This window comes from Lytechinus variegatus, chromosome 2 (genome assembly GCF_018143015.1).
Source record: "Lytechinus variegatus isolate NC3 chromosome 2, Lvar_3.0, whole genome shotgun sequence".
Lineage (NCBI taxonomy): Eukaryota > Metazoa > Echinodermata > Echinoidea > Temnopleuroida > Toxopneustidae > Lytechinus > Lytechinus variegatus.
This window is the reverse complement of record NC_054741.1, coordinates 77,199,015-77,425,166: the sequence shown is the minus strand read 5'-3', so window position 1 is coordinate 77,425,166 and position 226,152 is coordinate 77,199,015. Positions and strand designations below refer to the sequence as shown.

At 35.0% G+C, this 226,152-nt stretch overlaps 9 protein-coding genes and 1 long non-coding RNA gene across 16 annotated transcripts; 4 read left to right on the top strand and 6 right to left on the bottom strand.

The window, feature by feature from the left end:
* Nucleotides 1-12,735: 12,735 nt before the first annotated feature.
* LOC121409124 (serine/threonine-protein kinase NLK-like) lies at nucleotides 12,736-74,352 on the bottom strand. Of its 2 annotated transcripts, XM_041600949.1 has the most exons (12): nucleotides 73,844-74,352; nucleotides 46,883-47,012; nucleotides 36,766-36,821; nucleotides 30,210-30,316; nucleotides 28,558-28,643; nucleotides 21,270-21,479; nucleotides 20,382-20,483; nucleotides 19,913-19,999; nucleotides 19,366-19,564; nucleotides 18,591-18,684; nucleotides 15,785-15,840; nucleotides 12,956-13,050 (listed from the first exon to the last, which is right to left on the bottom strand). In XM_041600949.1, the coding sequence occupies exons 1-12, from the start codon at nucleotides 74,032-74,034 to the stop codon at nucleotides 13,040-13,042; spliced, it is 1,329 nt and encodes a 442-aa protein (XP_041456883.1). In that variant the 5' UTR covers nucleotides 74,035-74,352; the 3' UTR covers nucleotides 12,956-13,039. The 2 variants fall into 2 exon arrangements, with proteins under 2 accessions (XP_041456884.1, XP_041456883.1); XM_041600950.1 differs by lacking the exon at nucleotides 15,785-15,840 and having other exon boundaries at nucleotides 12,736-13,050.
* Nucleotides 74,353-82,461: 8,109 nt separating this feature from the next.
* On the top strand, nucleotides 82,462-88,489 carry LOC121409123. Its single transcript, XM_041600948.1, has 3 exons — nucleotides 82,462-83,533; nucleotides 84,364-84,660; nucleotides 87,134-88,489. Exons 1-3 carry the CDS (start codon nucleotides 82,871-82,873, stop codon nucleotides 87,245-87,247), a joined length of 1,074 nt encoding a protein of 357 aa, XP_041456882.1. The 5' UTR covers nucleotides 82,462-82,870; the 3' UTR covers nucleotides 87,248-88,489.
* Nucleotides 88,490-93,033: 4,544 nt separating this feature from the next.
* LOC121409122 (BAI1-associated protein 3-like) lies at nucleotides 93,034-119,040 on the bottom strand. Of its 2 annotated transcripts, XR_005969124.1 has the most exons (25): nucleotides 118,904-119,040; nucleotides 117,424-117,483; nucleotides 117,006-117,072; nucleotides 113,605-113,934; nucleotides 112,940-113,138; nucleotides 111,116-111,235; nucleotides 110,036-110,231; nucleotides 109,188-109,283; nucleotides 108,532-108,647; nucleotides 107,662-108,148; nucleotides 105,736-105,860; nucleotides 104,914-105,076; nucleotides 104,295-104,398; nucleotides 103,711-103,923; nucleotides 102,856-103,045; nucleotides 102,138-102,212; nucleotides 101,343-101,450; nucleotides 100,432-100,719; nucleotides 99,579-99,752; nucleotides 98,727-98,979; nucleotides 98,294-98,332; nucleotides 97,590-97,713; nucleotides 94,926-95,139; nucleotides 93,481-94,129; nucleotides 93,034-93,376 (listed from the first exon to the last, which is right to left on the bottom strand). XR_005969124.1 is itself a non-coding variant. In XM_041600946.1 (24 exons), the coding sequence occupies exons 1-24, from the start codon at nucleotides 119,012-119,014 to the stop codon at nucleotides 93,989-93,991; spliced, it is 3,993 nt and encodes a 1,330-aa protein (XP_041456880.1). In that variant the 5' UTR covers nucleotides 119,015-119,040; the 3' UTR covers nucleotides 93,034-93,988. The 2 variants fall into 2 exon arrangements, 1 of the variants encoding a protein (XP_041456880.1); XM_041600946.1 differs by having other exon boundaries at nucleotides 93,034-94,129.
* A 2,230-nt stretch (nucleotides 119,041-121,270) lies between these two features.
* On the bottom strand, nucleotides 121,271-141,332 carry LOC121409119. 4 transcript variants are annotated; one of them, XR_005969122.1, is made up of 3 exons: nucleotides 137,054-137,097; nucleotides 122,259-122,342; nucleotides 121,271-121,787 (listed from the first exon to the last, which is right to left on the bottom strand). XR_005969122.1 is itself a non-coding variant. In XM_041600944.1 (3 exons), exons 1-3 carry the CDS (start codon nucleotides 141,273-141,275, stop codon nucleotides 121,728-121,730), a joined length of 489 nt encoding a protein of 162 aa, XP_041456878.1. In that variant the 5' UTR covers nucleotides 141,276-141,332; the 3' UTR covers nucleotides 121,271-121,727. The 4 variants fall into 4 exon arrangements, 1 of the variants encoding a protein (XP_041456878.1); XR_005969123.1 differs by lacking the exon at nucleotides 137,054-137,097 and adding an exon at nucleotides 130,065-130,193; XR_005969121.1 differs by lacking the exon at nucleotides 137,054-137,097 and adding an exon at nucleotides 129,783-130,191.
* Nucleotides 141,333-146,684: 5,352 nt separating this feature from the next.
* On the top strand, nucleotides 146,685-150,760 carry LOC121409121 (thioredoxin domain-containing protein 17-like). The gene is made up of 4 exons (XM_041600945.1): nucleotides 146,685-146,887; nucleotides 147,532-147,613; nucleotides 148,640-148,721; nucleotides 150,375-150,760. The coding sequence occupies exons 1-4, from the start codon at nucleotides 146,743-146,745 to the stop codon at nucleotides 150,441-150,443; spliced, it is 378 nt and encodes a 125-aa protein (XP_041456879.1). The 5' UTR covers nucleotides 146,685-146,742; the 3' UTR covers nucleotides 150,444-150,760.
* Nucleotides 150,761-162,032: 11,272 nt separating this feature from the next.
* Nucleotides 162,033-177,023, top strand: LOC121409118 (coiled-coil domain-containing protein 157-like). Of its 2 annotated transcripts, none has more exons than XM_041600942.1 (13): nucleotides 162,033-162,166; nucleotides 164,032-164,177; nucleotides 164,428-164,537; nucleotides 164,899-165,076; nucleotides 166,265-167,060; nucleotides 167,866-168,056; nucleotides 168,386-168,562; nucleotides 169,416-169,593; nucleotides 169,897-170,036; nucleotides 170,435-170,601; nucleotides 172,250-172,407; nucleotides 173,977-174,114; nucleotides 175,167-177,023. In XM_041600942.1, the coding sequence occupies exons 2-13, from the start codon at nucleotides 164,043-164,045 to the stop codon at nucleotides 175,379-175,381; spliced, it is 2,583 nt and encodes an 860-aa protein (XP_041456876.1). In that variant the 5' UTR covers nucleotides 162,033-162,166; nucleotides 164,032-164,042; the 3' UTR covers nucleotides 175,382-177,023. The 2 variants fall into 2 exon arrangements, with proteins under 2 accessions (XP_041456876.1, XP_041456877.1); XM_041600943.1 differs by having other exon boundaries at nucleotides 162,033-162,177.
* A 3,791-nt stretch (nucleotides 177,024-180,814) lies between these two features.
* On the bottom strand, nucleotides 180,815-183,609 carry LOC121409117. Its single transcript, XR_005969120.1, has 2 exons — nucleotides 183,412-183,609; nucleotides 180,815-182,419 (listed from the first exon to the last, which is right to left on the bottom strand). It is a non-coding gene; the product is annotated as an uncharacterized LOC121409117 (long non-coding RNA).
* Nucleotides 183,610-193,640: 10,031 nt separating this feature from the next.
* Nucleotides 193,641-204,413, bottom strand: LOC121409116. The gene is made up of 10 exons (XM_041600941.1): nucleotides 204,300-204,413; nucleotides 203,242-203,489; nucleotides 202,407-202,542; nucleotides 201,147-201,409; nucleotides 198,346-198,492; nucleotides 197,714-197,937; nucleotides 196,690-196,878; nucleotides 195,849-196,023; nucleotides 195,416-195,561; nucleotides 193,641-194,837 (listed from the first exon to the last, which is right to left on the bottom strand). The coding sequence occupies exons 2-10, from the start codon at nucleotides 203,380-203,382 to the stop codon at nucleotides 194,543-194,545; spliced, it is 1,716 nt and encodes a 571-aa protein (XP_041456875.1). The 5' UTR covers nucleotides 203,383-203,489; nucleotides 204,300-204,413; the 3' UTR covers nucleotides 193,641-194,542.
* Nucleotides 204,414-210,392: 5,979 nt separating this feature from the next.
* On the bottom strand, nucleotides 210,393-216,516 carry LOC121409114 (2-oxoglutarate and iron-dependent oxygenase domain-containing protein 2-like). The gene is made up of 7 exons (XM_041600939.1): nucleotides 216,357-216,516; nucleotides 214,550-214,606; nucleotides 214,198-214,308; nucleotides 213,174-213,273; nucleotides 212,522-212,646; nucleotides 211,916-212,173; nucleotides 210,393-210,835 (listed from the first exon to the last, which is right to left on the bottom strand). Exons 1-7 carry the CDS (start codon nucleotides 216,504-216,506, stop codon nucleotides 210,548-210,550), a joined length of 1,089 nt encoding a protein of 362 aa, XP_041456873.1. The 5' UTR covers nucleotides 216,507-216,516; the 3' UTR covers nucleotides 210,393-210,547.
* Nucleotides 216,517-216,628: 112 nt separating this feature from the next.
* On the top strand, nucleotides 216,629-223,252 carry LOC121409115 (zinc finger SWIM domain-containing protein 7-like). The gene is made up of 7 exons (XM_041600940.1): nucleotides 216,629-216,713; nucleotides 219,045-219,158; nucleotides 219,720-219,741; nucleotides 220,386-220,491; nucleotides 221,493-221,571; nucleotides 222,358-222,383; nucleotides 222,868-223,252. Exons 2-7 carry the CDS (start codon nucleotides 219,077-219,079, stop codon nucleotides 222,991-222,993), a joined length of 441 nt encoding a protein of 146 aa, XP_041456874.1. The 5' UTR covers nucleotides 216,629-216,713; nucleotides 219,045-219,076; the 3' UTR covers nucleotides 222,994-223,252.
* Nucleotides 223,253-226,152: the final 2,900 nt, after the last annotated feature.

Sequence of the window (226,152 nt, the reverse complement as noted above, 5' to 3'; positions counted from 1 at the left end):
ACAAAAAACACACTAAAAATAGAATTGCTTGCATGTACAATTATGAAGTCTAATAAACTAACAACAATATGATATAATTAAGGGATATATGATGGAAGAAGAAATAAGTATGGATAACATGGCATGAAAAAAAAGAGGAAGATCGTACGTATAAATAATAATAGTAGGCCTAAAGTAAAAAACAAAACATGACAAAGGTAAAAGATCTATCATTTGGTCTACCATCGGTTCGTCCACTCACCATGTGGTCTACTTTCATTTAGTCTAATGCCATTCCGGCTAATAACCAGTTGGTCCAATATCCATTTAGTGTATATAACATTTGGTCTAATTAATGTTAATTGACCAAATATGGTCATATAGACGTTGCAGTGGCGTAGCTAGGATTTTTTTCCGGTGTGTGTGTATGTGTTACAAGGGCGGAACCGACTTTCGCCGACGGGGCCCGAAATTATCTTCACCTATTATTTTCCCCTATCAGTCACTTCTTAGTCTTATTCTCATAAAACAACATAAGCATGAAAAAATCACATAAGCCTTATAAAAAGTGCGAGCGCGAAGCGCGATCAATTTTTTTTTTTACTTTAATGTATTTTTTCCTGAAAATTTAATATCCTAGGCAATGTGATCCTGAATAAGATTCGTATGTAACTAGATGGTTACTGCGAACGCCAAGCGCGAGCAGAATTTTTTTTAACTGTTCTAGCATTATCGAAAAAGGACCTGTTAGGACTGCTTACAGTTACCCACGAAAATGATATATATTTCAATTAATGCGAGCGCGAACCGCGAGCAAATGTTTTTGACATTCCTACCTAAAGAATGGTAATTTCAAGCACTTTTTGTATTAATAAATGGGATAGGTATGTATAACTAAATTATTGATGCGATTCGCGCGAGAGGAAGAAAATTGAGATTTTAGACCTTAAAGCGGGACACTCTATTCATATTTTGTAAATCATAAATAGGACATAGTTAATTGGGTATCATTTATAATGCAATCGTGAAGCGTGAGCAGACAAATGATATTCTGATGCAGGGTGACCAGATTTCTCAAAATGAAATACGGGACATTTGACAAACGAATTAAGATCAACAAAGAAGCCAACACAAAGTATTAGACTATTGTGAAAAAATATAAAGAATTGGAAGGGAAGGTGAACGAAAGAATAAAGGAGAAAGAAAAGAGATGATTGAGAAGGAAAGAAAAAAAGGGAAAAATAAAAAATACCCGAAAGTTAGAATAAAAGAAGGGTGAAAGAAATAATAAAAGAGATAAAATATAATTCTTTGAAATTAATATAGAAAGAAAGAAAGAAAGAAAAAAAAAGAAAAGAAAGAAAGGAAGCGAAGATGAATAAATGTCTGAAAGACAAAATAAAGAAGAGAATTAAAGGGGGAAAAGGTAAGAAAAAGAAGGAGGAAAGAAATAATGAAGGAAATGAACATGTTTCCTTCATCCTTGAAAGAAAGAAAAAATTACTGGAGGAAGGAAGGAAGGTATATAGGGAAAGAAAGAATAAGGGAAAAAATAGGAAGGGAAAATAATGAAAGGAAGAAAGCGGAAGGGAAGAATGAAGGGAGGAGAGAACGTAAAAAAGAGAAAATAATGGGAGGAGAGAAAGAACGAAAAGAAACAGGAGACGAAGAGAGAAGGAAGCCACGGCAATTATAAGGAAAGAAAGAATGAAGGAAATAAAAAAGGATATTTGATAAACAAGGAAAGTAAGAGAAAGAAGGAAAGAAAGAAAAATGAACAAAGAGAGAGAAAAGAAAATGTCTTGGAAAGAAAGAGAGGAAATAAAGATAGATGGAACAAAAAGGACAAGCAGAAAAGAAAGAAAAAGGGAAAAGTTCGTTTGCAATGTATTGGGTTAGCAAGAAATCACCGCAGAACTTGGAAAAGTTTACAGTTATCGATTTAATTGTTGATCCTGCTTCGTCAGCTGTTGATTAGTTTAATGAAAATTCGTCACTTTTAAAACTACATTTTGTTCAATATTCTGAAATACGGGACAAATATGCGTCCCGGGAAGGGTTTGTCGGGACGCCGGGACACTGGAGCAAAATACAGGACAATCCCGGGAAATACGGGACGTCTGGTCACCCGTGTTCTGATGTGAAACTTGATAATTTAAGTACACTTTTAATAAAGAGTATGCAGGCTATCGCGCATGTTTCAGATAGAATCTTGGCATTCTGAATACATTTCCTTAATGGAACATTATGCAATACACGTAGACAATAGGAACTTTGCAAATCAAACAATGTGATCACGCAGCGTGAGCTTAAAAAGGTGATATGCATAAAACGGACATTTTACAGAGCACTTAAATTTGTAAATGAAAAAAAATAATGGAAGCTCGATGTTCGAGCTAAAATAGGTTTTGTATTTTGACTTCAAAACTTGCTCCATATCAGCATATTGAGCAAGATATGAATCTCATCGAACACAGGGTGACCGAGACGTCCCGTATTTTGCTCCTTTGTCCCGGCGTCCCGACAAATCCTTCCCGGGACGCCTATTTGTCCCGTATTTCAGAATATTAAACAAAACGTAGTTAATACATTTAACAGTGACGAATTTTCATTAAATAACCAACAGATGACGAAGCAGAGACAACAATTAAATCGATAGCTGTACATAGACTTTTGCAAGTTCTGCGGTCATTTTCTTGCTAATAACCCAATACATTGCAAACGAACTGGCCTCCGTGTGTGGCAGGCTGTTAGCTAGGCATGTAGAATCGGAGCAAATTCTCAATGGTGCAAACAATCTCACATGATAAACAGTTTTTCCACCAAAATAATCACAAAAATAGGCGGGAAATTCTTATAATTATATTATGGATTCTCAGATTCATTATTTGGAGATGTAATCGGAGGAACAAGTTATTGACTTTTCATAGATCTAGTTATTTCAGCTTTCGTTTTGAGTCTTGGTGTGTACGATGCCGCAATGTTTAATCTAATTTTTTTAAGTTTGACAATATGTTTCACTTTGAAATTTTATTCATTTTTAAAACATTTTACTTCATGAAATTTTTAAAATACATTAAAAAAAACCCCAAATAACATTATGGTTTTTATTAGATGATTGGATTTGTTTTGTTTGCTTGAAGTTTGAACTTTTTCTTTCTTTTCTACCCTATCCTTCCTGCTTGCCCTTTTTTGTTCCATCTATCTTTATTTCCTATATTTCTTTCCTGAATATTTTTTTTCTCCCTCTCTGTTCATTTTTTTTTCTCGACTTCTTTCTTTTACTTTCCTTTTTTATTTCCTTCATTCTTTCTTCCATTAAAAATACCTTGGCTTCCTTTTGTCTTCCTCTCCTGTTTCTCTTCGTTCTTTCTCTCCTTCCACTGCTTTCTCTTTGTTCGTTCTCTTCTCTCTTCATTCTTTCATCCCTCCCTCTCTTTCTTTATTTTATTTTTTTTCCTTCTAATATTTATTCTTTTCCCTTTTTCTTTCTTTCTCTTTCTTCCTTCCTCCCTTCCTTTTTCTTCTTTCTTTCAAAGAATGAAGGAAACATTTTCTTTCCTCCTCCTTTTTTCTTACCTTTCTCCCTTTAATTCTTTCCTTTATTTTGTCTTTCACACATTTATTCATCTTTCCTTCCTTTCTTTTTTCTATGTTCATTTCAAAGAATGACGAAAAGTTATCTCTCTTATTCTGTCATTCATTCTTCTTTTATTCTAACTTTCTGTTATTTTTTTCCCTTTTCCTTCATTTCTTTCCTTCTCAATTCATCTCTTTTCTTTCTCTCTTTCATCATGTTCATTCTTTCGTTCACCCATCCTTCCAATTCCTTATATTTTTTCACGAGTCTAACACTGTGTGCGGGCTTCTTTGTTTGTCAATTGTCCCGTATTTCATTTTGTGAAATCTGGTCACCCTGATCGAACAAGCAATTCTGGCGCGAAGCGCAAGCAAAAATTTTAAAAAATAGTAACACGAAAGTGTTTTTTTTGCAAGTCTTCCCCTCACATTATTTCATTCACTCCTCTTTCTTCTCTTGTTTTCCTTTTATTTTTTTTCTTCTGTCTTCTTTTCCCTTTTTCTTTTCTTCTTTCATTCTTTTTTTGCTCTGCCAATTTTTTTTCAGAGGGGCACCGGGGGGGGGAGGCACACCAAATCTCGGGGAGGGGGCACGTGCCCCCCCCCCTGTTTCAAGGGCGCATGCCACTAAATTTATTTATGATATACCTTATATTACGCTCAAAGGCACTGGGAAGGGGGGGGGGACTAAAGCACCCCCAAAATTCTTTGGTGGTGCTGCGTGTATTAAGGCCTGCATGGTCACACCGCCTGAGCGTTGTTGGAGCGGTCGTGGAGCGGTAGGGAGAGAGGGTCGAATTTCGCTCACAAAATTTGGGGAAAAATCGGGGGGAAAAAATTCGAAATCGAAAATGGTGAACGTTAGCGAGCGGTGATGATTTTTTCTCTCCGCCCCACGACCGCTCCAACAACGCTCGGGCGGTGTGACCAGGTCACACCACCGTTTAACCAAAGTTGGCTTCCGTTAAGGCATTTTGTTCCCGAGAAATTTGACCCCCTGAAAAGAGAAAAGGATTTCACTACAAAACGCACCGTACGTTATTTATTGTTCCAGAGAAATTTGACAAGCAAAAAAAAAAAGGAAAAACGAAAAAAAAAAGTTTCACTGCGTCATTTTACTCACATTTCTCTAATTTGCCACGCCTACCAGAACTCCATGCATGGGGATGCTGCCTATGGAGAATAATAAACGCAGCACGGCAGCATCCCTGCTTCCCAGAGCCATGGTACTTAAATTTTCAGAGCGCTTCGCGAGTAAAATTCTGTATGATTGTGATACGGAGACATTCTTGTCACCCCCTCCCCATCGAAAACCTGATACCACTGACTCAGTGTTTTAAATAACTTCATATGTAAAATCCAAGACCACTGTCCGGGAGTCAGTTGCCAACATTGTCAAACCTGATACAAGGAAAAGGCTGAAGTTTTGCAGGATGTTTTCACATCAATTTTTACTCGGGAGAATATGAATGACATGCCAGCTCCCCCTGTGGGTGATTTCATTGCTCCGTTTGATGACATAGAGATATCTTCCAATGATGTATTCAATCTTCAGTGTAAACTGCAACCAAGTAAAGCTCCTGGACCTGACCAAATACATCCACGTGTACTCAAGAATTAGCTGATGTACTTTGCTTACCTATTTCCATTCTGTTTCAGAAGAGTGTAGGAGGAGTTTTGCCTGAAGATTCGAAAAGTGCTAATGTGACCCCGGTATTCAAAAAGGGTAGCAAATCAGAAGGTAGGAACTACAGGCCTGCAAGTCTGACATGTGTTATTTGTAAGTTACTTGAAAGCTTGGTAAGGACACAACTTATTCGTCATCTCCAGGAGAATGAGCTGCTCTCTGTTCATCAGCATGGTTTTATTGCAGGACGTTCTTGTACTACACAGTTTTTAGAAGTCCTGGATGAGTGGACCCGCATTTTGGATGATGGCGGTAGTATAGATGTAGTGTTCATGGATTTTAAGAAAGCCTTTGACACTGTCCCCCATCACCGACTTCTTAGTAAACTACAAGCTCTTGGAGTCAAAGGGAAAATGCATGCATGGATTAGTGACTTCCTGCTTGGTAGACGTCAAAGGGTCGTTGTCAGTGGTCAACACTCCCACTGGTCAGAAGTTTGCAGTGGAATACCCCAGGGCAGTGTTCTCGGCCCCATTTTGTTTTTAATGTATGTTAATGATCTCCCAGATTCAGTGCAGACTTCAGCCAAACTGTTTGCTGACGATACTAAGTTGTATGTTCGTTCTGATGTTCCAGGTGTAGTGTCGTAGCATGTACACACGTGGCGTTCCATAGTTTGAACGGGATTACCTTACTGCACATGTCAGAGTTAGTGATGAATAAAGTATTGCTGTGAACGTTATGAAAAACAGTTATATGCATGTCATCATGAATATTCATGGTGGGCTGATGTCACTTTCCCCACTTTACTTTTTCTTGTTATTACATGAAAATATAATTACTTCATTTTTTCATACATGTGTGAATGGTGTGTCTCCATTGTAATGAAAGAAGTTGCAGCAATGAATATCTAATATACTTAATCAGTTGTTACTCCAATATTTTGGGTTCTTGAATGAAAAACATTGAAAAAAAATTACATAGTCCTAGAACAAGTGGGTATATGACATCAATTAATCAATAAATCAATCATCAACTCACTTATCTAACCCACGTTTCACTGGGCTTGCAGCTACCTATCTATCATGATCTTTCAATGCTTCAACCATCCATTACTTCTCCTGAGTTCCATCATATTAAATAAAGCAAGCTAAAACAAATATCCCATTCTAAAACAACAAACAAATCATTATACATCAAGAATTTTTCTTTTAAAAATTTTTATTGACATTCTCTTTATCCTGCTCCATGACAAATGAGCATCGTGAAGACAAGGACAGAAAACAGTATTTTTCTTCCAATTTGAAAAAAAAGTATTATCTTTTCTCTACACATTTGTTCTGACTACAACTCAAGTCCCTATAACAGATAAGCATCAAATCATTTTACATATAAGTGAAGCACCCTTTTGTAAAGAATAAATACAAACATGATATACACAGTCACAAAAGGACAATAATTATCAATATTGCTTTCTTCATCATTTTCTGGTACTTTAATAGGACTATAATTGCTAAGTAGACAATAAAGAGAAAGCACCAGCAAAGTACATCCCTTTTCACAAGTCTACAATAGAGTACCAAAACGATGACGTCAGTTGCCATGGTGTCGAAGCGGCCTGGTTCTAAACAAATGAACTCAAAATGAAAGCTTGTATTTCTCATACAAGAAAATGGCTGCTATATCAGAATGATCGCTTGCAATCTATTTTTCAGAGGAGCCAAAATGTGTACAGACGATAGTCTGGTGCGATTCTGTTTAGAACCAGCCCGCCATGCATGACACCATGTCAACTGATGTTACACTTCGATACTCTATATACTTAAAAAGACAGTGAAGACTCCTTGAATCAACCCAGAGATATACAGTTACATCAATTATGCAGCAACTAAGCCCCAACATTCGATGGTCATTAGTAATAATGTAATGTTTGCTTTGGTCTTATGAAGTCTTGTGTCATGCCTGTCAGTTGGTATTAAACTTCATTACAAAGTTCAAGGAACATATTTCTTACTTGACACACACAGATACAGGTATTTCGGAAACTAGCAAACTTAATTTTGACGCTTGATAAAAATATCTTATACCTTCTGTCCAGTTATTCCTACTACAAATTATTGTAAGACAATTAAAATTGATCAAAAGGGAAAATCATAATTTGCTTTATCATATTCATAACCAATAAATATTAGGAAAACACAAATAAAATGTGAGTGTACATGTAGTTCGCATCAATGCATAAAAAAAATCGAACTGAAAGAAATTGGTGAAGGATTTAAGGAAATTCAAAAATACCATGATCAAATACATTTATATTGTATGAGTACACTGTCAACTCAAGCTACATTTATTGTCTGTTGAGAGACAGACATCAATTACGTGTAAAGCTTACCGGTTGATGACCTTCTGGTTTTTAACAGAATAGTAACACAGGGCAGTCTGTTGTTCATTCACCTTTTCTCAGAAAAATATATAGGACCTACTTATACATCGTCTGGTCATTTTGTTTTTGCTTTTTCAGTGGCAATTCGTGGAAATTATCTGATATGAAAATATGTGATTTCCATTCTATACAGTTGCCAACACACTGATTTATAAATACAAGATATGGCTGATTGAAACATGATATAAATCTTTCATGCACATGATTTTACCAGGTTTTCTAAAGCACTTCCATCTAATTACTAACGCCACATTCAGCTCGCGAGTTACTTGTAATTTTTTTAAACATATGCTTGATGGTTATTAATAATTTTAATTATAGCTGAAAAGATCACCAAAATAGAGATAATGATCACAAGAGACAAGTGTTCATTCCTGATTGCAGTATCAAGTTTTCTTGTGTAAGGAGATAAACATCCTTTACATATAAGTGGCCATTACAGGCATTCTGAGTGCATTCATTAGTTTAACATTCTTTTGAATTAATACCACTCATTTTTATGAAGCCTGAAACCAAATCAACTTACAAAAATACCCTATTGATCAATAATCTACTGCCACATAACATTTGTAGTCAAAAGGAATTAAAAAAAACATATCTTATAATAAAACAAATTTCACTCACGATTTTTCATTTCTTACTTTCTTGCAACCTTTATTACAAGAAAAGTTGTTCAATCTATTTATTTATTTCTTAAAAATGCATTGTAAACAATAGTATATATATATATGTTACAAAGATTGCAATAGAGACACAGATCTCTTAATGACATATGTCACTCAAAACTTTACAAATATCACAATTCTACAGTACATATGAGAGTAATAAATATCCACATGAAAAAAACTACACAAATCAACTCGAAAAAGAGAAGTTTTGATATACATATTGATTGCAAGAGCACAAATTTGGGAATTAAGTTCACACCAATGAATGACTGAAGAAAAGAATCATTTACTTTCACACAGCAAAGTTCATTCGCAGGAAAATAAATGATTGTGTATCACTGCCTGGGTTACTTGTTCGACAAATCATCATCTCTTATATTTTCATTAAAAAATGAACAACATGTTGCAATTGTGCATAGCTTGAAGAACAATTGAAAACATGGACATTTTTTTATAACTAAATAAAATGTAAAACTTAAACATGTTTGCTTGCATTCATAAAACAGAATCAAGTGAAACATTCACCTTTCACAGATGGTAGATAAATGTGTACAAAAATGTACAAAAAAGACTACAAAACTCTTCCATAGAAAAAAATAGCACAAATCAATATTAAAATTTGATGCAGTAATGATTGAAATCATTCAAGGTTTACTTCCTTCCCTATCTATATAAGTAACATGATCATTACATACTTTCATTCTATTCCTTTACAACACTACATAAAAATCATACAATGAATTATGACACTTGATTTGCTAGTCAAATGAGCGTTGAAAAATAACTAAAAGTAATCACCATAATGCCGTCTTAACTTGCTATTTCCATGCATGATTTGGAATGTTCAAATGTTTTGCCTTATGATCTATTCAATTGTTCAGCCATTCTTTGTTGTAAAACAGTGTTCTATAAATTCAAATATTCCGCCCTTCTTGCACACACATTCCCATAACAGATAAGAGAATTTAAAGGGCAAAGTTATTTACTTCTTTACCTACAAGATGACAATTTTTTTGTTATCTTGCACTACTTAACGAAACCCAGGTACAGAGTATACTTTCTCTGCAGAACTTACATAAGGAACTTTGAAAAAGTCACTATTCTTTATCTTATTATCTAATCCATTGATAATTTGTCTGTGTTCTTCTGTAAAATATTACTGATAAATGTCTGATTTTGTAATATCTCATTCACTTAGGTATCTGAATACAGTGGGGGCACCACAGGGGGGGGGGGTGGCAAGAAAAATGCCCCTCCACAGTCCACACCCAATTTTTTTTAAATTAAGGGGGGAAAAAGAGGAAAATGGGGGGGGGGATGATTGAGAAAGTGTTCAAAAGGGAGAGATACGGACAATGTAACCATATTTCCCCTATAATACAATCGAAAACAAATATTGATGTCACCTTTAGATCATCTTACCACCCCCACTTCAAAATACCCTGGCAACACCCCTGTGAATATCATGTTTACTATCAATTAAAACTGCAATTAAACTAGAATACATCATCCATGAAAATTCAAATTTGATTGCATGATTACATTTCTACAAAGGAATTTGGGCTTTAGGATCATGTATAAAGGTCTAATGAATAAAACTTTTTGTTTTAATAACCCTCAAAATAAAATGCAAAATCATTCCAAAACAAAAAGCAAAATCATTCAACTTTGCATTATGATACCTACATGTATGTCCAATATGTAAGCAAATGTACCTCCAGATTATGGAACTATTATAATCTGATGGTTAAGGGAAATTAAAAAAAATCATAAATGGAATTTTGTCAGAATCCGCAATGTTGCATTCACTAGATTCACGTTTTTTTTTTCTACCTGTTTGTTTGTAAATAACTAACATTAAAGGAAATAAATATTGTTTTTCCCAGAAACCAAATTCAATTAAAGGGACGAGATTGTGAGATGTAACCTAAAAGTTCTTATCTTCTTGCACCTTCCTCCATGCACATGAATCAAAACTTACAACCAAAAAATATACATCTGTATAAAAGTCAAAGAAAACTGAAATATCTTGACGAAGAAAATATTTTACACAGATACAAATATCCATGACGACCAAACAACAATGTGCCCATTGAATACACAATGTACAAGGCTAAACTTCATACAAATATGACACACAAATATAAGTCAGTAAGAGTTTAAAAAAAAAACCAAAACAAATAAATTGAAACATATCACACAATGTCTTTATCACTATTTCTATTTCTATATATAACACTACTTAAATAAGAATTGCGTTATCAAATTAGGTGCGTTCAAACCCAGAAAATGATTTAGACTAAAATGACACAGGCCTGATGCAGCATTGTTATCATTCTTTCTCTGTTTCTACAAAAAATGTACATCCGAAATACCCAACTAGACCCATATAAAAAATGATGAAGTAATATACATATAAATTAAGTTCTATCACAAAACATGGCTAGATCACTTATAAACCAATCACACAATGATCGGCCGGTCAGTTCCGGCTATTTCAACATGCAACCGACACATCCAGCTATCTATGTGTTGCCATAACAACTGCTAAATCCTTCAGAGCAATGTTATTTGTTGGATTGAATCCCAATTTGTAGCAAAAGTTTTTCATTGCAAAGGAAGGAGCACCAACATACATGAAATATGGTTCTTTCTGTCAGAATTTATCTTGCACAATACCACACCATATATCTCCATGACGATGCTTCAAAATAGAGAGGAGTCGCAGTACACCTTCTGCTCCTCTACACATCTTCTTTGGAGATCACATCCACTTTCTAATTATACACATATCTAGCCTAACAAGGATGCAGAGACTTAAACAATATAAATAAGTTAATACACATGACTCTGCAAGACCTTATATCACATGATTGGCAATTACACTTCAGATTATTTGTTACGTCAGCAATAATTTACAAACAAATCATTTCTTCATTCTCGAGGTATATGCAATAGAGTTTCAAAGTCCATCATCCAGCTTTCATCTCAAAACAAAATATGTTTAACAGAGAGGGTAAAGGAGATCAATTAATCCCTTTTGGAATTGAGGAAGAAAACAACAAAAACCAAATCCCGTACTTAGAGATTGTGGTTTAAAAACAAATTGCACAAATAAATCTACATTGTTTGTGGCAATACTTCATATTATTACAAAATACAAGCTTAAAGACGTAATTGTCCTTTTCTTGCATATCTAGATATGATACAAATGCACAGGCCATTGAAGTCAATACACATAAAAATAATTGCATCGTACGTAGAGTACTAATTAGCTTGTCTATAAACAAAAAATGTTAAATACAATACTGACAATATATGAAAGCATTCAATGAAAGGGAGAATGGGACAATTCAATTTAAATAATTTATTCTATTCAATACTCATCAATATTTCAATAAGATACAGTTAAGGTGACAAAATGAGAAATATTTCCTACAAAAAAATATGTGGTGTAACAATGAGAATGCATTTTGACTATCAAAATACTGCGGCGGTTTTTCACTTTTTAAAAATTAGAAGATCAACTTCTTAAAAGTCGATATTTAGAAATATATTCCATTCAAGAAATGGTGTGAACCAAGCAAAACCTTCTCTGATGAAATTATGTAAATTCTTCTCATAATTAAATCAAACATTTTAGGAAAATTCACTTTACTGAAGGATATTTTGAACTTTAGAGAAAATGAAGATGAAAATTAAATTTAATGAGTTGGGTAGTACTGGTCATATTGAAATAAGCAAATGTTTTAAATGAGGCATTGATAGGATGCTCGCTCAAAGTATATTTTGTTTGCAGCAAGCTTGAAAAAGGTCATCTTTAGGGAGTTGCAGCTTCAAAGTTGTCCCTGCTCCCTTTTCATAACTAGCTTTATTACACAAAATTAATGCTGATGTTTTTAAACCTTCAAGTTAAAATTGAGTAAGGGACGTCCATGGACTTTCCTATATGAATTTGGGCTTGGTAGTAAGAACGTAAGCTCCTTTGAGATATTCCAAAAAGATACCTTAACATTACTGATACAAATCAATCATCTAGAGCAATTCAGATACAGCTATGTATTCTCAAGAATTGCAGCATCTCAGAAAGGAAACTGCACGATATCATCCTCTGCAATTCTTTTGTGGCAGCCAGGGGTACAGAATGCAGCAACGCAGGAACATAAATTAAAAACTTAAAATCACCTTAAATGAATACAGCTGGTCTTGCCAATTTGCAGAAACCTGTGGCACACACAGATTTGTTAAAAGGAACGCGGGATTGTCACCGATGCCTCTCAGTTCATTTGACAGATATACACATGTTGCAGCATCTTTTGCTCGATTGAAATAATATAGCACATCTGTTGAATGGAGCATATCACACACCTTAAAAATATAACTCTGCTCCTTCATCACAGGTCAACAGTTAGTAGAGGTCAAAGGTCAAGTCACAAGCAGTTGAGAGGGCGGGGCAAACAGTCAGTATTGCTCAACTCAGTCAAGAACTAGGGTCTAGGAGGAGGAGACAGGGAGACGAGCGCTCATACATAGTCGAGGCACTAGCTATAAATATTTCTTGGCAATTCTTACAAAGCTCTCCCTCCTTCAACACACAGTAAGGCTTGGAATATAGTTTCTGGACAAGACTTGTTATTCGTTGGTTGCCGTGGTTGGCTGGTGGGTGGGGGCGGGGCATGGTCCCCTCCCCGCCTTCTCATCAGTCCCACGGTTGGGGTGATGGTGGCAGCTCTGATGCACTGGCTACGGACGAACTGTAGAGAGCAGATTAAAGAAAAGGGGAAACAAAAAGAAACACATGTTAATCCCAATGTCCTAAATGTAAAAGAGATTTTAAAAAATGGATGAATGCTGTGTAAACATGCATGAATTACATGTATAACACTTTAAAATTGTGTTCTTGTGCACATAACAAAGCCCATGGCATTTACATTTCTATCAAGGTAACATGTCCTTGACTACCATGGTATCAATGGTATCAACAGCCAATCAACATCAAGGATTCACCCGAAGTTACCATAAAATTAAAATTGTGCAATATCCTGTAAATAATCAAAATCAAACAGACCTAACACGCAGGCTTGCTATAACTATTGAGTCTATGTTTAAGAATTTGTTATTTGCTTTGGAATATTAAACTGCTGGAGAATCAGCCTGCATATGTGCAGGCTAGTGTCAAAGGGCAAATGCTTGTGGCATAATTAGTCAATATCCTTAAGGTTTAAGAATGTTGACCATTGAAAAGAATGTTGACCATTAAAAAAAAGCTGGCAGGTCAGGGAACTGAATCCACTGGTAATATTCTCCTACCCATTCTCCCAGATCATTGAACATACTAGCAGGGTCACATCACAGCTTGGTCACAGGTATGTTTATATTTAGTGACTTGCCCCTCCTAGATATCTACAAGATGTATATGCTGTTCATGCCGCAGGTTGTATTCACCAAGGCACTCTTAGGTTTGCAACAGCTTGCAAGTATGAAAGAATGATTCTGATTGGTTCCTGGTCAATGTTACACATAGTATGTGCATGCAACAATGACCTTGATTGGCTATTGCGATTAGCAAACCTTAGAGCTTGTATGACAGCTAGTCAAGGCCAGTGCTCTTCACTCTGTGAATTTGAAAACATTGAAGTCTTCAAATCGTCTCTCAAAACTCACTTATTTCAGAAGATGTGTAATAATTAGCTTAATTGGATGAGCATGCACCTATGAATGTTTTAAACAGAAATATAGTGCATTACAAATACTGTGGATCATCATCATCATCACTTCCAAGATGTCTTGAGGCCAGTCTCGACCACATCCCTGTTGGTATCTGAAGGGTTGTGTCATTTCAACAATAAACCACATACAAACAAAATTTGTATTTCTCTTGATGGGTCTGTCTGCCTGCTGCAGTTAGACATGTATAATATTTCAATTGATCTTAATCTGTGTGAAACACCCCCATTAGAACTCTATGTTATACTTGATGATGCATTCAGTCTGTGTGATAATTATACTTATACTGACTGTCCTCAAGAGGAATCATATTGAACAGAGCCAAAGAGGGCAATATATTTCTGTTGAGAGTCAGGTTTTCAATGTTGTCTAAAAATTTATTATATATTTCTGTTGAGAGTCAGGTTTTCAATGTTGTCTAAAAATTTAAATTAGTTGATATCATTCTCTACACTTTTACCTAATGTATATTATGTGTAATCTACCTTTGAAAAATACTGTGTAACTATCTGCAATATTATTACTGGAGAGAATCAAGAAGAAAAAGAGTGATAAATGGTTTGAAATATGAGGAGAGATATGAGTGATTTTTTTTATCTGCACAGTGAAATGGCTGAAAATGTTGTATTCATGCATGTTCTACCATATCATTTGTATACTGGAAAAAATAAATTCATCAAATTGGCAACATTTTAATATTTCTGTGATCGCTACCAACTAGTATTTGAATTTGATGTGTCATAAATGAATGAACACTGATGAAATATGCTGCTCCACATGGGATAATAGTGATTTTGCAGTTTATATTGTGTTGCCAATTGAAGCATTTTCAGAATTACTCCAAAAAGTAAGATGTCTGCTGCAATGCAAACTACCTCTTGGAACATTCTGTTGACTTTGCAAGTGATAGTCTTATGAACAGTGAATCAATTTCAAGGAAAACCTTTTTTCCCGGGAGTACAAACAAAAACAAAAAAGAGGAAATACAAATGATGTACATGTGATTTTTTTCTCCTTTTAGAAGATGCAGAAGGGTGGCTGCATGTATCCTTACTAGTTGTCAATGAAATTTTCCCTAAAAAAATAAAGTTGGGTTTTAGTAATATTTTGCATCCTTTAAGCTAAACCTATCTTTTTTTTTCTTGAATTGTAGTTATTAATTTTTGATATAGTGATGCTTAAGTGCTTAACCTACAAGCACAAATTCAAGCATAATTATATTTCATCTTCTTCATAATTTTCAATTGATTTAAATACTAAATAAAGTGAAGTAATGAAGACATCAATTTCATCACTGTGACTTTTCATATTATATGCTAGGTCAAGGGTTTACACATCTTGTGAATCTCTTTATTTCCAAATTGATGAAGACTGGGAAGTCATGTACGGTGTAATTTCTACACATAAAAATGAAATGAAATTAGTTTAAGCTCGGTGTTTTCCTCGGCCTATAATTCACAAAATGATTTATATTTGTCAACAAGCTTTCCTGGCAAATGTTAAATTTGAGCAGTATTCAGAGGAAGTATCTGTTCCATGCTACACCAAATCTATGGAAAAAATACAATGCCTGTGTCACCAATCATACAAAAAGCATATTCATAGTGAAATGAGAAAGATTACTAGTGACTTATCATGCATGAAACAGAAATATAGTAAAACTGGAAATTAAACCAAAGAAAGCACCAAGTAAAGAAATTTAACAAAATGATAAACAATGAAGACAAAAAAGATTGTTTGATAATTTGGATAGGAACGAACCTGGAATGAGTAAATTGGCAGCGTCTGTTGGTACATCAAAAACCTTTTTCCCAGTCCTACATGAAATCAGCCGCAGGGATCAGGGGGAGGATAGAAATGGTGTAATGGAGCCAACACCATTTTAAAAGAAGAGTTATTCATTAGTCTTTTGGTTAAAAGGAGGGTGATGATGAAAATGATCGTGAGGAGGAATATATTAATATAATTTATTTTATTCACTTGTGAATGGTAGGGTGATATTATTGGGCAGTTTGATTTCATAGACCAAATAAATCAGTTTATTGTCCAGTGTAGCAGCTGACAATTGATTCTGCTTATCCATGGTACAGAGAGTAAGTAAAATTTAGATGAATATAAACAGAAAATGTACCAAACAAACCCAATGTTAGCCAAAATAGAAGGTATAAAGAGCATTCATCTGATAACACCAGCCCAGATGTTAAGTCATTAAAATTCATTTAGGAATTCTATTTTTCACAGATTTCCAGGTTTCTGTTAGGGTATCTAAAACTGCCAACTTTGTAACATTTGGGGGACAATGCTCCTTCCCATAGCATATTTTAAAGAAATTTTAAAAAAGAGAAAGAACACAAACATAATAAAATACGCTAATAAATCATAGAACTTCACATTTCTAAGAAAAAACAAAACTTCAATAAAATAATGCCAAACTTCTGTCTACAAGATAATCTGTATAAGGATCACAATTTCATGCATCTTGACCAAGAGAGATGAAATAAATAAAAGGAACATTAGAGATGTGAGGAAAGGTATATCAGAAACTTTTGTTTATGTATTTAAAGTTATTTCATGCAGAAGAAAGCAAATTAAAGAGAATCAGAATCCCTAAGCTTGTAGGGATTCCATTTAAAATATGGACTTGCTTCCAAAATTAGAAACAGGCTTTGTGCAGCACTTTAATCTACTCCTTTTAATAGTGGTGAATAAGGATAATATGATAAATTTGCATAGCACATCCACTATATAGATATATACTCAGGTTATGTATGGCACCTCATTGAATTTCTACAAATTATTTCCCATACAAGGGTGTGGTTTGACATTTGGTCTCTCAGCACCTTTGTAAAATCATCACTCTGGATTCTCATTAATAAGAGGGTACAAGAATATTATGCAGGTACCTGGGGCTATTGATTATTAAAGATGATCGTGATAGAGAATAATAATGTTGATAATGTTACAAAATTGTTACTGATGATATTGATGTTGATATAGCAAAATTATGACATTATTTTTGATGGAGTGAGCAGTTGGATAGGCCTACTATGATAGGCTGGATATAGCAAGCATGGTGACCTATAGACAGCAATTCAGTTCTATCAATTTATAATAAACTAGTCCCCTATTGCCAAAATATATAGATTAAATTGCTGATTTCCAAATAATCAAATTTTTTGTGCTGCAATATGCCATTAAACATATCCATCAGTAAATGACTCAGAACAATAAATAGTTGTTCAATTCTATAAGTGTGAATGACGTTAATGGATGTTAGTAATTTTATCAAACCTTTACACATGTATGTTAAAATGTAAGTGGAAGAAACGAGTGTTACTCTCATTAGCTTCCCCAACACCATCACAAACTTGAGGAAAAGATGGATAGTAACATTGAGCAGTTACTTAAACAAGAGAACATCAAGAGCTACGGTGCTTGATTCATTTGTAACTTCCTTCTTGAAACAATGAATGAAGCATTGAATAAAGAGTTCATAAAATAGCAACCAATGTTTCACTTTTTCATTACTACAAGAAAAAGATAAATTTTTGAAATATTGTACAAAAATATTTGAATTATTTCTGTTGGTAAGCTCTTGCAAGCTTTTATAAAATTTTGATTAGTTTTGCTTTTTTTGTACAGTATTTCAATTTTCAACCAACAGCATCAAAATTTTGGTCTTCAGAACATGTAGATTGCATTTCATAAAATCATAATACCATTCGTTACTACACTCTATGTTAGATGCAAATGTTTATAATATATCATCCACAGTAAATCTGTAATATTGAACTGTGATTTAATTTCAAGCACTGTAGCTCATACAGAAGGTTAGCAGGGGAGAGAGAAGCGGACTGGCATGCAGGACTAAGCAATACCACCAAACAGTACCATCAGAACTTCAACCATCACCAATGGTTGGTTTACCATCACAGGTTCCCCTGTAAAGATGCGCCATCAGAAATTCAACCTTTTCGGTTCATTTCAATAGGTCCACTGAAGATATAAGTCTTGAGGCAGAGCAAACAGAAAACTCTGAGCAGACGCAAGATTGGAGGGCCAAACAATCATACAGGAAGAGCTTGTCCCTCTACTCCTCTGTCTGGCTCCTGATGCATATGTTCTTGCTGCACTCTCTTTAAGTACAGCAATAAGAAAGGCACTGCTATCAATGATGAACAACCAAAGGTGGTCAACAGGAAAAGAACCATCACACTGAACTACCAATATAATGATTGTGCACCATCAATGGTACAACATCAATTGTTCAACAACGGTTGGCAGATCACTGCTAAGTTGCACCTATTAATGTGCACCATACATTCATTGATAGTGCACCAACAATAGTTTAAGTTGCTCGCTCTGATGGTACCGTTGGTGTAAGTCTGTATCAATAAAGCATGACATATGGCATGCAAGGGTTGCAACAGAATTAACACCGCTTTGGCTTATCATCTCTCTAGCCTACAGCATAAAGTACTCCCAACAAGGAGTCTTTCAACTCTCAGAGACATGAATCAGACCGTTCTGATCTGCCTTATGGTCCTTCATTTTCTCATGTTCTCACCTTGCAAAACTTTTGAAGGCGGCTGATTGTGGGTTGATGCATAGAGGTACAGTATTACCCTGATGTCTGTCCGTGATGAATTTGTGTAACGCTTCTGTGATGGGAAAGAATATGCAAGGTTGAAATACAAGAAATGCCAGAATTGTAGACCCTCCCCCTCATCCCAGAGTTTCATTTCATTTCGTTTATTTCCATTCCAACATTTACAATTCGTTTCGTACATTTTGATATACAAATTAATGCAGGAAAACATAATAGCAAATTTCTATGTACTATAATTATAATCAAAATATAATCATGTTGAAAATGGAGGAGACTGCTAAAGAAGCAGAGCTTGTAGAGTGCATTGTCCTAATAAAAATATTCTTGTAGATATATAAAAGCAAGACAACTTGAGCATAAAACCAGTTAAATGAAAAATTGGAAAAATGAAAATAGAATTAGAAAGAGAAAAATGTGAAAGAGAATTAACGGTCTCCAGAATCAGTATCATCAATGAAATAAAAAATCTAGCATTAATATCAGGGACACATATACGGGCAAATAATTATACATCTACGCAATTTCAAGTAAAATCTACCTGTGTATATCTACTATTTGATCAGGCAAAATGTCAACTTCTGTAAGTTTGAGATATAAAACTTTGTACAAATTTCTGAGAGCACTAAATGTATACCAGTTCTTACAAGCTAAATTATTCTATAACAAATGTACACAAATATCATTTCATATAAAAAAAAACATAATTCCCAAACTCGTTCCCATCATGTCTCACCTTTGACCTGTGAAACTGTATGGAGATCGTCCTCGTATAAGCAGTCAAACCTCTGTGGTGCAGCGGGTTCAAACTCGCCGGTGTACTGCCGGCCTGCCGACGTATTGTGGCAGCAATTGCACATGCATGTGTGATAACGTAACCTTCCCTCATCCAGGTAAGGGTGGGCAAGGGCGTCAATACATGAAATTCTCTTGTCCTATTAAATAAAAAGAAGAGATAAATTCAATTAAAGGATGTTTTAAACAGACAATTTATATATTTCTAACTTAACCTGTCAAATTAATAATAAAAAGGACAAATTCACATGAAGGCAATATCTGTATAATCGTATAAGATTGGTTGTCCTTCTCATCAAGGGGCAACGAAAGCAGGGGCTAGCTTCAGCCCCCCCCCCCACTTTTTTCCAAAACCATGTACAAAAACGTAAAGATGACCATATGATTGTGATTTTTTGCGTGGTCACCCCCCCCTCCCCTCACTTTGGGCTCAGCCCCCCACTTTGTAAAACGTCCCACGGCACCTGTCATCTCAAAAAGTAACTTACCGGGTTGAAGACAAGCATTCTACTGAGTAAATGGACAGCTTCATGTGTGGCGTGGCTGGAGAGACCATATAAAGCTGAGAGGCAAGGCTATTAAATAAAGAGATTCATGAGAGCAAAATGTCAAGAGATATTCAGGTAGGTTTCAAGGAATCTTACATAAGCAATTAATTCTAAAGATCATGTCGCTGAATGACTATTGTGTCCGAGTTCTGTAAGAACACAAGCACCCTTTGGCAAGATATATTCATCCCCATTTACCGCTCTCCACCCAGAGATTTAAATAGATAAACCTAGTATCATGCAAATACATTGAATGAGAGTTTACTAAGCATGGGGAAACATTGTACAGCTGACATATCGGTAGAGACAGTATCTTTAAATTAACAAACTGATGAATTAGACAGTAGGGCCCACGGGACCTACATGCATGAAACTGAGTAGAAACATTAAACATGTATTATATTCATACCGGTTTATGTGGCATGCGTAGAAGGTGCGCCCGTGCTCCATCACAAGCGTACTTCATATCCTCCATAGATGGGGTTCCTAGAAGATCTGTGATTAAATTGAGCTGTAATGAAAAGGTAAATCAGATAATAAGTGAAGGTTGTTTATATAAATTACAGTCAAAGTCATAATTCAGCTCAATCAGAAAAAGGAAAGTATTTTCCCTTGGAGCCAATGAATGCATCTCTTTTTACTGCTTTCTACAAAGAAATTTGTTCGCATGCAGTCAATAAGTGAAGGTTTAAGTAGGTTGCAATAGTTGTCAGCAAAAGTCACTGATGAATCACTTCATGGAATGCAAATTCAACTTTAAAAATTATCTAACATGGAAAATTCATATGCAAATTCAAAACATGACTTAAAACTTATGACATCAAACAATCGATTGTGTGTAGATTGGATGACAATGCTTGTCTTGGTCAAGGGGACTTTCATTAATTAATGAAATCAATATGCCAATTTGGCTCCACAGATTTCTCCTTGGTGCCAAAAGAGCATAAAGGCATACATCAAAACATAGTTAATACCATCCTGGCACCAAAAACAGAACAATTATTGGTCACCTAGGGAAGATTCTCAACAATAGTAACTTTTATGCAACTGATCCCTGACTTGGTCAGTATTAAAATATCATGCACATAAACATGCACATGTATCATAGTATAGATTGAATTGAATCATGAATATCAACCCATTTCTCATGTGACAAATGGCAACCCACTTTCTTATATTCTCAAAATACAACACTCATTTTAAATTTTGGAAGCAACCCTCTCTCCTTACTATTAAGAGGTCCTTAGGATCAACTACCCTTATGAAAATTCTTCCTTTTGTAAATGTTGTTACTCACTTGCGTGATTGGACTTTGGGCTTGGAAGAGGATCCGTCGGCCGAGAAGCTCTGCAAAGATGCAGCCCACTGACCACATGTCCACGGCGGAGGTGTAGTGCTTGCTCCCTACTAGGATCTCGGGGGCTCGGTAGTACTGGGTCACGACCTCCTGGGTCATGTGTTTGCTGGTGTCAGGCTCCTCCACTCGGGCCAGACCAAAGTCACACACCTGAAGCAGAGAGAAAAAAGAATAAGATAAAGTCTAGGGAGTACAGATCATGTTGTAACTGACTATTATGTTAAGAGTAAGAGTTTGGGAAGTCAAGTGTGCCATTACTTCTTGGGTCTTGTCCCTCTCTTCAAATTGCCATAGACCTTGATGCATCATGAAATATTGCATTCCAGTTTTAGAGATCCGATCTGATGTATTCTTCACTTGAACTGAATTAAAGGGGAAAGATTTTATTTCAGTTGAACTTTGGGAAGGATCAAAACCTATCCTATAAGTTATCTATATCTATAATAATAATATTTACTAATCATTGAGTTACTACCAATATTCTGGTTCAACTAAAGTTGATATCCAATCGTGATTCTTTTCACACAGATCTAAGAACAAAAGCATTTCCTGTCGTTCTAATGCCAGGAACACCGATCAGTCCAGGGTTCAAGGAAAGCTAGCACACAGATGATCTAGATAGGACCGCCTAACAACTTACAGAAGAAGACAAGTAGAATTGCATTAGGCCAATATATAAGCAAGACAGGAAAGGATTAATGATCATGCAAAGGTCTTCAAGATTGATCAGTGCTTCCCTCAACAGTGTGACAATCATCAAATATGTAACACTTCTAGCCAATGTACAGGAAACCAAGGACAACCACAGAACCAGATAGACTAGGCTCAACAACATGTCATGACTCACACTGTGGTATAGGAACATTGGCAAACAAAAACAGTGTTCACATAAAGAAAATTTAATGTCACATGTTAGTAAAATAGCAATATATCTAATATAGTTGCAATCTATAGAGATTGGCGATTTGATGGGATAATTCATTTTGTGAAGAATGAAATACTAGTACAGAGCATTCCACACAGAGTAAAGTCTTCAAAGCACCATCACATAAAGGTATTTGATGCATGATCCCTTTAACGACTACCAAAACGGTGTTACATACATGTATGAGTAAAATTCATATTCCCCTTCAATGCTAAAGTAACTTTATGGGATTAAATCAGTATAACAATCATAGGTATACAAATGCCTATTATTATTATTTTCAATTCTGGAATTGTTTTATATTTTTTAATTTTTCTGCCAAATTAAATTTTTAAAAGCCATGTCGCAAAGTAGCTTGGTGAAGATTTTTTTTTTCTTTTTTTTTCGGGGGGGGGGGGGATTTCTAGATCTCTTCTCAAAAGTATTCAGGGGTATGATTATTAAGGGAACCAAAGCCTGTAAATTGGACAAATGTACATACCCGGTAATTAGAATTATTGTATTACAAGACTAGTGATTAACAATATATCTTCTTTTTCAAGAGTGATAATCTTTCTTCAGCAATTGATCAAAGTAATCATAAATATGCATGCATGTACAGTTGTAATGTAGACAAAGCAAACCCGCTTGTGTTCACGCCTACATGTATATGCACACAAAGGAATTACCCGTTTGAATGAGTGTACAACCCTATCACAAATCATCAATCACAGTGTGCTACCAGTGGCAGAGCCACAACCACAAAGCCATCAGGTCAAAATAGTCCTCGTTACCTATAGGTCAACCTGATATACACATGTTTTTGAAAACGCTCATAAACTTCATTCTGAACACACCCATGGACAATGAGTGTCAAGTGGAATAGTAAAACGACCATCACAACTGTTAACCAGTATTTATTGTATAGATGGCAAAAAAATATGTAAAAGGCATTGTAAATGCTTTATTATCGCTATTGTTTAGACCTATGAGAAAACATCCATATGCAATGGAGAACATGACAAATGCAGAAAGAATCAATATTTAAATGGCTTTTAAGGCAATTAAGTCAAAAGAGCAAAAGGTCTGTTTTCTACATGTATTGGGAACCTCTCCACGTTTCACAAACATGATTTACTTCTGCATCTGAACACATCCAATGTCATAGACAATGGGGAATGTGTGTGCCTATAGAATAAACAAGCCGGCTCAGCTGGTCATGGTTTGTATCATAGGGGTGTGAAGGAAGTCTGGTATAGGTTCATACTGAGTTATAAAAACATGTGTCATCCTATTTCGTCATATCTATGAGTTAACAAAATAGTAATAATTATTAGGTTATTCTGTATAAAAATAAGCACTGCATGCTGAGCAATAGGTCTATATTTTTTATAATTGACAAGGTCAATTCCAATTATTGTAGACCATTTTGAAGTTGTTCCTGCACAATGCAAATAGACAGGCACAGAATGACATAGGGACACATATCAAAGTGGTTAATGTTCAATGACTTGACAATACAATGATTAAACAGATAATAAATTATAACTTACTTTGCTGCTAAACCCCTCCCCCTCCATTCCCCCAAATAATCAGAAATTCAATTTGTTTGATCATTTGTTGTAGTAGGGCCAAATGTAAGTTTTACAACCATACTGCCTAAGCGACACTGAGTTAACTTAGAAAGTAATTCTGTTCTTTCACTACTCTTCCTGGATCCGTAACGGTAACGGATGAATCTTTTTCTAGAATTGACTTTCTGAAATTCAATAATTCTAGTGAGATTCATTTCTGATCCATAACCATCCATTTATCTGAGTAAAAATACACTTGTGAATAACTTATGATCTATTAAGAATATAGTCAACAACTCAACATTGTATCACAGATTGTCAACGGCAACACCAACAATGGAATGTATGGCAAGACTAGGTTTGTGATTTCATTATATTTTGAAGTTCTATACTTATATATATTTATTAATTTCGTCTTGTTCTTTTTTCATAAATTTTCTCAAGCAACAACGGAAATCATAGTTTGAATCTAAATGAAATGTGCCAAATCATCACTTGAAAGTTATTGTTATACAAGTGACAAATCTTATTATTTGTATTTTTGTAATATCATTCAAACCAAGGTGAGCAAACATATATCTTCAATTCCCTATTAAACATACAGGCAATATTGTGCTAATGTGCTAATGTTAAGTGGCAAACTATGCATACCATCAGAAAATTACTCTTAAATTTTAAATTTCTAATCTAATATTCAAGTTTTATTGCGATGTTTAAACCTTGTCTTTTCTTGTCTTGGAATGAGTCAGCATAAATTATGAAGACTTGCTGTACTCTGCCAACTTTGTTGAAAATATGGGAGTCGTTTGCTTGTTTCCTTTTTACTCCCCCCCCCCCAAATCAAATTGACACAAAGGTTAAATTTGTGAAATTACAGCCTGTGCCAGCGATACTGGGCAAAAATTAATCGTGATAGAGCCCCGATTTTCATACAGATTCTCCATGTTTGCTATCCATATATCTGCAATCATGATCATGTTAAACGATATATAGAAACCCTGCTGAGTATCTTGGCAGCAAACATGCTGGTCTGAATGTATCTACATGTGATATACAATGTATTTCACTCCATTGCTGGCATTCCAGAATGATGATGGATCCATGCGGTGATCGAACGTCGGCACGCTTCGTCCTGGGTGCTCCCGGGAGTCCCTTTCTACATTCGCCTGTCTGCCCTCATTCATGTACAAAACACTATCACTACAGGCCTAGATGGAAATGCTGGTTTGTGCCCTCTTTCAGACTAATGAAATTCAATAAAATTGTATCTATAGCCATAGACTACTAGTAGGTCAGTGGTATAGCTAACTAAAGCATCTCTAATGTGGTAATTTATAGTGAAAAGGCCTGCTACATCGTATTTATTTGGACCAGTAACTGTTTTTTTTTAGGGGGGTCAAATTATTAAATACTTTACCATGCAAAATGCTCTCAATGACAAGTTTGAGGGTGATTTTATTTTTCTTAAAATCTGTCTTTGTTCTACCCCAATGAAACTCACATGTGGACATCATTTCTCACATGATGTAAGTATGAAAGGGGAATATATATTATATGAATGATGTGTATCTATCCTCAAAACAAGTCTGAAATAATCTTTCATTAAAGGGATGGTCTAGGCTGGAGATATTTATATCTCAATAAAAATAGTAAAATTCACAGAGAAAAATGCTGAAACTGACAGTTTAATCAAAAGGAGAAAAGTATTCTAACATTTTACCATAAAAAATCATCACACATAGAGGGCAGTACAGCAGCAGCAGCAGACATTTCTTACTATACAGTTTGTCCACAATGTAGGTACATGTATATCAAATTCTACTTGATGATTTTGGCACTTTTATTCTCCAAGCTAATCACAGATGTGCCTTCACAGGACCATAGACCGGCTAATGGGACTAACATGGATCCTGGCTTTAAATGCACAATGCCCCCCCTTGCCCCATCTCTGCACCCCACCCCCTCCCCCTTCATCTCTCTCTTCTACATGCACTTAATACTGTACTAGGGACCTTTTTGGTACCAACAAGGACCCCAAGCCGCAAATTAACTCCTTGGTTAGACAGCCAAGCATGCGATGAGCAGACAGCGACCATTCAAGTAGAGCATTCAATGTAAGCCATATGAAATACCACCTCTTCAAACATGCACACCATAAAGTATAATGATCCATGTAGCGGTGATAATGTACGCCAACATTGTGATGTATCAGAGCCGCTATGTGTATATTTTCAAACAGAATTAACAGATATGTGGAAGGTATAAATAATCCCCTCGCTTAGGCCTCAATTCTACAGACAATACAATTTTTACAAAATTCACAAAATTAATATCCTATAAATTCTTCCACATTTTATATCTAAAAAAGAAAAGAGAAGAGAATATTCGGAATCCTGACAGATGAATGCACATGAGAATATTCATATATTTCCAATAATCTGACACTGTACAGGTAGAGGAGATACACTTTAGTCATAAAGCAGATCTTTGTATAATAATCCCTCTAAAATATTCATCACAAGGTTTTCCAAAAAAATGGCATCAAAGTACTATATATATATTTATTTTGTCAATATAATAGCAAGGTTTTTCTTATGTTACAAAACAGATGCTTTAAAATTTTCCCTCTCTTCTTTGGGTTACAAAAGCAACCTTTTTTTTTGGTTTTCATATCAAATGGATTCAATGTCTTCATTGATTTATTTTTGTTTTAATTATTTGTTCCCGTAATTGACAAAACAGAGTGAAATCAAAGTAGATTCATTTTCCAACTTATGTGATGAGTCGATGATGAGATATAATCTCAGAAGATTTTGGAAGCCCGAAGTGAAAACTCATTACAATTAATTCCCCTCTAGATTCCTAAGATTCTTGCTCTGATTAGCAAAGCTGACTTGGGATGAGTCAATTTCATGAAATGAACATCAATGACAAGTACAAAATGAACATGAAATTCATCCTCTGTGAATCCCTTTCCATAGTCTACATTCAGACTAATATATTTTTTGCATAATGATCTTCAAATGTATAAGAACAAAAAATCTGTGTAGCGAATACATAACATTTTCCCATTCTAAATTGAAAATATGCCATCCATGGACATAGCATGAAGAGTAATAGTTTTCATTCCTCTCAAACATTTATGTATGAAACTGAAACAAAGTTTTTCAAATAGTTTAGAACGAGGCTATAGGTGCACCGGTTATACTGGAAAGCATTCCAAGGGAATGAGACAAAGTAAATGACCAGTAATGCATCATGACAACTTCTGTCTACAAGTTATCAATGGATGGACATGCTTGGGAATAAGTGGGATGACTATTAAAGGAACACTCAAAATGATAGTGGAGAATGTGATATTCCAGTGAAAGGTTCGCATAAGAAATAAATTATTCAGCATGGATCAAACTAGAATGTGATAAGGCTATCAGTGCTACACATTTTTTTTTAATCCAAATTTCATACTATCTTTGGTTGATAAATTTGATAATGGACTATCATAATGAGCTCTAACTAGCCAAAAGTTGAAGCAGGCAACAATCCTTTTTAATTTCTTCTTGCAAAAATTTGAAGGTTTTTTTTTATTTGAGGAAAGTCCATCCCAACATAAAATTTATTTGAATACACAGAGAAAATCTAACAAGCATTACCCTGAAAATTTCATCAAAGTTATGACATTTTCAAGTTTTGTTTGATTTCACAAAACAGTTATATGCACATCCTGGTTTGTTTGCAAATGAGGGAACTCATGATGTCACCCCGCTCACCATTTCCTTTGTATTTTATTATATGAAATATTCTTATTTTCTCCTCATTGTCATATGAAACAAAATTTTATTCCTCCCAGAACAATTGGAAGTACCATTATTTTAGCATTTTATGGTTCAGACAAGTTGGCCCTCATGGTAAAATTTGTATAAAATTAAATATTGTATAAGTCAAACAATAAAAAAAAAAAAAAAGAAATAGTGAGTGAAGGACATCATTGAATCTCTAATTTGTATATCACTGAGTTGTGCATATAACTATTTTGTGAAAAATAAGCGAAACTTTTCGAATGGCATAACTTTTTTATCTTACATGGTCCCATTTTGATGAAATTTGTAAGCATTAGGTTTGTTGGATTTTTCTCTATCTGGGGTGGACTTAACCTTTAAAGAAAGATCCACCTTTCCAAACAGTGACCCCTATCTTTCTAGTTTGAATCTGAATCTCCCATTTCCAAGATAAAGATTTAGATTTTTAATGTCTATATATCTGTTGTGGGATGGTCTATATGGAGGTGCACATCTTAGTTGCATTTTGTTTGTTTGTTTCTTTCAATTTTGTTTTGAATTCATTAAGACTACTTTTTATTTTCCCTGGTAATTTAGTTGATAGACAGAAAACTGAGTGCTTAGAAACACCTGTAATAAGCACCCTACAAATGTTATAATTATTTATTATCATAGATAATATTGTATACTTGTATGTATGTAGATTTCTGCTTCGTTCAACTAATAGGTCACAACTGAATATTGCCATTGAACTCTCACATCACTGTGTTGGTGCAAGAATGCCCTTACCACCAAAAAAAATCATGCATCGCATGCACTCTATTAGTGTGCAGATGTGCATTGCAGAAGAGCATTTTTGCACCAATGTGGTGTTTGAAATGTTTTGCTAAGGGTGTTCTTGCACCAACACAACAAAATGTCCATTGCTTACACCTAGAGGCTGACCCATTCATGAAATGGGTTTACATTCTTACCTTAAGTACACAGTTACTGTTGACGAGAAGATTGCCCGGTTTGATATCCCTATGTAAGATGCCTGCAGAATGCAAGTACTTGAGACCTGCATTATAAGAAAGGATCACCATTAATTTATGTCACAGAAATGTTAATCATCAAACAGTTTTAAAAGAAAATAAAGAGAACACATCTAAAGAATAAATTTATGTTAAAGACCTAGAATACCCTATTAATTATCATTTACCTGTCAACCCTGATAATAATTTGATCACATTTTTGTTTACTAGGATAAGACATAAGAATAAAGGAATACTTTAAAATACATCAGGATACTATAGATAATGAGAACACCCTTTGGCCATAAGAAGCCCCTTGAAAAATATTAGAATTCACGATAGCATCCAAAGATGATACATGAATATGCCTGGGACGGCCTAATTATTCTCTGGGTCTAAAAACATTACATGATTATTCTAAGCACAGCCAGTGACTTAATAGAGATCAGCATGTACACAGGAACTGGTTGATTCATTGCTAATACCTCCAATTTGAAGAGACATTTGGAGATTCAAAATTTGTCACAGATTTGTGGAGTCTGTTTTCTGCCAAATTATATTTGAGTGAGTATGAATTGATTTTCTCATCTTGATGATATTTTGATCTAATAATAGGGAAACTATAGAGGAATATTTACTTTTATCACCAATTAATATGAAGATGGATGCATAAGTATAGTCTATTTAGTCTAAACTGGATTTAAATTTCTTCCAAAGATAAAGTTCCAGTCTTGAAAACTGATAGAAAATATAGCCATAGCAAAAGTTTCTTAGGGTGTGTTCTTCTCTTCATATGGTTACAGCAAAAAGAAAAATGGATATGATATATCGACTATATATTGGTGATTAGCTAACAGCCCGTTTCAAAATTGTTGCTTTTAATGGGCAATGTCTACACCTATGACATGTGTTCATTGCCTAGTCATGATCTTCCATAAAGGATATTGCTATTTTTAACATTCCAGTTATCATATTTGGAACACACTGAATCCAACAGTATATTTTTGGATATGACCTCTGCTGTGAAATGGATAAAAATCAGGAATCGTTACTGGAGTCAACGTAATAGGGGATTATGGCATGGGCGTGCACATGCGGACCTGTTCACACAGATGAATCAAATGCCATACAAATTAATTGAATATACGAAGGGGTCATTCACACAGGTGATTCTGATAATGAATACATGTTCAACAGCAATTTGAAGCCTTGTTCAGATACAGTGTGACAAAACCCAGAGAAAATACTTTAATCGTGTTCAGACATGGGGAGCCAAACCCCCCGTTTATGCTTATTTACACAATTAAGGCTATCTGCTTATCCAACAAAAAGTGTAACAAGTGTAAGTTGTGAAAGAGAACTTACAACACCACAATAATTTCATTTTGATGTCAAAACAAACATGGCACATTCAAACAACTATGGATAAATCAATTGGCCCTAATATTTGTGCATATTTTCAATATCACAATTATTGTTTTAACACCTTGCAACAAAAGATTATCTTACCTTCAGAACATTTTTATAGCTCATATCCTGGCATCTTTATACATGTATGCAAAATTATGTGGACTGTTTTTATCTTAATTCATTTAATAAATCCTAAACATTACCTCTGAGAATTTGGTAGAGGAAGACCTTGACATGATCTGAGCTAAGTGGCTGAGGAGATACGATGATCTTGTGTAGGTCGCTTTGCAGAAGCTCTGTTACAACATATCTGATCATAAATATGGTCAAGAAAAGTATCATATATCAATAGATTTATGCCTTAACTTCAAAATACCCAGGTTTTTTTATATCAATGCCAGCATAATAAAGTAGTCTGATAAACTGAAATAAGTTTTGTCCTGCAAACCCCTTAAAAGGTGATTTTTTTTTTAATAAAGACATTGTAAACTTTGTATCTATGCTTTTTTGTCCAGACAGGTGGAGATACAAGCACCAGTAAAGTTTATAAGAATACTAAACCATGTCATAAATACTGCAAACTGTTAAAAATTACAAAAAGAAAATAGTAAATTTAACATTTAAAACAAATCTTGAACAATACATGTTATTCAAAGTTCCCATGAACATCCTTCTTTTCCATTTATGGTTGACCATAAACACCACAGTTGCTTCCATATAGAGCTATATATAATACAAACTTAACTGAATGATGATTCCTAGATATAGAATTCAAACATAGTGTGTAGATCCTGGTAATTTATATACACAAGAAATCTTTGGGCTACCGAAGCTAAAGGAATATACTGTAAGTAGATTAGTAGAAACAGGGTAAGATAAAAGGATAAGCACTTATTGACATTCCCACATCCTGTTGTGTAAAACACTACATATTTTTCAATAACTTGGCTAGAAATTGCATTTTATATGGGGCCAATGATTTTGATCAGTTGCATGATGTTACCACTAATGTTAAACTTAAAAAATTGATGACAATAGACCCTTATTTTTACAGAGAAATATTACTAAAATGATGATAAAAATATGGAATAAAAACAATTAGGTGTAAAATATAAGAAATTGTTTCATACTGCTTCACAGATTGTAACATCAGTTCAGGAACAAAATTCAAAATTTCCTTTCCCTTTTCCTTTATGAGGGGATGTCCCTATTATTTGGCAGAGAAGTACCATTTCCCTTTCAATCAATAAGGATGAAAAGGTGGGGGAGCCTTAAAATGGTCTTATCTTATGAACAACCAAATAAGCTACTGACAACATAATTTGGATTTTATTTTTGGAAGGGGCACAATTTCATAACAAGCTCTGGGCACATTTGTATGTAGATGCGCCACTTATCTGGAACTGATTTGTCGTCGCTATGATTCTCTTGCCTGAAATATTTTTATACATTTCAATATTTTAACTTGTTTTAAACCTTGTTTCTTAACTCTAAAAAAATTGCTCAGGTATAAAAAGATACCAAAAAAAATCAAAATAAAACCTAACTAATAACAAACCAAATTAATGAAGTATACATAATAAAAATATGATTTGATGATGGAGAAGAAAAAAAAAGTCACAAAATACAGAGATCGTAAAATGATATAACTATCACTTCAATCTAGCTGATGAATGCATTCAACATGACCATGAACCTGCCATCTACTTCCGGATGTAAATCCAAATGGACTGTTCTTAATCCACACAGAGGATATCATTTACACCGATAGCATGCTGAATGGGAGGAAGATAAATATCTTTCAATCTTCCCTTTCTGGGCTCAGTGTGTTGGAAGTTCCATGCATCTTTCATAATGAATATTACAAACAGGAAGTTATGAAAGATGATGATACTTTTATATAATGACTGATATTTCATCATCTTAACCCATTAGAGACTGGCTGTTTATGCTACAATACACATTCTGCATATATATTTAGACTCAGCCTCCTCTGGATTAAGATTGAAGTCCTGTATTTATTCTCTGATCCATAATTAGACAGTACTAGGGAGACACTCTCTACGACACATGAATTCCTTTGAAAATCTATCAAATTCACAATGGAGAGCTGAGAGGCTATTGTCGAAAGTTGGTGGACTGAGACAGGAGATTTGCACCGGACGAACAATTGCAAAACTACAAATATGTCGTTATCCTGAGTCAAGAGATTCCGATGCTGTCCCAGTCCGCCAACTTTTGACAGAAGCCTCTCAGCTCTCCATTGTGATTTGAATTGCATTTTCAAAGTAATTAGTGTGTTGTAGAGAGAGTCTCCACAGTGAATGAAAAAGTCTGGACTGCTTGTTTGGTAAAGCAATATGATACTAAATAAGGTCTAATATGATTGCTAAAAATTTTTGAATTAGTATTTTCCACCAGATTTTTGCTCCATCATTGGGCCTTAAAAATTGTTATGTGGCACTCATAAGCCTCAAATTGGGAAGTGCGGTCGGTTGGGTGATTTTTTTTCTTTTTTACGTATATTCCTTAATTACCTTCATTTATAATTTGCACACATCCTTATTACATTGAAAAAAAAACATATAAAAGAATAATATAAAAAAGAAGGACCTGGCTCAAAGGCTGAAAAGAAATATTTATGAAATTTAACATCAGAGAATATTTCCCAGGTAAGGGATGAAAAAAAAAGACAGAATAGATTAATATTTGTAGTGAGTCATCCAATCAATGACCCCAGATAACAAAACTTTTCTCAATAAATATTTCTGGATTGATTCTGTGGCTATGATTCATGTTATTCTGCTCATGTATTAAAAAGGGAGAAATATATTCTCACTTATTTTGCCTGCAGGGCAACTGATGTTGTATGATGACATATAAGATTGCCCTTCCATCTACCATCACAGTGGCACGGAAACCTGGTCGCCCCACAAAGTCTGAATAAATGCAATGTGCCATATAACTCATACACAGACAAAATAATATTTCAAGTTTATCTCGTTTGTGAGACATTAACTTTGTGAAACACAATAGATGGTAAAGAAAGCACCAAAGTTGAAAATTTAAGGGGTGATATGAACACAAAGTTGGTTGGAAAAAAGATACTCACAAAAAATAAAAATAACCAATTTGGTTTGATTCAAATCTTCTAGTTAATTATGCTTGGTTGAAAGAAATCAACTTATAATTGTTCCAAATTTGAGAGTCACTTATTGTTTTTAAACAGAGAAATCTACATATTGCCTGACAAGAATGAGACAGGCATAGCAGCATCATGGTGTAACAAGGTAAACTCCCTTTGGTATATACAGTGCGTATCAAAAAAAGTTTACACTTTGAAAAAGCCCTGGGAATTAAAAAATATACAACATGTGGGTAATTTTTTCACATATAATCTTGGGTTTGGGTCTCATCTATCCAATGAAAGTAAAAGTTTTGTCAGAATGTTACACTTGAGTGAGCACTGTCCATTTTTGTAAAGCTCGCAGAAATCAGTTTGCGCAGAAATGCTCGTTTTCACGCTGTGTTAAGTGGAAGCAGTGAAATCAAACTTACCCTGCGAAACATTTCTCATACATTTCCCTTGCACTTTTAGTCAGTTGAAATAAGATGGATACATTCAAGCATTTTGTAACGATTTTGCCACCCAAATTGAAATTTCAACACTTAGTAAGCACAACCTTTACCCTTTTGTGCCAGCTGGATCTGAGGACATCACTGAATATGAACAAAAGTTTATATCAGACATCTCCAGCATTATTTCACTAAATTTTTACCATTGAAAGTGGGTTTACATTTCATTTTTCATTTAATACTTGTTTCTCCACACTTTTCCCAAGCTTGGCAGCGATTAACAAAATGAAGATCAAGCTTAAGCCATTCCATGTAAATTACAGCTCGGTGTAAAGCAAATATCATCACGAAGGCCTCGGTATGTGGGGGAGAGGGGTGGGGTGAAATGCTCTCTTTAAAGCGTTTTGGGCAAGGAAATAAGTCAAAAAGGTAAAAGATATCTTCAAATCAATTCTAATAGCTGAATTGTACATGTTCTTCATGATTAAGGTCTACTTTTATTCGCATAACTATTTCAAAGTTCTGCGCAAATCATTTTTCACTAACTTTTCAAAAGTAAGTGGTGCTCACTCAAGCGGAAATATTTTTCGACATTTATATCGTCATTTGATTAAATGGATCTGTACCAAAGTTAAAATGTGGGAAAATCTTCAGGATATTACAAATGTTTAATTTTATAGGATTTTTTCAAAGTGTAAACTTTTTTTTGATACGCACTGTATATCTGAAAACATACAATGTATGATATCTTTTGCATAAATATAGTATCTTTCTGGTAAGTTTGTATTAATAGGCTAATCAATCAGATGTCACAACGTTTCAATCATTATCTATAAATTTTGAAAGATAGAAAATTACTCTGATTATGTCAATAATTCACATGGGGAGACAATTATTTGTTTGTTTTTATTTCCCCCAAATTGCCCAAGCACAAAGTATTTTTCACCAGATCATCTCAACCATAAATTTGTTACAAAAAACTCATGCCACTCAATGAAAGATTGCTATACTTTTGTTGACACCTGAATGCTCATTAGGCATTTACAGTCAGTGTTGTTTAACAGCATGTTTCCATGGTAATGGCTTCATTATAAAACTTTTATGGTTCTGCAGCTTCTACTTTACTGTAGAAAGATTCTGTTAGGTGTTGTCCCCAAGCATAGGTCTTTTGTCTCACAATTTTATACAATATCACTGATTTAAATATGGGATTGAATACAAAGTTACTGGTTTGCTTTTCAAATCTCTCCCTGCCTTCTTAAAAGTCAAGTCCCTGAAAGTTGCATTAAATCCATAGAAAGCATGATTAAAAATACATACCTCTGAAAATCTCATTGAAATCAGATGAACAGAAAGAAATTTACAGCATTTTGAAGTTTCATTTCTTATCACATCATTGGTGGTATGCAAATGATGGAGCTGATGTCACACATTGCATAATTATTTTGTATTTCATTACATAACAAATGAAATATTCAAAAAGAGCCACTTTTCTACTGCATATTTTGCAGAGCTGGATTACAGTTAGACAAGAAAGGCAGTCAAGAAGTCCAGGGCCCGTTGTACAAAGAGTTACGATTTATCCGATCAATCGCAACTATGGAAAGCCAGCAAAGTCAACATATGAAATGCATGTTTGTTCAAAAAAATTCTAGATATGAATCCATATCCATAAATTCATTGATTTCTTGACAATTTAGAGTGTTCCCCTTTGATTACAAAGGACATTTTCCAAATTTCCTGTAGAAAAAATTATGACACTGATGGATTTCCATAGAGTTATGATTGATCGGATCAATCGTAACTCTTTGTACAACGGGGCCCAGATTTCACAGAGCAATTGTTGCAGGAGCAAACATAAGAAAACCAAGCAATAGGAAACCCTTGAAACACTTTGGGCTAGATTCATGAAATGTGCAACCCCCCAAAAGTCAAACAAACCCATGACATTTGAATTAACCCACTTTTTATCACATGCCCATAAATCCTACTCATTTCAATAAACAGTTAGTGGCAAGGTTCGTTCACATAAATTATACTTCATGCAATGACTAATAAAAAGAGCCTCTACTGATTTCAAGAAGAGAATCAGAAATATTATTGTAATTATTCTTTGTTCTCCAATTAACAGATCGCTAGGACGGTTCTGAATGATAGGAAAGAGAGGGAAGGTGATCTGACCAGAGGTAAAAACATGGTCAAAGCTCGACTGCAGATCCCCCAAGACTCCTCTCACGTTACCCAGAAGAGGAAAATTCAATTTCCCTTGCTCACCCTAAAACACGACATCCCAAGATTAAATTGCGTCAACGCTTGCTCCACGAACCCCAGAGATGTGCGCAGGATGGAGCGCTTGAATTATGGGTAATTATTTGCGTATGTAATGATCACCGGAGGCAAGTAAAGCATGACATAAAGAGGTGAAATTAAGTCATTTTGACAGACATATCTTCTCCTTGAGTATGATGGGTGCATAATGTAGAATGGTAATGATTAATGGGTTCCATTAATGACATGTGAAATGTACTTTCTCTGAATACGGTCTCATCAGATTCTTCATTTTTGTCAACATTAGAACTTTTTGAAACTAACACTGTCTAGACAAAAATCATACTTGTTTATAAATAAACATCAACACTTACTGACTAGTAACAAATACATAATGCCCAGGATGGACATGTGTTGATAATCATTTCTTTCTATCTCTGCTAAAAATCCTATATCAATTACTTTCCAAATTTTAAGAATATCAAAGTTTATACTAATATAGTTAAGCTGGTTCATCTGACCTACACAAAGAAATTGAGCCAATACCCACATGATATTTGCTGGAGATGTTTTCTTTTTAATGACCTTTTCAGAATAAATGATGCCTGCAGAGACAAAATCACATCTTCATACTCCATACATCTAAAAGTTTGGTACATGTAAGTATGTACAAAGGCAATTTCATTCTAAGCTTTAATCTTGTTATTCTAATATTCTTATTTTTCCCTAAATGATCCTCATAAAAAGAAAAAAAAATTATGGCTTCATGCAATTCAATAACATAATAAACAGCCAACGGTACAAAACAAGCCCAATTAAAAAAAGAAAAAGAAAAGACAAAAAAATATACACCCATGAATTTAATTTTCATTAAAAAAAATCACTTTGTTCTCTTGTCATTTTTTAAAAGGATACATCTCTTCAAAGAAGTCTACATGTGGGGGCTGAAGGATATCCAGAGCTCGAAGAACCTGAAATGAGATATAGAAATGTGGGGAAACAAAATTACTATATAACGCTTCTAAACCGATCAAGATATATGGCCTATACTCTATAAGTTGTTTTAATTAAAAGAATGAACTCTAACCTGAAAGGTAAAACAATCAAGCACAAAATTATATTGAATTTTAATTCTTCTTTAACGACACAAAAAACTTTGAACAATTTAAAAACAATCAAATAATCAGAACTTGCTTTTAACTGTTTAAATCACCTTTTTGAGGGGAGGGGCTGACCCTTTCTGAAATACAGCTGAGCAAATGTGAATGGATTTTTATCCTTTTCAAATATTTCCATGTTTTGAATAAAAATCACTTCATGATTCATATAAACGTTCGGACATGACACCCAATTTATGGCCTATTATGAGGTCAAGGTAACCATGAATACATAGATTTATGAGTCAAACATTTGGTGTGCCTGTGTGTTACATGCTGCCCTTGACATTACAAATTGTTGTCTGGCATTTGACTTGCTTCACAGAACGAAGAATGTTTAGTATCTTTGCAATTTAAAGGTATTGCTTTACTTTAGCATCAGGGAATAGAGTTAAACAGTGTAAATGTATCTTCCAAGGGAATTGGTATTAATAATAAATTCAAGTTATATAGTATAGGCACTGAGATGAATATCTACATGTATGTATATTAAATGTACAAAAATACAATAAACTTTGAAGAGCTCTGAGCATCATACTGAGTATATGGAAGTACAAGATCAATAAAAAAAATTATGCAACTGGTTGAAAAACAAATATATTTTGGTGAAAAAAGAGGATTATCATTTACTGGAGGACATTGCATGGATCGTTAGTTATAAATGTAAAACAATGAGAAAGACTTCACTCCACAAACTGATATTCCCATGCAACTTGCGCAGATATCAATCATTATAAAGCACTTTACACCAGGCAAATCAACAATTCGATCGAATGGCATTGAAAATGACACCATGCTCGTCGACAGTACGAACAGCATTGATTCTAAGTTTGCACCGACATCGTAGCAGATCATTCAGTTACTCCAACGGGAGGGATGCCGATAACGCTGCAGAACGTGGGTAGAAAATTGAGGGAGCAAAAAGAGGGTTGATTTATTGATGAGATGTCACGGCTGATGCGATTGCAATACTTCACCCAGAGCATATAATACCCACCCCCCCCCCTTCTCTGCTTCATATACAAGCACACAAAGATTAAGCAGACCTGTATCTCCAAATTGCTGTGAAACGGCTTTATTTTCCTGAGATATAGGAGGGAGAAAGAAGAGGAATGAAAAGGGAATACAAGAGGGGTGCTAGAAAAGCAAAGGGAGAGAAATTATTGGAAATGAAAAAGAGGGTAAGGAGGGGGGGGGGGTGGAGTGGACTGTGGAGGGAGATATGGGTACTATGACATTGTTGGGGGCATGAAATGAAGGACTTTATTGAAAAGGCTTTCCATACCATATAATTTTAATATTCATACATGTTTGAAAATATATACAATACAGCAATGACTTTCAGGCATTGTTTGTTGTTGATTCATGTACCTGCCGATCAATTCTTTGTTGTCTTCTTCTTGAAAGCCACCTTGTATTCTCATCTGCTTTAGGATGTTCTAACAATTATCTATTTCAACATACTATCAAATATATGCAAAACAGACTTAATATCTTAATACTTGCTCAACTGCATGTATTCCACATTGAAAACTACTCAAGTTCATCACTCCCGAATGTCAAACATGGATCCCCCAGTGCATGCACACCCTGAATGTACTTTACATGTACACTCCATGGTATATTACATGAATACAATCTCAATCAACAAACACAGATCATGTCATTGCCAATTTACATGGTAGGAGCATCTTAATGAAATTTGGGTAATTGGTATTGACTCTGATACACAGCAGCTGTATTGACACTCATACATGTAGTAGTTACCAATATGATAGAGGAATGAAAGAGGGTATTTGTTTTACTTCATAGGTATATTTTAACCAATAAAGGTTCATAATATAACTTGAAGAAATCAATATTCAAGGCAGTGTTCCTAAGAATAGAGGGAATAAAGGATAAAATCCAATAAAAGTCAAATACATGTAATTGTAACTCTTTTCAGTTTTGTCTTATAATTGGAACTGGGGCTTGTAATTGGAAAAAATAGAAGAAAAAAAGTAGAAATCTCAAAATCTTCATGACCTGCTACTACATTATACACACTCCGATCAAAGTCTTGTGAATCTGAGGGATTTCAAGCTGTATCTACATCAGCTTAAAGGGAAAGACAATTTTGATATTAAAATAGCAGAAAAAAATAACAAAAAATATTGAAGGTTTGAGGAAAGCCTGTTAAAAATAGGAGTGGGCTATACATGGGTCAAAAATACTTTTTTTGTAATTTCAATATGGGAACAGTTTTTTTTTATTCCTTGTAATGTATCTCAACATGAAATGACAATATTTTTTGTCTCGGGTCCGAGAAAAAAGTGTGCCGGGCCAAAATCCAAAATGGCCGCCAAAACCACCCAAAATCACAGTTTTGGCCACAACTTCTTTATTTGGTGGTCATTTTCTTTGGTTTTGGTGTCTATTCATATGTATTTGGGGGCAGGCAATTTGTTTTTCCTATAATTAGTACTTTTAAACCATTATTTGTAGAGTTAAAAGGTAATTATACCTAAATTTTTCAATTTTATAGCCTTTTTTCAGCCAAAAAGTAGATTTTATCATCCTGGGGTTCTTGGATATTAGATGGTACGAGGTCAACAATAGCAAGCAGCTTCATAGAGCTATATCGCTTTTATTCCTCTACTATGGGTTTTACGGATATTTGTGAAATATATCTTAAATAAATAAAAATGTTAATTATCCATAGGGGCTATACAGTATACAATGTACTGTACATACTGCACTGCATACATGCATTGGCCACCATGACAAGGTATGTATAAACTATAGTGTTATACATGTAGAAATGAGCTCTTAGGTTTAGAATTAGATGCCTCAGGAATTGAAGATATGTTTTGTCTCAGAAACTGAGGACATGTTTTGTCAAATATGCTAATTCAGGGGGCGGAGAAAGCTAATTAACCCCACATCATGGCATTTAAACTGTAGATCTATTCTGGGCCCCGTTGCATAAATTTACCATTATGTTAACTTAATGGTAACTTACATGGAATCCTTGGTTCTGATTGGCTGTTGATCAACGTTACCATGATTATATAGTTGCCTGACCCCATAAACATAGGCCAGTTAGACACAACCAGGTAAAAAAAAGCCTCCAAATGAAGAAGATATAGCTACATGTAGATATGTGATGTACGTATATGATATGTGATATTTTATGTGCAATTTACGTTGTTGGTTTCATCATGTACATCAGCTGACAAGCAATCAAATTCACAATTCACAATCTAATTTTAAACCTTAAGAGCTTATTTCTATGACACTATAGTTTATATACAGGCCTTGTCATATGTCATGGTGGTCAATGCATGGAAATATGCAGTGTAGTGTGTACAGTAACAGTACATTGTATACTGTATTGCCCCTATGGATAATTAACATTTTTATTTAATAAGATATATTTCACAAATATCCGTAAAACCCATAGTAGAGGAATAAAAGCAATATAGCTCTATAAAGCTGCTTGCTATTGTTGACCTCGTACCATCTAATATCCAAGAACTCCGGGATGATAAAACCTACATTTGGCTGAAAAAAGGCTATAAAAATTGGAAAATTTAGGTATAATTACCTTTTAACTCTACAAATAATGGTTTAAAAGTGCTAATTATAGGAAAAACAAATTGCCTGCCCCCTAAAACATATGAATAGACACCAAAACCACAGAAAAAGACCACCAAATAAAGAAGTTGTGGCCATAACTGTGATTTTGGGGGGTTTTGGCGGCCATTTTGGATTTTGGCCCGGCACACTTTTTTCTCGGACCCGAGACAAAAAATATTGTCATTTCATGTTGAGATAAGGTAAAAGGAATACAAAAAAACTGTTCCCACAGTAAAACCAAAAATCACCCATTTATAGCCCACTCCTATTAAAAATTAAGAAAGTTATTAGAATTTTAAGTTTTGGATTTGTAATGTCATTAACAAGCAGCTGCCCTATAATATTATATAATTTTTTAAAAAATGCATGAATTTCATTTTAATGGTTCCTGATGACTTATTTTTGTTTTCTATTCATGATCGTGTGTGAAATCATTTCTCTATGATAAAGTAAAACAATTTTCAATTTTCTGGGAAAAAAAAGAAATTTCATTGATTTCTAACATTCGCTATGTAGGAATGCTGCTCACATATGACATCACAAATCAAATAATTAAAATTCTAATAACTTTTTAATTCCCTTATGGATTTCTCTTAAGCCTTCCGCAATATTCTTTATTATTATTTTCCGCTACTTTTTACAATTGACTTTAGTCAGGGTGTACTTCCCCTTTAAATCAAGATGGTTCTACATCTCCTTGCTCAAATAATCCCTTTTCAAGTGCACCAACCCCTAAAAAACAATCTCTGTGTCCAAATGTCCATTCTGCCATACAAAAAGTGCAACATATAAGAGCTTGCCAATGAACTAGGATTATAATCCAGCAGAGAAATCTCAATCCACAGACTGCTGCCTTCGTTTTTCTGGGTCGGTGAATGCTGTCCAGGGTTTCTTTCACATTGGTCAGTCGAGAGGGTCCAGAGCACCCTTGCCTTTCAGATAAGCATTCAAGTAAGGATGAAGATACTAAACAGTGTCCCTTTTCCCTAGGTAGAGAATCAACTCTGCTCAAGCACCTCTGGTATGTAGTTCGGTTCATGTCCAAGCAGATATTTTCATGGGTTTCCTACAAAACACTGCAATGTGAAAATCTTGAAGCATTGCACAAGAGTATTCTTCAGCGTACGAAATACTCTCTGGTTGGAATGTGAACAGGGCGCAAGCTCTGCTGACCTACTTTTTTTCTCTTGAGTCCTAATTCTTTCACTCTCACTACACGGCTGCAATGAGGAGGACATAAGACGATTTGTCTTTTCTTTTTCGATTAAGGTTGGCAAAATCTACTTCATTGGGAAGGCAGGGCCCCTCCGGACAGTTTAAAGAAGCTTGCTGGGGATGGGGAGGGTAATGTCTGTATTATTCAGAGATAAGAATGTGTGAACGGAACTCATTCATAATGACTAAAAGAAAAATTGAATAATTGTCAAATTATACACTCTTAAATTACAGCCTGGGTCTAAGGTAAATATAAATCAACAGGGGTTGGTATTCAGCCTTAAATTAATTTTCAAATCTCAAAAGATTTGAAGGGGAAGGTTAAATGGAGGAGGAAGGCAGACATACAGTAGAACAAACAGACAGGGGGAGGGGTGCTCACTTAACATCCACTCATTTCTCATTCAGCATGATATCCATACACTTTCTAGCTAATCACTATCAACATCAATTGTGTTTACTTTAAAAATAGATCTACAGCCATTACCATTTGGCATTGGCAGTGGGGACAATGTCACCTCTGCAACATAACATGGAGAATTCAATGTCAAACATAATGTCACTTTCAATGTCCTTTTCATGAATTTCCTTGGAAGTGAGTTATCAACTGTCAACTGCAACCATTTGGGAGTTGGTTTGAAAGGTTTAGCAGAGGAAGTTGGCAGTCTGTGCATGATCACTAACATTTGCCATTTTTTTCTTTTAGTCGATGGTGATGTTATTCACCCTTTTGTGAACTGACTTGAACTTGTGCTCATGATGAGGTGAAATACCTCTTGGTTTATAGTTCCAATCTACACGAAACAATAGATTATATTGCACACAGCATTGTTAGTGAAAATGGTAACCTGAGCTATTTCAGCAATCAGTAAAACTTTCACTGTCATAAATTATTTCTCCAGCACAATTTACACCAATCATCAAGTTACTCTAAAGTAGTTTATAATTTAATACTACAACACTAATTTTCAACTAATAATCAAATACAAACAAACTTGTAAATATGAAACATGTACAAGGAAAATATTCACAATATGCATTTTAGATAAGGGAAAATGCCTGTCAACATTCCATATTCCCTGTGGCCAATTTAATAACGGGCTGATAGGTTTAGAACCGTTCTTGGTTGACCTTATAAACACAATTAGAGGAGAATCTGGAAACATCATTGTGCCAAAGTTTGTCTGTGTCATTGTTAATCAATTTGACCCATATACTGTGAGAGCATTAATCCTGAATATATGGATTTATGATACAATCAGTTAATCTGATTCAGATTTTGTATTTCTGAAAGCATTGTTCAGTGAACAATCACTATACAGGAAGTAAATGAACAACATTGAAGTGACATAATTGAGAGTTGTTTGGAGAAAAAAATGATATTGGCCTTGATACTTCGATACTAAATAATTTTGAAGTAGTATACAACACAAACATACATAATAACTTCATAAGGTGTTTTGTTCTGGGATATCAACACAACTGAGAATACCACAACTCACGATGAGTCAGTGGTAGATTTAGATTGAACTTCAAATATAAAACAAAATACAAATAAATGTAGCAGTATCACATAGGCATACAGGCCAATACATGTAAACAGCCCAAGAATGATAAATACTGCATTAGACGAAAGTGTGGAAGTGACATTCACTGAGCTCTTTTATATTACTATGAAAAGTGGGGGAGTATATTCTGAAGAATGCGAAGGAAATCAAGACATTTGATGTGCCTTTTACTGTAACCCCTGAGTAAATGATGCAGAATATGCGTTAATAGTCTATAATGACATGGTGTAGATGGTTGAGTAGATTGATTGGAGTAACCAATCCAGTGTAATAGGTCAAGCCAAGTCTACCAAGATGGCATGGTTTATTAATAACCCCCTTCAATGTGCGTCAGTGAGCCCTGGTTCGTTGTCAAGGGGTGAAGGCAGGCATCGGGGTTGGTTTATAGAGGCCTAACCAGGCTGGAGGGATGTTGCTATGGGAGTGGAAAGGGAGTGTGATGAAGGGGTCAAGTTTGTTTGGGGTCAAGATGGGTAGCAGCATGAACAGAAGACCATCCACCATGCAAGAGAGGGGTAGGGAAAGGAAGGGGAGGAGGACAGGGAAGGAAAATGTGGACAAAGAATTTGACTCAACGATGGTTGGAGAGGAAAACACATATGATGGCGATAATGATGATGATGACGATGATGACATTGACGATGATGGTGATGATAGTGGGGGTGATGGTGATGATGAGTTTCAAAATTCTGTGTAAAGGTTTGAATCCCACACTTTGTGTTTTCAGATAAAAACAAGCATAACTTTAATCAGACTGAGGCCAGACAAGCTAACAAAATGGAGGTCCAGCTTTAATAAAGGTCAAGTCCACCTCACACTCTAAAAACAAGAAATGTTAACTTAACATTTGAAAGGTTGGAGGAGTGACAACATTTTCTAAATGTTGCATTTACCACTTTAAATGGTTCTACCTAACACTTAAAATGTTGGATTCAGCTTTATACAAGGTTGGATGTAACATTTGGAAAAGGTTATCACTCCTCCAACCTTTCAAATGTTGATTTAACATTCGAATTTTTAGAGTGCAGAAAAATTTTGATTTGAATCAATAGAGAAAAATCAGACATCATTTAGATGTAACTGGCTCGTTCATATAACTATTTTGTTGAAAATAAGCGAAACTTTAAAATGTCATAACTTTCTTATTTTACATCCGATTTTGATGAAATTTTCAGTGTTGTGCTTGTTGAATTTTTCTCTTTTTATTCAAATCAAGTTTTTGTTGGGGTGGACTTGTCCTTTAAGTTTTATAAATCAATCTGAATTTCTGATTGATTCATGTTTATGAATGCATTACATTGTGAAACTTTATGGGTAAATACTGATTGTCCTAGTGAGGAGGCTTGCACATAATGACCTTATAGGATTTGTTTTAAAGATTGTATTGTTGTGAAGAACTGAAACATCAAATGAAAAGAAAAGAGTGAGGCTCAAAATTAACAAATGCATTGTGAAAGTGATAAATTGCTAGCTCACCAACAGCAACGCAGAATGCTTTAAGCTAAGCATATGCATAAACTGTATGCTACAATGTATATCGTTCATGGGCCTATCACGCTCCCTCTTTCTGTTTGACACATATTTGTTAAGTTTTACCCTCACAACAAGACAGATGTAAGCAATTGATATTTAGAGATGAGTTATTATCAGGATAGATGGGACTTGATCATTGGTATGAAACTAAAATACTCTTTGAAGATACCATCAAAACAACACACTCTGATCCAACCCCATTTAGATTATATCCTAATTCTTTTTAGGGTGTTTTTATGTATCCCCTGGTCTAACCATGCAAATTATTCCAAAGAAAGGTTTCTTATTGGATAAAGTCCCATCATTTATTAGACAAGTGCCTGTATTAAAATATCATGTACCCGGAGATTATTTCTAAAATGTATTGTTACTAGTGTCTAGAATCCCATCCCTTTTTGCCTTTGCAAGCATGATTTTCATAAATATGCAATACAGGAGTATGTTTATATATATATTAATATTTTTAAAGTGTTTTAACATTCTGGTTTATTCTGTTGACAAATCCTGGGAATGTTTAATGAGGCATCTTGTATAAAGGGATTTTTACTAATTTGTTCTGAGCCAAATCAGATGCAAAGATTTCACTAGCCTGTAACGGTTTTCAATGAATATCACTGAGTGTTTGTTACATGACATGCTCTCAAATGTCTTGTTATGCAACTGATTTGTTTACTAGGGATTAATAATGCTTATTAATGTAGAAGATAATGAATACGGCCATACAGCTGAGACCTTTTTGAGATTGAAGGCAAGTCTGGCTCAGTTGATTACAGAAGTGAAGCAGAAATTGTCTCTGATGTTAATTCTAACGTCATCATGTTGATGCCTCTTCAGACAATGAATAGGGATGATCAGATGAAATTGCATGTAATGACTTGTTCTGGCAGCTTCACATAAACAAAGTATTAGGTGGTTTCTGTGATTTTTCTATAATTGCTAATTACCTGGAGAATGTTTATTTTTTACTTGTCAACATGTTTGCTTGATTGCCGAAATGAATATAAATGTAATAATAATGAGCGCAAACAACATTTCAAGTGATAATCTAAAAGTATTTTATCAAGTGTTCTGTAATCATACTTTCTTTATTTCTTAATTTCTTTCATAATCATTTACTTATTTACCCCATTCATCAATACATTTTCGACTCACAGAGAATTTAGAGTTTTATTCATTGATTTCATGTAGCAATTCTTATCAATTAATTCTTTCATTCAATCAATCAATCATGTTTCTTGGAGGAGGGGGCCAATTTGCTAACACCTCCACTTATTTCATCTTCAAAATTTCCATTTTGCAAATAAATGATAATGATTGGGCAGAGGAAGTGTGTTAGAGGGATGTATGCAACAATGAGCAAGGAAGAGTGAAGGTAAAATGTAGGAGAGAGGAAGAGATATAAAAAAGTGAATACATTAAAGGGGAAGTTAGTTCACCCTGAAGAAGTTTTTTGTAAACATAACAGAAAAACAATTTAAAAAATATTGGTGAAGGTTGAGGAAAATCTGTTAAAGATTAAGAAAGTTGTAAGAATTTGAAGTTTTTGATTTGTTACGTCATAAACGAGCAGGTGCCCTATATGTTATGTAATATAAAATGCATGAATTTCATTTTTTCATTACTTATTTTTGTTTCCTTTTCATGATCGGGTGCAAAATGATTTGTCTAATATACAAAAGGTACAGTAAAAACCATTTTCAATTCTTCGAGAAAATGACATTTTATTGATTTTTTTAACCATTTGCTATGTAGGACTGCTGCTCGCATATGACGTCACAATCAAATAATTAAAATTCTAATAGATTTTTAGTTCTTTGATGGATTTATCTCAATATTTTTTTTACATTTTTCTGCTATATAATAAACTTTTTGTTAGTATGGCCTCCCCTGATCCCCTGATAAAATGATTGAGCTGTTCAATTGAGGTGTACATATACTTACATTGTCATGATTAAAGAAGAAGAGCATCTTGAGCTCCCGGTAGACCCTTTTGCACGAGATGAGGTTCTGGAAGACGTGGGGCATCTTCTTGAGAGCGACCCGCTTGCCATCACGAGGGTCCGTCACCGACCTGATGATGCAACCAAAGAGAAAATGGAAAAGCAAAATTGTTAAAGCATGTATTAATCAGATGCAAGGGGGAGAGAGAGTGAAAGAGAAATAAAAACGGAAGTATGAAACTGGAAAAAGAGACAAAGAGAAATATTATTCAGAGTATAAATGAAGTGAGACAAAATGAGGGGTCAAGTACGGAAAATTGAAAGTGAGAACAGAGAAATGAAAACCAAATATTACAGGAAAAAAGCGGTCGTCGATGAATAAAGAGTGACAAATAAAGGTGTATCTACCAGAAAGACATAGAAACAAAATACATAGAGAAGATGCAAACAACAGGAGAGAGTAAAAGAAAAGTAAAACAGATAAAGAAATCTACCTGTTATCAAATCAATACTTGTATATAGGCCTGAATATGTACTGATGTAGGGGGGGGGGGGGAAGAATACAAAGTGCAAAGATACATTTTCATTTCATACATTCACAGGCCTATTTTTTCACGTAAAAGCAAATCCATGCATATTCATGTCTTGGGGGCTCATGGATTTCAGAATTTACTAGTATACTATGCATAGCATACTAAAAACGAGAACAGGACAGGGGGCTGATTTCAATAAAAAACCCAACTTCTAATTAACATTTAATATTTTTTATCTACAGGCCTCCTTCAATCCACTTATATTAATCTGACCACAAGAGCCATGGTCATCCAATCTCCCTTCATATTCTCAATTGAATGCTATGAGTGCGATGACCCTAACTTGAACTTTCTTCAAAATACTGATATTTCTGCCAGATATCCAGATCATAGGAGTCTATTGCAGATGTGGAATAGACTCTGCAGTGTGCACCACCGTAACCCTTCAATGTCAAGTCAATTCAGAGCTTCAATGGCCTAATGGGGACACTCCACTTTAAAAATTACATACAAACATATCAAATTTAAAGCTAAACATAACCATTTTCATCAAAATCTGTTAAAAGATTATAAAGTAATGGAATTCCAATGCTTTGCATTAGTGCAGTGAAATAGTATTTACATGTATGTTGTCATGAATTATTGGGTGAGGCAGGGATGTCACATCACTTGAAATTTTGATTACTCATTTTTCCATGTGTATAAAATATATCCTATATGTAATAAAAATATGTTATGGCAATGATGATCTGATACAGAAATTTGGGAGCCACTCTGTTTTTTCATCCTTGGAGCAGAAAATAAAAAAAATTTGAATTTTGTATAAAAATATGCAAGTTAGGAGGGATGATAATATCACTAGCTCAATCACAATATATGCTTTAAATAATGCAACTTTTTTATCAAAATAATGCACATAACTTCAATCAACCTCTTGTGTGCTTTGCTTCTTTAATTTTACATTATTAATTCAATTCATATTAATTTCAGGAAAGAAATATCTCAATGATTCAAACAATTTTTTTCAGAAGAGAGATGACTATATGTTACAGTGCGTAAAATTATGCTAGTGGATGAACGTTAATAGTGGACTATAACATACAAGCATTATACATAGGAAATGATATACAGAATTACAGATAGATATAGATCTATGAAGTCATTAATGATATGAATTCTCATTAATCTACCTCATTTCCTTTGGCACAAGCTGTGAAAGTACATGTACAAGTGAAATAAATTTAAGGGAAATGGATTGTATCATTTGTCTCGGCAGGGACACCAGTGTATAGAGTGTATAGGAAATAAGGCCAATAATGCAAAACTACACTTGACATTTTAGATAATAAATGCATGTGACTATTTCATGCATGTACTGTAGGCCCTACATGATTCATAAACCAAGAGTACATACTTGCAAAGAAAAAAAACTGAAAAGAAAATCTACATGAGAAGTATTGCTTACACGTCGGGTAGGGATTCGATACCCATTGTGTCTTAATTGCATGCATATCCCCATTTCAGTAAGAAGTACTCTTTTATTAGTTTAATTCCTTGAAATAGATCATGACAGAGCTATTACATACAAATATAATATATTTTTATTATCTCTTTCTCTGAAAATAAATTTGAATCAACATAAGACTACCAGTCTATTTCCTACATACTTAACAAGGCATAAAGTGCATATGAAAAACAGATTACTAAAACAGAAATTCTCCTCAAAGCAAATTCCAACAAGAACTGACCTGATCAAATTTGGAAAAAAATGTCATTGGCATATTGTAGGTTGTGAGGTTATTTGCCTGAGCCTTTGTATTAGGTTTTAATATGGAAATAACAGTCGGTCACAGGAAGAGCTTTGACATATGTTGTTTTTTGTAAATATACCAGTTTTCCTGTAATTTGTCCTTTCTTACTCAACCATACCAACTCTACATGTATGTGCAATCATAGAATCAGCTGACTCCCACCATTTGCTTCCCCTAATAGGGTGGAACTTGCACCTTTCACTTTATGTTTCATTTAATTTAACTCCTTCCCTGAAGTAACTAATTAGTTTGTTGTATTGGGTTGATTTTGATTAAATCTGGAAGGCAAAATGGCCTTGGAGGTCTGTACATGTATTTTTAGTCTGTATGGAAAGATGCAACATGTACATACAAAGCAGGGAATTATTAGCACATGGTTCTTTTACTCATGGAGATCTAGCCTACGATATAAACCAGCACTTGACGATCAAAGTTCAAATTGTGTAAATGCTGCCGAACACCACAAGAAATGCTAATATGCTATTTAAACTATTAGAGTCTTGTTTTTCCTGTAAACAAATCTAGGCATCCATAAAATAAATACATTGATAGGCCTTAGTTGTGTGTTTGACTATGAACCTACATGTACAATGTACTAGTAGACTGTGTACATTTTGAAGGATAACAGACTGGTGTATCTGTAGCTTGCCTTACTCTAATGGTCTAAATATATAATTATTTACAAATTTATTGAAATTAAAATTTTATCAAAAAAAGAAGCATTTGCTAAATCGAGCTTTGAATATATACTGCACAGTGCAAAAAAATAATAAGGCAGTTTCATATTACTATATGTCCTAATTCTAAGGATTTTTTTATAACTTGTTTTCGTACAATTTACATAGGCCTTTTCTTTTTATGGATGGAATCACAGGAATGATAATAACTATAGTTTTGTCTTGTTTTGGAAGTGCATTTGTAGCCATGAACCATATCTTTATTTAAAGGGCAAGCAAAGAGGTGTAACAAGATTTACACAACACACATGCCACCATACACAAGGTTGATATACGAGCTTGTCATCTAAAGTCTTCAGCTAATTCGTCCTGCTCTTGACCTTATCAATAAACACACCAAGGCATATTGAGACAGACACTTTTGACCATGACTATCACCTTCTCAGGCCAGCTAAGTTGATGACCAGCTGACCATCTGACTGACCAATAAATGCAGGTCATGGAAAGGTACATCATTTGGATGCTTTATCAGACAAAGAGTAAACAATATTATCGTTTTCTGTACACCTAATCTTCTTTATGCTTAATAGGCAAATGGACTAGAAAGGGGAATTTCAAAAAATTATGTTAAAATTGTTATTCCTATTCATTCAATAAATTCATAATTCTCAATAGTCAACATCTCTTCACTCAATCAATCAACCAACCAATCGTTCATTCAATAAAATCTATTTTATGAATTCACTTTTTCCTTTTTTATAATCATAGCAATGTATTAGAATGAGATTTTCAAAATTCTCTGGTATATCTTTTATCATTAAAAATCAAATGGAATGCCTCTGACATTTCTTTGATGCGGTAGCAGTGCTGACTTTTAAAACAATTATTGAATAATTATTCACAAAAGAAAATATTCATATAGTCAATTGACTAAAAATGGCCTTTGACCTTGATCATGTGACTCAAGACTTTAAACTGCAAAACGATCAAAGCATACTTGATTTCCCTTTTATGAACTACTGTAGATCCATAAACTTTCTAAGTTATGAGGCCAATTCACCAAATACCCCCAACACAGCCAAAGTTAATTGACCTGAAATGACCTTTTATCTTTGTCATGTGACCTGAAATGCACACAGGATGTTCAGGGATATGGTTGCTCCAAGTTTCATTAACTAGACCCATTAACTTTTCAAGTTATGATACCTTGAACCTTGAGTTATGATGCCAATCCAACAAATACCCCAACATGGCCAAAGTTCATTTACCCTAAATGACCCTTGACCTGAAACTCATTAATGTACAGCCTCTCTGCATTGTCTTAAAATGAATCTGAGCTAGATATCAGATACACAGTCTTATATTTGCACAGTATGATGCATCAATATGAAAATAATTTGAATTAGTACCAAAGGAGTGAAAACATATTTTTCTTTCATTTTAATATATCCTGTAAAAACAAACTAATTATTTGTTGTTTACATGTATATTGTCAGAGTAATGGGAATGGTATTTTCAAAATCAAAACATACAAACAAGGCATTCATGCTTGCATAGAAAGCTCTGTATGACTTCACAATGATTAGATATGAAAAGCTAAAGTATTGACTAACATAAACAGAAAAGAAAGTACATGTAATACATAGATCAGGTGCACTTTCACTTTTCCTGCTTGCATCCCACCAGGACAACATTGCCAACACATGTATACAACTCAATCTTCCTTCTTCAAGAGAGTTCTGTAACTCTGACCTATCAGTTTCACACAAAGACTCAGCATCTGTAATTCCCAACCCATTAATAACCCTGTAAATTAAGATTGAGAGGGACACACTCGTACCAGCAGACCGGATTCCGGGCGACAAATCACACACACCGGTGCACAGACGCACACTCACACATGCACAGACTGGGTATGGAAAGAGAAAGCGAGAGAGAGAACACTGTAGTCATCATGGTAAAGTAGATATGTACACCATGAAAGAAATACTAACGATCCCTGATCGCACAAAGGACAACCAATCGCATGTCAAAATCAAAACTAATTTCCAATTCAAGCTGGAGGGTGGTCTGACTAATAAAGCAACTTGAATTTACATATATCAAAATATTGCATTCCCTCATCTCCCCCCCCTTCTCCCTCTATATCTTTCTTCCTGTCTCTCTTTCTCTCATTCTCCCTGTTTGGTTTCATAAATGAAGATAATTTCTCCCTGAAGACACACCAGTTCTTTGTTCTGTTGATTTATAAGTTGCACAATTACAACTCGTTGCTTGTTTTGCCCCCATCAACCATATTAATAAATTTTAATTTGGCTAATACTCCAGTTATTGTCCATTTTACAATATTGACTGTCCAATTTAGAAATAAACTTGGCAATGAAATTAATGAGTTATTTTTGGTAAACAAATAGGCCTACATTAACATGTATGTATAATAGGAAGAAAGACTTAACAGGCTACACAATACATACATCAGAGAATCAATTATGTAAATAGAATTTAAGAATTCGATCAAGGAAGTCAAATGCAGTGATTAATTTTCATCAATAAAGTAAAATGTTAAAGCCATTACTGAAGCCATTCCAAATGAAGGCTTAGCAAATAAACGCAGGTTGGTTTTCCATGTTATTGAATATTGTATCATGAATGAAGAGCTTGATTTGTGTTTGTTTAAATTTGAGCTGACTGGGAAACTAAGACTGAAAGATGATTTCTTTTATGGAATAAAAATCCACAATTGTATACATCTTCATCAGCATTAAAGCTGGTATATTATCAGAATCTAATTTCAATTCTTTGATAACGATCTGCAGAAATCAATGTCCTTTGTGTGGTTGGCTTTTCTCATGGGCACTTTGCTTTGTAGCAAGAGGTTGTTGGAAATCTTGTTTGCAGATCACCTGATAATGCAGAGAGTTTCAGTTTTGGCCGAGACTAATTACGATGAAGGCCCCTGGAATGGCAACCCTTTGCGTTGCGCCACTGTTGGCTTGGCGACTCCTCATTCCTTTGTCTCCTACCTCTCTTCCCATCGGGTCATGCTTGGAGAGCCACACGAGGGGAAAGAGAGAAACAGGGATTGAGTATAAAGCTGCTAGTATATAGCACAACGAAGAGAGGAGGAAAGGAGGCAAGAAAATAGAGGAGAGAAAGGGAGGAGTGTGGTGGTGGAGGAGACTAGGAGGGGCAGAAGAATACCCTGGATGGTGAAGATTGTGAATAATTAAAAAATTAAGAGAGGAAAACGGAATATATCGGACATTTTCAAAAGAAAATGAAAGAGAGATTTAATAAAAGACAAACTAAAAGAGATAGGAGATGGAGTGATATTGAGGCAGTGGAGAAGATAAGGTATAGGAGCAAGCTGGGAATGGGAATGAAGAAGATTGTCCGATGCTCAAGGAAAGTGATATGGAAAAAGGGAGGAGAGAAATGGTGCAATATCAGGGGGTTCTAGAGGGGAAAAGGGAAAGAAAAACAACACTCATTGTAAACAATAAGGAAGGAGAACAAATACAGTTTACAAATGAGATTTGATGAAAGACAGGACAGTATGTATTTCTATCTAGCAGAATCTTCAACAAAGCAAGAACAAAATACTTGAGGAAATATGAAATGCAATACAGACAAAAACATGTACGATGTAAGTATATCCAAGTCAGGACAACAAACCAACCTAAAAGCCTCCAACGTCCACAAGGTATGCATTGTGAACATGGCATTCAAAGGGATGATGTTTCTAACATGAGAGAACTAAAAGAAACTACACAAGTACACTGTATACAAATTGATTTCCTCAAAAAAGAGAGTGAGTAATCCAGATTTTTTTTGCATTAATTCATAATTTCAAAATGAAGATAACTTAATGTGAATGAGCAAAGTTGCTCTGTGATGCAAAAAAATAAAAAAAGGATAAACCAAAGAATTACACAGCTTACCAAGCATTTACAAGTAAGGGAGCAAAGGTAAAATGATTTAAACTGCATCCCAATAGGACAGGATAAGGAGGAGAGAGAGGGTGGAGGCACCTGTATGTAGGTTTATAAATTGTACTTTGCAGAGAGAGATAGAGAGAAAGATTACATTGTAATGTTATGTAGAGTATGTGCTGGATCATATACACTTATTCGCAAAAATGCAGCAAATATGTTGTTCCGATGCTGCTCTGCAGATGTAATTATTTTGATGGCCACATACATGTAGGCCTATATGAATGTGGGGGGGGGGGCTAATGAAATGGGGTTTTTGCTTCCTACTTTTAGTTTTAATGCTTATTCTGCCGACAGGACCTGGACAAAACCCATAAATATCGCATGAGGATAATAGAGGCCATACTTCATATATTGCAGGGTTTTCAGCGGTCATGCTGTTGTTGTTACCCTATCGTGCTTGCAACATAATGCTCTGAAGATGACAAGAAATGATGTGTAGATTGAGGCATTCTGGCTGACCCCTATATGCCTTGGTCAAAATACATAGGGGCATTGGAAAGTGCTCATCGGTGTGAAGTGGTAAAATCACTGTAATATGCTGCAGTATTGGCATATGAACAGGGTTTTGGAGAAAGCCAGAGAGCATAGAGAGAGAGAGAGAGAGGAAGAGAGGGAAGACAGAGAAAGGGGATGAATATGAGGTGAGGAGATAAAAGAAGACCCTAAAACACTGTCATAATCAGCCTTTCCTTCCATTCAATTGCCTCTTGATAGCCAGAAGTCTCAATCACGCTCTGACGAGTGGCCGGGGTTAGATCGTGGCTGGCGGCAGACACCAAACAGAGAAATCGTGAGGGGAGATGGAGACGCAAAGATGAGTGAGCAGGACGTGTAGATAGCAGGGAGAGAGAGATGAAGGAGAAGAGACAAGAGGGGGGTGGTGGATGAAGCAGAAATATTGAAGGGGTGTTCCAAGATCCTTTAATACTGATATTCATTGTAAATTCTCATTTCAAATTTCCAACTGATCGGTAAATTTGTACAAAGGCAAATTAATTCATATTTTCTAGTGCAAGGAACCGACTATCAATCTACATGTATTACAAATTCAAATCGATTGCAAGATTTCAATATGACTGATATGGGGGTCTAAAATTTACTTGCAACAGATTCAAAGCTTCTTGTGATTAGGTAGCTTTAAATTACAAGGACATTTTAAACAAATGAAACAATTTCAGAGGTTCTTATTTCTGCTATATTAGAGCATATAAAGCCAGAGGGATGTAAGAGAGTTTTGAGGAGGGTGTGCTGCTAGAACCCGGCCCATATCTTGATTCTGTTGCATAACTATACAATGTTCACCTACAGAGCCAGTACTTAGAATAGATCATCCCAGTTTCCACACAGTGTAGGGCCTACATGTGTACATTTTAGAGCTATAAGGACATCTATGAGCATCATATCATTCAAACAGATAATATGGGCACAGCATACACATAAAATTCTCTGCAATAAGTAAAGATCTGAGAGTGGGGGGGGGGGGGGGGTAGAGAGGGAAATTTAAAAAAATAAAAATCTGAGCTAAAACTTTTTCACCCTCAACATTTTTAATGTTCTTAAATTTGCATATCTTAATTAACAGTCTTCAAAGTTGAACAATGAAAGGCTTTATATAGTTTATTGTGTATATGTGAAAAAAATGACGGGAGGAGAGCATATTTCCAGCAAAGAATTAACCAAGGATTGTTTAAGAAAGAAATGTGTCAAACCACTGAATGCTTGTGATCTTCAGACTCAACATGACCTTGTCCTTTATTCAGACAAAATGATTTACATATCAATATCTTGCTTGACCAGTCTCACTTGACCAGCCAACTCTAGGTCAATGTAATTGGTATTGACCTCAAGCAAGGCAAGGTCATATTCAAATGGTCAAGAAAATGTGACTGGTATTGACGGTGTAGTTACGTTATACAACTGTAATTCAGTGTAATAAATTGCCACTTTCTAAGCATTGTTATTGTTGACACCCCCCCCCCCCTTTCCAACACACACTTACACATGTACACATATACCATGAAGCTATACCTATCATTCTACAAGGACCAAATTCTTAGGAACCTTGACTCTTTATTCTGGTTTGAAACCTCCATTTCTCTATCATCATTTGAGGCAAAAATATTGAATTATTTCACAAAAGTGAAGTCTGCCCCACCCTCTCTTTCCCAAAGTGTTTATCATGAATCTGCCCTCACCCCATCTCCCCAATCCTTTCAATCCTCATCTATGATCCCCTCCCGTATCAAAGCTACAAAATCAGCCCAGTGTTCACTCCAGCGTTCAGTCCGGTTTCCATACCATCTCTTGCTCATCACTGGATCTTGCATCCTAAAATCATTAACAATCCCCATAGGAGGGTGGAAGCAACTGCCAGCTTTGAGGCTTTTCCACTCAAAATTCTATATTATAATATGTCTTCAGAAACATACTTTCTCTCCTAAAACTGTGGGTATGACATGGACAGTTTACATCATGTTTTGTTTCAAGGCATGTTGATTCAATCATGTATAGATATTATACATGAAGATAAAAATGACATTATGTACACAGGTGAATATTGTGCATTATCTATCATGCAAAACTAATAAAATATGTGTTTCAAATGAATTTATCTCTTGCATTCTCTGTTTGCCATTAAAACATGGGTTAATGATTCATAGTTTTGTATTTGTTATGATGACATCACAATGGTAAATAAACACTGCATGGTAAATAAACATTGCAACCTTGCCAGGCTGGAATGTACATTGTAATCTTTGCAAAGGATTCAATTATTATTGAGCCTACACTAGCTAATTCATTTTTGTATTGATATAATATCAGTGCTCAATTAGTCTACACAACTTCTTCCACATATTTCTCATTTATACTACAGACACATGGGTGGTAATTTGATTAGATTTTGCAAGAACTCTTTTCATTTATCCTTTTAAAAATGAGTCTGGATACAGGAAAGGCTACATGTAGGACTACAAGTACATGTACAATGTATTACCCATTCACACAAGCTGTACTAATCAGGACTATAATTGATTTATATTAGAGGCACAAAGAGCACTTTGATGCATTCTTCAATGATAATAATGGAAACATGTAAGATCATGTTTCACATCAATACAAACCAATCTGGATATATGTGAACACACCAACAGGGTTAGAATACAAATGCTGGTTCTTGTTGAATTCAAACCTTTGTCATTTTGAGTGGCATTTGTTATTGATTTGATGAGATGAAAAGCTTTCCAATTTATACCTGACTAATGACACCTTGATTCCAAGGCTAATCAATGGAGGGTAGCATTCCCTAACGCTCTTGTTTTGTGAAATTCAAATGTGCTAGCAACAATAAAGTCAAACATGTTTACAAGAAGGGCCTACTCATTTCAGACCACAAACATGCATCAAGTCAAGATATTGATTTCCTCATAATTGAAGACAAATTCACAAATATGCATTAAATTTATAAATGATGAATTTGTTTTGTCAGATAATTAGATAAGCAGCTGATAGATACAAGGGTTTAATAAAATACAATGTACATGAACAAGAAGTTGGCTGATTTTTACCTAATAAATACATTCAATCAAATACCTTGAATCACTACTTTAACGAAATAAAAATATTTTCTAAGGAGAAATTATAATATTAAATACATTGCTTGAGGAAAGTCTACACAATATTAAGTATCACAAGACTGAATAAGAAACCATACGAGGTTGTGATCACAGACCAAATGAATATATGTTGCTGAATGAAGAAGGAAGGAAAATGATAAAAAGTAGATCAATTCCTTGTCCATATGTTCTAAAGGTCATTGGAGCCAATAACAATTGGGACACATACAGGCAGAAATATACCAATGCTACTCAATTGTTTCACCAAGCCTACCCCCTATGAATACATTTTCACTTCCCCAATTTTGAAATATAAACCAAAACTAAAAGAATTTCTTTAGTAATCTTTACATTAGGTCTCAAAATAATGGATGCTCATTTTGTACATTCCTACCTGCCTTAAACCAGAAAATTTGTGGAGACTTTTAATCCTATTCCAATGAATGTGCATTCCCCCTTGGTTTACCTCAAAATTTATCATAATTTACTCTTTAAAATACCATCCCCCCCCCCCCCCAATAAAAGAATCCCTGCCAAAGTTCTTGTAATCTTTAAATATTTATTTTAGGCCTATACATTTTCTTTTGGGGATATTACAAGTATTGCTTTTTGGCAGGTATCGTATGAATATGTTTATGGGTACAGGCATGATCATGACCATGGACCTAATAGCAAAGGTCCATGTTATGACTAACAAAAGCCTTCTGACTCTCACAATGGCCAATGCTCTCACAAGCGATTTTAATCTTATGCATGATGTAGCTGTCTGCAGTCAGATACTAGTTTCTAGCTTTATTCACACTATGAAGCAATTTCTTTTATTTTCCCTTGGGCTTGGCTTGATGAAAAACTAGTAGTGCCTACACTTTCCAAAACTGCAGTTTCAGTTCTTCTTTCCATTTTCTATGCAATTAAAATCAGAATAGCAAAACAGACTTCAGTCAACGGTATTGCAAACATCTAGGCCTACATGTATGTGATCACAAATAGAATGGCAAGGACTTAGCTGTTTTACTAAAACTATAAATCGATACATTTTTTTGAGGGGGGGGGGGGTCTAAAGTGTGTATGTACATCATGACTGGCAGTATGAGAAAATTTGTAATTTTATTTGCTTCGTGTAAATGGGCCCTTGTAATACACTTTTGACATATAATATTGAAACCCAGCATCATATGAACTCATTTTATCAGGCAACCTAGATTGTTATTCTCTGAACTGTAATTTCATAACAAAGATGTAGGTCATACACTGTAGGCCTACATGTAGCCTGCTATATGTGTAAGTTCATCATCTAGGCAGGGTGAACATGGATTGTGTTCCAAGGCATTAGAAAATACTTATTCACATGCAAGATACGTGAAAATGGATCACATTCATAATTGCAGTGGTCTGACCATGGTTTGACCAAACTGTGTAGTGCATATATAAACTTTTGTCCATAGAAGATGTTGGTTTGTGGTGAACCAGAATATTCTTATAAACACACACAGGTCTGGAGAACCTGTAGAACAATAATATGACTTAAGATATCTGTTTAATGCATGGATATATTTATGGATATGATTTGAACACAACTATTAATCACATCATTCTTACCTATCAGGTGCTCAAGTCACACAAAGCATATTAGGTGAAGAGGGGTCCCATGGGTATACACCTGAGGATATTCTTATTTGAATTTCCCTTCATGGGTAAACCATGTCTTGTACAAGGTGTTGTGGCAACTGACCTCAAATTCTCAATCAAGTAGAATGCTAATATAAGAATGAATTATCTGGCTTCTCAACTACACTCATGCCAAAATTTCTGGGATTTCTGTTTCCCAATTCATGAGATGGTGGACGTGATTAAATATAATCCAATACAGGAATTCATAGGGCATCAATTATCTTGTTACATGTTTAAAGTTTCACTCAATAAGACAACTGTACAATAATAAGGCATAACATTTCAGTTGGTAATGAATTGGTAAAAAATCTTTGAAATCATGTAGATCTTTATCACTCAATACACCTACTGATTGTTATGAAATCACGGATAGAGCCTACCTGATCCTACAGGTGAGAGAATTTATGAATTTAACCCTTTGAACCCTATAGGCCGGAATATCAGCCTGCCAGTGAACGTGCATATACCTGGCCTGAATCCATGTGACTTCAAAAATATGGGTTCTAAATGTTGGGTAATCTTTTAAAAATGATGTAATCTTTCTAGTACGTGTAGGGATATTTAGTTTATAACTTCAGTCAAGATTGGTATTGATTTCGGAAGGATTTAGCATAAAAAATGGCCAAAATATGCCATTTTTCTGCGGTTGCTCATGTGGTATGTGTGGTAATACACAGTGTAATATGCGGTGAGTTACATGCATACTATGGGGAAGAAATTGATACATGTAGATCTGACTTTTATACTGAAAACTGAGATTTTGAGCCCAAAACAGACACTGAAGTTGACATTTCTGTTTGTAGACTAGGTCTACGAGAAGGTAAACAACTTCAGCCAGCCCGGTCCAGACCGTCCAGGTACTAGCGGGGGGGAACATGCCGTTGGGTCTCGAATCATGGGAGTTTCTGAGTGTGGTCGATACGTGCAAATAATTCAGGGTATGGGTCACCGCCGCCCCTAATAATTTAGGGTTCAAAGGCTTTAAGGAACTTTCTGTGACAAAATTTTTAAAATTTAGTTGTGAACTTTTTACTAGTAGTCCATTGGGTCCGCGTATGGTAAGTCACCAATCTAATACAGAAAACAAGAGTACTGGCTATTCATGGATTACCAAGTGTTACTGAGAATACATAATAGATACTACAGAAAAGGGTATCATGTAGGCATACTAAGAAACAAAGGAGGAAACTCATAACACTTGGAATACACCTACAGTGTACTACTACTTAGAATTGATTCTTTGGTAAAAGTATTTTGCATACAATAACCTTTGTGACCTCATCACAAGCGTTCGGAAATTTCATCGTGCTGTAATACAGACAAGCCTGAATGCTTGACCTCTTGACAATGCCTTACAAATCAATGATCTTAATGTGTCCCTTGCATGCCCTCACTCCTGGAAAGTTGATTTTATTTTCTGGGTATCGCATCATCATGCGAGAGGCAATCAATGATTCTGGCTACACCGTGACCGACTGTAATGTACAGAGTAGGAGCTGAACAATCTGGTGTGGCGACAAGGAGATGTCGACAAAAGATGAAGAGGTGTAAACTTCACTTATCTGTCATTGTGAGTGGTTTCAGAAAGGGATGGTAGTGGTACACATGTACGTCCATAACTTTTAATATCTGTTCACATTAATGGATTCAAAATTTTATATTTCAAATATACCACACCATGTTGCCTGAGATAAGAACCATGGTATTACCAATATGCTCTAGGTCAGTATGCCATTTATTGACAGGTATCGTAAATCATTCTTGCCATTTTGTAATTTAAAGAGGGGATAAGAAACCCTGAGACTATACATAAATCATGTGGCTTAGCATATAAAAATGGGGATAATGTTGGAAAGATCAACAAAGGTATCTGTCAAAGTGAGGTTTAAAGATGAAAGTGAAGTAACAATTTGTCAATTCATGCAAATCAATCTCTCAGGGTACTTTCAATATTCAAATCACATGATTTTGATCTTGACATACATGTAAAAAAAAATGCCTTTTCAATTTTATCTCCCCATTCGCTCCCACCCCATGTACACGTATGTTATGAAATACAATTTATGAAGCATGGACGATTTTAAAACACATATATATATTTTACATGTATAAATGAAATAGCGGTTGTATACAACTGAACTATAGTATAGAAAGGAGGATGTATTACCACCTAGTTGTAGAACAGAAATACAATAAATGAAACAGAGAAAAAATGGAGGAAAGGAAGGGATAGTTTGAATTAGGGATGGTTAGGAGAAAGAACAAAAAGATAGGAGATATAGAATAAATGAGGACTAAGAAGGGAGGAAAGAGGGAGAATGAGAGAGAGAGAGAGAGAGAATGAGAGAGAAGGCTTAAAGGCAAACTCTTTCTGTTTGAAGAAGCTAGTGTTTCAGGGATGGTCAATAAGTAAATAGGTGACTTGTGTGAGGAACCGATGCTGTCTCAGAACGCTCACTGAATCCCATTAAGAGGCATCCCTCCATGGAGAAAGAGAGGAACGATGAAAACCAAGCCTGCACAGGAGCAATAACGCGTAACTAACGGCTGAGCACCCCCTCGATCCTGCTGCATATTTACAAGAGATGCAGGGAGCAGCAAGTGGGCTGGGTTACACGGGCGCAGGCTCGAATTCTCCCTTCATTTGCCTAATTTATGATGCACTGTGTATATGAAAATTCATGCTGCCTCAAAGAGGGGGCTAGGTATTTATCTGCTAATGGAGGGCTGTATTTCTGTTGAGGGATGAAGATACATCTGCTCCGGGATTTGATCAAAGCCAGGTTAAGACAATTATGGATTTAGTGGTGACTTTATTATCTGAATTGACAAGTTTGCAAGCCTAGTTCAATGATTACATAGTTCAGTCAAATAAAATTCCATTTTCAATATTACCGTAACTGCTTCAAAATTGCTAAGTGCATAACCAATTCAATTTTATAATATATTTATATCAGCTCATAAATGCTGAACCAGTTAACCTGGTTCCACCTGCAACAATACAAAGCAATCCCTATACCACTGTGCACAGTCATATAATTCGCTTCATTCAATTAGACTTTATGCAATGAATAGTGCCAGGGAGCTTGAGATGTTGGCCATTATGTCTTTCAAGCACCAAAATAAAACTGGGAAAATCCAATCAAGGTAAATTTTAAATTGTATCAGGTGCCTTTAGAAAATTATTGCCTGCTTGATTTTAAAAAATGTGCGCATGCTAATTTGTGTATAAGGATTTATTAATTTTTCACCTGTAACAGACTTCTTTTAATTTCTAAATCACCATCATATTCATATCTTGTGCTACATGTAATTATGCATTTTATTATAATTATACTTGATGTCTCTCTGTTATAATGTAAAGCAAATGACTTTATCTTTTTTCTGTAATGTCATAAGAGATGACAATAAAGTATGACATCCCACAGTCTGCTACAATTGACTCAGCATTTCCTATATCCGACTTTCCCTTTTGAAAATGAGTTTCCTGAAAGTTTGTTCATGTAAATATTCAAACAACCTTGTAATAATACTGGGTTTCACTGAACAGGTTTTTCAACAGGGTTATACTCCCCTACAATTTCCGTTCAAACTTGAATAGTAAAAAAATATAAGGGAAGAGGACAGATGGGAAGTTCAAAACACAACAATGCATCGATATGTATAGGAGCAAAAAGGTCAGAATAAATGTCTGCTGGAATGAGAGGGCATGTACGACCCCCCTCCCCCCTGGAAAAAAAAAATTATATAACAATAATAATAAAATTAATGAAAAATAAAACAAAATCAAAATCAAAACAATATATGATTATAAATGATTAAAACAATTAAAAATATAGAATAATCGATATTCAGAATAATAAAAATAATAAAAATAAAAAAATGAGATAATTTTTAATGGATTATCTATAGGATTGACCTTGATGTGAAAATTATCTACTTACAATTCAATTCGATATATGTATAACTCATTCAAGTGTACATGTACAATGTATTTGACACATTTGTATGTAGTACATCTGAGCAAGTATGCTTTGCTAATCTTATTTTAATAACAAAAATGAGAACATGACTAATAGTAAGAGTATACATTTTGCTGACTTATGCATGGAGTCATTAGTGATGTGAATAGTGCAAGGTTGTACATGTAGATTTTATTAAACAAATCAATGATCTGGCTACATGCATCACAGGGCTCAAACTTAAAAAATACAAAATACTAAAACTTCATGAGACTGCATTTAAAGCTATAACTCAAATAATCAAGAATGTATAAAAAGATTAATGTCAAGAACAAAGTAGAAATTTCAATGAATATCAAAGATTTTTCTTTCTTTTTCCCATTCCTTTAGCAATTCATCAATAATATGAAATACAATTTTAATGCAGTGCGAATGACAGTTCCAAAAACTGATTGAGAAAGAAAAAAAAATGAAAGTCTTATAATTCAAAATATAATATTTGTGAAATTACAAGCAAGTTGGTATCTACATCTTTGTTTACAGGTAAACCTGAATATCTTAATTTAGCTTTATACAGTTTTTTTTTCACAAAAAGAAACTGAATATTTTGTGCTTCATCTAAAACAACTTTAATGCATCCCTTTTTGGTATTCCTGGACAGAACAATCAAATAAACTGTGCCCCCTTTCAAAGAATTATCAAGTCTTTTAAAAAAAAACTTGATGACTATGACTAGGACCTTTAAAGAAGCAATTCAAACTGATCTAATATTGCCACAAATCAATCATGAGGGATAGACTCATTATGATATGTACTATTGATTATTTGTGTAGCAATCATTCAGTACACGACTTACAGAATTGATTTACATTCAAGACCTGCTACAATGTCAATCAAATTTGGGGGATAAACTTTTTTTTCAAATTTACGTTTATTTTAAAGATTAAAAGTTATCCAAACTTTCTGGCAATGAAAACAAACATGATTACATGTAGTTCTTAGTGTTTGTTCATTAATTTCACATGTATTTCACATATTTTAAGGACTTTGATGCGAAAAATGAAAAGAATTAAAATATAAAAACTACTAAGTTTTGAAACAGTCTTCTGCCTATGTTTTTACATGTATGCCATGTATGCACATAAGCAAAAAAGGGTTTCTACATGTAGTTCCTTGTCACTTTACATTTCATTTCACACCATAAATAGAGTTTGTTTCCCATTAAATGCCACTTCACAAATGAGATTCACTTCGATTTTTTCTTGAACTTTCAAGAGTAAATCACATTTGATAGACCATCAGCCATCAGATCATCCATATCAGTCTTAGATCCCATTTACAAATGCTAGTGAATGCGGCGTGAGGCCGGCCTCATGCGGCCTTGAACATACAGTACGTATAAACACACAAGTGGACTGAGGTTGCCTTGAAGCCGCCTCAATTTCGGTCCACCTCTGGAGGTGGTTTAAGGTCGCCTTATAAAAAAAGAGAGACAATTCAGCTTCCGTTCCATTCAGTCAGCTAATTTTTCTAACTAAATAATGTGACTATGTGGTATCACATGTAAATGTGATAATGAATTTGTGAAAAGGCAAAAGAATTCATGAACGTGTGGTTTTTAATGTAGATTCAGGGTTTTGTAGTTACAGTACATGTACTCCAAAGTCCAATTCGAGGGTAGCTCATTTGGAACTTGGCTCGCTAATTACTCTTCTGCATAGTGTTTACCCTATTACACTAAACATACCTTCGAGAGAGTTAATATTGAACAGTTTTTATGCAAGGCAGATAATTAGACACTGCAGAGAAGGCCTCAGTTCTAAGCCCTTTTTTATTACCTGAACTGTAAAGACTTCAGAATATACTGGGGGGGGGACCCAATCAATAACCTCTACCTTTGATTCAAAATCCTTGGTATATGACCTCTATTAGCAATGACCTTGCTCTTGATATGACGGAGCTGATTTGCGTTGAAGATACATTGTAGGCAAGCCCTGGCAACCAAGGTTGAAATGGGATCCATGTGAGGTTTATTAATAGCTCATGAACGTAAATTGTGTTTTGCATGTTTATCTACTTTTCAAGTGTGTATATCTAATAACCTACCAAAAACACTTGACTTGTGCATAAAAATTCATTGCCTACAATACACTAAAGCCACTAACAATGGACAATAAAGCAAATACAAAGCATGTCTTGAATTGTTTACGCTACGCTACACCTTAAGAGATTGGTATATTGGTAAATAATGACCAATTTTTATCTAATTGTGATTCCAAGGTAAAGTACGTTACATTTCAACTTCAAATGAGAAATATATTCAAAATAACTTTGACTGACTTTAAAATATACTTTCAAAAGAAATTGTAGTGCATATATACACATGGGTTAAAGCAATAAAGATGATTGCTCTGGACACAAAATGTGACCAAAGGCCCATCTTGCTATGTACCTGAATGCACAAAGTAAAAAATATAAAAAAAATCCTGGCTGAGCATGCAGGATGCCAACGTGTACAGTATATGAAGTATTTATGCTGTCCGATATGAAATTGGATATTTCAGACATGGATCAGACCAAGATCACTAAGGCGACCAAGGTCCTAACGTATTGCCTATTAAACACCCCCCCCCCATAAAAAGGCCAAAATAATATTGACTTCTCAAGGAAGCCCAGCTAGAGTGCAATGCCCCTGAGCCAAAAAGCGACCTACATTGTACATTACGCCTAATCGTACATGTAGGCCTACATGTACATGTGAAGGATGGCAGAGATACACGTACAATCGGTGAGAGGGAAGGATAACAATATCAAAAGAAATTGGAAGAGGCTGATTGTAGAAATACATTTACACTGTACATAGTGAAAAGGGAGAAATAAGACGGAATGAATAAAAGTCAGTCGAGGTAAATAAAATCTGGAGAGCCCTGGGAAGATAGTGTGGTGGGTGAAGACACAACAGAAGATATCCAGAATGGACAGAGACAGAAAACAAGGAAAATGGAAGTTATATGCAGCAAGCATCTGAAGGTTCAGTAAAGTTCAAATGATTGAATTCTGTGGTCAGCGTATGGAAGTAGACGTTTTTAGGGTAGGCATATTTCTTTTGCAGGGAACCTTCAATACATTAGAAAGGGAGCCAACCGTAAGTACTACATATGCGTACATGTAGTACATGTACAAGATTACAAGAAGCACGATCAACTTGGCAAAACTGACCAGATGGGTGTTTCATAAAGCTGATCGTAAGTTAAGAGCGACTTTAAGAATGACTAGTGATCCTTTCTTTTGGTAAATGGTATACACCACTGATGATGGTTTAGCGTGTAAGAAAGGTTCACTAGTCGTTCTTAAAGTCGCTCTTAACTTACGAACAGCTTTATGAAACACCCACCAGGAATAAAATTGCTCACTTTTTACTTCTCTGGTGCTGCTGACCGGGTGCTTCTAAACATTAAAGCAAAGCTAGTAAGTTTGTTTCTGAACAGTTTACAGAAAATGGTAAGCCTGAACAATCTGGGAATTATACAAAATGGTATTACATTGGGATAGGTGTGTTATTGTACTGCACTACTGCAAGATTTGATAAATGATGACATCACTATTCTATTAAACACTGCTTTTGTCATCACACCTACATGAATATAGAATAAGGGAGATGGTGACTGTTGGCCTACTGGAGTACTGGTTATTCACAGCTGACGATACATTGTCCCTGTCTAATTAGGTTATACCAGCAATCTACTCAACACTTGGAATGATCAACAAATGTTGGATTGATTTGGGGTGTGTTCTCACAATGACCTCATTGTGATCCAATTTAGAATGATTCACACAAGTGATAGTATGCTTATTCATTTACAGGCTAAACAGCAGTCTTACAAAGATTCCCTATTGAAATTAAAATCTATGCATGCCTTTTCTCTATTGTCTCACTACATGCACATGTATTTGATTGGGATTAATAAAACATTTACTTTGATAATTTTTTTCTATTGATATCAATTAAATGTATTCAGACATTGTTTGATGTCCAATGTTAATTGAAAGTCTTTGGGGTGGGGATGGAGGGGACAGCAAGAAAGAGATGGAGAGAGAGAGAGAGAGATGAGAGACACCAAACAATAGAAGGTCAAGTATCATACTCATACATGTAGATAGACCATGGAGCTATGTATAAGCTCTATGGACAGACCATAATGTACATGTACATGTATACATCTAATTACAATAAAACCTATGTGCAGTGTGGAGTACATCAAATTCTGTACTGGTTAATTTACAATTATGGGTTTAAGTTAAGAATAGGTGTCTCTAAATATTTAGAGGAAATTGGTAAGACATCATTTTCTGACTTATTTCAGTAGTATGTCCTACATGTACCATGGACCTATTACGTAATAGGTCCATGGTCCTACAATAAATGAGATAGAGAAAGGCCTACTAGAAGAAAAGGCAGGTAAGCAGTACTACATAAGTAATAGTAACTACATGTACATGTAGTCAACACAAAATGTAAAGAAAGTTCCATAAATACAATGGAGCTAAATTCTGAAATGAAATCAATTAATTTACACATTGGAGGCATGTTTAGCTGCACAGAGAAGATGCATAAAGAAAGATAATTCATCAAAAGATCGAGAGCAAACCTCTCCCTTCAGCCAAGGTAGAAAAGATCAAGAGTATGGAAGCACAAATATTAAATCAGGCTCGGCACAAGTTCCGACAGTTTTTTTTAATATTCATAGAAGATGACGGAGGTAGCGTGTGCACGCTGGCAGGCTGATAATCTTACCATATGCAACCTATCGATGACCTCAGCTTGACCAGGTTTCACAGGGATCTAGTCAGAGTGTGGTGGTAGGCGGTATGTAGATATCTACTACAGTACATGTAGGCTAAATGACTACCTTGCTTTGGGATTGCAGTAGAGTATTAATTAAATGTCGGAAGAGATTGTGAGAGCTTTCACAAAGCAGTAACAATTTTAAAATTTGTAATTGTAAATAATCCTTAAAAAAATCAAATTCAAAATTATTCGAATTTCGAACATGTACCATACAAATTTTACAGATGTCTTTTCTGTTTGAAAATATGATAAGATTGCAGGATCACATGAAAATGGAACTGAGTTAATTTGCTACAACCTCACTTTTACCATTCATAATTTTCATTCCCGTATCCCCCCCCCCCTCTTTCTCTCTTCTCTATTATTCTCTCTCTCTCTCTCTCCTCTCCCATAGACTTGTCAGCATCCTTATCACATCACTCGTTGCTGAGCAACCGCTCGTCAGAGTGTGAAAGTACAATTCAGATCTGGGAGTGGAAGAGAGATGTACATACTGCTGTGATTGTCGGAACGTGAAGAGAACAAATTACCCACAGTCCAAGCAAATAGAGGGCAGGCTACAAGGAATAAGTCACATTTTTACAAATGTGAGAAGTGCCACTAAATCGTCATCTAAAAATTCAAGTTATTCCATTATCGACAAGCTCTTTGCATTCTCACCTCACTTGCAGATTGTATCTCCTCTATGGTATACATTGCTCTGACTAAAGAAGACCTAACAATCATTGTAAGATCATGGTGAATGGTTTTAAAAAAATCATCACAGCTTACTGATTAAACAAAACTGATGCAAAATAAGAGATTAATTGTACATGTATTATCTCCTTTTCAAAATATCTGAAAGGAAACAAAATATATCATGGTTCATCCTTGTATCTCTACATATTATGTCAAAATTTCCCCCCCCCCCCCTCTTCCCCCATATAATTAGAATAATTTTCCCATATCTTTGAAAAATCTAATTAAAGAAAAACAGAAGAATACAAAACACAATAGGCCTTACTTATAAATAATAATGGATTGGTGCGAACTACATGTACATGTAATGTCTATTATCATGGAACATACTGAACAGTGTTTTCTACTGACTTTGTTATGTTTGCCTGCTAATTCAGGTGGAGATTTTCACAACCAAAGAGAAGGATGTAGTTTCATATTCATATCTTGCAATAAGTAATATCCAATTCAAGTGTATGAGAATGCCACTTTTCTATAAGCAAGTATTGACTCTATTGCATGATTGATTGGATATCTCCAGCAAGCTCCTACTGGTTTCAAGGATCTATTCTTGGTAAATAGACAAGGTACAGTACATACATGTACATTAATCATTCTAATAGAAAAAAACATTTTATGCAGAAAACATTGCTTCAATTAAGTGAAATGGTTCTATTGATTCAACCATGTAGTATCATTAAGCCTACATGTAAGTAGGAATCAACAAACTTTTATTATATCAATTCCCCTTTCAGTCTGCAGTATAAAGTTTGACTGGGGGCAAAACTTGTACAGTATGCTGCCACAACAGCGTATAGACCAAAGGTATAGACTCTCATTCCATGGGCATGCATGATGACAATTGCCAAGAATAAAAAGGGGACGCTCAAGGTTAAATTTATTGATATATTCATTTCTGCATTCAAAATGTTTAAAAATATACAGCATGAAAATTATAACATGATCGCAAAATACCCAAATACAAAGTTATTAAAAATGTTAATTCCATATTCTGAAAAAGTATTCCCAATCAGCAAAACAATCAACTCTAATTATTGTAGGAAAGATTACTATTAATACTACATCAAGTTGCATGAAATGGAAGATAGACCTACATATTGCAGTAAGCAACAATATGATGGCATAACTGCCAAGTGACAAGTTTTAGCATACAATACTTGGCTAAAGTATCTCTAAGTGATTGAGTGAGTCAATTGGGATAAAGATAGATCCTGAATCATTCCAGATCTCACAAATTAGCTTAAGCAAACACTCATCCGAATCCTACATCTTTTTTTATTCATCTTGCGACCCCATCTGCAACCCACATCCTTAGGCAAATACAGTGTCTGAGAAAAAATTGTACACAACATGTAAATGTGATAAAAAATTAGACAAAGGTTATATAAAATAACCAAACATGTTTGCCTTTGTCTACCAGGGGCAGATCCAGAGGCCCACGTCTCTGAAAGACCCAAAAATGTTTCACTAGGGAATTCAATTCCATGGTGACTCGTGTAGCCTGTAGCACCTGCGAATTGTAAGATCTACATTTTGGTATGGTTATCAGCATTTTGGTGAGTGGAAATGTCAATTGATTGGGAAATGCCCCTATATACACATGGATTAATACAATTTTGGATCTGCTACTGCCTCACACATTGTAATCTTTGCATTATTTCCGTCGGCTCACTTTATGTTTGAAAAAGTGGAGAATGAATGATTTTAGCACAAAAAATCAAATACAAATTATCAAGACTAATCCTAGTACATGTATCTGTCACAGATTTGCAGACATGGACACAAACATGTATTGTATGAAGGTCCATTAAAATTACAGATTCCTTTTACGTTTTTAGATCTACTATCAAACACAAATGAAATAGATACATGGTATGAAACTAAAAGTGGAAGTAATGGGATGATAGAAAGAAAGGAGAAATAGGCTTACAGTATTGGAAATCATGGGGAAATATTTGTATATTCCCTTTTCTATACTTTATACTACACGTACCTTCAAAAATAACTAAATGCAGTACAGCAGGCAACAGAGATTACATAATGAAAACAGAAGTTATTGAAGTGTTGTGACGAGGAAGGAAACTGGCAAGGAAGGTTGCTGGCATTGCCATTCTGCTCATTACATATATCAGGGATACTTCTCTTCAGACTACAGAGAACTTCTCAAACAAAAATGATTGTAGTCCAGGAGCAAAATGATGATCGATCACAACAGGCATTTTATTTTATATACCTCACTGGGACGATGAGGGCTGGCCCAAATGAAGGGCCATGAGCAGGTCAAACATTAACGAAACAATAGGTGGTATTTGTAGCTGCATTTATAATTTAGCCTGTGGAGTGAAATCACACTTCAGTAATTCAATGCAGGCAATATCAAAGTCACTACCCGGATTAAATTATAGCTGTATAAAATTTACACAATTCTGCAATCTGTACCTCAATGCCAATGAGTGAAATTATGTTTGAAATGTTGCGTGAAACTGGAAAATGGGTTCTGAGCAGAACAACAAAAAAGAGGTGGTATCAAATAACTAGGAGTCTGGGCCTACATGTACACGAATAGTACAACAAATTGTAGATTTGAAAAATGTTCACAGTAATTTTCTTTTCTTATGTATTTATGAACCTTTGATTTTAATACTTACTTTACAATCACCTTTTATATTAATTAACTACTGTGGTAATAACATGTACATTTGTATGAAGCCATTAATGCATGAACATGATTGATTGAATGACGTTCAATTACAATACATCACGTCAGTGGTAGTGGTACAGGCTAAGTATTCCTTTCAATTACATTTAATGCAAAATATGAAAAGTCCAAATTAAAAAAAAATGTACATGTATAAATTGGACAGCTTTCATACAATGGGAGGTATTGCTTGCACATATCAAAGAAAGCTATTTTTTAAAATCCAGATGTAAAAATGAGGTTATTTCTTCATACCTTGTGTTCTGAATTTGCATACATGTATCCCTGTATGGGCAGTTGAATGATAGTAATAAAGCATTACACTTAGGCCTATATGCTACAGGACATCAATGTACAGTACTGGCAAAATCCATCAAAGAATATAATACGGTCCCTGTAAAGTCCCTAGTATGCCTGCATTGTTAACATGTAACCACAACCCTGCATTTGAGAGCAAACTTTAGAAACTTATCTTTACTTTGTGAACATTCTGGTGTTGGAAACAAACAATGAATAAAGCCAGTGTGTGTGTGTGTGTGCACCCAGGACCAGTGCAGATCTGGTCCTGGGTGGGGGAGGGTGGGTGGTAGTGGTGGAGGGGGGGTACTGAATCTATGTGTAGAGGGGAACAAAAGCCAGGTTTATGTGTAGGCCTACTGTATCTATTGATCCAAGGTAAAATGGGACAAACAAAGGGATAAGTCTGTTCTTACTTCTTCTTATCTCAACCTACATGTACGTTGGTGGTCAGGAGTCTACAACAAAGATTCTGATTTTTTTCTTTAACTCTCTCACATCACCCCTTCTCTCTCTTTATTTATGACTTTATGAGCAAGGAGAAAAAAAAACTAAAAAGGGGGCTTAACCAGGGCATATTTGCTGTTAAGTAAAATAATGTAGAAAGTTTTTGCTAGTGATTTCAAATGGTAACCCGGACTAACCCCTCTATTAAAGCCTACATTGTAGAACAAAAATATAACTGAATTCCCTGGCATGTGGGCTTGTGTACTACATCTGTTTAGGTCTTTATATGAATAACAGCGGTGGAAAAGTCCTATATAGTTTACATACGTGTACAAAGCCTATGTTACAAAAAAAATCTTTTACTGTAATTTAATAATTTCTCTTGCTCTCTCTCTCTCTCCACCATACATGATTGACAAATTAATGACATACATGTAGTAGTCAATGGAGTATAATTTCTATCCACTTACATGGAAGGACACTGATATATTGATTGATCTAGCAATCCTCATAATCACACTGTTGCTAAACTATAGTTCACAAAGTATTTATTTTCCAAGCAGAACAAAAAAAAATATTCATCCTAATTGACAGCAATGCAACATACATGTACATTGATAACAAATGAAAGTATGAAAATCTCAACATTATCAATATTGAAATTATTTGATCATTTTTTTCTTCTTCTCAATTTATGAGGACAGGATATGACATACATGTACTGTACAGTAGGCCTTAGGGTCTACAGGGCAGTTGTATGATACATTTCAAGAGAGTTAACCTTATCTTAGATTCGGACAACATTCAGAAAATAACATACTTCATCTTTTTCCTTTTCCTATTTTTCCTCATATTTTTTCCAGTGGCATGGAAACTTTTATATGGGGGTAGCCCCCAAGACCAATCCAATATCCAATCTTTAGTGAGCTAAATTATGAATGATCATATTTCAAGTCAATTGTGAGGGAGATAAAAAAAAATAGGGGGAACAGCTGCTAACACTCCCACCACACCAGTCTTTTCATAACTTCCCTTACTTTGTCTTTTTAAACATGTTTTGTTTAGCACTGTACTACAGGTGCATTGAACAAAGAGATAACATATACTCCCTAATAATACACAAAGAAAGGATTCAAGAGTTTCTCTTCAGTCCCAGAACAAAAGGTTTGAAAACTATGACCTCCCTTCCTCTTTCACTTTTACCCAGATTCCATGCTCTTCTTATAACACGGAAGAGATTGGGATGGTGGAGGGAGAAAGAGACAAAGGGCACACGTTCACTCAGGCATTTAAACCCCACACCACACACACTAGCCATTGGCTCAATTGTGGGTCGAGTAAAGGCCAACGCACGCCGGGTGGACCAGCTGGGAATGCGACAGGTTCAACCTTCAATAGCTAGTCTATATCGCGACGATACAGTTTTTATGCATTGACGATAAGGGGACAAGGAAATTAAAATGTTGAAATATTTAGGGTACAAATCAATTAATTCATAACGACAATAAAAACATAACCAACAAATAAATGGTAATCGTTAATTTGAAAAACAAATTAATAAATCAGACAATCAAAGCAATGCATCGACGACTGCAAATTCCATGCAATCGAGTCAAGCTCGGGAGTCGCGCTGATGATAGTGCAATGCTCAAACAAAGGGGTCGACTTACCAGACAACACCAAACGCCCCATAACCGATTGGACGATCGGGCTCGAATTCTCTTCTAGGCACAGACGAAGCGGCAGGAGAAGGCTGGTAGTAGGACTGAGTTGCACTCAGAATTGCACGGTCGTGGGCGCTGGAGGACCCGTTAGCGAAAGCCATCTGAGAGTGAGAAATCCTAGATCCACAAACAGCCATATCACATCGGGGGGAGACCAGCAGCGAGAAACCCAGGCGGAAGACGCCTTGACTAGCCGGAGCGACGGCAAGCTGGCGAGGGGAGGGGGTCAACGTCGAAAAGCGGACTTTAAATCCGTTATTTCTCAGCAACGACGTATACACATGCCTCAAAATTGCATCAGACCTGATGTAATACAGTGATATTTTAACTCAGTATTAATGTCCACTTCTAGTTAACTGAGGTAGAGGAGATATTTAGGATCCAACGCGGTGAGAGCGGCTTCCACTCCTCGGACTGTTGGAGCACAGCCACCCTACGAAAATGCTGTCACAAAAAAGTAGCAGAACAAAGAGTTCACAAATCTCGCTTCGATAGAGGTCTCGCAAATTCCGAGATTGTGAGCACGTGTCTTGAAGAATGACTAAAAATAACGTGGCAGTACGTTGGATCACGCTGATTCATTAAACAAATTGATTTAAATGACATTGCTTTTGCTTTACATCATCATCACTGGCGGATCCAGGGGGGGGGAGGGGCACAGCCGGCCCGCCCCCCCCCCTTTGAGAGGCACAATCAAAATTTGTGATGCAAAATTGCCGTTTAACAGAACGGTGTGCCCCGGCCCAGGCTTTTTTTTGCTTGTCAAATTTTATCGTGGACGAAATCTGTAGGCCTATATGCAGCGCTTAGAAACACTCTAATAGGTCCTAATAATATGCAACATTTATATAGCGCTATATAAATGTTGCATATTATTATAATACATTTATATAAGTCTGATTTGACATATGGACCCGGCATATGGAATAAAATAATCACAAATGGTTTAGTAAATGCCGTAGAACTGAAATCATAGATTTCAAAAGGAGCTCTCCGGCATAGCTCTTAAAAATTACTAAAAGGCACAGTCACACTATTCGTCAGTGCCCATGATGTGGCAAAAAGAGTCAGAGAGAATTCAATATATAAATATGTATAGTCCTCTTCATCAATTTCTTTCACAAAATATTTAAACGAGTGAAAGCTGTTGTACATTTTTTTGGTATAATTTCACACACACACGCACACCCTCACACACACACGCATATATATATATATATATAGATATATATATACACACATGTATATGGTCCAATGTAGCTGTGCATCGCTGACCTCATGTCTTCTTGTGTTTCATCCGGTTTTCCTGGTCCTTGTGTTGGGATAATGAAGAATGACGTCATAACTACGAAGATAATGAAAGGGTACACTTCAACATCCCCACTAACAACTGAAAGGAAGTGATCATGTATTTCCGGGTTTTTTTACAACTTTACTGGATATTAACATGGAATTAAAAACAAAAGAGAATTTGATTGAAAAGGTATTATTCAAAGAGATCTAGCTTTCGCTAGTAAGGGGGAGTCGAAAAAATGCATGGCACCCACATATTCCCTAATCGGTTGTTAGAAGCTGAATTTGTTTTTGTTTTTGTTTTTTTTCTGGGAGGGTAGTGCTAAGTCTAAATAAATTATAAGAGCATGAGCTCAAATTTCAGACCTGTCATTCATTATATGCAATCATGATAAGCATGCAAGCGCATCTAATGTAACAGTCAATGTAGCGCGAAGCGCCAGCTAAAATAATAAAACATCGTGACCAAAAATGGATTTGTTTATGACTGTTTTTTAATGAATCATGATTGGAGAGGTTGATTATGTCACCAATCAAATAATCCGAGGCGCGGAGCGCAAGCTTAAAATTTGTTATATTCTGACCTGAAAACTAACCATTTTTTGTAGCCATGAACTTGATAGGTATCTGATTAAACTGATGAGAGCGCAAAGCGTAAGCTGTTTATTTTTTTTTTCAATTTAGACCACAGTAAACTAGAAATTCCAAGCACTGTGTGTAAATTATACGTATCTAACTAAGCAAGTACTCGGAATGCAAGCTATGAAAATATTAGATATGGCCTTCTGACCTGAAAAGGGGACATTTCAAATAGGCCTACTGTTTGTGGGAATTCATCCCATAAAGAAGATACGCATCTCGCGGTTTAATAAATACGAGCACCAAGCGCTAGCTGAACATTTTTGGTATTCAGCACTCTTTTTGTATAATGAACATGACCTATCTTAATTGCCTCAATGATAAAAACGAAAGCTCGCGAATTGCGAGCAGAATATGCATATTGACTAGAAACCCCCCCGGGGGGGGGGTCACTCAGTATATAATGCATAGTGGGTATGTGCCGCGGAGGGGACCCCCATTTTTACACCCAAATTTCCGTTCCAAGGCATAGCATTTTTGTGTTATTGAGAAAAACAAAACAAAGAAAGCCGCTCCAAGGCATAGCATTTTGTTCTTAACGAGAAAAAAAGAAGAAAGAAATCCGCTCCAAAGCTTCGCATATTTTTCGTTACGCCGCGGCCGTTCCGGTCGCATTGGTCTGCGCAATTTTGGTGAAAAGCGGCCGCAGAGCGCTTTCCGACCATCGTCTCTGCGCGAGCGCACCCGGCGGAGGCCGCGCTAGCTGCATGATGCACGGATGCCCGTTCCATAGGGATGCATACGCACGTACTCACACGCTGGCGATCCGTTCCAAGGACCCCCGTTTTCACAAAATTGTAGTTCCGAAGCCCGTTCCGAGGACCCTCCTTTTTACAATAAGCCCGCTCCAAGGCCCCCGTTTTTGTCTCTCCTGCGGCACACCCCTACCACTTTTTTGGTCGAGTCCCCCCCCCCGGGAGAAAACAGGATATTTTAAACCCCTTGGTATACTCTCGAGCAGATTATTTTCTCCCGCAAGGTAATACGAGTGCGATCAAAATTGTTGTTATATCTATTTTTGATTCCTTTCCTTTTTTTTCGCCCGCCGAATTGCTAAGGGGCCTACAATATTATTATTCAACGTGTGAATATGCCATACATCGGAGCCGCAACGAGCTTGAAAGCGGGGGGAGGGGGTGCTAGACATGCGTAAAATCACAATTTTTGATATGGTTACTGGCGACAGGGAGTGAGACAGCGGCGAAGGATGGATTGCCCAACTTTGCATCTGACTGGGGGATGATGTATCCGAACCCCCCCCCCCTTGGTTTAAAAGTGCAAAAAATATATTCTTTATATGGTATAAACTTATATTTATTATTATCATCATCCTCATTACTACTGCTATTATAACTACATGTATTTTACGACGAACTCAAGTCAGAGTCTTACTCGCTCTCTCTATATATTTAGTTTAATTAATTCGGAAGCTATGTGTACACATATACTCACATGATTTATGTTTACATGTTCACATACACGCGCGCGTACATGGACCGTGGAGAGCACATCCCCACTCGACCCCCCCCCCCAAAAAAAAAACTAAAACATTTTTTAAAGCCAATTTAGTGTTCCAAAGTCAAGAAAAAACAAACACAAGGAAAGCAAAAACGATAAACTACGATATCATTTTATAAAAATCAGGTCTAAGTCTACCAAAAACAAACAAACAAAATTATCGCTTGCTTCGCTCGCTCGTAGATTTTAAGATAATTTTGCCCATGTAGTATGACTTGTTCTGCGCTCCTCATATACACTAAGGCCCGTATTCTGAAGTCGGGTTTAACTTAAACTCAGGTTTAAAGTTGTGGTTTAAGTACGGATGGCCAATTGTTACATAAATCGCCAACAATAGAGATATCATATTTCAGCTCATTTGGCTCTCAAAATTATTCATAATTGTGTAGGAAGTATAAATAGATGATTGCCTTCACCATCGATGAATCAGGAAAGAATACGGTGAACATAAGAAACACACAGCTTAATAAAAATATTGACACTTTTGGCTTCCCATAATTTTAGTACAGAGTTAGACTATGGTCTAAGTTAAACCTGACTTCAGAAATATAAGTGTATTTTTGCACCCATACATTTTCTGTATGTTCTTGAATCCGTCGTGCGTCGATAAGCAAAAACTCTCTATACAGTGCGTATCAAAAAATCGGGACAGTTTTGAAAAGTCTATAAAAAATTTGTTTCAAATTATTATATCTATATTTTGATGTTAATAGATGCTCTAAGATCTTATCTTTTAAATGCCTTTTAAAAGAATAAATTTTGTTCATGCTTGAGCGAACACGGGACGTTTTTGTCGGGGGTTCAAAAAGAGGCTTGCGCCAAAATGGCAGAAATGGGAAATTTGATGATTAGACCTTTGGCTAATCAGCAGACTTCCTCTTAATCTTTTCATTATCTTTGACATAATTTTCGAATTATGCTGTCAAATTTCATTTACAAATTTATTTATTTACATGGATTATATTGTTTATCATTTGAACTTCTTTTACCTTTGAATGTTCCTTCATAAGTAAGAAAAGAAGAGACTTTTTGTCAACCCAAGTAAGAAGATTTGCATTATTAGTTGGGAAAATTTGTAATTATTCAAATCCTTTTATTATGTGATACAAATAATTATTACGTTAAACAAATTATGCTACGGTACCTATAAAAGACATGAATCCTATTTTCAAGGGGTTATTGAATCCTTCACCAAGTTTAATTATGTGCTTGACAGGACAAACAGGAAAGGATTCATGTCTTTCAATGGCAATGGTGTATTGAGTCAATTTTGAAGCAGCAAGATATGGCAGATTGGTTAAAATGTATTAAAAAGTTGTGAAGCGAGCAGGCAAAAATTTCCACTTTTTTATTAAAATATCCAATCTTGTGATTTTGACATAATCAGAAAATTATTTCATATTTCACTTTCTATGTTTTCTGTTATTTTCCTTTCCACATTTTTCCTTGGTCATATTTTTTTATTGGGGGGGGGGCACCCCGAGCCCCCACCCTCAGTATGCGACTGTTCAAAGGATCCATAACCTTTGTAGCACACATTGAAATGATTTGAAAAACAAAACAATCTCTCCCATACTTTGGTTAAACAAATGTTCTTGCCTAAAGAAGGAATATTCAAAGCTAAAAGATAACATATTAAAAAGGAACAACAGAACTTATTCAAGCAAATAAGTAGATTTTGAAATGAATTTTGACCGCATAATTCGAAAATTATGACTAAGGTTAAGAGGAAGTCTGCTGATTAGCTAGAAGTCCGACCATCATATTTATCATTTTATGCCATTTTGGCGCAAGCCTCCTTTTTTACCCCAGACAAAAACATTCCGTGTTCGCCCAAGCATGAACGAAACTAAATTATTGTAATGGCATTTGAAGGATAAGACTCCAGAGCACGTACTAACACCAAAATATAGAGATCATAATTTGAAACAAAAGTTTTATAGACTTTTCAAATCTGTCCCTTTTGCGCACTCTAGTATCATTAGAGCAAAATCACGTAAAACTGTAGTATACGTTATGACTGTGTGAAAGTAAAAAACATATATTTTCTGATTTTTCAAATTATTATTAGTAATAAACACACTGAGCAAAATATGATGCAGCATTCAATTCAATACGATTGTATCAGCGACAATAAACCTGTCCCCTTTTGATTGCTCTTATATTATAGTAGCGTTTCTGTATCCAATTCCAGCAGTCAGAGGTAGCCATTATATTATTATTAGTACTTCGTCCATTTAAACCTTTCAATGTCTTTTTTCACACATGTGACCATGAGTATGCCATTGTGACGTAGCGGAAGTAGCGTATACTGACACAAGTGCGCGTCTTTTTGTCACGTCATAATGGTCTCAATAGGCGCGTATTCAGCACGCGCATTCAATCGGTTTGTTTACATTTAGGGCCAGGGGTCAACACACTTTTAGAAATCGGCTTTACCGGCCATGAGCTGGCACCACTCAAAATGACGCTGGGAAAATGAAGTAAAAAGATCAACTACAACATCACATTCAACGAAAGCTCTTGTCTCAATGCTTGTAGCTCAGAATTTTAATAGGGAATTTTTGGAATTGTGGATTTTGAAGCATCGGTTTAGTAGGGAAAGTATAGACAAAAACATGTAAGTAGACTATTTACGTTTCATCATACGGGGAAATAAATTAATAAAAGCAAGCACACTATTACAACGTGGTTCGTTTGAGACAAAACAGGAGCGTATTGAATGCCTTGGCCTTGTGCATAACTTGGCCTTAGCCTTGTGGATTTGAAGCCTTAAAGGGATGGTCCAGGCTGAAATTATTTATATCTAAATAAAAAGAGTAAAATTCACAGAACAAAATGCTGAAAATTTCATAAAAATCGGATAACAAATAACGAAGTTATTGAATTTAAAGTTTATCAATATTTTGTGAAAACAGTTATAGGCACATCGTCATGAATATTCATCAGGTGGGCTGATGATATCACATCTCCACTTTCCTTTTTCTCAAGTTATTACATGTAATCATAAATGTTCCATTTTTTCATACATGTGTAAATGATTTGTCTCCATTATGATGAAATAAGTTGCAGCAATAAATAACTAATGAACTTAATCAGTTGTCAGTCTAATTGTTTAAGTTCTTAGTAGAATTTTTTTGAATAAACCTAATTTCATAATCAAATACAAAAGAAAAAGTGCAGATATGACATCATCAGCCCACCAAATGAATATTCATAAAGACATGCCTCGAACTGTTTCACCGGAATAATGCAAATTTTTAAAATTTGTTATCCGATTTTGATCAAATTTTCAGCATTTTGCTATGTGAATTTTACTCTATTTATTGAGATATGAATATCTCCAGCCTGGACCATCCCTTTAAAATCCAACGCATTTTCAAAGCATATACCCAGTGGATGTATGTCTGGACATTTTAACAGCCATTTTGAAAAATTAACAAGCGAAGTTTCATCAACTTCTAGTGCAAAATGTTAGGCAGTATTATGGTGAACAATATTTTTGTCTAATAACACCCCGCCCCTCATTTCTTGCTTTAACTAAGGCACTTGGTGCATAATGTACAGAGTGTTTTGTCTGTTTCTAACGCTATTTTTTTCTTGCAAGGAGTAGAGCAACAAGGAGGAAACGTCTGATAAAGAGTTGGGTGGGGCAAATGATATGCCTGCCCCCTATTTTAAAGTGAAGGGTACATATCCAGTATCCGGGCCCCCGTCCAACACTTGTTGATACCCATGATAGTAACAGTAAAACTAGATGACTTGTATAGTAATAGAAAACGCTACTAGCAATTGGTCAGTTCTGGAGTAAATCCTGGAGGATATCTCACACTTTCCGGGGAGGGGGCTGTAAAATATACCATTGACGGATCCAGGTAGGGGCACATCCGACTCGTGCCTCCCTTTTGAGAGCCTTAAAAAAATATTTGTTAGTGAAAATTTCCTGTACGTATACCCGAGTGAAAACCTTTTTTAGTTGGTCACCGTCAATCGGGAGTGAGGACTTTTTAGGAACAGAAATCGCAGAAATCCCCCTTGAAAAATCCTGGATCCGCCCTTGCATTCACCCCCAATTTTCAATCGAAATACGTACATGTACCTGTTAAAAGATACCTTTTATTGAACCCGGGCCTGTGATGCAGCCGATACAAGTTTGCAATAAAGTCGTACATACACTCATAAAATGTGGGGCACACTGATGTATGTTGATAAAAAAGATTATATATTCTAGGCAATTATCCAATTTCAAGAGCAAATTTATCACCCATGCAATTTTGTCATTACCCAATTTTGGCAGATTTTAAACAATAGTTGTGTGGTCCGCATACTGCCCAAGGTTTGTTAAAAATTGGGCATTTCTTGCTCAACTATTTTAAGAGTGAAATAATTTTCAGTAGTTGGAACAAAATGTTGTTCAAAAACGTCTTTCAAGGGGTATAGAAATATGGGAGAGAATTAATATGCTGAAAGCCTGTGGTGAGCGAGCGCAGTGATTGCCCGTTTCCTCGTGTTCTATTTGTTTTTGTAGAGTGCATCATTTTATGTTCTTTTATGGTGTAGGTTGACACTTTTTGTCTTAGTACTCTTTTCGCCATAAGTGGCCGCTCAACTCTATACACAAATTTTAGGACATTAAATTGATCCCTGAAAATGAGTATATGTTTTACCAAAACCTATTACCATGGAGCTATTTTCCTGCGACCTAGAAATGAACAAAATCTAATTTGTATGATTTTTTCCATTGGACCCCATCGAATTAATTGTTATAGCCTACGATTCACTATCTTTGAATTACCTCCATTAATAGGTCGGATACGATTAATATCCTTAGTAAGATTTATCCAAGCAACAACATATAATTCATCAAAATAAACATTCTCCAACTTGTGTCTTTTACTTAAAGCACACTTCTTTAAGTAAACAAGAGATCCTATGTCCAGGGGAGGGGACTTGCAGAGATATTTGCATCAGCTAGGACGTTATTCCGGGCTGCTACCTTGTCAGTCCTTTCTCTGAAAACCTTTTAGCCCTCTCAACCAACTCGGCTTGTTCTTTAACAAAGTTTTGTTCCCATTCTACATCAGACACATATCTCATTCTCATTATGTAGGTCACGTAACGTAGCAACGCCTAAATTGACTTCAAACGATGGCTTTGTCATCATTGACCAACCAAACGAACAAGAAGAAAATCATCATATAAATGAACATACATCGGAACATGCGAAATCACTCCCGATTTCGACATCCCCGACGAATGACCCCCAACGACCACAGGCCACGGGGGGCCAAAGTCCTACTTCATCATCGTCCCCATCACTCGACGAGTTTTGCCAGTCATTCGAGAATGCAATGACAATTGCCCAACATGCCGAACGTGCGAAGACCGAGGCTCGAACTGCAATCGACAGAGCCGAAACAGCCCGAAACCTTGCCGAACAGGCATGGGACCAGGCGATGTCCGCAGCCGAAGCCGCGCAGAGTATTGCACGATCTGGACTTGCAGTAGCCAAACTTTCTCTCGATGCCTGCAATCCAAGATCCAAGCCCAACCACCAGACCGACTCTCTTAAGACTGCATTCGATCTCTTTGCCAGTCAACGAGAACCTGTCATGGATTTTGAAAGATTTCAGGAAGCTCTTAGCTACGATGATGAAGCAGCACTTGACATTGTTGGCGAGTTTGAAGAAGGGGAGAGGGAGTATCCATGTGACATGTACAACTGTACTACTTGTCGCAATCGTCAAAAAGCACAGAGTTGGAGATTCTTCAAGGTTTCTCCTGATTTCTCATCTCCTCCTAAAGACACACCAACAAGTCGATCGTCAGGACCTTGCCTCGATCACACACCAAAGGCCAACACTGGAATACTTGGATCGACAAAGAAGAGAGGCCACACTGGTCGGAAGCTTACTGGGGTCCCGAAGTGTTTCGAGAAATACTCGTCACCCCTTGGTCAATTCTCGGCAATATCCCCCCGAATTCCGAAGACGGTCACCCAGCGCCCGGTCAAAGAGCAAGGGAAAGTTTGTGGCATCAGCCTACTATCAACCAATCAGATTGGGGAAAAAATTCTTGCAGTCAAACCCTGGACCGATGCCAGCACGCCAGTCAGCATCAGATGAACTTGAGTATCTCACATTCTGGCCTACCAATGACAGTTCCCAGTTGGAAGATCCTTCTTATGTAAGTTTATTGGATTACATTGCTTATTTACTGATTAGTCAAATTCAGTCAGCCTATCAGTCATACATGTATAATCTATTTTCGGATATATTCTCTAACCATTTTATTTATTGCTTTATTGCACTCATAGATCTATCAAATGTTCATTTGTTTGTTCTTTTATTTATCAGGTCATCCATACATGTATGTTTATTCGGAAGTTAATTCATGAATGTTGTCAAGAAGTTGTTTCGACAAATTATAAAGCCAGTATTACAGAGTATCTCTTTATATTCCCAAACTTGTTTTGTTTAATTTTACATGGAGACGCTTTATCATTCTGTTTGAATGACACCAAGTTTTTAATCAGATTTTTTAGTCAGTCAACTGTGAAATAGTGATCAAATAATGATTGCATTTTTGTTTACCTATAAAGCGGTAGGCTTTGTTGAAATTGCATAATCGACAGCAAATTTATGTATTTATATGTCTCAGTCTCACCGTGGATATCGTGGATAAACTTTGTTATTAATGCCAAATTACCAAATATAGTTACTTTTTTGTTGCATCGTTCAACCAGGAAGTTTTTTTTTTCCAAGATATGAACCGAATTTGAAATTGCTATTAATGGCTAAGAGTACCATAATTGTGATAATTTGATCAGGGATTAACTATTTCCATTTGGATGAAACGAAATTTTCATGGTTTTTTTTTTGTTTGATTTATGTTCAACGGTAGAAATATGATGTTTATATTTATGTGCGATACGTGTGTATAATACTAGGTAATTTCATGCCCGTCATTATATTTTTTGTAAATCTGCATTATAATTCTCATTTTGTTTCATTCAGTCTGACGAAGGAGCAAGCAGCGATGATTGCTCTCAGTCTGCACCCGTATTCCTTGGTGTTCGAACCCGTAGAGCCGAGAGCTGTGAAGAAGGTCTACTGAACTCACCCTTGAAACCACGACAGCTCCAGCGCCTAAGTGACATGGAGCCTACAGAGGAAATAGCTAGAACTAGGTTTCATCAAGTCACTGCCGCTAGAAGGAGCCAGAGTTGCTCTAGTGAACCTGGAGCCGACCAGGCTAAACGACCCTGCTCTCCGCTTGTTCTCCCTGAAGTTGACAGTGGCACCAATGTACAGGTCAGTAACAAAGCCAGTAAAGTCTTCTGCTTTATACTCAGTTTCGTCATCATCGATCACCACCACCACTGTCACCATGCACCATCACCCTTGCGGCCAATCATTATCACCATCATCACCAACACCAACATGACCACCACCACCACTATCACCATCACCACCGTCACCATCGTCATCATCACCATCTTCACCATCATCATTATCATCATCATCATCATCATGATCATCATCATCATCAATTTCATCATCATCATCATCATCCGGGGACGGATTCAGCTAACAGATTATTATCTTTTTTCTATTTTTTTTTAGTGGGGGTAGTCCTGACTGTATCATATAACAGAAATAAACAATGCGAGAGCGAAGCGCGAGCTGAATTTTTGATATACTGACCTGAAAACTGGACATTTAAGGACCCTTTACCTGTGAACAGGATATGTATGTATGCTATTTTTTAAACCTGAAAACTGCCATTCTATGCACTTAACTGTTTGTAATCATGAACAGGATAGGTATCTAGCTAAACATGATGCAAACGCAAAGTGCGAGATGAAAATTGTGGATATACTTGATAACTGGGATCTAAGCATGTGTTTAGTTTTAAAGTAGGAAGTATGAGAGCGCGAAGCGCGAGCTGAGAATTTTGTCAATCTAGACCTAAAAACGGGACATTCTAAGCCTTTTTATTTTGTAATCATTATACAGGATGAGTCATTGGTGTCTTATTAAAACATTGATACGAGCGTGAAGTGTGAGCAGATGTTTTTTATATGCCGACCAGAAAACCTTTACAGTTTAAGCACGTTTTAAATAAAAAACGGGATGTATATTAGTCTAAATGTAAAACAAAATGTTGAGAACTCTATCGCAAGCAGAATTGTGCTTATTGACTTGACCAACTGGAAATTTTAAGCCTTACTGTATGTTTTTGAGCAAAATTATTTTCTCACTCATATTGCCAGCGCGAAGCGGGAGGGATATATTTTGTTTTATAATATAAATTTATATAATGGCGTGAAAGTTTGTCTTTGTTCTAATTTTTCTGCCCCCTCTCCCTATTCCATTCACTTTTCTTCCTCCTCTTCTTTTCTTTTCTTTTCTCCTCTCCTTTATTTTTAATTTTCTTTCTTCTCTTTTTTTTTGTTGCGCTGCCAATAAGGGGGGGGGGGGCATTCAGCACCCATAGATTTGATTGTGGTTATAATGGTGATGATGTTCGTTGGCCTGTTATTCAATTTCATTTATTCCAAAAACATTTCTTAATCATTATCGGTGCATCGTCATGCTTGAAGATTTCAGTGATAAACATTTGACTTTTCCGTCATCGCTAAAATACGATTGGTTGAAGTTCCCTCCACATTTTTTTGTTTGTTATTTATCGCTCTAAAATCATTGATGTCAAATAATTCACATAAAATGCGTCAGTATTTTCCCTTGCGTTGAGAGGTTGTACGCACGTACACGAAGGTTTCTCTTCAATGAGCTTCTGGTGACGTCTTCAAAAGCATTTCTCTCCGAGATAACTATCAATGTAGATCTATTTTTAGACTAGAAATGTATCAATACATTAAATAATTGATTCTCGCCGCCTGTTTATGAAAATTTCCTTACTCTATTTTCTGCATTTCCATTATTTGTTGTTACCCTCCATTACCAATCAATCCTATACAGTTTTACGTTTTCATTATTTCAAGTATTTTTGTACGTATACGTAGGCCTTCTTTCCTTCCTCTGTTTGTCCCGCTAAATATTGATTCATTTTTGTAATTTCCGTCATCTGTACCGATTTCATTATGTTTTACACGCATTTTATTACTTCCCATTTTAATTTTTAAACGCATAATACCAGTATTGTGGAGATAGAACCGTGGTGAAAATGACTAGCAAATTATAATATTTTAATGATTAACTGAAAAGAATAAAATGCAGGAATCCTTAGATTGTTTTTGTGAATGATAAAAAGCCCAAATAATTTGATTCTTACACATTTCAGTGAGAAAAATTCAGTTACAATAGTTTTCCAATAATGACATGAAAACTGAGCAAGTTTTTAATAGTTTTGATGGAGAGTTTTAAATGTGATTTCTATCGGTATACAAACGCTATTGTTGAAATTAGTGTAAAAAAATGACAGGTAAAAATTAGTCAAATATTTGGTTAGAATCTGCTAATCTAGAATCCATTTTGGTTGATTTTGGCCATTGTTTGTGGTTGGACACATATTCACCAAATGATTGGTTATTCTGACCAATTTTTAAGTTTGTTGCATTAAAAAGGGGGCGTCTAGCACAAGAGAGAAGTGCAAATTTTTTAAATGGTACAGTTGAATATAGTTGCAAATTAGAGAGATAGTCTCTAACATAAGTTTAGGAATTTAAATGTGCTTGCCCGAGTGGGCGATACTCCAAAATTTTCTTGCCACACGGTTGTCTATTTTTAACGTAATGATTATATTTATTTGTTAATCTCGCAGATTCTGCCGAACAACGTTCAAGTTTTCACGCCACCCCCGGCTAAATCTACCACGCCCCCTACGAGTCGTCATGGACACATGACGTCATCCACCAAAGCTTACCTTTCCGACTAACAACACATGACACGGATAAGGAGAACTCAATATTCTTGGAATGGGAACCGCCTTTAGTTTAGGGATATCATACATCGATATTGAATAATAATACAATTTGATAAATATTATGAAAAAGGTGAAAGAAGAGGGGCAGAGAAATACTTTCTTTTTTCTTCGAAAAAAACACCCAATACATTTGTAAATACTTGTATATATAAGAGTCTAATAGAAGTCTTTATCACTTTTCCAGATTCAAATCAGATTAATTGAAACCTTGTAGAAGCCACTCAGAATACTAAGTTTATTACTGTTAAGATGAAATTAACCTCCAGAAAAGTGTAGATAATAATCATTGACGTATGTCAATGAAGTGAAGATGAAAAACGTTCAAGTGTATGCTTAGTTATGTATAAAGAATTGTAGTTGAAGTTTTACTGATTTTGTAAAGAATTATGTTATTGCGTATTTCATGTTGGGATTGCCTTTTAATTTTTGAGTTGTGTGTAGACGTGATTCTCTCTACATCCGGCCTCTAAAAATGATTGAAAGCTGGAAATCTGAATATTTTGTCTTTCAATTTCAAAAGTAAAGGATGGGGTTTGTTTTCTTAATGTTATTCATATGATCTTGGGGGAAAAAGCTATACCTTGTATATCTATGTAAATATGTATATGTATCAAAACAATAAAACCTCGAGATGTAAAGAAAACAAAATAATCATTTTGAAAGCGATATTGTATGTAAGCTTCATGTATTGTAACATTGATCACAAATGCTTACTAAAAAGATAATTCTTTGAAACGGTGATAACATGACATTTCTCAATCCAGCAGTATAATGTCACATACCGTCTTTGACAAACTCATGATACTCGCTTCAATAATATAACATTATTCTTCAATTTATACTCCTTTATCAGGTTCGTTAAAATTTTAGAAAAAAGGGCGATAACTGTAAACATTCAGTAGTCAACATCCTCTATCTATTCCATAAACGAGATAAGCTTTTTGCCTAGCATTTTGCTTGTCTAAAAAATCTTCACTAACGTTGTTCTATAAACTTTAAGACATTTGTCTCAAGTCCCTTTAAGTAAAAAAAAAAGAAAAGAAAATAAAGGGAGAAAGGGAAATTGTGAGGGGGAAAATAAAATCTAGTAAGGAATTGAAGCAAGAAGGCGTAGATAGATAGAATGGGAAATGATTGAGAAGAGAGAGCAGGCAAATAAAGGGAGGATGAGAGATTATGGAGTCACAGAGAGGGAGAGAGAGAGAGAGAGTGAGAGATAATAGCAAATATGAATATCATCAAAATCGAATGAATAATTTCACAACAAAAAATATTATTTTGTGAAATGATACATTATATGAAATGAGGAAGATGATATTACGTTTCCACTTGTAATTAGAAATTATTTCCCTTGTTATGTATTCCTAAAAGTGAATAGAAAAAGAATTCCTCACAGTAATGAACATTTCCATGGTTTACATTTTTGGAACAGAAAATGAAAAAAAACTTGTAATTTCATTTAATAATCATACTGAACAAAAAGTGGATTTGTAACATAAATGGCCCACCGCAATTGTTCAGAATCAACAAGAACTGAAGCACCCCCCAAAAAATTCTTTGGGGTGATGTTTATTATTCTCCATAGACTAGGCAGCACCCCCGAGGTATTCTGGAAGATGTATAAAAATGGGAAAATGTATAGCCAAAATGACCTCCATTTTCTTAGTGAAATCCGTTTTTTTTTTTTGCTTTTCACATTTCTCCGGACCAATTTGTTGACCTCTATTTTGTCTTGACCCCCTAGCCTTTTTTTTTTTTTCAAATTTACATCAGCCTCTCTAGTCAAATTTTTTTTTAGAACCAAGTGAAATCAACTGGAATGACAAAAAAATGGGAAAATTCAAGGGAATTTCAACTGGATTTCAAGATCGGTCAATTGACCAGGCCCAAGGCCACTCATCACACACTAGTAAAACGAGAGACAAAATTAGCCACAATGGAGTCAGATTTAACTTTAATTCTACATTATTGGATATTCGAGGGGCATTCTAAATATTTTGTGTGTATTTGAAATATTTGGACATTATCTTGTGGACGTACAGTTTTGGAAACTTTCAAGGTACATTCTGAATGCATTCTAAGTATTATTACAACATTCCAGCAGCATTCAAAAACATATATATTGAAGGAATTGCACTGAATAGTGGGGTGGGGGGGGGGTGACCTGCTGAGGTTCTCATAACAGTCATTTCATTCTGCTTAATTATGGTATGGGGGCTTTAGCACCAAACTCATTAGGACACACTCTCAATCACTGCCGGGGGGGGGGGGGTGAAATTCAAAATGTGGCAACTTTATGTTTTACCCAATATTGATGGTATGTCGGTTCTGCCTGTTCATTTCATTTGTAATCCATCTCACTCCATTCAGTGAAATTAACTAAATCTCAAAGGTAATAAATAAAGGTAATAGACATACATGTATATAGATTAGAGCAAACAAGGATAAAAATCAAGATTGAATAAATAAAAGAAAAATAGAAAGAAAATACCCTTTAGTACTCAGAGGTGTTCTCTATGGCCAAATATATAATGCAAAAGTAGAAGTGCATAATTTTGTCCAAAGATTGGCATCCATAGGTTATAGGATTACCAGTAAACACATAGAACTATAAGACCATATTCTCATCAATGAAAGATTATGAGAACATAAAAGAAACACAACAAAACATAAATATGCAATGTTAAAGATGCTTCCTTGCATTTATTGCAATTTTTGGAGATATTCATGATTTATAAGAATGGTGCACTTGTCTCAAAAGACACATACTTCAGTAAAAACACTACAAATATATATTTAAAAAAATATTAATTTTCAAAGAGAATCTATACTCTTGATATATATTGACATGGCCCAAAATACACAGATCATGAAATACATTACTTCCACCTCTCACTTTTACAAAACTGATTAAAATACAAGATTTAGAATAATTTATCACACTAATATTGCATAGAAAACAATTCACATGAGGGATATTCCACTTCAAAGTGATTGTAACTTAACCTTTTCCTAATATTTAAGAACCAAAACAATAATCATAGCGAAATAGATTGAAAATTGGCTAGATAATAACAAAAGTCAATAATACCAAAAGTATGTTTCTTGAAATGAAAAAAAAAATCTAAATTATACTGGACCATGGAATCATGCTCACATGAGCACACAAAAAAAGCAAATTCGACACTTTTCTTCTGTCACAGGAGACATCAAACATGGCAATCAGTATCGCTTTCTTTATTTAAAATTAATTTTGTTTTTACTCAATCATGACACGAAGATGGCATCTTGCAGTTTACAGGATAATCGCGAGCATTATCTATGCCTGTAACACCAAGGATTCAAATGAGATGGAGTAACAGCAAACAAAATTCAGCAGAAAGTATGTCAGGCATGCAGTTTGCTTGACATTTCTTGCAAATGTATCTACAAAAATATTCCCGCATGACTCTGTACTTATAAGATTATATAAAGGGAATTATGCTGATAATTGCTTTTTCAATGCAACTTGTCTGGTTATATGTGTAGAACATAATTCAGAGGCATGTGAAAAGAAATTATGCAATATCCTGAAATATGACTTAAATTTACTTGACTGGGCATGTGCGAGCACTCATCTGACATGTACAATAATGAACACTACCACATTTTGAATTTTAATTTGCTGCCAATGATTGGAAAAGTATCAAAATCTAGTTTCAGTAAAGGTCAAATTCTTATATTGTTCACTAATTAAAGATGACTTGATACAATCTGGCCAAATCTCTCAATGTAATATTGCTTAGGTATTGATGTTTTGACATATGTTCAAATTCCAGTTTGTTTATTGAAATAGAAGATGGAATATCATTACAAAAAATCACTCCTTGGATTTCCCCATGAAACTAGCGGCTTTGAACGACGGACATCAAAAAGGTACTTACTGCCATTCTTTCTTTTGTGCTTCTTTAGAAATGAACAGCTGCTTGCATAAATTTGTCGCCCTTTGTACTCTACTCACAGAAACTTCTTGGTGACATGAAGTTTAGCATTTCATAGAAGAGATGATTTTTAGGATTGATTACAAGTGCAATCAAGCATACCAGGGAATAATTTTTCTAGTATCACATCGCAATTTGCACCTCATTTTTTGAAAGACTGCTAAGCATTAAGTCTTTCGTATAGTAAATTTTTACCTAGAATTGTACAATACTTAGAGCTTTTCTCTTATAACCAAAAATGCTATTCCAATTTGTAAAGCAAAATTATTCCCTGCATACTATGCTATGTGATGTCTGCCCCTGGTGAACTGTAACTGTTTACATTAGATTTTTCAGCTTCACATTTAGGAGGGTTACCGTAAACTGAATGTTTGAATGAAGTAGTAAATGACAGAGAAGAGTGGAGAGAGGAGAAAGGGGTCACCTGAATCATAGTGAAATACATCTCGCTGATTTTAGATACAAGAAGTAAATGAAATATAAATATGTGTGTAAGAATCATAAGAATAATGGTGTCAATTGGGCATCACACACAGTTGACATATATCACCATTAAGAATTCAAAATGAAAATTAATGTATTAAAGGGTTAAACTGAAAGTTGATTTAAGGTATCACTTAAAGCATACCAATGCTATAAAGAAATACTAACAATATAAAAATAGATTTGACTCTTGGAAATAGTAATTGGTTAAAATCACCATGAGTTCATGGCAAGCACAACAATTTCTCACAATCAAACAGAAAAAATTACATTGTGTAAGAATTATCATTATTAACCTAATACCAAACTACTTTATTTTAATATTGATGCTGGCAAGCACCATCTAAATGATCTTCAAATTATTATTGTAACATTGTCATAATGATGTATTAAATCACTACCATTAAACCCTTGTATAAAAGCTTCAATCAGTCTTGAGAAGCTCTGGATCAGCTATTTGTAGTAGTACCACATTCAAATATTCAAAACCCCAGAAATATGCTTTCACTTATTTCCTGTATATGATAATTTGTGTGTAATCTGGTTTGCTTTTACCGGAATCTTAAAAAAGAATAAGTAAATCATTTACTTGTCACTTAATTCAACTAAATAAACTTTTTTTTAGACAAGAATAGGAATATTATCATATGACTGATTGTCGTTAATGAAGAACAGGAGGAAATCACTGAACACCTTTCAATGATGAGAAAAAACTTATTGTGTGAAATGATGCATAGCGGTAAATAAGAGCAAATTGCAAACATCAAGGTTAAAATAAATGTTATATGTGAAGTAGGTAAACCCTACGGTGAAACACTGATAAAAATCTTATCAATAAATAATAGATTAAATGCATTACAAAAAATATTAATAGTACAAATTTTACATTATAAGAGTAAAATGTAACAACCCAGACCTGCTGGTGAGATTGAATATGAAAATATAACTTATAAAAGTTGTTTAGTACTGGCACTTCATTCAACAATTATCTCAGGATGACAATAAAAATTTGTACATAATGTAATCTGAAAACCAATATTGAATATCCATTTCCAGTGAATTATAAATTGTATATTTGATAGGAAAGCTACACCATCACATACATATTATCTTACAATTGTATCCATCAATGTGGCTCACATCATTGCTTTACTTAGGGCTAGAGTGAACAAACTTTTTACTTTATACAAATGTGCAGTGCACATATGTGCTGCTCAAATAGTGATACAATCATTACTGGGGATCCCAAGAATACCAGTATATTTTCCCTGGAGGCTGGCCTAAATTACAATTATATGGCCTTGGCCTTGTCCAAGGATATCTATCTAGTGTAGTTGTTTGCCTTGGCCTCAAGCCCTTGATGTTGGCCTCGGGAGAAGTTCCTTGAAAGAAGCACAATGAGGCTAGGAAATATATTTTGTATCTGGAACAGAAAGTCAATGATAAGTCAAAAGATCTTAATATTTTCTAATGGAAAATCATTTGTAGTATTGTGATCCTTGAGCGGGGTCTTGGCTCTAGTTGGCAAAAAATGGAACACAATATCGTTGATATCTGGATGCTTTGAGAACATCGTAATTGACCAGAAAAACCTGGTAACTTGTAAGATCTAGTAGACCTTCTAGATGACCAGGAAACAGTGCAGATCCTCCAAGATACATGGATGCTTATAGGACACTGGTTGCTAAGATCTAACTGATGACCCTACATAATCTAGTAGACCTTCTAGATGACCAGGAAACAGTGCAGATCCTCCAAGATACATGGATGCTTCTAGGACACTGGTTGTTAAGATCAAAGTGATGACCCTACAGGATCTAAGACTTTCAGATGAGCAGGTAACAAAGCAGGTCCTCCATATGAAATGGATGTTTCTAGGACACTGTGTTTGCTGGAATCAATCTGATAACCCTACAGGATCTAGAAAACTTTCAGATGAGCAGGTAACAGAGCAGGTCCTCCATAGGAAATGGATGTTTCTAGGACACAGGGGTTGCTGGAATCAAGCTGATGACCCTACAGGATCTAAAAGACTTTCAGATGAGCAGGTCCTCCATAGGAAATGGATGTTTCTAGGACACTGGCCACTAAAAACAAACTGATGGCCCTACAGGATCTAGAAGACTTACAGACGAGTAGCTAACAGGAGCAGATCCTCATTGACACATGGATGCTTCTAGGACACTAGTTGCTGGGGTCACACTGATGACCTTACAGGATCTAGAAGACATCACTCTGGGAAGAAGGCATTGTGACTATGCCTTTTCACAATCTTCTTGTCTGTTCTTTGTCTCTGTTGCTTGATGGCCCAGGTTCGCTTGGTGATGAACTGCTTGGCACTCTTGTCCCACTTACTCCTGCTCTTCAGGATCTGTTACAGAAACACAACAAATGTTCTTTCAATCCTTAAACAATCAGTAAGAGGTTTAGCCCTCAACATTTGAAGAAAAACAAGATTATTTCATTCTTGATTATCAAATAAAAACACAGACTGTACACTTAATATGATATCAGATCAAGAGAAGTAGGGCCGCAAAAATTATAAACTGATAAAAGCCTTTCGTAACAAGAATGCTTTGTATCGTTCAAACTGGGTGCAACAAAGCTATTTTCCTTTCCTACTACCCACCCTCAAACCAAAGAGAGCTCCAACTTAAATCTGGAAAAAGGCATCATGCTCAACTTATTTGTGACCCACAGTCCTTTATAAAAAAATGTCATAAAAGTAAGAATGTAATCTAATTAAAAGCCCATCTCATAAATTAAAATATAAAAAAACAGAATGCAAATTTCAAAAGGTCAGCAAATATCCCACGAATGACCTCTCACCTCTACATAACCAGAACCATTGTAGCTTTGTTATATGAAATCCAAAGAGTAACACTTGTTTTATATAATCTTTTAGATACCCCCTCCAACCCTATCAATCACAATTGTACCCATGTACTCTGCCAAGCTTGCAAGCTTGCTGAGAAACAGGGTATAACGAGTATGAAACTGGAGAAATATGAACATTTCTGTCAGAGCTTTAAATCCATTGATGTAGATTAATCTTCAAGCCCCAACTGAGTCACAGGGTTGTAAAATGTAAAAAAAAGGACAACATCTAAATATGACAGCTGCTGGGCATCCCCCTTTGCATAAATGACTTCTGAATGACCTCTCACCTCTACATGACCCCTAAGTCTCCTGGGTCGCTTGAGGGCTAGCATGATAGCAGGGCAGTGGTCCACTGTCTGTTTCTCTGTCACCTGCCTTGCCTGATGAAGTGGAATGAAGGCCTCACCGATGAAGCTATCACAGACCACAGTGTTGTGATCAACGACTGTCACTGATAGAATCACAGTATCCAACTCAAAAGCCTCTTCAGGCAACGCACCACTGATTGTCATAAGGGAGGAAAAAAAGAAGTCATTATGAGTTACTCTCATCAATACAGAGTTATTAACTTTAACAAGAGGGAGTGGAGGACTTGCATCAACTGACCTGTTTAAAGATAAATGCTAGTTTTGGTAACGATATCAAAATGAGTTTGTACAGAATCCAATGAAACGACCACCAAAGTGTCTGTTTGTATTAAATAAAACGCATGTGCCAAAGGATTCTGGAAGAAATTGTGTAATTGCTGAGAAATCAGCAAATAAGCACAGGATTCGGGTAGCGCGTCGGGCCCGACGCTCTAAGCAATAATTATACATTGTCCCACGTGCGCTTATCTGTGTTGGGGATCTTCGGTGTGAACATTTTTCAGCGTAGATTTCAAGATTCACATAATGTAAGTGTCCCAGATCTAGATCCTCGATGATATACTGACAATTAAGCCTTGTTTTACAGACTTTCTCATGAAATCAGTGTTTACTGCAACTACTGGAATTTCTCTTTGATATCTGTTTACAGCTTAGATACATGTTTTAAATGCTTGAAAAAGAAGATCAGGAGACAACAGAAAGAGCAAATGCTTTAAATATGTGGACCTATGAATGGAAGTTACGATGGTTCTACACTTCAATTAAATGAATGAATTAAATTTAACTGAAGTGGTTCCTTACACACTAACAATGAAAGAGATTCAATGTTTGTGTCTTTGATAGATTAGCCATTCCTGAACCAATTTTGCTCAAAATAATTGTCAACTGTGCTTGAAACACATGATCAAATGTCAAGTTTGTTATCGCTGACAAAAATAATTAAATATCCAAACAGCTTACTCTCCTACTACTATAAAGCATTTGATTCAATAGGTAAGGGAAAGAGTTTATGTATTTCTAAAGGTGGATTAGCTAATTGTCTTAATATATCACCTTTATTCACCATGTAATGTGAAACCTCTATAAAAAGGAAAGAAAAGGTGTACACAATTGTCAAATTTACTGTATTTGTCTTTTAAGAATGATCAACACTTAATGAGTACATTCATATTTTCTCAAGAGGAATTATTTCTATTCATAGTTCTAAAGTATCTTCGCAATAACAACACATGGGTTCATCAGTCAACATATCCCTTTCAATGCACTATTATCTCATTAATATCGTCAACTCACAACACATAATCCATCTTGATATTATAACACTTCAATTATTATCTGTCTTAGGAGGTGGAAACACATTTATTATACATGTAGAATGTTTGATCTAAACTATAGAATGTGAAGGATGCCTACAAAATGACTGACTTAAAAAATGCAAGCTGACCCAAGTTACAGAGTAGAGGTAATAGTACAGGGGTGGTATTCTGGAACACTGTCATAACTTTTGTCATAAATTTTGTCATTTCTTTCCGAGATGTGACACCGCTATGATTGTCACAAATCGGTATTCTGAACATTGTCTTTTCCCTGTCATATCTCTCAAAGTTCCCGCCCATCTTTTCGGAGGCAATCCAATCAAAATCATCGTTAGTTCCCAGTGGGAGCCCTTCTAGCCAATAGGAATGCCCCGTGACAGGTAGGGGATATCCCCAATTCTGTTTCTGGCATCGCGCAACTACGCGAATATTGATGCGCTTAATTACAAAGAGAGACAGGGAGCTGTGAAGGATTTTAGAGGAGAAGTAGAAAAATAAGGAAAACAGAGAAAAAAAGGAGAAATTAATATGTAGGGCCTAACTAATTGTAGCATGACAAAATAATTCTAAAAATTGTCGTGGATGATGAGTGAAACTTATGCCACAATCTAATCTAAATGATATCGTTATATGCTTGACATTCAGTCGGCAGGGTATCGGGATATTTGGTACTAAAAGATATGACAAAATTTATGACTGCTACCCCCTGTCATAACTTTTGTCATATCTTTTGCTTGTATAAAAGGATTACGCGCATTAAAGCCGCGTATTTTTGGTGCGCGCCAAAGAGATAAGACAAAATTTATGACAATTTTTGTGACAAAAGTTATGACATCCACCAGAATACTGATTTTGTCATATCTCTGAGATAAGATAAAATATGGAGATAAGACAATGTTCAGAATACCGCCCCAGGTGTCGTGGTCTAGAGGATGTTTCTGGACTGTATGGATCACAATGTTCTGGGTTTACATCCTGCCACAGCTTATATATCATTTGGCGAGGCATTGATTTACATCAGCCATGTTCGACCCAGGTGAAGGAAAAGGATATTCAGCAGGAATTTATTAATATCTCCACATTTCCAAGGATGATTGGGTACTAAAAAATGCCTTATTTAGAAATAAAATTTGCGAGGTCATGAGATTTGGTGTTGTGTATTTTGGAGGCAAACTAAGAACAAATGGGTTTCAGCTACAACCGTCAGTCATAAGCAATTAACTTAAAAGGTGAGAGGATGAGTATATGATCTTTATGATATACTTACAATTGAAAGACTTGATTGTAAACTGGGTTTAGTTCCTTATATTTGACCATTGTCTTGAAGGATAAGACTTTGTTGAAGGTTGTTTCTGGGGCAATCTCCACAATAATCTTGGGGTCACTGAATCCTTTATGTAGAAAGATAATTGTGAAAGCAATTCAAATGATTAATTTCCCAATTCAATTTAATTTCATTTAATTCAATTCAAGTTTTTATTTCCAAATTCATAAAAAAGAACAAAATAAGAACAAAATTATATACAGACATTCACATGAATAATGGCCCCACTCACAATCATTACCATTTTTTATTCTTCATTATTTGTATCATAAGATTTCTTTACTGCTTTAGATTATATTCTTCTCAACACACATCAATGGTTCTAGATTCGCAAATGCATTTTATACAGACATATAATGCCATCAGTCACTATTTCTTTCAAATTACTGTATGGAATGGGCAATCTCATTGCAATTATTATAAAGCATATTACACCAATCTTCATTGACACTTCATTCAGACAATCCTACAATAAATGCATAAAGCAAATAGAACAATTTGATCTGGGCCTTGTATGGCAAAGCTTAGTATTGGATTGCACAATAAATGTGTACCAGTATGCTTGATTGACCATTATACATGCAATAAATGTATAGAGCATAAAGCAAACCTTATGAAGTGGTATAAATTGGGCTGGGGAAACTTACCATTCCTTTTCACTCCTGGTAGATCCACTGCATTACACACTGAATAAAAAAAGAGAGAATTAACCTGAATTTATATTGATTTTATAAATTTTCACATAGCCCCTCCCCTGAAAATTACTATGATGGAAACTTCCAACTGAACACTAATAAACAACTAACAATGTTTCACCCTAGAAACTTTGTGAATGATAAGCAATTTGTAAACTTTATTTTTTCAAGTTCCTTTTCTTTTGATCCCATCTCACCCCACTTACTTTTACACAGCACTGATAAAAAAAAATTATGGATATAATGAAAACTTAAAATGCCATAACATCCTAATTGTATTCATGATTTTGATGACATTTTCAGGTTTGCTCATTTAATTTCCTTTCATTTTCGACTACATATGGGTATCTGATAAGCCGTGAAACCTTTCTAAAGAATGACCCACCTTTGACCGATAGTGACCTCATGTCACCTGGTACCTCATGATAAGCCATCTTGATACTGACATGGCCCAGGTAGGCCATGGGCGTGGCCATATCTAGGGCCAGGTCCCGATAGTACAGGGCCAACAGACTGAATGTAGACCTGGTATTAGGTTCCAACTTCTCCATGATGGCGTGATACTCATCAGTCCGGGTCTTGGAACTTGTCAATTCGATGCCTGGCCTCTGAAAGTAGGCCTCCAAGGAGTCCAGACTCTGTGAATAGGAGCACATGGGTTATTCCTTAGAATTTGGAAGATCAACTACCATTCCTCGAGATTTCTTGGTAAGTAACAGACCTGTTAACATTACCCCCCCCCCCCCTGAAGAAAAAGCAGAAGGGGGAATCTACAGGTAAAGTTGTTCTGAGTTAGGATAACATTGAAATATTTCTTGGTGTTCATTATAATGGCCAGGGAGTGACTGTATTAAATGAAAAAGTTAATATTCCTGCATTACGTAAAGTTCTCAAACCAAATTACATTGTTAGTTATCCTAATCTGACCAATTCAATACAGCCCTGCAATCTCAGACTCCCCTGTGATCAGAAAGGGTTTGATCCTTGTTGAAGTAAGAAATCTCAGGGACTATTCTCCATCTAGTACTCATAGGAAGTAATAAAATGAATGGTTCAAGAGGGTAGTAATTGGAGGGAATTTGTTGTAGAATCTGACTCTGCCAAAAACTGAAAGATTGAAATTGAAAGAGTGAAATTTAACACATTTAATTGAATGCCATGGCATACATTACATTGCACATGGACTAGAAGTTTGTTTCTCTTGAAGTGTACTGGCCTCTATATCCTAAATATTTACCTGTTGTAGCCTCTTGTAATAGCCTGGTGGTCTACCATCTTGGATCCTGGACCTTATGCTGGTCAGGAGAGCATTCCAGAGCTCCTGGACTAAGCGAGGGAAGATCTGTGGGAGGAGCTGCTTATAAAGAGTACCTAGGTTCTCATCTATGTAGTCTAGAAGCTCCTCCATACACTGTCAAGCAGAGAATAGACAAATGTTTCTCAAGCAGTGATACCCACTTACAGTTTGAGTTAAGTTTACATACACCTAGACAATTCTATACAAATTGTTAATTTGCCCAAAACACGAAATACACCATGTCTTCAAATATCTTTGTCCTATCAGAACAAATTTGGTATCAAACAAAGAAGAAACCTTGACCTCTTGCCCAAAAGCAGCAACAAAAAAGGATGATTGGATTGAATAAGATCACTTTATGGAATGGCCTCACTTTAATGTACAGTAACACATTTTAAAGATTTGATTACCACTTGGATAAATAATCTTTCACAACACATGAAAATCCTGACTTCTCGGTAATATCTAATCATTTCTAAAATTAGGTTCTAAACTGGCCTGACCCTAAAAGGCGTTAATGAATTTGTTCTAGTGTCCATTTAAGAGAGAGTTGCATTTTCTTGAAAATCATATGCTAGGCCCAATTGCATTCTGATTGGTTTTTGATCACGTTATGTTTCATTCCTGGAGGTGTGTTTGATTGCAATCCTTTCTGCAAAGGGCCCCAAATGTTTCCTAATAAATTGGAATCACAGTTGAGGTATTTACTCAGAAAAATCATTACAGCCATACCAAGCCATAAAATAAATAGTGAATTCATTCAAATCATATAAAGTACATTTGAGAAGAGTACCTCTTCGCTGGTCTGACCCTTCTGTGGGTTGACAAATTTGTCAAGATGTTTGTTGACCTCCTGACTAAGACGATAAGCAATCTTCTTCTCAAGGAGACTAGACATGTAATGGATGTCATGGCACGCCCTCTGGGTCAAGCGTCTCAGTGTACTGAGGGTTAGTTTACCAGCTTCAGCCGTCTGGTGGTGGGCAGCCAGCTGGTTGCAGTTAGCTTCCCATTCTAGGAGAGTGGGGAGGTTGTCCAGGTAGCCACGGACATGCTCAATGTTGTTGAGTGTGATGCATAGCTGGTGATAGGAGGAGAAAGAGAGGGTCAGTACATGAGGAAAAGGGTGGAAGTGAAAGGAAGAGACAGAGAGAAATGGGAGATGAGGATTCACTGACATTTCTCCTGCCAAATCCTCCCCCCCTGGAATATCTGCACATTAAACCAAAGAAAAACATCCATCCTTAACCAACTGAAGCCTGAAGACTTTTGTTGCAGGACCGGGGGGGGGGGGGGGGGGGGGGGTGGGGGTTTCTTGTAAAACTTTGCAAGAATATAAAACGGTAGGAGCATAAGGTTCAACATTTACATCTGTATTTGAGACAGAGAAACCCCTTTCAGAATATTTCATATTCAAGAAAGAATTTCAAGATGTACCATATCTTGACTGACATACATTCAAAGAATGTTGACGGAACATTTTTAGTGCTATACACGGTACAAATTTTCTCTGCATCACTGTGGTAAACATGGTGGCAAACTATTTAGTTCTCTCTTCCAATTAACTCAAGGGAATATATAAAGATGAAGTATTCACACTAGAGTGAATCCTAATGACTTGACGGGTATGAAATATATGTACACATGTAACTCTGGGACTAATGCAATGTACATTGTAGTCAATGAATCTATCTGTAATATTACCTTATCCTTGATATCAAATTGACCATCTTTACTTGTCTTATAGAACCCATTGGCTTCCAGGATGCAGTGGATCTTACATGCATACAGTTTAGCTCCTTCACATATCAGCTGAAGAAACAGAATGAAAGAGTAAACCATACTATAATATCTTTGGAAAATTTAAAAGACAACAAAGCAAGGAAATAAAAGGTGCCTGTTTTATCAAATGTTTTATAATTACAAATTTGCAATAACAGTTCAAATCATACAATATTATTGACAGAGAGTAAACTTATTATAGAAATTATGCATTTGTTATTATAACGAGTCTTCATGAAAAGGGATCCTGGTCTCATTTGCAGTTTAGCCATTTCACAAGTCAGCTGTACGTTAGGTCCTGATACTCTGTGTGAAAAATCTGACTTGTATATAACATAAAAAAGATTAAGAGAATTTAGCAAAGAACATGAAGAAACAATGGCAGATGTTCCAAAGAAAACATCGCTTTTCTGAAAAGATTATGCAAATGACTCCTTGAACATTTAGTCTTGAAATCTCTTGAATTCTCTTCTCTTTCAACTCTTCTATAATTCCATGCCCCCTTATGTTGGCATCTTCACATTTCTTCTACACATTTATATATCAACATTGATTTCCTTCCTTTTCTACTTCCCTTTAGATTTATCCTTCTCCCAAACAATAGTGTCATTCATCTCAATGAGGCAATAATATAGCAAAAGAAATATTTTAAAGTGATCTTGGTTTAGAATGTATGAGTATAACATGCATCAAAAAATGACCTTTAATTGATCTTACATCAGTTAGCTTTGTAATGGCCATACAGCGGCTGTTAGGACATTCATATCCTATGCTCTGCCATTCTTGAGTAACCTAAAAAGAAAGTGAATAAGGACATTCTCATTGATTTACTACTACAATCAATTAGGACGAGCATAATTTTACTGTTCAAGTTAGTCTCAAATTCTCAAATGGCTTCTTCATATCTTGGGTTTGAAATTTCAAAGGTGAAAACTTTATGATAGGAATGGCTTCTTTTTCAAAACATAAGTATAAAGCTGCATCAACTTAATATGGACATTTAAGAGAGAAACACATTTATAAAGAATAAATTCATTGTTTCTAAATAGATACATCACGCATTATTGACATTATGTCTTCTCATTTAATTTCAACCAGTGCATGGGCTTTTTACACACAAACAGTTTTTGATATCTATATAGATACTGTAATTCATATTTATAACAATAAAAAGCTTTAAAAAGAAACATGTTTATTACCCAAGAGCTAAGAAAGCATTAATGCATGGAAGTGAACAACCAGAGGACATCTTGCTTTTATTCCCTCACTGAGGTACTTTGTAGTAATAAATAATAATGCCTTATCAAATGGTACTAATGAAAAGGTCACAATATTACAAGGTTATGTCACTACATAGAAGCCTTATGTAGAAAATATGAACCCACACTAAATTATACATTTAGAATCCAAAGTAATACAAAACATGGTAACTCACCTTTGCGAAGCAAGCCTGGACATCAACCGCCGAGTTGGAATACTTGACGACTTCATGGACCAACTTGACATCCTTGTCAAGTTCTAAAGCCTTGTGGACACGACTGAATGTCTCATGTTGAAAGGTAACCAACCAGTAGGTGAGAGGCACCTGGAACCAGATGCTATATTGTTCTAACTGCAGCCTCTCACTGTTAAGACAATCGGATATGATGTATAATTTATCTTATTTTCCTTTACAGCACTTAACATTTTCTTTATCAGAAGTCACAAAATTTTGGGTAAATATGATATGATACATTTTTTTAAAATGTAATGTGAAACAAATTCATTACACAAAAGAACTGCAGATAAAACAGAAATGGAGGTGTTCAGTAAAATGTAATGGTAATCGTATTTATCATGAAGAATGTATCAAAATAATTAATACAGGAATGCTCCACGCAACGTTATAGGCAACTGAAATTATTAAATATAAACTATGCAAATTGTAATGGTCAATAGAAAATTTGTAATAGGAGCCTACACTCTGTGAATGATAACAAGTTTTCTGATACAAGAATTTAGGTTTCAACTTCAGACTTTAGGCATGGAAATTTAATAATGGACCATTATGGTAATAATATGTAACATGCAAAAAGCAAAACGAAACTTTCATAATTACAGGAGGCAAAGAGGATGGAAGATTCAGAAAGAAGTTGATTTATTCATTTTATTCTATTTATTCATGCATGCTGCAGTCCTAAAGAATTGAGGACCAGGGATCTACAGAATAATTTTTTTCTTCTATCTGTATAATACCATCCTCTCTTAGCTCCGTCATCACCCTGATATATCAACATTATTTCAAACTCACTTTCCAGCGACATTCTTCTTGAGGACAGAAACCAGATTCTTGACTGCCATATAGAGCGCTAGACCAGCCTTGCTAGCTTCAGCAATGTTCTGAGGAAACCGTCGGTAGCGGGCATGGTATTGGTTCAGACGCAAGAGGATAATATCCTGAAGATATTTCGTTACCTGCCGATCAATCTCTATGGTGACTGTTGAAAAGAAATCTACATGGAATCTGAAAAATAAAATAAATTATATTATTATTACAATGAAAACAAGCAAATTACAATTTATGTTCACTTTTTTCAAAAGAACCCTATATATTTTACTATCTTTACAAAACAATAGCACTGTCACAATTTTATTACTGTAGCCTATACATCATTATTTTTGAATGCAGATATTTTTTGGCACTTCTTAACCTATTCTTCATATTCAAAATTCATTTTCAGGTTTTTAGTAATATTTCTTGTGAAAATGTACATACAGAGCCATTTTAGCATTGTCTGAGTCCTGAAATCAGTATATTAACACTTCCACAATAATTTCAGCTATCCTGTAACATTAAATACAAAATCACTCAAGAAGAATGTTGTAAGAGCTCACCTCGAAAAGAAGTTTTTATAATCCTTCTGGTTCTTACAGTAGATGGTGAATCGGGACAGGAGTTCAGCAAATCTTGCAAGCAGATCAACAAGTTCTCCAGGTTTCTAAGGGTAAACAATTCAACAAAATATTACATGACAATCAAGGTTCAATAAAATTTGTTAAAAAAATTAGCCTTTAAAAGATATGGCCTTATCATAAATAAGGTGTTCACAAGAGTTCTCTTTTGTTCTATTGTCATGTAAAGCTGCATGATATATCAAAATATTGATAAGAAAATATGATCATAGGTCCATGATCGAACTCTGTATACAAAGGGACTGTCACACAGTAGTTTGATAGCAGATAGTAACCTACAAGCAATTTCATGTTACTCTAAAAAAAGAAAATTCAGGATTATTTTCATGTGTTGAATTAATATTTCCATTATGTAACACTGCACTATGGACAATAAAAACAAATCTGCATCTAAATTAGACACAACCAAACTCTTATTTCATCTTTTCTTTTCTCTCTGCGTTTCTACTTATTTTGAACTTCGTCCTTTTTTTTTCCTTTGGTTCTTTCTTATGAGATCATCCCCCGGTGTACAGTATGGCTCTATCAAAATAGTACTTACCAATGATCCTTGTGAGAGAGGAATGGCATCAAGGTCAGTAAGGATGTGCTTCCTTGTGTCATTACGTACAACTGACTCTAACAGTTTCATCACTAGTCGATGGACGGGGGTGTCATGGTCACGCCAAATAGACATCGAAAGCAGATTCTGCAGCAATTGTAATCTACAAAAAAGGAGCACATTTAATATTTCCCCTGTATCAGTAGCTCAGAAATAAACAGGGGTCAATAAATGAGTTAAAAACTCCATAACAGGAGATAAAGGAAGAGTTCTATTTCCATGAATAGAGACCAGATAGTTCATAGATTCCAATTTTTCTCTCTAGGTGATCAAATTATATTTCATCCATTCAGGTGTTCTAAAAAAACACATTCCAACATATGTTTATATAGGCTGTATGTAATATGATCATATCTCAAAGGAAATAGAAAGTTAACATACAGATCAAAATAAGACACGGGATATATATTAGGTACTCAAGTCCAACTATCCAACCACTTTCTTTACTGTCAAGAAAAAGAGGAATACACTATGCAAACCTTGTACTGAGTGTTAGTATAAGTATACAAAGGGCTGGAATTGATTAAGATCTTAACAACAGTATATCCCCTTCTTTCCAGAGAAAATATAAAAATTACATACACTTCTAGAAAAAATTAACTAAATTTGCAGGTCTGTTGTAATGAAATGCCAGTTGATTTTCAACCAATCCAAATCCAGCATTTGACACTTGCATTGTATGATTGTTACATTTGAATGCAGATCTTTCAGCAGCGGGACCCAGAATAAAAAAATGTTAAGTTCACTGAGATTAATTCTTACTTGCAGTTCTTGTTGGCATTGTCCAGTCCTATGAGGTTGGTCGGAGGGAAGAATGGTTCACAATCTGGAAGGTTAGCCAAGCACTCATAGATATAACTACTGATGGAGTTTTCAACAATGGCAGTCTATTATTTCAAGATAAAAAGAAAGTATGTGACAATAAGAAATGATATTAATTACTTGCTACCAAAGTGTCAAGAGGCATGATGAGCATTAACAAAAACTGTTCATTGGTGAGATAGACAGAAAAATGTTCAAGAATAGTGTCAATAAATTGGCATATCAACATGTTAAAAATCAAGAAAATGAATAGTTTATATTTGAGAACTGAGTGCTAATGAAACTAGTGAAAAAAAAATCCTATTTCTACCTTAACCAATAATTTGTTTAAAGACTCTTATCAACATTGAAAGCAAGACTTCAACAGACATTGTAAATGAAATTCATAATGAAAAATACTCTTACACTTGTGTGTTATTTCTTTATTTCATGCAATTCATCTGGTCGGCTTTTTTTGTAAATTTTTGTATTTCTAATATCAAACTAATGTTATCTGCAAGAGACAAATTCATAAAAAAACTAACTCAATTTCTATGAATCAAGCTTTTCTTCAGAAATGAACATTTTACTTACTAAAGATTGTAAGTGAATAATAATAATGCTTCCATATGTGGGGATTTACTTTCATGCAAAGCATTCTAGCAGCCTACTGACATTTTACTCTACATTCACACAAAATCTTTTGATTTTGGAAGGATATATAGATAACTGAAGAAACAGAATAAAGCAATAATATTGCATTGACAAATAATGCTACAAGATTCAATGAATATTCTTCTGGAGAAGCTTGTTATAACTGATTTTTAAGAATATATCATAGACGATTAAAAACTCGAAAATATCTTTCAAACTCATTCTAGAAACATTCATTAAAAAATCAGGACAGAGCAAGAGTAATAAACAAAATATCTTCAACACAGATTCACAAAAAGGGTAATTGTAAAAAGACCATTTCCATTTGAAACTGGCAATCTTACAAGATGTTCATTCTCTACACGGATGCCCAACTTTTAATGATTATGTTATGTGAATATGTAATAACTTCCAGGGAGCTGCTTTCAGGATTACTGTGCGCAAGAAACAAATAAGGCAAACCATTCAAAACTGAAATTTTGTGAATTTCTTTAAAACTCTTTAAAAAGAAATTATGTATGCATGCTGCACAAAACTGATACAAGTATTACAAATATGAATAAATGAAATAAAAAGACAATGAATACATAGAAATATTACCAATTTGATCCAAGGACTGAGGTTGGATAGCAATGAATGACAGAAGAAAAACAAAGTTACACAACCTTTTTGCAAATTAGTTTGAATCTGTAATTTATAAATCTTTCTTCGAATGAGCAACACTCCTATACAATTTTCCAGCAACAGAATAAGTAGCAATCAAGATTTGGATGTTGTATTAATTCCTAAACTTGTTGCAAGCCTAAAATCTGATATGCAAATCCAATAAGATATTGAGGAGTCTTATCAGTAATAACCTCCCCCAACACAGATGATTATGAAGATAGTGAGTTTGAATCTAACATAAAATTGTATAACCATGTCTGATATGTGTGAGTGCATTGTGTTGAAACTCAGTGTAAAATTAACAACATACACACTGATACAGACTTACATTCTAGTGCAGACAGTCTATTATAATTCAATTTGCTTTTCAATGTTCACAGGAAATCAAACAGTTTTTTTAATGCTCAAAAGAATTCTGCAATGTCAATGGCTCTGATGATATTCCAGTTATTTGGCCAGTAGGGTATGGATGCCAGCTCTATGCAAGTTTCCCAATTGCTGCAATTATAAAAAAATACTTTTAAAGCCAAACTGGTTTACAAAAAGATTGAATGAACCAAGACTTACTTCAAAGCGAAGCCATTCAGGTCTGTTCTCAAATAGTGTAGCCAACCCTTTGGGGTCACTGCCATAGATAGTCACAGCTGACTCAGCCATCATCTCTGCATGGATCTTATATAGTGCTTCCCTCACGAAACGATCATTGATCACCAATCCTCCAAGTTTACCATTCACCATCTGCTGAGGTACAAACTTCTCACCGTAGTCAAACTCTGAACCTTGCCTTCGCAAGCTTGACCTATTGGGCGATCTCCGTACAGTTTTTTCATCCTTGGGTGGATCCGTCTTTTCTGACAGGTTACCAGTTGGAGAACCCTTATTGCCTTGATTGTTGTTATTGGGAGTCAAAGAAGAGAGTGGAGGGGAAGAGTCTGTCTCATCAAAGGCACTTTCCTCAGGTACTGGCTCCATTATGAGTTCTGGAGGTGCCATCTCTATTTCTTTCAATTTGCGAGTGAATTCTAACTGAAAGTCAAGTAAAGCTGACAAATACCTGCAAAGAATTTCGACAAATCAGATCGAGTTAAAAACAACATTCAAGGGACTAAAAAATATCAGTGATAATATTAATATTCATATTCAGTTGGGGACATTACGTTTTCTACAATGAACAACTTAACATCAGCTTTCATGACCAGCATGTATTTTAAAGCTCTGTATACTTCCACTAGATCACCTCATAGTATGTTGTGATCTCATTTCTTCTTGCCTGACAAATACCATAACAGGCTTAAGGACTACCTGTCATGGGACAGGAAAATTTGATGATCCCCAAAATAGGCAGCTATACTACAGTATTTCTCACAAATCATGCAGCAGCAAACGATAATCCATTCCTTCTGAAAGTGAAAAACAGGCTACCTATAAGAAACTTACATGATGTTTTGTGATAATTTGCTGATTCCATTCTGGACTGCAAACTGATTGAGAACATGGTGGCTCAGTCTACTTAACCTTCCATCCCATGGAGTTTTTTCCTTATCCTGTCTTGACTGTGAGGGAAGGAGAGAGGTAAGGAGCAAGGGTAAAAATGGATAAAACACAAAAAGAAAACAGAAATATGGAAAATCAAAATTCACACAGAAAACAAACAGACAAACAGAACACAGATATGGGGTATAGTAAGAAACCCAGAGCAAACATAACATCATTTTAGAGTGAGAGAGAATAACTGAGATTTTGACTCAAACTTTTACATTAAATATTAACCTTTTTTGGCAAGTGAAATTCCCAAATATAAGAAAATTAACCATTCACTGCAAGATGAATCAATTCTGAGGTTTGAATATTGGCAATTCTTTTATTTCTTTAAATTCTACTTAACTTATATTGCATCATTGGTACTTCTTGATTTCTTTTTATTTGGCAATAACTGGATATTTTTTTTCTTTAGATGTTACTCAAGTACTTCAGCCATTCAATAGCCTCTCGAATAGGAATGTGAGAGACAACAATAACTTTTTCAATTGTTGGATTGATTTTTACGAATGTGCGAAAGTGTAACATAAGCATGCAAAGAGTTAAGCACTAACCTTAATATGTTTTCCTGCATCATGTTTCTGAGCAGCAGTTACAAGCTGGTGGTAGTATGAAAGCGCTCTCTCATCTCTCTCTGGATGGTTCTCAGACTGTCAATGATTAAAGTGTGAGAAAGAAAAACATTTGTCAATGGACATTGACGTTTGGTGATTTGCTCCAGTACTAGTAGAATTGGGGCTGCCAATTGTATAGAATGGTTAGAAAGGTTGTATAAAATCACAACTCGACTTATTCACATCAAAACTTAATCTAAAAATGATGGTCAAACTAAAGGTCTTCTTGAAGTACATATCATATGCCTCTAATTCCTGTTCCACAAAACTTGATGATAGCAAATGCTAGAAATTTACTCAATCAATCAGATTGTACAATTAGCAGTATCTTGAAATGCTAAAGATTTACTTTAGGGACCTGACATGGAATGGCTTGAAGTATAAGATAGAAAATGAAAGTAAAAACAGAATACATTCTTCCAGTGTATTTAAATATGAAAAATACATGTGTATTGGGTTGATACATTAATTGTACCAAACCATTAAAAAATGAACAAAAGAACACACAAAAAAATAAAAAACTGAGGCGATTCACTTCCAACCAATATCAATAAAAAAGAAATTCAATGCATTTATCTTCTTGTTATTGTAATACATATCACAGCACAAACATGACACAAGTTCATTACAAACTTATCATGTACACTGAGAAGGTAGCAGCTACAAGGAAAAACATTTATAGATAAAATCAACTATACAAGATCTTATTGGTCTACAGCATCTTATAACAGATTATACATGTAAGTGTAATTAAACCATCTGCAGTACAATGTGACCTTTGACCTTACCTTTATCCTAAGGTAGTGCATCTTGAGATGGAGTTTACCAGTGACCTGTGAACTCATGACCTTAGCATGACCTCTCTGGAGTCGATACCAATCCTCCGTGATGGTAGCAGCCTCTATCTTATCCAGGGGTATCGTGACTTGACCAAGGAAATCATCTGTGCATTTGTTGATCCCGTGCTTCATGTGACGAAAGATGCTACATTGGATCGAATGAAGAAATACTTGACTTAAATTATGAAAAATTTTAGCAATATCCATGAAAAAAAGCTCTATAAATATCTTGATCACATGCTCCTTGAATGAGTCAATTACAATGACTAAATGCCGATTACAATGAGAGGAAATAATGATGGAATGTATTGAGTACTTGTATATCCTTGCATTCTGAAGAAATAATTCTGAAAGTAGTTTGTCATAAAGCTAACGTAGAATGTGATCAATAATTGCATCAACTCTTTAGAAAGCACAAGGAGCTAATTTTCATTGTTAAAATGTCCTGAGACTGGCCAAAATATATACTTTTAATTAGTTCAATTACAATGACTAAATGCCGATTACAATGAGAGGAAATAATGATGGAATGTATTGAGTACTTGTATATCCTTGCATTCTGAAGAAATAATTCTGAAAGCAGTTTGTCATAAAGCTAACGTAGAATGTGATCAATAATTGCATCAACTCTTTAGAAAGCACAAGGAGCTAATTTTCATTGTTAAAATGTCCTGAGACTGGCCAAAATATATACTTTTAATTAGTTCTTAACAAATAAGTTTACTATCAATCTTACATATTAATAATTATTCCAAACCACATATGTATTGCCATTCAATGTAACAAAATTTTCTGGAAATTACAAAACTATACATACTCTGATCCAATACACATATAAAAACCCATACAATCATTGGATTCTGGACACTTTATGTTGAACATGATTAAAATCTTCAGTTGACTCAATACAAATTCTTCATTCCACTTCTGCAACCTTTTTTAGCTGCAGGAAAGAATCAAATCATAAAGTATCAAGCAATCAACCTATTAATGTTTAAAGTAAGTGTTTGAATGAATTTGTGAACTCACTTTTTGATACCAGCAAGCTTGTGTTCTGCTTCTAGACTCTTGCATGCATCCCAAAGACTTGTCTCTTCATCCAGGTCCCACATGGTTATGATCAACTCACCATCTAATCTATCCAACTCACTGAAAACACAACAATAATAAACATTAAAGATAATTTCTAGTTGTTGCACAAGCACAACAAATTCTAACAGAACCTTAATAATATGAATTGTCTGTATGTATAAAGCAATATTAAGAGCCAAATGATTTGAATAGAAAATGAGTGATAGCTCTGTAAATAAAAAAATAAGCTTTGTATTCCATTAAATGATAGGTCTCTGCTCATATGTGTATATGCAGTATATACACTGATTTGAGTTTTCCTCATTGGTTACTACTAGCTTTCATCATATCATTTTCTTTGGCTTGTTAACTATATTTGATCTTATCATAATAATGCTTTAAAGGACAAGTCCACCCCAACAAAAAGTTGATTTGAATAAAAAGAGAAAAATCCAACAAGCATAACACTGAAAATTTCATCAAAATCGGATGCAAAATAAGAAAGTTATAACATTCTAAAATTTTGCTTAATTTCACAAAACAGTTATATGCACATCCTGGCAGGTATGCAAATGAGGAGACTATGATTTCATCCACTCATTATTTCTTTTGTATTTTATTATATGAAATATTCTTATTTTCTTATCATTGTTAAGTGATACAAAGATTAATTCTTCCCTAAACATGTGGAATTAGCATTGTTTAATACTATATGGTTCAGTCAAGTTGGTCCTCATTGTCAAATCTATGAAAAATGATATATTGTATAATCCAAACAATAAAAAACAAAAGAAATAGAAAGTGATGATCATCATCGACTGACTCACCTAGTTGTGCATATCACTGTTTTTTTTTTAAAATAAGCGAAACTTTAAAAAGTATATAACTTTCTTATTTTACATCAGATTTTGATGAAATTTTCAGCACTATGCTAGTTTGATTTTTCTATATTTATTCAAGTCAGCATTTTCCTGGAGTGGACTTGACCTTTATGACCAGTATAAATCTTGTTTTCTAGAGAAAAATGTGACTAATCGATTTGGCTTCAGAGCTCTCCCTGTAATCTCAAGGGCTCTGTCTATATCAATTACAGACAATTATCTGGGTACTTTATATTTGATACTCACCTAAGAGCTGTAATAATGGGATGATTGGCATTTGGGCAGTATTTTTAAGAATAAATGAATGTAGCATTTCCATAGCTTCAAGGAATAACTGATATTTAAGAATTACTAAGAACAAATTGCAGCTATGCAGGGCAAGCATCTGGAAACTGTCAGGTTGTCAAAAATGACTATTGTTTGCAAGAAGGGAAATCCTGCACTTTGGTACCCAGGAGTGAAATTTTTTGGACATCAAATCTTTTTGAAAACCCCCAATAGGGTTGGCATTTTGTCAGGTTAACTGCAAAGTTGGATTAGTAAAAATTTGAGTCATTTAATGCAAAATAGTGTCAAGAGCGATTTGATGTCGGGAAAAGGGATTGTGAGAGCAACTGTCATAGGAAAGTCTGTAGGATGTAAGGATACAATACATGAATAATTACGTTTTAATCAGAATATGTGTGCCTACCATCCAAATACAGCATGGACTACAAAGAATGCACATAAAATAATGTTGCAGCCACACCAACAAAACAGAATCTAGATCAATTATATCGATTGGATTATCAAAAATGATCAGTGTCAATCGCTTTTGATAGTGCGACTGTGAGATGGGAATGTCAGAAGAGATGAGTAGCCATAAATGAAATGATTTCAAGAAATCAATAAAGGTACTCACATGTCAAAGGTTTCATTCCAGACGGGATGCAAGGTTGCCGACTTACATGACGTCCTGTAGAGGGAGTTAGCTTCCAGGGAATTATTATGGGTTAAGTTGGGAGAAACGGGGAATGAATCAGACCCCTTACGTCTCCTTTCATCAGGTACGGCTAATGAGTGAACATGTAGATCTTGCTGGATACTCTGTTGTTTGGCATCTGATTATTAAGAAAGGTTAAGACAATTAGAAAAACAGCATGCTTTATTAGTACTCACATGGTTTGATCAAACATACAATCCTAGCAATCTCCTGTCTACACAATGTCATAATAATCAATAATTAAACACACCTACTACGAATGGGTCTTCAGTTCAATACAGATTCTACAAGATGGTGAGAAGATGTCCTTTCACTGAAGGATTTAAATCTGAGAAAGTGGGAATAACTATAGAGAGCCAGAATACCTATTACACAAATGGAAATGCTCAATGACTTAGGATTTTAATCTATGAGTTACCATTAATCATCAGTGATGTTATTACCATCTTCCTAGAAGAAGTTCTCACAATAAGTTGACTGTTTTTAGACAATAAGAGGTTTCCAACAATGCTATATTTTAAAAAACACAGCTTTTCTGTAACTTAAAGATATCAGGTTTTGACCCCCTGGAGGCAATAACTTACCAACACCCAGGTGTTCCAGTGACTTCCTTCGTCTGTCCTTGCGGTTGAAGCTCCTATTCCTCTGGATGTTCCTGGAGAGACTAAGATGATGGCTGGTCTCAGGTACAGAAGTCTGAGGAGATAGGAATCTACTGCTACTGTTCCCTGAGCTTTGTGGGAGAGTGTTGGCATGTTGCAGGGAATGCGTCTTGTGGTTGGTGAGCTGGTCGAGACTATCGCTACGTGCCTGGTTCTTGTTGTGAGAGTGTTGCGGAGAGGAGCGCTGTTGGGAAGGGCTGCTACTGGATGCCTTATTGCAGTGAGTTAGGATACAGTATGGATCACTCATACCTGATAATTTCAAGACAAAGCAAGGATTTAATATCACATTTTCATATATTTTATATGACCATTAAACTTGAAAATTCTCTATGTCTTACTAGCTTAAAAATACAGTTCAGAAATTATTTCCAAAACCAGCCATTAGAAATTTAAATCAATTTCTTCAACATGTAAGTGTATTACTATGGCTAATCTACTTTCCTTGACACATTTCAAATCATGCTAAATGAGAAATATGTATCATAATGTATGTATAATGTATATGATGGGTATATTAATTATAATGTAGGCATACTCTCAGCATGTATACCATGTATGATCAAGCACTTATATTACTTAAGAGAAATGTCAGTGAATAAGAAAAGTAGAAAACTTTAATACCATGATGCATTATATCAACACAAGTTAATTCAAGAGCATGCTCGAATAGTATGTTGGTATGAAGAAGAGTGTCTTGGATGTTTGGTGATTGAAGATATATGAATGTGTGAATTGAAGATGAAGAAATTTAGAAGTGTTAATCATACAGATTGTTTTTTTGCACCTGATCCATACCAGATATAATCTAAAATAAAATGCCACATACATACAACATGTACATATTCAAACAAAATTTTAATTTTACATCTTTTTAGTATTCAGCTTATAGGTAAAGGTATGTTAAAAATGAAGAAGGAAAATAAGAATATCATGTTGAATTTGATAAATGAATAAAATGTTGTCCAATGAATATTATTCAAAATGCAGCATAGTAGAAAAGTGGTTTAATTCATGACATATTCACAACTATAAAGTTCATATTCATGATATCAATTCATTACTATATAAAATGGGAAAGAGTTCTCTTATCTATAACAAGTAGGAACAGATATATAATTTTCAGGCTCTGTTAATAATACATTTAAAAAACAGTACAGAAGTACATGTATTTGATGATTATTTTAATTCATGACATATTCTCAGGTATAGGCTTCATATTGGGATATTCTATGATTGTTGCTATTGTCATGGTTTGTGAAATATTGGAAAATTAATACAAATTTAATAGAAAAACTGAAGAAATGTGTTCTTGTGTTATGCACCGGTTCGGCAGTGATCAGATAACTTTGGTGCAGATTTATCCAGGAAGTAAAAATATATTAAGAGAAGTGAAGCATCAGAAGGACTATTTAAAAAATTCAATCATTCATTGAAATTCCATTGTTGATGCCAATAAGTAATGACTGATGACATGAGATGACATTTGATCATATTTTCATGAATGCCTAGTGAATTTCTGCTGTAAAGATGGTAGATTGATTAAACATGTATCTCATAATCTCACCTTTCTTATAGTCTATTCTACTTCTCCTCCTTCCCACTTTCAAGGAGAGAAAATAAAAACAAATCTACACAAAATCAATCTTTGCAAAATGTTGTTTGGCTTTAATAATCAATATGAATTTATTTATATTTTTAGAGCTATATTACAACAATTCTTTTAATTGTTAACCTTTCCCCTTGAAATACTGAAACACAATCTACATAGGTACAATATATTTTATTTAAATAAATCTTAAGGTGTTTAAAATGTACTCCAGATTTTTTATTTGATACAAATTATATTCCTTAACTCCCCTCACATCAAAAAGAACAAACTTTACATAAAATGAGCTAAAATTAATGAAAAATTGAAAATAAATAGATAAAATTAGGAAAACAAACACACATCAACAATATGATGCAAAATGGGCAACTACAAAGTTTGATAATACAGTATGTCAATCACTTTCTAAATTTTTCAGACAGGACTGTATTTGTCTTTGCAAATCCTCTTTTTAGAATTGCGGAATGTTGACATTCTGATGAGGAGGTAAACATAGAAATTGCAGCTCACAATTTGATCAACGTGCATGTAGGTAAACAATCTATGGAAAATACAACTCAGCATTAACGTCAACTAAAAGATAGTTCAAGGACTGCAGCTAAAGATAAGATAGAAACGTGCAGAAGATGATAAGTAAACTCATGACGTCCATATCAATGTTTATGTAGAGGAAATGTGAAAGAGAAGCACTTGCCTATCAACTCCGCCCAAAATATTTGATTAGTTAATTTTGTCTTTCAAACTGATGTTTGGGAACTATGTTTAGCACAAAAGTACAACACGGATGTTGTGGTGTGTAACAACAGCAACCAGCGATAAAGTGATATGTTAATATTGAAAATACTAGTGTACTAGAATTATTAATTTTCATAGAATCAGATTTAAAGCAATGTATAAGTTAACATATTGGGGGGGGGTCATAAATACAAATTGAAAAATTGAAAAAGAAAAGATAAAAAAGTATACTAAAAAAGATGAATGAAAAGCTACATGTCTGTCTCTAGATCAATTTCTAATGCATACTGTGGAAGCCAAGCTGAAAAGGGCATTGGCATTCAAATAAAAAATACAACATCTACATGAATGATGCCTGGGTACAGTGCTACTTTACTTCTATTTTCTCAGCAATATTATAAAGTAAACAATAAAATCTTCCCAGGAATGTGTTTACTAAGTTGCTAAATTACATATGATAAAACGTAGTTTCCAAGGGCAAAGGCCCTAGTCCAAACTCAAACAAATATAATACATGTAATTGTGGTATATAATATCATAATTTTTATGCACTCAAAATATGATCTCTAATTAGAATAAAAGCACACAGGAGTAATTTGGAATAAAACTCTAGCAGCAAGTATTACTAAGTTTGCTATTATGACAATAGCATCAATGCATTTAAACAAAATAAAAATTACTTATACAGGTTATAGAAAATGCAAGAACATTGCTTGATCAATATAATACCATGGTTATTTAAAGGACTAAGCATTCTAGGTATGTACATGTATGGCATAAGGAATAACTACAATTTTGAACCTTTTGTCACTCTCCATATGACCATATAACAGACTACTCCTCTACCTAAATCTAACAACAGAAAATCTGCTGGAAAAATAAATCTGCATTGTGAATGCAAATCAACCCAATCCAATCCTATTGAATTCAATTCCATTCAATCAAATTCAATATCTTTTGCTATATTATAAAAACTCACCATTTGGATCCATTCCTTTGATGTCCTTAGCCTCCACTACAGTCACTCTAAGAAAAAAACGATCCGGCTGAATAATGCAAAAATAAATAAAATAAACGATTTAATGTTAAAAAGGTATTAAATATCTAAACTATGTAATACCTAGAAACATATATTTACTCAGCGCACATGGTTCAATTTTTTTTCTTTTTTTCCTCAGATATCTTGAAGTTATGAATAATAATATTTATAAACACTAATAATGTGGATCAATGTAGCGCTATCTATCTAGAAATGGTATATTCCAATTAAGGCACATTATTAAGGACTTCAGATTAAGCTACCATTTCCAGCGCTCAGTGCATTCAAGGAATCAATACCCATAATGCATCCTCAACTTCTCACACAGAGAAATTATTGAACTTTTAATTGAACTCACTCGTTTGTTGACTTCTTCCTTTACAAGTGTACTGTGGGATGCATTAGGAACATGGAATATCTAGAAAGAAACAATGAATGAAAACATAAAATAAACAACAATGGTTTTCAATACAGTTTGACATCACCTCCTGTACTGGGGTCCATTTCATAAAACTTGTTAGAAATTCACAATGACAATTATAAGCTACAGATAACCTTCAATCTGATTGGCTGATCATAAATTTGTTATAGAAATTGTGCATTTAGTATTATAACAAGTCTTTATACATTGGGTACCTGAACTTCCATAACTGCCTCCCCTCCTTACCCAAAACATGTGCAGAACTTCTCTTCACCTAAGTTCTAATCCCCTTCCCCTTCTTAAATATATGTACATTGTAGAACAGACTAAAAATATTCATAAACTATAACTGAAACAGATCATAGCAAGTGACAAAAATGAAAAGGAATAATTTCTTTCAAAAGAAGGGTCCATTTCCATGTGATGATGCAATAACTGTCACAAGAATGTATCAAAGAATTGAAACTATATTTGAGACTTTATTTATACATTCTTTATTTATGAAATTTAAATTACCTGTACCTGTGATTGGAGTACAAATTTTTCATAATAAAATAAAGCACTCTCGCAACGAGGTCAAATTGGCAAAAGTATGGACAGAAAATACGGGTCAAACTTATTCTTAGCGATTCTTTGTTTTGTTGACTTCTCACCACACACACAAAGAAAGGTCCACAATACAATAAATGGACATTTATTTGTATTGTGATTCATATACTCAACGTCATCATATTAGCCTTGGAAAATGTAAAATGCCCACACTGGCCATTCTCAGATAAATTTCTTATGGATAAAGTAAACTACCAAATGGCAGTGACCAAATCGTGATGATTCCAATGCATATAAATATAGCAAGCAAGGTGAATATAATCTGAACTATATTTACACAGAGCACTTGTAAGCTTCATACAGAGTTGTATGGGGCCTACGTGATCTCAGAATACTATAAAAAAAAATATTTTGTTGAGTTTTTATAAATAATTTTTTTATTCCTGTTTTTTTGTTAGTCACAATTTAAATTCAGGACTATATCCTATATTTTCTGATGTATGGGTACTACAAATTGTTGAAGATTTCTTTAAAAGTTAAACATAATTCAGTAGGTGTAATCTTAACATGAGTAAAATAAGAACAAGCACACAAAGATTTAGAAGAAAACAACATGTACATTTTTATACTCTTTTTAAAAACATGTTTAGGTACTTTTTAAAATTATTTCATTATTTTTGCACTACTGTATATTTCATCTAATTTTCAATTACTATTTTGCCATTTATTTATTCATTTATTTAATTACCTATTTATTCATTTATTTGCTAATTTGTTTATTTGTTATCTATTTATTTACATCAATATCATTCCAAATTATTTTTATCATTATTACTAGGTTGTAGATCTCTTTGAATGATCAACTTACTCTTTGGAGATGTCCAACGAGTTCCAATGGGTTAAACTTCATACCATCCACCTTACCAAGAGGATGAAGGAGTGTTTGTAAGACAGCAGAGTAAAACTCCTTAAACTCCATCTAAAGAAAAGAAACAATAACAGAAAGGGTTGTCTAAAGAAAATGGTTTCAAATACATGTACATGGATCTGATTTGACTGAGCTTTGATTGGAAATGATAAACTTAAACAGTGAATATGATGGTAGCACTTCACAACTAAATTGCTGCAGTTGATACACATTATGAGACAAATTTCACGAAAACAGTGAAATACAGATGAAATATGACGTCACTTTATTCTAGGAATGTTTATAGGGAACTGTGATGCTTACAGGCACAGTGTCAGTTTCTAACACCATTTTGAAACAGCAACAGTTTCTGACATGATCGAAAAGCAAAGTCATAATGGAATGTCAACATATTCATGTATGCATTTATATACAATGATGGTGTCCAATGTGCTTATTAACACTGCATCAACCAACTGATAAAGGAGATATTAATAATCACGGCGTTAAATACTGTGCATGATGAGACATGTATTTTGGTCACATATTTATGGTAAATCCAATATTTGCATTGATCTATATCATATCAAATAATCTAATCAAGTTAAAATAACAATCACTGGCAATGCACAAAAGAATGATGGTTAAAATAAGCTCTAAAACATTATAACACCAACAATGTCCATATACACATACAAAAAGCATGAAAATATCTCTCACATTCCCCAAGTTTATTATTGGTTTCAAGTTAATTCCAGAATATATGACTAATTCTTAAAGTGAAAATATACCTTTGTATTGACAGCACTTTTGAAAATAACCCTCCAGCTCAACAGTATGCAGAAATAGAATAGTCATTTGAGTTCAAATGCTATAAACCAGAAAATGTCTCGTTTAGATGATGATATACATGCCTGCACAAATACAACAGGCAACCTACACAATGATTTCTCTTTCTGTTTTGTTTCTTTCCATCCCATTAATTTCATTCCGATAAACATGTGATGTTTCATGGCATTTCTCAGTGAAGTATTTATTCTTATTCATTTTCAATTGAATTATTCATTTTGTTACAACTCAAGTTTTCTTTTTTTCAATTATCTTTTTCAACTATCATAAAAACAAAATGAAAAACAATGTCAAATGTATACATTTTGGCATTCATAGCACCTTTCTATAGTAACATGCCTATAAAGCACATTATAACATTAAAAAAAAATATTCATACATCATTTCATGTTATGTTCATATGTAGATATGTAAACAAATTCAAACTTAATACATGTACCATTACCCCCCCCCCCTAAAAAATACATTAATTCTATTGTAAATAAATTCAATACCATTTAAAAAAACAACAAACACTAATCCTGATTTACAATTGCTTACAATAATTAAAGAGGATATCAGAGAGAAAATAAGTCAAAGTTGTTGTTTATTCTTCTGTTTCTTATACTAATTTGAATAAATGGATATAAAGATAAATGTATTTCAAATACAAAGCTTGCCCTCCATTAAAGTTTTGCTTTAAATAGAACTTATACTCACTGTTCACTACAATATATACACTGGGTACAAACAAAAAGTAACAATCTACAAGGATTTTTTTAAATACTATTTTTAAAGTACTTTACCACTATATATTCCTTACCAAAAAAACACATTAAAGTTGGTGTATTACACTTGTAGTACATGTATGTCACATTGAATGAAACCTTATCAAATTTTAAATCAGTATCCTGTTTTATTAATGAGTATATCCTACCAGCAATTCATTCCAAACCTCTTGAAGTTTGTGTGAAATGCAGGTATGTTGTCACATCAACAAAAGCTGATTAAAAACATAAATTTTCATAATTTTTTTTTATTCTAAAGTGTGCTTTCAAGATTATTACTCTAAAGGAAACTTGTTTTTACAAGGCTTCTATTAGGTTTATTTTCTTTCAAGTCTGTCCCTTTACATTGTATTCTTAACTACATGTTGTCTGGAATGACAACTACATGTTGTCTGGAATGACATTTACATATTTCAATATTTATTGAAAACTATCCAATACATTGATGCTCATATCCACTCATCATAATCATCAATCACAAACTGTAATTCAATCATTTTTATTTACCTATAAAATAATAAAACACATTATATTATCACCGCCAGTATATTGTAAATTTGGATATTAAATCTGAAAACAAAGTTTCTCAAATACTTTAAAGATATTTTTTTCATTCTCTTAAAAGTGTTAAAAGTTTGATTTTTTGTTATTAATTTCCCAATTAATTGTCAAATCTAATAAAAAAAATATTTTAAAAATCCCCTTTTAAGAATGGTTGTTCTACTGCAAGTCATCAAAGAAATATGGATTACAAAATCCTTTCTTTCCTCCATTTCAACTTTTTAAAATTTTCAGGTTTCTGCCCACATATATTGCAGTTGAACATAAAAAGAGACAATCTTTCAAAGCTTCCTGATCAGATTAACATTGCTGTCAGCATTAGTAAAGTAAATCAATTGGCTGGAAGATTCTTCCTTGTGGTGGACATCTTCTTAAATATATAAGTCTCTTGACCACACAAGGAAATAATACATTCTTGTCATGCAGGTTGACCATCACATTTCTTTTAGAATTCAATGTGGAATGTCTGAAGTAAAAATTAATCTGAAAGTAAGACAAAGCATAATTTAAAAAACACATTTCAAACTTAAGAGAAACAAACATGAAAGAAAATAGAGCAAAGAGTAATAGTAATCATGCATTCAAGTAAAATGTCACATTGTCTGATTTTATTTTGCAGTACTCACCTCCTCATCTGGTGTTACTGGTAGCACTGTTTCTACCTCCCCCTGAATAAAAAACAATAGATAAATCAAAATAACTATCGGCAGTATCCCCACAAGTATATTGTAGGAGGACCAGCTCAGAAATAAGTTTGACATGATAACATGCACCCACGCCTAGGCAGTTAATGAATGATGGGTATACCTTTATAAAGCCATCAGATCAGGGAATTATTGTTGATCACACAAGGTACCCTGTACTTTCAGGGCATTTCAATAATTAGGTACAGGCCTATATGATCTAAACAGTAAAAATTGATACTTGTATCGTTATGATTCTTGTTAGAATGAACAAAATGAATGTGCAAAAAGTGTGCAGTAGCTTGATTGCAGCTGAAATTAAAAATATAGGCATAATTTGAAAGGGGTTCCAGAGGAACATCTGACTGGAACCAAAGTTTTGAATAAGCATTCTTTTAGGATGGGATTGTGATGCAAACTATATTTTCAAATGTACAGTCTTCCATTAAAACTTACCTCAGGGGTTATTTTAACATCTATTAAGTGGATAGAGGGTGGCCTAACCATCGCATTTGATGCACGCTTCAATGTGTGCCTGACCTACAAAAGATATAAGGGAGAAAAGAATAATTATCAGATTTTACAAATATGAAAAAAAACTAGTAAAATAATATAAAAGCTTCAAACCAAAGGTTGTGGGTTTGAGTCCACCCCAGGTGGATGGCTGAGGCTTATGTTGCGTGCAAAGTCTGTCCCGTTACATAGATGCAGGCTATGTTACAGTGGAAAACAATCAATCCCTCGGATAGGACGTTAAATGGAGGCCCCGTGTAGAGGAGAGTCACTACCTGTGCACGTTAAGAACCCAATGCATTAAGAGTCTGAGTAAACCCCAGTGAAGTGGTCCACCTGCACCCCCAATCAGTTATATCACGAGACCTGCGGGTCATAGTGATTTAGTTTGCTTTTTGCCTCCCAGGCACAGGTGGTGCCAAACAAATAATAATATCAATAATTTTTAAAAGTTACAATTACATCATAAAAGAAGGAATCTAAAATGCTGAAAATTGAAGAAAAAAATGGCTCTATGCTCACAGGAATGATACATACATGTGCATACTGCTACATTTTATGTAAGTATGGTGGTCAACTTTCTATAAGTCACATAATCATCTGATTTAATCACATCGGAGGGCATGTGTACATTCAATTAACTTTTAGGTCATCAGAGCTTAAATTATTTGAATCTGGTAAGCTCTAATCCTGATTAACTTTATAAATTTAAAAAAAGAGAGAACATGAGACTCACAAATTTCTTCAAACCAGACGCTAATGGAGACATACTGTATTAAAAATAGCGATTCAACTGTCATAGAACACGTAGGCCTATAAGAAGTACTTCAGTCTCCGTGTGCAGACAAAGATGAAATGAATCAATTCCTCTAAATTTGTGAAGTGGAAAGTTACTTCAACTACAATCTTTTAAGATAATAATGATCAGATCCTCCTTCAGCAAACTCCATATACATACAGATACATATGAATTGTATCTGAACACTATCTCAATATTCTGTTTCCATGGTAACAAGGAAACACCCATTTCTTATAGCAGAACATCACAAACGCCCACCTCAAACACACATCCAAACAAAGGGAGATTGGACCACTGGTACATATCAAGCAATAGACAATTTCCTGACTATATAGTATTTACTGAAAATAAACATCTTTCATATAATGCTGCCATGGAAATGATTGAAGACCTGTTGATTGTATACATGATGTTTATATGATTCTTGGGATTTATGAATGGTCTTGTTGTTTTTAGTATTACAAAAAAAATAATGCATTTCTTGGATCTTGCTCAAATTCTTTTACAATTTCTTTCTCTTTCTCTCTTTTTCTTCCTCTATCACCCCCCCTTTCTCCTCCCCTCTCATTTTCTCTCAATTTCTTTCACTATAACTGTCTTCCTCTCAATCATAATAAAAAGACCATCACTTCTTCTTTCTTGACAAATTGTAATTGAACTGCATAATCAATGCCTTTGTAGTGTTTGCACTCTATATTAAACAAGAAAAGAATGATAATTTATCAGATGGTGTGTCTGTGTAAATACTTTAAATTACTTAGAATTTGACTTCTGAACATATGCCCTGGTTTCTTTAACTGCGCATGAGTGTCAGGATGTGTGATTTCAATGTAAAAAACAGAGGAAGTTCAGATGACTATAATAACAAAGATTAATTATTGTCACCAAGTTTATGATGATCTCATCTTGAAAGTGCAGTTACGCAGCTACATGTATCTAAGTTTGATAACTTGATAACATGTCATTAGACACAATCACAAATGTTTTAATAAGAACTTAAATACAAAGAAAGTTAAATGTTCAATAAAACTAAAATAGGATTGAAACACAAATCTCTGCTGTTATTAATACAACTTGAAATAATAGAGTCTAGTATGAAAGAAAGTTCTATGCAGCATCTATCAGAAAGAGCTTGGAAGCCGGGGGGGGGGGGGGGGGGTTACATCAGATCAGTATCGTTATCATCATATTACCTGGTATTGTCAAACTAAAGTTGGAACAGAAATTTAAACGAAATAAGACAAAACTAAGAAATAACAAAAGACAAAAACTAAGAAGAACCAGATAGGATCAGTTTCATAATCAAATAGTTATGGTTCTTGTATAATTACCTCAGTGTTTCTGAACTCTACATGCAGATGTCAGGAATTTCAGGGGGCAGTCTGGTTTCTAAACACACAATTTTTTTCTTTTTCCCCTTTTAGTTCTATACACAAATAACTCTTGCCAAATATCTATAGATTTTTATCACACATTTTTGACAAATTCTTTTCACTTCCTGTTGAATTCTATGGCCTCAAGACACGAGCATAAATATAATTGTTCACACAAATCAAAGTCTTATTAAAGCGGAAAAAGCTAGAAGTAAAATGTTTGCCTTGCTTGATAAAACTTGATATTTTTTTCTGTTACAGAATCATTAAAATTGAGAGATATATTTCTGTATACTGTACACCGGAATTGTCCAGTATAGTTAATGTGGTTATATCCACTATTTGTAAGAGCAATTACCCGTGATGATGTATTCACAAACTTAATTTCCCAAGTTCCAATCACCAAAATAAAATCACTCACATTATGATAAAAAGTTATGGTGAGAATGAAAAAATATGACAATACAACAGACTAAGATTATACATTCCAGAATTTCTTACAGATTCCATTTGCTTAGCTGAAGTGAATCAGACCATAATTCGTCTAATCATAGACCTTTCTTCTGACTTGTAAGTCTAAGCTTCCATTATGCATGACAATAACAAAAATCAAAGCTGGTCCAGTAAAGCAAAATATACAATGACCAGTGATTACTGCTAAAAATGAAGAAAATGTTATGAATCACAACTTCAGATTTAAAAGTAGGGGAAGGCGGGGTAAGTTGAGCATAGGGGCAAGTTGAGCCACCACCCCCAGGTCAATAATGAATGAGTCAGACATCGTGATGGTGTCATGTATTGATGACCCATAGCATAACCCCTAACCCCACCACATTGTTTTCAACTTTGAAACAAAAAGGAGTTTTTTAGAGGGAAAAGTATGAATTTCAGCAAAAAAAAATAAAAAAGAGTGTGAAATAAATAAGTGCTTTATACACACACACGTCTTTAAATATAATAAAGACACGATAACAACATTATTAGTCCAGGTATGGATCTTCATTCTTGTCATAGTCTTTTATATGATGGATGCATAATAAATGTGTGGATACAAAATTGGGGTAAGTTGAGCCAAACAGCATGGGGCAAGTTGAGCCATAGTATGGTAATGTATCTTAAAAAACAAACAAACCATAAAAATCGATTGAAATGCTGGCTGAAAGGAGCAAATTTACATGATTGCTCTTTTCCTTTTAAAGGATGTTAGTATTATAGAGAATTAGCAAGTGAAAAGACTTTAAACAAAAAATTGACATGCTGGTTCTCCCCTCATACATTTTGTACATAGTTTTTGTGGCTCAACTTACCCCAGAAGGTGGCTCAAACTTACCCCATATATGGGGCAAGTTGAGCCATTTGACATCGTTTTTTTCAAAGGTCACGATGAATTTCAGTGTGGGGATAGAAAGTTATATATAGGTGGAAAATACTTCAGAAGAATTTTTTTTTTGCCTTGAAATTTTTAAATTTCAAGGCAAGGTACTTATTTCGACAAGATTATTAATCATATCAATTCTAACATGCAAAAAGCAAAAAATGTCACAACTTACCCCGCCTTCCCCTAATCATTGTTCAATACTTCACTTCCACTCACAATGTGAAGCTCCTATTGATATGGTGGTACAATTCTAATGTCATTCAGATGTGATGCATTGACGCAAAACACAAGTGGAAATTAAATACAACAAGCTCGTGTAACAAGCAGGAGATACAAAAATAAATTATTTTGACATCATGATCAATACATACTCACCATTGCCTTTCTCTAAAGTTGAGCTCTTCAATAAAATAGAGAAAAACAATTCATTTGCAAGTACAAAGTGGTACTTCAGAAATCAGTGAAAAAATTGTGTACCAAGAATAGATCTGTACAAAGACCTTGACCGAAACCTTGTTCAAAGCTGTCAATCATCGAATGATAATGGAATGATACTCCGCTTCTGAACTCCAAAATTATATTGCGTCAAATCTGCAGTATGAGATAAGGTCAATCTTGTATCAAATCCATGTTTAAATATTTGGACCTCCAATTCGATGCTCTTGGATTATGTCTCTTTACTGAGCATAAATCTATGCCAACTTTGACTGAAGAATGATATAAAGATGAAAATTAAGGTTCCTATAACTATATAAGATAGTTCAAATCATTAGGTCCTGCATTCAAATAAAATCTTTTGCCAAATATCATGTCGAGTGAAACCAGTCATTGATAACAAATATATCTCTTTGATTTTGGTAGATAGATTTATGTACAGCTTTTTAGTAGAACATCACATATTGATCACACATAAGTTTACTCTCTTCCAATTCCAGACCTCTCCAACATCTTGAAGTTAGCACCGATTGAAGGCTATTTCTCTTAACAGATATTCTGTATTTGTAAGTCTCAACTGAAGTAATGCTCACAATGCTTGAAATTATCCTGTATTGATCTGTTGCATCCATTGAATTGCTATCATGATAATGATTTTCTGCCCTCCAGATTAATTTTTCCTCTTGTGTGCAATCAACTTCCGGATAAATCTTCTAAATGCATCAGATTCCTGTTTGCCTTGCAATCAAACCATTTGTCAATGGTCAAATCAACCACTTAGGTGTATAGAATTATTTTGAACTGGATAGATAACAATCTGTGGTCATCCTAAAATAGCTTCCAACTTCAGTCAGTCTCATCATCATGGGTAGTATCTTTCAGAAGAATCTAGACTTTGCAAACAACTGCATCTACCTTGAGGAATTCCTCTCAAATGTCTATTTGCATTTCTACTGTAGATGATGACGCAGCTGATTGTTTTGAGAATGCAAATTTGAAACATTGTCATGAGATCTTTAGGGTTGAGTAAGATGACTTGCTGTGAAATGATATTAATACTCATTAGTTTGCCATCCAATGTGTTCTACACTTTGGCCTCTTTGCATCAGTATTTCTCTTAAAGAATATTCATTATGGACATAGGCATTTGAATACCCCAAGAGAACAAGGGGTGTATCATAAATATCTACATTTAATTTAAAGTTTAATAAAATAAATTTTCTGATAATTTTGTCTAGACATGCATCTTTCATAAAATAACACAAGCTGCTTGTGAATCACCAATCCCAGTAAATAAAGACATCTTCAAGATAAAAAGACACTTCTGAAGACAATGTCCATTTGGACCAAACAGAACCTGTGAAATCTTGACCACTACAAACAAAAAAGTTTTTGATCCATCCTGTCCTAATTGCATCATTCAATGGTCATTTATGGTGCATCTATTTATCTAAGGTGGTACAATAGGGTTGTAAAGACAAATCAAATAGTCTAAGATCATCTTGACAGCATGCATGGTTGCAGTGTACACCTACATAAATCACAATGCATCGCTATCTTTGAAACAAATCTAACCATATATTCAAGATTTCAAGAAACATTGAGAGTTGCGACAAATAGGTCCATTCTCGGATTCTGTTCCAAACAATAAAATTAATTTACTTCTTTATACTCCAATTTTCTTCTATTGTTTTTACATTTCTAAAACTGTAAAGTAAATTGGAATTTTTACAAGTTACATGTATTTATTTTGCTAATTGAATTGAAGCATATTTGTTTTGTTAAATTTGTTCATGCATTTAGTTTTATTTTTTACTTTCAGTTTTATAAAGAGACTTTCAAGTTTCCATCCATTTCAATTTGATCATCATCCTCTATCATTTCTTTCCTTTATATTTATTCATATGTGCTCATTGATTACAATCTCACATCAGAATCTTTTGTCTAACAATTTTATCTTATATTAAGATCTTCATCAACTCATCTCAATTAAGTTATTTTCATCGTAAATTGAATTATTTGAATATCAAATTGTTTAGATAAATTTTTCAATGTCTTTATTCCTAATGAATAATAATCTAATTATTTGAATAATTTATGTGTTCCGTGCCAAAGTGAGCTAAATCAATATACTACCAGCACTGGTACCATAATTATTTTCTATTTCTTTTGAGTTTGTTCAGTTTTAGGCAGTTGATTTTTTTGAGCTGATTTCCTTTCTTCCTTTCAAAATATTTTTTGATTAACTTTGGTTTAATTTACCCCAACATTGTTGCAATCATCATTATCATTATAATCTTCACTGTTCTTTATTACTTTCAATCAGAGGGACATGGGTTATAATCTCAGCCATGGCAGGTTTTCTTTAAGCAAGAAATTTTCCCTCATTGCGCTGCACTCAGCCCAGGTTACTAGGTAACCAGAATGAATGCACCAAGCACCTTTAGCAGCTTGAGCTGTAAGATGGGCCTGCTGGGGTAATTTATCTGTGTGCTAATAAATAGGCAACTAGATAATCGGCACCTCGTAAGAATGATGATGATAATAATAATAATAGCTGTTTTTTTATAATACATGTAGCGCTTTTTTCTCAAAGATACAAAGCGGTCATGCTGCTATTATTATCCCGGCTTTAGCTCAAGCTACCATCACCGATGCTCAGTGCATTCAAGGAATCAAAACCTGCTGGGTACCCATTCACCTCAACTGGGATGAGTGCAGCACAATGTGGATAACATTTCTTGCTGAAGGTAAATATGCCATGGCTAGATTCAAATTCATGACCCTCTGTTTGAAGGCAACAGTTAGACCACGACCATTTACTAAAATGCTATTTTGGTGAATTATCATCATCATCATTACGATTTTCATCATTATCATACTGAATTATCAAATTATCACATTAAAAATTTAATCTATATGAGGTTGATGACAACTAAATCACACTTTTAAGAGTATAATTTACAAAATAGTCCACTGATTCCTACTCTGCATTCCAATAAATTCAAGGAGTAAGACTCAACCACACATAAAAGATAACAGATTTATATCAGAATTAAACATTTATCCTGATAATATTAAAGGATTGATTCAAACAAAAGAAATAAAGAAAGAGCATCTAGGATTAATTCTAATTGGATGTCAATTAAAAGGGATTAAAGAGATAAAGAGAACACCTCTTGAAGTTGTAGAATAAACACTAAAGTATATAAATGCCATTGTGCATTTTTTCACACATGCACAAAGTAAGAAGTGTACTTATACATGTCCAGTGTACTTTTAAAAAAAAAAGACTAGTACATGTAGTATCTATGGTAAAATGGTCAATAAACATGTACAGAAAACTCCATTTGTTACACTGTGTTGAACTCTGAAGAATTTCAAAACTAATAGAAGCTCAACTATGAAATGAGAAAAAAAGTTACATAATGCAAATTTAATAATATGTATAAAAATAGGAAAGAGGGAACAAAAATACTTACATGATGTATGCCATCAAATACATGGAGATCCATTCCAAAATCAAATGACTGCAAACGACGGAACTTCATGTTTATATACAAACATCAATTTTCCCAGAATGCAAATTACAAGTTTCTATACTCTTGACAATCTTGAACAAACTATGTGCGGTATACAAGTACTTCTTCATAAGTTGTTTTCTGAGAACACATCCGGTGAGTGTCTGGACTGGCAAGAAGTATCCCGTTTAAACCCTGAATTTTGGCAAATTATGCCAAAGCATGGTAAAATGTACCACTTACATGTATATTAAAGAAATCTGACTTTCTCGTTCAGTAAGACATAATGAAACTCTGATTCCATCCCAAAATACAAAAACCAGGCACAATGCATGACCAAGTACAGTAGCTGTGATACTTTCTAATTTTTGTTTTCACTGTGGACACTCTGAATTGTTGTTCATTCAAGCATGGATATGCTTGCAAAGGGCAAAACCATCACAACTGCCAACTACATCACAATGGACCTAAATACTCCTCCATTGTCCATTTTGTGAAAGGATTTCTCCTTTTAATAGAATGGCAGTTACATACATTTGTAAAAAGAAAGGTTAATCTTAACAGGGGGAGGGGGATAATTGTCCTATAATGCTTTAAAATTCAAGGTCAAGTTCACCCCAGAAAATTGTTGAATGGAAATGGAGAAAAATTAAAACAAGCATAATGCTGAAAATTTCATCAAAAATGGATGTAAAATAAGAAAGTTTTTACATTCTAAAGTTTCGCTTATTTCACACAAAACAGGCCTATAAACGCACAACTCAGTGATATGCAAATGAGAGTAGATGACGTCCCTCACTCACTAATTCTTTCGTTTTTTAATTGAATTATGCAATATTTTAATTTTTGAAGATTTGACAAGGGTCTTCTTGACTTAATCATAAACTGTTACAATAATGGTCATTTCACCTATTCAGGGAGGAATAAAATTTGTTTCACATGCCTATGAGGAGAAACTTAGAATTTTTCATATTTCACTATAATAAAATACAAAAGAAATAGTGAGTTGGTGACGTCATCAGTCTGCTCATTTGCATACCGACCAGGATGTGCATATAAATGTTTTGTGACATTGAGCAAAACTTTAAGATGTCATAGTTTTCTTAGTTTACATCAAATTTTGATGAAGTTTTTAGTAGTGCTTGTTGGATTTTTCTCCTTTTATTCATATCAAATTTTTATTGGGGGGGTATTGTTCTTTCAGTTACATGTATGTAGAGCATGATAGACAGACTATTAACTCCAATCACCTCTGTTCCAGGAAGATAAGAAAAAAAGTATGGTGTATTCTTCTAAACAGACTGTTCTAATCCTTGTTTGGAAAATGGAATTCCATCTCAGAAGCTACATATTGATATTGCACTCTTTTACAGATAAACTGATTTTTTTTGTTTATTATTTGTTGTTACTTGAAGCAGTTTTATATTAACAAAAATATATGGGGTCATGCGTCATGAGGTCGCCCCTTTTTGCGTTACATGGTGATTTTTGCTTTCGCGACGCACTTTCAACTTTAAAAACATTTATCTGACAAAGTATACACCCTATGATAGCAAAAGTATACATTTTCTGAAAGGAAATTGCACAAGGAATCCAAATCTGCACTCAAAAATAGCATTAGGTGTAAGGCAACAGTTTTAAATGGACTTGAATAGGGAAATTCTGATATTTTTTTAATCTCATGGTTTTTGTCATAAAAGTTTGTGTAGTGCCCCTATGACAAAAATAATGCTATATTATGACAGAACACATTCAGACCTTTCTAACAATATATAATTGTGTAGGGTTCATGTTCAATTAATGATCTGAAAATTGACCCCGACTTTAGCCCAAAAAAATCATGCGTTTCAGACTTTCAGGAATCATATACTATATATCAGGTGTTATAATGCTTGCAATACCAACATTTGTTGGGTTTTCTTTGACCTGTACAACAGAATTTATAAGTTATTAACATTTTAAAATGAATTGATGGTACATGTACATGTAGGTACATAAACAATTCAAAGGAAAAGTAACAATTGAAATGTAAGTTACACAATTTGCTTAATACCGAGGCTCTTATTACAATGATCTGCCAAGTGATGATGACATGCAAGAGACAATGTCTATAGGTTCAGGAGTAAAGACTGAAACAAGTTTGCAGATGCTGTATGTACAAACATACATAAATTTATATGACTACTGCAGCTTCATGAAAGAAGTTTCTAAAGTGCAATTGCACGCATTATATCCACATAGTCTGTGTTTGATAGTTTAAAGCCATGGCGGGTTTTGATGAGTTCAAAGCCAAAATATAGTATGCAGTCCTTTGGTATGATAGCATTTGAGGTAGGTTACGTCCATTTGACCATTTCACACAGACACTTATTGTTAAATGTCAGTGTGTGTATTTAGTGAAATATGTATACATGAATGTGTAATAAGACATCAGTGAAGATGTACAAACTTGGTGCTTTTAAGAAAATAATGCTAAACTTTCTAAAATTCATAACACATTTTCTGGATGTTTGAAGGTCATTGACCTTTGTCAGTTAATAATTTGGATGATTTGCCTTAATACTGAGCAGTATGTTCATCCCCTCAGAATTGTAGGAAGTGTTTTTTTTTGTAATTGATGCAAGTTTAGTGCTAATAATAACTGTCATTCAAATATGTGTCAATCTTGAAAAAATGTCAAAATTAAGACATTGCAAATTTATCAGATTTTTATGTTTCAACCTAAGCACACAGGTCTATGACATGGAAAAACATACTTTTCAATCATTAGGCAGTAAAGTAGAGTATGTTAGCTTCAATTTGATACCAAGTTTGTAGGTTTAGGCCAAGTTTTGACAAAAATATTGATGCTTTCCCCAAAATTGCACCAAAAATTGCGTTTTCCCATTGACTTTGTACAGGCGGCGCCGCTTCCGGGAGCGCCGCTTCCGGCACCACCCCTCATCACCTCTGGTGTCCTGACTTTTGAGAGCTATAACTCAAGTTCTAAAAAGTCTACAGCAATGAAACTTTCCAGGCTATTGCATTAATAATTCAGCTTTAAAATGATACTAAATTTGTTGGAATAGCCTCTATGGTTTTGAAAATAATTAAGAATTACTATAGCACGAAGCGAAAATGTGTAACAGCACCACCCTTTTTGGGGGGCGAGCTCATGACGCATGACCATGTGCATTTATTATATCCATGTTACAACATTCAAAATCAAACTACATGTACATATAGGCAATGACAAGAAAATCAAAATATGACATATTCAAATCACTAAATCAAATAAGACATAAACAAAAACAGAATGACTTACAGCACATACTGTACATCATACATCAAGCAGTTTATTTAGTTTTTCTAGTTTTTTCACATTTCACTCAATTGTTCTCATATAGTCTTTGAAAAAAGCCATCGTTCTAAGTTGGGCATTTAACATTTAGACCACTAAATGTTCGAATTCCAAATTTTTATTACCAAATGTGATTTTTTATTTCATATTCATTCTAAAATAATTTTTTATGATTAACTTTTATAAAAAGAATGGTTTTGAAGAAGTACTTTATTTCCATCAGCAGCCTTCTTAACAAATAACAGAGGTACAGTACATGGAACATATGTGTAAGTGTAGTATTAAACAAATTAATCATAATCATATTTGATTACTGCTCCAATGCATAAGGGGCTTAAGAGAGAAAACTACATGAAGTACACAACAAATCAGAGAGTAGTTTCTTACCCGTATTCAGCAAAATACAATCAAAATATGTCCATAATTTTAATATACTAGTAGTGATTACATTATTCAAACAGCCATAACTTACTCTTTCCTTATGATCTTATCTGATTTTTCCAACTTCCATCATTCTATTTTCATTTCGCACAGATTTTTGTTTTTATTACAAAGACAGTACTATTGCCATTTAAACATTTTTGCATACAATATGACATTCAAGTTTGGGCAGTATTCTTTTACTGGAATGCAGAAATGTAATTATTTCAGATCAATCCAGATGTGAATGTGATCAAGGCTTTCTTTAGACCAAGAGCTACAATCTTGGTACACAATCTTGGTACAATTGGTTGTTCTGCTGAACTACGTTGGCTAAACTCACTAGAACATGTCTCTGGGGATGATAGGAAAATCTCAAAAATTGTTAATAAATCCCCAGAAAAGACAATTATTTCTGACTAGGCTTCCTTATGCATGACTATTACTTGACACTATACTGCCAGTAGTATAGTTGGTTTTCTAAAAACCACCCATTTCTTCGAACTTTTGACTGTGTGGTGTAGATACTACTGTGTATAATGAAGAGAAGGTAACTTACCAACAGAGGGAGACATACAGCTACTCCTTAAATGCTTTTTTGGTTGGAATCCCATTTTCATAAAAATTTCAATTCTTGGCCCATATACTCAAAAGCTGCCAAACTTCAAGCTGCGGCAAATTGACTGCTTCAGACTGAGTCTACACTACCTTGGTATTACTTCACAAGACCATTTTAGATGAGCCCTGCAGATCATGTGTGTAATAAGGCCAAACTGGAGCCCCGCTAACACACTTCTTTGACTAACTTCATTAGGTATACAGTTGAGGTAATTCTCTACCCCTTTATGTTGATGCACTCCTACTGTGGCATTGTATCAATTTTGAGAATGGATCAAATCTCTCAAGATCAATACTATCAAGGTATCATGTCTAGTAAGAAATTGATCAATACTATCAAGGTATCATGTCTAGTAAGAAATTGAAAACCCTTTTATAGTACTTGTATAATAATAAATAATAATGTTTCATTTACTCATGGTAGCCACTTCTGTTATAAAACTGCTCTACCGGTGGGCCTTGCATAATATGTGATTATCATATTTACCCTTCTCAAATCTAGATGTTGAGTGCCAAGCAAAATGGCATTCCTATTTTTGTAAGTCTGGTATGACTCTACAGGGGATTAAACCCACAATCTCCCATTTATAGGATGGGCAGTCTACCACTGAGCCACCATGATGGGTGGCTTGGTGGTATATTGCCTATGTCAATTTAAATTTATTTGCTCATAAAAATCCAAACAAAAACACTATATACAAAGTATCATTTTCACAAAATAGAAAAACAACAACAAATAATAATAAAAAATGGATTGAATACTTGAATAAATAACATAGAAAAGCTTTTATTATATATTTGTTGATTTAATCTCTTAATTTTTATATCATTTTTTTTTCAATTTTAAACTTTCATTTTATAAGCTGAACCAATCACATTCATGTTTACCATTTTCAGTTTATGAACCAAACATGGTATGAAAGTGATTTTCAAGATATATACGTTCGTGTTACAAGAAGGTGATTGGCTGGCGCGTGTTCATATGCTCAAGTTGTAACCTGACACTGCAAGTTTGTCATAAACATTTTGTATTTTACAGCATATATTTCAATGTGGTAGGCTTATTATATTCATAATTTTTTGCGCCCTTTTAAACCCACCAAAAGAATCAAGCGGTAATCAAGGATGCTGTACTATAGATTCCCCACAGGCAGGATGGTAATGAACCCTTGGGTGATCATAACCTTGTTCATAGCAGTGGTGTAGCTACGGGAGGGGGGGAGGGCACATGCCCCCCCCTGAGACTTGGTGTGCCCCCCCGGTGCCCCTCCAGAAAAAAATTGGCAGAGCAAAAAAAAAGGAGAAAGAAGAAAGACAGTAGAAAAAAGAAGAAGAGGAAAATAAGAGGAAGACGAGTGAATGAAATAATGTGAGGGGAAGACTTGCAAAAAAAATCTTTCATGTTACTAAATAAATTTTTTGCTAGCGCTTCGCGCCAGAATTGCCTGTTCGATGAGATTCATATCTTGCTCAATAGGCTGATATGGAGCAAGTTTTGAAGTCAATATACAAAACAAAGTTTAGCTCGGACATCGAGCTTTCATTATTTTCTTCTTTTACAAATGTAAGTGTTCTGTAAAATGTCCGTTTTAGCAGGGCATATCCCTGGTTTTATGGTCTACATATCCGCATTTTAAGCTCAAGCTGCGTGGTCACACTGTTTGATTTGCCAAGTTCATATAGTCTACGTGTATTCCATAATGTTCCATTAAACAAATAGGTTCAGAATGCCCAGATTCTAGGTCTAAATCTACAACATGTGCGATAGCCTGCATGTTCTTTATTCAAAATGTCAGTACTTTAATTATCCAGTTTCACATCAGAGTAAACAATAATTGTTTGCTCACGCTTTATGATCGCATTATTAATGATACCCAATTAACTATATCCTATTTATGATTACAAAATATGAATAGAGTGTCCTGCTTTTAGGTCTATAAAATCTCAATTTTCTTCCTCTCGCGCTTCGCTCTCGCATCAATTGTTTAGTTACATACCTATCCCACTTATTAATACAAAAAGTGCTTAGAATGACAATTTTTTAGGTCGGAATGTCAAAAAAATTTGCTCGTGCTTCGCGCTCGTATTATCGTTAGTGGGTAACTGTAAGCAGTCCTTAACAGGTCCCTTTTCGATAATGCTAGAACAGTTAATACAAATTTCTGCTCGTGCTTGGCGTTCGCAGTAACCATCTACTCTAGTTACATACGAATCTTGTTCAGGATCACATATAACATTGCCCAGAATATTACATTTTTAGGACAAAATACATGAAAGTAAAAAAAAAAAATCACTCGCGCTTCGCGCTCACACTTTTTATAAGATTATTTCATGTTTATGTTGTTTTATAAGAATAAAACTAAGTCAAGAAGTGACTGATCGGAGAAAATATAGGTAAAGATAATTTCGGGCCCCGTCCCCTGTTGACGAAAGTCGGGTCCGCCCTTGACATGTGACACATACACACACACCGGAATAAATGGCCGGTGCCCCCCCTGAAAAAGCAAGGACCCCGGCCCCCAGGAAAAAAATCCTAGGTACGCCACTGGTTCATAGAATGAGTGCACCAGGCCAGGGCCTGAGATTTGGATGGAACCGAACGTACCGAGCACAATTCCAACACCCAGCCCCGGGCTTGCGCTGGCGACCACACCGGCCGGCCTAGTGAGCCTACGTACGCTCGCGCTCGCTGTCTTGTTTTATATTGGTCAACATAAAAAACTTAGTTCTTATAACTTCAATCGTAATCAATCACGCTGTTGCGGTTGCTGCTAGCGTGACTGTTGCCTTCTATCTTATTCATCTCTAAAATGCAAAACAAATTTCACAAAGTTTAATAAGAATGAAATCTCACCGAGAAAAAACTTAAGTCACATACTCGGCAGCAAGTTCCGATCTAGTCTACAAATGTAGACCCACATCTGCAGTGTGTGTACCTTAGCTGATTCAACGAGTCTGCATAGCAGACTAGGTCTACTGAGGCTGCAGAAGTGGCTCGCTACGCTCGCCCTTTCAGGCTGGTTTGCTTTGCAAACGTAAACCAGTAGCAGATCCCACCTCACGAGCCATTCAGAGTCTGCATAGCAGACTAGTTCCGATCTGACCACACGGACACGCATTTACCGTACCCGCCTACCCACCGTACCCGGTATGGTACCGTATATACGATGTGACGAATCCCCTTAGATCTTGTGCTAATTACCGCATGTTGTTTATTATTATTAGCTAGTGTAATTTCAGTCACCTTAAAATTTGACTAAGAAAACGTAATTTTCGAACTATTTCCCCTTATTTCCAGAAAGTTCAGCCCTCGACATTTTTCAAACTTTCGATTAGTTTAATTTGCTGGAGTTTTTCTTTACTTTTAGCGATACAGATTACAGGACTATTGTTCGTAAAAGTGTAGGTCTAATTCCGTACTAGACCCAAAATATCCACAAACAACGTTTTTTGTCTTTGCTATTTGATTGGTCAAAAGTTATTACCGTGAGAAAGGTTGAACCAATCAGAAGCGCATATTATGCCGATGTCTTACTAATATCAAAGAGTATCTTTGCTAATATCTCACAGAAAAAAAAGGCTGTTGAGCTGGAAATGCACTCTGGAAGAAAAATATGATATAAAAAGAAAGAAGATAAGCCAACAATAAAAAAACTTTTAGCGATACAGATTACAGGACTATTGTTCGTAAAAGTGTAGGTCTAATTCCTTAGTTGAGACTAGACCCAAAATATCCACAAACAACGTTTTTTGTCTTTGCTATTTGATTGGTCAAAAGTTATTACCGTGAGAAAGGTTGAACCAATCAGAAGCGCATATTATGCCGATGTCTTACTAATATCAAAGAGTATCTTTGCTAATATCTCACAGAAAAAAAAGGCTGTTGAGCTGGAAATGCACTCTGGAAGAAAAATATGATATAAAAAGAAAGAAGATAAGCCAACAATAAAAAAAAAACAGGAGCGTCGATCCATGTTTCGGAGGGGGAGAGGGGGGGGGGGCAAATATGTCAAATATTGAATGAAAATTTTAGAATTTCGTGGTGAAAGTGAATCTCAGAATGTCGCCTAACGATACTGGTCTCCTGCAACACGCGTCATGAATCTCCGAGCCAAACAAGAATCTCGTATTATACCAAGAACCATACAGCGTTGGGGGCTGCTCCTTATACTTTTCAAGTACCGGTAATAAAGAAGAAACAGAGATAGAGAGAAAAGATGCAGAACGTGTAGAAAGAAGACTGACGATTACAATAATATTTTTTTTCATGCGATTCTGATGATTTATTTTTAGCTTGCTTGCTTGCTCGCTTAAAGTGGAAGAAGGTGTAAAAACACAGAAATCAGGTGTCGGGATATACGCCTGTAAAACTATCATTATGACTAAACAACAATAACAAAATAAATAGCGAAGAGAAGGGGCAGGAATAGGAGAGAGGAGAGGACACTGAGAGCTAGAGAGGCGAGCAACTAGAAAAAGAACGGGCATGAATGAATTCATTCGCATGATATAGGATGACTTGTATAATAATAAGTACAGCATTCATATATGATAAAAAGTAGCAACAACAATTATTGTATAGAACTGGTTACGAGAAAGGCACGTATATAACGGCACCCCCTGTATTTACACAAGAGATTCAAAATAGATAACATAATTTTAAATTTGTAAATGGAAGTGGAAGAGCAGTGGTGTAGTGGTTCTGACTCTCGCATTGTAAACAGAGGGTCGTGTGTTCGAATCTCACCGCGGTCTAGCGTCCTTTGGCAAGGCGTTAATCCACACTTTGCCACTCTTGCCACTCTCGACCCAGGTACCCGGTAGGATGCGAAAGATATTGTATGTTTGATTTTGCCAGCGCCATAATGAGGCTGCCATGAATGCAAGGAATGCTCCCCCGGTAGTGGAAATTGTGCACTTTTCGTGCGGGATTGAAATGAATCCAATGACCGGGTTAATAATATGCTGAACGCGCTTTGAGCCAGAGTCTGGGAAAAGGGCTTTATAAAAATTGGCGATTATTATTATTGTTATTATATTTAAAACTTAATTGATGCCGACAGTGACTTTTCTCATGAAGATAATGCATATTCGAGGACCGGTATACTGAATATTGTGCTGGAAGATAATTTGTCAATGCTTTGGAATGGAGCGAGTATTAAAATCATGGACATTTCAAATAGGTACAAAACTATCACTAAAGTTGGATGGAAGTTGGGAGTTAACAGAGACCTATTTAAAATACATTGTTGAAGTTTGTTGATATATTGGAGTTTCGTCAGCTTAAGAGGGTTGATTATCGATTCAACGCGTATGAACGGCAAGGTATTAGCTGCTAGCTGCAGGAATGTTTTTGGTACGTATTTGCCCAAACTACATTACAGTGGGAAAGATATGGGGCAGCTGCTTATGACTTCACAAATGAGATACTTCAAATTCTAATAACTTTCTTAATCTTTGATGTATTTTTGTCAAATCTTCACCACTATTTCTTATTATATTTTGGGTATTCATATAACAACCATTTTTTTCAGGATGAAATTCTCCTTTGATTTTTCTCAATCTATTCAAACATTATTATGTTCAACAAAGAGTACTAAAACTCAAATTCATAATGCATGTCAATCTCAGCAAAAATTTGATTTGAATAAATAGAGCAAAAAAAAAATCAAAGTAGCATGACCCGATAATGCGACAACCAGATGCTGGTGATTGTACGTCAACATACAGATAGAGATAACGCTGGAAATTTTCACGAAAATTTGATGTATCTAAAGGAAGTTATGAAACGTTTTATAAAGTTTTGCTTAATTTCATGGAACTATCATCTTGGTTGGTATGCAAACGAGGAGACCAATGGCTTCCCTCTATTTTTCTTTTGATTTTGATATTGAAAATAATAATGTTTTATAGCGTTACCTTATTATAATGAATATTGAATATCTTGTTTTTTTTTCAATAAATGTGAAACAAGGTTTGATTCCTCCCTGGACATGTGTGTTTGTCAATATTGCAATATATTGTGATTCATAAAGGTGCTTCCATAATAATTATTGTCAAATCTGCAAAACATAAATAATATATATATAACATTGACCTGCATGGCCATGGAGGATTATTTATTGTAACTGGAAGGCCGTGACAATTCTCAGCACCCCCGTAACAATAGCATAATACTCATTGTACAGGGCCCTGATTACATAGATAGAATACAAAAGAAATATAAAATACTTTATTATAATATAGTGAGTGTGCCTTTATCAACTCTCATTTTGCATAATTATCACCGTGCTGGGCATAATGCTTTGTGAAAAAAAAACGAAACTATAAAATGCAATAACTTTCTCATTGTACCTCCGATTTCGATGGAATTTCAAGAAAAACTAAAGCAAAAACTATTTTGAAGGTGATCTTTTTTAAGCTCTGACCCATGTCTCTAGAATTCTCTTTCAGATTTCCTTCCCCAATACCACATTGCTCAGATCCAATTTAAAGACTTATCTCATGAAAAAAACATATTAAAAAAGGCTCCATTTTCATATAATTTCTAATTCACTTTTGTTTGTATATTTCGAATTTTCTAAGGGCTTAATTTGATATGGATTTTAAAAGCGCTATATAAGACTAAGTTCTTCTTCTTCTTTTTTATTCATATTTTTTGTTGGGGATTGACTTGCCCTTTAAAGAAAGGTTTTGAAGCTTACAAGACAGTCATGACAGATAAAAATTACCTCATTTGTATCAATGGCTTCCAGCGAACTCTGTTCTTCAAATTCGACCACCGACTCATCAACCACAACATCGATGTGACCACTACTATCGACTTCATCCAAACTCTCTGACTCATGTGGTGTTTGTGACTTTCCAAACAATGACTTCCAACTCAAAGGTTTCAGACTTCCCAAGTGATGATGGTAGTGGTGATAGTGATGGTGTTCGCTTCGAACTTTTTGGATTACTGACGCCTTTGGGGCAACTGGCATACTGTGGGAGCGTCCTCCGTTGCCGGTGCGCCGGTTAGTTTTATCATTGCCATCATCTTTCGAATGTTTACGATGCTGGGACGGGGAGGACATCGGCGATATGTCCAAGGGCAGTGGAGGATCTGATTTTGAACGTACAAGCTGATTTTCGGTACGGGATTGTTTAGGTGTAGATGTCGTCGACGGTGACGACATCGTTCGAAAATACTCCGGCTCACCAATATCTTTGCCGACGTCGCCAACTGAGAAGGACTTGTGATCACGGGTTTGAGTTGAGAGAATTGGACTCATGTTATCTTCTGATGTCGTCGACGACGATGACGCGCTACTCGCCTTTCGTTGCAGTAAGATATCGTTGAAATATTCATGGTTACCGTAGCCTTGTTTAATCGTCACCTTATTCTTCATACTGAAGTCTTTTTCATAATGCTGGTCGTGGTGGAGTTCGATCTCGAAACTCAGATGTTCTTCGTCTTCCTCTTCGAGACTTGTTCCTAGGAGAGAGCCGTTCCGATCACGGAGACTCGATATAAGGCTTCGACGAGGCGGCGCCGTCACTCTTGTTACATGTCGATCCATTTACATTGAGATTCAATTACACTGTACCCCTCAAAGTTTGGTTCAGAATGCATATAAACAAAATTAAAACACACGTACTCTGTACCCACGTCCTTTGTATTCGTGAGAAGAATATGAATCGAGCTTAATAGCCAACAAGAAAGAGATATATCATGTGTATTATTTGCAACAACAAAAAACATAAACGCAATATAGATTCAAAGGCCAAAGAGCTTTGAAGAAAAGTAGTAATCACGGCTCTCAGTGAAGTGTTTGATACTCCTCGGTGTACTTTAACTGTCATATACCATGTGTACTGCTTCGATCTTGAAATTGGCAATGAGTTTATGTCGACGAACTCCAATAAACATGAAATTGATCAATAAATCTATAAAGAAGTCTAGGCCCAAGTCCTTTGAATAAACTGAAACCTTTCTCGATACGGAATCGTCCATAATGTGAAACTCTGTCCCCTCTGGTTTGTATAAATGGTAATATAATAATGCAATATAAACTTGAACTCAGTGTGTGGCGATATATGATATACGATTCCCTCGGCCAACCACGCTGAATTTTCATGCCTGATTACACCATCACTAAGGGACTATGTATTTTCTCTTGCACTCTCAAAAATATTCTTTTGTGAGACTAGGGTGCCAAGGTTGTGTACACAGATCAAAGTTTAGATCAGTGGTGCATGCACCAACTTGTATTACTTATGAATATGAAATTCCACAGTAAATTTGCATCATAATTAGAAGGTCAGTCATACATGGTGACACACATACTTATATATACTTTAGAAAACCTTATAATCATATTGGGAATAGGCAAAATGAAGGAGTATCTAGAAAAAAATATCGTGTCACTGAGTGACGTTCGTTATTCTGCAGGTTCAAATCGTCCGAAGGTTCACTAGGGAGTGTTAATAACTTTACAACTGATATAATATATGTAACCAATTTCATCTGCCGCAAATCAGATCACACCCCTTGCATTCAATAAGCAGATCAGCAACCAAACGCAGATTTTTAATCAATTCCAAGACATACGATTCATTTAGGGACCGAAATTATCGCATTTTTTTGCTACACCCTTAAGCTTGTGAAATGTTGACATACTTCATAAGTCATCTTGGTGAGAAAACAAATCTTGCCATGTCATGTTGACATAAAATAACTGATTATAAGTTGACTTTGGTGAGACCAGGTTTCTAGCCATGTTGACACATAACTTTTCATTAGTCGACTTGGCGAGATTTTGGTAAATTTTGAAAAATGTATCTCGCGATTTGTTTGTATACTTGTCGAAATCCACCCATTATGGAAGCCCAGATGTTCAGACAATCATCTCGATTTGTCTACATCTTTTATAGAATAGATGAAGAGATGGACAGTTAAGATCTCTGAACTCGTCATATCGCTACACCGCATGGAAGACTGATCTAGTAAATGGTGAGATGCCATGATCTAAGATCTCGTCATTATGTCTACATCATGAGGGAAAGATGATGAGATCACAAAATCTCCTATGGGGGGGGGGGGGGGATATTTTCGAACATTTTTGCCGATCGGCCATTAAAAGCTTATTTTTTGTTGTTTTTTGAGGGGGTATAGTCCTACTAAAAACTAACGGCTTCAATCTTAGCTTTATTCATATAAACAAGCCAAGGGAGATTTATTTCATAAGGCTAAATAAAACAAAGAGAGCGCTAAGAACCAGTTAAGTTTTGGAGGTATTTATGAGCAGTTTTTGTAAGCCGTGAACAGAAAAGGTATTAATTAAATGATTGATTCGAGCGCGAAGCACGATTTTTTATATTTGGAATAAAAATTTGGTTATTCTAAGCACTGTTGTAATAATAAATGAACAGCTTTTTCGATGATCAATAGTACAAATCGGGACCCGAAAATATTAACTATGATATACTGACCTAAAAAGGGAATTTCCAAGGACCGTTTGATGGAATTCGTTAAGAGAAGAGGGATAGGCCTATGCATATACATAATCATTTAAATAGAGAAATTCTTTTTGCAACCATGGACGTATCTCTCGCTCAACTCAGGGACGTAGTGGAGCGAAGTTAAAAATGGGGGGGGGGGGGGGGGGGTGCTCACAGGGAAAAGGGGGCACCCTTTCTTTCGAAAAGGGATCTTAAAACGAAGAAAAAAAAGACTTATCTACCCCACTCACGTGACTCATGAAACTTAAAGCACGTATATAAGATTATTTTTTAAAAGTTTTGTCCTTCATATGTATCAACATAATTAGTAATAAGCTTTATTGGATGAGCCTGCACCTATATAAAATGTATTTGAACAGAAATATGGCGCAATATAAATACTGTGGATCATCATCATCATTATCATCAATATCATCATCATCCTCCTCCTCCTCCTCATCATCATCATCACCACCACCATCATCATCGTAATCATCATTACTATGATTTTGTTTTCTTGTTTCTTACCAGTGATGCTGTTATTGAACTCGCTTATGTTTTCCTCTGCGCAGCGTTTTGTTTGGAATAGCAACAGCCTCGTATTTCTCGAGATAAGTATGTGAAATTCGTCGATTTAAAACGTGTTTTTCCAGATTCATATAATGTATATTAGGAACATTTGTTTCAAAGAAAAATGGATGCCATCAGAACATCAACAGACTGAACATTTTGAACAAAGAAGAAACGAAATCGGGCGTTTAAAGGGAATGTTAAAACAGAGCTTTTTTTTATAATTAAAGGTTAAAAGGTATGGATTTCATTAACAAAAGAAAAAGAAATAGCGAAGGATGCGATAAAAGAATGCACTTGCAGAAGGAAGCAGGGGCCTGTTGCATGACGAGATGAGCGATACGTAGGAACGTCCTAGGACCATTCTTCCGAGATAGGAAGATTGGCGACAAATCAGCGTAAACCGTTTCACGAAGGCAATTTTGTCTTCCAAGTCCGCGACATCTTTTGATATCGATAGTATCGGAAAAATATTTAGTCTTCATCGTCACCTGAACCTTTTATTTCGGAATGACGACTTTTCATAAAATCATTTATTTCAATAAAAGGAGATCAAATGATGTTTTATTTATTACTGATTGTAGAAATGATGTATGGAGCTTACTTTATGAGGTAAAAAGAGAAGAAACTTTAAAGATTCACAAACATAAATGAATAAAATTGAAATTTTCATTGTTTACCTTACTTAGAATACGGTGTCCTTTTAGAGACACCTTTCATTGATATTTCAACGAAAGAGACCCTTGTCCGATATAAAAATTGATTTAACTAAGTAATTTCGACATTTTGTTAGTTCAATTCTGTATTTTTATAGAATGCTTATATATAATGATAATTTTGTAAATTATGCGTTAATATGTTATTTGTTGAGGTAAAAATATGGTTTGAAAGGGGTAAACAAAATCAACAGTGTCTGATTGTGTTAGACTAAAAAGGAAAATATGAGAGGCTGCGTGTGAAACTTCTAATTTATTTATTTTATTTGCCAGATTTAACGCAAGAAATACTAATTTGAGTGTTTAGAGTATAAACATACCCCAGTTGCATGATGAGTAAACGATGACAAGAAAAATATGAACATTGCTGCAAACATGGCCAAGTGAATAAAGTAGTGCTTTGCAATAATAATTAAAACACAGAAAAAGTTGTGCAATCCACAATGGAAAAATACTATCAGAAATCATGCTAAAAATTACAACGATCATATAAAACGTTGATCACTTAATTTATGGAAGTTTATATAAGAATATAAGGTTTAAGAATATAGAAAATATATATGTTCAACATTCAACGGTAACATGACATAGGAGCCGAAAGGGGCCTACCCTACCATTTAAAATGCGCCTCTTCGTACGTACTTTCCATAATCTTTTCTTTGATGAACTTATCTTCATTTGTAATGATTGTGATGGATTCGTATATAAGCTAGGCCTAGTCTGTATCTTAAATTCAATTAGCTATTTTGTTACTGCAGGAGTTTGTTTTGTTTCACTGCTTCACATCTCAAGTTATCCCAAATCCAAGAATTGGTTTTCATTGATTAAAATTAATCTCATAAAAAATAATGAAAATGAAATAAAAATATAAAATGATTTAGCATGTTTAACCTCTTAGTTTTTTATCGAGTGTTTGTTTGCTGAGCGTTATATAAACACGTTTTTTCCTTACATAATTTCTTTTAAAGAAATTCGTTTTCATGTTGTTTAATTATCAATAATGAGAAAGCATGATGGGTCAGAGAGATAGTGCCGCCCATTTCGATAAATCAAGTTTATTTTGTTTTAAATAGAAAAGTGGTGGGGATTGGGCGGAGGGAGAATCATGAAAGAAAACATATTTTTAAAAAATATTTGGGCCTTCATCTACCCCGGAAAAGTTAAAATGACATCCGTTTTTGGTCGTCTTGTCGACCTGAAATTGATGACAACTAGCCCCCAAATAAAAAAATAACTTGGCGCCATCCTAGATAAAATGCATCATCAACCCCCTAAAAATATGTTTAAAGGTGATATGTCAGTGTGGCTTGCCGTAAACGCATTTTCTCTCAATGCCGACGTTGGCGGGCGGTGTGCAAAGAAGATCATGCCTACGTAGGACATGTCTGGAGGTGTCTTTCCAAGGACCATTCTTCGTATCGCCCAAATCGGCTTTGTGAAACAGTTGAGCGATATCTCGTTCTTATGTAGAATGGTTCTACGAAAGACCATTTCATGCAACAGGCCCCAGAACACTAAATAAAGAAACCGAGCGCTCACTTGGCACGAAAAGAGTGGTTTTTAAGGACAACTTTTCTGAACTCTATTTCTCTCTGTTTTTTCTCCTCCCTCATTTCCCCACCCCGCCCCCCTCTCTCTCTCTCTCTCTCTGCCTTGTTTTTGGTTTTCTTTCTATTTTTCCTTCTTTTGTTTTTAATAGCGCCTATGCCTACCGTCGATGCGCAGCGCAGAGATTCACTGACAGTAGCCGTACTTTATTACTAACATCACTAAAATGGTCCTACAGGAGAGTGTCGATGGTCTTTCGAGCTTCTTTGAGCTTGTTGCCAAGCACAAAGATAAAAAGATAATTTATGCTCTATTCTGCGGAGGACTGGATAGTGCCACAGGAGAAAGCTGGTGCCCTGATTGTGTGTCAGGTAACGTCCGATTGCATTTTCTCCTGAGGCTGAGTCCTGGCTTCAGTCCCGTGTGATAATATTTATGTTTGGTGTCAGTGTTTTAAATTCTACAGATGCAAAGCAAAACAAAACTGAATCCCAAATTTCCGAAAAATTCAAAGACATTTCCTGGAATTTTCAAGTTTTTTTTAAACGAAAATCGGGCAATAATATAGCGAGTCTAGATTCGCTATGACTTTATGAGGTGCTGTTTGTACTTTGTAGAAGTTAGAACATTACATTTCAATTCTAAATAAAATAGGGCCTAAGTATTATTAATATTATATAGGCCTATTACATTTAGGTTGTAATTATAATAGTAATTTATAGAATTAAAATATACATCTTGACACATCTTTATCTTGCTTCACTACACCACCTCTATACAGACTGATGTCATTCTTTCACTCTGTACTACAGGGAACTAATAAAATTAACCATTTATTTTTACAGTTAAAACAATTTTTTAACCAAATAATTGTTTTAGAATGATTGAAGCTTGAAAAAATCTAATAATCAATTACCTTGGTGCAATATAAATAAGAATCAATACTCTTTGTTTTAGGTGTCAGAATAACCTATTTGAATAAAATATCTCCTTTGTACACCATATCTCTATTTAGCTGAACCAGTTATTGAAAAAGGATTAGCAGGAGCACCAGAGGATGCAGTCTTAATTAAATGCTCTGTAGGAGACCGAACAAGGTAATCAATAGATTAGAACATCCCAACACTCCCACAAAAAAAATCAAGAAAATCCCACTATAATGACAATTTGTCCTAAAAGAATTTTAAGAAATCAGATACAGGTCAGTGAAAGTTGTAACATGTAGTTGAAGAATATGAATATTGAGAATGTTTATATACCTAAATTCTGATTTAGTCAAATAGGCATTGTCATTCTGAATACATGCAGGTATTTAATTATCCCACATTTGTTCAACCTCACAAACTGAGGAAAACATCATAGGTCACCAAAGTCTCACACATTAAGATGTTTTGAATACTTGCTAACCTGCTGATTCAAAAGTACTTTTAAAAAATCTTCTGATTACATGTGAATATTAAATTTGATATAAAAGAAGAAGAAAATTAATTTTTGTTTAAATCCACCAAAGAATATAAGATAGAGTTACTGATTGTTAAAGTTTTGATATTTTGTGACATCAATTGCAAAGCCCCCATTTATTATGTATTACTAATACCATTAAAAAATACGAAAAAAATTCAAAATGATTTTACCATAGGTGCTTTCAGACACATTTCTTGATAGCCTTCATGACCTAAGAACAGTTATGCTGGATAGAGAGGTCTGGAGGCAGTCTTTATGGAACCAGAGATGGCATTGGCTAAAGCCAATCCATGCCTTCAAATTAGTAGTAACATTCAGTATACTTTATGCATGCTCATATTGGAAGCTATCTTTTGTCATGAACCATTTATAAATGGAGATTTATGTGTTGTCACAAAATCATCACCATCCAATGTAAAATTCAAATTGACAGAATTAGAAGGTAAAGAGATAATGATTACCACACTATATTGTAAGATTAGAATGTTTTAATTCACACTATTGAACTGTAATCAAAGCTTTAGAGAAGCTTTGATTCCTATTTATAAGCTTGTTATTTCATTAAAAAAGATGTTTGAATCATTTTTTTCCTGTATTTATTATCTTTAATTTCGTATCAATTTATAAATAAATATTACTATTTTGTTCTGTTAATACAGCTGGAAGGACCCTAACAATGAGTTTCGCGTGAATGAGAAACTACGATTAAAAGGTGTCCCAACACTACTGCAAATGAACTCAGTAAGTATTAATGTTGACTAATCTGACTTGTGAACACTCAATATGTTTTATCTTTGATATTCATCAGTACTGCAACTTGTAATTTGTCCCAATGACTGTGGTTTAGACACCAAACTCAAATCTCCCAGGCAGATATTGAATGAACTATGCCCATTTGTAAGTAATGGCAGCCATTTTAGACTCCATTTTTTTGAAACCATCTTTGATTTTTGGACATACCAGACCACTGACTGTCCTTGTAATGTGTCCCAATGTTTTATTTGACCCTTAAAACTATTTAGACACTAAAATCATATCTCCCAAGCGGATACGAAATGAACCATGCCCATTTTAAGTATTAGCAGCCTTGTTCAAAGCCATCTTTGATTTTTTGACAAACTGGACCACTCACTGTCCTTGTAACTTGTCCCAGTGATCAACTTGACCCTCAAAACTCAGAACCATTGAATAGAAACCAAATTAAAGACATTAAAGTAATTAATAGATGAATTGTGAATATTGGACGCCATCTTGGATTTCCAGGTATAATCTAGAATGCTTATGTTCACTCTTACCTGTATCAACAGATTTTTTACCCCAAACCATGGGATATGCAATAGGATGTCTAGGGTGGATAATGAGTCATGTACATTTTCAGTGAATGACGGCCATCTTGGACGCCATATTTCTCAGGGTTTTCGGTAGATTTTAGTATGTTGTTCCTGACGTCAAATAGTACGAAAAACCATAGAAAAAATAGTTTGTTGCAATTTTTTTGGCTTAGGTGTATTTTGATAATACATTGACTATTTGTAAAATAACCTTCAGATTATCTATCTGAAAATTTTTCAAAACAAACAATATTTTGTTGTCAAGTTGAATAAGTAAAAGGAAAGAGATATATACCATTTATATCTTGTTTTTGTGTGGTTGAGATTGAATATAAACCCCCTTTGCATTAATGAAGTTCCATGTGAGTTTTAATTCAAAATTATATTTTATTAAAAAACAAGAAATTTGAAAATGTCCACTTACATCATCATGTATGTTTTATTGATAACAAATAAGGGAGACTCCTGATTTGCGAACCACCTTGTTTTTTACTTGAGAAGTCCACCGGTCTGAATAAAGTTGCGCCAGTGACTTGCATTGTCAGACGGTGACTGGTGACAACCCCTTTCAATTTAGCCCTAGTTAAGTCTGCCATATCTTCACAAACACAGTACACTGCATTGTTTGTATCTCAAGTGTATTGATTTGAAATAATTATTTTATGTCTATTTTGTTTAAGGAAAGAAAATGATGTATTTAAAAATCACTTTGAATTAGCAGTCATTTTTGTGCATGCATTATAAAGGCATCTATTGGATTTAGAAAAATGAACTTTCTGGTTCATTTTACCCGTCTTGTAAAAATTTGCCCATCTTTCACTGCTCGTCCATTTGCTTAACTGTTTTTTTTATTTTTTTATTTCACTTGCTTTTTAGTTTTGTCTGCAACTTTGCGTATTTTAAAATATTTATTCCCTCTTCCTGTCTATCATTTCCATTTTTGCCTAACTTGCCTTATTCTTCATTCCTTTATATTGTATCATGCTACGATTAATAACCAACCTTAGTCAATTTAAGATTTGTTCTTCTTTTATTCCATCTGTCTTTCCATTTATTCTTTTAGCCCAAGAGACTGGTTGAGGAAGACTGTTCCAAAGCTGATCTTGTGGAGATGTTCATCCAAGATGACTGATCGTGATGGATTCTTTTGGTCCAGCCTTGGGTCCAAGACCAAACTTCAGCCAACATCAGTTAATCTGTTGCCTTTGGGAACTAGGTGCTCCTTGCACAAAGTCAATGAGAATAAAAGAATTCAGTAAGCAACATATCAAGGGAATATGATGATTTCTGATACAGAAGATGCATTAACCAATAAGTCATGATTTGCATAACATATAAATGTAAATGAAGGATCATTGGCCCTCCTTTGGCTGATCAGATTTCGAAAAAACCTAATCCAATAAACTTTACTTAAAGGTCAATTCCACCTCAGAAAAATGTTGATTTGAATCAATTGAGAAAAATCAGATGAGCACAATGCTGAAAATGTCATCAAAATCGGATGTAAAATAAGAAAGTTATGACATTTCAGAGTTTCGCTTATTTTAACAAAATAGTCATATGAAAGAGCCAGTTACATCCAAATGAGAGAGTTGATGATATCACTCACTATTTCTTTTGTTTTTTTATTGTTTGAATTATACAATATTTCAATTTTTACAAATTTGACGATTAGGACCTCCTTGCCTGAAGCACAAAATGTGAAAATAATGGAATTCCATGTGTTCAGGGAGGAATGAAACTTCATTTCACATGACAATGACGAGAAAAGCAAAATATTTCATATAATAAAATACAAAAGAAATAGTGAGTGAGTGATGTCATCAGTTTCCTCATTTGCATACTGACCGAGATGTGCATATAACTGTTTTGTGAAATGAAGCGAAATTTTGAATGTCATAACTTTCTTATTTTACATCCGATTTCGATGAAATTTTCAGTGTTATGCTTGTTGAATTTTTCTATTTATTCAAATCAGGTTTTTGTTGGGGTGGACTTGTCCTTTAAAGCTTTACATAAAGCGCACTTTCAAGACGAAGTTGTTCTTGACATCCTGAATGCTTGCCAGAGATTTGCTGACATACCAACAATAGTGCATGCAAAGTGAACTCAAAGATTATAGTTTGAAGGGATATTCCAGACTGAAAATACTCTGTTTGAACAGATAATAAGTTAAATCAGACAAACACTGAAAATTTCATCAAGGAATGACAATATTAAATTTTATAATGTTTGCATTAATTTGATGATACATTTTAGATGTATTAATTTCAGCCCGATGATGTACACATTTAATGAGTACTAACATGCTAAAGGGCAAACTTATAGATTACCAAAGTATGACGTCATCAATTTTCACTTTTTGCACGTTAGCGCTTTTTATACCATATTTTAGTAGAGCATGGTGAAATCCCCCACAACCCAAATTTAGTGAGAATCGGTGCATAGGGCCCCAGGATATGACCTCATGAATACATAATTAGCCCCATTGAAGTCAATGTATTATTGGCCTGGCTCCTAACTTTTAGAACCAGACCAATAATACATTGACTTCAATGAGGTTAATTATGTATTCATGAGGTCATATCTCAGGCCCCCATGGACCGATTCTCACCAAATTTTGGTCGTGGGTTTTTGTCTCACCAGCGAAGCAGAGTGAGACTATAGGCGCCGCTTTTCCGACGGCGGCGGCGGCGGCGGCGACGGCGTCAACATCAAATCTTAACCTGAGGTTAAGTTTTTGAAATGACGTCATAACTTAGAAAGTATATAGACCTAGTTAATAAAACTTGGCCATAAGGTTAATCAAGTATTACTGAACATCCTATTAGAGTTTCATGTCACATGACCAAGGTCAAAGGTCATTTAGGGTCAATGAACTTAGACCATGTTGGCGGGATCAACATCGAAATCTTAACCTGAGGTTAAGTTTTTGAAATGTCATCATAACTTAGAAAATATATGGACCTAGTTCATGAAACTTGGACATAAGGTTAATCAAGTATCACTGAACATCCTGCACGAGTTTCACGTCACATGACCAAGGTCAAAGGTCATTTAGGGTCAATGAACTTTGGCCAAATTGCGGATATCTGTTGAATTACCATCATAACTTTGAAAGTTTATGGATCTGATTCATGAAACTTGGACATAATAGTAATCAAGCATCACTGAACATTTTGTGCAAGTTTCAGGTCTCATGATTAAGGTCAAAGGTCATTTAGGGTCAATGAACTTTGGCCGAATTGGGGGTATCTGATGAATTACCATCATAACTTTGAAAGTTTATTGGTCTAGTTCATTAAACTTGGATATTATAGTAATCAAGTATCTCTGAACATCCTGTGCACGTTTCAGGTCACATGACCAAGGTCAAAGGTCAATGAACTTTGGCCGAACTGGGTGTATCTGTTGAATTACCATCATAACTTTGAAAGTTTATGGATCTGATTCATGAAACTTGTACATAAGAGTAATCAAGTATCACTGAACATCCTGTGCGAGTTTCAGGTCACATGATCAAGGTCACAGGTCATGTAAGGTCAATGAACTTTGGCCATGTTGGGGTTTTTTGTTGAATAACCATCATATCTCTGTAAGTTTATTGGTCTAGTTCATAAAAAGTGGACATAAGAGTAACCATGTATCACTGAACATCTTGTGCGAGTTAGAGTAGTATTCAAAGTCAGCACTGCTGCTATATTGAACTGCGTGGTGCAGGTGAGACGGCCAGAGGCATTCCACTTGTTTCCACCATGTGCTACCAAAATATGGTATCAAAAACGCTGAGATGCCAAAAAAGTTTTTTGTGACATCATTCCTTCGGTACTGTATTACCATAGCGATTACCGTAGAGCTACTAAGCTCCCAGTTAAGAGGCATGATTGAAAATCACTTTGTAAACAGGCCTATTTGACAACATGACCATAATTTCACAAAAAAATTCTGCTTATGTTATCGAATTTCCTATTGAAAAGCTATATTCCTCGTGTGGGAGAGGGTAGAGGAGTGTCAGACACCCTTTTAGCTTATATTCTTGTAAAAAAAAATAAAAAAATTGTTTATATTATTGTATACTATATGTGTAGGAAATTGAAGAAATCTTAAGGGAGGGGGGAGGGGGATAAAAGTGTAATTTGGACGATTCTGGCTGTTATTTGTGTGCAAATTAGTAATAATGAAAATGAATGATAATAATAATAATAATATTGATATAATAACAACAACAAGGATAATAATAAAAGATTCTCATCTACCAAGGGTAGCCACTTCATCTCTTGTGGTCATCTCTTGTGGACTGTTCTCTCAGCTCGCCCTGCAAACATAATGTTATTATTACCCTTCTCTAGTCCAATAGTAATACATCAAGTGCCTGACAAGAAGGCAGAAGGTCCTATGTTTAAAGTCTTTGGTATGACTAGGCCGGGATCAAACCCACAACCTTATCATGAGGTGGACCCTCTATCACTTTGCCACCAATTTCTGATCATGTAGTCTGTAGTAATGTTATGTAATGTAAGAATATGTCCATACAATTTTGCTCTCAGGAAATATATGATGACATGTTTTCAATTGATCGTCACTTCTTAGTTCTTATCAGTTAATCACAAGGTTTTTTAATAGGGCATTCACATAACATTTCAACATACTGTTTGAATTTTATGCTGATAATGAGAAGGACCTTGTTTAATCATTCCGTCATTAATTCCAGCCATGACAATTATCATGTAAAGGATTTTACCATATAGTCCAATGAAATAGGTGCCCAAAATTATGCTGGTAAAATAACTGATAAAAGTTCTAATAAAATAGTTAAACTTCTGTATGAAGGCCTTGTGGCAAACTCTTCCTGAAAAGGAATGATATTGATTGATTTAGATCTATTAGAAAAAATCAAAAATTCTGCCTCATTAAGCAACAGAGAGTTGGTATAAATTTATCACTCTTTGCATTATCAATCATTCCATGAAATTTTATAATTCAATCTACTTAAAACTGTTGAAAGAAGATTGTGCTGATTTTTTAGAGAAGTTTGTACAATGCAGGTATTATGATTTGTTGTTTAAGTGGTATGCTTAGAAAATAAAGAGGATTGAATGTACAATAGAAATGACTTAATAAAATGCTTACAATGTATTTGGCTTTCCTGTTTCTATTGATACTCAAAGGTATGTTGAAAATTGTTAGAACACTATATGCTGTTCATATTAAAGTAAAGATAATCAGAATTTAGATTGCTAATTTGAAGTCTAATTTGAAATAATCATTGAATATTACAATTTACATATACCATTATAAAAATGAGAGAGCAACTCTTAATCATTTTTGTCTCGCCTGAACAAAGTTTAGCAGAGACCTACATGTAGTAATCGCTTTTCCTGTTGGTCTGTTAGTATGTTCCAAAAGTTAGTTTTTGTTCAACTTGCTCTCATTTCTTTATTCCTGCATAAATTATTATCACACTTGGTACGTATGATCATTGGGTAATACCACATATGAATTCTTGAGGATGGTAAAGTCATCTAGGGGTCGAAAAATCATATTGCATATTTTATTGATCGCAAATCATGCAAGACTCCTTGTTCTTGAACCACTTTGTATATTGATAAATTACTTGCGCCACTCACACCATGCATGAATGAATAGATTGATTGGAAGACAAGTTACAGATTCCATTTCAAGTTTTTTTTATTTTGCGATCTTAAAGGAAAACGATTAGTCTTAAGGCGACCGCACACCTCACGACTGGCCTTCGACCCGATTTCAGAATATAATGTAGTAGAATGTGATGCAAATATTGAGACTTTGAATATCTTACTGTGTAATGTTCGAAATCATCATACGAATACCTATGATCAAATTTGTGAATATAATTTATGCTATCATCCTCAGAATAAAAGCGAATATAATATTTAGTCGTAATGATGTCATAGCAGTCGTACGATTGGCTACGATTTGAAACCAATTTGGACTTTACTCCAAAATAAGGGCTTGCAATCTTTCAAAATGGTTATAATATTATTCTTTCAATTAATTAATTGTAACCTCAAATAAAATGATATGTTCCATTCACATCTTCAGAAAATGAGCAAAATGCGATTTGTTCCAAAATCGGACCGCGAACAGTCGTAAGGTGTGCGGTGGCCTTTAAAGCCGGTAACAGCAATTTTTTAGCCTTGGTGCATTCAAAAGGACTATTCAACATTCAAATTGATCATTTCCATTGACAAAGAAATCACTCAAGGACTCAGCTGAGGCATCAGTGAAAATTTCATCTAAGCCTTGCCCTTATTTACCAAAACTTTTTTTTTTTTGGGGGGGGGAATGAATTCGAACTTGACGTCCTCAGCACCAATTAGTTGAGTCAAGTGTGGTGTGAGAGTTTGGGTATAATTACTGAAAAAACGGGAGTTATTCTTTTGTATTAATATCTGAATATTAGCCCTAAAAATTTGTATACGCACCGTATGACAATTCGACTTGGTGCCATTGGACTAAACATAACCCTCTTGGATGATGAAAATGATGGGGAGATTCTTTTCAATTGAGTAGAGAGAAATAGAAGGGGGAGGGGGCACTGGAAGAAAGAGAGACTAAAGTGTGGACAAGTGTAGAGGGTGGAGATAAGGAGAGATAGAAGGGAAATGAAGGGTAAAGAGAAGGCCGTCGGGAATGGTGACTGGATATAGGTTATTGCTTAATTAGCTCGACTAAAAAGAACGATGATGCCGATATACCAAAGATACTGCAATAAAGAGAGAGAGAGACTTTTCACTCTGATGTTTTCCCCGTTTAGGAAGTAAAATATCCCTTTGGTATTGATCTACCATAACATGTATTAGTTTGATATCAAATATAAAATAAGTAACTACTTATTTACTGGCTATTCATTTATGTTTTTGCAAAAGGTATAAAATGCCACCTTACACTAACGACTGGCCTACGTCCAGAATTTGGAATAAAATGCTTTAGCAATTGATGAGATGATTAAACCATGGAACTAATATCCAAGGTTCTAATCGCCCTCATGACTGAAAATGAATTTATACCGCTCAATTTATCATATGCAGGGGCCGCGGAAGCCGGGGGGGGGGGGGGCCGCTTCTGCCCAAAATCGTATACGAGAAACGTAAAATGGCCATATGATTGCGATTTTTTGCATGACCAGCCCCGGCCCCCCACTTTTGGCTAAGCCCCCCCCCCCACTTTGAAAACTGTTCCACGGCGCCCCTGATATGTCTACAAGAGGTATATACAAGCGAATTAATTTCGTCGAGATTCGATTCAGAATCGTATTTTGTGCCTAAGACGGGGCCTAAGATTATTCAATATTCTGTGAACTAAAGACTTGTTAAAACATTTTGATATTAGTTTGGCTGATAACCATCCAAGACAAATCTACATGTGTGTATTATTAGAAAATGCTAAAAATGCAGTTTCTTTAAAAAAAAAAGTGGGGGGTTAATTACTCGACGTAGCGCGGTGTAAGGGCCGTTTATTGGAGAGTACTTATTATGATACACAATATCATATGCAATTTCATTGCATGTGTAATGCTCCGAAACAGATCTTTGTGCAGAGCATAATAAGTTTACAGCAATCATGTTGATCCTCAGAAGGAGCAGTTCTGGAAACCCCCATAAGTCCAAAATTTAGTTCCAGAGTTTTTGGTGCGGCACATACCCGGTGGCCACTTCCACCTTAACAAGTGGATACATTACCTGACCAAAGAAACACGTAAAAATGAATCTTTTACTTTTTTATGTTGTTACATGAAATCATGTTTTTTTTCATACATGAGTGTGTGAATGATAATGTCTTCCTGGTAATGTCATGAGTATTGCAGATATAAATATCTAATGCACTTCATCAGTTGTTATTCCAATAAGGAAAAAAAATGAATAAACCTAATTTCATATGATAAAATACAATAGGATAATATATATAAGACATCAACATGCAGTTTGCTCATTGAATATTCATGAACACATGCCTAGCCAGAACTGCAACGGAATAATGCAAATCTTTAAAATGCCATAACTTTGTTATTCCTCGATCGTCCGATTTATTTTCAGTGTTTTGTTTGTCTGATTTTTCTTAATCTGTTCAAATCACATTATTTTCAGCCTATAGACCTGTACCTCTTAGGGGGTGCACTTTCAGAATATGGAGATTTTAGGGTGCTTTTCGAAAATCACATTGGGTGATGGCGTTGGTGTTGGAAGCACAATTTGGATTGCTTCCCCTAGCTAGCTCAATCCAAAAACCTATTCTGAGTTAATTGTAAAACTGAACCAGGATATACCCCGGATATCTGTATCTTCCTGGAGGTATCTGTCCGTTGACGTACAATCACCAGCATCTGGTTGTCGCGTACGTTTGGGTTTAGGGGGTCAAGCGCTAAACACAGTTAGTTTTGGTAGTGTGCTTTGGAGACAAGAGTGTTGATGTCCAAACTTTCAAGTTTGAGTTTGAAAACTCCTACGTCTTTAGAATTTCTAACATCCTCAGAGAGAAGGTTCCATTCTGGGATGGTCTTAGGATACAGGGAGTATCGGTAGCAGTCTTTATTTGATCTTATAACATTGTATTTGAGAGTTCCCTTTTGTCTTGTTCGATATCTACAACTAGTTGGGTTTTGAGATTGAAGGTGGGCTGATATGTTGGAGGGTACAAATCCATGTGTCTCTTTGTACAAGGTTGTCAGTCTAGCCTTACTTCTGCGGACTTTCAATGTGTCCCACTTTAGTTTTTGTAGCATCTTGGTGACACTAGATTCCCTACTATAATCCTTCAAGGTAAATCTAGCCGCTCTATGTTGAACCCTTTCTAATTTATCCTGGTCTAATTTGTGTTGTGGATCCCAAACTGCTGCGCAGTATTCCAACCTTGGTCGTATTAGAGATTTATATGCAATTTCCTTTGTACGAGTACTGCAAGAGTGCAGATTTCTCTTTAAGAGTCCTAACATCCTATTGGCTTTTGATGAAATTTGGTCAATGTGAGTTGACCAACATAGGTCCCTTGATAACTCCACACCGAGATAGGGATGATGTTGCACTTCTTCCAACGTGACATTACCGAGCCTGTAGCTGGTTTGGATTGGTTTTCTCTTATGTGTGATTCTCATTTGAAAACATTTAGAGGCATTGAATGACATCTGCCAATCCTTTTCCCATGTAGTTAGTTTATTTAGGTCCCCTTGCAAGATTTCTGTGTCCCTAGTATCATGTATGTCTCGGTATACAATACAGTCATCTGCAAAAAGCCGAACATTGGAGTGCATCCCAGAAGGAAGATCGTTGATATATGCGAGGAACAGGAGGGGTCCGAGGACCGTCCCTTGCGGGACGCCTGATGTTACCTCACACTTTTCTGAGGTTTCACCCTGAACGACTACTTGCTGGTGACGATTTGTTAAGAACGAATCAATCCACTGGAGGGTGTTTTTGCGAACCCCCGTGCCATGAAGTTTTCTGAGCAGGCGTTTGTGTGGCACGGAATCGAAGGCCTTACTAAAGTCCATGATGATTAAATCTACCTGACCTCTATTATCCAGAGCCTTGGCTAGGTCATCTGCAAGAGCTGCTAACTGTGTCTCACATGATCGACCCTTGCGGAATCCATGTTGTACATCCGCAAGTACACCATGCTTGTCGTAGTGAGCCATGATGTGATGATGAATAATATGCTCCAGGATCTTACAAGGTATGGAAGTCAGGGATACTGGTCGATAGTTACTGGCCTCACTCCTGTCACCTTTCTTGTAGAGTGGGGTTACATTCGCTTCTCTCCAGACCGAAGGTACACGTCCAGAGTCCAGGGATTTTTGATAGATCTTCGTTAATACTGGAGCCAATGACGTTGCACACTCCTTTAATATCTTTGCCGGAATGGCATCAGGTCCAGAAGCTTTGTTGGGTTGGATTTTTTTTAAGAGTTTCTCAACCCCCGTCTGCGTAACTATGATGTCAGGCAAATCCGGAATATCAGAATCCTGAATATCTGGAAGATTTGTCAGGTTTTCTTGTGTGAATACTGAGCTAAATTGTTTATTCAAAGCATTTGCTTTATCCTTAGGTAATGTGACCTTGACATTATCTACTGACAATGTAGGAACCCCAAGTATTTCCCTCTTGATTGACTTTATGTAGTTCCAGAAGGGCTTTGTGTTATTGGTTTGAAGTGAGCCACCAATAATGTCCTCCATGTAATCGTTTCTAGCTCTTCTTATCTCTCTGTCTGTGCTCCTCCGTAGGAGTGTAAACTCTTTCCAATCCTCTGCGGAACCGCTCTTCTTAGCTTTCTTGTAAAGCCTCTTTTTTTTGTGTAGGTTTTGCTTAATGGTATGACTGATCCACGGTAACTTCCATCTTGAAGAAGTCATTTTAGAAGGAATGCAACTTGTCATCGCCTCTCCAATCACTTGGTTGAGCTCCCGAACCAGCTCATCGATGTCTTTGTCCCGGACGTACTCCGGAGATAGCTTAGTGTTGAAAGCAGCAAGACGATCGTCTATGCCTGGAAAATTAGCTCTCTTATATAAGTAGATTTTACGTTTAACCGGTCTACTTAACTTAGGCTTCGCCATGATGTTAACGACAACTACATCGTGATCACTTATTCCTGGAATAATTTCTATGTTTGATACAAAAGATGGTGAGTTTGTAAAACATAGGTCAAGAACATTATTGAGCCTAGTTGGTTTGTTGACCATTTGAAAGAGATTGTAGTCCAAAGCCATGTCAACCATCGCCTTGCTTGGACCAGGGTAAGAACCTCCTGGGACAAATCTAAAGTTCTCCCAATCCACATCAGGAAGGTTGAAATCACCCAACAGCCAAATTGAAGCTTGCTGCGGGATTTTACTCAGTGGAAGGTCCAAAAGTTTGATGTAATCAACATTTGTAGTCTGCGATCTATAAAAAGCCCCTATATAAAGTGGAGTGGTTGACTTGATATGAATGCTAATCCAAATACTCTCACTGTCGGTTGCTAAGCTTCGTTCCTCAGTGGCTATCATATTGTCTCTAACTGCAACAAAAACCCCACCATGCGAGTCACCATCAGTTCGATCTCTCCTAAACACTTGGAAATTTGGAGGAAAAATTTCCCCAGAATTTATGTCCTTATGTAGCCACGACTCTGTCCCAACAATAATATCTGGTTGCTCGGATTCTAGTAATGCATGGAACTGTTCCCGTTTAGCTTTGACACTCTGGCAATTCATGTTCAACACTTTAAGTGATTTACTTTTACTTTTACCTTTTGGCCTACTATTTTTGTTTGCCAGTTTTGTTGAAGGTTTGTGGTTAACTTTCGATTTGGGACTTGAGGTGTGTAGGGGAAGAGCCCTATCATTCAGATCATAATCTATATTCAACAAGTCATCATCATCATGATTAGTGTTGGATGTATTCAATGGCTCAAAGGGATTTGAGAGTTGAAAGCTATCCGTAAAGTCAAAGATCGACGATGCAAAGTTAGGGAGGCCACAACTGCAACATATCCAACTATAAGAGGGATGGTTCTGTACTACTTCAAACATTTCGTTACTCATTTTGATGCATTGTTTATGATACCATACATGACATTCTTCACATTCAATGGCTTGTTGTGACCACTTTACTGCTTTGCTACAAATACCACAAGGATATTTTGGCTGGTAAGGTCCAGGATTTGTGTTGATATCTCCAGCCAGCAATAGCAAAAGTAGACTCAAATGAGTTATTTTGTTTTTATCTAAGTCTTTAATCACATTCGGTAAGGCATTTATTTTATAGGAAGACTGGTGGTAGAAAACATGGAACAGACTCACCGGCATATCAGCGTGCAGGTCCAGTGGAGATGCGCACAAGCATATACATGCCCAGTTTCCTCGACTTAATATGGCGGGTCCAAAATGGCGATCCAATATGGCGTCTGGCGGGAAATTTGCAGATTCAGAAGGGTTTGTTGACTTCAATGAAGTAATGCAGAGAACATTCAAAAACGCAAAAAGAATGCTGAAGTCACCCATGATATTTCCAGACTATTGCAGAGGGAGGCTTGTGATGAATTTCCAGTGATAAAAAGATGCTCTTGTATAAAAAACCGGAAATATGATGCTAAAACTATCCAAACAGGCGATGTTGCACATACACATAAAGTCTATTGCACTGGCGAAAACGATGAACACGTAGAAATAATACACGTTGAGACAAGATAACAGATCAAAATTTAGAGTTTATAAATCGATAAAAACGCGAAATCGACGATTTCCGCGATACTTAGATACGCTAAAAATACGATGTTAACAAAATAAAACTTAGATGATGAAAACAAAAAGGTTAAAAAAGTGGATTTAAAACAGATAGACCGGAGCTATCTCAAGGTGCGTGTTGAGCGCTTGACGACCCTTGACCCTTTTGAATATACCATTATTAACATATCTCAATTAACACTTTTCCATCTTCATTAATTTATGTTGGGTGTTATACTCGTGTAAAAAATGACCTATAAAGGGCCTATAACACCAAAACCAAACGGTCAACACTGCTTGAAATCACCCATGGTCACGCAAGCATGGTATTTATCCCGGTATCCATTCGTCAATGGAAGTAACCTCCCCCCCTGGCCTGCGGAACGGTTTAAGAAGTTTTGCAAGCTCGGATATCATAGCCGAATAGAGTCAAGCGCACGGCCGGATAGCGCGGCCGGGTATGCGATACGAATAATGCGAATCAAACACACTGATCAAATAGCGAAATTCGGAATTCCTCGTCATGGAGATTGGACGCAGTTACATTTTTTGTGGACGAATCAGGCTCCCATTCTGATTAACATTAACGTTGACTGGCAATCGAATACAAACGGGTGAGAATAATGTTAGCTTTGTCGATTTTGTTCTTGTTTCATTTGATCTTTCGTTTTAAGGCAATCTAATCAAATCTAGCGCACTTGTAATTTGTATTGTATGACTTTAAGCGGGAATCAAGTCCCACGTGTACATTTTCTTGTAATTGTAAGTAGTAATGACCCAAGACAATTAAAGACCTAGTAAAGACCCAACCCAAGACAATTCGGTACACCTAACGATTTGAGTTAAGACTTAACATGAACTTCTTTTTATTTCACAAAATCTTTCAGTTGATAATGTTCCATACATCATTGTGAGTTAGTGTGCCAAATATCTCATAAAAATTTGAAAGAAATATGATTTTCTTGGAAAAAACCTCGCCTCGGATCGGGCATGGCATGGTACCCCATCAATCATGCCCATGTCTGCGTAGTCTTGAGGACTCCATGACGATGTCTTTTAAAAAAAATTGACATATACTTCTTCATCATTGGAGTCTTGAATCCCCTCCCCCATATATGCATAAGAGAGACTTGTAAACACAGATGGATTTCCCTAGGAAATCCATCTTTTTTATTAAAAATCACATAATTGATTGTGATTTTATTTATTCTCTACACCTTCCTATGCCTAAATTAATGCATAAGAAGGTTTTAAAAATTCAATTAAGATGTGAAAAAATAAAGGTTTCTTACCAGACCGATGTCGTGTAGATCCTCGATCCAAATGTACACAACGCAAATACAATAGGGTCGTCCCTTGAACCGCTTACGTATGACGTACATCCGGTTAGCGATGCCGTTTCGAAGAACAATTTATAGATGAAAATTATTATTTCACAAATAATAAAATTCATTAGTGATTATAAATAATTAGTAATATTAAATTGATTTTTTATAATCACGCTATGAATTTTTTTTATCTAAAAATTGTGCAACACCATTCTTTTAAATGGCTATTTATGACATATTTACGGTTTGGAATGAGCACACAACCACAACAGATTTTTATGTAGTGGAAGTTTTGTGGGTAGTGGTTCTGACTTTCTTGAGTTTCAAAAATCTTGTTGGATTGCTCCCCATAGAGTGGAGAAAGTGCATACATGTTTCAATGTACCAAATCCTGATTTATGATAAAATAGTAGCAATAAATCTTGATTTTAAAGAATTTCTTATTGAAATAATTGTCTGCTGCAACTACTTTATTTTACCTTTAAAGTTTTGGTATTAAGGTCAAATCCATTAACCATATTTCACCATTGACCTTATTTTTTTATTCTTTTGACAACTTCATAATATCAATCTCTATTATGTGGAAATGCTATGGTCTTTCCTTCTGCTCATTTTTTTAATTGTCATTTTGCCTGTCAGTTAAGATGAAAATGCTTTCATGTTTTGTTCTGTACTTAATCAGATCAGGAAGTACCTGAAAGCAATGGAAGGAGGGGTGGGGGGGGGGGGTCCATTTTGTTAATCCTGGATTAAAATTAGAGTTTACAATGAACAGAACTAATCAAGCACCCTTTCAATCACAAGTGACATAGATCCTGGATGCACTTTACTTGGTAATCTAGTCTCCTCTTGGGAATAGATCAAATACTCAGTGATTTTAACTGTCTGTTTTTCTCTGAGACAAACACATGTAACAATAATATAACAATAACCAATGGAAATCACTGATTATTTTTTTACATGAATGCTTCCCTGCAGCCAGGCTGGCTATTGAATAACGAAAACTCTAGTTGACAGAGATTCTCTTTAACCCGGACCTCTTGCAGAGGATAATTTGTGTATTGATATTCCATGTAATGTGGCGAGAGTGAAGACCTACTGTACATGTGTATATTGGTAATCTGTTTATTTATATATATATATTTTTCTAGCTTTATAGAAAATGGCTCACATGTTAGGTGGCAAGTACTGCTTGGAGAGTCTTGGTAGAGATGTAGGTGATTTGCAGTCTGCTGTGGCAGATGCTCTCTCCAGGGTTGGTCCTGTGAGGTATCCCTCTTGGAAGTTCCCAGACAAGGTATGATCAAATTTATACTTAATTTCAGGGGTGTAATAGGAAACTTTTATTTCAAGAATGAAAATGTTTTAAAACATTTTAGATTGTTTTAAAATGGTTTAAAGTTTACTAGCCAATATGTTTAGTACTTTTTCCACCTCTATGAAGCATGTGTATGTCAGTTTTCTATTTGTAACATGTATGTTGCATGTGAAGCTTTTTCACTTCATTCAAGGTACTATTAAATGTGCATTGCTGTTTTTCCTTTCAGGTATCTTCAGATATTGAGATAGATGAACTCTTGGAGGATTATAAGTTCAGTGAAGATGAAGAAGATAATCAAGTGGCACATGTTATGCTCTTTGAGCTTGTTATTGACAGGTGAATGAAAAGAATTATTTTTAGAATTTTGTTGTTGTTTAATCCTTGGATTCTTGGAGGATAATTTTGGTGATTATGAATGAGTGTAAAAATTACTTTATAATTTTAGGGAGCCATTAATTCTTAATATGAAGAATTCCTATTAAAATTTTTTTCCCTTTCTTTCTAATGAAGGTTCAAAAGAAGATCTTGAACAAGAATGCAATTTGTCAGATACATGAATAAGACCATGAATTAAGATTCAAGGTTTAGTAAAACCTATGCTCACAGCATGAGGTCCTAATTGACAAAATGTTTCACAAAACATGATATTAACTAGACGCTCTTTTTTATGTAATTGTATTGCACTCTCCTACCCCAGGATGGTCCTGCTTCTGCAGAGCTTTACACGGTTTGTAGAGCAGCTGATTCAGGGCTCAGTTGGAAGACCACCAACTGCCACACCCATGGGTACACAGATGTCTATAGGACTAGTGGTTAAGAAGTTCTGGAATAAGATTGTTCAGTTGAACAGCATCACACAGAAACTGAGTGCAGAGGTATCTTTATGTATTTTTAATGTTAATAGAGTATGGAATAGTAAGGTAACGGCAATTCATCTCCATAGCTAATGGTTGTATACAGTTTAAAACTGGTCTATTATCAATGATAATAGTGTTTGATGATTGTAGAAATCTCCCATTTAAACCTTCTGATACATGTCTGATAAAGGGATGTCTTTGTTTTGAAACTTTGCTGTTGGAGAACAAGACTGTGATATCATCACTTCAATACTCTATTGCCTAATTGATGTATTTTGTTTGTTCAAGTTCAGATGAGTCACACAGATATATATAAGGATTTTTTTTTTAAACTTTAGATTAGATGCTTCCAATTTAAGTAATATGAGAGGTGACAAGCCTTTTCTGTAGTTTGAAACTAATTTGGTCTTTATTTTGGATGAATGGCTAACCCTGCGCAGATTGCTCATATCCAGTTTGTTCGTGCTATTGTGCAAAACTTTGTAGGTGTTTGATAAAGTTGTTTGTAAGTTACGAGCACAACTATGAATGATCTTGTCTTGTGGTAAATGATACACAAATTTTGGTTTGTGGTGATTTAGTTCGTATGATAGGCTCACCAGATGTTCGCAAAGTCACTCATAACTTCGAGTTTTATGAAACACCTACATGGATCTTGTAGACTTGATTAGGCAAAATTCGCAAATTAAGTGTAAGTGCTTGTGTTTTTAACCATTGCTTTAAACCAGAATGCACAAGGGGAAGGGAAGGTTAAGTTGTTGAAATGTCATCGTAACTTGGAAAGTAAATGGACCTTCTTTTTTTTTAATGGACAAAAGGCTAATCAAGTATCAGTGAACATCCTGCATGAGTTTCAGGTCACATGACCAAGGTCAATTAATTTTGGCCATGTTTGGGGTATTTATTGAATTGCCATCATAACTATAAGTTTATGGATCGAGTTCATGAAACGTGGACATATGGGTAATAAAGTATCACTGATCATCTTGCACAGGTCTTTGGTCAAATGATCAAGATCAAATGTCATTTAGGTTCAATGAACATAGTATTTAATTATCATATGAATGGTGTTTTGCATTATTCTATAGTTGTTTTCAAAGTCAGCACTGCTGCTATGTTGAATCATGTAATGCATGTGAGACTGGTCACTGCCAGAGGTGCTCCACTTGTTTAGATTTCATAAGATCTTTTCTTTTTTATATGCAGAGTAAATCTAAAGGAAGGACAATAAGTAAACTAGAGGTCATTAATGTTGAACTGCAAGAGCAATTACGAAAGACAATGCAATCCACAAGCATGTCAAGTCACCTCTTAGACAGTCATGTAGCATTTGCTCAAGATGGGGACAGTGATGATCAGGGGTTAATGACTTCTGGAGTACCCACTCCATTAAAATCACAGATGGCATTAGTTACACCACAGCCTAGTCATCAGCAAGTCATAGCAATAGACACTAGGACAACATCTTCACAGACACTAGAGACTGCCTTTGTACCTTGTGAAACATGTGAGCGGGTTCAGTTATGTTTGAAAGATGTGGGAGAAACCATCACAGAGGTGTGCCACTCGCAGAAACTTCCATCGTCAATCGCTCGACATCGGAAGCAGCTTCCAGGGGATGTGATGTCAGCAATGGATGTTAGCCGATGGGCCACCGAACAGAACAAAGATCTGGAGAGAATCAAAGATCACTTGAGTGACTTGATGGCACAGATAGAACCCCTTGAAACAAAGCTTGCTGCTTCACAGGATGCTTGTGAGAGACTGACAGAAAATGTAAGTCAGAAGGACAAAGATCTTAGGAGTGCCAAGGTGTCCCATGGGACAGAAATCAAACAGTATGAGGCTAAGGTCAAGGAGATAGAGCGCCAGCATGCAGAATCTATCATGGTGGTGAAGAGAAGCTACGAAGAGGCACGAAGCGGCAAGAAAAAAACTGAGGAAGAACTGACTAAACTCAAGAGAGAGCTTCAGAGGCAGTTTGAAGCTCTCAAAGAACTAGGTATGATGAAAAGCTTTGATGTACCTATGATCATCTAAAGTCTTGTAAAAAAAAAAAGAAATTCAATCTTTTTTTATATTGAAATTGCACTTTTCTGCAGTTTGACAGTTGTAATGATTCCTTTCAGAATTTAATTGCATCTTTTTCATATGTATTTGTTTTCCCATTACATCCATATGCTGCGTAACCCAATTACATTTTCATGATTTGTTAGTTATTCAACATATTTGCTTTGTGCCATTTTCTTGTTCAGTGCAATCAGTGGTTATGTACAGTAGAAAAAAAATGTGGCAATGTACACTAGTAAATTTTAGTATATACAGTACATTAACTATCTACAATAATCTGTTTATACCAGTGAAAGATTACATACTTGGTGTACCTCATTGTTTAAGTCAGATATGAGCACATCTTGAATCTTGACAGTTGGAATACTATCCTCATTGAAAAATGGTATAGCAGTTCATTTCATTTCTGTTTCCTTTTTTTGTGTAAACATGTCTTTCAGTAACACATAATATATTTTATTGTATTAAATATAGATATAAGGGAACTTATTTTACTGGGCCACATGGCCTTATTTTAGTTTTCCTTTTTTCATTTTCAAATAATTAAGCATGTATTACCCTTTCTTGTTTTCATTGAAAGGCATTCTGTAAACACTTTAGATGTATTTTACTTTTATGAATGTATATTATTGCATGTATTTGATTTGCATTGTAATGAACTGTTTTTATATGATTATGGAAAATAAATGATTGAACAACAAACAGTTGTCAGTATTCAATAAATTTCTTTATGACAGAGGGAGTGCGTGAGGAGCTGAACCAGACCCTAGATGCTAACATCAGCAACCAGGCATCGGTCAATAGACTAGAGAGTCATGTGAACCAGCTAAGTCAGCAGCTGAAAGAGACCCAAGAACAGCTGACAGAGTCTAGTAAACAACTGGGCAAAGAACAGGCCAAGAACCGTAGTATTGATAAACATGGGCAGGTAAATCACTAGTAATTACTCTATAAAGTGCTGTTGGAATGAGAATCCATTGAAACGTAGGCTGTCAAGGGAGACCAGACAAGTCTTTTAGTATAGCGTAGCAATGGAGGAATCCATGCTCAAGGCTTGTATTAGTGGGAGAGATCTGGAGAAGTGCATATTTCACAACCATAGCAATCTTAGACAATTTAGCCATGAGTATATTTTTTCCATTAGGGTGAATGGTAGTTATTTCTCGCTTCTGTAAAAATTGTGCTGTAGTTTGGTACTTACTGCTTTCTACGGGGATATGTAACCAATTGTCTTTTTTGACTGGATACCCCATTCAGGCCCTTCAAAGTAAGCATGATGCTCTGGTTCAGCGAGTTGAGGAGTTAGATCAGGAATGCCAGGATCTTAGAGAGGGTCTAGCTGATGCTGAGGATGGCAAGGAGGAGGCACTGGAACAACTCAAAGTTACTCAGAGTGAGCTTCAAGGATTGCAAGATGAGCTCAAGACCCAACAGGTAATATTCATAATTTGCTCTTGTATAGTGAATGCCATGTTATATAATTTTGATTTGATTTGATTTTTCTTCTTCATAACATTTATATAACAAAAATATATATATTGACAATAAATCAGGCATAAATGATTTAGCATAAAATTAATAGTAGAAGATGGATTGCCATTGTAAGCAAAAAAATGCTCGAAAAATATGACAAACCGAAACATATATTAACCATATAATCATATGAGCAGAATAGATAATAACGAAATATTAAAGTATCAATTAAGTATGATATAAAAGAGAGAAGAACAAAATCTAACATAATGTCTCTTTGCATAAGTCTTGCACAAGAATTTAAAGGAATTATTGATGAAGCAATGTAGAAAATGAGATCTATATATTAACATGCTTAAAATTATCCCATGGCCCGTCTTGAAGACTTCTTGCATTGCAGACATTTTGTGTTAAAAATCGTGGGGGGGGGGGGCAGATGTATTAGGGAAAAGTTAATGAATGGTGCAAATAAACAGCTATTGAAAATATCAATGAAATAAAAAAATAAGACACAAAGACTAAGACTGTGTAGATTATTCAATATGAAAAGATCACTAAAATTATCATGTGACATTATTCTTTCAATCAATTATCATAGTTGGCAAACTGGACTAGTTTCTAGAAAAAAAATTATGAGTCTCTTTGGTAAATTCTTGAACATCAAATAAAATAGTTACATGTGTTTTTAATAGTTCATCAAATTAAACAAGTCATATACAACATTTAAGCTTGCAATTTGATTTTTGCATATAAGCTTTGTGCTGAACAGGTTATCCTATCTATGTTTCTTTGAATACTTTGATAATGTTCCCAGGACTTGGTGGCAACCATCATGGAAGAGAAGAAGTTCATGGAATCATCAGTTGGTGATCTTCAGACCATGATCCTAGCTCTAGAAGAACAGCTGAAAGACAGTGAAGAGAGAGAGAAGATGCTTGTTCTTTACCCAGATAACAACCCTGGAGTAGTGCCTGCACCACAGAGAGCTGATGGTAAGGGTTATATTTCTTCATCTAATTCGTTGCTTCTGAGATTAAAAAGAGTGCATTAATCTTATTACAGATTAAAAGTGATTTGTGATCTTTCTCAAAATTCAAATATGTTTGTTTTAACAGGTTTGTGATGTAATTAAGATTAGGTTATTAGAGACAGAGACAAAAAGTTACTATTTATTACAGGAGTGCATTTAAACAAACACATGTCATTTGGTCACCCTCCCTCCCTCAATTAGAAAATCAAACAGTAACATGAATGGTGTAAACCCTGCTCATATTGTAATCTCTGCTTCATTTTAGGTGACAGTGCTAGTGGCATGGGCCAGCAAGTACAGACAAATAACTTGAGGATACAGATCCTAGAGGAACAGAACAATCTCTTACGGAATAACATTGATAAGCTCTTAGCTGGACAAGGACCACAGGGGCAGTCTGGACAGGTAGGTAATGATCTGAATTGATTGGAACTGACTGATTCAGATATTTACCATTTGGAGTCAAAATTTGGGATGGTGTGATGCTTGCACCCAAACTTTGTTGTAAGAATAATATATCATTGTAAATTGACTTGCCAATTTGGCTTATCCTATATTTTCATCTTTTCATTTTCTCATGTTCACCAAACTTCTCTGTGTATTCAACACATACATGTTCAATGTTAACAACTTATCCATGTCAGTTTGAATGATCTTTTAAGGATGAATTAAGTGTTTAAGAAATATTTCTCTTATAGACTTCCACACATGATTCCAGCAAAAATCTGTGAACTAAATAAAAAGAAATAATGCATTCTTAATCACATCAATTTTCTTTCTGACTTGATGTTAATATTCTACAGGTTAATGGTCCAAATATTCCATTATGGCAAGCAGACACACTGAAGCAAGCCAAGCAGTCTGTTAGTGTCAACAACAACCATGCCAATGCTAGGTTAGGCAAGTCTCCAAGGTCACCACGAGGTCATCTAGAACCAATCCACATTCCCAATGGTCACCATCCATTGCAGTAAGTTAATTAATTCAGATGTCAGGAACTCACTTAACAAAGAGATTTGATTGATCCTATCACTCTTTAGTAGGGAAATCCGTCAATGTCATAATTCTTCAAATGTGCGCGATGTCCCTTTTGGATAAATGAGCATTCAAGACAATGATACATGCATGGGTATATCAAAATACTTAGAACAGACATACAATCTAGATATTGGTATGGCTGGCTTTCTACAGTTGAGGTTGATCAGGTAAGTCACAACTCATTATCAGTGGAAATTTCTCTTTTAAAGAACTTAGCCAATAGATACAAGCTTTTTCAATCTGCAAATTACTCACTTTGTTTGGGAAGTTAACAGATAGCTCAACTAAGCGTGGCAAATGTAATTTTTGTCTCACCTGCATAGCAGAGTGAGACTATAGGCGCCGGTTTTCCGACGGCGGCGGCGTCAACATCAAATCTTAACCTGAGGTTAAGTTTTTGAAATGACATCATAACTTAGAAAGTATATGGACCTAGTTCATAAAACTGGGCCATAAAGTTAATCAAGTATTACTGAACATCCAATTAGAGTTTCATGTCACATGACTAAGGTCAAAGGTCATTTAGGGTCAATGAACTTAGACCATGTTGGGGGAATCAACATCAAAATCTTAACCTGAGGTTAAGTTTTTGAAATGTCATCATAACTTAGAAAATATATGGACCGAGTTCATTAAACTTGGATATAAGGTCAATCATGTATCACCAAACATCCTGCATGAGTTTCATGTCCCATGACCAAGGTCTAAGGTCATTTAGGGTCAATGAACTTTGGCCGATTTCGGGGTATCTGTTGAATTACAATCAAAACTTTAAAAGTTTTTGGAACTGATTCAAGAAACTTGGACATAATAGTAATCAAGTATCACTGAACATCCTGTGCAAGTTTCAGGTCACATGATCAAGGTCAAAGGTCATTTAGGGTCAATGACCTTTGGCCGAATGGGGTTATTTGTTGAATTACCATCATAACTTTGAAAGTATGTTGGTCTAGTTCGTAAATCTTGGACATAAGAGTAATCAAGTATCACTGAACATCCTGTGCGCATTTTAGGTCACATGACCAAGGTCAAAGGTCAATGAACTTTGGCCATAATGGGGGTATTTGTTGAATTGCCATCCTATCTCTGTAAGTGTATTGGTCTAGTTCATAAAACATGGAAATAAGAGTAACCAAGTATCACTGAATATCTTGTGCGAGTTATAGTAGTTTTCAAAGTCAGCAATGCTGCTACTTTGAATCGCGTGATGCAGGTGAGACGGCCAGAGGCATTCCACTTGTCATTCATTTTCAATCACTTGAAATTTTAATTCATATCAGTCAATTAAATTTGAATAACATTGTTATTGTTAAAACCTTCATAATGCACACTGCAAACATTGTGTTCTCCCACAATTTAATTGAGATTATTGGGAACGTTGGAACCTTTTCCCAGGAAACTTTGAGGCATTATGGCACTTCATATTCTTGTAGTGACTTGTAAAGTTATACATAACATTATGAACAACTTGATGTACTTCACCCTCTGGGTTGTTATGCCTCTTGTTTTAAAAGGAATAAGAATACTAAAAGTTATATAATTGGTTTGGATTGACAGAACTTTTTTTATCTACCTTTCAGAGAGCATCTTACCGAGGAGGAGGTCATAGCCAAGTACACAAAACAAAGTAGTAAGAATCGTCAGTACAGTCCTTCATCGGAAGAAGCTACCAGCTATCAGATACCTCCAAGGCCGCCCTCTAGTAAAGGCAACAGGAACAAGAGCAAACCAAAATCTGGTAAATACAGTCATACCTGCTATAGCATACAAATAAACCAGGCTTTGAGTAAGTAAAGTGGGAATTATTCATCCGAGGTTGGACTGGCATTACTATTTTTTCCCGAGGACAAAGCCCCAAGGGAAAAATAGTGATTTATTTTGCCAGTACAACCGAGGATGAATAATTCCGTCTAACTTTCAAAATAAGGGCGTGGTATATTTGTTTTATATCCTACTTTAATGAGTGAGAGCAACATCTAGTTCTTAAACTCGTAGTTCATCCCTTTTAATCCGAACCAAACCAGGTGCGCTGACTGACCTACTTTCCTGAAGACACACGCTCAGCGTGTGGAACGCGTAGTAGTGCTTGCGCCATCATGATCTGTGATGTCAATGATGGAAATAGTTGACCATTCCATCATTGACGGAAAAGCACATTTTCTTCGGTTGGTGTTTCGTTTTCGACATCTTTGTAAAATAGAATATGTTTGGTCACATGATTCTATTTAAACCAATCAGCATACATGTTTTAAATTATGTAGGATGTAATAAAGCAATAAACACCTTCCATCTAATATGATTTAAGCAGTGACCTCCTATGTTGCTCCTATTGGAAAACACTTTCTTGTAGTTTACGTAATAGGCAGTGTATATACCAGGTTTCATTGAATCTGGGCCGTAAATGACTAAATTTTCATTAATGCAAGACCAAGGTTTGACACCATGGCCAAACTGACCATCCTAATAGGGCAGAATAAAGTTGTGGCATATATCGTTGGCTTTCATCTGAACGATGGTGCAAACCCATTTTAGAGAAAATCGACTTCAAAGTTTACTGTAATTTTCACACTTAGCTCCCCACCTTACAACCTATTCATTGCTAGAAAAATACATGGTTGAAAAGACCAAGACAATTGCTTGACATTGTTATCTTTATTTTTACACAAAACCAAGGATCAGAGAAAATATTGCAAAACAGTTGCATATTTGTAATTTTGGTTTCAGCAATTTAGATTTTCCCTGTACAAAATACAACAACCCTGACCGCGATTTCAATGCTCGCGGTCAATCAAAACGCATCCCTTTTTCACATGCAAAGTCATTGCAGTGCTGATGCGACGGTTTCACTGACCGCGCATTTGCATATTAAGTGCGTGCAGCTGTTGTTTGCTTGCTACAGTACCGTACACATTTCCTATGGGATTTATGCATTTTATCAACATTTTGCATGGCCTCACAGTGAAAATCCCCACATATCTCGGAAACTAAAATGAATTGCTACCTAGAAATTTAGTAAACTAGAAATAAGTAAATCTCAAAATCAATTTTTGGACCAAAGTTGACTGATACGACGGTTCAGATGAACGCTAACGATATCACAATTGTGTTTTTATCAATCACACGTTTGGGCAAGCTTTCAATTTTCATAAGTCTTTCACTGATCTTTTCATTCTCATTATTATATATACACTTATGTCTTTGTTGCATCGTTACTGCTAAATTGTGTTTCTCTGTAATACACTTTGTATCTTTTTAGAAATGGTGCTATAGAAATATTAGTATCATTATTTATTTTTATTCCTTTCAGGAGGTAAGAGGACATCTAGTCAGAGTGGTGTAAATGTAACCAAGCTTTCTGCTACCACCAATCCTAGCCTTCATGCGTATCGAACACTCAAAGGCAGTGGGGCTATTAAAACACAGTCAGTTGTCAGAAGCACAGATGGTGAGTTTGTAACCAGGGTCTCGTAACCCAAAGGATAGCGATTAATCGTACGCTTGATTTTCACGATTAGTTGTACCTTGTGGTCAATCCAATCAATCCTTACAAAATGTTGTACGATTATTGCTGAGCTTTTTGTTTCAGGCCCCACATTATACTTTTCATAGGGACCTTGAGTCAATAATATATTTATAGGGGTACAGTCTGAATTCACAATAGAAGCTGAAGTCATAGCATGGAATAAATCCCTTTTCAAGGTTTTTAAAGCATACCTTATTTTGTATAATTGGATCAAATTCAGTCTGTGGGCATGCTTCAAAAATCCTGGAAGTGGTTAAAAACTGTATGTGTAAATCTGTTGGATAATTTTGAAGAGTCTTTAGTCTGTAGAAGGGATCTTTTACAGTAACAAATAAATATTATATTTGAGCAGTGCTGATCTGATTAGACAAAAAATGCAGAATTTAAAAACATGATGTTTATCTGGCAATGGCTATGATAGTTACCATGTATAGACAAGAAACCATGAAAATGAAATATGATTTGCTTTAATTGGTAAACTTGTCGTGTGTTATTAATGAGGTTATAATGTGTGTGTTTGTGAGTCACTTGTGAGGCTGAAAACAAGTAATTGGTGTGAAAATGTTCACCACTTATTAGCTTAATCTTAGTTTGGACATAGACTACTTAATAGCTATCAAAACTAACATGTTCTGGTTACATTTATTAAAGCCAATGTTGTGGCTGACAAATATTTCATTTATTTTTCATACTCATCGAAAATACAGGTTCTCACAAGTTCCTATTATCTCAATTCAAGTTTTTTTCTTTTTCATGTGCAACCTTGCCTTTATTGAGAAGTTTAAATTTGTGCAGTTTTATTCTTTTGAAATAAGCAAAAATAAGGAGTAGTGACAATTTCAGCTTATTAAATTTGATAAATCACATGTCAGTGCTTCAAAAGAGCCTTTCCTCTGACCAGATCAGATCAAGTTAGTGTACAATTATGATGGTTCAGTGTCAATGTAAACAATCATTTATACGATTCCACACAGGCCCTGACCTCTTTGTTGGAAATCGAACCCCAGTTAAAAGTCGTCATGCCATGCAGCAGTCCCGGAAGACTCCTGACATCCCTGCAAGATCTGAAGGTACCCAATCAAGAAACAGCTACTATGAGCCACAAGATACATTCATCTGCCATCAGTGTGATAAGATGTACGATAACAAACGGGACTTGGATATTCATAAGTCGTACTGCTATCCGTAGTATTCATTATGGTTCCAATGGTTGATTTTGGAGTGGGATTGAAATGTTGATATGGTCATTAAGCTAATTATTAGTTTACTATAAGAGACAATTGTTTTTCTGATTTCCATCCTGGGGCCGTATTCTGAAAATTGTCTTAAGAGAAATATTCTTGTATCTTTAGAGTAACAATAAAATCCGCATTCTGAAAATTCTTGTATCGTTTCTTGTAAATTTTCTTGTAACTTGTGCTAGGCGCGTATGATGTCAGAGCTAGAATTATGCGTAAAGTTACAAACGGGGCATAAATATCTCTTTGCGAAAGATAACATATCAAGATAAAAGGTATTCTGAAAATTATCTTATCTTTGCGTTCTGTTAACTTCTTTGCAAAATACAAGAAAGTTTACAAGAGGTAGGGGGCTATTGTAACTTATTGTTGCATGCAATATTTCTCGGTCAGCAATAATAATTTCTTGCTGCATCCCGCAAGAACATCATGTTTTACAAAAGGAGACATTACAAAGACATTATAACGACGGATTGGTAGACTTTTCAGCAATTGAAAATTGGCATTTGAGATGATGAATCTTTTCAGAGAAAATATGATTCTGAGAAAAGCCACGTACAGGCATTTTCGTCGGTGGCGCAAAGGAAATTACGCCGCATGTGAGCAATGCGCTTAATTATTTTTTAGAAGGGACGCTTCTATTGGTTGATTGAAGCATATAAAAAGTTTAATGGTTGGTTGATGACAAAATATTAGGCGTATCAGACATAAAATCGGGAACGTCCTTACAGAGATAAGACAATTTTCAGAATACCAATTTAAGAGAATTATAGCAAGTTACAAGAAAAGTTAAGACAATTTTCAGAATACCACCCCTGATTTATAATTGCTGGTGTGTATTAATTTCCACTATGAGGAGGATAAGTGTATTAGGACCTAAATTTTAATGTTTTTTTTTGTTGTAAATTCCAACCAAATAAGTCAATTTCTAGGCCCCGTAGTTCTCTTCACATGCCAAATATCATTTCGGGTGATAAAAGCTTGTATTTGGTCATGGCTGCCACAATGATTTAATGATTGAGAAGATGTTCTTCTGAGATAGGAGATGTTGATTCCCCGGCTTGTTTCATGAAGCTGTTCATAAAAAAAAATGTTTTTGTTTTTTCCCCCAGAGATTTTCAAATTTATAGTGTGAAAATGATTTACCCCAATTATGCTACAGCAATGGAAATACTTTTATGTTGGTGAGCAGATGATAAGCATCATTTCTTTAAAATAGTATGATCAATTAAGATATTTACAGTTCTTTGTACAGATCACTGAGAATTCGTACCAACCAATATTTATGAGGATTAATTTGCTTACATGGTCAATATGAAAGTTGTTGATTTATCTCTCAATGCATTGTTTGGCACTGATTACTAGGTTAAGAGTAAACAATCATGAAGGGAAACCCAGATTGTGGGTATGACAGCTTTCCTTTCATTTCCACTTCAGGACTGTGTTTGTGTGTGCATGTGCAAGTCGTGACAGTATTGCACACAGCATTCAGTTTTAGTTTATAAGATTGGTAGAACAGACTTCGCTTGTGGATGTGATGGGCAATTTGAAGTTCAACAGTTTTCATCGATTTTTCTAGTTTATTCTTGATTTAGAAATTTTTTTTGTTGTTGTCTATGGCTTTTCAAAAATTAATATGAATTAATGACCATGTTTATATGCTGTGCTTGTAAGAGATTACAATTAAGCGAAGCTTTTATTTTGTTAACAAAGGGACAATGAGTATCGCTTCTAGAATTATGCTGACACTAGATTTCCAGAAGTTAATATTAATCTGAATTAATTACAAAGATTAAATTAGACTACATCGATTCTATTTCAGTGTATACTTTCAATACTTTCTTAATAGTTACTGCATGATTGAATTCATTATTTCCGCAATAATTCAGGTACGGTAATGATTTAAGTAAGCTCAATAAAATTTATTTGAAATCCGAAATGAAGTTGAATAGAGATAAATGAAAAATTAATGCATGAATATTTAAATGTGTTTTTGGAATTACTATCACCTTGAAATCACCTTGAAAATATATTTGCCTTATCTCTGCCCTTCACTATAACTTATTTTGGGACATGTAGATAATCTTCCTATTTGGCATAATTCATGGTTTATAATGAAGACTTACGTGCGACCACATGCTTGTGTTGGAATTATTTTTCCAGGTAGAAATATCCTGATATGAACTACTCTGGTCATGTTGATCGATACTGATTTTAGAGAGTAATGAAAATTGAATCAGAATTGTTTTTCTTTATTTATTTACTCTCACAATGTTTACAAAGTCTCAATCTCTGGCATAGGCTGCACAGGTCATGAAAGCAGAGGGGTAACTTTTTCTGTGTCAAACAAAAAGTGACTTTATTTTGTTTGAGACAGATCAGTAAATGAATTGATATAAACGAGTAAATGAATTGATATAATAAGATTCTAACAAGTAGTCTAAAGGGATATTAGTGTACTTTGACAATATGGTGTACAATTACTGTAAGGTGTGAATAATTGTGGCATGGTTCAAAGGTGGACCTATTGATCAGAAATTGTTGGCATTTTTTAGAGCGATTTAATATGATTATTAATATATGAATAGAGTGTATCTTCTGTCCAACTGTTGAAGTTTAAGAGTTTTCATAACTCTATGGGACATTATGTGTGAATAGTATATTTTGTCATTCTTGCAATAAAAATCTTGATTTGATTTTAGACATGTAATGAGCTCGTACTATTGTCATTGGCCCGAATTCACAAAGGAGGTTTAAACCCCGAGGGGGTTTAAACCCCCTCCTAGGTTTTTTAGTCCATGGTTTAAACCCCGAGGGGGTTTAAACCCCCTCTCTGTTTCACCAACGATGGTTTCTTTAGTCCATGGTTTAAAATTAAACCATGGTTTAAACCATGGTTTAATTTTAGTCCACGGTTCTGAGCATGCTCAGTAGAGCGTATGTTGTCTGCTACGGTCTTTGCCGACCACGGCAAACAGGTTTCGAAAATCCAAAGTCTGGGGGTATAAAATACCGAAATTTGCAATCTCAGTAGATTACATGAAATAAAATTACATTAAAAACTTATTCATTGTTGGATGAGTCGAATTTTATTGAACATCCGCTATTTTTAGATACATCACGAAATGCAATAAAAATGAAAATTTGTCTCAACCATTGCGGTCGTCTGCGCGTCGACGATAATCTCATTTCGGTCCCATCCGTAAACATCGATGTCATGTTTTTAATCATTGAATAAATTTAATTCGGATGAAAAGAAAATGACAACAAACAGATGTAATATAAAGATTACCCGATGAAACTTGAAGTATGAATATAATTACTTTATCAGTTTCAAGATTAAGTAGTATCTTATCAGATCGCTTTCTCTTAATACTTACCTTTTTGTGTTAAGCGGCATTTAATATGAAAATAAGCTGTTGATTTTGCATGTCTACGATCTCGATCGCTAAGTTTAATTAGTTGAGGCTGAGCTGAGAGTTAACAACGCGCATGCCCGTACAGTCGTCCGGCAACCAATATTCGAAAAGTATATGGGTCTTCTAATGCTTTTTCAGTATAAAAATAACAATCATAACAAAGATTGTCGATCAGCTGTTCTTACGTCATAATCAAAATTGCGAATCGACCTTTGAATCCAGTTCCATCGCCAAAAATATAAAAAAAAATAAATTCAAATGTAAATTCTAGAAAGAACACGTCCCAAAATTTTCTGAAGTAAACTTTATCCTCCAATTTGTTTATTTTCCTTTCTTAAAATTGAGACCGCCCTGATTTATTCCCTAAATCTTGACTTTATTTTGTTAATGGTAATCAAAAGTGCATCCCATAACTCTAGCACGCATAAAAATAAATATTTGTGGACCACTGAAACATGGGCTGAAATCCCTACTCAAAATAGTCTTTTATGATGGTAAAAAATACAAGATCATTCAAAATCGAAATAAAAGATATTTGGGACGAGATGACCCGACTTTTGGAAAGATAACCTTTTTGGGGGTGGGGTAGTTGTAGCTAGAATTAGAAGTTTATTTCATTCCCCCCAAAATAGAGGTTTATCATATATATTTCCTGAATATTTTTTTATCAAAATAAATTATATCAATTTCTATTTCTCATTTCAATTTGAAACTTTTCTCAATAGTTAAACAGTATTGAAGTGAAAGTGATGAAGTGTTCTCTCTCGTTCTCATAATCTTTCTCTTGTTACCGCTCATTTTCTTTCTATATCTCTCACACACACTAGCGTACCTACGGGGGGCAGACTGCCCCCCCTGACGAGTCACAACCCATGCAAGGGACCTATCCCTGCCCCACCCCCCCCCCCCCTGACGAGAAGTTTTTTTTTTTGCTTGTCCATTTTTTTCTGGTACGAAATCCTTTTGTGATTGAAGACCCCTTTTTGTAATAAGAAGCATCTTACATCAAAGCAGTTTAAATATTTTAAAGTTAGCTATTTTTTTATTTCAATATTTCAAGGCGGTGTACATAGAGAAATCATGAAAATTTCAATATTCAAGCATATAATTATTTCCTGTCTTAATGATTGTACAACAAAATACCTTGGCAAAAAAATATAATGGAAATATTTTCAAATGTCAAATTCATTAGAGTGTACATTATATAGGCATATAATATTCTCAGTACATGTACATGTAATGTATTAATCCAATGAACAATGTTTCTCCCCCCCCCAAAAAAAAAAATATATATATATATATATACATTGCAGGTCATGTATAGATCAAGTTCCAATAACACCTAGCAAAGCAAGTGCATCTACTTTGACTTCACTCCCTTCATGCTTATTTTTTGTAACTGTGTTGACATTAATAAAAAATAGATTTTATTTTTTAAAGTGATTTTTTTTATTAATTTAATTCTCCAATTAATTCATTTCCCATTCTAGGTGAATATTTCTCACAATATATCTGACATCCCCCCATAATATATATAAGGGGGTACTTATAAAAAAAAGTGCAGAATACAATTTTCCTACTAGTGAAAATCCTTTGAAGCAAGCACTATCAAATTGCATTCTTAATCCTTATTGTAATACATGATTAGAAAATACTCTTGCATATAAGAACTTTAAATAAAACCTAATCAAACATCCTGTCCCCCCCCCCTCCACTTCAAATCCATCATTGACTGAAAGACATATCTCAATAAATCAACCGTGTAAAGAACATTTATCTTTTAAATATTTTATGAAACAAAAATATGTTTAATAATCTATTGAAATAAACAGTTCTTAAATTAGGAAATGCATCCTCACAAAATGAAGGTCATTCTTCTTTATTATGCTTGTTGCAATTAATACACAAATAATGATTGCAAATGTGAAAACTCCATGTCCAGTTGAAGCTTTTTTTAATAAAAACTATCTCACATAGTGGACCTCTCAAAATACTTCCCAAATCATAATATAATTACATTATCAAGAGTATTCATCACTTTCCTTGAAAAAAAATAATAAAACCCTCCCAACTGAGATGAATGTGACACATTGTTGATATTTATAAATCTTCAAAAGAACAGAAGTTCATCTATTTCTTTCACAACAAGGACAAATTCTACAAATTCATTTGTCTGAGGTATCAAGGAAACATTCCCAGACTGGTGGAATTTCTTTAAAATCGCATTCCTCTTCAAGGTAATTTAGTATCATTAAAATTACCATGCCTTTTTTTCCCTTTTCCATTGACCCTTTCTGCCAGAATATTTTTTGGCCAGACTCATATCAGAAGTAGTTGAAATAGATGTTAAATACTGTAGCAAATTAAACATGATCCCCAAATCAAGTACATGTACATGTAATTACAAGATCAATTGGATGCACAATACACTGATACACACAAAATAATCTGAATATACTACAGATATGTAGTAAGGTATTTAGAGGTGAAGAGGGATTTATAAAACTGAACTGGGAGGGTGAATCATTTGAAGTATGAAAAGGGCTTCAATATATGTATGTTACCAGATTCAAGCAATTCAATGAACTGTGCACTGAATATTGTATACTTCTGAAAAGAATGCATTGCATTGTCTGTTTTTAAAGAAATTTGTATAATTAAGTCTTTAATGTTTTCAAAAATTCAATTTATGGTTCCGAGAACAATCAGAAAACACAATGTACATTGGTGTCAGAAGCTGAACCTATCAAGTAGAGAGTTACCAGTACGTTAAACAACATACATCTTTGACAACATGATTTATAGTATGTGTTTTACAACTGTACTGTTACTATATGTTATGTACTTAAATGCATTTCAATATTGAATTTTAACCCTGCAGCAATACCACAAACCTTTGTTCTGCAAAATGGAATTTGAATTACCCATCTCAAGGAAAAAAGAATCATCTGTCAGAAGAGTTTGAGCTGGTAGAAGTGCATGCATGCCATTAGAATTGAAGTTCAATGGAAGAAACATGGTCTCGACTTTATAAAGAGTACAAGATGAGAGTGAAAGAACATGATATGAGATTGAAAGAGCTTGAAACGAGATTGAAAGACACGATATGAGCTTGAAGGAGCACAAACTACGAATGGACGTTTTGAATAAAGAGAGGTTGCTGAAGCTAAGCTGCAGGAATCACAGGGTTATAATAATCAATTTATCAACAAATAAAGAAGTAAAGTATTCTTCATAAATTTGAATGAACTCTGTGTTTCTATGTTCTTAATGCTTTTGCCATTGTTAATAGGCATTCCTCTCCACATGAAGTTGGAAGGGGTATATAAGAAGCATATGGCCCAATCCCCCCCCCCCCCCCCCCCCCGGCTCTTGATGTAGACATGTGTCCCATCAATTGCACCTTTCACTCCTGGAAATCTAACAGTTAGATAGAACTGTCTCCGAGTTGCTTCAACTTCTTCTCTTGTAGGAATCTTCATGTATTGCCTCTTCCTTCTTGCTTTAGCTTCTGACACATTGATGACTGCGATATTGCTGCCTCATCACCATGCATCTTTTAAAATGATCCTGTAAAATAAAAACAAACCATATGGTTGATGGGTGAGGTGATTGTTTTGAGGTAATTTAAAACATTTCATTGAAGCACATACAGATGTTAAACAATGAATATTCATCTTGTACAAATATCATACAATTTTCTCCAATATATTTTAACAAGTGGAACGCCTTTGGCAGTCTCGCCATCAATATGCGATTCAATATAGCAGCAGTGCTGACTTCAAAAACAACTATTGAATAATTTTTTGCCCAGTGCTTTAATGACTTTTTACCTTGAAGTTTTGCACATCTTTTGATTAAAGGTAGAAAAAAATAATTGGGTTGTACAGTACCCGAACAATGTACCATCAATTTTTAATTTCAGCCAAGTCGTCACTAGTGAATTATATTTGTGACATAAATTGAGGAAACAGAATTGAAATTAATAGAGAAGTGACATAGAAGCATTTTTTGTGATATATGAATAAATTTTGCATAAATTAACATAAATAATTTTCTAGTCAAAATTTCAAAAGTCGGTGTGGAAATTTGGGGACCCTCATGTACATGTAGCTCTACCAGATGGATGAAAAAAAAATCAAAATTGGTCCACAAATACAGAAGCATTTTTTGTGATTATGAATTTTGCATAAATTAGCATGAATAAATTTTGCATAAATTAGCATAATTTTATATTCAAAATTTCAAAATTTTGTGTACAAGTTTGGTGAACCTCATGAAGCTCTACCACGGGTTAATGGCAAAATTTATAACTCTAACCTGACATAACAGTTGTAAAAGCAGAGCCTCACTACTGCTGTGGTAATTCTGGAATTTTTAAATTATGCAATTCATAGGTACTTGACTGTTGCTGAAATGATACTCTTATTTATGTGCTCCTTCTCTGAATTCTAGATATTGTCATATCATCAGCTTTATCTGGAGTCCTAAAACAATCTCAGTCATTTAGATTTAACAGTGCCAAGAAACATTCAATAATCGTTTATGAAAAATTAAATTACCCACTGCATAAAAATGGAGAGTTGTCAACACCTGCAAATAAACAGGAAGTTGATCTATCCTCTGAGCTGTGTGTCCCTCTTCATTTCGGCTTCCAGCATATTGGTGACGGTTTCTTTTCAGTCGATACTGATCTCGAGATGGCCCATCCTTGTACGATTTCGATGGATTTTTAGCATCATGTAGCCCACAATGTCTTGGGAAGGTAGCTGTATGCAGAAGAGTTGAATATTATTTTTAAGTCTTTTATTTTGTGATCTTTATAATCATTCCAAACTGTACATGTGCATGTAGATTTGATCTGCCAACATAATTACTGCAATCTTAATTTACTTCCTGAGATTAACAAAAACTACATTCAAGCCATTTCATTTATTCAGTCTAAATATTTCATGTTCGATATCTTAAATCATTTCAATAATACTTTTAAACAAATCAAAACAATGTAAATCAAATTAATAATCATACCTCTTAGTAATTTAAAGCTGTGAAGAAGATGGAGATAATCCATAGAGACCTACACTGTATGATACCTCTGATGCCGATGTAATTCTGTGAAACAATGGTCAAATTAAAAAAAAAATTAATTTTTCATTAAAAAAAAATATTCATTGATTGGTTTATCACTTTTTAAATGCAAATCTCACAGTAAACACTGTGAATGATAAATAAAAAAAAACATTGTAATAATTTGTTTGAAACTGGAATATGCCTTTCATTCAAAATTAGGCCTAAGCGTAACGACTTAACTTAAATCTGTTTTTTTTTTGTGGGGGGGGGGGCTCTATTTTCTATATTTGCAAGTGAAAAGACTTGAGACAAAATTTTGAGTAATCAACTCTTTAATATTCCTACAGCCTCAAAAATTGGCCTGTGCTGAAAGCAAAAAGGTAGGTCTCGATCTACAAATGTATATTTTGAATTTGAAATGCAATTTAGGCTTTTTAGTAGGCCTACGAAGTTTAGTCAAGGCAAATTCAAAATCAAATTGAAAAAAAAAAATCTTTCTGACTCTGAGTTTCTCCTCTTAAAATGCACCAAATAGTACAAAAATTATATAGATTTAGATATTTCATTTTCATCTTGACATTGACAAATTAAGATATAGATGGCATAATAATATAAATATCCTCGTGAAGCTCATAAAACAATTAAGCCCGGCCCGCGGCTGAGCACCTTCAATTCGTTCAACAACACAGCGACAAAATATCCCAACACTTAAATGCACGGATGGGACTGTGGCAATACACACACGACGATAAAGTGCATCGTCTGGACTTGTCAATACCAAAACCTCGTTCGCAATCATGAAAAACAACACTACCAATTTCATATAACTGCTTAAAACGTATCAATATACTCCAGAGAAGGAAAGTGGGAATTTTTATTACGAATTCAAAGAAGAATACTTACGAATTTCTAATCAAGAAGACCACTTGTCAGGTCCAGGACCGCAAGAAAAATTTTCTTCGCTTCACGGATTTTTCACAAACTCCTCAAGTGCGCATGCTCGTAAAATTAAACCATGGTTTAAACCACATCTAAGAGCAGACTAAAAAATATGACGTTTCGTGACGTTTTATGACGCATTTAAACCCCCTCGGGGTTTAAACCTCTTTCGTGAAACGTAAATGAAAAACCCAGCTCGGGGTTTAAACCAGGAGGGGGTTTAAACCACCAAAAACCAGGAGCTAGGTTTTTTGTGAATTCGGGCCATTGTGTCCCATCTGTATGTGTGCTCAAAATAACAATACTTACAATCATGAAAGACAGGTTTGAAGTTTAGTTAATGGCCTATATTCTGAAGTCAGTTTTAACTTAGACCATGGTTTAACTCTGTGCTAAAATTATGGGAAGCCAAACGTGTCAAAATTTTTATTAAGTTGTATGTTTCTTATGTTTACTGTGCTCTTTCCTGATTCATCGATGGTGCAGACAGTCATCTATTTATACTTCCTAGACAATTATGAATGATTTGAGAGCCAAATGAGCTGAAATATGATATATCAACTGTTAGTGATTTATGTAGCAATTGGCTATCCACACTTAAACCACAAATTTAAACTTGAGTCTAAGTTAAACCCGACTTAAGAATACGGGCCAGAGTTTATCTCACTCATCCAATGTCTATTAAATAAGATAAGAATTGTGAAATTTTCAATCACACAATAACACAATTTCTTAGCATTTTTTTAAGTACATGTAATTTATTTCCATCAGTTTTGCAATTGAAGCCTTTTGAATTCAACTTTCCATAATAAATATTGTTTTTTAGTTAAGATTTAGATTGAGTCGAGAGATCCATGGCCAACATTTTTGTTATGCTGTATATTATTGTTGGCAGGTATTCTAGTTTTTTTCCTGTCATTAGGGATGTTCCAAGTTATTCTACATGGTATTCTTCGTAGGACTCAAGGTGTCGTGTATTGGGGAATTCTTGTGACACGGGTGGTATTGTCCTTACATTGCTGCATCTATATTTCATCATTATTAAGTGTTCGCTGTTCATTGCATGGCAAGTATTCTGCTGGATGCAGTTTTAATCTAGTTCTGGTACTCCAAAGCCTTCCAAATGTAATGACGGTCAATATTTGAAACCCTTTACAATTTCATTTTAGACCAGTGCAATCAGATACTTTGTTAAGTTCTGTCAATATGGCATCACTCCTTATTCAGATTTTTTGCTCTGGAAACTCAGTAGTACCTGTATTAAGCCAATATGGTGCTTCAAGACTCAGATTAGTAACCAAGTAATTCATCCCTCATATTTCCCATTTCTGTGTATTTGTTGCATCAGATTGTCTTTGTTCTCAGCTTTATGTCTGGATGCTACTAGCATGGCAAGCAGAATAACATACTTGCTCTTCCCATCACATGAATCTTGGACAATTTGTCATAAAGTCTAGTCATTCCAAAGAGAAGCTTATGGTTAATTCCTTTCTTGAGTTTCACTCTGCCTCCTCCATCACTTTGATGGTCCCCATCGCAGTGATGACTAGCTTCATTGGAACCTCAGCCATGTGAAATTGAACAAAAGCTTTTTCCTTCTTGTCAGTTCAAGTCTTTTCATATCCCCGATTCACGAATTTCACCCTGTCTCCTCTACCTCCTCGATGCTTGGCATTATGCTGATGGCTCTCTTGCTTGGAACCTTGGCCATATTAAGCTGGGCAGCAGTGCGATTAGACTTTGGGCACTTCTTCTTTCCCACTTCCTTCCTAAGAGCTCTCTGTTTATCCTTCTTAGCTTGCTTTTTCAGCTTACCATCCAAGTTCTTGATCTCATCTGAGACATAGAGCATCGCTTTATGATACTCTGCAAGTTCCTTGACCAGTCTTGACAATCCCTTCTCAAGAGTGTTGCCCTTGTAAGTTATGCCATCAACAGATGTGTGGAGGAATGGATGCTTTACTGCCAGTGGGATGGCAGGTCCGAGAGCAGACAGGCGATCAGAAAGAAAGGAGGATTTGTTGATGAGCATCTGGGTGGCGGAAACAGCCCGAGCAAAGTCTGCCAATACTTTTGAGGGAATGCACTTGGATGCCACTTCTTGAAACTCTTTGAAGTAGTCATTTGTTGCAGCAAATTTCTAGAAGAGAGAAAAAGAATATTTTGTTGCATGACCAGTTTTTATTCAGTAGTCGTGCAATTTGACAAGAGATAAAATATTTTAATTGATTGGATATTTGTTTTCTCTTTCTTCTAGGATATTTACAATTTCATGACTTGTTATGTGATTTCGTATCTATTAAATTTACAATTCAGCAACGTCAAAAGTTGTAGAATATCAATATATCTTGAAAGCTATGATGAAAATGTTTTATTTAAATTCACCAGAAATTCTATGAATATGAAAATACAATATGTTTTAATGAAAATCATAATCATCATACTTACTATTGGAAAAGATATCCCTTGTAAAGCTTCATCAGACCTCTGCAACACTTCATCAACAAGGGTAACTTGTCGACGTAAGTCTTTGATGATCTCCTTCATCCTTTTCCTGATGGGCTTGGTGATCTTCTCCTCATACTCTGCTTTTGTCATTTTGCAGCCTTTGGGTGTAGAGAACGGCTTGTTTCCAACAACCTTCCACAAGTCCAGGCTGGAGATGATGCCATCGTAAAGAGCATGACTCAATGTCATTGAACGAAGGAGAAGAGAGCATGCCCTAGAGCTCTCATTGCAGTCCTTTTCTGCATGACTGGATCCACATGCCCCTTTGCATCGGGTATGGATGTCTTTGAACTTAGAGCAATTGGGTAAGTGTCCCATGGCTGCTGAAACAGTTTTTGACAGCTCTTGGCACTTTTCTGATAAGCTCTTGTTGGCGCACTCTTCTGCAGTAGAACAAGTGGTGGCCTTCTCTTCCCAGCAATGCCTTCTTAATCCATTGCTTGATGATGTGGGCTCTGGAGATTGATCAGAGAACGAGAACGAACTCCCTCGGGTCTCAACAAAGACTGGAACGACTTTAGATGGATGGTGGCGAGATGTCTGTCTGAATGACTTCAGGAAGCAAAGCTTAGGAACCTTGAAGAATCCAGCACAACATATACTGGTAACAGCTTGGTCTTCCTCACTGGGTAGGAAAGAGGGTTGTATAGTCTATCAAAATATAAGGAGGCAGTCAAGAATAGAATAATAATTTGAGAGTATTATAGACATACATCTTGTAGACAGCCAATAAAAATGAGAAATGAGCTTGGGAAAATATCCTAAAACAAGCCATTTTGATAGAAAACCCATAACGTATTACTATTGGATAAGTAACAAAATCCATGAATATTATCTTAGGATTACTTAAAAGATAATCAAGTTTAACAATTTTACATCTTAGTTTGTTGAGAGAAACATGAAAGTGTTGTATATTTGTTTAAGGGTTTGTGTAGGCATGCATTTTTGCCGTTGTAGTTGGTGTGTGAGACGATGGCGATATCATTTGAATTTCATTCAGCAACTTACCTGAAATAGTTATTATTTCCTTTTTTTTTACTACATGTAATTATAATTTTAACTTGCATTTAAGATATATGATATATAATGTAATAGGGGCCGTGGAACCGGGGGGGGGGGGCATCGGCTTCAGCCTATCACACTTATTTCAACATGAACAAAAAAAATACCATCTGATTGTGACTTTCTATATGGTCAGCCCCCAACTCCTTAAAAAAGGGTTAAATTTCATCCACAGAAGATACAAAAAAAAAATCAGCAGGGTAGCAGAGTTTGTGCTAGAAATAAAACAACTTTATTGATACATAGTTTCATTTAAAAAAAATGTCTTGAATAAATCCTACGGAAAAGGAAGTTATTATGATAATACCATAATATATATAGCGTAGCCATAGGCCTATCTATGCACAATGTAAAACAAAGCATCAACGTCGTTTAGATCTGTATTATTAAGGATACCTGAACTGTGTCTAAATTTATAGATGATGACAGCGTATTTCCTATTCACTAGAGGAAATTATCAAATGATTTTCATTAAAAAAAATATATATCGAAGAAACAAGCAAAACTCAGTAAACTCACCAACTTTTCCATGATTTCACGTTTTTAAAGAAAGTCCAAAAAAAAAAAGATTCGAGAAAATGTCTTGGATATATTTGTAAGCAACGTCAATGAGATGAAGTGCAGATAATCACAAGTAAACAAAGTGACCTTAATTCTTTGTTTACATAATCATCATTCGCTTCAAAAAAGTGCGCACGACGTGACGTCATTAAACTTCGGTCCAATAAACGCGGCTGTCTTTCATCAGAACCCCATGGTGTTCAATTTTCAACCAGTCGTATTCTGCGTTTAAAAAGGGTGCGTAAACTCATACACGTTCATTGTGACGAAGGCAGTTTCTACGAGGTCAGCAACCAAACCTGTTCCTTACGTCACAAATCTTGGAATTTTCTTTTCGATTCCCCCTTTTGAGGGTTTTCGAATTCAGCGGGAAGGTGGAAACAGGGACAAGGGAAGTAATAAGATATTTTCGTTTAATAAGCGAGGAGGACATAAAGAGACACTTATATGTCAAAACGGGCAATCGGCGCAAAAAATATTTTCACCATCAGCTTACGTTCTGCCTGAAGTAGCTGTGTATTTCGTGGTAAGATTATATTTTTTTCATTCTATCTATCGCGGAAAATAGGGAAAGGGATAATCCATGGCCACGTACCCCAAGGGTGCTGCGTATGGGGAGAAGCCAAATGGGTCCAAATGTCCCCTTTAATGTGCTTCTCCGTTAAAAAGAGTACATAATTATGTTCTCTTTGTTCTACGACGTGGCAATCAGGGGTAAAAATATAACATTACAAAAAATGAAAGGAAACAACCATCATTTACATTTTTCCAGGCTTCAATTCACTCAGTGAACATTGACGTAAAAATGTCATTAGTTGGGCAAAAAAGTAAGAGGGCATGCCACCCCGTGAGTACCACATGTCATTTTTAAAGACCTAATTCAATATCTTCTCAGTACTTCAGGGGGGGGGGGGATTTGGAAATGAAAAAAAAACACGAGGAAATTAAATATTGTCATGATATATAACAATTAAATTATCAAGACAATCAACTTGAGGGACCAAAATGCATATTATATATAAAAAATAATAATTCACAGGGGCACATTTCGTTTTGAAACACGGATTATGGCTTTGAATTTATGGAAAGGCAATTATAAGTGTCCCTATAAGTTCCATCGCCCCTGGGCGGAAGGAAATAAAACAGTTGAATAGAAACAAGACAAAAAGAAATAAGAAGCGACCCACCAACAGTAAAACTGCAAGAAGAAAGTGAAGAAAATTGAAGGGAATGGGGGAGAAATAGAAACGTGGGGAGATCGAGGAAGATAGGGACGAGAAGAAGAAAATTAGAATTAAAAGAAGAGAGAGGAATTAAGAGCCTAAAAAGTATTAATATCCTAATGAAATTTAAAAGAAAATGTCGTCTTTGGCTTTCTGATTTGATTTCGTTGCGATGACGGATCTCAATTTTTTTGTACATTGCTCATTTCATGTATCATATTCATTTCATTTTTCTAACGCTCGGTATAGGCCACTCATCGATTTTAATTGACTATTATTGAATACTTTTATTCGAGGGGATCGACCGTCACGATTTACAGTGGACCTCTCCATTTCCAACATTGATGATATTTTCAGCTACAAATATTTCATGATCCATCTAGTTTCATACGTATAATTAAGACATAACGTTATACATTTTCATTTATTATATCTCACTAGTTTATTGTATTTCTATGGATTTTGTATAATGTTCTGTTGGGAAGGACAAATTTAGAACTGAAGCTAAAATAAGGATTTGATTGAAGAAATCATCATCATTTCTGATAAGCGCTTAATTCCCCACGTACACTACACTATTTATTGGGGGAAAGACAGATTTCTCTCGTATGATTTTCAAGTATATGTGTATTGTTGGACCTAACAGGACAAACAAAAATGATGAAAAAAAAGAGAAAAGGGAAATAAGATGTAGTATTGTCAAACGGAAAATCTTGGTCTTAATTAAATTCCTGGGTCTTGATTAAATGACTTACGTACATTGAGAAAACTATTCAAATGAGAAAAATATGCCCTTCAGTCGTCTTGCCCGGAGACGAATTTTTTTCCGTACTTTAATGCGCAATAAACCAATGTGCCGGAGCTGTCTTACCCGATCCCCCCCTCCCAAACCCCCTCCTATCGAGTAAACAACCTTGCAATATGGGCCAACCCACCCCCTATACCAGGGGGCGGATCCAGGATTTTTCAGAGGGGGGGGGGGAGCACATTTTCCCGATAAAAATTTGACAAGCATAATTTAAAAAAGGTCCCCACTTTCCAAGGGAGGGGGGCTCACTTGAGTGAAAACAATATATTTACAATACAAATTTAGATTATGGCTCTAAGGGGGGGGGGGGGCACGGGATGGCTATTACCCATTGTCTGGTGTTATAATTTTGAATATGTGGTCGCTTTATTCAGCAAATGAAAATAGCCCAGAGACGTGAAAAGTAATCAGGTATCTTTAATTTTGCATATGGCGCAGGGCCCCCTTGATCCCCCTCTTTTTTTCTCTCTTTTTATATATTCATTCTCGTTTATCTCTCTCTCTGTCTCTCCCCCTCTATTTCTTCCCCTTTTTCACCCTCTCTTAATTTGACACTCTCCCCTTCCTCTCTCGTCCTCTCTCCTTCCCATTAAGAATACATCAATACACAAGTATTTCAAAGTACAGACATTCCAAAGTGTAATTAAAAACCAATTAGAAAAAATTGAAATAAGGCATATAAGATACGAAAAATAAGTTGCATTATTCATATTTTTGTGTCTTTACGACTGTGATAATAAGCAAAATGCATACAAATCATTAAATACTATTATCAAAATTTTATTATATGGTTATGTGAATCCATTAACTTGGCAAGACACATACTATTATACAAGTCTTTCCAATGGTAATGCATTAAAATTAAGTATAAAAGACATTTATAGAAATAAGCAATGATTTACAACGTAATAGTAAGAGACATCATTACTAACAAAGTACAGTAAAAAAAATAATGCGAAATAGTATCCTAGATTTGTAACTGGGTTGTTTTAAATGATACATGATTGGATATCATTAAACATAAAATAAGTCAGAGAGAAAACAAATTAAAAACAAGATAATGAGTTTAAAAGCTGCAGTTAGTAAAATATTTATGACTGTGAAAGTTCATACCCTCCTTTGACTGTAGTCAACAATTAATATTTGCATTGATATATTCAGCCTACACATAATCATAAGACTATTATACTCTTATGTATCATCATTTATAATAATAAACCATTCATGCCATCAATAAATCAAGAATTAATGTAAGTTTAGACAGAGCAAAATATAAAAATTGCCCATTTGAGCCTGGTTGATCACTTTAAAATTTTATAAAAATGAGTCATTTTCAATTCGACTTGATTGCAAGTTTCAATAACAATTCATTCCTATATTCAGTACATTGCTCTAGTAAAAACATACCAATATTGACAATACAAATTCTATAACTCAACAATAAAAAAATCATCTATTCTAATGAACCAGCCATTTTTATTGCGCATCAGATAGCCAATGGGATATATTTTTTTTTTAGATATCATACACGTTTTGAAAAAATTCATGTAATATATACATGTATAATATGCTGAAAAACATGTCACTTAAAAATAAACTAAATATATTAACAGATTAACATGTACAGATACAAGCTGAGAATGATTTCATTCTGAAGTTTCATTGAAAAAGGATAATAAAAAAGAAGAATATTCATGAATACGAAATCATTCACGAATATTCACACATATTGACAATGGGTAATTCTTGCACACTGAATGGGATACTTCCTAAAATGGTAGTGACGTAAATGAATATATATGTACATATATCTATATATAGATCTATATATTTTTTAATATAACTTCTTCATACACAAAATACAGAGAATTTTTTTATCATATTACATTTATTGACTACAGTTCAATCATGAAATATTCAAGAGTCAATAAGTCGAGTCGAAATGAAAGACTTGTGGGTTATCAGAATTTTCTTTTTTTTCCCATGCAACTTTGGAACTGTAGAAGGGAAAGCATTTCTTGGGGATTAATTTTGTCACACTTTGTAATAACAATATTCTATGGTTCTCTGCTGCTTGCTTTTTGAAATGCAAAATAAATAATAATAAAAGTAGAAAAGTTGTAACATTTCATGACATGAAGGAGCAATTGCACCAAACCTAATTCAACATGTATCGCTACACATGGAGGGAAAGTAAAATAATAATAATATGCAACATTTATATACCGCTTAATACAAATGTTTCTAAGCACTGCATACTATTACCCCGGCTTTAGCACGGCTACCCTGATCGGGCGCATCGAGCATTCAAGGAATTCCTTTCTACCGGGTACCCATTTACTACACCTGGGTCGAGAGTGGCAAATGTAGATAAACGCCCTGCCAAAGGGCACTAGTGCTGCAATGGGATTTGAACCCCGGACCTTGTGGTTCAAAGTCCAAAGACTTATCCACTGAGCCACAACACCTCTACATAATTTGAATTTCAGAGGTTTGCCTATATATTTCAAAACTCAGTATGATATTACAATCTAACTTGGCTCTTGTTTTGAATTTGGAAGTATATATCAGGGGCCAGCGTGCATAGGCAATGGGGTCCAGCCCCTCACCCCAAATTAAAAAAAAATAAACATAAACAAAAACGTTCAAATTACCATCTGATTGTGATTTTCTATATGGTCAGACCCAACATTTGGCTACCCCCCCTTTTAAATCCATTCTGTGGGGCCCCTGAATATATAATAGACATAAAAATACATAACCAAACATGTTTTGAACTGTTTCAAAATCATTACTAGGGCTTTTGGTAGGTACAAAGGCGGAGCTCTGGAATACTGATACTGGCCTGTATTCTGAACTGAAGTTTAAGTTAAACTCTGGTCTAATGTCATGGTTTAACTACTGATAGCCAATTGTGACAAGTATCTCTAACATCACAAGTTCATTTTATCAGCTCATTTAAAACTCAAATCATTCTTAATTAACTGACAGGAATAATTACTGAAACAGTTCTCTTAATTATTAACACATGAGTATACAGTATAAAGAAAAGAAATATAATACATAAAGGCAATTTTGAAATTTTAAGTTTAGCACGAGTTAGAGTAAGACCATGGCCTAAGTTAAACCAGACTTCAGATTACGGGCTGCTGAGATTAAAACAAAATGTGATTTCAAATTAAGAAAACAAGCAGCAAAATATCCTCTGTTTAAAGCATTGTCTATTGTAGTTTAATATCAGTGAAGCGGAACTAAGGGAAGCACTGATAGAAAAATTGCATTCAATTTCAAGTTAATTCTAAGTCCAATAATAAATAATAAGTCTTGCGATCACTTACAAAATTTACAATCAATGCTTGCCTACTTTTAGAGGCAAGCAAACATTAAATCTGTGAATTTTAGTTAAAATTGATCTAGCAATGGCAAAGATTAAAATTGATGACAAACTTTCCAATCGTTCACAAAGTTTGCCATCAATTACATTTCTTGCTTTACCTAAGGCTACATGGGCATTCTTAGTATTTATGGTTCAACCTGATTCTGGGCATTGGCCTGGGTGTCAGTGAGCTCTTTAGCAATGCGATCCACCTCCATCTTGAAATCACCTGTTGAGGTGGACAGTAGACCCAGAATACTATCAAGCTTGGTCAGATCAGGTCGGCTTCTGCTGAACTTGAACTGCATGGGTTGGATACCATCAGCAATCAGAGCACTGACCATCTGACCAACAGCATGCTGGCTGTACAGGAAGGAGATGAAGACTAGTTTGGCATCAGCGTAAACCTCCTCCCGGTATTTCTTGAACAGAGGAAGGAAGCTGAAAGTAAACAGAAATGGAGACATTAAACAAAGTGAAGAAGCAACTGATGATGATGTTGGAGATGACGACAAAGATGATGACAAAAGTAAAAAAAAAAAATTCTAATTGGATGCCAGGAATTATATTAAGAACTTGACACTAACTTCATTTGTATAGACGTATGCATTAAACAAAATATACTTTTTAAGAGATGCCTTAATGTTCATCTCAATATATAGATGTGTAGGGTTGAAGAAAATTATAAGTTGGAGTTGAAAATTAATGAAGTTCTAAATCATCAAACTGAAGGGGAATAAGTGAAACTGAGATGCAAAAAAAGATAACTTAAACCAAAGGAGTCTGGTTGTACACTGCTATATTTGCTGGGCTTCCTTGCCTCAGTAAAACTCATACAAAATTAGCATATATTTAAATTCCACAAAATCAACCTACAGTCCTACAGATGCATTTCATGTTGATCTGAGAAATAGAAATAGGGTTGTGATTTCTAATGTCTAATAAAGTCTTTGCTATCTTTCTTTATTAATCTATGAATGACAAAAACTAATTAAGAAAATCATAATTCTGGTATTTACCGATAACCATTGTTCTCCCCATTTTCCTCCTCATCTGTCACAACTACAAATGTCTTGATTACTTCCTTGCGTTTATAGTAAGGCCAAAGACTGGCTGCAGGGGCTGTCATACCATCAGTCTTCAGAGTAGATGCCATCTCCAACACCTATAAAAGAATAATAATGACAATTGCTTTTATTTTTCAAAATTCCTGGCCTTCAAGATTAGATCTGATATACAATGAATAAGACATAGGAAGATATGGACCAAAGAATGATGCTAAGTACTGAATCTTTCTCAATAAAACATGCATGACACATCAGCAGCAGGAAGCATTACAAAATTCAACTTAAAGTACCATTACAAGTCCTGGTCCAGCATCAATATTGACTTTGTACTGTCAGACAAAAATGAAAGATTTTAATTTGATAAGAACTTGGAGGTTTCACCTACCTCAGTAATAGTCTTTGGGATCTTTTCAGGTACATAGTCTTTATTTGAGAAGAATGAGAGTTTAGCATCTGTGATGGCAGTTAGCAGACCTGCTACAATAGTACTGGTCTTGATGGCAACCTCCATGGAAGGTGAGCGATCACCAAGTATAGCAACAGGTGCCTCCAGAGAAAGCCTGAGACAAAAACAAAAGAGGCAATTTTCAGGTGAATTCATATTATTTATCTACAATCCTTACTTATGAGCCAATATTTCAGTTTCAGTTTTCAGTTTTGATTGTTCTCATTTCAAACAAACATATACAATTCATACATATTAAAATCAATTTAAAAATTCCAGTAAAACAATGCATGCAATATAAAATGCAATGTAAAAAGAAACTCCAAATCTTACTGATCTAATGGATACATTAGTAAATCGATTGTTAACTGTGACTCAGCCCCCCCCCCAAAAAAAAAAAAGAAAATATGTATATATAAAAAAATGTAGTTTAACCACTGAAATACAGCTACAAAATCCCTATGCAGCATCTGTTTGACATAGTGATAAACAATTTCTAAGATGTTAGCATCTGAGTAGATTTTTAATCGATTCAGCACATCAATGGGCCTGGAGACTAGTTTGATCATAGAGGTAGAAACTACCTCCATGGTTTGATTTAAGCGATAATAGAAATGTTATCATAACAAATAACCCTAGTTTTATAGTAATTCAATCAAAGTCCAGAAATGTTTTTTTTTCAGTGAAACTTGAATTGTAATGTAGAGCTAGTGTCATATTCAGGCTACTTGAGACATATCATAATCTAAAAGTAATTAAAAAAATTAAGAAGTAAACTCACTTCATAGCTTTGAGCCTCTTTGCAGCCTCTGGGATGAGAGACTCAAGAACACTGGCGCCAATATTTCTGGTCTTCATTAAGAGTAACCTCTCCATCAACTTCCCTGTAGGAAGACTCACCACCTCACCATCACAGATACGACGGCAAATCACCTCATCCACCTTAGGGCAATGCAGATCCTCATAGAACCTGGACAGAGAAATTAAATTGAGGTCATTAGATTTAGATCCAAACCCTTCACCACAATCATATTGCTACAGATTTCTCCTTCTAAGTATGACTTTTTTTAAGAGAAGTGCAGGTAAAAGTTCTAATGTAGTGTTCAGTTGACTGTTTTTCTTTTGGTTTGACAAAATGTCAATTCAAAGTGTAGAGTTTCATATTTTCATGTAGTCATCTCATGAAATTCTTGTCCAGTTATGACAGGTAAGACACACTAAACAGAGCTGACCAGAGTTCAGAGTTAGAATCACTAGTTCCCATTGGCGGCGGAAGCCAGAAAATTTAGGGGGTGTCCACCTGAAATTTTGGGATGGACACAGGTAAAAAATTTGACAAGTGCCCCCAAAAAGGTTTTGAACCTAAATTTTATGAGTTGTTAACACAAAATTTTTTTCACAAGCAAAAAAAAAAAAAAAAAAAAAAAAAAAAAAAAAAAAAAAATCAAAATTTTAGGGGGGGGGACACGTCCCCCCCGTCCCCCCCCCCCGCTTCCGCCGCCTATGCTAGTTCCCAATGCTACAGACGAATCAACTGAGGTGTTTTGTGATGAGAAAATAGTTAACTAGCACTAGCTTTCTTTAGCTCAATGCCATTGATAACTGGTGTTTTAAAACAAATGCAAAGTGCTAATTTACAAAAATATTGTTGAGTTTAGTTGCCTTGCTTTGTAAAGCACTGTCTGATGAAGATTTTATAGTGGCAGCGGTGGGATACATTAGGTCATGTTTTTTTTATTGTGTCATAAAACTTAATAAATATAGATTAAAAATAAAAAAGAAAATAGCTGAATGACAGCACTTACCATAGCAGGGTGTCAACTTTCTCCTCATAGGATGCAATACGTCCCTTGCTCTCCTCTGTAAGATTGCTGGTGAATTGCTTGATGTGACTGTATGGAACATCAGTGACCTTTACAAGTTCATTGATATTTTCAGCATTCATACCAACACACTTAGCAACCAAGCTTTCACTTGGTGCTGGCTCACCAAAACAATATGACAGGAACCATGGCTTCTCAGGAAAGTCCTACCATACAAACATATGTAAGGAACAGTAATTATTCAAGAGTGTGTCGATTGATTAATGTTTCTCCAAGTTGCATTATTCATGAAATTAACCATTTTATCACTCTATTTTCCAAATACTGCTCAAGAAATCACACAAGAAAATAATGTATTGCCCAATATCTGAATATGAATAGATATTGCAATAGTAACTAGTATTCTTGGGCAATGTTTCACAATATTTACGAACGACTAGTAATTTACAAGTGGTATAATTGTGATTACATCCCCTGTGTATAATCTGACTAATGCAGTTATATACCACATGCAATAGGGAAAGTACGAGTTATTTTTAGTCCAGTTTAATCTTGTATTTTGGTGTTTAGTCAAAGCTTGTAACAATAAGAAAAATAAGGAAAATTGATGTTACCTTTTGGGGATGAAGATGGCATATATCAGCCAGAGTTTTCCATGGTTCTTTAGGATAGTGAAGGGCATAGAATTCCAGTTGAGCACCAGAAAGGCTTCGTACCCAACGCCGGATATGACGACTCAGAGCTCCACTCACAGAACCAACCTGTAAAACAAACGCACACAAAAATAATAATATACAGCATTTATGAGTTGCCAATTATCTAGTTGCCTATTCAGTGGGGTTTATTGCCATTTCGTCCACTGCCATTTTGTCCACTACCCACATGGTCTAATATCATTTCGTCTACCATCAGTTGGTCCACTATCCACATGGTCCAATTACCATTTCGTCCAATCACCATTTCGTCTAATAGCCATTTCGTCTAATAGCCATTTCGTCTAATAGCCATTTCGTCTATTATCATTTGGTCTAATAGCCATTTGGTCTAATGGTATTTTTTTGCCAATTGGTCCAATAGCCACTTTGTCCACTATCATTACGTCTATTCCCATTTGGTCTAATAGCCAAATGGTCTAAAGGCAAATGGTCTAATAACCACTTGGTCTACTTTCATTTCGTCCATGTTCCATTTGGTCTAACTGCATTTGGTCTACTATCACTTGGTCTAAACTCATTTCGGCTAACAATCATTTGGTCTAATTGCCATTTGGTCTAATAACCAATATGTCCAATTGCCATTTTGGCTAATCACCATTTCGTCTAATATTCATTTCGTCTAATATGCATACTGGTCTACTATGCTGACGATTTTATGTGTAAAATAATAGTGGGCCTACATGAAATAAAATGTTTATAAATAAAAAAAAGATCAGCTCGCGCAAGCAAAAAAAAAAAAAAAAAAAAAACACGGAAAAAACCCTCTTCGATCCGCAGACAGGGGAATATATAAATGAATGAACATTTTTCGAGCAACAGCCCCCCCCTGCCCCCATTAGCAAAAGCTAGATCCGCAAAAGGGATGTGTTATAATTATACCCGGCAGGCCTATATACTCGCGACCGAATCTACTCTAGTGATTTCAATACCCCCCCTTCCTGTAAACTCCTGGATCCGCGCCTACGTAGTAGTAATTATTTTAATTATGTATATTATTTCTATTATGATTATCCTTATTATTATCATTTTTGTTAATATTAGTAATATGATCATCATGATTATTATTAGTAGTATTATTGTGAATTTTATTATTATTATTATTATTATTTATATATCATTATGATGATTATCATTCTTATTATTATATCCATTAATTGCTACAGCAAGAGTATATCACACACATTATACTCATCGTTATTGTCAATACTACTAGGCCTACATTTATTTTAGGCGCAGGCGGGCTTCTAGCGACGGGAAACGAACAAAAAGGGAGAGGATAGTACAGGGAAAGAAGATAGGACTGATCGGGAAGAGCTCTTTTTTTGGGGGGTGGGGGTATATTGATCAATAATATTTCTTTAAAAGGCTATATTGTCTTTCATCTGTTTATCATATTTTGATATCGGAATACAATATTCTCCTTTCTTTTTTTTAAATAAAAATTGAGCGACAAATAAAAATAAAAGGACCCTTTTCCATTTTCCCCATCTTAGTTCCCCCTTTTATATGTGTGTGTGTGCGTTTTAGGGGGGGGTGGGGGTGCCTGAATTGCTGTACCACTGAATCGACCCTTGCGATCATCATAGTTTTTAGGTTTTTTTTTAAACTAATATCATCAATAATTTCAAGGTATTGAAGTCATTTCGCTCCCCTCCTCGGATAACGCAAATTATTTGTATTAGACGAAATGGTTATTGGACCGAATGGCTATTAGACTAAATGGCTATTGGACGATTTGGAATTGGACGAAATGGTTAGTAGACGATTTGGTTGGTAGACGAACTGATTATTGGACCTAATGGTTGATGGACGAAATGACTATTAGACGAAATGGCAATTGGACGAGTTGATAAGTAGACGATGTGGATATTGGACCAACTGAAATTAGCCGACATGGCTATTGGACCAAATGAACGGTGGACGAACTGGTTAATGGACGATTTGGCATTAGACCAAATGGATTTAGACGAAATGGTTGGTAGACGAAATGGTTGTAGACGAATTGGCTATAGACTAACTGGCTATTAGACTAAATGGCTATTAGACGAAATGGTGATTGGACGAAATGGGTGGTAGACGAAATGTTGATGGACGAAATGGCATTAGACGTAATGAATGTAGACCATGTGGTGAGTGGACGGGATGGCAGTAGACGAATTGGCGGTTTGCCTTCAGTGGCACACTGTACATTACCCCAGCTATTGTTCTAGCTGCTAAAGCAATATATAAATAAAGTGGAACATCTCTTCCATGGCATAATTATTGCAAAACTGTACCAAAAAAATGTTCTTAAAAGAGCAAAGAAATACATGTTCCTAGATTTTAGCAGTGTTTTTTTTTCTTCAAACCCCCCCCCACAATTTGTTTATGAAAGCATACATACAGTGGTGCTCAAAAGAATCTCACCGGAAAATGAACATATTTGAAGTGTTCAAATTCTCCCATGCTTTTAATTGTGAAGTCAGGTGATAAATATTGCAGTCAATAAACTTTGTTTCTTTGGACTCGCAAAACATTGCCGTGTAGTTGTAAACATTCAACCCTTAAAATGAAGGAGTGTATTTTGATGCAAGGTTCACTAACTTTTTAGCACAACTGTATGTTAATATATAATATGTAAACTTGTGTAGCCCAGAGACCAATGAAAAGACGATCTTAAATGAAAAGACATGGTAAATACGCACATATTTCAAATTTACCTTTGGCTTGTTGGCATTCAGGTTGTCAATATCTGATTTGACCTTTGACATTTTCTTTGGGTTGACCTTGACCCTCTCCTGTATGTGGACCTGAAGCTGCCTTAGGCGACGTTCTTTCTCTCGGATTCGACGCCCTGAATCCAGGAGAGTAAGAGCCTTTAGAATCTCTGCCATTGTGAAGGTTTCAGAGTCCTTCAGAAAGGTTTCCGCTAAGGTATGGTCCTTCCTGGCCCATGCTACAGCCAATGCACGAACTTTGATGCCTTTATAAATGAAACAATACCACATATCATAAACATGAACTTTTATAAAAGAAAAACAAAGAAGGTAGAACTTGATCACAATAGTAATTCAGAGCTGCAAAAAAAAATAGATCTGTACCTCAAAAATTTGTATTTCCTTGAACCGATGACTTAATGAGTATGGCAGATTCTAGATCAATACAGTGCTTGTGCAAATGTCTACTCTTAATATAAAGTAGCTTGTTTGCCCCTCTTTCATTCTTTGTAGACTAGACCCTTTCACACTTTTCAATTCTTGTCATATTTTTGGAAATGTGGGAAGGTTGATTGTTAACCTATATTTAGGTTTCTTCTGTTAATTTCTGATCAATTTGGTAAATTTGGTATGTTGTTCAAGTTGGCATGACAGTTGTGTTCCTATTTATCTCATCAGTTACTGTCCTACTTCTCTTATCATCTCCATCCGTTTTTTCAAATGTGCTCATTCATTCCATCCTCAAATCTGGTTCTTCTATTGAACATTATTCATTCCATAATCACCAAGGTAATTTACCCATTCTCATCCTAGCTCTTTCTCATTGGTTATTTTTCATAAATTGCGTTGTTATATTTTTGTTAAAGTTAAATGGTGAATTTTAGGATAAATTTCAGAATGTTTTGTTTCCATGGACACTGTTATGTTGTAGGAAAGGCTGGCAAAGTGTTTCAATAAACAAACACACAGATAGAGAAACTGTTCAGATACTCTTCCTTGTCTCTGTTATGTTCCTACATTGGTGATTTGTTGAACTTGGGTTATTCATCCATCGTAAAATATACCCATTAACAAATATAATTATTTTTTGTAATAGTTATCAGTGCTGGAGATGTTGATGCTGATGATTATAATTATGATGATGATGAGAATAATTGTCAACAAAGTTTTCATTATATTAAAATAATGGGGAAAAAATCATTATCAGGAGGCCTAGTAATAAAAAGATAGAAATGATAATAGGTTTTGATGAGAATCATTTACCTTGCGAGATGTTGACACCATTAGCAAGAAGAACCTTCATGGCTGCAAGATAAACATTCCTGTAGTTTTCCTGAGCAGTTAAGTGCTGTTCATAGGTCACTTTGGAGGATGTGAAGAGCAGTTCAGGGCGTTTCTCCTGTTACAAAGTGAAATGTGATAAATATTTCTTTAAAAAAAATCACTTCACTTAAAAACATTCTTTCATGCTATAGTTTATAAATCAGACTACATTTAAATTTTTCTGTCTTTGAAACATTTGTAGTAGCATGTTTGGTGCCAACTGAATATAATAATTTAAGTCTTAATATAATCTTGAAACTGGGAATGGTATACTCCATCAGTTATACAAACATCTGATCTCCATGGTGATCTATTTCAAACTGTATGATGAGAGCATCTACAATATCATTCTACAATTAAGTATACTACATAAGATAAAAAAAACTCATTAATTTTACCATAGGTTTCATTGACCAATAAAGTGAAGAAAATATAGGCCTACCCTCGCTTGCCATAGTTTCCCATTTACACAAATTGTTGATTTATGGTAAATTAAATTTCTTTGTTGTTGCAACGTTTTGTTCTGAATCAGCATTCAAATGGATAATGTAATGTCGGTATAAAGAGGTGGATAATGCCACTTTCTCAAATCATGTACCATAAAGTCAGCTTACTCATTTATTTGAGCTTGTCATAAATTGTATAAGTGGAACATTGGCAAGTGAGCTAGGTATAAACGCAACATGTGCAGCTATATAAAACATTTTCATGTAAGATTCTTTAAACCCACTCAACCTTCATACCCAACCCCCATGGAAAAGAATTGATTACTTACAAATTCCTCATCTGTAGAAGCTGTTTCTGTGATATTCCATTCATCATCCTGAGCAGTCTGTTGAGCCCCTTGATAGCTACGTCCCCCATGACCGCTCCTACGACCACGCCCCCGACCCCGAAAACGTCCTCGTCCAGGCATTTTTAGTTCAATACGTGAGTTGGAGTGTCTATTTGGAAAGTTAATTTCCTCTCATCTGATGTTTAATATTCCTTGTGGCTCAGGAAATTCCCGAGTGTCAACTCTACCTGTAATAGGAAATAAACATGTCAACTTCAATTTAATAAAAACTTTACACTCTATATGAACCATGATGGTGAAGTCCCATTAATTAGGACTATGAGCAAGATATCCTTCAAACATGCAGACAGATTTCAGCTTCACTGTTTAAGTAAGTGACCCATGCATCTGTAGCTGTCTACCCCCCCCCCCCCTTCAGCTGTCACTTTTTTCATCAATTCATCATCAAAATTTATAGTATACACAAAGCAAAGTGCAAGTCTCCTCTTACTCTCCTCCAAGTAGGCTAGAATATGTGCAATTTTATCGCACCTACCGTTAGGCCTAACTACTAAAGTCTTAATTGTACACATGTTTGTATAACTTGGTTCCAGCTAGACAGGAATAACCGTCGTTTCTGGGGATTTATTCAACAATTTCTGACATTTTACTGTAATCCCCATTCAGCGCGGAACAACCAAAATACAGAGACTGAAGCTATTGGTCTAGGTTAATTCTAGCTATTTATACGACCAATTTCCATGAGCGACAGTGTAAGAAACATATTTGATCATCAGTGAATACCATTGTTGATTGAATAATTTAGAAAAAGATATGGCCACAAATCAATCATCGGCACGAATAGGATCCTGGAGGGCACTACGCCGCGCCCCGACGGAAGGGCGGTGGCTCGCCGCCGGGACGCTGGTCGGACAGCGGCGGCGAGCGAACTAGTCTAACTTCCGCATCTTTCCCCGCCGGTTAGCAGCAAAAATCCAATTTATTTAGATCTACTATGTTATTTCCATTCTGGTGGGAAGTTAGATTAAGAAACTTACCTTGACTTAATGTAGAAGCTTTCTCACCGTTAGATTCCCATCAGATCCAAGTAATGTGTTTACTAAAAGGGAGAATTGGCTCTTTTATATTGCCTGCACAGCCCTTCAGGCTGCAGCAGCCGACAATTCTTGCACCATAGGTTGACATGTCACATGATGCAATCAACGAGAAATTGCGTATCGTTTAGTCTAAAAAACAGACCCTATTATGGGTTGATTATCTGTATCTGAATCTGTTCGTTGACGTACAATCATTAGGATTTTTTAACGCCCTATTGATTATTGCTATATCAATTTGAGATCCCAAGCTTTCATCGTTAATATTAATATGATCCAATCTGTCTTAGGTCTATATCAGATAAAGTGGGAAAAGAAGACCGTGAAACTATTCTGAACGGTAGGAACATAATTATAATGGGGCCTATAGCAAACATCCATGACTGGAGACAAGATATGGAAAATAACATGGTAACATATTCACAAAAAGGTACACAAAAAGTAAAAAAAATGTAAAAAATGCAGAATGCAAACAATATATTTTATTAGACCTCAACTTAGAATCTGAATTCAAACAGAAGAAAGAAATGGGGGGGGGGGAGAGAAATATATGAAAAGAAGAACTTGAGCTATATGTTTGCAGATAATCATGGTAAAATACAATTTATAAAGTTATATAAATAGCAGGCATTCGTTTAATTGTCTAAGTATTTCTTCAGTAAATTTGTCTTCCAATTAATAGTTTCTAAAAACACTGATTGCTTTAATGAAGTAGGAAGCCGGGGTTCCATAATTTTGGCCCTGTATATAAACAAATGTATATTTAGCCGAAAACTAGTTTTGACCAATGGAGAAACTTGTCTCGTGAGTAAGAATGGATTTTGTAATACACATAATGAAGCAAGCACAAATGGAAATTCTGGGGTTTTTTTATTGATATTAAATGCAATCGAGGTTGAGATCAAATAATTATGCCATGTAAATTAAGGAACTTGTTATGTACAGGCATATAGTCTATCAAAATGGAAGTATGGCGCACCTGTATTTATAATGGACCAGTGAAAACCGACTTAGAATTAGTAAATGAGTAATGTTGAATCTTTGAGGGCAACTCAAACTGTCAAAGATCAACTCGAAATTGAAGAAACTACGGGGCCAAGCTTGTCATAGGGGCACTTTTTGCATTTCTATGGGTGAAAAATACGACAATTCCTTCCTTGAATTTTGAAATGACGTAGTATTGGGCATTGCACAAGTTTATGATGTCATCTAGGGTCTGTATCTATAGACTAATTTCCCCAGGCTTGCAGCTTTCACCGTCAACCCCACCCCAATTATTTGGTTACCCAGCGCACTATCCAGATCCTAGAATATTCTCTTACTTTCAGATGACATCATCATGATGCAATTGCTTTTATGTTTCATTTAGGCTTCATCAGCAGAACCTTCTCGAGACAATACTTGTTGAAGACTGTGTGACCTGTAAGTATGGAGTAGGTCCATGCTATCAGGCTACACGGTATATGACTTGAGGCGTAGTATTTTTTTAAATTGAGTTAATATTCAAAACTTAATATTTCGTAAGAGATTGAAGCAAGTCAGAAAGATGGTAAATTACTTTATTTAAAAAGAAATAATATTTTCTCACATTTGTCTATATTATCAATATGGTTACAAATTAAAAGTCAAATTAGGACTACTTGAGTGCCGGAAGACGCTAATTTTTGAAAAGCTAAATCAACTATATATATAGATAAGCATGATCAGTCTGTCTTTCGAGTATCTACATGTAGAGTAGTTTTTAATTGGGCAAAAACTCTATAAATTAAGCAAAAGAAACAATTCAGCACTCCACTACCATCAATATGTCTATATCTCCCGCCATTCTCTCTCTGTCCAGCTCTAATTTGTCTCCCATAGTGAAAAGTAACTTTACTCACTTGCTTCTTTATAAAGAATCTTGAAAATTTCTGATCAATTATTGTTATTTTTTTCAACATAACAAAATCAAAATTCCGGTATTACAAGCACTGTTTTGAGACATGCTAATGCTTTTTAATTTACATTCTTATATCAATTTTAGATGGTTGCAAAAAAGACAAGTAAAAACTAGCTTCAGCATATTAAGTGCTATTGTTTTTTCATACTACTTTGCCTTAAATTAGCATCCAAAGTTGGCCATAAAATGTTGTGTGAGAGAGGAGAAAAAGAAACAGAAAGGTGAAATAAAACAAATTTTCATCTTTCTAAATTTATTGCAATGTGTAAAAGATGAAAAATTGGTTTATTTAATTGAGTTCTACCAATCAGATGAAACTTTATAATGGTGAAAATTTGAAAGAAATTCGACAAGCACTATATTTTTATGACCGTTTTAAACTTTCAATCCCCATAGACTATGTAAACTTCAAATTGACAACAGGGAAGTGAATTTACCATGCGGTAAGCCAGGGAGGGACAACTTTTCCATAGGCCATGTAGTTTATTATCAGGAACTTTGGTTTTCTTTATTCTGCTAGGGCAGTATTATAGAGGTAGCATATTGTTTTATATCCTCATAAACAACAATAATTTGAAGTCAAACATTATTTTTAGCCATTTTATGCATCTTGGAGTAAATGGTATAGACCTCCTTATATCACTACACTGACCTACTTGTCTGATTTTTCTTTTTCCTCGAAATACTTCTTATTTAGTTTGGGTTCTTCTTTAAATTATATCTCACTGATCATAGCTGGTAAGAGATGTAACTCGAGTGTCTATCATCAATCTATTTTAGTACCAGTATATATTATATATATATATAAACATGGAATACACATAAATACTATTTCATATTTTACAGATATAATTTTATTATATAAAAATATATAAATCATTACAAATTAATACAATTATACATGTAATTGATTCGTATAAACAATAAATAATGATAAATGTTAATAATGCATCAACTAAGTGTCTTTTTTATTTCAAATAAATTAGACTGCAAGAAAACTAAATCATTTTGTTTTCATATTTCCTTTCATTTGTACTTCTATTTTTTCATATCCATTCCATACAATAATGAGACAACTTTCATTGAGACTGCATTTATTACAGTAATCAATAAAGTTGATGTTAATATAGTTACACATGACCTTACAAATGACTAAATCATGAAATGCAAACATGTAAGCTATTTTTCTGATATATTTATTATAACTATTAATGTGTTTTGACTTAAAACATTTCAATAGCATCAAGACAAAAATACTCTGCCTGAAATTTCTCTGAACAGTAACAAAATATTGATCAAATTCTATTTTAACCTACTATCAAATTTACAATTATTGAGACATGAATTCAGCCTCATTAAGAAAAAATATCATCTGAGTACAGTGGTATTCTATAATTACAGTTCTTTTTATTGTCAGAATGTTTTATTACCATAATAATGACAACAGATTAATCAGAACTAGTTCTGTATACAATTGGATAGGACAAGTGACTGAAATTGGGTCCCCATAATCACTTATATATGGGAAAAGTATCTCTTTCCTCCCATTTCTCATTTTCTTTGGGGTACAACCCCCCCCCCCCTTGGAAAATTCTGGATCCACCCCTGCTACATGATCCATGTTCAATTGGAAATTTGTTCTGGGATGGCAGATGGTGAAGGCAAGGACAACAAGCATGGTTCAAATGTTTACAAAATACAGAGTACAAAATTATCAAGTTCAAATTCATACATAACATGACTATATCTTCAATCGTGTACACCTTTGAATGTAAAAATTTTAATATTGTATTTACTTTACAAACAAGCATCGACCAGAAACATTTATTCACTTTTTGAGTTAGCATATAAGTATTTCCATAGACATAAGACAATAAATAGTTCACTTTAGGGCTTGGACATTATGGTCTTTTGAATTCAGGGATTCCACCCCCCCCCCCTCCTTAGAAATTCAAGAAATGTGAAAAATGATGGAATGACATAAAAATAAAGATGGGAAAAAAGGATGGGTAAAAATAGTAAAGACTTCAATAGGACCACCTACTAGAGTTGATTTTTTTTCATCCAATATTACACCAGTGCCTTGCTTGACTTGAACACAGATATGGATATCTTAAGGCTTGTTCAGACCGCAAAGCTCAAAGATGAGATGCAAAGTTATGCAACCAATATGCTTTAGAAAGCTGGAGAAAGTTTTTGATATCCTCGCTACAAAATGAACCTACCAAATTATTTAATAGATGACTAAAAAACCTGTTTGACCCAGTGTTCCGATGCAATAATTATGACATCAGGGGGGGGGGGGCAAAATCGTCTGCCAAAAATGTTGACAAGCAAAAATAAAAAATATAAAAGGTATTCAACTTAAAAGGAGGGGTCACTGGCTCTTCAGGAATCAGTTGTGACTCGTCAGGGGGGGGGGCAGGGATAGGTCCTTTGCATGGGTGGTGACTCGTCGGGGGGGGGGGGGGGCAGTCTGCCTCCCCTCCCCTGTAGGTACGCTAGTGGTGATATTGTCATAAGGTTGTTGCACATCTTTGGACGATTCTTTTCTTAACTTGAAGCATGTATTAACATGAGTCTGAACACTAAAAAATGTTACTGAGCTATACAAAAACAAGATTACAAAAAATCAACAAATGATATTACTGATTGGCTTTTCTTATGGTTGAGACGTACAGTGTGGATCTTCTCAAACATACCGAATCATATGATCTGAACAGAGTATAAGAAAATAAATTATATGTCACATATTCAGTTAACACTAAACTCCGGGTTTCCTGTAACATACAGGTTTGTAATCAATGGCAATTCAATACAAAATTCTGATTGGCTACTGGTAAATTATTTCTACTTCAAGCAAATTATCTCTAGAATGTTTGAATTGCACAAAATTTTTAAAAGCTGCAATGAACTATCATTTCTTTCTCTATCACTTGATCTTTCTTGTGTAACAGTGACACAATAAACATGAAAACATGGTACTCTAGGATGAAAATGATAATATTTAAATAAACAGAGTAAAATTCACTGTGACCAAGCAAAAATGCTGAAAATTTCATCCAAATCTGAAAACATTGAGAATGTTATTTGAAAGTTTTATGAAAACAGTTTGAAAGCTGCCATGGTCATGAATACAATAAGTGGGCCAATGATGTCATGTCCCAAATTTCTTTTTTCTTATTTTTATTACATGAAATGATAACTATTTTCATATTTTAATATACATGTGTATATTTCTTGCTTGTAACAAAATAGATTGCAGCAATAATTATCTCACACATTAAATCACTAGTCAATCCAATCTTTTGAAGTATTTTATTGACAAAATTTGAATAAATATAATTTCATATGATAATACATAAAATACTATGTGGGGATATGAAATCACCAGCTTGCTCATTGCATATCATTCATAAAGATGTGCATAGAACACCAAAATAATGAAAAAAACTTTTTTTTAATGTCATAATGTTTTCCTTAACAGATTTTGGTGAAATTTTTAGTAAGTTGTTTGCCTGATTTTATTGTATCTCTTCAAATCATATCATTTTCAACTTGGAGTACATCTTTAAAAGTCAAGTCCACTCCAGAAAATGTGAATCTGAATAAATAGAGAAAAATCAAACTAGCATTTTGCTGAAAATTTCATCAAAATCTGATTAAATTAAGAAAATGATGGCATTTTAAAGTTTTGCTTATTTTTCACAAAACAGTGATATGCATAACTCAGTGACATGCAAATGAGTCAGACGATGATGCCCATCACTCGCTATTTCTCTTGTTTTTTTATTATTTGAATTATGAAATATTTCATTTTTACAGATTTGACAATAACCAACTTGACTGAACCATATAGCATTAAACAATGCTAATTGCACATGTTCAGAGAGGAATTAATCATTGTTTCACTTGACAATGAGGAGAAAATTAGAATATTTCATATAATAAAATACAAAAGAAATAGTGAGTGGATGATGTCATCAGTCTCCTCATTTGCACACGGACCAGGATATGCATATAACTGTTTTGTGAAATTAAGCAAAACTTTAAAATGTCATAACTTTCTTATTTTACATCTGATTTGGATGACATTTTCAGTGTTATGCTGGTTGGATTTTTCTTGTTTTATTAAAATCAACTTTTGGTTGGGGTGGACTTGTCCTTGAACAATTACTGTTTATTCTGCTTTGTTTATGACTCATATGCAGCAGCCAACATAAAAATAAAAGAAGATAAGTGATGCAAAGCTTCAGAGGGTGGCACACATTTCAACAGTCTCTTGAGAAGAGTTATTCTCCTCTGTTCTTTGTTTATCTGTAAAACCATCCCCATAACCCATGCTCTCTACCAAATTTGGTTTCTCATCGCACATTGGGCAGAGTTGGTTCCGTTGCTGTGATGACCGCATCCAGATGATAAGGTTATAGCGTTCCCCATCACTAATGGGCATGGCACCATGCATGTGTTGTCCTCTGTGGAGTAGACCAATGCTCTTCTGATGCTGGAATCTGGTGTATCTTGTCTCATTACAAGGCACCTGTAAAAATAGATACAATGGGTAATTAAGACAACTCATCTAGACAGCAAGTAACAGTGCTACATCTGAATTTTTCAAATCCCCCACCCCGGCTACCACCATCGAACGATATATGGTACTACAAAGCTGAGAAGTTGAGTTAAAAGTACCTATTTGATTTTTTTAAAGAGAAAACCCCACTTGTAATGAGATATATTGCTTTGGAACATAATAGAGTCTGATTTCAGTCTAAAATTCTACAATCAATCAAGTACCAAAGATCAAGAGACAACAACAGCTTACTGATATAGAGCATTAATTGAAAATACCTGTTCTTTCTTATGCACTGATTGTTTTCCAATGTGTAATGCATTTGTAAACCTGTTGAATGTTCATTCATTTACATTTTCTTATTAATGATCACATTATGAATACTGGCTTATTTAACTTGCACTGATAAGTTAATCCTTTTTGTCTGGAAGGAAAATTTCTATTAAAGGGGATATTTATCTGCTTCTGTTCATCTCCTTCATTTCTAAATTACATTTTGTAATGAGCCAAAATATGTGTGGGCTATTTTTTTACATGTAACTTAGGGAAGTTGGTTGGTCTTAATAAAAGCAGAAAAATTCTAGAAAAAATATTGGTAAAAATTGGATGAAAATCCATAAAAGAATAAGACAGAATGATTTTTAAAAGTTTTTAATGTGTGACATCATATGTGAGCAGCTTTCCCATATATCATGTAGTATGAATAAATTCCATTAATGGAATATAATGAATGCAAAAAAGGGGGTTATGTGGTATGACACATCCCCAGGAAAAATAAAATTATTTTAATTTATTTTTGCAGGTAATTGTATTTGGGTAATTTATATTACACACAGAAAAATTGAGGAGTTCTTGCTTAAGATGTCAGATGATCAAAATTTTACCTATTCATATATCTCTTATTCTTTGATGGATTTCAATCAAACCTTCACCTATATATTTCTCAAATTTTTCTGCTTTTGTTAACACTGTGACCAAGTCAACCCCCCTTTCAATAGAGCTAAATAGCCCTATTTAGCCCATATATTCTTTCACTGGTAATCTGATTACCTGTCTCATGTCTCCAAAAAAGAGCTCTCCATCACTAAACTCCTTGCCCAGGCTCACATTGATGGTCACCTCAGCATTGTCATAGTGATAGTTCAGATCCACATCCTCGCCTAGCTTGTATTTCACAACGAATGCCCTGTGAGAGTCTAAGCTATTCCCTCCAACATCTGGATATAGGAGTGAGGTGATGGGTGCAAGGTAGTCAATTCGAAGAGGATTCAGGAAATTAATGTCAAAGCCTAGCTCCATAAGGAGGACCTAATGTAGATAACGGCAATGGTTGCAATTAGTATCAAATTGATCAAATAGCAGTTTTGGGAGCAAGAAAATGATCATTGAAAATTTTATTCTACAATACTCAAGGTTAAAATCATTTTAAAATCACTATATAAGAAGCTTCATGGTAAAAATATTTTTTTTTAATTAATTCAATGCCAATAAGAATGAAAGTGTTTTCAAATCAAACATTCTGATTAAATATAAATGACTGACATCTTTGCATGAATATAAACTACCAGTTTACTACATTCACTCTATACTGTTGGCTTAGTATACAACTGATTTCCAGAGGACAATATAAAAACTAGAAATATGTCATTAACTTACCCCATAGTTGTTCATAGTATTTGGTCTTCCTTTAGGGAGAGGAGAATTCTCAAAATGTGCTATCTCCTCAACAAACTGATCACAAAACTCAGCAGTGAAGACAGGAAAAGAAAACACCCGATTTGCTGAAATAGAATAACAAAAAAGTATATATGTTTACTCCCTTGATCCAATATAATATCAAACTAAATTAAATCTAAGTGATATTGATAGGTAGGGGCAGTGAGGGGAATTTCGATTGGGAAATTAATACCTCTAATACTGATACACTTCTTTCCCCCTTTTTTCACTACTTGAAGAATCACACAGGAGAAACGACCCCTGCCTTCTTTGGGGTTCAGTTGGACTTCAGTAACCATGAGAGAACCAAAGGCCCCCTTATTTTGAGTAAAATTTGAATTCTATTTTATGATGACAATCCTTCCTAACAAATGCATATGTTTTGCTTTAAAGCTAGTCAATATTATGATCCATGGGAAATTCCTCCCGATTTCTCCAGAATTATAAGAAGAGGTGATAAAAATATTGTGATTTTCTGCAAGTACAAAACAAATTCAAAGTGGCCGCTATCAAGACCTTGCATGCTAGATGGAACCATTACAAATTCTACTGTTAATGGAAATATATGTTACTGATAAGATTACATATTTACCCTTTTCTTTTGTTAATTTTTCAACTAATCCCTCTGAACTGGCACTCATGCTTTGGCAGTATTCAACAATTTTTAAAAACTCTGGTGCAAAATAAGACTCCTATAAAAAAAACAATGAAATAAAAAAACAGGCAGTATAGCTTGCTTTAATACAGTTCTATCATCTGAATGTCTATGAAACTTATCAAATAATGGTAAATTCATATTTCAAAGCAGGATATGTGGGTAGTAAAGAGAGAGAGAGGAAAAGAGAGAGCGATACATACATATATAGGTTATGATATGTAGGGCCTCCAAGGACAACAGTATATCAATTACTGATGGAGCTACCCTACTAAAAAAAGACTTATAAATAAATAATAAATAAATAAATAATACTAGTATCATAAGAAAAGCAGGAGCAAAAGAGAAGAGAAATGAAGAGCAGAATGAGAAAGAACCATTGTTTTTATTATAGAAGAAATAGTTCCAAATCAAATGATTAATTAATTTTCAGGCTTTTCACATCCTTATCTTAAAGAACGGGCTATAACACATTTTCTTGGAATTTCAACTCTATAAATATGTAGGTGTGCTAGTGTTGACACCCCCAATTTCCTACCAATAATTTCCTTTTTCAAAAAGCACTTGTTGACAAATTTCATAATTTAGCTGATGAGAGAGACAACTATGAGTCTTGTAAAGACAGTGGTGTTGTTTTACTCAGAAAATAGCTTAGAAATATTCACCTCAGGTTGTTCTACAAATTCCTTTATCTTACACATGTGTGTATGATTAATTTATCAACCTATAATTCATTCATTAATATGATTGTTATTCATTATGAAAAAAGAAATACAAAATAAAACAATGGAAATTAGTAAAAAGTATAAAAGAATATATGTGAAACATATCACAACTCCTGGGATGACTGCCTAGTGGGCAAACTTAATGACTTAAACCTAAATGGTCTTCATTCCAGCTTCAATACAAAACAAATATAATCAAATTATTACGCTAACAATTAAGTGGAAAGGTGAAATACCTGTAATGTGTATAGATGGGGATAGAGAGGCTTGTAACCAGCTGAAATTTTCTCTTTTCTTTCCAAAAGCTGGGAACCACGAAGCTTTCTTCTCTCTACTTCTGCTTTGACCTGATACAGAGGAAATTTAAGAAATCCATTGTGTAATATATGTGGAGTAGTACAACTAAATAGACAGGTAATTTGAATGTCTTTGAAAAGCATCATATATCAGCATGATCATGTTTTTGATTGGTTTGGGTGAATTACCGGTACATCAGTTCTATTTCATATCAGGAATTATAATGTAAAGGAGTCAGTGAAGCGATTTACTCTTTTATATACACTTCCAAAATAAATTTGATGTACCTACCTGAACCAATGCTGCGTCTAATTCCTCTTCATTCTGACAACCCTTCTTCATTAGAATCTGCGTATATGGGGAGGCAAAAAGGAATGAGATTGTTAAACTTAAAAGAATAACATTATAGAGGGTCATGTGTAAAATTGATTGAAATTTTCAACATTGTAATTCAAAAGAATGTCTAGCCATTAACATGAGTAATGCAAATTAGAGAATGTTGAATAAATTCTTAGTTGGTACAGTATTGCTTTGTGCCCTTATGACTTACATTATTATGTAAACCTGTCAAAACTATATATAAAAAAAAGCTTGCAAAAATGGTAACTGAGCAATTAAGTTACGTTTTATTCAGGAAAATCTTTGATAAAGAATCTTTCACGTCATTTACCTGAACGCATGAAAACACTAAAGGGCATTTTCAAAGGTAACTGACCTTATCGTGAAATTGCCCTAAATCGGGTGATTTTCACTTTTTCAGTAGAAACACAATAAATACTGAAAAACAAAAATCACCCACTCTTCTCCATTTATGTCTTCAAGCGTTCAAGTAAAATGAATTCAGTTACTGAGCTGTCACACTCAACGTTTCCTTAATCCCTTTGATACCCTCTCCATCCACACATATACAATGATCTCACCACCTGATTCTTCTTTTCTGATCTTTCCTACAAGATGATCATCTTCACTTATCATCTTTACTTCCGGAAGGATTCCCCTTGTACATGTCCCTTTCTAATGCAATTTTGTATAACTGTATCTATGCATGTTTATGTAATGTTTTATTACAAATGTTCATAATGTGAGCAAACGAATTTCCATTTGGACAATAAAATGAAATTGAATTGACAAAGCTAAGACTTGAGAATGATTTTCCTTTAATAGAGGTATATAATCCTAGGACATATAGGCATTTTTTATGCAAGAACTATTTTAGCTACTACTTAACTCAGAAAAATGTTTTACAAATATATCCGCATTAAAAAACTAATTTGTTTTGCAGTGTAAATTTGACTCCAACTTTTGGCTTTACACAATGTATTAGCAAATACACCTATGGCTACCGATCCTAAAATCTGCAAGAATCCTAAGAAAACGACAACATAAAGAGCAATTCGAGAGAATAGAATTTTTAAGATCAAGAGCAGAGGTATAAGTCTTGAGAACGCCTTAGATCTGCCATCAATTGCTCATAGTAAAGTGATCTATGGTGCAGGTTAAATATCTACTCTGGTGCATCGCCTTAATGGCACACAGGTTCAAAACCTAATTGATAATGATTATTTAAATATAAATGGACAGCATATAGCATTTATCCTGTTGAAATGAGACTAACATAAATGGATGCAACTGAAAATATTAAAGCATTAATTCTCAACTGACTACAAAAATTAGGAAAGATATTGTTCGATCAGGAGCTGAAGTGCATGCACAGTCGATACTGGGCTCGGTCAAGCTTACATGTTCATATCCATGATATCTCATCTCAGTCTCCATGGTCTCTGTAGTGTATGGTATAGGTATGTTGTTGGTTGGTTTTCTGCTGTCTTGCTTAATGATTTATATATTTTACACCCAACCCACAAATTAAAGAGTAAAAGAAGAAGAAGGAAAAAAAAGACTCGTTCAAACAGACACTTATCTCCACGTAATCCACGTAGACACGCCCATCTCGCAGTCCTAGGCCGAGCTGATCAGCTAGCCCGCGCCTGCTCTGGCCCACTAGGCACTAGCAAGTTAGCAACGCATGCGAATCTTGCCATTCTTGCAACGCTATCGAACTCCACGAAGCCGAGTTGAGCTGAGCCTTAAATTTTACCTCTTTCCATGAACTCTTGAAAAGCTTGTCATCCTCAAAATACGTGACATGTTGTTTGAATTTCTTGAGAAATATATTGTGGGTGAAGAAGCAGCCACAAACGAAAAATCTCTCTGGGCCTGGGAAGACCGTTGACTTTGTCACCGACATTGTTACGGCAAGATCGTACGAACAGATGTTTGTTTTTCCGGTCAGGTTTCGGTGTAATGGTGCGTTACGAGTGCATTTTGACCGAAAATAACCTTAATACTTTTCTAGCTATGTGTGTACGTTAAATCGGTGCGCCGTAATATCCGTTTGATGATCAAAGGAACTTCAAGCCAAAAAAATATCAGGAAGGCCTTAATTACAGTACAGGTAAGGCCTATTGAGTTAGAGTTTCACTGAAGTTCTGTTGAGTTTGAACACCAAAAAATCAATCTCCCTTTCTTTCATTTTGCTTTCATTCCAGGCAGGGTGTTGCTTGCTTTCAGTTCACCTGAGTTAGTCTTTGACTTTGTGAGTGTTGCTGTTGGGGTGTTGAGTTAGTTGTTTTGGGGTTTTTTTTTTGTTTTTTTTTCAACGTGGGCCAGCCCAGGGACGGTATTCTGAGGTCATTTTATCTTTAAAATATTTTATCTTATCTCTTAAAATGAAATTGGTATTCTGAGATGACATTTTATCTCTCAGATAAAATCTAAAATTTTATCTTGCGTACAAATTTTATCTTGCGTATCTATGATGATACGCAACAGAGTGGTGGCAGCATAGACATACCCATCGCGTATCTGGACATTGCAACGCGGATGATGTGCTTGCGCCCAATTTACTTCGAAGAAAAAATAAAATAAACTTAAAAGAGGGTAGGGGCTATTTTATCTCCGTGACGTTGATTTCGTCAATATTTCTACATGAATTAACTCCAAATATTGACATGAAAATGAAGAAAAATGATATATTCATTGAGAACAACGCCTTAAAGTTATTCCTGTACAATTAAGTATTTCATAAGACTTTTCTTGACTAAAATTGTCTTTGAAACGATGCTTGAAAAGGTGTGAAATAGACTTCGAAAAAAAGATGAGAGTTTTGTCATTTTTGTTGAAAACAAATCTCTGAAAGACGCGTAAGCGTATTGTGCAAGCGTATGTCCGATTATGTGAAGTCAATAAATTGACGCAATCTCACTTCTTTGCCACACCTAGCGGAATGGATTTCCATTGGTTGAGTGATATCAGAGAGCTATAAAAGCGCGTTTCTAATTGGATATTGATTAAAAATAGGTGTGTCTTACAGAGATAAAATGAAGATAAAATTGTTCTCAGAATACCAATTTGGAGAGATTTTAAGGGTATTTTATCTCACTGATTTTAACGGAGATAAAATATTTTATTTTATCTGAGATAAAATGGATCTCAGAATACCACCCCTGGCCTCAGGCTCAAAGTGTAGTAAAGTTTAGCCAGGTTTCTATTTTACAGTCAGTAACTTTACTATTTTTACGAGACAAACATGCTTGTAAAATATTTCGGGCTCAGTATTACTATTAACTAAAGTTGAGTAGAATAACCCTTAACACTTTATACAATTACAGATCAGCCAACAACTTAAGATTAAGAATTTAAGGCCTTGTGTGCATATGCGACAATAGTCAATACTCCTACTATCACGGACCTATGTCAGATTGTCACTTAAATATACCGTAATCATCACTGTATGTTACTGTTAATGTTTTTAGACCTACAAGTCAATTACTTTTTAGCCCGGGGGGGGGGGGGGGCCACTTCCATTCACGAGTGGATACCATGCGCGACCACGGGGTCTCGAAAAGCACCCTAAACACGTAATTTCCATATTCTGAAAATGCACCCCTTAACAAGTATTGGCGTGTGAAACCCTACCCTTAACAAGTATTGGAAACAAAACGATACTCTTGGCAAATATTCCCTGAAATGAACCCCTAAACAAGTACAGGAATGTTTTCCTTCGGTCGTCGGCTTTACCTTATTTGGTTTAGTGGCGACCCCACCTTCTACACCTCGCGCAAATCGGACTCTAAACACGAAGTTTTGGGGCAAAAAGGACATCCTTTATAAAACATTTTAATTTTGTTTTATCCCCGCAAATTCGACCCTAAACACGTAATTTTCCTAGCGAAATAGATACCCTTTTTTCATTATTTTTGTGTTTTTGACACCCTTATCACGTTACGTACGTAACGTGCCCTATCGTGAAAAAGACATCCTTTTTACGTGTTTTTTTGGTCGCGCATGGTATCCACTCGCCAATGTAAGTGGCCCCCCGGGCTTTTTAGGTACGTATGTATACGAATGGAAGTATTCCACTTGTTGAATGTAATTTATTTTTTATACATGTAGCGACTAGTGACAATTAAATTTTTTTTAATGAAAAGGATATACTTGTTGCTTGATAGTTGCTTTCTACAATTAGTACAAAACAATAATGCCAAAGAATTGTCATAGTTTTAATAAAAAGGAAAGTGAGGGCAATCATCATAGTCATACAAAATGTAATGAAAACATTGAAATTCTATTGCTTCATTATTTTTCTAATATTTTGATGGAATACTTTCTTTTTTTCGCATGGGTTCACTCTATTCTATTAAAAATATTTTTAGCATGAAACTTTGTTGATTATAACTTAGTTAATTATACCGGTTTCTATTTCATGTCTTCCCACTAACTCCAGATAATTAGAACAAGGACTATATTGAAGGACCAATGGAAGCATCTAATTTAAGTGAACTGGTTAACCAGGAACTACTGCAACATGCAAAATCAATATATGAGGAGCAAGGATCATGTGAGTATGATGGGTTTTCCAGATAAATTTACTCATGAATGAGATGATTCATCCATGCTTTCACATCTTGTTAAAAAAGTTGTGCTACAAATGATGTACCAAGTGCTTATTAAAAAAATACAGAAATATCAATTTTATATTACAGTTCATTATGGGAATCCATTTGAAAATGAAATAAAAAATATGAATAGTAATAAATTCTACTTGCAAAACATAGCTCTGGCCTCTGGGCCCATCGTCCATGGAACATAAAAGATTGATATAATCAGTTGTTCTACTTGGTAATGATGTAAGTCTATATGGATATAAGGATTTTGTGGAATTCACGAAAAATCACTGTGTCCTTACATAACAGCGTGTATTATTGACGAGAGAAAGGTTATCACTATCGCTAAGTGGCAAAAAACAAGTGATTATCGACAGACTAGTAATAAAGACGTTATCGATAACAGCCCTAGAATTTTCACATAGCTGTTTCATCGTGTTTTAGAAATTTGAACAGTTGCCATTTGAAGATTGTAGATTGTGACATTTTTTTTTCGTTTTTGATTAAATTTTCAGTGACGGATGACATACTCTCTGCGTAAGTAATTAACATCTTTTTGCTGCAAGTTTTGCCATTCATACTTTTTGTTTAAAATGTTCAATATTGTGTACAAGGCTATTTTTCCTGATGATTTCTTATTGCAAATTTGAAGCCCTTCATCATCACATCAGTTGTGATATTTTGAGGGCTATCATGTAAATAGCTCTTTTTAAATCTCATTCTAACCAATGTAAATAAGCTAAATAGTTCATGAAACCATGTAATACATGGCAAAGAATAAATCAGTTTAACATTTTTTTTTATTAAACTTACATTTGACCTGAACAAATTTACTTACAAATTTAATAAAATCTTGATTAACTTTAATTCATTTCATAAAAAAATGCTAAGAAGATCTTTGAAGGTTTCCATGGTGGAGAGAATATTGGAGGTTTTTACGGTAAACACCATGTACACCTGTATGTAGTCCTGAAAAGGACTGTTTGTTATTCTTTCATGATTGTATGTTAGCTCTGAAAATAAAGAAAGAATAACAAACAGTCCTTTTCAGGACTTCATACATGGTGTTTACCATAAAAACCTCAAATAAAAAAAATGCTGTACTCACTTGTTTTAGTGATGGGATATGAATTAGTGTGTTGGACTCATTTGTCTTTCTTTATTTTTTTCCTTGATAATAGACTTCATTTTATGTTTGGACCTCCTCTTCTACAAGCCCTGGATTTAGTTGACCATCAGAGTGTGACACTGATTAAAAGTGAACCTGCAGGCAGAATAGTATATCAGGTAATAACAGGCATCAGATAGAGCTTCACAGCCCCTTGATTTGGGATATTAGACAGTCTCACTTTTTACCATAGATATTTGTTTACTTTGACAAACACATTCCCATGTCCTCTGTCAAGAACCTCCCCCTCCCATCATTCTTGCCCTAGCTAACAGCTTCATACTGTCAGTTTTGTACATATTAATGAGTGACCAAATCAAAGCAACAAATATGGGGCCAGTTGCAAAAAAACAAACATTACATTGTGTAAGTTTGAATGACATAATTTTGTTTGCCAGGGCTTGAATTAACCCAATGATTTCAAAGGTCATGAATGTGGATGTCCTTATGATTGACCTCAGTGCTCTTCTTATTGGCCTCAGAGATTTGCTGCTCTTTTATTTTTTTCATTTTCTCTTATGACACATAACTCCGCAACCATAAGTCACTTTTTTCAACAAAACTTGGATAGTAGATGTACTTAGGTGACCTGCATGTTATGCTGCAGTCGGAGGTCACATGGTAAGGTCAAAGGTCATTTTCAGGTCAACACTAAAGTTTAAGTGCAAGGCTCTTATGACAAGTGTTATTTCATCCTAGTCATTTCACAATGAAGTTTAGATACAATTCAGTTGTGTGCCCTCGTAAATCACGATATTTCTGGTTATTTTCATAAGTGGGCGAGACACAAATCTCTTTTGCCTTGTGTGTTGTTATAGGCTATATCATGTGCCTTATCGAAAAGTGGCCTTACCCTAAAGAGACCAGAGAGATCCCTTGCTAATATTCATTTTCATTCTTTTCCGCAAGGGGGGGTTCCTCTCATCTCAATTTTTCAAATGTTGTACTTGTCTACTTAAGCCTCCATATAGACCAAAACTCGATGAAATCGCTACATATGAACATAAATCCGATGATATTTCTTCATTTGATTTCTTGTATTTCTTTTATTTGTCTGACTCATATTCCATCATTATTGTTTATGTACAAGTGAATCTCTTACAATGATTTCATTTTGCAGGTTGTAGGTAGCTCTGGAAGTCCATACCTTTGCCTACCGAGTGCTGGATATTGCCCTTGCCTCTTCTTCTCATTTGCAGGTAAGTACTATCTGATCATGAATGCACATCATATATGATACAAAAATATTTGAAGACTCAAATGTACATATACCACTCTCCATCCATGTATGAAATTTAATGTATTATGGATAATATGGAGAGTTTTGAATCTATTTGAAGGAGTACCTCAATCTTCTAATTATGAATTCTAGATACCTGATCTTGTTTTTGAAAGCTTTTGTGTAAATGTAGAATTAAACTATATTTGTAAATCCACTCAGGGAAATTCCTTATGTAATGCTCAGTAACGTTCAGTAAAGTTTTTAGGATTTTAATATACGTTTGCTTAATATAATGAGCATGAGATATATTACAATTATTTATTTGGCTTTAAAACATAAAAATTGTATAATGTAAATTTAAAAAATACAGTTTGAATAATTACATGTGAATACATGTAAATGCTTGGTCCCACTGCACTTTTGGATGCAGAGAGGTTGTAAAACGGAGAAGAATCTTGCTATCCGTTGGAAAACATTATGTTTCTGTTGTGTACTCTTTGCATATGTGTTTCATACGTTCTATATCAATCGAGCATCCGTCCACTGTGATTTCATTGTTGGCCCATTTTGTTATTTGTCTGGAGCGGGTGGAGCTACCCCAAAATTTTGTTGTCCTCCGTATCCATTAATATGTTTTGGACGCTGTTCGTGTCCATCGGTCAGTGGGACCAGGCCTTCAGTAAAGAAGTAGGTAATACTGAATTTGTCATATGTATAAATTTATTTGATTCAATCCGTAATGTGTTTATTCACCATTTTACAGTAATCAAAAGGAAAGAGGTTCCCATGGTAAGCAAGCTGTTTGTTTATGATCAATAACATAATGTGTTCATTATCGTATTATCCTGTTTTTCACAGGGAAACTGTTCTATGGGTTCATAATTGGTGTTCTTTGTATTGTTCAATAATACACTCATCCCAAGTCAATTAAGTTGTAAATTTGTTTAAAAATTGTCAAAAATGTTTGAGCTATAATTGGGTTAAATGCTAATGGTCACCCAGACAGATGGAAAACTGAGAAATGAACTAAATAATCAGGAGTTTTTTTAAGAGGGATGGTTCTTCAATTTTAATAATTTGGTCTAATTTATTGTCTAGTTAAAGCATTGTATATGTATGTCTTAAAGTCTCTTATCTCCCTTGGGTCAAGCACTCCTCATGGAGTAGAAAATGTACATGAACTCTGCACAGGTCAAATTTCTTTACTGGTGTATGGTAATAATTAATAGATATCAATACATGTATATTGAAATCTGTGTTTTGTTACTTGCAGTGTAAGCACATGCTCGCTATACTGCTTGCCTCTGCTATGGGTCTGGTGAAAGAGACTTCTGAATCTGATCATCATGTGACCAATCTCCTCCTTGAAGCTGCAAAGACAGATGTGGAGCCATCTTGAAGAAGGTAATCGTCTTTTATTGGTGCTGGTAAGACTGATGTGGACGTCTTTTGAATGAAGGATGTCCTGGACTTATTCATTAAGTTGCTAAGAATGTCGTAGAATCGTCTTGAAACAGGTCTTGGGCTCTTTTTCTTAGCAGCGAGGATTGGTGTAGAGCCCTTCTAAATGAGGGCTAGGACTCTTGTCCTCTTAGGGAATTGTCCTACTACCATTGTTTTGTTCTCGATTGAAATAATGTATGCAGGAATAAACTGAACTAATTAATTGAAAAGAAGATGTGGTAGCGTACCCCAAAATTGAGCTAGGGGACATTGTGGTAACGGTAAATAGCATTGCAGTATAGTATGATTTGCTTAGACTTCTACGGTACATGAAGCTTTACTGACTTTTACCGTCAGAAGTAAGCCACATCTCTTACTCTTGAGATGATGTTAAGAGCACTCCCAATAACTAAACACACTATAACACTGAATTGCATTTGATAAATTAGGAAGGAACAGCAGTGAAGCAGTTATGTCATTTTATACATTGCTGATCCAAGGTCTTCATACTCTTTATTTTATTTCAATCCAGGGGTACTTCATAAATGTGTGTACATATTATTGATATTATGTACCACATGAATTTGGTAAAAAAAATTCTGGTTGACAGCTATTATCAATCACATCAGTGAAAGCAGAAAGATGCCTTCCATAACATCACACTACATTGTAGTTGTTTGAATAATCATCAAATGCATAATATGTTCTCAGCCATCTTTCTATCCCATTTATTTGTACAGTCATGCATAACTTAAGACATTCATAAAACTCTCCTTCCTACATGCTTGTCTTATGAAACATTACACTTCATTTGGATCAAATTTGAAATTTGATTTCTTTCTACTGGATTAAAAAAAGATAATCAGAAGTCTTCAAGAAACTAGCCCCAGGTGCAATCAGATTTCTGCTTTGAAAGTTAATTTGGATATTTCCAAGAAAATATATATTCTTGAGCGATGGGTCTGTATTCCTTATTTGGATTTCATTTAAACTCTGGTCTAAAGTTATGGCTTAACTATGGATAGCCACTCTAGGACATGCTCAATTTATCTGCCCATTTGACATTCAAATACTTATTATCTACCTGTAATAATAACTTAAAACAGTTTTCTTCATCATTGTTATCATAAAAAAGTACATTAAACATTAGAATAATGTAATCAGATTGGTGACATTTTTTATTTTCCAGCTTCCTATAATTTTAGCCTGGAGTTAGACCATGGTTTTAGATAAAACGGACTGCAGAATATGGGCCTTTGACTTAACAAAAAGTTTGCAAAGTATACCTGTTATGTTGACCAAATATTTTTAGTCTCATAGCACTCAGGCAGATGACTGAATCCAGCATGTTTGTTTTGTTTACATGTGCTCTTCCAGTTTTAAGGTGTTTCAACTTTCAAGTTAATTAAAGTTATATGTATATCACATGATGTTCTAAAAAATACCAGCATTTGTATTCTCCTTGGCTAAAATTGGAGTCCTAAGTGCAGTTGATGTTGTCAGATGCTATTTATTCTGTTTTGCTTTGATGAAGAGTATTGAAACTGCAGATAAGAAATGAAGTGAAAAAAATGAGATAACTACAGAGACAGATGGAGAGAAAAAAAGGAAAGAGAGAGAGGGGTTTATTTTTAATTGGTCGAATGCCAATTCACCCAATTACCAACTTGTCTACTATCATTTGGTCTACTATCAGTTTGTCTACTTTCAACTTGGTCTAATTGCCATTTGGTCTAATAACCAGTTGGTCCAATACTATAAGCCATTTATTCCATGTACCATTTTGTCTAATTGAACTAAGTGTTATTTTGGCAAAATGAATGAAAATGAAATAGGTATTAGACAAACTAGTTATGAGACGAAATGGTGATAAAGACAAAGTGATGAATGGACCAAACGGTTGTTAGACGAACTGTTGGACGGAATGGCATTAGACTAAATGAAGGAAGATCATGTGATAAGTAAACAAGTTGGAAATTGAGTTGGGAGGGGATCAACAAAACGCCGGGGACAAACATGAAACCACACAAACAGTTTTTGTTCAGAGGTTAAGTGTGAATTGGCATTTTAAAAGTTCAATAAACTATTGCTGTTTTGGCTCATCATCCCTTGGTATTCATTCACTCTCTGTGTGCACTGGGGTGTTTGAATTATTTAATTCTTCTGTGACTTCCTCACATGTATTATAAGTTAGAATTATTCAACCATGTAAACACCCCAGTGCACACAGAGAGTGAATACCAAGGGATGACGAGCCAAAACAGCAAAAGTTTGTTGAACTTAAAGGTCAAGTCCACCCCAGAAAAACGTTGATTTGAAGAAAAAGAGAAAAATCAAAGACGCATGAGTGACACTGAAAATTTCATCAAAATTGGATGTAAAATTAAGAATGTTATGACATTTTAAATTTTCTGTTTTTGTTTGTTGACAAAACAGTTATAATATGCACAACTCAGTGATGTGCAAATGAGTCGCTGATGCCCCTCGCTCACTATTCCTTTTGTTTTTTATTGTTTAGATTATACAATATTTCAATTTTACTGATTTTACAATAGGAAACTCTTTTTAGAACCACCAAATATTAAAACAGTGATATTTACAGATTTTCAGGAAGAAATATAACTGTTTCACATGACAACGAGGTGAAATTTTGAATCTTTCATATTCCATGTAATGAAATACAAAAGAAATAGTGAGTGAATGATGTCATCAGTCTTCTCATTTTCATACTGGCAAGGATGTGAATGTAACTATTACATGAAATTAAGTGAAGCTTTAAAATGTCATAACTTTCTTATTTTACATCCCATTTTGATGAAATTTTCAGTGTTATGCTTGCTTGATTTTTCTCTTTTTACTCAAGCCAATTTTTTTTTGGGGGGGTGGACTGTTCTTTAACGTAGGACTATTAAAATCCCAAGTCACCAGTTAGGGCTGTGTAACGGATTTCAAGGGGGGGGGGGCTGACCATGCAAAAAAAAAAGCAATCATGATAATTTTTACGTTTTCATACACGGTTTTGGGAAAAAGAGGAGGGGGGGGGGGGTCTTCAGCCCCCTTTCCCTTCTGCGTCTCCACTATTGAATCTCGTTTGGCTCGACATTAAATTATAGCA

Coding starts and splice junctions, on each gene's coding strand:
- LOC121409124 (XM_041600949.1), bottom strand. CDS start 74,034: ATGGCTGTTTGTGGATCTAGGATTTCTCACTCTCAGATGGCTTTCGCT. Junction 47,013..73,843: donor GGGGCGTTTGGTGTTGTCTG/GTAAGTCGACCC, acceptor TTGCATCATCAG/GTCGGTGACGGACCCTCGTG. Junction 28,644..30,209: donor CCTCTACCAAATTCTCAGAG/GTAATGTTTAGG, acceptor CTTATAATGCAG/GTCTCAAGTACTTGCATTCT.
- LOC121409123 (XM_041600948.1), top strand. CDS start 82,871: ATGCCTGCAATCCAAGATCCAAGCCCAACCACCAGACCGACTCTCTTA. Junction 83,534..84,363: donor AGTTGGAAGATCCTTCTTAT/GTAAGTTTATTG, acceptor TGTTTCATTCAG/TCTGACGAAGGAGCAAGCAG. Junction 84,661..87,133: donor ACAGTGGCACCAATGTACAG/GTCAGTAACAAA, acceptor TTAATCTCGCAG/ATTCTGCCGAACAACGTTCA.
- LOC121409122 (XM_041600946.1), bottom strand. CDS start 119,014: ATGGAGTTTAAGGAGTTTTACTCTGCTGTCTTACAAACACTCCTTCAT. Junction 105,077..105,735: donor AATGCCAACAAGAACTGCAA/GTAAGAATTAAT, acceptor CCTTTTTTGTAG/ATTACAATTGCTGCAGAATC. Junction 98,333..98,726: donor GAGGTCACTATCGGTCAAAG/GTGGGTCATTCT, acceptor TTTTTTATTCAG/TGTGTAATGCAGTGGATCTA.
- LOC121409119 (XM_041600944.1), bottom strand. CDS start 141,275: ATGTCCTCCCCGTCCCAGCATCGTAAACATTCGAAAGATGATGGCAAT. Junction 122,343..140,930: donor AAGCCATTGATACAAATGAG/GTAATTTTTATC, acceptor TATCTTTTGTAG/GTCAGGCACACATTGAAGCG. Junction 121,788..122,258: donor ATGTTAAAATAACCCCTGAG/GTAAGTTTTAAT, acceptor TTTTTTATTCAG/GGGGAGGTAGAAACAGTGCT.
- LOC121409121 (XM_041600945.1), top strand. CDS start 146,743: ATGGTCCTACAGGAGAGTGTCGATGGTCTTTCGAGCTTCTTTGAGCTT. Junction 147,614..148,639: donor TCTGTAGGAGACCGAACAAG/GTAATCAATAGA, acceptor CTGTTAATACAG/CTGGAAGGACCCTAACAATG. Junction 148,722..150,374: donor CACTACTGCAAATGAACTCA/GTAAGTATTAAT, acceptor TTATTCTTTTAG/CCCAAGAGACTGGTTGAGGA.
- LOC121409118 (XM_041600942.1), top strand. CDS start 164,043: ATGGCTCACATGTTAGGTGGCAAGTACTGCTTGGAGAGTCTTGGTAGA. Junction 164,178..164,427: donor CTTGGAAGTTCCCAGACAAG/GTATGATCAAAT, acceptor TTTTCCTTTCAG/GTATCTTCAGATATTGAGAT. Junction 164,538..164,898: donor TTTGAGCTTGTTATTGACAG/GTGAATGAAAAG, acceptor CTCCTACCCCAG/GATGGTCCTGCTTCTGCAGA.
- LOC121409116 (XM_041600941.1), bottom strand. CDS start 203,382: ATGCCTGGACGAGGACGTTTTCGGGGTCGGGGGCGTGGTCGTAGGAGC. Junction 202,543..203,241: donor CTTCTACAGATGAGGAATTT/GTAAGTAATCAA, acceptor ACTTTGTAACAG/GAGAAACGCCCTGAACTGCT. Junction 198,493..201,146: donor TGAATGCCAACAAGCCAAAG/GTAAATTTGAAA, acceptor TTTGTTTTACAG/GTTGGTTCTGTGAGTGGAGC.
- LOC121409114 (XM_041600939.1), bottom strand. CDS start 216,506: ATGTCGGTGACAAAGTCAACGGTCTTCCCAGGCCCAGAGAGATTTTTC. Junction 213,274..214,197: donor CCCATCTATACACATTACAG/GTATTTCACCTT, acceptor TTTTTTTTATAG/GAGTCTTATTTTGCACCAGA. Junction 212,647..213,173: donor AAAATTAACAAAAGAAAAGG/GTAAATATGTAA, acceptor ATTCTATTTCAG/CAAATCGGGTGTTTTCTTTT.
- LOC121409115 (XM_041600940.1), top strand. CDS start 219,077: ATGGAAGCATCTAATTTAAGTGAACTGGTTAACCAGGAACTACTGCAA. Junction 220,492..221,492: donor CAGGCAGAATAGTATATCAG/GTAATAACAGGC, acceptor TTCATTTTGCAG/GTTGTAGGTAGCTCTGGAAG. Junction 222,384..222,867: donor AAAGGAAAGAGGTTCCCATG/GTAAGCAAGCTG, acceptor TGTTACTTGCAG/TGTAAGCACATGCTCGCTAT.